The following is a 265,382-nucleotide window of genomic DNA, read 5'->3' as shown; positions in this document are numbered from 1 at the left end:
TCATATATATCACATTACAAAAAGTGTTACAGTAAAAATATCTCAAATAATTTACAATCCAAACAGAGATTGGCCGGAAAATGTATACATTGAAGGAAATTTTATGTGCATTTGATGAATGCAAATCGATTGTGTTGCTCTGCATTAGCATAATTTCCCTCTCTTTTTTTAAAATCTTGCATCTATAATATTTTTTAATTGCTGAATTATTAGCTTAAAGCTTTTGCGCTTTAACATTAGAGTGTTCGGTAATATTTTTCTTAAGCCTCCGAATCATTGCTTTAAAGGTGTTGCGTTTTAAGATTGAGTAACGTAACCTGGATGCGATAAATACAAAGTAATGATTAATTAGATGCTTATTTATAAATGAATAGTCGTTCGTTGTCTACCTAATAAACATTCCCTGATATAAACACAAAACCACAAATAAAAAAAAAAAAAAATGTAATACACACACAAAACCACAAAAAAATATAGACACTAAAAAGAATTAAACCATTATATCACCTCGAATAAAATACTGAACATGCACGCACGCACCCACACACATATGTATACATATTAAAAAAATATGTTATATACCTATATCTATATATTAATACAAATTCACCGCAACATTAAGTAACATAAAATAAGTCGCATAAACATCAAACAATAAATATTTAACAATTTGCTGCGAATTACTGTAATTAAACTCTATAATTTCCATATGCAACCGCTTCTATTTCTTATAAAAAAATTGATGCACATCACCTTACTTTTGATAATATCCATTTATAAATAAACTATTAATATAAAATCGCTCATCTCTCAAAATTAATAAAAATCACTTATTCAAATTCTATTAATTAAAAAATATATAACTTCCATCAATTACAACCACATTCATTCATAACTAAATCAATCTACTATCCATTTATTTTCCAACGAAACTTCCCATTATTTTATATCCTTTCCGTAGAATTTTTGACTACAACAATGCACGCTTCCTCGTTCTAATTATCTGAATTATGAAAATGTCATCAGTCTAAATTAAACAGACTACCAACATCCAAACTACAATAAATTATAATACTCTCAGTGTAATTCTCCACTTAATTCTTTGTCCTATCAACTTTAAAACAATATATATTCCATTAATTTTAATAAAATTTACTTATCACTAAACGAAATAAAAAAATTAAAACGAATATTATCTGTCAAATGCTTAAATCATATTAATTTTAAAAAACACAATACAAATCACATCAATTTTACGATATCTATTTACAAACAAATCAATCCAATATATCACTCCTCTATCCACTATTTCAACTCCATTATCATACACAACACTCTATCCATACATTATTAAATAAATCTTACATTACTATAATACAATCAATAATGGACACCCCGCGAAAGATGGGGCACAAAGCCTAGTTTTTATTACCAATCTACAGGTGACAGAATAAGGTCCAATCCAATTTGATCTAAACATGTATGATTCTAATAAGTGATATCTAAAATGAGTTCGTATTGACTACTTGGTAACTAGTGTTGTTAATCAAGTCGAGTCGAGTTGAGTTGAGTATTTGACTGTCGAGTTCAACTCATGCCGGCTCAAGCTCACTCAACTAAGCGGATGAGCCTTGAAGGGTGTTCGAACTCAGCTTGCTAATTGGGACATGTGATTCGAGCTTAAGCTCGAGTTCAACTCGTTTATCACAACGAGCCGAACTCAAGCTCGTGCGAATTGATCACAATAAAAACATGTAATTTTCAATTTCTATTCTTTTGACTTGTGCTCGACTAATTGGACGAGCCTTGAAGAGTGCTCGAACTCGGTTCGCTAATTGGAACATATGATTCGAGCTTAAGCTCGACTTCGACTCATTTATCACAAAGAGCCGAGCTCGCACGAGCTTGAATTGATTACAATAAAATCAATAAAATATGTAATTTTCAATTTCTATTCTTTTGACTTGTGAAATGATATATATATATATATATATATATATATATATATATATATATATATATATATATATATATATCCTTCCTTATCGAGTCCAAACAAGTTACTTGAATAACAAACGATTCGAGTTTACTCGACTCATTAATCAATTGAGTAAATTCTTAGCTCGAAGTCGACTCGTTTACTAAAATTGACGAGTCAAGTTCGGACTTATCGAGTCAAACTCAATTAAATTTTTGAGCTGATCGATTTTTTTAACAGCCCTATTGGTAACTATCGAGCGATGGCTGTTTTTGAACACCCCCACCCAAAAAAAAAGAATGATGGTTGCTTGGGGGAGGAAAGGCGGGTGGGTGGGGACACTTTCCAAGTGATGTGGCAATACTGCAGTAGCAAGCATCTCAACCTCCATTAAGTGGAGATTGCCTAACTGAATGTTGGTATTGAAGATTACACGGGTATGCCTAATTTGCCTTTGCCAATACACGAATCTTATGGGACGAAGAGCAAATCAAGAACTTACGCAGATATATGCCTCTTTGGCTTGTCGAAGCTCATTGAAACAGGAAGTGGTTTTTTTTTTTTTTTGGGGTGCAATGAAACTAGAAATGAAAAGCTAAACCTCAATATAGACATGAATTAATTAGCATTAAGATTCAGGAATAGAAGATGCAATATACAAGTTAACACTAGCTGCAGCTTCACAAGTTAAGATCATGGATTCAGTATCTGCAGCTGTGGTTGAATTTGAAGGAAGTCCATTCTCGCAGTTGTAGGCCAGCGTTTGCGCCTGTCCTAATTGATGTATGTCCTCGTACCTTCCCAGTTGGGATAACTGATAGGCATCATTAATTTTGTCGATCATCTGCTTATAAATTCTCAAACACTTGCCGTAAGACCTCCTCAATGATCCAGCAGTTGTGTTGGCTTGCAGGTCTCTGAAAATCTTGTAATTCTTATTGGCTTGTTCTCTCGTCAGATTGATGGATATCAGAGACAGCTGAGGGAGGGTCGAAGACTTTGTATTGGGATCGCTCTCAAGAATTCGTACACAGATTTCTTCACTCTGAGTTTGAGAACAAATGGTGTACAAGATGTTCTGAGTGACAGCAGATGAAAGAGAGATCATGAGAGCTGCTGCTGAGAATGTAAGCAGAATTTGTGTAAGATGGTGACAACCCATGTTTGTTCTTATTCGTAACAACTGTGGGAGGATCTTTTCTTGGTTAGTTCCAACGGGTTACAGCATATATAAGTCTACTTTTTCTGCCATGGAAATTTTTTATTGCCTAATCAAAAAAGTTGGAAAAATGGAAAGAGAATCTTGTTGCGTAGCAAATAATTCGCTGGATCTTGAAAGTAGGAAGGAATCTTGTCTTTCCTAAATTTCCAACTTATCCACTATAGAGCATAGATCCATTATACGCTTCAAAAGCAAGAGACACTCTATTGAGCATAAATTAGTTTTTATTATCCATGAATGCCAATATATTATCATTTGGTTGCTTATAACATAGAATAGATATTCGGCAATGTTACCTGATATAAAAATCGAGTCCGATAAATACAGAGGTTGACAGGGCATTAAAGAACGTGTATAAGACATAGCAGTGACCAAGGTTGTAAACACTTATCTTTCAGAAGCAAAATGAAAAAGGACGTTAACTTGTTGGAACAACTTCAACTATTGATTTCGTCCCATTTACCATCAATGATTAGTAATGGGCAGCATGAAAACGACAGAATTAGGTAGATCACCATTTATATTCCTCTTTCTCTCCTATCTAAAAATCTTTAGGACGAGTCAAAAGAAGATTACTAATTCAGAGAGACATGATAGTGCTAGGTTTTAACGGTCTTCCTAGAAGGACTTTTTGTTAAAGGTACCAAAGAGAAACTGATTCAAACTTTGGAATGGCTGTTATTATCGTGGGGTGACTAATGATCAAAATTTTGATAGGCTTTTCCTTGGGTGAGAATCAACAGTAGATTTTGCTATTCAAAGAGTGTGTTATTCCAGTTCCGAAACATTATAAATAGCCAATTCTTAGTTCTACCCTTTTCTTTGTTTTTTTCTTGGTGGAAGTAAGAGAACTTATACAGAACCATGTATAGTTATTTGCTTGCAAAGGAGTCTAGTAACAAAATGCTAGCATCAAAAGGAAATGGTTGATTAAATAGAACAGAGAGCACATTAGGATGTATCTGCGCTAGGTTCTTCCCCTTCCTCACTGGTTCCGATATCAGGCTCCTTTTATTATTATTATTGTTTTGGCAAAACGGCAACTTGTATTTATGATGATAATCGTTATATCAAATATTTTACCGAACTACTGTCAGGAATATCTGTACATCTGTGAACCTTCAAAGTGAGATTGAATCCCTCCATTCTACATCCTTTAGTCTAATCCAATGCATGTTTTGCTAATTCTAAACGATTTGCATTACTAACATTGTTCAGAAAAAGAGGAGTCCTTTTATTTAACTTATGAAATAGTGGTGCAATTCTTTTTCTTTTTCCCTTTTTTTGTCATTTTTGGGTACACAGACAAAGTACATTGGACGCATAGCAGAATACATACTATCCATTTAAGTTCTCAAAATCAAAACATCTGCTTCAGTTTGGCTCCTCCCATTATCTCTATTGAAAGTTAATTATGTTAAATATTTCTTTATAGTTGGATCCCCTTTTTTTTTAATAAAAGAACAGATAGAAATTTTATTAATGATGTTGCTGGAAATCATCATGCATGAGTTGCTTGACAAAAGTTAGAGTAGAATTCTAAAGAGATTCAAAAAGATTAGCACTCTCAGCACCCTTATTCGCTTCTCTTGAAATTCATTTTGTAGTTGGATCCTTACGTACTCTGTTAGTTTTAACCTCTATGGGGGTGAAAGGAAAGTCCAACTCAACTCGAATAAGCCAATTTCAACAGTTCGAGTGATAAAATAACAAAAAGGAGCTTTTGAAGGTTGATTGGATGCGTTGGGACGATGTTGTGAAGGGTCAAAATGAAGATACTATATTGCTGCATATAAAAGTTCATATCCAACTGGTCTGGTATAGGACACACAACAATTTGCCAATCTTCAATTCTGAGGAAAGACTAGCTACTTTTTTTTTTTTTTTCCTTTTTGGCCCTTTTTGGGTTCTCGTCGTAGAAACTTTGAACATGATAGCAATAGACGGTAAAATTTTATCATCTCTACGATAATAAAGCCTCTGTACTTAGTTAGTTTGGTGTAAATTTTTCCAGTGACTTTTTGTATTTCCAAGTTTACTCTTATTAACTAGTATCCACTGCATGTATATAGAAATTCTACTAAGCTAAAACTATTAACTTCAATTTCCACCTATCCCATTCAACTACTATTTCTCCCTTCACTCTTGCATCATCTGGTATACGACATATTACTGCTGTTTTTATTTTTTTAACTTCCTACATCATTTGTTAACAGTCTTTTACCAGATTCTTCTCCAGTCAATCAATCTTTATCAACCGTTTTTTTTTTTTTTCCAAATTTTTCAAGTTTTCTCCACAACCTGTAACTTTAGTGCTTCTTCACATGGTTGCTCTTCTATACTAAGTGATAGTTGCTCCCACATACATGACGTGAAGTTCATTCATTAGGTAAATGTTTTAAACTCAGTGCATTGATTATTACTCTTTTATTTATGCATACCCTTTTATCTGTAGACATCCAAAGCTGTGTTCTTTTATGTGCAGTCTTTTTGTTTCACTTTTTCAAATTATATATATATATATATTTATTTACATTAATGGTGCTTTGTCATGTAATCTAATCAAATCTTTTTTGTGGGTTTTCATGTCATTGCCAATTTATGCATACAAACAATTGGAAAGTTGTGGTCTTGAGATGGATAAATTTGACACAGTTATTTGTGAATTTTGATTATGCTAAGTGTCAGTGCCTATGGTAAATAAATAGGCCGAGAGGGAGGGTGACATGCCTGAAAAAAGAAAAACAGGGTCACAACGAGAGTGACCTTCATCATACATGGCACATACCTCCAGTCAATATGTAATCTAAGTCTAGTTTTGTTTTGTTAGTTTATGGCTTCTCCAATTTTCGTATAGTTTCACATGTATCTTTCATCGCTTTTTGTCATCAAGAAAATTTTCTTTACGATGATTCCATTTTCCATATTCCTGACTAGGACAAAACCAAAATAAAGGCAAATATACGTTGGAAATTAAAAAAAAAAGGTAAGAAGTCAGGGAAAAATTTACTTTTCACTTCAGCACTTCAGAACTTAATTTACTTTTCTTTATACCTTCTAAATTTCTAGCTAAAAATTGTATTCTTTCATTAATTTAAATTTCTCCCTTGCTTGTGAGGACCTGAAAGTTTTTTTTTTATTTTTTTATTAAGTTAATTTCTAATTTCTTTTATTGTAATTTACTTGCCTTAATTTCTTAGTTGCTCTTGGTTGCTTTAATGGCTGAGTCATGATGTTAATCCTTTTGCCTTATATAATTTGGTGCATGTTGAGTTTCGTGTAAAGGTGAGTATGATCAACTTGTGAGGTGTATGCAATAAATTTGGTAGATACGAAGGAGTTTTGTACAAAGGAAATTATGTGACAAGAAATGTTAAGAGTTAATTGGAGGAGCACTAGATATGTTGGTGATTAAAGACAAATAAAGAGACAAAGAGATAGGCATAAACCATGCTTCGCCAAGATCGATCATCTAAGAACTCTTTGACCAAGACTAGCTTAGTATTTATCTTCCATTTTATCACTAAAAACCCTACCCTTCATTTTCTTCTTGTGTTGACCGACTTTAGAGAGAGAAAATGGAGAGAAAAGAAAATCTCAAATTGTAGCCTTGATCTTTTGCTTGATTCATGAGAAATCTAAAGAAAAACCCTAATCTACTCTATGGATCTTTGAAGCAAGTGCAGAAGAAAGCTTTTGGTGAAGTTCTTGCTTTTGGGGTTCGTGAACGAGTCCCGACAAGACTTAGACAGGCGGACCACCCAACCCTGAGGTATGTCCTAGGAGGAGGTGGGGTCATCACATTGCTTATCTATTTTAATTGATCATTTTTATGTGTAGGTTTAACTTTCGAAGAATTACGCCAACCTAAAAGTTTTTGCCCACCCTGAATATAAGTGCCATCACTTGGTACTAATGCTTTATTAGTCATTTGCTCCAAACCATTTTTACTTTATTATTCCTGCCAACCACTTTTGATTATATATTATGTAAAATTTTACTATCGTCTTGCACTATTCATTTCATTGAAACAACTAATAATATTTTTTTTACAAGAAGTACATGCATGGAGTGTACCTCGATAGATAGTATGAAGAAATTGTTTTATACACTAAAAGTGCACTTGTCCAATAAAATCTTAGTAAACATTTAAAATTTGCATGTGCGATACTTGTGCAGTGTGTGTTATTCTTATTCTTATACTATATAAGAATGAATTTTGGTCAAATTGTCTCTAAATTTCAACTACAAAGTGGTGGACGGTCTGAAAATATGAGAGATATTAAAGTGTGGTTGAAACATTTATGCTACAGGTCATGGGAGCTGAGTTTTTAGGGAATTACTTTCTTGCCCTTTTCTTCAATACATTTTTTATGTCATGGGAGCCAATAATAAATTATTGCTTTTGGTTAGTTTTTTTTTTTTTTTTGTCGACACAGGGGTGTCCAGGTCAATCCTTACGGGGCCCAACTAATCCCCTGCGGCCAGGGAGAGGAGGCCTCACTCCACACCGAACACGTTAACAGCGGGACTCGAACCCTGGACAAGCCAGGAAAATCGTCATACCCTAAGGAGGGGGAGCGGACCGCTCGAGCTACCCCGCGAGGGCAAAGACCAGCCACGTAAAGTGACAAGTTGTGGGAGGCAGGGATTGAACCCCTGACCTCCAGAATTCCCAAAGAAGGGGTTGACCACCGGACCAAATGGCCAGTGGCTTTTGGTTAGTGATTTACACTTATGCCATTAGAAAGCTATTTTGTTTTCCCCTCAAATCAATAGTTTAATTAATAAAGGTACCATGTCTAAGCAACAATTTCAACTGTTACTCAAAGCTATCGGAATACCTCATCTCCCGCCTTCTTTTGTTAGGTTCCTTTGGTTTTTGCTTTATGTTTATTACTCTTTTGGTTTTTTGATTCTGACACATGCAGTTTTCTTTTACATTTTTTTTTGTCCTTTCATCTCTTCCTGTACCCTTCTCTACCTTCAACTATTAAGTACAGGATTCGAACTCTGACAGGGAAGAAGGCCCTAAGTACTCGTACCTGGCCATTAGGCCGACCCCAATAGTTTTGTTTTCTTTTCTTTTACTAACAAGAATTTAATCCGTGCATATATTCTACGTAATATTATATTTATGTAATAAATAGCCATGACATTATTTGATCTAGTATTAAATTACAAAAATTACAAAAGCAAAAAAGTGGGGAGTTGACCAAAATGTTACCAATAAGTATAAATTATTTAACGTTTCTTCTTGCCACAAAATCATTGAACTCATTTCTTTCAATATAAATAAGTCCAAGATTATATATCCACTTTCTTAACAATAAGCAATATTCAGCTTGACTAATTGTATCCACAAAATGGAATTACAATTTCTTCTTACGCTTGACCAAATATAAACTGGATTAAGTTTATGTGCACTATCAGTGTAGAATATTCGAGAATCTTAATTTGAACTTGTTTTTTGACTTAATTCCATACCAACAAAAAGGCCTCCCAATTCTTCCTGCCACTGAACCTTATCAGGGCACTGCTAAATCTGGTATGGTACTGTGGGGTGTGACTCCAAGCCTTCTCACAGAAGCAGTCCTTTACAGTACAGCATAGAAGTATCCGTCTGGGAAGTCAAACTGGTGATCTATGTTCTCAAACACTTGGATGCCTCCATCCAAGTATTACCATTTTGCTATACTCAACAAACTGCATCCGTAAAAACAAAACAGAATCATCAATTTTCCGGCAAAATTAAGCATTATAATCAAATCAAACTTCTCTCTAATCAAATTATAGTCACAAGCCTTGCACGCACATCAAATGTTGCTATAACTTACAAGCGTATTTAGACGTGTAAAGAAACTAGCTGGTTTGGTATGCCTAATCTTCAAGAAGAAAAGAAACAAAACGGATAATTTTGGGGATATTAAGGAAATCACAGTAGGTAAAAGTGACAAATTATTTAGTTTTACATGAATGTATTTGCTTTGTAACTCTAATATGATTCAAACCAAGACTAATATCAATTATGAGGAGCATTATTAATTGACATGACACTCTATTTGGATTGCCTGTTTTTTGAGGTGTTTTTGAACAATTTTATTGTAATATGCTTTTGAAGAAAATATTTGAATGGGGAAAAACATATACATTTCACATATGAGTTGTATACAATAATTTTACAACTTCAAGTTGAAGGCTTTATGAAATGTTCAAAGAATAACTTCAAGATTGCTGACTACAAAAATCATCGTCTATGTTGGTACTTGACTACTAGCAGATAATGTGCATCACAAAAATTAAGCAAAAAGATGACCCTCTTGGATATGTAATTTCAGTTTATATATTCCAGGTATAATCAAGCTAGCTTTTTACAATTTAAGTACAACTTACACAATAAGGTCAATCTTCAAAAAAAAGTTACAGGATGGCCAACTTCAAATTAACTACAAAAATATTAGGTTATCCCAACCCCCAAAAAAACAAAAAGTAAAAACTTTAAAGATTCATTGACTATTGAGCCAATGATCAAACAGTAAATGAGGCAGTAATATAGCCAACAACTCTAGCTCTGAGTATCTTAGCCTCAGTTTCAGCCCTCGTTGTTATAGCAGATCTCTTGTAATCTAGTGTCTTATCGTTGTATATATCCCATCAGTTCTTGAGAAGCATTTTGATGTCTTATCTATCCATGTTCTATTCCTTGCAGGTATTACCTCCAAGGCTTTAACCTAACAATACAATAATGAACAATCTTCACTTTATCAAGCTCATTGTTCTCTCGATGCCTTCATAGCATAGCCAAAACCAAGTTGTAAATTGGAGGAATTGGCTTGGATATATTCTTGAAAAACATCCTCGATAGTAAATCGTATTTCTTCCTTTCTTTCTTCGTTCAGAGATTAGGTACTTAAACCAACTAAATATCTTTCATGTATAAATACTCATTACACTAAAAATAGTTGAGCACGTGCAAGACTCGTGGGTGGATTTTTATTTATTTTAATATTGTGAATTTTTCCATGCATTAAAAATCATTTTTGGTGAACAAATATACGTCAAATAGTGGTAGAATACATGCTCTTCAAAACATAAATAACTAAATATGAGGCTGTTTACCTTTTGAATTCCGTATAATTAGTTTTGATATGGCAAAAATATGATGAATAAATGATATAGACAAATTTTACTTAGTTAACATTGTTATAAATTGATAATTAATTGAAGAAAAAATCCAATACATGCAAAATATAGCACAGGTAGGATTGGTATCATAAAAGCACAACCCCTAAATAATAAAGAAATATTTGAAAATCAATTGTGATCTTATATTCTCAGATAGCATAGGGTAATCTCAGTAAAATTGAGGTGGAATTTAATTGATACATGGTTGGAATCAAAATTAATAAATTCCACCGTTGCATTTTTTAGATTTTAATATTTGATCAGATTCAATTTCCAATTAAATCTTTATATGGATTAAAAACTTTCCTAAATAAAAATTTTCCATCCAAATGAAGATGAATACCTGCAAAAATGTTATCACTAGCCACAATAGTGAACGTGATCAAATTCAATTTCCAATTAAATCTGTATATGGATTAAAAGCTTTCCTAAATAAAAATTTTCCATCCAAATGAAGATGAATACCTGCAAAATATGTTATCACTAGCCACAGAAGTGAATGTGCTCAGAGTGGAAATATGAATTGTCTTGAAATGGGGAAAGAGTAAAGAGTGAAAGTAGAGCCCTTATATACCTGAGACCAATGCCTCTTGTTCCAAGCTTTTATGTTGTTTGTGTTTAATTGTCAATTTACTTACCTTTTTTAATGTTATATTGTAAATCATATGTGAAACAATTAAATTTTTTAAGTTTTTAAAACATACCATTGCAAAAGATTGTCTTTAACACCTTTGTTTTATTTTGTGCTTTGTTCTTGAGGTTAATGCTACTTATTCTATGCTTTTTTGTCGTTTTTGGTTTCGACTATTCATTTCACTAATCTTTTTTCTAGCACTATATTATAAACCATATGTGAAACAATAAAATTTTTAAAAGGGAAAATGACTTGTTTCATCCCTCACATTTCACAAAATTATTCTTTTCGTCCCTCACTTTTAAAACGAAACAATTTCATCCTTGACATTTAAAAACTGAAGTTATTACATCCCTGAACCCAATTTTCAATATGAATCAAACCATCTATCAACCTAATTACAAATTTTGGGGGTATAATTGGTAGATCACTTGACTAACTCAACTTGATATTCACGTGAAATTTAATGAAACTAAAAATAAAAAATAAAAAATTATAACATAAAAAAGAAGAATTAATCTTTTCTACATTTTCATTATATACACTGATGGGTTTATGTACCTACCATATTATTTCAATTTAAATTTAAACACCAAATTTTGTATTTATGATATACATGTAGACTTGCAAGCGTATATACTAACGGTACATGAAAAGATTTACCCAAAAAAGAAATCCTATTATTCCAAGACAAAAAATGACCTTTTATGTTATACTTTTTATTTTTTTTGGTTCAATAAATGTCATGTGAATATGATGGAGTTGACGGAATGATCTATCAATTCTATCTCCGAAATTTATTATTGGGTTATTGGATGGTTTAATTCAGATTGACAATTAGGTTCAGGGATGTAATAGGTTTAATTTTTAAATGTCAGGGACCAAATTGCTTCATTTTAAAAGTGAGGGACGAAAAGAATATTTTTGTGAAATGTAAGGGATGAAATAGGTCATTTTTCCTTTTTAAAATGTTGTTTATAAGTATCATTGCAAAATATTTGAAAAATAATTGAAGAGCATTCTAATCGAAATTTTACTTCTTCAATAGTGTTACTAAATGAAGAATAAATGCTAAAGATATTTTTTACTTAGTCAATAATGTTACTAATCGAAATTTGACATGTTATAAGTTGAATAATTATTTAAACCAAACAAGAATTTGTGTATCTCTTGTCTTTTTTACTTTGAAATAAAACAATACTGTTATTTTTATCTATTCTTTTTTCTTGAGCACCATAAAATTTTTTTTCTTCCTTTCTACATTTGTTCAGAGATATTCAAACAACATAATTTTCTTTCATGTATAAATATCCATTATAGTAAAAATAGTTGATCACGTGCAATCCTTGTGAATTGTATTTAATATTCTGTTTTTTCTTGTACCATAAAAAAAATCATTTTTGGTGAACAAATATACTTTTGGTCGACCAATATATGCATGATCCACTTTAGGAAAAAGTTATATCAATGTGCTAGTAAAGTTAAATGCGAATTTCAATAGTTGTAAGTGGTAGAATTCATATGCCCTTCAAAATACAAACCGCTAAATATAAGTATGATACTCATCAAAACCAACTATATGGCCCTATTTGGTAGGTGAGTTTTTTTTAATCATATTTTTAATAGGCAATTTTTTTACAATTTTGTATACAGAAATCCTCAAAAAACACCCCAAAACTTTTATTATATCCCCATTTGGCAAGTGAGTTTTTTGGGTGTTTGTCTAAAACTTTACTATAGCTTACTGTAGAAGTTTTTAAAAAAATTTTTGAAGTGTGTTTTTTTTTTTGAATATTTTGAACTATATAGTTTAAAAATTTTAAAAAGTTTTTTGAGGTTACTGTAATTAAAGTTTTTAAAAAACTTGTAGCAGACAAACTTGGCAAAAAACTTGGCTGCCAAACAATGGGGTGGTAATGTCTTAGCTGGCGGCAAAGCAACATAAATGCATTCGAGACAATTTCTATGCCAGCCATCCCATTTTGGGTGACCATATCCCAAAATTTTTAAAATACATGCTCTAAATTATAAAAAAACAATACAATTTTTTTTCTTTCTTCTTCTTCCTCCTCCCCCACCTCAGCCACTATTGCTGATCATTGCCGACATCGCCCTCCCTATTTTTGTGCCTCTCTTCTCTCTATCTCTCTCTTCTTCCCTTTTTCCCCTCCTCCTTCTCTCTCCTCCCTCCTACTCCTTCCTCTCTTCCCCCCTTCCCCGCCACCCGCTCTACCTCCCATCTTACCCCTTCCCTTTCAACATGAACTCTAGTCGCACGACTAGAGATCTATGGTTGCACAAGTAGAGTGAGATAGAACTAATGACCGGGAAGGGAAGAATGATGAAGAGAGAGGAATGGAGGAAGAGAAGAAGGGAAAAGAAGGAGAGAGAGAGAGAGGAGAAAAAACGGTGGTTGAAATAGGAGTTGTGAAAGGAAGGAAGAAGAAGAGAGAAAAAAAGGAAGAACAAAAAATAATAATAATAATAATAAAATTATTTCAATTGCTCCACTAAGATTTTTTTACAAATTCTATAGTAAGTTGTAATAAAAGTTTATGCAAATACCAAAAAATGCTCACCATCCAAACGGGCCATGATTATATCAATGTATTAGCAAGGTTTCTATTTGCCATACAATCCTGCAACATTTCATTTAAAAAAGCTTCTCTCATTTCATTTGCCATGATAATATTTGCTGTTTGCAATATACATACATATATATACATATGTGTGTGTGTGTGTTTGTGTATATATATATATATATATATATATATATATATATATATATATATCAATTTTTTTTTGCCGTTGTCATGTATATCAAGCTTTATAGTTACACGTACCATTTAATCAACTAAGTGGGTCTCGATTTACCTTTTTTTCTTTTTTGGTAAAATGCTTTAAAAAGAAAAAAAAATACCATTCCTTGATGCAACACGTGTCCAAGATGCTGTGCACATTACGAATCACTGGATGGTATTAGACTTGTCAATTGGGTATTTGAGTTGGGCTTTGATATATTCAAATATAGCACACATAAAATTTCACTCATTTGAGCCCAGTTTCAGTTCAGTTAGGCTCGCATCTTCATAACTCACACTCGACTCACAAAAATAAAATAAAATCGGGTATGAGGCTTAATTCGAGTAGGTTCAAACTCACGACATGTATCTATTACATTTACACAACCTAGTTGAACCAAACAACTATCTAAATCTAATCCACAGACTTTCTATAATATTAAAAAAAAAAGTTGCTATATCGATAAAATAAATTTGAAGTTCATATGAAAAATAAATATAGTTTACCATACCATCCATAAACTTATCAACTAGAGATTAAAAAGAACAATTTATCATAAAAGTAGCCATTTAAATTTCAATTAGTTGACTGGATTTAAATAAATACATCTTCTTAATTCTCTCACAACCTATAAAATTCAAAGAAAAAAGAAAAGATATATATCAAAGAAAAAAACGATACTACATTAGAATAAATAAATGAATAGTTTCTTAGATATTATCATAATTGGTTCCTGAAGAAAGATGAGATTGCATTGTAAGATGAGTTTATTTATTCGAACTTGTCCGTTATAAGATTCAATTAGCCTAGTAATGGATCATAATCAAATAAAAAGGTAAAGATATTAAAGAATCAAATAGGAGCCCAAGTATATATATTAGATGATTTGAGTTTAGTGCAATCCAAATTCAGCTCATATTTAAATTGGGGAAAATATTTTGGTCTATAATCAACTCAGCTCCCACGCATAAGGCTCTCAAACTAGCCCAACCCAATTGACAGGCCTAGAAGGTTTAGGCTACTATCAAGTACTTACCGTGGGGACTTGAGAACTCTAACCAAAACTTCAGGCATGCAATTTGGTAGCGACTTGAAAGCCTTTTGCTTTCCTTGAACATCCCATGCAAGCTGAATTCATCTACTGTTAACAAGAGGGAAATACTCATATACCTCTCTTAGGCAAAATTAGCAGAATCATTTCTCATCATGTTTAATGTAGGCTTCATTCTACAGATATCTTACCCAAGGAAAAAAAAAAAAAACCCTTAATTTAACAGGAAATCAGCCTATAAAAGTTTTTTTATTATACACAGTCATTTTATGCCAAAAGCCATATTAAACGTTTCTAAATAAGACCTTTCTCTAGTACTGAAATTGTTTGTCTTCCGAATCTTTCCCATCCACTATTGCAGAGAATTAGCTGCCTTGCTGGATGCTCTTATGGTAACTTCAAAGTTGTTGGTTTCAGTCTCTATTCCATCCAAAACTGTTTCTACCCACCCACCAAGCTGGCAGAAAAAAACAGCTATCAAACAAATTGTCTTGGTCAATTCAAAAAAAAAAAAAAAAAAAAAAAAACTTAAAATTCATTTCATTTACGTGTACCATTATGATTAAATCCTACAAAAACATATCGATAGGTGGACATAGCAGATCGTGACTGAGGAATCTAATGGTAGACACAGCAGATCATCAACCACCATCATCTGAAGACAAAAAAAAAAAAAAAAAGTTCCTTCTGTTATATATGCTGTTCAAATATCTGATTCAAATCTATACAAAGCCAAGCTATTTAAAACATGGAAACGCAAAACAGTCTCCTATGAAAGGCCAACCTCAAAAAGCTACAGGAGGGCCAATTACAAGTACAATGGATTAACAAGATCCCAGGCACTTCAAGTACCTAACAATAATCAGAAATTACATATTTCTGTCATTAAGAAAAGGCGAATGATCAAGCGGCAGATGGGGCGGGAATGCAGCGAAGAGCTCTAGCTTTGAGGTTCTTAGCTTCAGCTTCACCCCCAATTGTGGCAGAAATATTTGCAGCGGACCTCTTGTAATCCAATGTCTCATCATTGTAAATATCCCACCAGTTCTTCACTAGCACCTTGATGTCTTCTCTGTCCATGTTGTCTTCCTTGCCAGTGTACCTCCATGGCTTTGATCCAGCAGCACAGTAATGGACTACCTTCACTTTTTCCAGCTCAACGTTCTCTGGATGCCTCCATAACATGGCCAGCACCAAGTTGTAAATTGGAGGAATTGGCCTATAAACATCCCTGAAGAACATGTTCAGGAAGTCCTGCTCAGCAAACGGAGTAGGTGGAGTGATCTTGAGGGTGCTCAAGAGATCATCATAGGTGGGAAGACTAGGCTCGTATACGAACATGCCGGCATTGAAGTAAAGAGGGGGCCTTTCACCCAACTCTTCTTGCCACTGAACCTTATCAGGGCACTGCTGACAGTAGCCGATCTGGTATTGTGGGGTGTGACTCCAAGTCTTCTCACAGAAGCAGTCCTTTACAGCATAGAAGTATCCGTCTGGCAAGTCAAACAGGTGATCTATGTTCTCAAACACTTGGATATCTCCATCCAAGTATACCATTTTGCTATACTCAACAAACTGCATCAACAGAAACAAAAAAGAATCATCAATTTGCTGGCAAAATTAAGCATTATAATCAAATCAAATTTCTCTCTAGTGTTAGTGTTGGGATTAAGAATAAAGATAAAAGAAAACATGACACTTAACCTGGATCAAGCAGTAGAAGTATCTCACCTCCCAGATGCGAAGCTTGGAGTAGTTGATGACATAATATGCCATGGCAAATTGAGTCTGGTTCTCAGGAGGATAGACGGGCTCAATCTCGCGGACAATGCAGCCCTGGTTCAGCAGTATACGACGGTGCTCCTCAGGGACGTCAGGCAAAACTGCAACCACCAAAGGATAGACAGTTTTAACCTTCCTTAACCCTTTGGCCAAACCAACCACACCCTTCACGTAGTCACCGTTGCCTGCCAGAAATGTGACGTAGGCACGGCTAGACAAACTAGCAGCCTTGACAAGACCACTTGTGACTGGCGAATTAGTATTACTAACCATATCAGGAGCCATTCTTGTAATATAAATGATCTAATGAATTAACAAGAAGGTATGTTTTCTTTGTAAAAGATGAATGATTGGAGAGATAGTTTGATGATTCTGAGGTTTTTGCATCAAGGGCTTGGTTTATATAGGCATTGCTCAAGACTTAACCGAAGAAAGTAACCGTTATTTGCATTGGAGTGGAGAGGACTGAGGAGAGGACTTGAATCCGTAGTGGATAAATTTTAGGGATAATTTTAGAAACCTCCCTTGACCTTTTTTATAATATCACTGAGTGCCCTTTAAGTTTTTAAAATCGCACCTACTTCCCTTGAATTGACATTTTTTTTGGTAACATTTTAGCCCCTTTGGAATAAATGCAAGAAAGATAAAAGTGTTGTTCCAATAATACCCTTATCCTACCTTACTTATGAAGCTTACAACAACAATAAAAAATAAAATAAGGTTAAATTTTGGAAAAATGAAAATATGAACACATATAAATGCAATAATGAGTAATTTTGTATATATACAATAATTATTACCTAGTATAATGCATGATTTTTTAATTAAAATATATTAGGATATTCCTCGATATATATTTGGTCATTAGATTATTTTTATTAATTTTTTAATTTTTGAGTTATTTATAAAATATTTTTCTATAAGTAGGATTTATATTACAAACCATATATATAAAAAGATTATTTTAATTTTTATTATAACTTAAACTACTTTATGTATTAAAATATATTTCCTAAAAAAATTTCTTAACTTCCTTGTAACTGTCTATGTTTCAAGATGTTAATTATTCAACTAAATCCTTTGCCATCTCACAACCACCTCAATACAAAGAAATATGGACCAGTATTGAATGGAAATGCAGTTATGTTTTGGTTTAAAAATCCTATTTTGTTTTGACTTTTAATTAAAACTTATTAAAAGTGCTAGGGTAATATTGTCAATTTATGACTTTTAATAGGGATATTTAGTCTTGTCAAATTGACAAGAGAGATAAATGAGATTTTAAAAATCTTTAAAAAATTGAATGATATTATGAGAAATTTCAAAGAGAATTTCCAAAATTATCCCTTAATTTTAAAATGGACGTCATTGCTTAATATTCTTTTATCAAACATTTGACGGTAATGGTTTCATGCTCCAGTTGAATTTAAATATGAATCTGGATTTCGAATTTGCTCCTAGTTTGGAATTTGGACAAGGGATAATATCAAAAATCTCTCTTGAGGTTTCTCAAAATATCATTTAGCACTTCTAAGGTTCTGAAAATATCACTTACCTTTCTTACTTTTGTTATTTGTGCAACAAAATTTTTAAAATCCTTAACCTACCCTTTTACTTATTTTGCTAAATAAAATATATTCCTAAACCACTTTGTTTACTCCAAGAAAAACTACCACCTAAAAAACAATTTCTAATAGTACCATCACATCATAAAACTATAGTGTATAAAACTATAAATTTGAAAAATAATAAAGATATTCGTAAATAAATAAATTGGCACTAATTCAACTTTATATGTTCAAAATCAATTTCTTATGATCCTTTTTTTTTTCTCAACTTCTTCTCAACCCATGGTTCAACCCTTTCAGTTGTGCTAAATCATCATAAATTCAACTTACTATAATTCACAAATAAAAAATTCATAGTCATCCAAAAGAAAAAAAAAAGAGTAAAAGAGAATATTGGAAAAAAGGGAAAGAGAAAAAAGTGACTTTCATTTCTTTTTCTTTAATTTTTTTGAACTTCATTTATTTGATATGTGAATTATATATCAAATGAGGTTTAATACCATCAATTTATAATTATTAGAGGAGATAAATGATATTTTCAAAACTTTAAGAGTACTATATGATATTAAAAAGAATTTCAGGGGAGGTTTCTGATATTATCTCTTTGGATAATGGGCGGTGGGAACAGGGGGGACTAATTTGGAGCGACATTCAATGGCCGTAACCACGGACGGTGCAGTCCACCGCAGGCTCATATGCTGTAGCCTTGACAGGTAGACACTTCCGCCATTTACGCGCAAAAATACTCTGTAAAAGTATCCAAATTCTTTGGACTTTGTTTGATTTCTCGAGTATCCTACAATCACATCCCTGCAACATGAAGATTCAAAGAAGCTTCATTTCATCTAGGAATCAATCATCTATGCTTCCATAGTAACCGAAAAAGTGCAAAAGTGCGAACAAATTATTATTATTATTATAGCCTACCATTGTCCATTGACCTCTAAGCAAACGGTAACCGACCAAGCACACATCCACATTTTCATAGCATCAAATAACTGCCCAGCCACGGCAGGAAGAAATGAAATTGATTTGCATGTGGCCGACCGGATTTCCCCTTTGCTTTTCAAGTCTCAAGTATTCGCTTCTGCTAGTGGGAAGCAGCTGAGGTAGTGTCCATTGAATTGATGGGAGCCGATACTTAGCAATCAATTCAGATATATAATTAACAATCATCAGACACGAGCAAGTTTGAGAGAATTCGGGCAGGACTATGTGTGTGTGTCTATATATTGTACACAACGCCTGTCACACACTCACACTATGGAAGCTATAGTCATATCTGAAGTCGTTACCTTGACTACAAGAAAGCGGATGCCGAAATCAGGGCCAGTGACTGGAGTGAATATTTATACAATTACATAGTTTGGACTTCTAGAATATGGCACCTTGAACCTTTCTATTTGATTGTATGGAAAGGTCCAAATTGAGGGACACTTAGAATATTAGATATGATCCCAAAATAACAACAGGGTTAAGGTCGCCAATGAGATCTATTTGTTTTGTTCTATGAACTAAATGAAACTTTTTTTTCAAAAATTTATTGATTCACAGGATTAAGTGAAATTTTTACTTAAATTCCTTTCGCGAGAATATGGTTCAAGATGCAAAATCTAAAAACTTACACACACACGCGCACACGAGGGCTTAGAGTGCGTTTGATAAAATTAAAATTTGAAAACTAAAGTCTGAAATAATTAAATTATTAAGTATTAAATATAATAAATTTGAGTGCTATATTACGTTCAGTGATAAATGAATAATTTATCACCTAATTTTTGTGGCAAGTTTTTGTTTAGAAAATTCAATACCACTTAATTAATTCAAATATTCTATTTTTCTTTATCAAACGATCTAAATATGTTAAGATCAGAATCTATTAAGTGCTGAATTGAGTTATATAGGGCCTTAATAATGGATATATATATATATATATATCAGGAATTTTGGTTATATTTACCATTTAATCAAGTAGAGGGTCTCGAATTTTAGTGTTTATTCTGGTGAAAATACTTGAAAGAAAAAAAACTAAATACCACTCCTGTGATGTAACGTGTCTAAAATACTTCCGTCCGGTCTCTAATGCTAGGAGACTTACGATAGTTGGAAAAGGTCGTTCTGGATAACGTACGATATTTGTATTTAAAAAAACCGACCCATGCAGCTTTGACCGATGACTTGAAAGGTTTTTGCTGTCCTCGGATATTCATTGCAGCTTGTATTATTCTACTGTTAATGAAAAGGAAAAAATGGCAAATATTTATTTCCTATCATTTTCAACTTGGGCTTATTTCAATAAATATATCTTATCCAATTAGGAAATAAGCCAGTAAAAGCATATGCTATTTTCTTCATCCTCCATTTACATTCATCTTGTATTAAAAGCTGTGTTTAGGCCTTCTAAGAATCTCCCTGCTGGATGCCCTTCATGATATATTTTCAAAATTAGATTTCAGCCTCTATTTTTATCCAAAACCCGCAGCCACCAAGCTTGTAGAAAATACAGCTCTCAGCAAAAATTGTCTTGGTCAATTAAAGAAAAATCTTAAAATGCATTAATTTATGCGTGCGATTGTGTTTGAATCTTCTTTTATACTTGGAAAATCAAACAATAAATCCTACGATACTAATTATTAATATTACGGATCATGGCTGAAATAACCAAATTATAGACATAGCAGAATTAACAGTTCCTTTCATTAACATATATATAATTCATATTCATGATTCGAATCTATACAAAACCAAGCAATGTGATACACAAAACATGATTCGAATCTATACAAAACCAAGAAATGTGAAACACAAAAAAAAAAAATCAATCTCTTATGAAAGAGCCATCCTTCTAAAAATGCTGGAAGGCCTATTAACAGTACGATGGATTTGCTTCATATATCCATATACATAATTAAAGTTCTCTCTCTCGATGAAATCACAGCTACATATTTCAGGCTGCAGATGGGGCCGGAATGGAGCGAAGAGCTCTAGTTTTTAGACTCCTCCTAGCATTAGCTTCACCCCTAGTCGTCACAGCAACATTTGCAGAGGACCTCTTGTAATCCAACGCCTCATCGTTGTAAATATCCCGCCAGTTCTTCACTAGCACCTTGATGTCTTCTCTATCCATGTTGGCTTCCTTGCCAGTGTACCTCCATGGCTTGGATCCAGCAGCACAGTAATGGACTACCTTCACCTTTTCCAGCTCAACGTTCTCCGGATGTCTCCATAGCATGGCCAAAACCAAGTTGTAAGTTGGCGGAATTGGCCTATAAACATCCCTGAAGAACATGTTCAAGAAGTCCTGCACATTCACCACCGCCCAAAAAGAAAAAAAAGTTACTAACACAGTAACCAACCAACCTAGGAAAAAAGGATTGCTATAACTAAATTGCGATCAATTATTTACCTGCTCAGCAAAAGGGGTAGGAGGGGTAATCTTGAGGGTGCTCAAGAGGTCATCATATGTGGGAAGACTGGGCTCATAAACAAACATGCCGGCGTTGAAGTAAAGAGGGGGCTTAGGACCCAACTCTTGAGGCCACTGGACCTTATCAGGGCACTGTTGACAGTACCCAATCTGGTATTGTGGGGTGTGGCTCCAAGTCTTCTCACAGAAGCAGTCCTTGACAGCATAAAAGTATCCCCCTGGCAACTCAAAGAGGTGATCTATGTTCTCAAACACTTGAATATCACCATCCAAGTATATCATCTTGCTATACTCCACAAACTGCATCCCCAAAAAAAAAAAAAAAATCAATTTCCACAACAACTAGGCATGATTTTTCGCGTTTCAAATAAATCATAACGTGCATGAAAATAAACACTAACCTCCCAGATGCGAAGTTTGGAGTAGTTGATAACGTAGTAGGCCATGGCAAACTGAGTCTGGTTTTCAGGAGGATGAACAGGCTCAATCTCCCGGACTATACAGCCCTGGTTCACCAGTATGCGGCGGTGCTCCTCCGGGACGTCAGGCAAAACTGCAACCACCAACGGGTAGGCAGTTTTCACCTTCCTCAACCCTTTGGCCAAACCAACCACACCCTTCACATAGTCACCGTTCCCTGCCAGAAATGTAACGTAGGCACGGCTAGATATACTAGCAGCCTTAACAAGACTACCAGGGACTGGTGCACTACTAACGGTATCAGGAGCCATTTTTTTCTCTCTTTCTTTTGCCAAGAAAGTAATCAAATGAAGAACGTAAGAGATGATTCAAAAGTAAAGAAGAAGAAAGAAGAAGAAGAAGAAGAAGACCTTCTGTGTAAAACTACGAATTGCTATGAGAATTCAGATGCTTTCGTTTGATGTGTTCTAGGTTCCTGGGATGGGGTGGTTTATATAGGCGTTGGTGAGGACCTAAAACAAAGGAAGAAATCAAGAAAGTGGATTTGCATTGAAAATGAAATCATGTTGGAGCTAGAACATTTGGTAAATTACGTGGATGAATCTTGGTGGATTACCGACATAAATGACGTCGTATGTTCCGCCATTTCCTGTCAGTTTCATTTGAATCTGGATTGATACTATTTTTTTCCACACTAAATCCAGACTATACATCTGGCAGAGGATTTGATCCAACGATGATCTGTTCCTTGGGATTAATTTCTGGAAATGGGCGGTGGAGCTGAAAGGGCCATAAGGATTAATTATAATCGAGTGCATTAATGAGTAATCTACTACTTAGCAGAAGAGACTTGGCCTGGCCCATACATTTTTTTTCCATTTCAAGATTAAGTGATTTTCCTCTAATACCCATAATTAATTAGATTAATCAGCACTTGATTTGTTAGTTGGATGTGAATACGTGGGAGAAATTTGAAGATTGAATGAGGAGAAAATCTTGGTTGCAGTCGCAATCGACGGGATGAGACAGACTTCATTTCTCATTTGGTCTAATCTCTTATCTTCACACGTTCAAGTTTGATCCATCAGTCCAATTTCTATCGTAGAAATTGGACTGATGGATCAAAATTCTATCTTGAAAGCAGGTCAAAAATTTACAAACTAACTAATTCTTATTATTATCCCTCGATTGCACATAATTTGTTAAAAATTTTTAAAGAAGAATATCTGAAAATCATAACGGATGTAACGCACTAACACCTGAAATCTTAAATACCTAAATTTAAGAATAAAGATAGAAGATAATTTACTTAATTTACTTACATTAAAATACAATTAATGGTTAGAGATTTCACAATTCTATGGTTTTGCTACTACTTTCTTTTACCACTCTCAAGTTCAAAACATGAATATCCAAAATGATTAGTCATATTTGCGAGTGTAAATAGCAATCCACTTTATTTCAACATTCGTCCCAAACCCTTCCTCTGCATCACTAAGATCGTAATTCAATGAGAAAAAAAATCGGTCTGTCTAACGAGTGCTCATATGGCACTCGTTAAAATATATTTTCAGGTGTTATATTTTTAAAAATATAAAATTAATTAAAAAAATTTTGATATTAATAAAAAGTGTTAACATTTAATCTTTCAAAAATATCCTTTCAATGGTTTACTATCTAATAAAGCGTGAGCAGCGCTTTGGTGTTAACAAAAAAGTTGACATTTATCCTTTCAAAAATTTCTTTACAACATTTACTATTACCCTATCGACATTTTATCGAAAAAACCTCTTGCACTTACATAACTATCACTATATAACTATCATTGCATTCTCAGATTAACCGATTAACTAATTCACTAATAAACATTGCATTACCTTCCAAAAATCTCTCTAACTAATTTTTTATTTTATATCTTTTTTATTATTTGTTTTTTTCTAAAATATGCACAGGCATTGTGTATACCTCACCCACTAAAATACAAAGTAAGTTAGATGAATGTTGGACCCGTTGATGATTATCTTAAAACAGCTGTTAGAAAAATCCAAAACAAAAAATGAAAAGTGATAAAGTCGACGTGGGCACCCCTTGAACTCAACCTGTGACTACTACATTTGCATTTGAATAACAGCCACCGTCACCGACAAAGGACACTAAACCTCACTTCTTGTGTCCTCCCATGAATCCCACAAGATGGTAAATACTTCCACGTGGCAGACAAGGAGGTCATCTTTCATTTTTCTTAATTTTAATTTTTGAGGACGATGCTTCACATTTTTTCAATCCCAAGCGATGGGAATTAGGTGAAGTAGGATCCACAAAATTGCGTAAAGATCAACGGGGTCCATTTGATTCATCAGAATTGATACTTAAACATATTCGGGGCCTGTTTGAAACCTGCGTTTTTTGGTAATTTGTCTAAAATTTTATTGTAATGCACTGTAAAAGTTTTTGAAAAAATTTTGTAGAAGTTTTTGTAAGGTGAAAGACTTTTTTGTAGAAATTTTTGTAATGTGAAAAATTTTATAGAAGTTTTTGTAAGATGAAAAACATTTTTTTCCTTTTCTTTTTTTTCTTTCTTTTTCTTTTTTTTCTTTCTTTCCTTTTTCTTTTCTTTCCTCTCTTCTTCTTCTTCTTCTTCTTCCTTCCCCCTCCCCTTTCCCCGTTACCTCTGCCTCCCACCTCCAGCACCTCCGCCAGCACCACTTCTCTTCCTTTTTTTTTTTTTTTTGCTTTTCTCCTTTCTCCCCTCCCTCTCCCTCCCCCGCCACCCCCAAACTTTTTCACCATCCCTTTCCTCTCTCCTCTGCCCACCATCCCCCTAGGCCCGCCACCCCTCCCTCTCTCTACACCGCCACCCCTTTCCTCCCCTCTCCCTACCCCCTCCCCCTCGCACTCCGACGACAGAGGAAGGCCGGCCATGGACCATTAATTTTTTTTAGCTTTTTTTCTCAGGCCCGCCACCCTTCCCCTCTTCCCCTCTCCCTCCTCCGCCACCCTCCACCTCTTCCTTTGAGATCTGTTGCACGACCAGATCGCACCTAGCAGGAGGGAGAGGGTGGCGGGGAAGGGAAAAGGGAGGAGAGAGGGTGAGGGTGAGGGACATAAAAAATTTTTTTGAAGTGACCGGCGCCGGGAGAGGTGGTGGAGGTGGTGGCTGGCGTGGTGGGTGAGGGAGGAAAAAGAAGAAAAGTTTTTGGGAAATTTTTTGTGCATTAGATTTTTGGGAGTGTGTAAGTAAAAAACTTTGAGAAGTTTTTTGGGGTTCTTGTAGCAAAAGTTATTAAAAAACTGGTAGTTAAAAAACTCAGGTAAAAAACTCAGTTCCAAACAGGGGCATTCCGGTGGAAGGCACAATTCTTAAGTGTCCAATACTTGTAGGTCCAAATATGGCACCCTCTTATTAAAATCTTCCCTAATCTTAGAGGCCATATCCATAGTAAATTCTCATATTATATCCGTGTAATACACGTTCGTACATATTATTAAAAAAAAAATTCATATGTCATATACTTTAAAAATATTTTAAAAAATACTTGTATATTTCAATTAACCATATACAACACATAATAAGCTTTGAACGTATTATACTTTACATTTTCAAAAAAATTTCAAATTTGAATAAGGACAATGACATATTTTTTGACTTATATATAAAATAAGAGCGATATATACCATAACAACCATAGATTTATAAATATTTAAGTAATAAAGTGATAAATTTTTAATAAATTTAACATCTCGTATACAAAAAAAAAAAGTTTAAAATGAGTATAAATGTAGCACAATATTCAAATTTTATAGTAAATTTATCCTTAGTTTTAGTTTCATAACTTTCAAATATGTTCGTATTATTCACTTACAAATTTATATACATAATTCTTTTGAATACATAGCTTATATCGAACTTTTAATCATATTTTTAAAAAAATCATGTAATATGTGTACGTACAGTATCTCATATTATACCCGTCACATATTTTACTAACTATAGCCATATCACCATCATACGGATTCACCACATCTGCAATTGTCAATAATAATTATATCACGAAATATAAGCACTGACATATTATTTGTAGCAATTTCACCGTATAACATAACTACCGATATAGTGAGTATAGATAAAAGACAAAAAAACAATAAACGTGTGTATTAAAATAATAATGTGTAAAAATATAACAACTTTAATAAATATTGAAAACTCAATTACAGCCATTCAATTAGAAAACGTATTCATCTTTTACTCTCAACTGTCACACCATCCCAATTTGAATTTGAATGATTCAGCAACAGGTACAGTGACTCCAAATTAAGTGTGCTTCACCGAAAGCAATTGGTGGGGTCTGGGTTTTCCGTCTTTTTGCTTCGCTGGGGATGGCAGTTGGGAGAGTTGAAGTGTGAGTAGTCCCTTTTGAACTTTCAGTTTTGTTAGTTGGTCCAGTGACCGAGCTAACACGTCTATGTCCTTTGAATTCTAGGTAGCCTTTTAGATAAGGTGACGGTTTGTTTAGGATAAACGGTTGGACAAAGACAGGTAAAACCAACGAGAAATCTTTACCAAAATTCATATAGATATGTTCATTGACTGATGACTTTCTACACTTCTAGATCTCCTCGAATATTCCATGGTATATTTCTTCTATGGTTAGAAGTAATTTGATTTCTTCTCTAGGTTAAATTAGGTAATATGTTCATTTCAACCTTAACACGGTTTTGTGACAATGAAGTATACTCAAATGGTCGGCTACTTGATTTTTAAAGGTGCCCACTCCTATAATAAAGATATTTGGCTGCTCTGAAGTATGCTAAGGTTAAAATCTATACGCTTGAATTGTTCAATGCCTAAGGCCCTGTTTTCAATTGCTTTAAATTTTATAAAATCTAATTATAAAAATTGATTATAGAAAATAATCAGAATCACCAAAAAAACTACTCTTTGGATGATTACAAATTTTAACTTTTTTTATTATAAAAAATTTATAATCGAAATACAAAATCAATCGAGAATGTCACGGAAACTGATTATTTAAAATTAAATTCTATAATCAATTAAAAACAAGCCCTTGGTCAAATTCGTCTTTTAATTTTCTTCTTACATTGCTCATGCTTCAATGTTGTCAATGACCAAAGTCTGAAAATATGCTTTTGCTCATTATTTGCGCTTGGCTCTCGTAGTAAAACACAAAAGTACAAACTCAAACCATAAGACCATAGGGGTAAAAAAAAAAAAGAAAAATTCTATGAAGAATCCAAAACTGGATGGCTGGCCTCCCGTTAGAGCTGATATTGGGCTGGGTTACATAGAATCTTCCAGTAAGTAAAACAGGTTAATCCACACTTTCGGACTTGGGCTCCAAAAGGAGGAAAACTGAACTTAGTCCAGAATCTGGTCAATCATAGCCACGAGGAGGACCCCACTGTTCCTCAAAGGTGAGGAGCCTTTGAGTTTTGATCGGGTTGTAATATGTTTGTTTGGGTTGTAGTTTATTTGCAAATTTTTATTTATTTGTATTATTAATATATTTTTCAATCATCATATTTTATTTTATAAATATCACATAAAAAATATTATTTCAACTAATCTGTTATCCAAACACACTATACTTTTTAAACATTATAAGAATGTAATATTTATTGGAAAGTTCTACAGTTTTTTTATGATAATACTATACCGATGAGATTGAATTCATCATTAAATACAGTATAAGATTTATTAATTTTTAGATTATTTAAAAAGTTTAAACCACTGAATGATAATACAATATATAAGTAGATTAGTTACTTAGCCTTTAAGTAAAGCCTTTAAGTAAATTCTTCCTTTTGTGTTTTATCATAATCATCATACGAATACGTTGCATGGCCCTAAACTGACCTTTGTTACTAGCTTTTTTTTCTTTCCTTGAGTCTTTAATTTCTTAATAAACAATATCAATTTCGTTCATTCAGATAGCAACTCGGCCTTTAGATCACAGTAGTGATTTTTCAAAACTACGTTATGAAATATAATTACCGTCCTAGCTAGCTAAAAAAATGGTCTTCTAATTTTTTTTTTTTTTCTGGTTTGCCAGAACATTCTTCTTGGCTCAACTGTTACCGGCCGTAGTAGACAACAGGAAATGACAATTATATCTGAAACTCGAAAAGCTGTTCATCAAATATATCGTCGAGTTTTTACATAACAAACTTACATCAAGAACTCAGCAGAATCTACTGGATCCTACGGAAGTCTTCCTTTCAAGAGTTTAAAGGAGACCATTAACGTAGTAACAGATCTTTGTATCCCTCAATACCTATATACATTAATAGATTGCTAGGAATAATCCCATAATAATAAGCTGTTTGTGATCAAGCGGCAGATGGTGCGGCAATGTAGCGAGCAGGTCTAGACTTGAGTGTCTGAGCTTCAGCTTCAATGCCAGTTGCTGCTGCTGTGCCGATGCTTGAAGTTAATGATCTCTTGTGGTCCAATGTCTCGTCGTCGTAAATATCCCACCATTTCTTGACAAGCATTTTGATATCTTCTCTGTCCATGTTTTGCTCCTGGCCAGTGTACCTCCAAGGCTTTGATCCAGCAGCGCAGTAATGTACGACCTTTACTTTTTCCAACTCAACATTCTCCGGATGTCTCCATAACATGGCCAAAACCAAGTTGTAGATCGGTGGAATTGGCCTGTATACATCCCTAAAGAACATGTTCAAGAAGTCCTGCACCATTACGCACCCAAAAAACAAAAAGTTAATAACACACTGACCGACCAAAACTGAAATTGACTGACTTCTGTTTTTGCCAGAAATTTGTGACGATTATGGTTTTTATCAATTTGTTACCTGCTCGGCAAATGGGGTAGGAGGGGTGATCTCGAGGGTCCTTAAGAGATCATCATAAGTGGGAAGACTAGGCTCATAAACAAACATGCCAGCGTTAAAGTAAAGAGGGGGCTTAGGACCCAACTCCTCAGGCCACTGCACCTTGTCAGGGCATTGCTGGCAGTAGCCAATCTTGTATTGTGGGGTGTGGCTCCAAGTCTTCTCACAGAAGCAGTCCTTTACAGCATAAAAGTACCCATCTGGCAAGTCAAACAGGTGATCTATGTTCTCGTACACTTGGATATCTCCGTCCAAATATATCATCTTGCTATACTCCACAAACTGATCCAACCCAAAAAGAAATATACATCAATTTCCAGACCGACTTATTATAAAACCAAAGCAAAAGAAGAAAAAGAAACCTCACATAACATTTTACAAAATGATAGCTTGCTTACCTCCCAAATGCGAAGCTTGGAGTAATTGATGACGTAGTAGGCCATGGCAAATTGAGTCTGGTTTTCAGGAGGATAAACCGGCTCAATCTCCCGGACTATACAGCCCTGGTTCACCAGTATGCGGCGGTGCTCCTCAGGGACGTCCGGCAAAACTGCAACCACTAAAGGGTAGGCAGTTTTCACCTTCCTCAACCCTTTGGCCAATCCAACCACGCCCTTTACGTAGTCACCGTTGCCTGCCAGGAAAGTCACATAGGCACGGCTAGGCAGACTAGCGGCCTTAGCAAGACCATTGGGCACTGCACTACTAACAATTTCAGGAGCCATTTTTTTGGTATGTATGCGGCTTAGGTTGTTGAGATTTGTCTGTTTGTTTTTGAGGTTTTGGAAGAGAGTCAAAAAGGAAATGTTTTTGAGAATGCTCAGACAATGCAGAGATGAATTGTTTGGTGAGTTTGAGGTGCCTGGCATGGGGTTGGATTTATAGAGAGATTGTGGAGGAATAAAAAAAATGGGAAAGAAAATAAAGAGGTGGGAATTTGCATTTGCTGCTGATGCCATGAATAGTTAAACGTGGATGAATCTAGGAGGATCATGGACTTGCTTCTATACAAGTGTGGAACCTGATGTCATGATAGCAACGGCGAATCACTTTTACATCAAAATCATGTGTTCGAATTTTACTGTCGATATGAAATCTATTGATAAATCATTTATAAAAATTTATAAATAATCTATAGTTTTAGAAAGAAATTCTAATTCGTAACAGTGATCGAAACTGAATTCGTCCAAACTTTATAATTTTGGAAAGAAACTCTAGTACGTAATGGTGATCGGAATTGGATTCGTCCAAACTTTTTTGTAACCAACAAAAAGAAAAAAAAAAAGGAGTGGTAGCTAAGACCGACAGCACGACGTCGTTTTCAGCGCATGTATGTTAAATGATCGACGCGGCCTCGATTCGGGGTGATCGTTAACTTGTTCAACAATTAAGTTAGTTCGAGATGAAAAGGAATCGGTCCGTACATGTGGCAGCTGGATTGGATCGAACGGTCACCTGGCTCTACGGAGAAACTTCCGGAAATTGGGCGGTGGATTTGAAAAAGGCCAATTAGGATCATTAAATGCGGATAACACACACAAGTGAGTCAGTAAGTGAGGTTTGACTGTGCGGACCCATCTTAGTGGTACAAGTAAAAGAGGCCTGACCAATGTCATCGTATTGTGACATTACATTAATACCCTCCTGTCGTTATTTCCATATCCCTTCAAATTAGTAGGTACAGTTGATATCTGCATAAAAATTGAGGTTAAATATGGTAATTTGCTTATTATGTTAGAGAAGTTTTATTGAAAAAAGTTAATTTTCAAAAAAAAAAAAGAAGTTGATTGTGTTGTGCGAACACGCGGATAGAACATTTATGAATCTCTCAACCTTCCCTCAAAAAAAAAAAAAAAAAAAAAAGAAGAATCCCTTTTCTTCTTTTTTTTTTTTTTTCTTTTTAGGAATCCTTATCCTGATTCTCAGTCAATTTCATCCGCATTAGTTGCACCGTTAATATTAGGAAATTAAAGATTTTGAAACAAATTTAGGTTCATCATACATGTATCTATTCAGTTCTAATATTTTTTTTCCCCACAAATTAGGAAATTTTTAATTGTTAACTAAATGGAAAAGCAGGAATAATCCAAATACTACTAATTGCAAACCATTTATTTTGTACTCTAAAAGGCGTTTATCCAAATACAAACTGTTCATTTCTTTAAAAGCAACACTTGAAATAGATAGATAGTACACTCGAGATAATGACGTATTATATGGTTGAATCAACTTTTTACTTATTAAAATTAAAAAAAAAAAAGATTTTCATTAGTCAGCATACTTTCCATTCGGCCTCTGCATCCTGCTCCATGCGTGCATGCGAGCTTGAACAATGATTGTAATTGCTATCAGCTCCATCAATTTTCAAGAATTGTTAAAGGTACCTTCATATATACGTGTCAAGATCAAATGAAGAGAATTTTGCAAATTTAAGAAAGGAATAATTTTGGAAACCTTCTTCGAGGTTTCTAACTATTGCACTGGCCTCTTTTGAAGTTTTAAAAATTTTAGATACCTCCCCTAAAACTAATTAGCTTGTAAAATGTTAGCAAAATTTAAAAAAAAAAAATAGATTTTAAGAGAGAGAAGACAACGTGGTTCCACAAATGCGGCTCATATGTTACATTAGTTAGTTAATCTATTATAAAGCATAAATTATCGTTTTGATAAAGTTAAAGGTAAGGATTGTAAGTGCAAATGTTGACAAATGCAAGGCATCAACTTCTGCTATTTGATCTTTGCAACGGCTACTTCTATGAATACTTATATAACAACAATAACAAATAATTGAAGAGTTTATGCAATGACATGTCATATTTTTTCAATTTATGTATGATTAGACCTATTATTAATTTGCACTGCAAGACTGTTATTTGGCATGATCAATAAAAAAAAAAATTAAGAAATATGCAACTAAATAACAACAGTTTCAAACTTGACCATCAAAAAAGCCTTTCCTCTTATGGTAATTAAGATTCTCTCACAATCAACAGACTGTCAACAAGCATTAGAGAGCACTTTTCCCCCATTTGAAGTCTACTCACACCTTTAGCTGCACAATCACTAAAATTCATATTCGAGTTCTCTCTAACAAAATGTCTATTTCTCTGTCGCTCAATTCTGATTTAATTTAGCTCTTTATCAGCACATCAATCAAGAAAGGGCGCCTAGAATTGGTGCCATTTTCTCATGGCAAGTTAGAATTTTTCTTTTTAGTTCTAAATTATGCTTACTTCTATTTATTCATTTAGGTAGAGGTGGCAATTTGTCCCAAATCCTAATGGGTTACCCATACCCAAAAAGACTTTGGACGGGATGGGTATTGTAATTTGATATTCGGTTTAAAATAGGATGCATCCCAATTATACCCATTATTTGATGGGAAGTGTTGGAAAATACTTGGGTACCCATTGGGTCCAAATATCTTCCCAAAAAATTTCATTTATCCAAAAATTTATCTCTGAATTTTTTTTTTGCAAAAATCTGATTTTTTTTTCACTTCCATTTTCTTTCTTTTCCTTTCTTTACTTTCCTACAAAAGAAAACCAATTAAGTGAAAATGATTTCATTTAAACAATTTAAAAAAATATAAAACAATAAAAATAAAAATGAAATGGTAAAATTTTGGTGTCTACAAGAATCAAAAGAAAACATAAATTCACGATAAGATCAAAAGAAATTTAATAAATAAAAATATTAAAGTTATATAAAAAATAAAAAAGAATTAAAGGAAAAAAATATAGAAAATAGATTTGGACATTGGGCGGGATCAATCCAAACCCATCCCAAAGTGATCCCGCCCAAATTAGTCCCAAAACACATATGGGTAAGGTTAGACCCAAACCCATATGATTCGGTTTCATTTTGAACCCAAACAAATCCCGCCCATCCCGCCACCTCTACATTTAGGTAATGTTCTAATTAATTGATTAAGCCTACATAATTGCCACCTTGTAAACTCTAAGGCTAATCTATCTGGTCATTTCATTAAGTTTGATATAAGCATTGAGTCCTGGAAGGGGAGGTATCTAAAATTTTTGAAACCTTGAGGGAGACCAGTGTAACGATTAAAAACCTTAGAGGAAGGTTTTTGAAATTATCCCTTTAAGAAATTTAAATAAGGCATGGATTTTAACACGTCTTTTGGCAAGTGTAGAACCAACATCACTCCAATGTTTCCTCCCAAGAAGCTTCTCACAATTAAAAGATCAACATATAGCACCAAAAAAGTAAAAAGTGGAAATAAAATATTTTGCCTACCTTTGATCACTGCATGTTGCTACGTTACCATTGGCCAGGGTTACTCTACCCCCATAACACCTCCATTGACTGCCTCCAACCGTCACCGACCAAATTCCTATCTTAATTACCTCGCCATCCAAAATCCGGCCACGTGGGCAAAACTTTTTAACGTGGCGGAAGGGTAGGATTCCGTTACCTCTCTATTCCGAGCATCCGTTTCGCGGAAGATAAAATAAAATAAAATAGGAGCAGCGGGGTCCACATTTGAAGCGAAAAGTTTAGTGGGGTCCACGAAATCGATACTCAGCGTGTTTACTCCGCGGGATCACAGAACTAGCCACGATTCAGTAGTAGGGGACGTGATTGTGCCACGTAGCAAGAAGAAGCGCACTCTCAGTCTCTGTGAAGTTGCCGAGTTGGTGTAGTGAAGTGAGGCGTAGGTCTAGTGTGTGACTGTTTTTTTTCAACTTTTGTAGTTTGTTAGTTGGTCTAATGGAAGAAAGAGAGCTTGCTAACTTAAACCACAAATCTTGGTGGGGGCTTTGGATAAGAAAATAGTAGTAATAGTTTATTTGGGATAAAGGTTGGACTACGTAGATTGAAGAAAGTTAATCAAAATTAATGTGTGGGGACAAGTGTGTCTAGCGGTGCTAAAATCTTTCAAGTATACCTAGAATCTGCAATGCATATTCTTCAACGATCAGGGAAATATTTTTCTGTCAATACAAATTGGTTCAATTGATAAGAACGAATCAATTTTTTATAAAATATCGTGTGTTTGAATTCGTTGCTAATAAGGGAATTGTGTTGATGGACGATATAAAAACCCCATAAACGATTTATGATTGCGGAAGCATGATCTGGTTCATAGTAGTTATCGAAATCGAGTCCATTCAAACTTTTTTTGTCAAAAAAAAGAGAAAAAGAAATATTATTCTGGTGTAGGCTAAACCAAGCGTTGGTTGCAAAATTATTGCTACAAAGAATCGAAAATTTGTCCTCGTTTATGGTATGAGCTTTTGTAGCCGACACTGAAGTAAAGGTACCTCAAGATGTCTCTCGAATATATTCATTTCCTTTTTTCTAGCTAGCTCCAAAGATTGATTTGATTCCTTTCTTTCTTTCGCTTTTAGTTGCGTGCCCAAGAAATGTACTCCAAGAAAAATTTTACCCCTCCAATGCGTTATTACTAAAGAGCTCCCCGCCAACCAAATAAAGAGAAAAAGAAGAAGATACGTTGGTGATAACCTGTTCATCTAACGCCTAAGGAAATGAAGAAGCTCTTCACTCCTCGAACTATTACTTATTTCAAACATATAGAAGGCGGGCACTAAAAATAATCGTGCGGATCGAGGGATTTGACGAAAAATTTGAAATTCCCTCGAATCCCTTCACTGATTTAAATTATTTAGAAGGTATTTAAATTTATAAATCACAAATTATTATAGTGTTTAAAATGTGATTTTTTAATTGGTAATTTATAAATTTAAATGCTTAATAATTAAAGGGATTTGGGTGTATTTTGAAAGTTAAACTTGAGCTTTCTTAACGTTAGACAGACAAGGCTCTTGACGGTGGTGGGCTGTGTTTAGCTCTGTACTATTTAGTGACTCACTTTGCTGCTCTCATATAGTTGTCGGCTAACTATGAACTATGTCAGGCCCAGCCCCAGACATGGCCCCTTTAGGCAAATTTTGCCTAATTATAGGGGGGCAAGAATTAATTTTGTTTTTCCTTAGACTACTTTGGTATCTACACGTATTTCTAAAATAATGCTACTTAAAAAATCACATTAGTATTCAATTGCCATCAACCCAATTAAAGCGGTTCAATCTTCCATCTCAAACTCTTTAATCATCAAAGAAATCAATTACTCAATAAATTTCAACGAACAATTAATTTCATGTCACACAAATGATAGCTATCAGACGAAATTCAACAGTCATAATGATTTGAAACTTCCATCTAATTTTGGGTAGAGTTGACATGCAAAACAATGCATCAATTCTTGTCACAAATTGTCTTTCCCTTGCATCAAACTTTCTTGAATTCTGATTGCAACATCTCCGATTATGGGTAATGGCAGGGTCCATAAGCTGCATCAAAGCATCCATTAAACGTTCTAGTCAATAAAATAGCAAATATGTGAATTTTTTTCGAAGCTTATAATTCATTTTCGACAGCATTCTTGTATTATAATTTAAAGAAAAAAAAACCCATCTCGTTTCTTTTTCACAGCTTCTTTTTTTTTTATGCCTTAAAATCTTAAGAGATGAAGAGGGCAGAAGATAGATACATGGATCAGTAACTACAGGAGTGCCAATTTCTGGACTGCAAACGCCATGAATTCTATAATAGAGATCAAGGGCATAGGATGCATGATTTCTTAATGTGTTAGGCTCGTAACATATACCACCAGCATTTATCCCACTACAGTCGAATTGGCCGCATGAATAATCCAAGAAATCCTGTAGCTTATCATCCGGAGCACTAACACTTGCAATACACCACAATTCTGATATCACTGAGTAATTAAACAGCATGAAGAATTTTCAGAACAATAATTTAGTAACAAACCTTAAGAGAATTGGATGAAAGGAATAGCATCTAGATGGACATTGGATGGGAAAATCCAAAAAAAAAATAAAGAAGAAGAAGAAGAGGAAGAATGTTTTTACTTAGAGAGAATTCAAGGAAGAAAAACTTACAGTGTTAGAGCACATAGCAAGGGAGAGAATCAAACCGAGGATGTAGAGTAGTTGATTGATTCTTGCCACTGTTTGTTTGTCTATTGCAATTGTAGATTGTGTTGTACTCCTTCCTTCCGTCCACTTTGATGATCTTATTTTTCGTTTTCATTCCTAATTTAATGCACTTCATTATCAGTGATATAACCTATCTCGTTCATTAATTGTTTTGATTCATTGTCTTAGATGATGTTAACTTTCCATCAATATTGTTGTTGTAAGCAATGTAAAGATATAATGGTTAGTTATACTATCAAATTATTAATGTATCGATATTTTAGAAAAATAGTAGACTAGATTTACTTTTCTAATAAAATTAACTAATTTTTTTTTAAAAATTGTGTGAAAAAAATCAAGACTATCAAAATGAGATGAAAGGAGTAAATTTTTTTCCCAAGATTGCTATTCTAAATAGTGAAAAGGGAAAAAGGAAAAAGGAAAAGTTTGAAAGTCCAAATATTAAACCTTACCGTTGCATTCATGACAATTGTAGCTTCAAAAAGCCATGGAGATTTAATATTGGTTGACAATGTGGAAAGATCCAAAAATCAAAACCATTATGCAAGATTGTCGGTATATTTGTTGAAACATTTTGTTGTATTTTTTCCATTCTTTATTAGAGATTTTTTTAGTTCTGAGATTTCCATTGATCTTTATAATATAACCCTTCAGTTTTGAAGCTTCATTATAATTCTTGGATGTACTTGCAGATCATTTCCATCGTCAATCGTAATTATAATACTTGTAAGTGAACCCTTTATGTCCTTTTTTGTACTGACAATGGGGTGATACTGATATACTTCTTTCATGACATAAGTTTGAGTAATTAATAGTTCTTTATTGAATTAATTTTCTGTACACTGACAGTGTATACATTTTTATCATTGGATGTATGACATATAATCCAAATTTAAATTTAAAACTCAAATTTTGCATATGTATCGTGCATCCAATCGTAATAATGTATATACTATCAGTGCATATAAGATTTACTCTTATTTATTACCCTGACATGACAATGAGGAGATTTGTTCTTTCTTGACTAACACTCAAGTGGAGCAACAGTTCACTGCTAATTAGCCATCATTCTTCAATTATCTGTACTAAACGCTGTGTTGCTTTTGAGTTTTCAAATGGATCATCTATAGTAAAGGCTGTGTTGCTCTCTCATCCCTCATATTTGATTATCTGAAACTAGATATGAGTGCGAGCTAGGATGCCATCAACCCAACGCACAATACCTTAATCAATTAATGCATCTTTCTTTTCTCAGGCCTTAGCTACACATGAATATCCTCAAAGAATTAACCGTCCGATTGATTCAAGTCCTCATCAAAGTCTTCACCGGAAATAGGGAAAAATAAATAAATAAATGTACAAAAACAAAACAAAGAACTTTTCTGGCTTCCAGAGTATGTACAAAGCTCGGCATATGTGTACTGAACAATGCCTGCCTCTAAGAGTGCTGCCATGAAATGGTTGGCCTCAGCTTTGCTATCCACAGAATCAATACTAATATTATTTTCAGAATCCAGCGTTTCATCATTGTAAATTTCCCACCACTTTTTGATCGGCATCTTCTTGTCTTCACAAGTCTTCTATCTCTTCCTTGGTGAATCTCCAAAGGTTTAACTAAGTCTGCTGCGCAGTAATGAAGAACTTGGGCAACATTAAGGTTGATTCTTTCAGGGTGTGGCCACCACATCAGCATGAAGAAATTGCACATGCAGCGGAGGAAAGGGCTGGCGAACCTCTCTAAAGAAGACGTTCAAGAAATCCTGCGAATTCATGGGATAAAGAGCCTTAGCCATGACACAGCAATTCCCTCCCTAAAAGTTTAAACACAGTGCAAGTTAACCACCCAAATATGCATCTATGCAAAACTTGCTCCCTATTCATAATTTGTATGACAATTTCCATACTTAGTGAACGTTAAAGCATATATGATGAAATTGAAGTTTGGAGTAACTGACGCCAAATTCTTCCCTAGCAAATTGTTTGTCATTCTGATCAGGTGGATACACTGGCTCAATCTCACGGATTAAGCAATTACCCCTTTGCCAATCCAACAGAACCTTTCACGTAGTCACCATCGCCAGCCAAGAATGTCACATATTAGGCAAAGCTTCAAGAACCATTAATTTGTTCCACCCTCTACGTACGCTTCTTCTGGCGGTGCCCTTAGTTGTGGTGGCAACTTTGACGCTATCAATATCGTGAGTCATTTGCAAACAAAGATGTCATGCAATTGCTAGAACACTATCGATGGAAGAGAAATAAACAGTGTGGGGGGTTTTGGAGATGAAATGATAGATTTATTATATGGTGATTTACTTCATGAATTGAAGATATACATTAGCTTCAAGTTTAAGCATTGGGATTTTCATCCTGCAAGTAGAGTTATTGTATGACATGATATCATGTTGGTATCTTGCTTGTAAAATCTTAGGCAGCTTAGTCATCTTATTGATTTACATGGTTTATGGATGAGCCGTTGCACATTTAAAATGGGGTGACTTTTAGAGATGAAATGGTTAACTATATGATTCAAGCTAATGCCATGCGAAGAAGAAAGAAAGAGAAAAGGGTGAACGAATAAAATACAATGGATTGAGAAAGGGTGAAAGATATTGTTCAAGCGTTGCTTCAAATGTGCCCTTTTTATTTAGTTAAAAACGATAAGAATCATATAAACTCTAAAATTAACACTCATTCTTTAAATATCACACTAGATGAGAAAATCTTATTTCTTCAGTGTTAAGTACACTGACTGTAAAGTTAACTCGAGTTTTTGTTCGTAATTCTATAACTTTTGAAATCAATATAATTGAATACCGTATGGAAAAAAAAAAAAAAGACTAGGGTGCAACGTCACCGACTAGAGACGGTTAGCAGCTTAAGTTCATCCCAAAGCTAGTACCGATAGATGGAGTGGACTGGACTGGAGTAGATGTTCCACGTTGCAGATGAATAGCGGGAAAAATGTCAGTTCTGACGAAGCGGTGGGATCGTTTGATAGCAGACGTCGTCTGTTTGTTCGTGGATTTGTTAAATGGGATGACTCATAAGAACGCTAAGACAAGAAAAATCTATATATATGGTGAAAGTTTTGACAGGTATCTTATCCTGGTTTTGCTCTCAACTGCCATGGGGTACTCCTTGCCGCCCCCACCGTCGTCGGTTGACAACAAAGCTAATGTTTTTCAAGTCTTTGACTCTAGGGAATCTTTGGTAGTTTTCGGTGCACAGTAGCTCCTCGGAGAGCTTTGGAGTGATTTTTTTTTTTTTTGGAGGGCTACAAAAGAAGGTATACTGAATGAATTTCTTGGCATATAGACTAATAAGTCTTCACCAAAAATTCATCGACTTGAACATTGTAAAACTAAAAACTTGAATTTTGATCAACTATATATACGAAAAGGTTAATGAGGTATTATGTATCCATCATCCCTGTTTGGATTACTATTTTTAGAATTTTTTTTTATAGAAAAATATACTGTAGCGATTTAACGTATATAGAATAAAAATATGATTGAAAAATACATTCACGAAAAACATAAAAATTTTATAACATAAAATCGCAATCCAAACAAGACTAGCTTTGGAAATTAAAGCTTTATAGTGATGCTTCTCTACACATGTTACTTTTTTGTTAGATAAATTTTCAGAGTCAGAAGACTATTTTGAATTGTTTGGTTTTATTTTGGAATTATCTTTACCACAGAAAGGAAAAGATTACTTAGATGTAGATATATACCACTAGACCACTCACTGAAATCATACAGAGACAACCTCTCCCAGCGATAATTAAAGAGAAGAACTTTAGCAAACTTTAACGCTGTCAAGGTCGATGCCCTCCGGGTGCTGCCACAACATAGCCACCAAGAAGTTGTAATGAGGGGCAATAATCTTGCATACATCCTTAGAAAACATGTTCAAAAGGTCCTGCAACCGAAATAGTAATTAAAAAGGGAAAAAAAAATCCATAATTGATCGCCTCAGATTGTAGTTTGTAAATGTATTTTGTGGCAATCTACTTAATAAAACGCTATGTATGGTACTTGCTATGCATGGATATGATCGAGTCCCTATGCTTAACAAGAATTTCTGGATTCTTGATTTCTCTTTAAGTTAATTGTAGTGGACACTTTCTTTAAATCAAAAGGTTAACATATATCATGTAACAAGTTAAACCAAAAAAGTTTTTTTTTTTTTTTCACTGTCCCATATATCCAAGGTGGAATCTACCTGCTCAGCAAATGCAGTGGGAGGGGTGACTTGAAGAGTTTTGAGAAGATCAGCATAGGTGGGCAAACTGGGCTCAAAAACAAACACCCCAGCATTGAAATAGTGTATTTGGGTTCAGGCCCCAGCCGTTTCGGCAACTTAACTTTGTCCGCGCATGGCTCGAGACACATCTCACAGAAGCAGTCCATCACAGCATACGTAGCCATCTGGCAAGTCAAATAGGTCATCTATATTGTTAAGGGATAATTTAGGAAACCTCCCTTGAGGTTTTTAGCAATTACAGAGAGCTCCCCTTAAGTTTCAAAAATTATACTTACCCCTTTACTTTTAAGGTTTATGTAACAATATAGACCCAATAGCCTATAATTTTTCACAAATATCCTAAAATACCCTTCTTCGAAGAAAAGACAAAACAAAACAAGATTTTAATCTTTAATTTTTTGTACGTGTCATACTCACTAAAACAAACAAAGTCCAGCGATTTCAACTCATTTCAATATTCATTACTTGTTAATTCTTGTCTAATGCAACTCACTACCACCACTACCAATACTAAACTAAGAAATGCCCCCATGTCCCTAAAAACATAATTCATCATTGATCTAGCACTCTTAGAAATAGAGATAAAATTCTACCTTCATAGTAAAATCACAATCAATAGGTAAATAAAAGAGAGAACCAATGAGTAATTGCTAGACTTTTTTGCTTAACAAACATAATAGTCACTTCTTTATGTTCCAACTCTCAATTTCATTTTTTTTCCCTATATCATTGCCTCCTTTTTCATCTTTTCCTAGTTTGAAAATTAAAACCACAGTCTGTTCCTTGTTAATTTGGTAACATCAATTGGCTGTGACATTTGTAAAGAGTAAATCTATTGGAAAAAAAAAAAGAGAAATGGCCTAAAATTTTTATAGTAAAAAAGACACAGGAAAACAAAAAATACAAATAAATTTTGAAAATGGTAAAAAATTAATAGTGGTGTGGTTTTTAATAATGGAACGCGATATTTGATGAGAGGAAGAAGCAGTTGTAGGAGAAAAAGAGAGAAGAATATGAAAGGAGAAGGGAAGGAGGGAGGGAGGAAGAGATGAAAATTAGAAAATTGATAAAAATTATTTTTTGAGATTAGGAAATGAGAAGTAGAATAATAAGAAGTATTTTTCGGTTTTAAATGTCCCTGTAAGAATTAACTATTAAGTGGAGGACATTTTAGTCATTTGATTAGACCAAGGGAGGTCTATATAATTATTGAAATCTCAGGGGAGTCAAGTGAAATTATCAAAAACCTCATAGGAGGTTTCTGAAATTATCCCTATTGTTAAACACTTGAACGTCCGCGTCCAAATACACCATCTTGCTATGCTCCACAAACAACAAAAACAACATCAAAATTCCAACCTTTTTTAAGAAAAATGAAATGACAAGAAAAGATTACCATCTAACTCGGTCCTTTTTTTCTCAAATGTATAACCAATAGCTGATAATTACCAAAATTTTGGGGAAAGGGGCGGGGGAAGAGATAAAAGGAACCAAAAAATTCACTTTGAGGGAACGAACTAGATATACATGGAAACTTTAGATTCAAGATCACAGTTTTTCAAAATTTCTACAAGACGATAGGTTTAATTTGTGAAAGAGACACTTGAAAATTTTTCCAATTTTTTAAGGGATTTGGAGGGCAATATCCATCCATGGACACAACACAACTTGGGTTAAAAAGGATGAATTTTTCTTTTATTCATTTTTTCAATGTGGTATATGAAATTCCAACAAGTATGGTGTATCCATGTCAGTTTAACCTCCCACATGCGAAGCTTGGAGTAGTTAATAGCATAGTACGCCCAAGCAAACTTGTCTTGACCCTCAGGTGGAGACGCAACCGGCTCAATCTCACGAGCTATGCGGCCCTGGTTGATCAATTTGTTGCGGTGATCCTGGGGCATGTCCGGCAGGAGTGCCACCACAAGAGGGTTTGCAGATTTTGCTTTTCTCAACCCTTTAACCAAACCAACAACGCCTTTCCAGTAGTCTCCGTCGCCAGCCAAGAACGTTACATAGGCTCGGTTGGGCAAACTCCCTGCCTTTGCTAGCCTCTTGGCTGCCTTTGTTGCTGTTTTACTAACCATATCTGCTGCCATTTTCTCTAGTTTGTCGAAAGTGTCTGCAATTAATTCACAGTTCATTCAAGAAGAAATGAGAACGGTTTTCAAATTGTCCCGCGTTCTGAAGTTGCATCGGATGTTCATATATACAAGTTTCTTGGCAAACTATACAATAAATGGCGGTTTCCAACACAAAGTACCAATATATTATACATCATAAAGTTAATGTTTCCCTGGTTTGAAAATTATATATTACCAGCCAATAGTTTTCCCAACTCTCTCGTTAATTCTATTTTCTTTACTAGGGAAGAGTGCCCCCGCATCGCGCGAGTGTTTGGTGCCTGTGGACAAGGAAGTTTTTTTATTGAACAAACAATAATACATTGTGAGAAGAAATAAAAATTAGTATGAAAAGATAAACGATATAATCAATCAATTCACACAGTGTTCCAATAAAACTGTATCAAATTGAAGGTCGTTAATAATGCATAAGGCAGAATAACATAGAAAGCTAATCTTATTCTAGAATCCCCACCGAGAGTTTTTTCTTGCAGTTGCTCCAAACCTATAAGATTATAACCAACCCAGACCAATTGGGGTTAGGCAAAGTGAAAAATGTTATCTTGTAACTAGGCAACACGATAAGAGTCGCTAATTGTAGGTACTAAGAACACACCGACAAAATTAAGGGAGGAACTGAAAAATTGAGGAAGGGGGGGTGAAATCTAACCTCATGCTGAACCACCAGGAGTAGCTGGGGCTGAAGAGCATTCTGAGCTGATTAGTATGAAGCCAGGTAGAATTATCCCAATTCTAGAATGCGAACAGGGAGAAACTGATAATCAACTGTTTAGGCATTAACATACCAATGGTTCGGCAATTGAATTGGGTGTAATTAATGACGAAATAATAGGTAATTTCAGAGTTGAGCTCGGATGGAAGAGAAAACGATAAGGCAAATCGTTGTAGACAAGGCAAAAAGGGAAAACTTAACTCCTGAAACTGAAAGGGAATAAACTGATCAATGTTTGTGGCTCATAAATGCAGATTATAAATGATAGAGAAATGAGTTCCTACCATTGATAGAGAAATCGTTGGCTCATTTCCTAAATCCGATTGTCATTCAAACGTTTTAGACAAAGCAACATCTCAAACGGTTTAGACAAAGCAACATCTCAAACGGTTATATGCAGCTGAAAATGGGAATTATTGGTAGTTAAGGGATATTCCGGTAATTACACAAACACACAAGCATATATGAGTTGTAGAAAATGCAAAAACGGTTGCACACTAATTACACATTCCATCAATACCCAGATGGTTCATCAATGACAACTTTAAATATATTAAAATGGAGTCATTTCAGTAAACATACCCAAATACATGCTTCCTTAACTTGTACTTAAAGTTTTTAAACTAATACACAACATTTCACATTTCCAGAAAGCCCCCACCTATGCGGTTGAAATTTAATCTATTCTTTGACCAAAACTCAATCTTATATAGTATAAGGATTTTTAAATATTAAGTATATTTTCAATTCCTGATTTTAAATACTTTTGCAACTCTTTAAAATTTCATACTTAATGCAAATTTTTTACAGAAAGACGGTTGATGGAAAAAAAAGTTATATATGAAGAATCTTCTTACATATTAGTCACCACTGCAGTGGATGCACAGCTCTAAATTTTCATTCTCGAAAGGTTAGTATTTTATCTGTTTCTCATGTATTTTTGCAGAATTTTGATGAAAATTAGAACATATAATTCATTTCTTCTAAAGATTAACTTTTTATGTTATAGTGAAAATTTCTCAAGAAAAATTGGTTTTTCGGTTATTCTTGATTTACTTTGTAATGTCGTTTGCAAACCTATCCATTCTTTTTTCTCCATTGTGAGGCTTTTTTTTTTTTTACCATGTAAATTATAATTACAAGATTGTTGAATTACTATTAAAAAATGATAAGGTATGACAGCATGAAAAGTGATAATCGTACTCGTATGAAAACCACTTGTTAGAGATTGAGAGTGCCATCAAAAGACATTTGGCAGTCTACTACTTTTATGCAAAGCGTGTGTAGGGGCCTTCCTGGGCAAAATGCCAATGTACAATGCACATAGCTGTAGCCACCGTGGCAATTACTTGTAGAACCACGTAGACAAAGTTTTCATACGTGTCAACTTCCTTGGGGGTAATGGGGCTCAGGTGATGACTGGTTTGACAATGTTTAGGTTTTTAAGCTTTTTCTTTATATACTAGGAGGTTATCGGCTGTGCTAAGCACAGCCTAGGCCCCCTATAATCTATTGTCATATAAAATAAGATTAACAGTAATGTTTGCGAAATAGCATTCTTAAAATTATAAATTACCAATCAAGTATGCAGCTAACAATATGAGACTAAACAAAACAAAAAAATCATTAGCATTGCAAAAGAGAAGAGAAGATGACAAAAGATTGGCAAGTAGTTTGACAAATAGCTTAACATCTTCAAGTGCAAGTTAGTCTTACAGAGACAAGAGATGACTTGCTAAATACTTAATATAAAGTGCAATCATAGGCTGCAATTACAAAAGATCACATATTGAGATCCATTAAGGTGCACAAAAGAACAAGTGGTTAATTGATCACAGCCAATGCCCATTGAGATTAATTGATTGCTGTCAAGAAGTAACCCTACGTACAAAAAAAAAACACAAAAGGGACATCCTCATGAAATACACAAAAATGAGTCCAACATCTAGTGAGGATTTATAAATTTTCAATATAAAAGGTTCAAGAAAACATGTCAGAAAACTAAACTTTCCAAGACACAACTAAGAGGATAAACACTTCATGATAACCAAAATTGAAACTTACATCTAATAGGCCATAAAAATAGATAAATAAATGAAAAAAATCCAAAGCAGAGTATAAACTGTAATAATCCTAGCACACACATGTAGTCTTATTGCAAAAAATCATTTTTTCATATTCCTTTTTAAATATCAATTAGAGATATGATTTATACATCTTAATATTTTTTCCCACACTGTAAAAATATAAGTTTTAACATATTTTTTCCAATAAGTCCTAGACAAATAAAAACCTAAGAAATTACTTTCTAAACACATAAGGCTCATAACTGGCATATTTGTTTTTATTTTTGTGCCATCAATTAAATCATCTCTTATCCAATCTCTATGTATTATGAAAATTTTATCAATTTTTCATCTCTTCCTGTCACTAATCCAAGGAATAAGGAGAGTGTTTATAAAATTAAATAAAGGCGATGCACTTATATATGCTTTGTAAATAATTAACCTAGCATTTAAACCCCTTCTCATTATGTTTATACTCTCATTAGACAAAAAATATCAATTTTGGTATTTATTTTCCCTTAAAGTATAAATAATTTTAAAAATTTATAAAAAGAATAAATAAGGTTGCATTCTAAATATTAACCTTGCATTTTAACGCTCAGGTAAGGACAAAAATATTAACCTTGCATTTGAATGCTCGGGTAAGGACAAAGTGTCTAGGTAGAGAATCTAATGACTTAGAACTTAGAATAATAATCATTTCCTTAGAATAATAATCATTTCCCAACTTTATTTTCACAAGAAAATGCTCAGTTTTTCAGTAGATTAAATTTGCTCATATTTAGCATTGTCATTATTTAAAAATTATTGGCAACTTAAGCATGCTAATTTCAAAACTCTAGCTTCAAAATAGAGTTTTAACATCTACAGGAGTACAAGGAAGAAAAGAGCAGGGACAAAAAATTATTAGAAGTACCGAGAATTTTTTGTCAGTATCATAGAGTAGGCAATTAAATAGCAAGAAAAATAGTAAAATAGTCAAAGCTACAGAAGTAAAGCTAAAATTGAATCACAAGCTCAAGACATACAAATTATTAAATATAATTCAACAATTGAATTTGACAATCAAAATTAAGGCTCAGATTATTAGTTAATAAAAGCTTTGCTAAAAGAAGAGCACAAGCATTTGAACTCAACAAATAGCCCTATAGATTCCAAATAAGAAAAATTACTCTTCTGTGACTCACTTATTTCTCCAATTAGCAGCAAGAATAAAACAAAACATTTTTGAATAACCTAACAGCTAAAAAGATGCAAGAAATACCTATTACTCAATTGATGGTAGCAAGATTTGTTTTAATTTGTTGCCTCCTACAATAACAACAAAAATTCATTCAGATACTCACCAAATAAATGAAAAAGCATTCTTCTTTTGCATCGTTTATAGTTTAACGTAACCCATAGGCAGTAGTGGAGTTGTGGAAGCATGCACATTTTACGTGAGCAACAAGTGCCCATTTCCCATATGGCCTGCCACTGCCCCGAACCAAGGCTTTCCAGTCGTAGCAAACGGTGGCTTCTATCTTCCATCCGGGAGACTCCGGAAATTCCAGGCACCAGGAGATTCGAGTGGCCGCATCTGGGCCAGAACAGGCTGCAATTTCGACTACTCCAACGACGGACGAGCCTGTGAAACAGGCGACTGCAACGGACGACTCGAATGCGCCGGGGTGATCGGCGTTCCTCCTGTGACGCTAGTAGAGTTTACGTTGCAGGTTGACAAGAGGCAGCCGAGTTTCTACGACGTAAGTATAGTGGATGGCTACAACCTCCCTGTTTCAGTGACCCCATATCCTACAGCACCAAAATGCTACATCGGAGGGTGCTTCTCAGATATAAAAAAGGAGTGCCCTGGGGAGCTGGCGGTCCTGAATGAGCTCGGAACTTTTTCTTAAGAGTTTGATATTATCAAGCCATCAAAAAAGAAGCAAAAAACAATCATGTTACGCTACACTCAGTTTTCAAAAAATAGGAAAAAATTGGAAAAGACCTTTAAGTTAACATAAGTTTTGAAACTTACCAGTGAATTCAATGCAGAGAAGAAGAAGAATCTGGACAGCAAGTTGAGTGACAATGTTGAACCACTTAGATTACTCTAAAATCCATCAAATGACCAACATTTGATTCAAAATAAAGCTAATTTATTAGTTTTAGATATCAATAGAAACACAAATGAAGCAATTCTTTTGTTTAAAGAACCTTCTCAAGAGATCCAAAAAACACCATCTCGATTTATTGTTGCATTTGCAATCAACCTAAGAACCAATTATCCCAAGTTTCAGACAGACATTTCATCAAACATTTGATAGCCATGCTTATGAGATTTCATATATTCACTTGAAGGCAGTGTCATACTAAAACCATGTTTTGAGTTAATGAAGCAAATATAACATAAGCAATCATTGTAAGGGATCATAACATACCTGAGATAAGTGATAAGACAGCATCAAAACAGGGAGTAATAATACTTGAAGTAGAACTGAATTTGTACGAGAATTTCGGAGAACAAACTAAGCTACCGTTGGACTAATAAATGAAAAAAACAATGAACTTTGACAATTAAAAGTAAAGCTCCAATTTGTTTGTCAATGGCAGGCGAAGAAGAAGAGCACAACCATGGCTGCAAACTCAGTTGCAGTTCTGGAATAATATATACTCCAAAATGCCATCTGAGTTGCCTCGCCAAGATACAGCTTAAATCCAGTTAGTATCAAGCCTGAAACACAACTCACGGCAACAATATTGTATCATCACAGCCGAAAATGAGAACAAAATAAATTCACCTATTTCTGATCTTCATCTGTTGTGAAAATCCAACAAAAAAATCAACACTATATTCGAACAAAATTTAGATTCATTAAACCCTGGTAAGGAAATAAAAAGAAGAAAAACAAATGTTCAAACCAAAAAGGAAATAACAAAAAATTGTACTTCCATATGAAATATCACATACCGAATCAAGAGGGAAAAAAGCCAAAATCAGAGTGAACGAAGGTTAGAATGAGAGTGTGATTAGAGAAAGAGACGTGCAAATACAGATAAAAGGTACAGGCTAAGTGAATAGGAATCCTACTTCTCAGCAGAACTGGAATAAGGGAAAAATCACATCCAAGCAGATATTTGTAATCGTAATCATACGGATGATGAACGTTGAATAGAAAGCATAATTTGGGTGGAAAATTGAATACCAAAGCTGATCAGAATAGAATGGCATACCTAAAAAAAAATTCTCCATTTCACTCCTTTGAAGTACAACTATCACGTGAGGCTCCAACAATTCGGCAACATGAGACGAAATCGATACAGAAACGGGTTAATTGGATATCAGAGAAAGAGGGAAAAACGGCTAGTGTAAGCAAAGTAGTTCACCTGCACCCAATTCTCCTGCTCTGAAGTACAAAGACCATGTGAATGATCAGCAAATCAAGCGGCTGCAGGAGTAGCAGCTGACCTGTTGGCTTAAAGAAGGAAGTCACAAAGAGATGAGATGGTGGGTTTGGTAGCATAGCCGGTTGGGATGGGACTTGCTCAGAATAGGTGTGCTGAATTTTGCTCAGAATAGGCGCGTGGTAGAGAGAGCAGGAAAAGGCTTCAATGCAATTTGAGAGGAAGACGGTGGAATGGCAAAAGAAGGAAAAGAAATAGAAGACTTCGGTCAGTCAAGAGAAGCTTTGTAAGAAACACTTTACTTGCCACTTGTCAGATAATTAAGGAACCACGTGGCAAGAGGAAAGGAAAGCATTAAATCTGGCTGTTTTCACAAGGTAGATATAAAATATTGTAATTTCATTAAAAATTTGTATTAGTGAGTTACATCATCAAATATATATTAATATCAAAGAACAAATATGAAAAATAGATACCACAGGTCTGAAGAGCAAATAAAAATTACATTATAAAGGTCCAAAAAATATTTTAAAAAATGAGAAAAAATAAGAAAAATATTATCTACACTTTCATTTTTGTTAATCACACTAGCTATAGCCACCGTGGCAATTACTTGTAGAACCACGTAGACAAAGTTTTCATACGTGTCAGCTTCCTTAGGGGTAATGGGGCTCAGGTGATGACTGGTTTGACAATGTTTGGTTTTTTAAGCTTTATATATATATATATATAATATCGTAATTTCATTAAAATTTGTATTAATGGTAGAAGTTACATTATCAAACATACACAGCTATCTGCAGATCTAAAGAACAAATAAAAATTACACTGTAAATGTCCAAAAAATACTTTAAAAAATGAGATAAAATAAGAAAAATGTTATTTAAACTTTCATTTTTGTTAATCACACTGTCATTATCATTTTAATTATATAGCATTATTTATTAAACAATATGATAAAACAAATGGTGGGAGCACAAATAACAAAAATTAGAGTACAAATAAAATTTTTCTAAAATAATTGTAGTCTCATGAACATTTGTGCATGTTTTCAATTGTCAAATCTACTAATTAACTAATTCAGTTTCAACTATTATAGTTAGATCTGGTGAATAGACCCAAGAAATTCGAGATTTGATAATCAAAATTTGGAAAGACTCAAATCTTATAAAAGAAAAATGAAAATAATACCTAAAACTCTTATTAGGAATCCTTAGGAGAAATAAAATCTCTCACTAGAAAAGTCTATTAAAAAAGAAAACTATCACTAGGCAATTTTAGGAAATGAAAAACTCTCATTAAGATTTTATTCACATAAATGAAAGAAATTAGAGAAAGGGCTCCTCCTAATTCTCCCATAAAGAGCATTAGAGTAAGTTTTGACTAGAGAGTTTTTCTGGAGAGAAGGAAGAGAGAATTAGTTTTTCTAATTTAAATTTTTTAAGCTTATTTTAAAAGGAAGAAAAATCAATTAATTGATGGATATTTGAACACATATCGAAATGGATCGACAACTATGGCACGTAGCTCTTTCGAACTAGAGCCCTTAAGATGTAGCCATCGCATGATTGTTGTTTCATTTAAATAGTATTTGTTTGCAAGAAATGGTGTGGAAAAGTGAAATAAAGTTAGTTATTTTTTTTTCTTTATGCATGTTTGATTGGCATGAATGTTGAAAAACTTTCTTGCATTTTATGTCCCGCAAAATTTGTAGGATTTTGAAGAAAAAGAGTTAGTTACTTACAAAAGTTTCAATAACTGCTACTTGTTGTCATTAACTTCCTATGTTCTCTCAATATTTTTCTTAGTAATCGAACTTGTATGGAAACTTATTTTCATTTTTATTTACCTCACTTTCACTTTCCCATGTAACTTTCATCTATTTAAATAGAGCCTTAGTGTCTTCATTTTTGTGAAAAGTACATGATACATCTTTTGTACATTCATATAACAGTAACATTATTAGGTATGAATGTCAATTACATGTAGAAAATGTGAATTTTAAGATTTGAATCGAACTAGTGTAACTTGTATTTGGATCTCTTAATATAAACAAATTTTTATATTGAAAATGCAGGATAGATTAATTCAAGGTGCATTGCGTTCAAATCTTAGGATGAATGGTAATTTTAAATTTAAATGTGAGTCCACCTCTTTATTAGTATTTCATCATGTTCCTCGATGACACAAAACAAGAAAGCTTAGACTATCAGATGATATGCAAATTAATGGCCAAATGACTTAATAACAAACACAAATAATTTTACATCCCAAGAGTAATAGCATCAAATTCGGGGTAACTTCATACACATTCATTTTGTGGAAATCTCTTCCTTTTGTCTTTCTCCTTAATTCTCTAATGCCTATCTATGTGAAATTAATGTGAAACAAGCAAACATGTGGAACATTTTGGTTTGAATTCATTCATTTCATCCTAGAATCTTCAAGGCAGTTATCATAAAAAAAAGAAAAAGAGTTGAATCTTCAAGACAGGGCTCAAATTTTGTGCCATGTTCTATATAGTGTATTACCAGTTAGTTATGGCATTTGGGATAAAATGTGCTTTCCAAAATCATTTGCATGGAAGGAATAGAGATTATAATTGGTGACGATGCAAATCAATTTATTAGATTTAATCATTTGCATACTATGCACGAAGGTGATACTTCCCATAGCTAGGTTGATGGTTCACATTCCAGTCGGGGGTGGGAAGAGTGTGGGAAAGCATGGAAGGGTTAAAAAAAAAACACCAAAAAAAATGTATGAGGCCATGCCAAAAATGCAAAGCAATGTGCTATTAAAACACATGAATTAATCTTTTCTACACTGTTCGTGTATGTAGTGACAGGGTTGGATAAATGTTACATCATTTGAATTTGAATTTAAACATCAAATTTTGTATATGTGACATGCATCTAGACCCGCTAGTATATACATTGTCAATGTATAAAAGATTTACCTTAAAAATATTCCTTGTAACCCAGATTAGGCATGAGAGTTTTGATTAATTATTATTAGCAAAAATTAAGAACAACTTGAAAAGGTATTTCTATTTTCTAACAATTTGTTTAGTTTAGGAAAATTTGCTCATTTGCTCCCTCATATTTTCAAAATTTTTTTTAATCCTTCGCATTCAAAATCAGCCAAAATAGTCTCTCAGATATAAAGAAATCTGCCTATTTGGTCATGAAGCTTATTTTTGCTCACTTCTCCAACCAAATACCGCATGCCTGCCTCATGTGCCCACCTCAGTAAGCATAAGCATGGCTTGCACTTGAAATTATAAGCAAGTGAGGGAGGCGTGCAATTTTTGGTAAAAAAGGTAACCAAAAATGAGCTTTGGAATCAAATAGGTAGACTTTTTCATATTTGAGAGATTATTTTGGCAGACTTTCAATGTGAGGGACCAAATTGGCAAATTTTCCTTTTATTTATTTAGGAAAAGGGTGCAGACCCTCTACTTTGGGCTTCTTTCTGATGAATGGGTCTGATTTGGACCACTCAATTGGCCCATCTTGTTTGCATCTGTTGTCCATTTGTACTTGTGTCTTGCAGGCCTAGTCTCCATTTGTGCATGGTCCAAAGAAAAACACGAATGATGTTGCATATGACTACCCCAGGCCACGCGTGAGTAGTAAAATTAATTTGTAAAATTAAAAAAGTAAATAAAATGTCACATTCCTGAAAAATGTTTTCAGAATTTCAAAAAATTAAAAAAAAAGAAAAGAAAAATCATGCAAAAATACATGTATGCAACTAATGCAGCATAAAAGTTTAAAATTAGATAGTCTTGCAGAAAGTGCATGTCTAAACGTTAGTGTCATAAATACTATAAGCTATTGAAATCAACTTTCATTTTCCTAATCCAAAATAATGCTAAATAAGTAAATGTTTCCGTCACCTATAGGATTGGATAGTGTAGATATTGTCGATTAACTAAAAAAAAAAATGTTTCCATATTTTTGTCAAGAACATAAAAAACCTTTAACTTTCTATTACTCGATAAAACTCAGCTAAGAGAGGAAAAGGAAAAGGTAAAACAAATGAAGAGGGAAACATATTGTAACTTAGGCGAGGACAAGGCTCTTGCCAAGGATAATGTCATCTGTTGAGAAATCAGCCTCTTTTCTATACGTTCCCCTACCAAAGTCCAGGTTGTAAGAGTCTGCAAGACCTTCCACCAGGTCAAATTCTGGTTTCCAACCCAGCACACTTTTCGCTTTTTCGATGGAAGCAAAGAAATGCTGCATTTTCACATCAGAAATACAAGATCAATCAAGGAAAACGATCATCACTGGATCAGTGTGTGATTCTTTTGCAGTTCAGAAAATGTTATCCTGGAATTTTGCTTGATTTCTCAGGAGGTTATCAACAGTCACATTCAGCTAGCAACAATTTAGACTAGCACAGAATATCTAACTCAGCAAAATTTCAAGTAAAACCGAATCAGATTATTCCGTTCCACAGAATCAATCTTCACCTCCAAGGAGTTTTGTGATATTTCCTCTGAAAATCTCCTAACTCCGGAACATCGATAGAGACATGTTTTTCTTAACAATAGAGATCCTGATTTTTAGATGTCTACTTGGTACAGGGACAGGTTTCCATAAATATAAATGCACCACTGCAGAGTAACCAATCAAAAGAACGTGGTTCATTCACTGATATTACCTGATCACGGAAGGGAAATGGTTTCTTTTTGCCAAAATCAAACTCCTTGGGGTTGAAATGAATAATCTCCGGCTCAGGGAATCCAGCAGCCTGGTAGCAATTTTTTGTAATCAGCTTCCTTTAGCTGTTTTTCTGACAAAGTAAGCTCTAGAGCATTTTACCTTACAGGAATATAATGCAGAACATACCTTTGCGCATGCTTTAGCTAATCCATCAAAGGTAACGTACTTTTCGCCAGATATGTTGAATACTTCCTTGCTTGCTTTTTCATTACCAAGAACCTTAACGAAAGCAGTAGCAAGATCCTGAAAAGATCCAAGTGAACAACCAAACCTTCTTGTTACAGAGAAAGACAAAAATACAATACATTTGCAAAACCTGTTTATTTCAATAGGTTGCATTTCAAATTTTGCTAACCTTTACATGACCAAGTTGGGTTACTTGCATTCCTGAGTTGGGAATTGGGATTGGACGACCTGCTTTCAGCCTGTGGAAGAACCACTCTTCAACAGGATTGTAGTTTAATGGCCCATAGATGTAGACTGGCCTCAGAGAAGTCCAATTAACACCTCGTGCTTCCAGCAAGCTCTCAGTCTCAAGTTTTCCCTTGTGCCTACTTTTTGGATCAACTGCATCAATCTGAAAAGAATGACACATTATGAATTGATACAAACAGAATGCTTCTAACAGAAGGGGGATTCAACCTAGAAACAAATAACTCTAGGTATTGCAGTGATAGTTTGTATTATGAGCAGGAGAATTGTTGCTGAAGCCTCAACACACAAAAATTGGGTGGAAGAAGAGCTGCAAAAGGTTTGGATTCACTGATCAGGAACCGAAGACCTAGTTGTTGCTAGGTGGAAAATGCAAGAATAAAATAGCCTTTTTGTCATTGCAAAAACAGTCCTGATAAAATTAAGTAAAAACAGAAATGACATTGGACTCACATAATCTTTGAAAGAAACAACTACAATTTTAAAGCTGACCACGCAAATGAATTCCACAACGGAAAAATATTTTTCGTGTACTGACCTCAAAATGTGGCAGATAATCAGATTTGAGGTAAACGCCAGCTGATGAGCAGTAGATGTACCTGCAATTTTGGTGAAATTAGAAAACAAGGGTACAGGCAAACTTTCCTCTTCTAATGGATTAAAACAAAAGAAAACCAGTCATTTGTTGACTTGACTGTGAAAGTCTAAATGATAGTAAAAGACACAATCAAATGAATTTTCAGTAGAAGCTATTAATCCAAGTTGAACAAACTCCCATTAGATTTTTCTGTCAAGTCATTTGCATGACTTAGTTGGCTTATCATAGGTTTTCCTTCAATTTTGGTAAATGAGAGAGGCTGAGGTCTTAGGTGAGCCTGTATAACTTCAACAATTTTGTTCTCTCTAATTTGATTCAGGAAAGATCTCTCTTTTTACATCCCAAATTCCTCAGGATTTAAACACTACGCAGTTAGTTGTATAGCATCAGAAAAGTTTGGTTGGGAGCTTACTGTTCCAGGTTAGGTAATGCGTCTAATATAGGTTCTGCTTCAGCTGCTTCACGACCTGAGAACAAAGAGAAATGATAATAAATAGGTGTCCAGTTTTCCTATTGTCCATAGGATAAGATGCATAATGGCGTTAATACGCTGAAGATCCGAGACAGTACTGAACATACCATTTATATCATATACAACATCAAAACCTTCAGCTGCAAGACTGCTCTTCACAAATTCAAAATCTTTTCGGTCTCCCTTTAAGTGCAATATCTGTACAAGATGGATACTTTATCATTCATAAATCCAACAAAATCATAAATTTGTGGCATGAAATCCAACTGATGTACTCCATCTAAACCAAGTTGGATAATTTACTACCTTGGAGGAAAAATCAGCAAAATCTGTGTCTGATTCTCCAGGCAATTGCTGAGCGATAGGTGCCTTTCCTCTGGTGAACAGAGTTACCTACACAAATGATTTGTTGCCAAGTTCACAAATGTTATAATAATATCATCAGATTTCAGACTTCAGAGTTGTCGATGATTTACTATGATAAATGGCAAATGAATCTGAAGAATATTTGCATACCTGATGCCCTTCTTTCACTAGAAATCTGGACAAAAAGATACCAATAAATCGGGTTCCTCCCATGATAAGAATTTTTTTGGCAGCTGATGCTGAGACGTGTAGTGCTCCTCTTGGATGCAATACCTTCCTTTTGTACTAAAATCAAGGGAAAAATTACATCAATACGTCTGCACCACAAAGTTTAAACAAGCTATACATGTAAATTTTTGCGCCCACACCAAACTCGGTGTAACCAGAAGGCAAGCCCTGATTGAAGTTTGCTGGGTGGTCTGGAAATGTCATAGGTTTTTAAATGCACCTTGTCTCTTTTGTGGATAGAAATGCAGAATAAGTAGGCTAACAAGTTTTTCCCATGGCACGTAATCTGGCAGCTGTAGACCATTTTCCTGATGATGAAATGAAACAGATCATCTGAAAATACAACAACCTCGAGTGTCTTGCGGGTGTAAAGAATTTTGAGCACTTTCAGTTTCAGCTTTCTGAGCAGTACAAGTCCCCAGATTACAAACTTCATAACTTGGTCATTTAATTCTTTTCTTTCTTATTTTCATTGAAAGGCCTAAACCCAAGTCAACATGAAGTAATACGACCAAACTGAGGCAACCAGTTTCAGTAGCTAGGTGACTGCAATTCAACCTATGTTCCTGACTGTCTTTACTGTAAAATTTAATTGCATGGTTATCAGAGACAGTTAAATAGCTCGTAGCGATCCAACTACACTAAAACGCAAGTTTGACGACCTCTTCATAGATTACCAGAAGCAGGCCTATAATAAAGTTGAACGGTTCATTAATCAAAAAATAATCAGTCAAATTCCAGATTGGCAGTTCAAAAACATATTAACAACATAGTTCACTACTGTCTATAGCATAAGACTAACATACGTAGGTAAGATGCAAATTGCAATAGTACCTGAACTGAGGTGGTCAATCTGATGCCATTGAAGTCTGAAAGAGATGATGGGAGAACAGAGAAAGAAGGCTGCTTAGCCTGCACCGCCACCATGCTAGCCATGAAGGACAATTGCTTCAGATATGCCAACCCCAAACAAGGCCCCAAACCTCTTAGCACTTAGCAGTAGTGGGATGGACTTAGTTATAATTAGTGGCAAAATTTGAAGGGTCGGGATGATCTTATATGATATGCTGCCCAATCTTCTCATTTTCTGCTTTTGCTGTTTTTGAGCTTCTCTCATTCTTACAATTGGGATAAGACAATGACCCCACACCTCCTCCTCACTCACAAACTCTACTTCGGTTATATCCACAATTTCCATGACAACCCAATACCCTTCTCGAACGGTGGTAAACTATAACCAGACCTCCCACAAAAATAAAAGGTATAAACAAGTAAAAGATAGAAAGAATCCAAAATAACATACTCCCTATCCTTTTCCTACACATCTTTGCAAAACCAGAATGGCTCCTTAGCCAAATCCCAAGAACCCAACAACTACCCCAAACCCTCCACCCTCCACCCGTAAAAGCAAAATGGCCAGTGTCCTCGGACAGATGCGTCCCGGATTCACAACGACGGTGGACAAGATGAAGCTGCTGAGCAGTCACGCAAGTGGGCTTGTGATACCGCTCGGGCCTTTCTCGAGGATTAAACGTAGCCATGCCTTTGCTGTTTCTTGCAGACTATCGTCTGTAAGTCCTCTGAACCAAATTATCTGGTGCCAATTGTTCAATTCTTTTTTGGTTTTTGGGTCTTTTTTTTTCTTGTTCTAACATTTTGGAAATGAATTGTGCTTTTCTTTGCTTCTCCACATTGGTCTAGTTTCATTTCAGATTACTACCCTATCAAGAAATTGATTAAATCTCTCAATGAGGTTAAATACGTATAGTTTATTCTGAGCCAGTGTTACCCGTGTATCAGTTGGTTAATGAAAGATTTGCTCTTAAATGTAGATCAATCGTGTTCAAATATTTTGATAAAGTGATATTCGTGCTGGCAAACAGCATTCTTGATCTCAATTACCAAGAAAAGTGATCACTCATAGGAATTACCATTCATTATGATTTGAACTGAAACTATACCAATTTGCAAAAATTTTACGAGTTTGTGTTTTTGGTTAAGTTTCATTTTCCTTGTTAAGTATTATCTAAAGCAACGCTTATGAATGTTTCCGCCCTGCACGATGATGACAATATGTATTTCTGTGGTTTCTTACAAGACATTTCTAACATATAACCAGAATAAAGATTTTGCAGTTCCAAGAAGAGGTGCAATTGCCTTTATCTTCTCAAGTTTCATCCTCTCACACCCTGATTTGCGTGATGCTGCATTTGCTCAATCTGTTGGATTCAGGGAATACGTAGATACCTTTGATGGCTATTCGTTAAAGTACCCTCAGAACTGGATTCAAGTCCGCGGTGCTGGTGCAGATATATTCTTCAGGGATCCTCTCGTTCTTGATGAGAATTTGTCAGTGGAGATCTCCTCTCCTTCATCTTCCAGATACAAGAGTGTAGAAGATTTAGGCCCACCTGAAGAAGCTGGAAAGAAGGTTCTCCGGCAATACTTGACCGAGTTCATGTCTACTAGACTTGGAGTCAGACGTGAGTCGAGGATTCTTACTACTACTTCAAGAACAGCTGATGATGGAAAGTTGTACTATCAAGTCGAGGTCAGGTCTTCAAACTAGGTTCTGTTTCGATAGCATATCTTATCAAAGCTTAGATGTTCTAATGATCGTTTCATGATACAAATGTAATATAGTTTTATGCGAGATTCTTCACTGCATTACAGGGATTTTGTATCTTTTGCGCTGATTTTTTGTGTTTTGTGCTATCAGGTGAACATCAAATCATATGCGAACAACAATGAGTTGGCAGTTATGCCACAGGACAGAGTAGCCCGTCTGGAATGGGATAGGCGGTACCTCTCAGTTCTTGGAGTTGAAAACAACCGTTTATATGAACTAAGATTACAAACACCTGAAAAGGTGTTTGCAGAAGAAGAAAATGACATTCGTGAAGTCATGGATTCCTTTAGAGTAAACAAAGTGGTGGCTTAGATCTGCCTGCCTTCAAGAGTTTTGTACTGTTTGTTAGATGATTCGGGCATCAGAATACTGCTCTATGATTCATTTCACCTTTTTGGCTTCTAATTCCGACAGGATGTTGTTAGCTTCTCCTATCAGGATGTTAGTTTGGTGTTTGTTTGTCGTTTGCTGATCAGTAACTCCAGCTGAGTACTAGCAAAATTTTCCAGCAATATTCTTTCTCATCTGAAAGTTATTGGTTTGGAAGTAAATTGTAGTAATTCTGCAATGATTTTAATTTTCTATTGAAATCAATTTCATTGTATTATGTTATCTGATGCTCTTTCAGAAGAATTACATAGTATCATTTTCTCTCTCATGCTACAGATTTAACAAGAATGGCAAATATAGTAATGCAAGATGGAAATGAACGAACTGGAATATGTAATTTTAGGGTTGGTACCAGCTACAAGTGTGCTACAAGATGGCATTCTTCTCCTTTTTGTCATCATACGGCATTCTCAATATACAGTGTCAATGGAAAAAATGACAAAAGTAAGAAATCATCCCCCAGAAACCCCAAAAACCTCAAAAAAGAAGACAAAAATCCCACGGTGCATCATTGTTTGGAAATGAATTGGAGTTCAATCTGGTAGGTTTTAGATAGCTCGAAGCAGCCAGGACACGGAGAGTCGGATTATGACCTTACCTGATATTCTCCTGCCCTAGTGAGACCTCGAAAACCTTTGTAAGGGCGTGAGGGTAGATTCTTAAAGTCCAACTTATCTATTTGTAGGCCAGAGAGGGCAGTGCCCATAACCCTGAAGCCCACTTGAAAGGTTGGGAACACAGGTAGCCGCTCCAAACCAGCCGCAAGCACCAATGTCCCAGACAGTGAAGGAGCTTTATCTTTTGGCAGTCGCCCAATTGACCAAGAGCAAGTCTGCATCAGAGAAGTCAAGAATGAATTACCAATAGGTCCAATATGAATCAGAACAGAACCTAAGAAACAATCATAAAAATGGGAGAAAAGCAATTAACTAAAGGGGTGACATACATGATCAAAGAACATTAGTACCTTATTAGCAAGGATGTTCACTGTTCCATGATTTGGTGTAAGATTAGCTGACAAAACGCAAGGAGGCAGTTGAAATTCCACTGTTATGGAATCAATAGGCTTTCGTGGATCATTTTTTATCCCAACTAAAACACTGATACGACATATTCCAGAGTCTGAGCTCAACTGGGGCTTCACATATATTGGAATATTCTTCAACTTCTTAACCCTACAAAGGTTAAATGAAAAGTTTAACCAAGCATACAAAACTCACATTGCATCACTATGTTGCAGTCGAAAATTTTTAGCCTCTCTAAGCATCCAACGTTTATTGGTGTACTCTGTTTTCCTACTTTTTGGCCGTTACATACTTTTGACTCAGGGAGTAAATGACCACAGCAGCATAAACCAAAAAATGCAAAATAATTGCAAATGAGCATTACGTTTAGAATGCATATTCACACGGATGCATACTGTTTGTACTTTTATCTCAAGGGCAGTTTAACAGTGAATGCTGAACAACATAAACTGCAAGTTTCCCATCTCCAGCTAATCATGAAGGCATCACATGGTAAAACTATTCTCCTTTCAACTACCTGTAACTCATGAGCTTAAATTGCCCATCTGGTGGGACGAATGACAAAATTTGCTGAGATTCCCATGGACGAAGTCGGACACAGGGATGAAACCTCACATCATTCAAGATGGAGGCATTTGCAAATGAGAGGGTAAGATCAGGCAGACCAGAAAGATGAGAATTAACTTGAACTTCACCATAAATCTCACATTTCACCAGAGTTCCATCCCTGGGCAGCACAAATCAAGAGAAAATCAGAAAGTGATACAACTATTGCAGCACGCTTCAAAGAAAAGATAATTAGTGTTGAACTATGACTGTTCAACTCTTTTGAAACAATGCCGCATTCCCCATCATGATCAAAACACATGGAAAAATCAACACTAGAGGAAGTATCATATCTAAGAGATGTCAATGAGAAAGGCAAAGCAATTTAGTTGACTGCAAGAGAAGGAAAAGTGGCATAGAAAAAAAAAAAAACAAAGGAAAACCAACAGGGGTAAAAAGTATGTAATGTCACCATCAGCTATATCAAGGCAAGCAAACCTTATGGTTCCAAATTCAAGAGATTCAATATTTTGGCATATAAATATTCTCTCAAACTCTCAGGAAAGTAACTTGGATGGTGCAGACTCACACCATTTACACGGAGTCTAAAAAAGTTGCCAACTCTGTATATGGTTATTTCCATTGGCTTCAAAAGAACATAAGGTTTAAAAATATAAAACATTGACAAAAGTCAAAAAGCCAATACCATAAAAGTTAACTGTGGGATAACATTTGTACAAGTTATAGTCGTTTCAATGAGTCTACTTTGCCTAAAATGAATAGCTTAGTTTGTCATGGTTCATGCTTTCAAAGCTTTCTTAGCTTAATTCATAACTTATTCTCAATTACATATCTTGTATATTGAGTGTTAGAAAAGGGACCACAAGGCTGGGTGACATATTAAAATAATATATTTTCCATAATCAGGTATGAGAGAGAGAGAGAGAGAACAATGGGGGTAAAAGGTTGGTCATACCTGCTTATAATTGCATCCATTTCTTCAACAAGATCAACATAAACCTCATTGCTGGTATTCTTTGGGTCCATTTTCCGCCACGGAACACAAGAGGCTGTCGCAACAGGAAGCGTATTGCTTACATTTGAGCTGGTACCAGTCACAACACTCAGCACTTTGCTAACAATATTTGGAGGTGCTATCATTTCTCGCAAAATATTAGGTTCTGTTGTAAGAGGAAAGCCATTATCAATCATCTCATCTAGAAGCTGCAAGTTGCAACCACTGATCATTAGTTTGGCCAATTTAATTTCTACCAAAGCAAAACTATTAAAGGGACTGACCCAATTTAAACAAGAAATAAAACATAAAAAACTATTTGAGGAAATAAAATTTGAAAAAGACTCCAACACAAAGTCAAAAAGAGGTATGCTCCTTATGGTTCATGCAGTGTAAGTGCTCGATTTTCGGTAAGTAATTCCAGAGAAGCATCCAGAAATCTGTAAGCTCAAGGCTTTCCTAACTAGAAAAGTCTGAAAAGAGACCCGTGCTTGATATCTATAAGAACGTCTCTTAAATTTCATCAAGTCCAGCCCACCCTCAGATAACGAAGATAGCAAAAGAAAGAAAGACTAAGGTGAGAATGCAACTGTTTTCCTAATATCTGCTTCGCTGCAAATGCCACAAGGAGAAACCAAATTTCTGCAGAATGAGTTAATGTCCACGAGACCAGATTATACATTTTTCAGATAAATTTGCAAACAAAATTAAATAACACCACACTTTTTTAAGCCTAATACTATATGTGCAAGTGAGCATGCCACAGGTTTTGATTACCTATCATATGCTCCATAATACTACAGAAGCAAGAAGTGCAGTTACAACTTACAATTAACCACAAACAGCAAATTACTCCATTATACTGCAATTTAACTTCCATTCTTGATAGCATGCACAACCAGAGAAGAAAACTTAACATCAATACCAGCATTCTGTTACAAAAATAAGGAGAAGAGGACTAAATACCTCATAAACGATAACAAAATTGTCCTTTATCAAGTCTTCATTCAGACCTCCAAGATAATCTGAAAGTACATCAGCGACTCTGCAAAGGAACTAAACATTAAATAGTCAAAGGGGTAATCTGATCCCATTTTACAATGCATACATGACAAAACTCCAGAAAATGATCCATGCAGTAGTTTTTCTATTTGAAACATCCCTGCCAGCTCAAGTTGCAAGTATGGTAACATTTCCAGGATATATCTTCTAGCAATGAATGAATTAATCAAAACAATAGATGTAAATTTTAAAAAGCATGAGGGTGCAGTCCCTCAAAGCTCACCTCAGTTGCCATCAAAGGTGGCATTTCAACTTGGGTGCATGCCAAGAATGTGATACCTTCCCGAAAAACTTGGAAAATGTAATGTGTTGGCGAAGCAATTACAGGCATAAACTACAACATTCATCAAGAAAAGAGATCAAAGTGAGGCCTTAATTGAATCAACAAGCCCCAGGTGGGGAAAGAAGTAGGAATGATGGCGAAGATGGTGAGAATTAAACCTTTCTTCTAAGGCTAGGAACAAACATCCATAATCCATTCTCACCAATTGCACACACTTAACAGAACAAGACCATTAAACTTTCAACCCATCTATCAAACTGGAAAAATTCAAACTGCTGAATTGGCGCATGCCAAATGGTACCCATTCATGGAACTATATAGTACTATGTAGTACTTGGACAAAGTTAAATGGGTAATGTAAGGAATAAGAATGGTAGGGTTTGGCACATGCCGAACTTGGAACTTCAGGACTCCTTAAACTGATCATTGGACAAACATAACCCTTATCTTAAACATTTAGTGCCACTAACAATCATTTAAAAATTAAAAGATTGAGCAGCAGAAGGATGGATGGATGGATACCTTAAAAGAGTCACCTTGAGCAATTGATTGCTCCCAAAACCAAGCACATATGGACCGATCAACCCGGTGCCCAGTGAGCTGTTTCTCAAGCAATACCTCACTGGATGTAGTTACATATTTCACAGTCATTCAATGTGAAAAAGAAATTAAAAAAAAAAAAACTACTCCTTCATTTAATCAAGTGCTCGATGAATTCTCGCACCTATACGGATTTAATCTTTACATACTTAAAGAAAGCTCACTTATTTCTTAAATTTTACACAAAAGGATAAGAAACCATATGAGTAATCGAGCAGGGAATTGTCAATTCAAAAAACATTACAGAAATTAAAACTTGAGAATTCAATTGGGCTATAAATAAAGATATGAAACGTACCCAGAATCCGAAAGAAGAAATATGCACTGCAACATCTCCTTTTTCTTTGGCTTTTGCTTTGTCCTTAGTGATGAGGCTTTCGGATGTAATGCTACAATTCAGCTACAAATCACAACTGCCATCCAGCGGGTCTCAACTGTCAGCCCCTTCTTGATCTTGTTTCCATTTTAACAGTGGTTAATTTGGTTTTGGTGATTAATTATTTTAGTCCCTGAATTTAATATTAATGTAATTTTGTCCCAAAATTTTCAGAAATTGTACTACAACCCGAATCTTTTTGTAAATCAAACCACTCATTTTTATAACTTGCCTGTAGTTCCCTTTCAAACCGGGATTGGAGTGAATTTTCAATTTTTTTCATGGAGAACCATGGATGACCAGCATTAAAATCAATGCATAAACATATTTCTTCATTGTGTGTTGTAACTTATGATCAATCAAGTAACTATTTAGAGTGTTATTATTTCCACTCCAGCACAAATAAAATTGATGATTACAAGGCTATTTGTACCGATTGTTATTGGCTTAATAAAAAAATTGATAATGTTTCGAAAATGAAATTTGAAGATTTAGAGCTTATTTGTTTTGGATTGCGGTGCTTTTAGCTTTAGAAAAAGGGGTAATAAAAGCACTTTTTAAGTGTTTAGGGGACATATTGTTTTGTAATTTTAGGATTAGAACTTTTAGCTTCAAAAACACTTTTAGCATAGTTTGAAAATTAGTGTTTTTAGACTATTTTTTTTTTCAAGAGATTAAAAACAAACTTTGATAATATTATCATAAACTTTGAAATGAATAAAGAAATAGCGCATTTTTTGATAATATAATCATAAATTTTGAACTGAATAAAGCAATAAGTACATTTAAAAAACTCGAAATTACACATTATCTAATACAATAAGTATTTATGCATAAGTGTGACCAAACAAGATGATTAAGCATTTAATTAATACTTTTATCAAAAACTCTACTAAGTGAAGTGTTATTCAACAAGTCACCATAATTCCAAACGATCACTTAGTGTGCAATTTAAAACCTTGTTTTGTATTGACACCAAAAATGCTTTGAAAGACCAAATTTGCGAGTTTTGTGTTATATTTCCACTAAAATTTTTCCTTGTAAATAAATATAATATTGCACTATTATTTGCGTTCACTTGACCTAATTACTAACATCTAGTGTAAACTTTGATTAGACGCTCTTTATTTTATTAGCTTAGTCAAAAAGAGGCAAAGATTTTATTCAAAAATAAAAAAAAAACTTTTTTGAGGTATGAATTTTTTAAAGTTTGGAGGGAGTACTTTTAAGGCAATATTTTTTGAGAATAATATTCTATATACAAACAATGTATAAACTATCGTTATTGGATAACTTATCTAAATTTAAATTTGAAATTCAAATTTTACGCACATGTCATATTTCTAACTGTAATTGTGTATACTTATCAATGTATATAAAATTTAACTATATTTTTTGGAAAGAGCTTATCAAAATTGTGAAATTTGCCATCGATCAAATCAAAATGCCATACTAATGACATTCAATTGAAAAAAAAAATTCAAACTCCAGTCTTACCAAATAGGTTAATATTTCTTGTTTTTTGGTAATGTTTGTTAGCTAATAGCTATGATTTGTTTGTATTCGTCCATTTATATTCACCCCATTATTATGAGTTTCAAATGTAATATTCTACTCTTGTACTTTTATTTTTAAAAAAGAAAGTTGAAAATGTTGAGACAACCCAACAAATTTGTTCAAAAGACCAAGACACACTTTCGGGGGCTCAATTGATATAATTATATATATCTTAAAGTACTAAACTATAATGAAAACATTTCAAAACTTCTAGCATTTTTGCATATCCCAGAGGATTAAATTCGAACTAAATGATCTGCTCATCATCACTCGTCATATCTGAAAAAATGCCTGAAGGACACAAGTCCAAAATTCCTAATCCATCCAGTTGCATGTCTATCATATCCACATATGTTCGTTATGAGGAGAGTCAGAGGAAAGAAAGCTGGAACCAGCATAATGAAAGAACGAATCAATTGGATTTCAAAATGAAACTAGATTATCAAATCCTTTGGTATTCAACATCTACAAGGCCTTTCAAAAACAAAAAGCAATAGTAAGTTCTCTCATGTGCTCTCATATCTATGTAGAAGTGTGAAAGAAACAGATATCTAATACAGTAATGCACTATGATGCAACAAGACCAACTGTTAAGGCTTCTCAGGCATTGTATTCCTCTGTCAGTGACGAGCAAGTCAAACAACACTAAATGCCGACTGTATTGTAGATGTTACTCGAGAAGCCAGGGTCTGGGTGGCAAACGCTTCAAGCTGCTTCCTGGCATCTGAAAGATACAGGAAACACATTTGATGATCCCGCGAAAAAGGTAAACGCTTATCGACATATTTTCTGTGTGTGTGTATGTGCGTATGTTGGCATGCAGGTTTTAGCAGGGAACATGTAAAGGCATGTCAGTAGCTCAGTAGAATCTTTAAAAATTGACTTGGAAAAAATGGTGCAAAACACCAGAAAATTTTCTTAAACCCCAGAGCTACATGGCTACCAGTTACATAACCTAACCAATGGGGAGAAGAACACTTGAAATGCTCCAGCCAAAGTGTCTGGTTATTAAGATTACTAAGTTACAAAATCATGGATCTTATTATAAAAGCAATAGATTCACAATCCCATAAATGTAATGCTCATGCCAAAACATTTCAGAATGAATATAGAAATGCAGGCAGCAAACTATTCATTGGTTTAGAGACACAACTTCACGTACAGTCAGTCAAACGGTGTTTAGCAAAGACTGCCTGCCATCATCATTTGCCAAATTTCAGTTTAAGAAATTGATTCATGAACACTCGTCAATCTACCAGAGAATATTATGAAATCTTTGAGAAAACACCATTGACTCTGTCACATCAATTACATATTGGACAACATAAAATCTGTTCAGCAACGACAATGTCCTAATCTCAAGTAGAATTACAGACCTGTATACGTTGATGTCAACCGGGAAAGGACAGTAGTTTCTAAAATTCTAATATGTTCTAATCCATCAATTTCTCTTTGTTAGATGAACTTAAATTATAATTATCTTCAGATAGCATCGGTCTTCGAAATACAGATAATTGAACTTCTCCATAAGTAACTGAATCATATTAATTTACTTCAGGGCAGCACGACACACCACTAATGAAACAATTTTAATCAGTTTATGTTTTCTTGCTGAGGTAGCAACATGAATATTTGTGACAATTTCTCCAAGTAAAGTTCCTTTTCATTCCTATTTCTTTTCAGCTTGAGAATTAAAGACAAGCATACAGGGAGGTGTCAGGAGCATATTTTAAACAAGTACAGAAAATGCATACAGAGTAAACAACACATCTGATTTTCAGATAGAAAATCTTTTTCAAGGTACCAAAGTTACCTTTACGGCATCTAGTGAAGCCAACAATATTGGCAATGCTGAGAGTCAAGCAGACTCCAACGACAAGGAGATAATCAGCTTGAAACCTTATGAGGGAAAATATTCCAAGGAAGATCCAAGCAACCGCCTGCAGAAAAGAGAATGATCCTTCAGGTTTTTACACAGATTCAGCTATAAACTGCTTATGGGATCCAGTTTAAAGACTCTTGACCATTGAACTAACCTATACCTCAATCTGCCTCAAAGTCCACTGACATTCCACACATCATACTGATACGGTCTAAACTTTTTACTTTTGTAGCATGTTCCATGGTTTGTCAGTTGGTCTTACCTTTCTAATATTAAGCTAATACAAGGCATCTAGGTTTATTTGGGATACTTATAGAACTTTTCACTCCTGCAGAATGATTTATCAGAGAATGTTGCTGTCAAGGAAAAATATTTGCTTACAGTGAGATATAAGGTCCACCAGAACAGCCATGAATCCTTCTGGTTGATCCGAGCCATTGACTACAAGATATGAAAAATAAGCTGGCATGTTACACAAGCTTTGACGAATCAGTAGTCAAGAAAGTGCATAACGAGTACGTAGAAAACACACCCACCTCCTGGTCAAGGCATTCAAATCTCCAAACACTCTCACCCTCATCATTGATTTCATTCCACCACCTTAAACCTACTAGGATTCTCCCACTCACATTTTTGACCACCCAAAAATCAAGGGCACCAAGAAGTACGGTAATCACGAAAATGATGACAAAACTGTTGACAAATAAGGCTGAAAGTATGTAAAATGCCAAAGCTGCAGCCTGTCAAGTGAAAGCAACATAGAAAGGTTTATAGCTTTTCTTAAATAAGGAAACAAGATGAAGCATTATCAGATAAATAAACTCACTGTACCTTGAATAGAACATGGAAGAAGCAAATCCTTGGGTGAGCATAATTCTCCCCTGCAGGCTGATCACAGAAAATAATGAATTTCAAACAACATTTAACATCTTTTCTCAGCTTTTAGCTTTTCTTTCTTATTGTCCTTTCACTTGGGAAGAAAGTTTTTTTATTTTTTTTGGTTGGGGGGGGGGGGGGGGGGGAAGGAGGGAGGGGGGAGAAGGGGAGATGATAGGTTGGTTTGGGAATAATCCAAGTGCAAGTCAAAATTCCATTTCTAACAATTGAGAAAATCATGCTTCTCACACTGCAATCTCCAAACTGCTTTTCGAGAACATGAGACCATATTAACTGCAGCAAAATCAGTATGACAATCTAAACTAGAAGCAAATGCTAGTAATACTCAGACTTTTGATCCGTTCATACATTGTTGCTCCAACCATCACAATTTGCCAGACATTGGTGAGAAGTCTTCACTATAAAGCCCCATTAGACACATAAGCACCATCCATGACATGGGCACTAAACCTCCACCTCTTGTGCATGCAGACTCCATATGCATTGAACTTGACATACATTGCCAAGGAGCGTGTACTTTTTCTCTAATTAATTTGTCCAGGCAACTAATTCCAGTAAATGTTACAAGTAAATAAGGGGTAGATTTAAAGGTTGTACTCCATCACTCCCAAATGCAAAACATGGTATGTCAAGACAATGGCCAGTGTTCTCTCATTTAAATTAACCTCAATTTCATCTTCCTTTAGGTGACTTTTCCAGTAAGTGTTCCTCCTACCTTCTACCACAAATTGTACACCAATGAAAACACTTTGCCGTCCGTTCCTCCCACTCTCCAAAACTATTTTTCCCAGCATACTATCTAAATTGCCATGTATTCTAGAGTAAATCTGCAATTACTTAACAAAATCTAGAAACCATGCATTTCCAAGACAAAGGACAACCACATGAATCTCAAAGAATAACACACACAAACATAATATCACCAGTTAATCATTCACAAGAGCATACACTCTTCGAGAGGGGGGAGGGGGGAGACTCGGTTCTCTTGTTCAAAATTGAAATTAAGCCATAGAAAAAGCAAATGAATCTTGCTTTGAGCTAAGTAACAGGACCTACAATTGGGTTATGACTACATCAGAAAACTATACTTGCTTGCTAAGTGTCTGATAACCCATGCTAAGTGTCTGATAACCCAGATAGGCTCTATGTAAGAGATCGACATTAGCCATTAGCCAAGGATACTGAAAAATATGATTAACTACAATAACCTCGCCCAAAATGCAGTACCCAAATGTGTCATGCGTATACTGAGCAACGTGGATTTTGTAAAGAAACTCTACAAAAACCTGTCTGCATTTCATCATGAATAAGAAAAAATTCTGCAACAATTACTTTGACAAAAACGGATTTTTTCTATTTCACAATTCCTAAATTCCGTCCTACCACTTCGTCCCACCAATTGAGCCTCACTTCCCTCACTTAGGTCCAGGAACCGATAAACCCAGACTTTCGAATCGAGAAAAACAACCAAAAATTCTAATATGAAGCTAAGTCAGGTGTAATATCGGTATCAATTAGCTCAAAATTTTCAGTTCAGTTGGCAGATCTATGACAAGAAGGCCAAAATATAAGTGATTAGCAGGAAAACAGATGACTATAGTTGTTACCATCAATCAATCATTAGGATTTCAAATAATAAATTGATGATGCTGCTCCAAATATAGCCAAACCCAGATCAGAATACATACATATGTTATTGAAATTTCATGAACAATATACAAAAAAGGATGATAAATGAGAAAGAGAAGGAAAAAATAATTAAACTTACGGGGCTTAGATCCATCTGGAGAATTTGACCTGAAAAGGGCTACTTCTTTTTCTATTTTCTCCCCCTTCTTGTCAAATTGGACGAGTATAGAGGGGTTCCATTCAAGCTGATATCGCGAGCCTTCTGCGTGTTTTGTTGGTTGCGTTTCCTGACTTCTAAAATGTCAAAAAAAGTCCATACAAATATGAGGTATTTTGAAACGACCCCGATGTTGCTTTGCCCTTAAGATTTGAGCTTAAGATTTGAAATGCCAAGACCCCTTCTTATGTCTATTTAGGCACTCAATTAAATTTCATTTGTGGATCAATTAAGCCTTTTCAGTGGTTGGCAAAATAATTTTATTGACTACATTTTATTGTTATTTTCTTGAACTTGTAAGAGTTATTAGTTATTGGATCATTTTATTATCACTTTTTTTATTTATAATATATGTCACAGTAATATAAGGAAATGCTCCTCCGAGGTAAAAAGTATTGACAAAATAAATACATTATATTAATAATTAATATTTTATGACAAGTTAATAGTCACAAGAATGTAAGAGGTAGAGTGGCTTTGCCGTCATGATTCTTTAAGATTCAACATTTTTGTCGCTCTGATTCGTAAAATAATAATAACATCAATAATAACATTAGAACTTAGACAATCACACATGCGATAAATTTCATGTGAAGTACTCAACTGTTTGGAGTTCTCATATTTTGAAAAATAAGTTTTCAATATATAATGATCTAGTAATATACTTTCAAAAACACTTTCAAAACTAACTATTCATACACATTTCAAATACAACTAACAAAAAAATAAACAACAAATAATAAAAAATAACCTACCACCCACCTCTCTCTCTCTCTCTCTCCCTCCTTCTTCTTTCTCCCCTCCCTATCAGGCTATCACGACTTTTGCCCACAACTTTTCGGTTGCTTTGAGTTTGAGGTCACAACTTCTAGCCGTGACTAGATCTGGTTGCTATCGAGAGGTCGCGGGGAAAGTCGGGGGGGGGGGGGGGAAGGGAAAGGGAAAAAAGAGGAGGAAAAAGGAAAAGGAGGAAGAGGAAGGAGGAATAAGGGGGAGAAAGAGAGGGGGAGGAGAGTGGAAGAGGAAAAACGAGGAAGGAGTGGGAGGAGAGAGGAGGAGGAAAGAAGAGGAGAGAAAGGGTGGTGACGGTGGTTGGTGATAGCGGTGGGTGATGGTGGTGATGATTTTTTTTTCATTTTTAGAAAATATCACAACAACATTTAAAATTGAAAAAACACCCCAATAAACAACTACAATTACAATTTTTTCATACATATATATATATTGTTATAGTATAGTTTTTGAAAAACACCCCAAAAAATATTAATCCAAACGAATGTCAATCAGCTAGTGTACCATTGGGAAAAAAAAAAAAAAGCTAGTGTACCAAGTTGTAGGTTATGGATTTTACTGTGCTTTTCTTCATTTGCCACTATAATAAGATATGCACATTTTCTTCATTTTTTAAATTTGGGAAAATAGTTCATGCATTTTAGAGAAAAAATTAATCTATTCTAGTTGTAACTAGGGTTGTAAACAAATCGAATCCTTAACGAACAGTTCGGACTCGATTCGTTAAGGGCTCGAATCAAATTTGATTTTCAATGAACTCAATCTCGAATTCAACAAAGAATTAAGATTCGTTTATAGTATCTAATCGAGTTCAAACTTGTAGATATTCAACTTGTTGAGGCTTAATTCGATTTGAATAATTTTTAATATTTTTTATTTAAAAAATTTATTAATGTTTTATATAGAGTTATGTATTTATTATTTTATTATATAGATATTATATATGTATTAGTGATAATTTGATATTAAAATTGAAGAATTAAATAAATTTTTGAACTCTCGAATCGAGTTCGAACCCATCAAATATTAAATTGAATTGTACTCGAGTTTAGATTTTAAACTCACATGGGATTCAAGTTCGAGTCCAAAATTTCAAATTGAGCTCTAAATGTGAGAATTTCGATTCCATTCGTTTGCCGACCTACTTGTGATAGAGTGACAATTGATGGGCATAAATAATATACCTCAAAAAGCGAAAAGAAAAACTCAGGCCAATGAGTAAAATGCCACTGCTTGGGCTTTCGCCTTTGAAGGGCCGACTTCTAGCATATATTGTGAGGCCCCCTTGACTTCATAAGTAGAGAAAGAATGGAAGTCAACACAATGCCCCATTCCTCGAAATAGTTTGCCGCAAAAAGGCTGCACCATATTTAATTTAAAGAATTGCCACACAACAAATTTAAAGTGTTTGCTCAACATTATAAGGAGAGATTTTTTTACATGAATTCTTTGAGAACAAGAATCTTTATCAGCAGTTCAAATTAAACTGATTAAAGAAACAAAGGGTTTCATAACTGGGATTAGAATATAAACTTCCTTGTTTCAGTTATCTGCCTAAGAACAATAGGTCCAATGCGAATGAAATTTTATTCTGAGAATGAGTTTGCCAGAATTCTTTAATTTGGTGGCATCCTCCAATTTTATAAAGACTTATTTTATATATATGCTCCAGGCTTGTCTCAGGTCACAACCTTTGAGTCAAGAGTGCAAGAAGAAATTGGTATCCACAACGCAAAAATATTTGGTGATATCGTACTTCTAATCCAATTGCTTGCTCTTGGATCAATCTTCTTTCATGGAAACCCCCATCTCATGTTCTACAATCTATAAACATGGGGTGGGGCTTCTGCCATTCTCTAGACTCCATTCTACCATCAAATTTCGAATAATATGTGTCATTGGGGCACAGGCTTTCTTCGGAACATGATAATCCATGGCCAAGAAAGATGAAGGATGTGTCATTTACATCTCAGCATGAAAATTTCGGTTTTGTAAGAATAAATCCCAAGCCAGTCTTGATGAGTACCCTCTTAGGATTATGCTACAATTGGTATGGTCACGGTATTCAATTCCTTCGTCCCTAATGACCAACTTAGAGAAAAGGCTGCCCAACTCGCCAATAAACTATTTTTAGTTCACATGCATTTCCTACAAGGTTCGGGGTTTGGCCAATCTAAGGTTTCTGATCATGCTACGCTAAAGATACTTCCGAAAGAAGCACACATGAGAACTGCTAGTGGCCCCCGCAGGGGTAGCTTGACCGGCCATGTAGTCTTTCTTTAAAGTATTGACCAGTGTTCGACTCCAGTAATTACCGTGCTCGGAATGGATTGAAGCGCTTTCTCCCGAGTCGCAGGAGATTAGTCGGGCCGAAAGCCCGATACCCCCTGTGTCGTCAAAAAAAAGAGAGAGAACTACTAGTGATTTATTTTTGAATAAATACTACCGTAAACATATTATTTTCTAGGATATCCCTCATTTGTAGTCTTGATCAAAGGCGAGGTGTTAGTGGCAAATGCTTGTAATTCAAGGGCTCTTTTGTGTACGAGAACTCGTTCTTCAATTAAAGATTTTAACCTAGGGAAATTTTGTTCTTTTTTCGACTAAGGAACTCGTCGGGGGCAGAAACGCTACCGAAAATGCCTGTCCAACAGGCAAGCAAGTGGCGGAAAATTTGCGAGGAGCCGATGATGGAAAAAGTTCGTATAATGTTGAAAAACACGGAGATGTGCCGACTTATCGGTGGCGGCTTGGCAAGAATTGTCGACCATGGAAGATTCATCCGGGCATTCGATTTTAGGTTCTAGCGGTACTTTTAAGGGGCTTGTGGGTTGTACCGTCCCATGCCTTTACCAAGCATACTCTGCTGATTGCATTTGTGGATGGCAAGTAACCGTAGGCGTGAAGATTTGGTGGTCATTTTTTCGCTAAAGTCAAAGTGCAATCCATATTGTTACATAGTTAGGAAAACTTTAGGAATTCGTCCCGATTGTAGCTTGTGTTTTGAAAAATAGGAAGATTACCAATTTTCTTAACCTCTCCCCCTCCCCGGAGTTTTAGCCACATATCCACATTTGAGTGCCTTCGTTATTTTTGTATATGATCACTATAAAAACTGTTAAATGTGACGAGTAAAACTGTTAAATGAATTTTAAGTGTTATAAATGTTATAAAACTTTGACAAAAAAGAGTGTCATTATATACACGTTCACTAGGGTTTCCTTCTTTAGCTTTGCTCCTTTTACCATGTCTTGTGAAATATACAGACTTGTTAATTTAATTGAGTGAAAGTATGTTGCCCATAGTAGCTTATCTACTTAAACTTGATCACATCACACACACAGTGTATATATAGAAACACCCCGTTATCTATATGGAGGCCAAAATTTAGGGTTCTTTCTGAGATAGACGATGTATAATTTCAGCCAAAAAAATCGACTTTAATAAATGGCTAAACTAACATTAAAAAAAAAATAACATGTCAATTCGTTTGGACCATGGATGTCGCCCCATATGTCTTCCGACAATTTTCTCTTTTACTCGATCAATAGCTCGTGCCAATTCCATTAAAATGAGGCCAAAAATCAAAAGTACACTTGTGGTTGTGGTCTTCTTAAACCAGTAAAATGCCGTTCATTTTGGGACCTGCCACGATGGTGCTGGATAAGAATCAAAGATGTGGATGATCAATACAAACTTTTTTCTTTTTTGTTTTTTCTTGGTGCACTTTTCCTTTCCAACGTGGCTGGCTTTGCCAGACAAAAAACGTGTAGATTTTAGATGCAGTGCGAATTGTTGAATTTGAAACCACCAAAAACGGATTAAATTCCTCTTTGAGCTGTAGATTGGAAGTTCAAATCTCACGTGTAGACTGCAATGAAAAAAATTTAAAAAGAGGTATTACAACACTTTTTTGATTTAATCGACTCTATATACTTATTAGTTCTTTATACAGTTTCGTTAGATTCCACTCTCCATAAAATAATATAGATTAGATTATAAGCTATAGAATATGATAGATTAGTCTCTTATATAATTTCTTTAGTCTTCCCATCCTATAATATAGGATATATTAGGTTGTATGAATCTTATCGTCACGATGAAAAAATCGTTGAATTTGATTTTGTTTGTGTTATGACAAGTGGTGACAAATATGACAGCAAGAGAGAAAAATATAATAAAAACATTGGGAAAAAGTTCTCTAGCGTCCTACGTGTTACAAAAGCGCTCTATCCACTATTTTTTTTTTATTTTTTGAAGGACTCTATCCACTATTTTGCCAACCAACGTGGCTAGCGAAATTGAAAGCCTCGGGTAATTATCATCACAACCTTATCTCTTACGGCATTTATGCAAGGCGAGTTGATTGCCAAGCTGTAGAAAAGCAATTTGGGTTTGGTTACATTTATATTTGACTATTTATATATATATATATGTATATTTGAAGCAACATTGAAATACATATTTTTTTATGACTTGAAATACATATTCTTAATACATCATGTTATCATAATCCAAAAAGAAATACTATATTAATAATGAGTAAATTTTATATATATTATCAGTATATATATTATCATGATTGGATGGATGACACGTAAGCAAATTTGTACATGTGACATATATTTAATAATGATAGTGTATACACTGATAATATATATAAAATTAATCAATTATTAATATGTAATTTGTGAAAAGTTGTATTAAAGGGCTCAAAGGGCAACTAATGAACTAATTTCTTAGGTCAACCATCCGGCTTTGGGGTTTAGACCTAACCTTTTGATTAATTTACTGGAATAGAGATGTAAATTCCGTTACTTAAGGTGAGTTCTTTGTACAATGATACCAAAGCAACTTTATCTCTATTTGCAATTCGTTTCTCGTTAAAGAACCAGGAAAGTCGTAACCCCCTCCTTATTCTTTATTGATAATTCCACGTAACCTTCCTCTGATCCACTAGACTCGTCAGTCGTCACAACGTCGTCACAATGGTAAGCACAACTGCACAATGACAAGGTGGGGACCGGCAAAAGTTGGGGGGGGGGGGACTAACCTGTGTTTTGTTTCCTAAAAAATAAAAATCAGATTTCATTGATAGATTTCTCGAAATATTGTCGAACACGATTTGATTACATCACTGCTATAATGACAAATTAAACATGTTTTTATAGATTTATAGATAAATTTCAAAATTGATAAATCGTTACAGTTCCTTCCATACATGTTGCAATCGTCACATTTACTAATAAACCGCTTTAACCTCGATGATTATAATGACATTTGTCGAAATAGATCCAAAATCTAACAAAATTTCAGATCACAATCAGATCTAAAATAAATTCAGATCTAACAACAAAATTTAAAAAAAATCATAAAAATCTCCATAGGAACCTCTGGAAGAGTAGAAAATTCTCACTCGGAATCTTTTGGAGAAATACAAAACTCTAACTTAAAAAATTTAAAAGAGGCTTTATTATAAAAACAAAATAAAATGAAATTTATAAAGGGAGGTCTTTGAAAAGAGGAGAAGAAGTAGGGAGGCCTTGAGAAAAGAAGAGAAGAAGTGCAGGGCAGACTAACTAATGGTAAGAGCAATTCTTGCATTATGATTTTTTCTTACTCTTAACACTTGATCTACTCACAATTAATTTGTTGCAAAATATTTCTTATTGGAGACCAATTTTTTTGCAATATTTGTCCAAAGACTTGTCAACTGTCAAACATCATCCTTGCAAAAAAAGTGTATAGTAAAAAATAACAAATAAAAATATTTTCAGGACGACTTTTAGCTAAAGGAATGACTCACGTGAATGGGCTGGTGGTTGGCGCCTCTTCCTCGGGACCGTCAGGTCCTGGGGTCGAATCTCCGCAGCAACATCGGCTTCTCCGTGCATCTAACGTGCTAGGTCTGGTTCGGGCGCCGGGCCGGGCCGAAGTGGGATTAGTCGGGCCGCCTTTACGGACTTGACCTGGACACCCACTCCGTCGACAAAAAAAAAAAAATAAAAAAAATAAAAATGACTCAACATATTCCAAATGTATGACAAGGACGCTGGAATAGTGATGAAGATCACTTTTTCCCAAGTTGTATGCCATGTTTTGGCTGGATCCGTTTGGATTGTTTATTTTTAGAAATTTTTATAGAAAAATATATTATAATAATTTGATGTATGTGAGGTAAAAAATTAGTTAAAAAAAAGTTAAATTTTTTTTTTGCAAAAAATCACAATATAAACAAGTCTGAAAATTGCTACTAATGGAGAATGCCCGAATCCTTGAAATCTACTAGCTTTCCGGGGCTGATCTTTCCCCAACCTAAAACTTCACACATAATGGTGCACTCAACATTGATATAGAAGAGCAAAAGGTGGAGGCTTCAAAAAAGAAATTCCAATGCTCAATAGCCACAAGCCCTCTACCTATGCCAACAAAAGTGCTCCCACTCAAAGAAAAATAAAAATAAAAATCCAAAATAAATGAAAGATCTCAAATAATTAGTATACTATTTTTATTTTATAAAAAAGAGAAGGTAAAAGCTATTTTCCAAAAGCCAAAAAGATGAAATCAAAATTTCCAAAAAAAAAGGAAAGAAAATAGAATACAATTAAAATGCTTTTTTTTAAAAAAAAAAAATTTAATTTGGCGTGATTCAAAATTTTGGATGCTTGTAAATGGCAAACTTTTGTGCCAAGACAAAGACCAGAATCCGCCACGGCAGCCAAGCGTCTTTCAGCCTGAAATAAAACTATAAAAACCGCCCCTGTCAACGAACTCAATCTCCCATTCCCCAAGAACATTTTCCACATAATTCATCGTACCATACCTCAATCTTCCCAGGAAGTTTCTGTAATTCGATCTCGAATCTTTGCACAAACAACTTTTATGCTCATATTTGTTCCTGATCAACCATCCCCTTTGCAGACCAATGAAATCGATCAACTTTATGACGATGAAACCCTGTTGTAGAGTTCTAATCTCAAGAAAGATTTCACCTTTTCTGGGCATTCCTTTGCCCAAATCTCACCAATTCTTTGCCCCAAATTCATCAGCTTTTCAATTCAACCAGAGTCTTCATACAGCCCCTAAAACTCGAATCGTGAATCTTCAGAGCATTTTGAAAAAGAACCAGCAACCATTTTTTGCCCCAAGTTCCACCCGGGGTCAATCAAGGATTTTCTCAAGTTCTTGCCTTTGTGGCAAATTATCACACAGGGGGCTATATGTGATTGCCAGGGTTGCATCTGTTAGGAATTATTCAACTTCAGTTGAAACCCGCGTTAATGATAAGAATTTCGAGAGGATTTATGTTCAAGGTGGGCTAAATGTGAAGCCTTTGGTGGTGGAAAAGATTGATTTGGATGAAAATATTGTTAGCAATGAAGAGCCTAATGTCAAGGTTGGCGAGGATAGTTTAGATGATAAGAGTTCTGATGGTTTGAGTTCTGTTGAGGCGGTGAAAAATGTAGGCAGAGAGGAGTCTGAGGTGGACAAAGAGGCTTGGAGGTTGTTAGAGAATGCAGTGGTATCGTATTGTGGCAGCCCTGTTGGGACTCTGGCTGCCAATGATCCAAATGACAAGTTGCCACTCAATTATGATCAGGTGTTTATAAGGGATTTTGTTCCATCTGCCCTTGCATTTTTACTCAAGGGAGATTCGGAAATTGTCAGGAATTTTCTCCTCCATACTCTGCAATTGCAGGTGATTGTTTATTGCTTTTGACGTTGTTGGTTTATTATAATTGTTCAATCTTAATTGAATGTGTGCTTATTTTGTTGCCTATGTAATTTGGTTCTTTTTTTATTGAGAAAAGGGATGTTCCTTGAAGTATTGCTTTGTTTGGTTGCTTTCTAGAATGCAATTCTTCTTTTGCATATGTTGGGGATTAAATATCGAATGAAATTTATGTCTTAATGTACATAAAATAGCAAACAAACCAGAATTATACCAGTGTAAGAACAAATATGTTCATTTTAGATGATCATTGATTTTAAGCTTTTTAATTGTCTTAGAGTGCATGACCATTAGCAATTAGAATGAGTTACCTGCTTTTGTATATTGCACTTGTTGTACAATTGTCTGTTAATGCTTGAATTATTCTCGATGCTAGAGACCGAGCTGCAACATACATGTTTTGTTTTCTTTCTTTTTGTAACTTACTGTTTCAATGTGACTAGTGGTGTATAGTACAGTGACTATGAGATAATTAGATGGGCAATGTGAAGCGAGACTAAGATAGTTGGCATTGATCAGGGACTCACAAAAATTTTGGTGGTTTTTCATAGTTTTCAGAATTTCTCTGTACTTGTTTTGCTAAACATGTGTATGGGAATCCTTTTTTCTGGATATCTTGTTGGTAGATTTTTTCCTCATTACATAATGGATGTTGGTGTTGCCGCTGCACAAAATGTTATTGCTGCTTTTGATATGACAAATATAATTTATTGGCTAGAAAAACATACATGTTCTTGATGGGGCATGTATGGAGGACTATTTCTGCTAGATGTGCTATTTCTTCTTGTTCAATTTCCCTTACATTGCCTTGTTTACTCCAGAGTTGGGAGAAAACAGTCGACTGTTATAGTCCAGGGCAGGGGTTGATGCCAGCAAGTTTTAAAGTAAGAACTGTCCCTCTTGATGAGAACAAGTCTGAAGAAGTTTTAGACCCAGATTTTGGGGAGTCAGCTATTGGCCGTGTTGCTCCTGTTGACTCTGGTTAGTGTGTTTCCAGTGGTAATTGCTGCAACTAATTTACCTTGTGTCATAACTGAATTGAAATATGGCCTTCTACACTATCTTTCTTGAGTCAGTGTATTTTTTCATCTCATTTAAAAGAATTTAGTTTTAAGGGTTCCTCCTTTCTTGTGAGTGGAGGGGGTGGCAATTTGGCTAGAGACTTTGGAATTTCTTGGTGTTTTGAGTTACAGTATCAAATTGATACTGAAATGTTTTTGTGCTTTCGGATTTCTTGATAGGATTGTGGTGGATTATTTTACTGAGGGCTTATGGAAAGATCACTGGTGACTATGCATTACAGGAAAGAGTGGACGTTCAGACAGGCATAAAACTGATTCTGAACTTGTGTTTGTCTGATGGGTTTGATATGTTTCCATCATTGCTTGTCACTGATGGCTCCTGTATGATTGATCGAAGGATGGGTATTCATGGCCATCCATTGGAAATTCAGGTAAGTTCATGTTCCCAATGCCTCTCGTATCTATTCTAACTATACCATAAGCATCTCATATAGAAGGGTTGAGGACACTGCAGTGCTTTTTCCATTTGGAAGAACTATTAATGAACATGAGTTCTTTGCCTCTCCTGTGTACTAGTAAATATTCTGTGTTGGGAACTGGTTAATTTATTGTATAGATGGTCAGGTTACGAGTTAAATGTTTTGATTAATTGTTGATAATAGCATTTGGATTTGTTTGGAAAAACAAGAGCCTCTGCTGAAACTTTTTGACTTCTATTTACCACTAAAGTGTCTACTATTACTGCGATCTCTCAAACAATCTGCACGCTCTTTTGCTTTCATTGAGTAGTTGATAAAGTGGAATCATACTGCTGTTGCATCCTACGATTACCATTATAGACTCTGTCTATGCCCTTCTGTTCACCAAAAAGGGGAAAAAGTAATAATGATGTTTGTGACGTGGTATATTATCTGTTTAAGTTTTCAAATTTTTACTTCTCTGGCTGTTTGGAATAGAAATATTTACTTCAAATTATCGACAAAGTGATTTGTATGATATTTTCTGCCTGTATTTTAACACTCATTACTAGTACTTTTATTGAGTTTTTGTCATATTTAACTACTTCCAGAGCTGATGGAATTCATAACCATTTCTTATGCTTCAGGCCTTGTTTTACTCTGCTCTTCGTTGCTCTCGTGAGATGCTTCGGGTAGATGACGGATCAAAGAATCTAATAAGGGCCATTAATAATAGACTCAGTGCATTATCATTTCATATCAGAGAATATTATTGGGTTGATATGAAGAAGATAAACGAAATTTACAGATACAAGACTGAGGAATACTCTACAGAAGCCACAAATAAGTTTAATATCTATCCTGAACAAATACCTCATTGGTTAATGGATTGGATTCCTGAGAAAGGTGGTTATCTTATTGGTAATCTACAGCCAGCTCATATGGACTTCAGATTCTTTACTCTTGGAAATCTCTGGTCCATTGTTTCGTCTTTGGGTACTCCGAAACAGAATGAGGCTATTTTGAATTTGATTGAAGCGAAGTGGGATGACCTTGTGGGTCTCATGCCTCTAAAGATATGTTACCCTGCTCTGGAGTCTGAAGAGTGGCGTATAATCACTGGTAGTGACCCAAAGAATACGTGAGTTTTCTTCCATCTCTTGTACTATCAGTTTTTAGCTATACCTAGGGTTCGATATTGAGGTGATTATATTTTGACTTTGATGATATTGATGTTTGCAGACCTTGGTCTTATCACAATGGTGGATCATGGCCTACGCTTCTGTGGCAGGTAGTTATTTTATTAAGCTGTAGTAATACAGTTTCTGTTTTGGGGCAAATTACAAATTGCATGTGATCCGTATCACTGGTAGTTGAAGATCAACTTATTGGAGGAGGATGACCTTTTTTTATTCTTTATTTTTGTTTGAGAACAGATTCAAGAAGTAAATATGTTGAAAAAAAGAAATTACATATTTTAGGGAATATGCTAAAATATTTTTCTCCGTTTTTTCTTTTAGTTCACACTGGCGTGCATGAAGATGGGGAGGACGGATCTGGCCAAGAAGGCAGTTGATTTAGCAGAAACAAGGCTTCCGGCAGATCGCTGGCCTGAATACTACGATACTAGGTATGGGAAATTTGTTGGAAAGCAAGCCCGACTGTACCAGACATGGACAATAGCTGGATACTTAACATCTAAAATGCTTTTGGAAAATCCTGAGATGGCTTCTCTGTTATTCTGGGAAGAAGACTACGACCTTCTTGAAATTTGTGTTTGCGCTCTTAGCAAATCCGGGCGTAAGAAGTGCTCCCGAGGCGCTGCCAAGTCCCAGATTCTTGTGTAATGAGATTAGCTGAAGGTGAAACAGCTTTTGCCTGTACAGTTACTAGATTGTAGGTTATAGCAAGCAAAGGGCACTTTTAAGCTCAAAGATTTAACAGTTAACACAACTAGATTCGCTCTAAGATCATTGTAAAATTGTAATAATTCATTTGTAGTCCGATTAATAGTTATAGTTGATCGGCTTAGGAAGTACAAAACTACAAATAGGTGGCTTTGTTGAGAGCCACCTTTGACTGTCCATATGAATATTATGTAGCAAGAATGTCATGTTTGTAATGATATCTCTGCTGTGGGCGGAGAGATTTTCTTGTAGTTTTCCCTCGTTTTTTCCCTTTCTGCCTAAACTTTTCAGTATTACAATCACTTGGGATGTAGTAGATTATGCTTGTAAATTTATTGCTGCTGCAATTTGATGTGTTGCAGATTTGCAGTTGTAATATTAGTGCTGTAACCAGTGCCTTTGCTTTTCGTTTTCTGAGATTCAGCTATTGCTGTTTACGGATAAAACATAAAAGGAACTGTGATGGGAATTACCATATGGCACCAATATATTAAGAGTTCTCGTCAATGATTCTCTCGTCTAGTGTCATCTGCTAGCGTTATATAGTAGACCTCCAATTCTATTGTGCCCTATAGGCGTAAGCTCCAACTCTAGGGAGACCTGTTATTAGGATTTGGGAGACCAGCGAAAGCAAAATCTTGCTCAGTTTTGATATCCCAATGTGCCATCCGAATGAGGGCGGTGGTAGATAGGGAAAGGTGGAAATAGAATCAAATTTTTGTCCTTGGCGGCGTTTCTTTTGTTTGAACAGAATATTTATTGCGAACTGCTGCATTTCTTAGTCCTGTTCCAGAAGAAGTTGGCGAAGAAGTCCAACTTCTTCTACACCATATGATAGTGTAAAAGTTACGTACAATAATGCATTACGGATGAGTACAAGAAAACGGGTGTCCACCATTTTCAACCATCAAATCCCTCAGACAATCAGGAACTCGCTTCATTGGCTACAAACCGAAGCAACCCATTTGAGCCCGCCATTTTTACCGAAACCCCCTTCATATCTGGCTACCAACATCATCAAATCGTACTTTGAAAATGGCCAAATACAAGAAGCACAGATATTGTTCGATGAAATGCCGAGGAAAGATGTAGTTGCATGGACGGCCATGATTTCCGGTTATAATTCCTGTAGCTTTCACAAGCGTGCATGGAGTTTGTTTTGTGCCATGATGAGGGACTGTAGAGGCGTGGTACCTAATGAGTATACGTTTTCTAGCACGCTGAAGGCTTGTAAAGGCATGAAATCGCAGTTTTGTGGCTCTTTGGTTCATGGTTTGGCCATCAAATATGCCATGCCTGGATGCATTTACGTGGATAATGTACTTCTGGACTTGTATGCAACTTGTTGTGGGAATATGGATGCGGCAAGCATGTTGTTTGGGGAAATTGGCACAAAGAATGCTGTGTCATGGACAACATTGATTGCTGGATACACTCATCAGGATGATGGTTATGGTGCACTTCAAGTTTTTAGGCAAATGCTACTGGTATGCACTCTCTACATCCCAATTTTGTATGGTCTCTTTCTTCATAAGAAAGAATTTCAGACTAAAATGGGAAGGAGGGGGTGTACACTTGTCATCACTGAATGTAACAAAAATCTAAATAAGATGGCTAGAATCTTAGTGGGTGGTCTATAAAACGATCAGTATACATGAAGTTAGAATGTTGTCAAGGATGTGTTCCCTATATTTGACTCAATAGAGTGGACAAATAAGAAATCAGAAGATGATCAAGTTATACAAATTAAGTGGGCAAATAAGAAATCAGAAGATGATCAAACTGTGCGTATCATTTTATATCAAAGTATCGTATTTTCTCTGAATCTTTTGCTATCCACCAACAGCAACATAAACATGCTATTACAATAACGGAATGTGATAGATGATACTCTTCTAGATTATATGCCTCAAGCTCTGGAAAGAAGTTGAATTAGTTTTTTTTTGTTTTTTTTGTTTGTTTGCTCGGTGTTGGTGGTTGTTGTTGTTGTTATTATTATTATTTATTTTTTGGGGGATTCCGCCTAACAGATGCAGTTGAGGGATAAATTGTAGTGCAAGTCATGATCTGCAAATGATGTTTAAATCTTTTTTTTGTCAATTGTTACGCAGCAAGTCTAAGTTGTCACCTTCTTTTGTGTCTTTTTGGTGGACAGGCAGGAGAGGAGCTGAATCCGTATTGCATTTCAATTGCAGCTAGGGCTTGTACCTCAATCGGCTCATATATGCACAGCAAGCAAATCCATGCAATAGTGGTCAAGAATGGGTTCGAATCCAATACACCTGTAATGAATGCCATCATGGACATGTACTGTAGATGTGGTAGTTTAGGCGAGGCAGATGTCTGTTTCCATGTAATGACTGAGAAAGATTTGATAACATGGAATACTTTAATTGCTGGATATGAGAAGTCTTATCCTAACAAGTCACTCAAAATATACTCCCGAATGGAATTAGAAGGTATTAGTCCCAACTGCTTCACATTTACCAGCATTTTGGCTGCTGTAGCTAATTTGGCAGTCTTGAGCTTTGGAGAACAGGTTCATGGATTAATTGTTAAAAGAGGCCTTGAAGGAAACTTAGAACTGGATAATGCTCTGATAGATATGTATGCAAAGTGTGGCAACATCATGGATTCTCGTAAAACTTTTGATCGGATGCCTTCTAAAAATCTTGTTTCTTGGACCTCTATGATGATAGGATACGGCAGCCATGGTTATGGAAAGGAAGCTGTTGATTTGTTTGATGAGATGGTGAAGTCTGGGATTATGCCTGATCGGATTGTTTTTATGGCAGTTGTGGGTGCTTGTAGCCATGCTGGTCTAGTAGAAGAAGGTTTAAGGTACTTTACATCAATGGTTCATGACTACAATATCAAGCCAGAGCAGGAGATTTATGGTTGTGTGGTAGATTTGCTAGGACGTGCAGGGAGGGTTGAGGAGGCTTATGAGCTAATCAAAAGTATGCCTTTTCTGCCTGATGAAACTGTTTGGGCTGTATTTCTGGGAGCTTGTAAAATGCATAAACGTCCAGAATTGGGAAAATTAGCAGTAAGTAGAGTGTTGGAACTGCGGCCAGGTATTGCAGGGACTTACATCACGTTATCAAACCTCTGTGCTGCTGATGGAAACTGGAGAGAGTTTGCAGCAGCTCGGAAATTAATGAGAAGACTGGGGAACAAGAAAGAGACAGGGAGAAGCTGGGTTGAATTGCAGAATGAAATTTATTGTTTTGTTGCTGGAGATAAGGTGGGTTCTCATATGGAATGGGTTTACAGGGTTCTAGAAAAGCTGCTACAGCATATGAAGGATGCTGGATACTTTCCTGAATTAGATTATTTTCTACATGATTTAGAAGATGGGACGTGATGGTTGCAATTTGGAAAAGCCATGGAGGATCGTGATGTAACTGTGACAAAAATCCTTTGATGAGGCATGAAATAGTAAGAGCATAGCTAAGAGAAAGCCTTAGTGTTGAAGGGAAATAACTTATCAGCAGGAATCAGTTGTGATCTGACGAGCATTACAGGCAAACAACATTTTCCCTACTCCTCAAGATATTCGAATGAAAAGAAGAATGGCCAACAGATGGAACCGTCAGTTTTCTACCGTTTGACAGACGAGAGTTGCTAAAAGCTTTACAAAAGAAGCTCCATCTTCACGGGAGATTAAATATATCAGCAGGATTCTGGAAGTTCTCACAAGGATTAATTGAAAAGGGAGATGTTTCCTACCACTCCCTGCAAAATTCTAAGAAACACAACATAATCTTAGATGGATCGATCATTGTTCTACCCCAGATGCCCGTTTGTATGATCTTCACATAAAAAATTGACAATAATCACATTGAATTATTCATCTGTACGCTGGTTTATATTTAGAGATAAAAGCTTGTATTGTTCTTGGATTTCTCTCTTTTGGATAACTGTTTCTAGTTTGAGAGCACAGCGGCTTGCACAAGTGCTTATCAGAAAAGAAAAAGCTCAAATTTCTGATTCAATAAATTTACTTTTAACAGGGAATGAAACTTTGTGTATGCATAGATTTAACAGGGAATGAGACTTTCTGGCCATTCAACATAATTTTTCCAAATTAGAAATTGAAATGGATTCCATACTTATTGTCAATATGTTATCAAATACTGATACTGAAACTCATGAATTCTCTCCTATTCTAACTTATTGCAGAATACGCGTGGGACAATTCCTTCAGGTCTCATTGAGGCATTACTATAGAGAAGCCAGCCGCTGCACAAACGCTTTGGCTAAGCTGGGTGGAAGTCTACTGGAATCTTTTATTTTGTATCATTTATGCCCTGACTTTATACCCCTACTTTTGGATGATTTGAGGGGTGTTGCTTTTTCTAGGAAGACAGTAATTAATCCTTGTTAAACTGCTTTATTTTTTTTTCTTAATTGAAATGCTGTTGTTTACCAAAATAAAAGAGGAAAAACCAGACGTCCAAATTGAGCAAAACAGCCTGCGAGACTTGCAATTGCTAGTCTGGGATTTTATATTGCCCTCTGATCATTCTCGAATTTCTGTTGGTGAGTGGGAGGGGCTAAAACCATATAGGACACTTCAAACATTCATTCCTACAACATTAGCTATTAACGAAGAGATTGAGCTAGCTGATGCAATTTGAAAAAGAACAAGCATGCTAATTCTGTCACTTTTCTTGCTAGAGGATTTGCAAATGATTCAATGCCTGTGCTTCGCTGAATGCTGCATCTGCAGGAATTTTCTGGTTTATGATAATGCTGTGTAGCCTGTAGGGATAGTTTCCTACATTTGGATTTGAAACAAGTGTCAGGATGAATGCAGTCTGTTACAGAATTCAAGATCGTTCATCTTTCAAACCAGCCTAGATAGCCATAAGCCATGATAATCAGATACAACTACAATAAGATTTGGTAAAATATGGATGTTTTTTAATATCAAAGAATCAATATTATCAACTGTTTTGGTCTATAATCTCATAATTTCAGAGACAAGTAATTCATGTAGTTAGAAGTACCACTTTAACACAGGACATTTAGTCTCCAGATGTTCATTCTGTTAGATCTATCTCTCTTGGCGTTACGCAATCATAAGTAATCCAAGAAATCAGAAGACTTTTCAGTCAACCTAATTTTTGCTGACTGATGACAAAATTAGCAACTGAAATAAACAAGAAATTTTGGACTTCCATACCTACTGCAAAGAGTCTGACCAAAATGTTCTTCAACAAGCTCCATGGAAGTCATAGTGGCTCAATGGCAACCTGCACAGGCTAAATACAAAATAATGACACTGATGGGAAAGCCCTCACAGAGGGTGAAGACAAAAGAAAACGGAACTAGTGTAGGGCAGAGAAATTAAAAAATACATGCCTTTCCATCTTTGCCAAGGCCCAACGAGCCGATCTTATGAGGACAAGAAACAGAAGATCCAAGGCACGTTCAAAGCATATGCTCGGTATAATTTACAACCCACTCGTTCTAGTTTCACTTGTGATGGTAAACCCACAAATGATTATGTTAGTGCTGGCATATTCTCAGGAGCAAGGAAGACCAAGCCATTCAGTAACTTATACATAACATTTCGAGCCTACTCTCTTTAACTGATTCTCTGCATCCTGGCATATGTTACTACCAATAGTCCATGCAAGAACAAGAACCATCTCTGAAGTGGTGAAAACGATGTCGATCCCTCACCGCAATTTCACGATTAAAAGCTGTAGAAATTAGCTTTGCAGCCTCATGACAATCACTACAGATTCGCAAGTTTTTCATTATCCTTATTGGTGTTGGTGATCTAATTGCAATAAGTCCAAAGGCAATAGCAAGCTTCTCACTGTGTCTAAACAAAGTAGTTTCCTTCTCCTCCTCATCAATGTCAAAGAAAACCTCATTGACACCAGGTGCATAACCTAATATTTTCAGTCTCTTAGCCATTTTATCTAACATTATCTCAATCTCTTTCATTTGAGGGTGTGATTCGTCACCTGCCAGGAATTCATGAACAACACCATTGGCTTCAATCATACTGCAACCAGGCACTTTAACAACACCTTGCTGCATCATTGTCCCTCTGATCTCCATAACATCATTCCAATCACCTTTCGAAGCATATATGTTGGACAATAATACATGGAAGCCATCATGATCAGGCTGAAGCTCAATAAGCTTCCTCCCCACCCTTTCTCCCATTTCATTGTCTCCGTATTTTTTACAAGCTCCAAGCAAGGCACCCCAAGTTGCAACATCTGGCACCACAGGCATACTATGAATGAGCTTCTCAGCCTCTTTCAGAAGGCCCGCACGTCCAAGAAGATCAACCATGCAGCCGTAGTGTTTAATATTAGGTTCAACATTGTATATCTTGGTCATCGACTCAAAGTAACCACGCCCGAGATCTACTAGGCCCATGTGTCGACAAGCCCCAAGAACTGCCACAAATGTTATCTCATTAGGTACTACTTCACTTATTTTCATCTCTTCAAAGATCTCAAGGGATCTTTCCACCTGACCATTCATTGCTAAACCAAGAATTAGAGCATTCCAAGTGGAAACCCCCTTATCTTTCATGCCGGTAAAGACTTCCACTGCATTTTCCACACATCCACATTTCATGTACATGTCAATAAGGGTGGTGCCGAGAATGATATTTATATCTAGCCCATTTTTTCTTATATAAGCATGTAACCATTTCCCTTGGTCAAGGGCAGCCACATGGGTGCAAGCTGAAATCACACTAACCAGAGTTGTTTCGTCAGGCCTGACATCCTTCATCAGCATCTCTTGAAACAATCCTAAAGTCATTGAAAATTGACCAAGCTGGACATACCCAGAGATCATTGCACTCCATGAAACAGCATCCTTTTCAGGCATATACTCAAATAAAGCTCTAGCTTTTTCCACTCTGCCACATCTCAAATAGCCAGAAAGCATGGAGTTCCAAGAAAACTGATCCAGAAATCGACCAGCATCAAACAACTTTTCCGCGGCCACTAGATCTCCACAAGAAGAGTACATGTGAATCAAAGCATTTTGGAGATTTACATAAGATTCAAAACCAATTCTTATAACCAGACCATGTGCCAATTCCCCTGTTTTAACAACATACAGATGTGAACAAGCAGAGAGCACACTCACCATCACAACTTCATCAGGAGCAGGCCCATTAGAACACATCTCGCCAAACAACTTCAGAGCCTCTTCATACAGGCCATTTTGCTCATAACACGATATCAAAGCTGTCCAGGAGACCAAATCTTTCTCATCAATTTCCCTAAACAGTTGAAGAGCCTCACTCACCCTACCACACCTACCCAACAGCACAATCATTGAATTAGACGCAATTGTATTCCTTTTAGGCATTTGATCATATATCATCTTAGCTTCCTCAACATTCCCTATCTTAACATACCCAGCCAAGATCGAATTCCACGAAACCAAGTCTGTTACAGGACTTTCATCAAACAACTTCCTTGCATCCCTCACGTTCCCACACACTGCATACATATTAACCAAAGTATTCTGCACATAAACATCACTATCAAAACCCATTTTAATCACATGATCATGAAACTCTCTTCCCTCAAATTCTACTAACCTGAATGCACAAGCTTGGACCATTAAAGGATAAGTATAATTATCTACAATCAAATTATTTTTCAACATTAATCTATACAAAAAGATTGCCTCTTTGGGCTTATTTCTTTGAATGTAGGCTCTCATCATGGTATTCCAAATGAACCCATTTGAGTTCTCAATGTGACTAAAGATTCTGTGAGAATAATCGATATGAACAAATGAAGAATCAGTAGAAAACTTGACAATTCTGCTTGCTGCATATGTATCTCTGAAAAACCCAGTTGAGATCATCTGTGAAAGAATCTGGCTGAATTGACTTAGATTGAAACATTTGCGCAAAAGGGCATCTAAGATCGATGTATTTAAGGTTATATTTGAAGAGGTTTGTCCCTGAAAAGTTGGTTTAATAGCATTTAGCTTTGTCAAATTCATATATCCTTGTGCCTGTGTATTTGCGCGCAAATCTGATAGGTTTTTGAGACTTAAACGAGAGGCTAAAAGCTTTAAGATATGAGTTTTGTCGAGCTATGAACTGAGCTGATTAGTAGTGGTATTTAAGATGTATTTTTATTTTCTAAGATATGACCGTTTGAATTGGCGCCTCCACTCTAGAATCATGTGGCGCGCTTATGGCTTGTTTCGCGTTTCAGATTGCCTCATAGGGGATTCTTTTAACCAATATAATTCAACCCATAGTTATTAAAACCAACCCGGCAAGAGGACCGGGTTGACGGGTCAGTGGTTTAACAGTCAGATCATTAGTTGAACTATCAGATCACATTATATAATGAAAAAGTATATAATATAATTAAATAAACATATAAATTATATATAAGTACAAAAATTTTTAAATGTCAACAAGTCTTAACTTATTCATATTTTATAATTCATACACACAAGCCATATCCATATGTGTTCCTTATTTATGAATTCATATTAATATTATACACAAATCTAAATGTCAAACAAAGGAAAAACCCTAATTCTCAAATCTCTTTTCAATTTTTCTAATCTAATTGTCAAAAAGACAACAATGCCCATGTTGGTGTGATTGGTTAAATTAAAAAAATTTGATAAAAAGGTAATTGCAGAAAAATTTTCAAAACTTGCCGAGTTTAGTAGGTCACCAATTCGACCGCCCAAGTCATACGATTCAAAACGAGTAATCTGCAACTCCGATCCAATTACTAATCCAGCTCGATTCCATGACCGATCCACTAGTTTGACCGATTCAACCGTCGGACCGGGCTGAATCGGCAACCTTCCGCCCCTTTTCTTGCTCTTTCCTTGAGCCTCAAGACTCTAAGGTGGTTTCAAAAACAAAAAATAAATGTATTTCAATGTCAATCACATTCATACATAGAATTCGAGTTTCATAATTAGCTATTAAAAAGGATGATTTTATTTGTTAAACACTCAGTGAATATATATTACTAAAACTTATTACTGTAAAGTTTTCATACTCTCTATGGATTTTTATTAAATTTATTGCCATTCTCTAATTTATCATATCCATAGGGATAGTGATTATAGAATTTAAACAAAATGGCTTCTGAGTTTATAAGATCATATATAATCTATGTTTAACACCAATTCCTTATTAAACTTTGAATTTTTCTGATGGGTGTTTATGCGCATTAACACATCTAAATTGCGTCTGACTCTATACACTAATTTTAACTACATTTTTTCGCATTCATATATTTTCTCTAATTAAATTTATTTTTCTAAAAATTTAACACCTAAATTACATACAGATACTCGCTACACAAACCCTTCAACTTTTGTTCCACGAGCGTACCATAAATTGATGGATATTGTATATGGGTTTGTTTGAAATCACAAATCAGAAACCAAGAAAACTATGTCGAGCAAGGAAGGAAAAGAAAATTTTAGGAAATAATATTGTACTATGTTGCCCTGCAATCCAATGGAAGTTTTAATAGGCAAAATTTGTTTGTTTATTTCTGAATACGGATTTTGTAAATGGTATATGTAATGATATAATTTGAACATAACAAGGTCTATATAGAAAAATGAATAATAATAGCATGACAGCGACGATAACTTTGAAAGTTACACACATACTATAACTTGATAAAATAACGACTGACATAGAAAAGGTAGTGAATAAAGGAAAAATAATGGATAAGAGTTCTCTAACTTCAAAAATTACAGCTTTTGTGATAGTTCTATAGAAAATATGAGTTATGTGTTGGAAGGCATAATTGTAACTGACAAATGCTTTGATCCCTGATTTATACCTCAAGTCAATTAGGAGTATTTCTTTCATTCAATTAGGAATATTAATTTTCAATCAAAGACATATTCGCTTAATGCATTAACAACACTCTAAGAAAACCATGTTGAGGTTGTGAATCACTTGAATTGTGAATAAGATCCGTGAAGATTGCCACAAATTCCTCATGCTAAAGTTGTCAATAAAGGAGGGGTGGGAAGGATATTAAATTAAAAAAAAAAAAAACATGGTCAATGAGGTGGTTGTTATCAATGAAAGGGATAATTTCAGAAACCTCCTTCAAGGTTTCTGAGAATTTTAGATAAATACCCTCTAATACTGTAAATTACACTAGCATACCCTTAAATAACATGTTTGATAACAATTTTAGCCCAAAAAAAGTGGCTTTGAAAGTGGAGCAAAGTATTGACACATAAATTTCTTCCAGATTTACGTCCCTTGTATGTATGAAAAAAATATTTAACACTTTTTTGTGAGGAAGGTGCCAATTTAACGAAAAAAGAAAAAATTGCCATTTAGGACAAAAATGGCTGTTAAGCCCAGAAAAGAGCAGTTGATAGGCAACGGATTTTTCTTGCTAACATATGTGCCAAAAAAATATTCATGCTATTTTAAATGAAGGTATTCTATAGATAAAGTCTTTTGTGATTATCATCAAATAGCATAAGAGCACATTCACTAGCATAGTATTTAAAGAACAAGCATGTTTTCATCAAGTTATCACAAGAACTCAGTTTATTGAGGGACATCATTGAGGATCAAAAATAAACTATGTGACCATGGCGCAAGGTAGCAATTAGAATTTCTAAAAGCGAAAGAAATCTCAAGAGAGGTTTCAAAAATTTTTCCTAATGAAGATGTAGTTCATATTAAACACTACGTGTTCACGCTATTTTTTGGTAGCTAACAAACCAAAAACTGATATAAAAAATATCTAATTTGAGTGATATGAGGTGATGTGGGTCTATGAAAGCATCAAGAGATTGATCACCATCACAAGAGAAAACAACCCCTTGAAAGAAGTGATACTATGTGACATCCAAAAAAAAATCTAGAGGAAAAAAAACGTTCTATAAGAAGAAATATAACTCATTGAAGGATGGGGGGCGGAAAAAAAGGAAATATAACCCGTTAAAAGGAAGCATGCTATCAAATCCATGCAGCGCAACCAACATGATTTTAGATCCCAAACTGAAAAGGATTTAAAGTCGGTGACATTTTTCCTCTCAGCATTCATATCGAACAAGAAGTCTTTCTTTCCGACGCTATCATCGACAAATAGTATAAATTTGACCCTCTTTATCCACGCTTGACTACAGGTTTCCAAAATTTTCATAGTTCATCTCAAGATTAAATTCTTAACACTCCCCCTTAGGGTTCAATTCCTCAAATCTCCCAAGAATCAGCAGTCTTTTTTTTTTTTCCTTTGGAGGATGGCTGACAACTGTAGATGCACTGTTTACATAGGAAATCTAGACGAAAGGGTGAAGGAAAGGGTACTGTATGATATCCTCATTCAAGCAGGGCCAGTGGTGAACTTGAATATTCCTCGGCATAAAGAAACTGATAAGCTGAGAGGTTTTGCCTTTGCAGAATATGTAACAGAAGAAGCAGCTGAATATGCTGTTAAACTTTTTTCTGGCCTCGTAACTCTCTTCAACAGAACATTAAAATTCTCAATTTCTGGGCAGTACCAAGACAAGCCCTCAATCAAATCACAGCCCACGTTAACTTCCTGTCCCAATCTCAAATCGCCGAGGCTTCCGACAGTTTATTACCAAGAAAAATACTTGGGTAAATCTCGTCTTGTAAATAATAAAGTCATGCAGCTAGGGCTTTCTCCAAACCCAATGATGTTACCGACATCATGCAGGTTTCAAGAGCAACAGGTAAGTTACAATAGACCCAATCTTTGTGACACCAAGAATTTTAAGCTCTCGAATGGATGTAGGCCACTTTACAATAATTTTGATTGTGGTGGAAGAGTTTACAAGGCGGCATTGGCAAAAAATATTTCTTGCTCTAGGTTAGGTCGGTATGGTGCGGAAAATTCTTCCAGGTATTATGCCCCTTATTGATTTTTCTCAAGATGGATACATTCCAATTGCAACCCGTCTTGTGGCGCGGTAGTTCAGGAGCCAATTAGAAGGCTATTCTCGTACAGTTTCTCATCTTTCGTGTTTAATTATGTTAGTTTAAAGTATCTACGTGCGTCTAGGGTTACATGGTGTCTTAGGATTTGTTTTCACTTAAAAATAGTTTGCACTCTTTAACTCACTAGCTAGGATTAATTCTGTCAAATAAAAATCATTGATTATATTGAAGCTTGATATCGTGGAGCCGTATGCTATTAAACAGACTATTATTATCAAGATAGTTTCTGTGTTGAGATCTTTGACAAAGCAGTTGTAATCATTTAAGGGATAAATTTCTTTTTCTTTTTTGACAAGCGACTTCTTTGAGAAAGAATTCTGTTTAATTTTGTAATGATAATTCAATCTGTTTTTATTATTTTTTCCCCTTCCCCTTGTGAAAGGCAATCCCAAAATTGTTGATGCATGTATGTATACGAAGAATTCAAAGAAGAAAAAATGGAATGGCTACTAAAAAAATAGAAAAAAATCATGGGATGAACTGATTTGGATGGTTTAGCCGAGTGAGTTGAGTTGTTGAGACAACCATGCTTGCCTAAACTGACCTAGGCACTTCACCAGGTCGACCTGGGTGATGTGCGTTTGACAAGCCAGTCGTGTGATTATAAAAACCCCACAAGAAGACCAATTGTGTGATCATCAAAATCTCACGAGATAGAATATTATCATCACGACTTGTCAGGATGAGATGAACACATTGATCAACCTTGGAATCTTGATCTTGTGATCATCAGGACCCTACGAGGTAGAATATTACCACCAAGACCTATTAGAATGAGATGAACACATCAACTAACCTTTTGATCAGTTCATCATTGTGACCTATATACACTAATCAATTCATAAATATGACCTGCATACAAAGGACCATAGTTCATGAATATGACCCACATACAAAGGGGTTGTTAAAGGACCGCAGTTCATGAATATAACCTGCACACAAAAAGGGTTGTCAAAGACCGGATGGACGGAGTTGTCAAAGATCGGAGGGAAGGGGTCGTCAAGGGACTGGGGTCTAGTCCTTGTGAGGAAAGGGGTTGTTAAAGGACTAGAGTCTAATCCTTAGGATCAAGTTGGTTGTCAAAGGACTGGTGTCTAATCCCCAAGATCAAGTCAGTTTCTAAGAGAGTTAAGTCAGTTTTCGAGTTATTGATAATTTTTTAAAAATAGTAATTTTAAAAAGGAAGTAAAGAGTTGATTGAGTATCAGATGATCTGGTTTGTATCTGTATTTATACGAACAAATGGATCATATGAATGAATCCTTTGATGATATCCCATGAGTTCCTAATGAAGATGACTATCTGGTTACCATCCCATGAGTATGAATGGATCATAATGAACGAACCCTTTGATGATTATTTCATGAATTCCTGATAAAGATGACTATCTGGTCATTATCCCATGAGTTCTTGATAAGAATTTGGTGATTATTTCATGTTATGAAGTTACTAAGGATAAATTTGATAGTTCGTTCACTTGTCAATTAATAACAACTCTCCTAATTTTGAGATAAGCCTTATCTATGGCTTCGGGCACAAACTATAGTTCAGCCATAATATGTAGTTCAGTGATGTATGACCAATGTAGTTAGAGACTACCATAGTTTGGCCATAATATGTAGTTGGGCTATGTATGACCAATGTAGTTCTACGATATTTGATCAGTTCGACCATATATGACAAATGTAGTTAGACACTAATTTTTTCAGCATCTATACCTACCTTTTGGGAAGTATGATTCTCTTTCTCCTCCTTATTCTCTCCAATTAACTTCATGATCTACAAAATCACTTGCACGGGAAGATCAAGTTCGTGAGAGGACGTTGATAATGAAGGTTTTCCTTTTTATGTACGATATGTACATATTCATGGATGGGAAATCATTTTCTTCCTACTACAAACCATATGAACTATATTTTTCTCCAAGAGATTCCACACGAAATGGCATCACACATATACAGGACGAGAGCAAGAGGATGAAAAAAAAAACTTTTCAAACATGCGTTACACTCTTTCCTCTCCTTCAAATTACTCTTCCAATGAAATATACATGTCAATTTTCTTTTTTCCAGTGTGTGTAAGCTCTATCAACTATGTCTTTTTCCATCAACTTTTACAGAAAGAGGTTAGAGACATGAAGGGGCATAGACATTAAGCAAATACAGGCAATACAAACGATCAATAGAACGATTGAGCTGGTAGCTATTAGTTATGAACACAGCTAAAACAGCAACCTAGGCAAGATAAAATTGTAAAAGGAACTCTTAATTCTCTTAAAAAATTCATCTTTTCTATCCGCATAGGAGCTGCAAAGTTCAATATGGTACCATATGACTTGACAACCAAGACTACCAAACAATTGGAGTAGGGGATCAAAGCAGATATTTTATATACCACTTTTAAAACTGATTTTTACCCCTAAATGGATAGACTAGCATCGTGAACTGCAATTTAAAGGAGCGGAATACACTTCGAACTGTCATCCATATATAATTTGAACTATCGGTTTACTTGAAACTACAAAAGTTTTAAACACCAAATTAATTCATGTTTTTTGCAGCTTTCATTTAGACTCGACGGAAAACAAACAAGGGATTAAGCTCTTACATTTCCAGGCCTATGAGACTTGAAACAAATGGCTAGTAGTAATGGTCATTAGCAATACAGACACAATTAGAAGAAAGGGAAATTCAGCAAACTTGTTTAGAAGTTAAAACCAGTTAGCCTGAATGGTTCGACATTTTTATTTTTTTGGGAGTTTGATTGGACCAAATTTTTTAGTTGGCTTTTTTTTTGGGGGGGGGGGGGGGGTGGGGGGGGTAACGTGTAAGTCAAATCTGGAAACATCTGTTTGCATCTCTGTTTGAGTTAGTAATATATTGTTTATTTTTTTAGTAACATCTGTTTCCTTTATTTTGTATTATCCTTCTGTTTTTACCTTGTATTCTAGTACTCTGATAGAAGCCAAAAATCCTTTTTCACAACTCTTATTATTCCAAAAAAAAAAATCCTATAATCTCATATTACAACTTTTCACTGTAAACCCTCAAATTTCAGTTCTTCCCCAAACCTAGTTTCAATCGAAAACCTCAAACATCCTCTTTACTGACTCTTGATACATACATTGACACAAAAGCATATCTACCTCCCGCCAAATTCTCACCAAAACTCCATAAACCCTAACTAAATAGCTAACGAACTTCCTCCCTTCAAATCCTCTCTTGAATAATGGATTACTTCATAAAAGGTGCCGAAGTCGAAATCAGCAGCGATGAGGACGGCTTTCGCGGCTCCTGGTTCGCCGGAACCGTTATCCGGAAGTTAAAGAATGATAAAATCTTGGTGGAGTACAAAACCCTGATGCAGGACGACTTGAGAAAAATCCCGCTGAGGGAAGAAATCGACGTTGTGCAGCTTAGGCCGCCGGCACCCCGGGAGACTCACCGGGAGTTTAAGGTGAGCGAAGAAGTGGATGTTTATTTTAACGACGGATGGTGGGAAGGCGTGATCACGGGGGTTTCCAAAACTGGAAAGTTTGCGGTGTTCTTTAGGTCTAGTAGGGAGCTGTCGAAATTTCATCCGTCCAAGCTCCGGTTACACCGTGAATGGGTGAACGGCACGTGGGTTCCTCCGTTGGAGATTGAACCAAAAGAAGATAAGGTGTGAGTTAGGGTGCAGAATGCAGGTTCATGAGTTTCTTGATGATTCTGTGGTGTTTGTGCATATTGGTGTGTGTAAAACTGTAAATGTTGATGAATTATTTATTGATGGCTGAGATTGTTATAGTTGGGTGCATGAGAATATTATGCATAGTACATCTGTTAATTCTGTTGTACCTTGAGATTATCGAGTACTAATTAATACCATATTGATGATTTCCGGATCAGTAGAGAATAAATCCAATTTTTAATGTCATATATGTTGCAGAATGTTTTGTAAGTATTTTGTCTATCTTAGTGTTAACTTACTAATGCATGAAGGCGTTCCTTCTGTACTGATTTGTTCAAGTAGGTTATTTAAGCACATACATTAAAACAAAAAAAAAATTCTTTCAGTATATATGTGTTTTGTTAGGTATACAGTAATAAAGATAAGTGGAATTGGATGAAAAAACTGGGGGGAACCGATTCTACAGATTATCTTGTTCTTTACTTATGGTAGAGAAATTATTTATAGCTGACCTCCTCTATGCTATTATTCCGTGAATCTACTTTTGCATTCTGCCATCAAAATTGAATTGCACCAAGGAGAAAATGGAACTGTACGTTGTATGCAAATGCACGTATTCTTGAAGCTGCCATAATTGTATAATGATAATTACTAGTCTATCAGCCTCATTCAATAAGTTTCGCTTCATCTGATCAAATGTGGAACGCTTGACCGAATTTTAGTCATGTTGAGGAAATGCTTACATGATCAATTACCTTCATCTTTATCTGTGAATTGTTGGGGACGGGATATAAAAAAGATATATATATAGCTAAAGTCTGGTGCAACTAGATTTACATAAAGATCTAGAAAATGTGGATACATGACTTTCAGTTTTCAGCTTAATAGATAGATTGTTATCTGATCAAATAGTTAAAGGAACCTTTTGAATACATAATTATGATTCTGTCCAGCTAAAATTTCTGAAGCAAATTCCAGAATCTGTAGAGGTTACTTCACATGTTTGTTCTACATATTATGGGCAAAACAATTAGATGAACGAAATTGTCTGATTGGTGGAACAGCCAAGATCCTGCTGTATCCCCTTGGATTTGTCTGCTATATGGCTATAGAAACAATTAAAAATCATGCTTTGATTGAACAAAACTTGTTATATTCCGCGCTTTTGATTTAAGGTTGTGCAATGATTGTTTTATCTCTGTGCACGTCCACGTCCTTCCTCTGCTTGACTGTTCTAGTGCCTATGAAGGCAAAACCTCAAATAAACCAATGGTTTCCCAGAATCCAACAGTTTTTCACGTGTTGCTTCCTTGATGTTCTCCTGACTGCTTCATTGCGTTTACCACTTTTTTTTTTTTTTTTGGAACAACATATGCCAACCTCTTCCCTCTTTGCCAATATTGAACTCCAATCTTCTAACTTTTACTCCTTGCCTGCCCTTCCAGATGTCTTAACTGTCGCATGGCTACTTGTATTTCTCTGTTTGTTTATAATCAGTCCAATTTTAGCATAAAAATTTACTGTTTTTCGGATTGCAGAAAGTGTCCATATTACCAGCCAAACGGAAGCCTGGCAAAGAAACAGTACAGGAGAAATTTAGCCGAGGGGCAACAGTTGAAGTTCGAATAGATGAAGACGGTTTTCAAGGTGCTTGGATTCCTGCAACTGTCATCAAACGATTTGATGAGGACAAATACCTGATTCAGTATCGGAGTCTGAGAAACGAAGAAGACACAGAATTCTTGAAAGAGGAGGTTGCTAGTATAAACATACGACCACATCCACCGGAAACTGCTTTGGTCGACTGTTTCAAAGTGAATGACAAAGTAGACGCTCTTTTCAATGATTGTTGGTGGGAAGGAGTAATATCCAGAGTTCTTAGGGAGAAAAAGTATATAATCTATTTTCCGGGGACTGAAGATGCTGTGAAGTTTAAGCACTCTGACCTGAGGCAGCACCAGGAGTGGATTGATGGCAAGTGGGCCATTCCTTCCTAGGTAATTGCTTCCAGGAGAAACCTCCATTTAACTTTCTGAAGTTTATCTTTCTATTTTTTTAACTAAAAAAGACACCCAAAAAAAAAAAAAAAAAAAAAAGGAAGAAGTTCTCTGAAGTTGAATATCTCTCCTTGCTTTCCTTATGGTTTCCTGAAAATCTGAATTTCAAGTGCTTTGCTTTATGATTTCCTCGAATAACATCATATGTTCATTAACCAGTGAACGGGATCACATCCTATATGTATTGACTCATTGGTTCATTTGATCATTTCACCAGGCTCTGAATTTCTGACTATCTGGCGGAGCAAGACGACATCCTGCCTGTGTGATTTTTCGTCTTCAAACAAATATCGTGTATATGTATTCAGTTGCATGATTCATATATTCAGATATTCTTGCTTATTTTTACTATCCTCTGAAGTCTGAATGAGGACACTAGAGATGAAGGACCTGCCTATTTGCTTTTCTCTTCTCTGATGCATTACCTTGTGTGGTTTAACTAACTAACCCTAAGCAGAAACTTCTAAGTATATGATGCAGTGGTAACTATCTTGCTTGTGGCTTTTCATTTTTTAACTGCACGTTGCATGCAAACGATTCTGGGAGGCTTGTACAATGGTAAATAAGATAAAGAGCAGGCATGGTGAATTTACATAGGAAATTCATAAAGTGACAATAAGTGTTAACCCCAATGTTAACTCCAAACCCCTTCCTTTCCTTAACCTTTATATATAGTAGTATATAGATAACATTTGGTGTAAATTTGTATAGTTTTAACGTAAATGTGAATTTCATCACTCATATAATTGAGTTGGTACAAAATCCACGATTATACTAAAATTGTATAAATTTACACAAAAAATCGCAATACATCAACCTGATGAAATTGGATAGAATTTAACTTGAAAGGTCCTTGAGTCACATCTCAGTGCCTCTGACTGTTGTCATTGTTTGCTTGTATGAGGCTGAGGCTTAAACCACAGAGACAAGAACTCGAGCAGCAAGTTCATGAAAAAGGGGAGGAAAAAAAAAGTCACTGCCTTGTTTCTTTATGTAGCTTGTGCCTGGGGTCAGTGCAACAATACTAAGCAAAATTTTTTTTTTTTACTAAATTGCTAAGCATGGTCTTAGTGTTAATTTTGTGGTGTTAGTCCATGCCTCCTTACATACATGATGGCATTGCAAACATTTGTTTTACTGCCTCTTGTATAAATCAACCACCATGATCAGCCCTTAAATACTATCTTTGCCGCCCTCTGATAGTTCAATTCGAGCTTGTGATCGAGTTACTTGTACGTTAAATGGCTTTATGATCTAAAATTAATTTCCTTAGGCAAAGCACGAAAAACTCGTTATTTCACTGTAGTGTAAACATTTTTTTTTTTTGGTGGATGAAGTTGCAAATTTTTATTTTCAAAATAGATTCTTCTAAGAACTGATCGAGACTTGAGTGATTCGTGGTTGTCTAAAGTTGGACGAAAGTTGATGCTGATTAAGCATTAGAGGCTGGAATTCTTATATACCAACAAAGTCACAAGCCAAATAAGAGAAACATTGGTCAACTTAGGCTGCATTTGATAAAACTGAAATTTAAAAATTAAAAATTGAAATATGAAATCTGAATTCATTAAATTACTGAATTGTTAAGTTCTATATACGATACATTTGAGTGTATATCATATTAAGTGATAAATGAATAGCTTATACTTTATTTTTGGAAGTAAGTTTGTCTAGAAAATTCTATATCATTTAATTAATTCAGATGCTCTACTTTTGATTATCAAAGAACGTGTTAAGATCTAAATTCATAAATTTAAGTGTTGAATTGGATTGTGAGACACGACCTATATATACTTTAGTGCATGGAAGGCAGCAAAGAGTGAGTGGTAGTTTTGCTACGCAACCCAAACGATGGATTTACCATTCAATTAATGCAATTTTATCAGAAGAAACTCTATTGCTTCATTGAGAACATAGAGTAGTATAACACCGCAATCACCCTGCAGAGTAAACAAAGAAGTCTTCAAAACCACACAGAACAAACGCAGACTCAAAAGATTAAATCTTCATGCTCTAAAGCATGAATTAGGTGATATATATAGTGCACTCAAATATCTTGTAGGTGACTCTAATTACCTTATGAATGTTCAAGTTGCCATATATGAATCGCAAACTTAAACCCTTGATTTCACTTCATTGTCAGTTCTATCATTCTTTGTTGTCTTAACCTCTTCAGCTTCCGCCACCTCAAAAGCCGACCGCGGGAAAGTTCTTGTCAGCCCTAGAGGAGACTTGAAAGAGATCTTTCCAGTTGGAGCATCTTCAACTTCTACATCACTCACAGTAACCCACAAGAAGAGCTCCTTGGCCTTCAGTCCAGTCACGGACTTTAACTTCTTTGGTTCAGCATAGGCTGTGATTTCAGCTGCATATTGGGCAAGCTTGTCAATCTTTTCAAACTTTCGCACAATCTTTTGCTTCCGTTTAAGCCAAATAAAGCCAGTTTCTTTCACGAATCCGCATTCCTCGATGTCTTCCAATGGAAGTAGGCAATCTGGCAGCCCAACTTCTTTAAGAAACACTTTTGCTTTCACTTGGCACAACTCTTTCTCATTGTAAATTTCTGATGCACTAGCCCTTATCTCTTGTGTGACTAGAGACATTTTCATTGACCTGAATTCTTGTTTATGCTAGGCAACATAGCTATTTATAAGAGCAAAATTTGGTTCAAGTAATTAATGCTCCTTTTAACTTCAAAATTTGTTTTTAACTCTGATTCTCAAAGAGATATCATGTCAACGTCCCATGAAGATCGACTATTTGACATTTGTAGTTATGTAACTCAAGCTTTAGTTGGGTACAGTACAGCCTGAATCACTAGTAAATGCGTCTATGAAAAGTCAATTTTTAATCCAAAACCATATTGCAAAAATGAATTTGGATGAGCAGAAAGATTTGTCTTGGATATCTAAATGAATATCCAACTTAACCCATTAAAATGATGGTTTCACATCGATTTACATCCATCTGCCAAAACAAGTAATAACCTACTCAAACGAAAGAAAAATGAGATTTGCATGCACCTATCCAACCATTTGCCTTTCTAACGTACACGAAATTGCTTCATTTATATGTAACTGACTGCAGCACCTATCCAACGTTCAAAATGGGATATGTCTTCAATGACGGACTAGAAAATATACTTTGAGGACGCATCTCAGCAACTGCATTTAACCATCCAAAACGGGCACACATTTAGCTCTTCAATTTGCTAGGTACATCTATAAGGAATTTGCTCATACGCAACTTATTCTTACAAATAAATAGGTAAATTAATTCTGATGCAAGCCAAGCATAATTGAATTTGAAAACGTAGTTTGTCTAAATTAATTAACATGTATCAGAAGTTTCAGTAAGAGTCATTATCTCATAAATTGCAACTTAACTATCCCACACGGATACACATTTAGCTTTAGAATTTTTTAAATGCATCCTGCAAAGCATTTGCTCATACGCAACTTATTCTTATAAATACATGAGTATGATTTTGATGTAAGCCAAACAATGTTCGGACAGTCTATTTTTTTTAAAAAAAAAAATTTGTGGTATCATAAAAATGTTTCTCAATCAATTTTTTGTTTTTAATTTTCAATTATCTTTTCACCTAACGTACGTCATATGCCAAAAAGGTAATACAGTATTATCTTGAAAATCTTGCTCTATCCTAAATATTAAGATTTAAAGTGCTCCGCTATCAAGAAAGGCCCATATGAACACAAAGCCTGACACGGTCCGCATGTGTTCGTCCCGCAGTCGGCCAAACATGCACTACTACCTATAAAAAAAAAAATCAGTGAAAAATCAGGACCGATAGTAGGAGTACGGTCTATTTTAATGAACGGATAGGAGGTCATGGAGGTTAGAACCAATGCATGGAGGTTTCTTGAAACATTTTGGTAGGTTGTAACAAGCCTTAGAGGTTTCGAATTGCTCTATGCCATTCAAAAGTCTTGGAGAATAGTCTAAAGATTTTAACTGAGCTAATTATCGGTGAAGTGATAGGGAATCTAAATGGATTCTTAGCAATTTACATTATGGGTTGGGTCAGTTTTTTTGTGTTTGGTTATCCAATAAACGGCCATGTAAACTTACAAATGGAGAGAATAATTTGTCACTTTTTGCTGTTTTGAGGTTTTATGCATATAGTTTGTCAATTTGAATATGAACGTTCCTTGCCAATTTTTCGTGCTGAAGCGCCCCTTTAACTTGCACCATTTTTATAACAATACTTACTATGTTAACTTAACTTACTACCTTAATTTGAGCAAAACTTACAATTCAATTATGCATTTTCGTCAAGAGAAGAAACTCCATCATTTTATTGACAACACAGGGTAGTATGGTACAATTAATATATAACCACAAATAACAAACAAAAACTCAAAAGACTAAAGCCTTCAAGCTTTAAAGCATGAACGAGGCGATTTAGAGCATGCAAATTTTTTTGGCCCTTGACCTTACAACTATATCAAGTTTTTTATCAATTGCTATTAGCGAATGCTACGAATTTTAATTTTCATATTAGCGAATGCTAATATGAATAGTTCAAAAAAAGAAAATTAACTTTTATAAACTAAAATCAATACATGTATCATCGTAAACTAATACACTATGTTGAGTCTTAGGGGATTACTCAATACATGTATCCTTAGGAGATTAGTCGGGCCCCATAAGAATTGACCCGAACACCCCTGTGTAGACAAAAAAAAAAAAAATAATAATAATACACTATGTTGAGTCTTAAACTTGGACAAAACTGTATAACCAACATGAGAAAAATCAAACATTTTATGAAAGGTCAAGTCCACAATCTTCTATTTTTAATCACAATTGTCTCCATTTAATGTTTTCAGTTAGTTGTATATACATTGGGTCTCGACTATTGGGTTTTTTAGGATATTCTTACTAAATCGTATTGAGTTATTCGATAACTATTCGTTGATATCAAACCCTAACAAATAACCCATTGATCGTCCAATTGAATTAATCGTTGGGTCGGGTATCCAACAGACATCAAATTTTACCTTTGCCATCTCTAAACATTCTACATTTTTTGGTGTACGTCAAATTGGTCAGCTGCCCTTGGAACTCTAGATCATGACTGGATCTAGTCATAGAGTATTGGCAGAGCCACATTGAACCCAGGGGGTGCGATTAGAAACTGTAGAATAGTCTAAAAATTTTTTTAGATATTTTACTAGAAACTTTAGAATAGTCTAAATTTTTTTTAGATATTTTATTATTGTTTTGCTTTTGTCCCATTTGAAATTTGACAGTAATGGAACCTTGAACGAAAACATATTATAGGTTACTTTTTCTATTACTTTTTTTAAAAAAATATATAGTACAGGAGAATTCAAACTCGAAACCTCTTATTTACACTCCCTCACCCAAACCACCCAACTCATTCATCTCCTTTCACTGTCTAATAAATGTTATTTATGTTATACTGAACTTTATTTAAATATTCAACTATCTTTAATTATAAGTGAATCAAACACTCATTTGAAGTTCAATTGTGTATAAATTATTCATAAATCTTGTATTCATATCTATAATTTTAATTACTATACAATTTTATTCCATCAGATGACCTGGCAACTAATAAATCCAAAGCCTCAGATTATTTGTTTTTAAAAATTTTGTAATATTGATTATTGAATAAATTAATTTTTTATAACAAATATTTAATTGTTCCAAAAATTTTTGAACCAACATATTATAAGTATAAACTTATGTTATTTCATCTCTAAACAAATGTTCTGGCTCTGCTACTGTCCAACACTCATCATGGGATGGATCTTGCTATTGGACCCTTGTGCTTCAACAGTGCAGGTATGTATTATAGGCAACATCCTCTTTATCTCTGTCTCCAAATATCTATATATTTTTTGTATCTATAAATCATTTATTTTACCTATATCTCTACTACAGAAACAATATCAGATGCACTGTTGTGGTTTCAACTTCAATTTTGTTCTTAATAAAATGCTATTATCTCTGATTTAATTCTTTTCGGTCATGATATCCAAAAGGTGACATAAACAGTTGTCAGTGCAATCACTCTGAAATAGTTTTGTCCATTTCAATAAAGTGTAAGTTCACTTCTTCAAGATGCAAATAACTTTAAACGCAATATAGTTATAGAATAATTTTTTTGTGGATCTCACACAAGGCATTGAAAACAATTTACATTACATGACTTGAACTTCAGAAATTATTTTTTGGGGCTAATCTACACAGTCAAACTTGGGGAACGAATGCCTACTGCAATCCTAATTCACTGATTAGGGTAGGTATGTCTCTCAATTAATTGACATGTATCTGAACTATTCAATATGTCTAGCGAACTTCAACTGCTCGTTTAATTGGCAGAACCATCCTACATGTTTCACATGTTTGGCTCTGAAATTGGGTAGATGCGTGCGACCAAGGATTTGCTCGCACTTATTATTATTGTAAGTAATGAAAGTAATATATGTAGATGCAAGTCACACATTTAATTCGATCATTAAGGTTGTTTGGAATTGATCCTTTGAATTTAGTAGCCTATGGATATGGTGATCTAAGTCGTTGGGAATTCTTGGGCAAGCATTACCGTCGTAGATCCTACTCTATAGACAAAGACATATGGGATGGGAAGTCCCCAATACCTTACCTAGTTCAAGTAGGAACATAAATTAGGTGATGAAGGTTTCTTCCCCAACTTTTGGGATGATAACATTGGTTATTTCATTAAAAAAAAAAAAAATTCTTTGCTTTTGCTCCTCCTTTTCGTAGAATCTTCAATGAACCAAATAATAATAATAAAAAGAGTACGTGAGAATAATATAAAGGGACAGGCTAAATTCACTTCCCTTTGACCTAAATCTGCACTCCTAATACATTAATGACTTGCACCATAAACATTGATAACGTGTATCATTAGTATTGGAAGTGGTACTCCCTAAGGGGCGTGGCTTTGATTGTTCTATCATTAATGTGCCCAACCTATTGTTTGGATCATTTTCCTCCTAAACGGATATGTATACCAAGAAAGGATCGGTATTTATGTTGAGCGATGAGGTTCCACATTGTTTAGAGGTCGATTTGCCAGAGGGATGGCGTATAGAACTGAATGGATTTTAGTGAAATTCCTTCCTGTTTATCACCTGTGTTCTACAGGGATTTGGCTAAATTAAAGTAATGAGAATTGGAGTTATTGTGCGTGTATGTGTCTGTTTACACACACACATCTATACTGCATATAAAGGTTGAGGGAGGGATCTGGAATTAACATTTATCGTCACTTTATAAACTTTCGTATTTGTGCTTATAAAAGTTACTTTTACTTTAACTATCTATAACTACTCATGATTATTTTTACTTTTAAATATATGTTTTCAACATAACTATTCATAAACATTATAACTATCAATATAAAACTATTTTACCAAAAAATATTTAAAAGATTATAGTTTCCTTCAATAATAAAAATTTTATTTAAAATATATTACCATAAATATTATAGTACATTTTTTGAGGTGTGCATTGAGCACTAGTATGTATAATGTTGCTTCTCTTGTACAATTACTACAACTAAATCAAGCTTTTTTAAGTTAATTTACAAATCTATGATTTGAAAGCCGAGTATGGGATTGTAACAAAACTATCAAGCCCTAGTTGACCGCATTGTTGTCTTGGATCAAGCCTCATACATTTACGTCAAATTGGCTTCCCAAACACAAGTCTTATCATCGAACTTGTCCACCGCCCATGAATACATCAATATCACCAGGTAGCCCATCATTGGCTGGACATGTGGACCTTTTTACGAACTTAATGGATCGATACAACGGAGACCCAGTTCCGGACAGAGCATTAAGCTGACCACCTAATCCTTTTGGGCCTTAGGAGTCGTTCGGGCCTTAATTCCCACTTATATAACGATGGATGGATAAGAAATGATAAGAACGAAATGTTATTCGCACTCCTATTTTTGTTAATCATATCTTGATTATCATTTTTATTATATGCTTTTTATTTATTAAATTATATGATAAAACAAATTGTTGCAGTACAATTAACAAAAATTGGAGTGTAAATAATATTTTTTTCTAATCAAAATATTGTGCGGAAAAAAAGTATGAATCTACAACTATTTATTAATGCAACTCTTAATTTCCTTAATCATAATTTAAGTGGACTAATAATTACCTTATAAATATCCCGCTAGATAAATCCTTTAATATTTGTACGACAACGTTTTGCACTAAAAGAGAAGTTTGGAAAAGACATATAGATTTCCTTTTGCATATTCTTTATGTATCAGTTTCTTTTCTATCGTCATTTCTCGAATTTGTCTATGGAATTCGAAACATACATTTATTTATTCCCATAACAAAAAGATAAAAGCTTCAAAACGAACAAACAAGAAATTTGGTTGAAATAGACTGCCCTTCCTATATTTCAATCATACATGTCTGAATACTTGCACTTCCTTCCATAAATTAAAAAATGGCAGAAAGTCTGGCACGCAACTTTGCCACTCGCCATCCACCACCTTGATTTGTTCAAGGTTTGCAAGTTTTTGACTTGTTTCTCCATTACAGCTAGCTAGTTTAGGTAAACTACATTATGGTCTATAGAAAATTATGTTGATCTCTAGATTGTTTTAGCAGTCGGTGAACAAAAGTTTAATATTTTTCATGACGTCTAAACTTGTCTACATTGATAGTGTATACTTGTATAGGCTATGAATGTACGCTATAGAATCCAATTTGGATTTAAACTCCAATTTTTGTACATGTAACATGTATTCATACCTATTAGTGTATATACAGTCAGTATATATAAAATTAATTCTTTTCATAATTACATCATATCATGGTGCTAAAATTTTCCCTATTAACTTTTAACTATTTTGAAAAAAATATATATTCAAATTATCTTCTTGCATTATCATAACCCTAGAAAATAGCCTTTATTTTGAACAAATTAAGCTGGTTGATTTGCCGAACTTTGTGACCACAAAAATAAAAAAATTTCCTAATTTTACAGTTACAAGATATAGCTAACTAGTCCTTTTTTTAATGTGATAAGATGAGAGGAATAATAAGTAGAAAGTTTTGAATTCAAAACCTCCCAAAAATTTAGATAGTCATAAACCTTAAAAGCAAGGAAGGTAGGTGTAATTTTTGAAACTTAAGAAGAGCTCTCTATAATTACTGGAAACCTCAAGGGATGTTTCTGAAATTATCCCTTTTTACATATACGCATTAATTAGTCATACAAGTATTCCTGGGCCTCTGGATTTAGATTTTTTTGGAGTACAATTAAGAATTTGTGTATCTAGGTTTTCTGGCAATTATGAGGAAGATAAGTCACTTTCTTTGCTATTCATACTCAAGCATTGCGGTTTTTACGCCAAGCAAATGCAATTCATAATGCAAGGGGATAAAATGGGCATAAATCACAGGAAAATCCGAAAAAATTTAAGCAATTCATATTGAAATTTTATTGATTGTTGCTCAGAAAAAGGTATATTTAATAACAAGCTGTGTTCTGAAACCTAATATCTTAAACGATTAGCATTTCCAATCAAGTACAGAAAGCTCAAGGGCGTACAAGTATCTTGAACTTCATGCCTGCCTCCAGCAATTTAAAGATTAGAAGTTAAAAACAATACAATAGTTTGAAGGGTTCATCAAAATAGAACAAAAGGACAAAGATACTGACTTTTTTCTGTTCTGTATTTTGATCAAAGAGAGGTAATAATTAGCAGAATTCAATTTTTCCAGGAGGATAATCTGTTGCTCCTTGCTTAACATTCTTGGGGTTAAAAAAAAGGACAATCAGATTCCCATGGTAAAATATTTGTCTGAATATTGAAATGGTACCTTCAGCACAAATGTAGAACTCTCGTTCTTTTCAGATCATGTTGGGATGCATCTCAATAATTTGAATAATGATTCTCTATATATAACAACATCAAGCAATACTATATCCATTAAATTTATAGCAAATGTGAACCACAGACATAAACATAAAACATGAACCTCATCATATCATTGATCACAGGGTACATCAAAATGGTCATTCATCCACCTTAAAACATGATAATAATTAATTCATATGAAGTTGGTTATAGCTTGAGATGATATGATCAGCAGCAATATGTCTTAGACCTCCTTCACTTGTACAGCTCCATTAGTCACTTCTTTGTTCTGTTCGTCAACTTTCTTGCCTGCAGCATCAACTCCATTTTCAATGGCAGCGGAACCAGCATCAGCAGCAACCTTCACAGCTTCCTTGACACCATGTTTCTGAGTTTCCTCCACCAGAAAAGCATCAATCGGAAAATTCCTTGACAGCCCTGCAGGAGTCTTGAAATGAATCTGCCCAGTTGAGGGCTCATCCACATAAATCTCGTTAATTGTTACCCACATCAGAAGCTCCTTAGCCTTCACTCCAGTGAGTTTCTTGATCCTGTTCTGCTCAACATATGCTGTGACTTCAGGCGCATACTGAACAAGCTTGCTGATCTTCTGAAACTTGTGCTCAGTTTTTTTCTTGGACCTCAGCCAAACAAAGCCTGTGTCCTTCACATGTCCACATTCTTCCATGTCTTCCATGGGTAGAAGACCATTTGGCAATCCCACTTCTTTGAGCAAGAATTTTGATTTCTCTTGGCAAATTTCATTTCCATTGTACATCTCTGATGCACTTGCTTTGATCTCATCTGTCACCAAAGGCATGATTTCTTTTCCCCTTCTTTTTCCTACTAGCCTTTTTTTTTTCTTCTAATTGTTAGCTATACTTGGATAAAAATGGAACGGGAGATTTGACAAAGCTGCAGGGCTAAATATAGTTGTGATTCTAGCAGTTTACCCTTAGAGTTGTCTAAAACTGCCAAAACACCCCCATCGAGAATCATCAAATTTCCTCTAGAATAGTTATGCAGCAGTCAAGTCACATGCAAGCTAATAAATGTACTTAATTAGTGAATTCTGATAGTATTTTATTTCTAGGTCAAGTTCTTGAGTGAAGACCATTTCTTGTGTTATTCTATGTTTCCTCAAAATCATGCAAACCCCTACTCTCAATGAAATTTACCACAAAAAGTTTATTTGTATATCAAATGTACGTTATCTATTGAATGGTCCAAGTGACTTTTCCTTGCCCTAAATTATTAAGAAATGGAATTCAATTTGCAATTCATCTTGAGTATACGTATATAGAGGAAAAGGAGCTCAAGGACATTTTGTTTCTTCAGACTAATATTTTACCACTTAAAACCTAAAGCAAGTTTAACTAAACAAGTAAACTTCAAATCTACAAAGCGATAAGTCAATTATCTGTAAGCTTAGCTTTCTATCCACCATTAAGCCACCACATAATTAAACTCTTCCAACCTAATGCAGTTGGTTTCTTAAATAACAGTACAATTAATAATGCATAATCAACATCTGCATTTTCTTGATTGCATAATCTATTTATGATTTTCACATGCTCACGTAGCTTTTTGGAGACGAAATCAAGAAATTTTGAGTAGGAGGGAAGGCTGGAAATGCAATTTGCCTGTAGCAGTGGGACAGTTTATGCATCATCCTCCCATCACAATTTATTGTTCTAGGTGGAAAGTTGAGAGGAAATTAAGAGGGAAGGAGGTGGTTGGAAGGAGCAACCAGTCATAATGTTCCATGTGTGATGTAGTTGGGAGGGTTAACCCAACTTTGTAGAGTTTCATAAACAAAACAAATGCGACCGTCATTTGATCTTTTGTGGTCTTCCTTCCTTTGAATAATAGTATGTTTCTCAAAAAGCAATTCTAATTTGGAAGCATTAATTACACATTGATTATGGTATTAACAAAAAGTACAATTTGTGAAAGCTGGAAAGACACCTCACACATCTAGGAGGATTCATATATACATACTACTGTCTCTAAAATGTGAAACTAATATTTCATGAAATGTTTTTGATGATTGTGAGATCTTGATTAAACTTCCCAATTTTCTGTTATTCCCTTATATTTTGGAAGGATTTGGAGCCTCTTCTCGAACAAATTTTACATACTTCTCTCTGTCAACGAAAATTTTCATCAATTCCAAGAATTTAGATAATTGCATTTTTTTTTTTTTGGATAATTTAGTGATTCAGAAAGATGCTAGTTGTATTGTTCAACAACACAACCTCACAAAGTAATAGATATATTTAATAGATAATTATTTGTCAAGCATTCAATAATAGATATTGGACCATGCATGGTTGACAAATGCTAGTTGTAAAAATGAGGCCACCGCAATCACAAGTTACACAAAGGCCGCACGTCTTCTTGCTGTCTATGAGAAGTTGGAAGGTGGAAACCCCGTCCATTTCTCTATTTAATTTGGCTGTCGATTTCACGTTGAATGAAAATTTTACTGACATATATCAGATACAAATCAAGGTACATTACATGTATGTGGTTATAATTATGGTGAAAGACTGAAAGTGAAACCAACCAGTTCTCTCTCTGTTGTCACTTTGAACTCTTCTGCTCCTTGCACTTCAGCTACCATTGCCGACCTTTCAATGTGGAACACAGTAATTGTTGGACCAACCAACTGACCACTCTCACAATTTGACTTGGTATCAGTTGGCTTAGGTATGTATGTAGCTGGATTATTTAGCTCTTCACAGTTTTAATGCATGCATGGCCATGGTCTTCAACCTCCACAGATATGTATGTATATGTTGGCCCTCAAAGTTAACATGCTAACCATTCTTAATTTATTAAGGTTGAAGACAGCTCTTTAATCCATGGCCCCTGCTGATTGTCCAGTTTGATAGATATAGGAGCCTGCTACATGGGCAGGACAACCTTCTTTAATTTTTGGGATAATTTCGGAAACCCCCTCCTGAAGTTTCTAACAATTTGACTTGGTCATCTCAAATTTTAAAAAATTTCACTTACCTCCCTTACTTTAAACTTTTCTGTATCATTTACAACGTATTTTAAAATATAATATTAAAAAATTCATTTTGGAAGAGTAAATATAATCTCATTCCAAATTCGCCCTTTTGTTGACTTATTTTTTATTACAAAAACATGAGTATATTAATAATAAACAAAAAGTATCGGACAAAATATAGTAGTGTGTTTTTTTAATTCTGAGAGTTAGTATTTGAAAGCTTATATGAAGTTTTGCAAGTTACAAGGATAATATTTTCTTTACGAAGTTCTATAAATCATTTACTTTTTTTTTTTTTGAATTTTCTAAATTTTTTTGTCCAAATTGATGGTTTGAAAACTAAAGAGATAAGACATGCTAAAAATTATATATAAGTTCCTTTGCATTGTTTTCAAACTAGTGCAAAAAGGTATTATCGTAGTTGTCAACTATTGCAAGTTATTTTAAGAAAATCATATAAGTAATTTAACATTCCTCGTACGAAGCAATGACACAAAAATGATTAAAGGGTTTTTTGATCTTGATATCAACTTTTAAATTTTCATCAAAGAACTATATCGACCAATTTACAAAAATTAAGAGATAAATTTGGTGTGCTATGACAATTAAGAAATAACAAGAAACGGGAAATTTTGATTAAAAAAAAAAATTGTATTCTCTCTCCCAAAATGAGTTTTTTAATATTATATTTTGAAGTGGATTTCAAATGTTGGAAAAAGCTTAAAGTAGAGAAGGCAAGTGAGATTTTTCAAAATTTGAGAAAGTACCAAGTGAAACTATCCCTTAAATTTTTTTTCCCCCTTAATTTTCAAGGAAACCTTTTGTTTTGATAGTTTTTGTTGCAAAAGGTGTTAATTACGTACATCTATTCCTTTCTCACTGCGGTGAAACTCGTTAATTCATTTCAATGAATAGTGGTCCCTCAGTTTCGCAGTTGTTTAACAAGTTGCTCAAGGGTGAATTCCGGTCCTATCCATTCAATTCTTTGCAACCCGTTGCCAATATCTGTATGTGGAATAATGGTTCCATTTCAAATTACCGAAGGTTACTAGTCACTCTTCCCAATGATTGATAGCCACCTGCGCATACATAAAAACATACATGTATATGTGAACATGTGCACTTACACAGGAGAATTGACCAGTAGTGTATAATATGGCAAAAGGGTAGGGATCAAAATCAAATTGCAAGGACCGCAGCCCGAAGATGCATCATCATGAATTTTTTGGGCCATCACTAGACTATAAACGGTGGTTTTCTTGAGCAGGTAAGGCAAGGCAAAGTGGGAAACTTGAGGGAGGGATACTAGCATTCGTCTGCTGGAGTTTATTGCGTAACATCCTTTAGTTTCTGCAACTGTGTATGCCCAACACGCTGCTAAACATATTAGACATGCAGAGACCATGTATAGTCTAGTTTATGACTTGCAACAGAACTGTCCTTTTCGTTCATGAAGCTCTTACCTAGATCTGTACCGCAAGTCTCCCTTTCATTCATTCATCTATTGGTTTCATTTGAGTGCATTTTCATCTTTGGCAGGATGATCAAAGTTTTCTTGATACATGTAGAAGAAACAAAATTTTCATTCTAAATGAGGAAATAATTTCAGGGAACACATAGTTTTTTTTCGTTTCTGGCAAAGAAGAGTGAACTAGATATTATATGATGTCCAAAAGAGCAAAGGATAAGAGCATGGAGCCCTCCTTTGGGTTGACTGCATAGCCTAGTGCTCTTCATAAGCAAACTAAATTGGCAGCCTCCTAACTTTTACAAACTGACGATTACTTCTGAACTATACCCTGTCCATTATGTACTAAGATTATAAATACTATTCAAACAGGAAAGAAATGCAATCGAAGTAAAAGTGAGAACACGAATGCTAAAAATACAAAAAAAAAAAAAAAAAAAAAAAAAAGGGAAGAATCGGAAGATGAAGGCAACCAAAAAAAAATGCAAAGAAAGGCCTAACAGGGAAGGAAAAGAATGGCCTTCTATTTTCTCTTTGAACGAAACGTTTTATACAAGAGGAGCTAGGAGGAGAATTCAGACGGTATTCTGAGATGAGGGACAAAATACCCTTAATAATCGAACTATATCCCTTATACCCGATCCTTGAATGGGATTTTCCGAGTTTCAAGCAACAGAGAAACTCTGCCTTGCAGTTTCCACTTTTGCTCCTCTCTTACTCCATCAGTTGCAAACAGCCCTCACTGTGTTATAAGCCTCCCCTTCCATTCTGTTGCCGAAATTGTTCAGCAAAGACTCGATTTGCTTTACCTCTTTTGGTAGTGATCCTGTAAGTACCTACACCCAGAGACAATATTTTAGAACCACAGCTTACTACCAGGACAAACTGTTTTTTTTTTTAAAAAAAAAAACCTCCATCTAATAATGCATGCATGCAAAAACTTTGGCCTCAGATGTAATCACAAGATCTCTAGACGAAGGAGATTGCGGCATTTTTTAATATGATGTACAAGGGCAGTACCAATTTCGAAAGTTAAGAATAGCTGAGCACTTACTTCATAACCAGATTCTGTGATAAGGATTTCATCTTCAATCCTTATCCCAATGCCTCTGTACCTGCGTAGGGTATTCAGAGGAGATAAAAAGTCGGTTTTCTATGACAATTTCAGCAAGCAAACCAAGAGTACATCAAATAAATGCTAGAACTGATCCGACCATACTATCCTTTTTATTGTTTTTTTCTGGGAAGACATGGTGGAGGCACACCATGAGCTTGTTGCCATTTATTAGTAAATATAACACCCATACTCACAAGAAAAGAAGACCAATACATAGCCATAATTTCTTGAACATAGCCAGAGAAAAAGCAACACCTGACAAAAAAAAAATAAGATACTAGGGAGGAGGGATATGCTTTCTAGAAGCTACTTCCCATTCATCCCGTTATTGTTAAGAGATCTTACATTTTATCACCAGGACAAAAGCACTATTTCAAACAGGAAGAAGGTACTGTTCGAAGAAAACTAAGCTGGGCATCCAGCCGAGGATTACTTGGAGGATCCTACATTTTAGGCAGTTGAATTGGGCCTAGAAAGCCTCCATCTCAATGGCAGAAGATCAGATTTGAGTGACAGGATTCCAAGTAAATGCCCTTTGAAGAGTGCAAAATATAATGATTTTCCTATAACCCAAGCTCAAAGCTGAAAGCAGTAGGTAAACCTACAATAGGAAGGGAATACAGCCAGAGGGCCCAAGATCTACCTTTACACTGATCAGCTCAAACCCACAGATAACTCCCTCCCAAGTAAACTGTCAGTTTTCAATCAAAGAGGTGGGTGATTCTGCATGTGAGTGTGAAGGGATTCAAACGTTTTTTCTTCTTAACCCACATCCATTCAACTCTGATTCTAATATCCTCACAAAATATCTTAAAAAAGAAAAATCAGGTCAGAATGGAAGGAATTAAAGCACATCTTTTCTTCCAACAGAAAAAGAACTTGCTCTTTTAATTTGAAAAACATATGACAACTTTAATGTGAAACTACATCGATAACAAGAAAATCGAACTTCCTCATTTGCATTTTGGCAACTTAACAGACAAAATTATTAATGGCACGAAAATTGATTTTGTCAGTCTCACCTTAGAACATCATACGGAGTAGACATTTTACAGAGAAGCAGGCATTGTTACTAATAAACCATTTTTTATCTTTACTTTTACAAAAATGTTGTTTGCTAAAGATTCATTAAAATAAATGAATAAATAACTAAATAAATAAAAATAAAAATAAAATAAAAAGTCAACCAAAATCAAAGGGGTAGATTTAACTCAATTTAATGTTTAAGGTACCCAATATTGTACATTAAATGTTCACCGCCAACTCGAGAACTGCAGACAAACAACTTCTATACATGCTTTCAAGCTCTAATTTCAAGTTATAAGGAAGCACTGTATGTTGTCCCCCTACTTCTTCTGTAATCTTCCATGATCCTTCATGTTGGTAATCATTATTCATTTTTTCAGAAAAAGATTCTTCAGCAATCCGAAAGAAACAATTAATGTAAATAATATCCAAGATGCAACTGTTTGAAGTTTCACACAACGCAAGCCTAAGGATGATATAACACCAGAGGATAGATCTAGAAAATAAGCTCTTTGCAAGGGAAAATGATTTGGCGTGAAGTCATTAGGACATTAGTTGAGCAACATATACCTCTCTGGACAATCGAAGCTAGAAGGGATATATACTCCTGGTTCAATTGTGATCACCTGCCAATCAAAGAATATAGAGTTAGTATAGACAAACAAATCTCAAATAATTTAAACATAAAAAGGTCGTTCACTTGTTCACAGTTAACAGTATTCTTCAAAGCTAGTATGTGAAACATACGAGCAGCCTGTACATTGGTCATAATTAGGTCCGCACCTTGTTCACCTGGTGGGGACTAGTTCACCAGATGCCAAACAAGATGATAGATACTAACCCAAGATGAGTAGAAGGACATTTTAAGAGCACGGAAGTCCACTCTGTGGACTCATTTTCACCCAAATTCCACTTAAACTGCTCTGTCAGTATTTTCTCAACTGCTTTCTCGAAGTGGCTATAGAAAAGAATGCAACTTACACCACTTTCAAGGAACAACTCTTCCACAAGTGCCTGATTCTAAATTATTTATTCAAGAGAGATAATAAATGAGATGCATTTTCCCCCTCTAAAAATTTTTATTCAATTTGATCTGCAAAGCATCAAACAGATTACCAAAGGTGCTAGAACTGCAATAATTTTTTGCTTGGAGAAGGTCACAATGACCGAAAAGTGCAAGATGAACTTTGGAATTTTCTAATATTTCTGCTGCTTCTCTTAAAATCCAAATATTTGACAAGGGCAAAGCTAGTTATATACCAAAGTAGACGAAAAGAGACATCAGTTCATTCCTTAGTGTCAAAAATCATCCTTTCAATATCTTACTGAGAAATACAATTTGAAATGCTAAGACGTCCAAATATTGCGACAAATAACCAAGACTAGTATTCAATGGGGAATATGTAGTAACACGTCCAAATAGCAAATTTATTTAAAAAGAAAAATAAAGACAGTAAAGTGGTGGAAGATTCTTTGACACTCAGGCAGAATCCAACTATGAGGCCAATTCTCTCGCTTTTCATTTTCTTTTGGAATAAAATTACAACTTAGAATGGTAGAATACAGGTTAACATATGGTTAGATTACTCCTGACAAGATTACAATTTACAAGTAATCCACAAATCCTAACATGGAGTTTGACTAAACTCACAACTTTGAGACTAGTATACAAAACCTCTTACTTCCAGTGCCAAAATGTTGGTTGTTTCATCACTAGATCAAGGCTTCATGGCAATACTACAGCTCCTTATAAGAATGCTACGATCAACCATCCATGAAAATGACATAGATGAGCAGGATAATGCATCTTTCAGTTCTAAAGATAGGCCATATCAGATATCATGAAGCAGAAGATATCAATAGTTCATCAGTAAGGAAAACTACTTACAACTCCCGGCATCAGAGGACGGCTGCAGCTGATTGTAGAACAATCATGAACATCCATTCCAAGATAGTGACCTGAAAATTAAGCAAGCAGACCAAAATAGGTCATCAGCGACCTAATCAGTATAAGATCTATTACTTGTACATGCAAAAGATAAGGGTGATATTCAACTTCTATGTACTTGCTTCAAATCAGAAGGCAAAAGATGCCAAGAGTCACCTATATTGGTAGGGTTCAGCAAGTTATATCTTTGGAGATTATCATTCTTCAATATCCCAAGATGCTTGAACCCTCTTCTCAATTTATCAACCTAAAGAGACAGAATCATAAGAAGCTTGTCAATGAAGGGAAGAAGATAAGGAATATCTACATGTGAAAACCAAAAAAGGCAAATGTTGCCTCAAGAATTCCATGGTTATGATCCAATTCAAAACGTGCAACTGCTTCTATTTTTTTTTTTTAAAGGCTGATCACTTAAAATCTGCAAAAAAAATTAAGAGCATGTCTTTTGTTTATGTGCTTTAAAAAGCTAAAAGTTGTTCAAAGAGCACCTCAAAGGTTGATTCTCTGAATCAGCTATTTTAAGAAGAAAATGTGCAGAAGCAATAACACCTCAAAACAGCTTTTAGCTTACAAAAAAAGTTTTCGCCAGTTGATGTTAAGTAGTTTTAAGAACCCCATAATGTTCCATGATCAACAATAAAAAAACATGATAGAGAGTGGAGATAATTCAAGAATGAGGATGTTGCAGAGACATTGCTCAAGCTACCCGGTTAAAGCCAATACTGCAAAACTTTAGCAGATGCAAATCACAACATGAGAAAGGGCCAAATGAAGTAACTTTTCCTAGAAGTTTTTGCAATTTTGGGAGTCTAAAAGCACACAGATGTTTTGCAATCTCAAGCAAGTTTTCATATCTCACTTGGTTCTCATATTCTTACCTCCTTCAAGAAATTGTCTGCATCATCAACTTCAAAAGTATACAACAAGCATGCCTAAAGAGGTTCAATGGAAGGGAAAGAGAAAACAGTTGTTTAACTACTAAGTTTTGATCCTCAATAACTGGTTGGACAGTAAGGCATACATCAACTACAGTGACAAATCAGATGCAAAAGACATATGAGAATGCAAATGTTAAATTATTTTCAAAAAAAAAGAAGCTATGATTAAAGCATTACCGAGAAATTGTGTATTTCCTGAATGCTTGCACCAGGTTTGCAAAGCTTTACACACTCCTTGTTAGTCTCTAATATAAGGTTATAAAGTTCTTCCTGGAGCAAAGAGATCCAACAGTGAAGTAGTAGTACACAATTTAACCCCAAAAGCCAAAACGATGATGTATCAAATTACATATGTGTGTGGGTGCACATGTAAGTGTATATTAGAATCCATAAACAGCAATATACATTTGCATGGAGATTCTCAAAAATGTTGAGTCATACTAACAACTAAGAGTATAAGAGTGGCACTCAACCTTTAAAAGAGATTATTCATTTACGTGTCATCTTTCTGTACCTGGAAGTATACATTGACCTTCTAGAAAGAACTCAACATACAAAAATCCTTTTGAGTTTTCACAGATCTCCTGACCCAAATTTAGGAAACTTATTCATAATCATGACCCTAGCTAAAATTTCTTAAACTGTTTTTTGTTAAAAAAAAATGCTAGCGGAATTTGTTTCCTTGGTTTCACCTTTTTGTATTTTATAAAGGTACTCAAGCATGCAAGGGCTGTCACATTATGGGAACACCAACTCCAGTACTTATTCTGCTCCGATGGCCTCCACATTCAGACAGCACGCCTGTCTTCCATGGTTTCACTCCGTCAGTGGCCTCCCAAGAACATTCTGCCAAAACTAAAGTTTCTTATAATTATCCAAAATCTAATCTTAATGCCCTTGTCTTCTAATTCTAATGTTAATAGCATCTCCAACCTCCACTCAGCCAGAAACTATTCCTCTTCAAATTTTGCAAGATTAATTCCACGCCAATAAAAGAACATAAATCCTTGTTCTAAGTTGAATGCATGTGTTCAAAGAAGGATTTCAGGAAATTCAGAGTCCATTATCCACATACCAATGATTGACTAAGAAATTTCATTGTTTTATCTGTTGACTTAAAAAAATGGGCAACTCATCACAAAAGAACCAAATTGACTAATGATATTACCAAATTTCCGGGATATCAAAATGATATAGAGTAAAGCACAACCAGTGAATAATACAACAATCTTAATTAACAAACAGACAATTCACAGTACAAATTTAAGAAACTAAAATCCAACTATAGCTTATCAAGGAATAATGAAACAAATTATCCTTGAAAACAATTAGTCATCTCAATTTGACACTGAACCAGTCAATTTGGAAGCCTAAGCTTGTCAATTTGACACTTCTTGACAGTGATCGAGCAATTTTGGAAAATGTACTATCTTGCTCTCATAAGTAAAGAATTACCACGTCCACGGCTTATTTGTGCAGAAGCAAAATCTATCAAAAAAAAAAAAAATGGACAGAAGATTTATCTAAAACACGAAGATCTTGCATTTAATAACTCAATTTGTTCTTTATATTAAACCAGGAAATCACACAGCTTTTATGAACTTGACTTTGATCATTTCTTCCAGAGTGCTTCATAAACAAAACTGAACTATAAATTACAAAAACTTAATCATGTTAAGGCTGCACAAACTGAGACAATAAGATCACATGCATACATACATGAATTGGGGAGAAACTGCCGCAAGGTGGCCATGTGCGAGTAAGATCACTAACATAACCATGCAGTTCACATCCAACATCCATTAGAACAAGGTCTGTACCTTCTATCTGCAATAATAAAATGAAATAAATTAACTTAGGACATATAGTCTCTGCACTTCATAAAAAGACAAGACTAGCTTTAGAAGCTAGCTATCTAATCCCCCAGGAAAACCGTAAATTAATTATCCTGCACATGGTTCCTATCAAAGGAGTAGAAGATAACTTACTCTCTGATCATTCCTGGAGTAATGAATGACACTGCCATTAGGCCCACCGCCAACCACAGGGTTAAACCTATTGAAGAAGGAAGAATAATCCTGTAATTTACTACAATAAACTGCAAATTAACATGCAATAAACAAAGAAATTTCATATAGAAACGTACAGAACTAAAAATATAATGATTTCATATAACAAGCAAAAACAGAAGGAAAACAGACCAAACAGTAATTTATTTAACCATCTCCCTAAAGATTTTTAAGGAAAATTCTTACGCCATTCTTTCTGCACCTCTTATTTTGCATTCATATTCAACCTTAGCTGCGAGCATGCCCTCATCAGGGCATATCCTTGAATATAGCATCGTCTTTAGAAGAGCCTATTAAAAAAAAAAAAAAAGGGCATATTCATTCTCATTTGGAAAACTGGACAAAGAATATTTCTTCAAATTGAACAGATTAACTAAGAGGAGTAAAAGATTAATATGCTCATAGTCTCCAGGTAAAGATAAGTCTCACTTTAGTCAATTCTTAGATGGTATCTAGAAGAGTAATTACCAGTACAGACACAACAATAATGTTGCTCGATTCACAGACTGTACTTCTCAAAATATAACATACTGGGAAAAACATGAACTTAACTCTTCAATCACTCGCGAGAATTGTGTGAAATAAAATTAAAGGATGAAGGTTGAATACAAAGAACCCCGATGCAGAAATGTTGCATTTTACTATGAGATACTTAAATTGCTAGCAACATTAAAAGTTGGAGATTCCCAGTCCTTCATCTAGCATCAGAATTGAAAGGTAAATTCTGAACAACTGCAATTGCTTAGATTTTTTGGGTAGTGTATTAATAGGTTTGTCAAAGGTACCCACCTCCCCCCCCCCTCCCAAAACACAACCAAAAAAAAAATTTCTTTTGATGACTTTAGACAGACATGCTGTAACCCCCCCCCCCCCTTTTCTCTTTCTTTAACTTTTTCTTTTGATAGATCATGCAGTCTGTGACCAATAGAAACTTTCTCAAATAGCTTTTCAAACATGTTTCCAACCAGAATAAACTTATTATACAGAATACAAATATGAGAACTGCAAAGACCAATCTTCCAAACAAACACCAAGACCAAAATCCCAAAGGGAAAAAGAGCGCATATCTACACACAAAAAGAAATAAAATGATGACAAGTAACAATTTGTCTTCTGCATCAGAAAATACTTTAGAAAACAAAAGTAACCGACAAAGCATTCTATAATTTCAAAATGTTCAACACACTGTCTTAAGCGTTCACCTAGAAGATACAACTGATAACAGCACTAGATCTAGTCTGGTAAATACGTAATTACGGGAGTTGAAGCATTCTTCTCAAAAGATGGCTTTATAAGTTTTGGATATCAAACATTGTCTGTTAGACAACTTTCTAATCAATACAAACTACATTATGCCCATCATTACTCACTAATTCAGATAAAGTATTTGTACTTTACCACAAATGGTTACAAAATAAGACCAGTACCAAATGTGAAACTGCGCTCTATGACTCCATTACCAAGCTATGAAATTTTCACTCTTCTGTAATTTCCTCCAACTTCATCTCAAGTTGTAACTAAAATCGAAGGATAAATCCACATAAGGAAATAAATGTGTGTCCCTAAGATCATTTAATCAGAGTCAACTGATCACCTGGCAACCTATTGCAGCAGCTTCTCTCATTAATTTAAGCTCCTTTGGTGATTTTACCCATCGTGCTTCATGGGTAATGCAAGAGGAATCTTTCACTTTGCTGTTGTAAGCTGCTTTCTGGAAGGCATCCAAACCTGTATAAATTGATGTGGCTGTTTTCGCATTATGGAACAACTGTGAAGAGCTTTTAATGAGTCCTGGAAGAATCTGCCACCACCAGTAAAATTTTTGAAGAAAAAAGTATGTGATGAAAAAGAAGAAAAAAAAGCTGTTAGTAGCCCCCACAGAAAAAAAACCACCTTTTAGGTAATTGGAAAGCAAGAAAGCACATAAAAAAACTTGAGTCGCCAAGAAACAACTAGAAAGTACCAAAAAGCTGGAGTCTTTGAGTAATTATACAGAAATTGCAATTGAAATTAGTATGGAAATATGGACTCACCTTATCCACCATTCTAATAGGATATGCTTCATCAGCCATAAATGTACTTAAAGCTGCATCTACTCCAGCAATTTCACCTTGCCAAAGCACATCCTAAAAGATAATGACAAACAGTTAGTCCTATTGCAGAAACTTGCTTTGTACTTTTAGATCACAAGCATAGAGAAAGCCCAAAATTATTTTAAATACCACACAAGCAGCTACAACAGTTTTAATGATTAAGGATATAAAAATGCCCCTGCCAGGGAACTCTTAAAAGATCAAAACAGAAAGCAACAAGAAGCTAAATGTAAGCTCAAGCTCTGGGTTTGGATGTTACATGTGGACTTGCTTCTGGCATGAACATGCATAAACCACGGTCATGACTTAGTACTGCTATACCGCCAGGTTGCTGGCATCCAGTAATATACAAATAATCAGCATCTTGCCGGAAAGTATAAGGTACAACATCAGTCATCATCTTTACAGGAGCAGCCGAAATTATAGCTATGCTATTGGGAGGGAGAAGCTCCAACAACCTCTTCCTCCTTGACAAATACTCAATGCTTGTTATTCCAGGTGTAATCTCACCTTCCTTTAATAACTGCAGTAATAATAAGCGGCATCTTTAGAAATCTGAAGCAGTAAGAAAATCCTTCAACACTTTTCCAGAAAAGAAAATAATCATTGATAAACTAAACACAAGTACCTGAGGATGGGTGACAGCAGTTGGTTGCCCCACGTCCCGAACCTTCATAGTTGAATATGGTCTTGTCTTGCCAGACTGCAACACATCAAACATTAAAAGTAGATTCCACAAACAATTCAAAATAATATCATCCAATGCAGCTGTTTTTTTTTTTTTACTGCCCATTGCAGCTTTATAACTTACTCTTCATCAATTACAGCATTAAGCCAGCCTCAACTAGCATAATCTTGAAAACAGCAGGTATATCTCAAAAATTGAGATATGGAGTAGACTAGGATAATCAAGAACACACAGGACAACCAACTAGGATATTACCCGGGATTCATTTAGATGCACAACCATCAAAACTACTATCCAACCCCCCCCCCACCCTTCCCCCAAATTTTCACTTTTCTTCAGCCAATTTTTCTTTGGTTTGGCATGGTAGAGGTATACATCAACATAACACGTCAAATAGTAAATAAAACTAAAATCCCAATAAATTAAAAAAAAAAACCTTTTTGGAAGCGTATCCATGAATCCCCTCATTACCATCAACGATATACCAAATGCTGAAAGTTAGCAATAAAAAAACTTCAACTATAACTGACACTACTACACACCATGAAGGCAGATAAAATTGCCTAGCAAAAACCACATAAAGCCATTTTCTATCCCCCAAGAATATAACTTAAGCATGAATGCTATAAAATTGAATTGCACATATAAGAATGAAAAATTTTATTTAAAAAAAAAAATAAAAGACATGGGAGAAATAGACTGTGGGTAGGGGAAAAAGTTGAGATTTTTAAGAGAAAGAAACTAACTTTAATCAAAAAATTAGAGGAGATTCTCTGGAGCAGATTCCTTTGAAGAATTTTCATAGCCATCTTGCCGGGATCCTCCTTCAGTTTGATGGTCAGTAGTTTTCTGTGATTATTTGTCAGTTCTTGCTCCAAATGGTTTCTGTAACTCCAGGGTTTAAGGCCCCTGTGGTTTTTAAATTTACTATTAAGGCCCTTAACTTTAGATAATTTAGTTCTTTACTCAAATGTCAATTAATCCGTTCTCGGACATTTTTATCTTATTTTGCATTATTTTGAAGCCATTACTTGGCGTACAATTGTCAATTAATCTTCACTTTTCTTCTCCTCATTGCATATTAGATAACAAAAATCTTTGATGCAAAGGCCCCTTACAATAATAAGTCAACTTTTTAAATAAATAAAAATGTATCTTAAGGGACAATAGAATATCTTTAATTGGTAATCATCCAAGTAACTAGCTCTTTCCTCTCTCCTTAAAAATTGCATATCAAAAATAATTTTTTTTGGCAAAAAGGAGAAAGGAGGAGCTATTTGCCTGTTCTTTCAATTAGGGATGTAATCGAGCCAAGTCGAGTTCGAGTATTACATCCAGCCAAGTCAAGTTCGAGTATAGCAATACTCGAGCTCGACTCGACCCTTATGTAACTAGGCTCGAGTTCGATCGAGCCTAAAAAATCGTAACTCGAGGCTTGACTAGAGAAAACCCCTTTAAACTCGAGATTCGACTCGATAAGGCTCGACCTTTAGTCAAGCCTTATCAAGTCGAGTCTAATCAAGCTTTTTAACTCGACTAAAAAAATGTACAATTCTGCCATTATGGAATTTTATTATAAAGACGAGTATATTGTAAATTCAATATAAATTATACCCATAACGGTAATTTTATAATTATAATATATATATAATTTAAATTATATATATTATTTAAATATATCTCGACTCGACGAGCCACAAGCCCCAAAATACTGACTCGAAACTCGACTCGAAAGTACATTCGAGTAGCTCGAGACTCGGCTCGAACTCGATCAAACCGAGTTCAAGCCAAGCCATTGACGTCGCTCGCGAGTAGTTCGGCTCGCATACATCCCTACTTTCAATCAACTAATTTGATTTTGGAGACCTAATTTCGTAAACTAATAATCTTTTTTTTTCCTGGTTACATTTTTACTTTTAACATGGCCAAAATCTTATAAATCTAGTAAATATCTAAAAAGATATTTCAGGAAATTCTTTTTTACACAATTCAACCTTTTTCTTTAACAGTGTGTACAAAAATTTCAGTCATTGCAGATATAAGAGCTCACCATTCAGTTAAAACATCGTGAATTTGCATGAAGGTTCACAAACAAGGATTGTTAAAGATGCAGCTGACATATAGCATAAAAAAATGTGAAGCATAGTACTTGGACTTTAAATCAAGACTCGTTGATTTTCAAGGATAGCTAAGGTTCCACTTAAAATTGCATTTTTTAGGAGTATTTGTCAAAAAAAATGAAAATTACAACAACAATATAATGTATGTAAAATAAAAAAATGATTGAAAACGTGTATAGGGAAATTTTCTTTGAAAAATTTCCCAGAGGTTGACAATCCAAACAGATTCTAAAATTTCCAATCGAGCACACTACACTGAACAGATTTCGATAGTAGTTCTCAGACAAAAGGGCACAAATCATAGTTTACAAGAAGGGCAGAGACCAGCCATCAAAATCCTGCAAGGACAATTTTCAATCATAGGAAACGTTGAAGAAAATTTTTTATCCTCTCAATATGTGGTGATTGTGTAGGAATTATATGACCTAAGTCATGCTCAATGATCTCTGAGCAGCCATCTTCAAATAATGAAGCAAGGTGTCTGCTTGTTTGGCTGTTGATTTGCCTGTCTCTACCTTTGCCATTGCCAAATATATGAAGGGAAGGGAGGTTGATTGATCCTTGCTGAAACCCCTCCATGTTAATGGCAAAGCCAGAGCACAAGATCACGAATCTAAAATCTACATCACCCTTGAGCTTCCCTAGTTGACCACAAAGTAAAGCTGCCATTGCAGCCCCTTGTGAAAATCCCAAGATTCCATCAAATGGACCAGCTTGAGAAAATACAGTTCTCAAATAAGCAAGCGATGCATCAAAACCTTCTGTCTGTTGTTGGTACTGTAGCAAGTCAAATGGAACGTCAGCCATAGTCCATCCAGCATCACTTTTTCCTTGATAATCAGAGCCAACCAGCCATGCAAACTTTTTACTGCAAACTTTTGGAGGACATGGATCTTGGGATGGTGATATACCATTATGATGGTCCGCCAAACAAGGTTGGTATATAAAGGGTAATTCATGAGGTGCATTAACAAAAACAAGCTCTGCTAAAGCTTTTAGCTTCTTTGCTAGCGATCCAGATCTTCCTTTGAAACCAGAAGCATTCTGTCGAAAACCATGCAAGCACAGGATTCTCAACCTTTTTGAGGTCCTAGAACCTGCAACATAATGACCTAATGTAGTCAGATGATTGACAAAGATAACAAGAATACTAAAATCGATAAAACATGAAAACAGAAATATGCAGAAACAGTTAATTTTGATCAATAAAAATGTCAGGACTTGAAGAATCAGCCACAGAATGAAAGGTTTAGAACATCCTATATATCTACGTGGCTCTGAAATTCTACTTCTCTGTTCACTGTGGTGGCATAAAATCAGTGTAATATGCCAGCTGAAAAGGGTTTTGATGTATTAAAAGTGATACTATACAACAAATAGCAAGGATACAGACCTTACCATTCACCAATGCTGGGGAAGATGGAATTTTTCTTTGATTTGAATTGCTAACAAGTTTGATTTCTGCTGGTTCAGATGCTTCTGAATTGTCATCTTCCATTTCTGAGACTGAGTCAACACATTTACCACTCCTTTTGCACAGTTCACAGATATATGATGGACTCTTTTTCTGCACAAAACAATAAAACTAGATTCACATCATGAGAAACTGCAAGAAACAGAAATCTACAATTGAACTCATTAGATGAATTCCCATCAGATTTAAACCATGAACCCAGATACCAGCTCTCCAGATCAGCTTTGTATATTCATCTTAACAGGCGGGGAAAAATAGGTAAATCCAGCTACAACACCATTTTAAGTCAAAACATATAGTATGCATCTACACACCATGGAAAAATCAATATAAGCTCTGTAAAGAGATGTGTAACAAGATAAAACACAAAGTATTCTCCCTCAGAAATCATTCCTACAACCAGACCTAACAGACCATGAATAGATTCATGCGTATGTTTTAAAGTCCTTGTTCACGTTATTGTTTGAAGATGAGATGTAAAAGTAAATATAGGTCTTCCCGCCACTTGCATAACTTGTGCAGGAAAATATAAGGGTTAGCATACAAAAGTAAACAAGACAAACAGATCAATGGCTCCACTTTTGCTCTCCAATACACTTAACACTAACTCTATTTAGAGGAAAAGAATTGAACAAGATAACAGTCGACACTTCCAGGAATCAATTCCAACTTGAATAAGAATTCTTTTGCTGAAAATGCAGGTTAATGACTTGGATTGGCTAAGAAACTTGATACCATAATATTGAGACAAAGTCCCTCAGGAAAAAGGAAGGATTAACAAGCAGATTTTGTTTCTTTGTCAAATAAAATTTGTTTTAGGAAGAATTTAGTGTCATGAATGAAAGGAAATAATCAGAAAGCGTTTAGAATCAAATTTCAAATTCATTCAATGTATAAAACTTTTAAGTACATTTCAGAAGTGCATACCTGACATCCATCACAGACTAAGACAAGCATCCTACAATATCTGCATCGGCATCGTGAAGAGTAGTCATCATATGAAGAGCCACAAAGGAGGCAGGTGCCTAAAACATCTGAATCTAAGCTTCCAACTGATACCCTGTAAGCCCAAGCAACAAACTGTTAAGCATCCACAATTATCTTAATTAACACCTATCTTCTGGTCAAGTATCCTATTAAATGGCAAAGCCAGATCCAAACCATTTGAAGAAACTTAAAACCAAGAAATAAGGAATACTCCAAATCACTTCAAAAATAGAGATTACAATTTGTTTTTCTTCTTAGCAATTGTTCATCCGAACATGAACTGGTTACCCACTAAGTTGGCTAGGAACCTCATTAGCAATAGTTCATACAGGTTCAAACTAAATGACAACTAAGTTGGCAAGGAACATTAACACCCTAATGAACTCTAAGATTGATGTCACTTTCAAGAATGCTGTATTTTAACAGTACAAAAAGGATATAATCAGCTATCAAAAATCCTAAGTTACTTAAGTTACTCGGAACAATTTTTTACAAAACATTATCAGTAACAGTGGTATTACACTGCTCACAGCTTTAGGGTTCAGTAGGAAAGAAGTTCAGAAGAAAAGAAAAGGAAAAAGAAAAATGTCCGTCACTTCAAAAACCCTTGACCTTTTATGTCTCTCCCAAAGTTTTGTGTGACCTAAAGAAGATTTTATCTGACTATCCACACTTTATCCTAGGTCTCTGCATTCTGGTCAAAATAAAGATGGTCCTTTAGTAACAAGTGCAGCGATGACAAAGAAAATAAGTCATAGCCTTATCCGTAGAGAAAGCATACCAATATCAATACAGAGAATCATGGAAAAATGGCCATACCTGTGGTCAAAAACAAAATTCTTTCCCTTGAAGAAACCACCATCTGGAAATTGTTCCAAGTAACGCTGAATGCCACCATATAACTGCAAAAAGGTTTTCAGTTTAATAAATACATTAGCAGAATTGCCAAATGGCTCCTCAACTTCTTTAAAGGGCATCATCCAAAAAAAAAAGACATTATCCTAACAGAAAGCAAAGTACATGAAAACACAAAGAACAAAGAAGTTCAATGAAAAGACACAGAAAGAGAAAGGACACTAAATCACATCATCTCACCTGAAATACATTTTCAAAACCAACACCTTTAGACTTAATATAAGCTGAAGCCATCTCACATCTTATTCCTCCAGTGCAATACCTGTTTAGTATCAAAACCCTCTTGAAACCAGATAAAGCACATATTTTGATGCAAAGTCATTGAGTAACATAAAAAGCCACTCAAACCTCTTTGCCTATAAGTAGGACAACCCCAATGCTATATCATCCATGAATGAGCATAGATAAACTTAAATTAGGGCGAACAAAAGAAAAAGCAATTATCAAGGGGGATAACTGAAGGAAGAAATATAGTAGTAGGAGCAGCAGTGTGAAATACACGTACTACGGAAAAACTCAATAAAAGCAGAAAAAGAGAGGTCTTCTCCAGTGAGGCATAATGGACAAGAAATGAACTATCACCTTAAGTTTTTTACAAATCCATTCATTTGCCACCAAAATATTAACATTAGCACGGCCATGCACTACATTACCCATTTCATAGAGTTTTCTTTCCAGTTATTTTTTTTGCCCCACAGAAACCAAACAAATCACAAAATAGAAGAGGAAATATAACAGGTATTGTCAGCTCCTAACATCTCAAGGTAGAATAATTTCAGACCAAGGGGGACAGGAGATTCAAACAAATACTTACATAAGAATACTGTTACCTCGCAGTTGCTCTGAGTTATCATCTATCCAAGATGGAAGATCACTATATTGCCGAATTTGGGGATCCAGAGTTTTCACATTTACATTCTGGAACTTCCCAATTCTAGTCTCATACAAATTCCTTGCATCTAACAGGATTAGCCTCCTATCAGAACTTGAATTAGATTTATCTTGAATTTTTCCTGACAAAAATATTCAGAATAAGGAAAGTAGCAAAATAAAACCTCATTTTATCTCATCTGCGCGAAAATTGACAGCCAAAAAAATTATAATCTTCTGAAATAGTAATGCTAGGAGATGACAATTAGAAGCATAAGACACATGTAAATACCAGCATCTTGAAGGACAGAATGAAGCTCAACTGCAGAAAGATGCCTCCCGGCATTTGAAATTTCTGGTGACTTCAATAATGGATTTGAACTTAAAGTGACGAGTTCCTGAGTACAATAAGTACACATTATCAGCAGATAAAGGTTATGCAATACCAGAAGAATAAGGCACAAACTTTTGATACCAGAGTAATTTGATCAGCCCAAAAATATAGATGAATAGATAAAACAGACGATAAATAAGGGAAAGTTGGGAAAAACAAATAACTGCTTATAAAATTTGGTGCTGAGCAAAACCTTTTTCAGCAAATACAGAACACAATCACCAAAGCCACAAGCATTTCCCTTTTTAAGATAACCAAAGCCACACATATCATGATGCCGCAAACAAATGGCACAAGCATAAAGTAGTCACAACACCAGTCCTGATTGAAAAAGACCTATGCACCATTTCACATCAACTATAGAACACAAGCAATAGAATATATGAGCAGCCCTAAACTAACAAAGAATTCGCACAACCTTAACAATCCGGACTGAGAGTGAAGTGAACCCGCATTCTCTGGCAACCTTGTCATTCAAAGGTTGATGACAAGATGCAAGCTTGAAATCTGTCCCTTCGAACAAACTATTAGCCTTCACAGCCTCAATGTGCTTCTCTAGTGCCGACATTTTCCCACCAACCTAAACAAATCAAACAATTCCAAAACAATAAGAAACCATCCACTCCCATTTCTCAGGCAAAATTAGGAGGAAAGAAAAAGAGCAAACCAATAACGAAAAAGGTGTGCAGCATGAAAATGACCAAATATATTGCAAAACAACAAGAACCCATTTATTTCCACAACCCCCTCACATTTCATTTTGCAGCCAGACCAAAAGACATAATCAGGAAAAAATAAAGGAAAAACAAAAGGAGCACTGAAACAAGAACAAGGCAAAAGCTAAAAAAGAAAGGGCAGATATTAATATACAAAAAAGCTACATACGGTGACGTTGACGCCGGTGGGGGAGAGGCGAACGCGGCCGAGGAGGGAGAGGGAGTTGCAGTTGGAATTGTAAAAGTCGAGGAGATGCTGGAGGTCGGGAATGGGAGTGTTGAAGTATTTGTAGTATAATAATACTCCATAATCTTCCTTTTCTTGTTGTCGTTCTTCGGCTTCTTCTGGATTTTGACTGAGGATGATGGTGCTGTGATTTGCTGCCATTACTATTGAATTGCTGAGTAGCCCAGGTTTTCTTTTCTTGCTATGTTCGGAACTTCGGATGCTGGAAACAAATCCTCGTACAAGGAGCAGGGTACCCTAAGAAATAACAGGTGGGCACTTCGAGGAATTTATGCGAATAAAAGCGTGGAATGTCGAAGTAAGAAATCGTGGAACGTCGGCCAAAACAAGGCTTCCTTTCTTTTTCTTTTTTTTTTTTTGGCCTATAAATATCTACACTACTTGTGTTGGCTTGAAAGGTGTGCTTTTTGGATGATTGTATACAACTTTACCGTAACTTAAGTGTGTTTGATAAAATTAAAATTTAAAATCTGAATCTACCAAGTTATTGAATTATTAAATATTAAATCAAATATATTTGAGTGTATATTACATTCACTAATAAATGAATACCTTATCATTTATTTTTTGGAGCAAGTTTTGTCTAAGAAATTCAACAACACTAAATTTGATTCAGATATTCAATTTTTTGTTATCAAATGCGTCTGATCATATTAACATTTAAATATATTAAATTTAAGTGATGAATTGGATTATCAAACAGCACCTTAGTATAGAATCAGTAGAAAATTTTTTGTGTATTTGAGAGAGAGGGAGAAAAGAAAGAAAGGGGAAAAAAGAAAAGAGTCACTGGCGCCGGTGAAGACGGCGGCCAGCAGTCGGTCGACGGTGGAGGTGGTGGTAGACTTTGGTGTGAGGAGGAAGATGAAGAAAGAAGATAATTTTTCTTTGTGTCTGTGTGTGTGTGTTTGGATTCTAACTCAGGCTGATTAATGTCCCTACCTCATTTGTACATTGACATTACGTGATGATATGTAGGATGATGAAATTTAACAAGTGATTTCATTTTTTTTTTAAAGAATTGACAGTGATTCTCCCGGTTTGTTTGGATAGGGTATTATTTGGAATAATTACTGTAGCACTTTTTGTGATGTGATGTATGTGAGATAAAAAGATAATTGGAAAGATAAAAAGTTGTATTGGAAATTGTAATGGTGATATCAGCAAATATATTTGGCCAAATAATCTACTATCCAAACAAACCCGAACAATTGACTCATAATGATTTGAACTCGTGATTTCACTTAAATAAAGCCCTTAATTGAGGTATTAAAGTCCTTAATGTCAGATTTGAGAGTTTCTTGATCTAGATCTTGAGATTTATACCATGTAATGTAAAACTTGATTAGTATAAAAATAGACATTAAACCAACTAATAGACACTAACATAACGATATTATTTTATCATAAAGATTAGCGCTAGTAAGTCGTAACGAAAACAAAATACGGACTTGCATAAACAGACAAGTATTATACTAAAGACTAACAACTTGTATGGTTAACCAAATGCTAGATAGATTCAAGTATTCAACTTTAGTTTTAGTTACTCTAATTCTTAAAGAACATAGGATTTTTTTTTTTTTTGCGCAACGATAGAATTTCTATAATCTAATCTAGCCTAATCTAGGGGAAGGGAAAGAGGACTCGATATGAGTACAAACTCCATCGATGAAGGTCAATTAAGATCGCCACAAATTATGACAAATTTTAGTGGGAGGCAAGGATTGAACCTTCCAAGACTTAAAATGTGTTTGAGTTACCAACAGCCCAAGAGGCTGTTGACTTAAAGACCATAGGAGTTTTCCATAAAATAATGCAACCTCGTGGAATATGGATGGAGAAAAGAAATTATATACTATGAGATCAAATATCTTTGGTCTGCTTCAATGGGTCAACTGTAGATGGTAATCTAATAAGTGCTAATAAACGCTCTAACCTGTAATGAAATTTGGAACGGTCAAACCACGTGGAAATGCATCATATCGTCATAGACTGACAAGGAACCATATCCATTTTCACATCGAGAACCAGCAAAGGTTTTGTTCGAATGCAATTTTTAATTATCTTTTATTTTATATATATTAAATTATTATAGTATAATTTTTTCACAAAAATTTCAGAAAATAACAATCTAAACGGGCTCTTACAAAAATGTAGGACTTGTTTGGCCAATTTATTGCTTGGCCACCCAAAACATAACTACCAGTTGAAAAAATGGAGGAAATGTTAAAAACAGGAATTCATCAAAATTGAACAACCTGTTGCTACCAAACATGTAATCCAAAATAATGAGATATTTAATTCCACATTTATTTTCCAATCCATTTAAGGGCCTTTTTCTAATAGTTGATGTGTTTCTTGGATCTTCATGTTGTTCCTTTCCAAACAAAAGGGGAAAATGAGAGAGAACTGATGAAAACTTTAATCTTAAGCTATTTATATTCATGTTAGAGGAATTAAGATCATTGGATTTAAGGCATCCAAAATGAATTTGCTGGAACTTGCAGAACAATAAACTACTATGAAGTAGTGTAGTACACAATCGTTCAAGTAATTAAATAAACAAGATATCTTCACTCTGCCAGAAAAGATCAACGAAAAATTTGTAGATTAGAACAGTATAGGTGCTATCGATTGTCAAAAAAAAAACTTCAATGGTAAGTGTAAAAAATGGTTATCTAAGGCTGTGTTTGTTTCGAATGAAAATTTTTTCCCTGAAAACATTTTCCATAACTGGTGAAAATATATTTTGTGGTAAAATATTTTCTCCATTGCAATGTAAAACAACTTCCTTAATTAAGTTACTGAAGTTATTTTCTGGTGGCTCAGGACTCTAGAGTCCACCAACATCAGATTTTCATTCTAGATTGCTCTTAGGACACTTGTTAGAGAAACCCTATCTCAAATTCCCCTTGATTTTCATGCTTGATTAGATTTGATTGTTAAAATTGGATCTTGAAGTCTCTAAGCTCTCTATTTAGAACTACGGTTCTACTTTTAAGAGGTGAGCAGATAGACTTCATAATTCATGAAATGGGGCATGGAGAGGTGGTGGGCTCTATAGAAGAAAGTTCCAACATTGCAGTTCGGTTGCACGGGAAAAATCCACTTTTCGTCCTTAAATTTTGAATTAAGGACACATTTCATTTCCAAACTTTTAGACACATCACATTTAGTATATGAATTAATTTTTTTATCACATTTAGTTCAAAAATGATAAATTGATTAATTTGGATGGAGAAAGTCACGTATTTAGCACGTGACCGTTAAGTAAAAACAACTTTTCAATCAAAAATCAACAGCTACGTCAGCCTTCTCCTTTCAAATTGAATATTTTACCGTTTTTGGACTAAATATGGGTGAAATACTAAATGTAGTGCATCTAAAAGTTTGAGAACGAAATATGTCCTTAACTCAAAGTTTAATGATAAAAAATGAATTTTTCCCGCTTGCATATGGTGTTGCTGTTTGATTCATAAAACATGTTCCCCACTAGTTAATTGGCTCTATGGACATGATGAAGACCGAAAATGAAGTAGGCGGGCCTTACGGTTTTGGGGAAATTCTTTCCAAGCCATTAGTAAACCAAACACATGAAAATAAATGGAAAAATGGTTATTTTCTTGGGAAAAAAATTCATGGAAGATACTTTCTGCAAGAAGATATTTCACACAGTACCAAACACGTCCTAAGTTTTAAATCAACCAGACTTCTAGGCAAAGCATTTCGTGTTTCCGAGAGAGTTTTAGTTTTCTGCAACAAATCTTCTGTCATACTATTTTTTATTATATTGTTATTTTTCTTTCATAACTATCATATTTTAATTCTTTTTATTTTCTTAAAATCCAATAACAATTGATTGAACAATACACAAAATTTAACAAATTCAAATACTAGTTTTTGAATCCTTCATTTTTTGGATCCTTCATTTTTTCAAAAACTAGTTTTTCAAATACTATAAAAATTTTTAAAAAGTACTCTAAAAGGTACTTTAAAAAGCAGTCTAAATTTTATTTAATGTTTAAAAAATATTCCAAAATATATTTTAAAAACTCTACTACTCTTAAATATTCCAAAATATACTCTAAAAACTCTGCTACAGTAAAATTTTTTAAAAACACCCCAAAAAACAACTAATCCAAACGGAGCAGAGATTTTTGAAGAATTTTCTGTTGTATTTTTTATTTTTCTATTATATATTATTTTTTGATACTATTGTATTTATTTTTTACTCAATTAATAGTTATTATATTTTAAAAAAATAAAAAAGAACTAAAATATGATGTTTATGAAAGAAAAATAGTAATATACTATAAAATAAAATAGAGAACAATACAGAAAATGAGACAGAAGATTCGTTGCTCCAGTAGTCTCACCGAAAAAAGGCCCAACAACATTTGCATGAGTAAATTAATTTGCTCCTAATCATACGATCGTATTTATGATTTTAATTGTCACATCAGTTTATTTGGGGAGGATGGTGGTTACCGGTTGAATTATTAATTATTTTTCTGTGCTTGAGGAATTCAAATCATGGTTGTTTTGGAGCAGCTTGATAAGATGCTTTTCTCGTGTTTGAAAGCTCATCCCTGAAGGCATTTGCCATACATGCACATCAGCTAGTGTTGAAAAAAGAGATGCTTACACTAAAAAAAAAATTTAGTATACTGCTGAAAATATGTAATTGCTTGATTGAGTAGTGAAGTACAAGCTGGTGATCTGATCTGAAATTTTGCACAAGACCTAAACTTTTGATCGTTGACTTATGAAATGTTTTGATATTAAAGATAATTATAAAATACCATTTTTAGTAGGTAAATGAAGGATCATCCATTTGCTTTAATTAGATTAGGCACCCCAATCCCATCTTATTTGAGTGCTAACTTGCTAGTATGTCATTATTTGATAATTCAATTCAATACTTAAATTTAATGAGTTCAAATTTTAATATATTTATACGCGTTTGATAACTGAAAATAGAACATTTGAATTAATTTAGTGACACTGAATTTTCTAGGCAAAACTTACTCCAAAATATAAGTGATAAGTGAATAACTTATCATTTAATGTGACATACATTCAAATGTATTAGATCTAGTACTTAACAATTCAATAATTTAATGGAATCAAACTTCATATTTCAGTTTTCTCAAACACACCTTAAATTATATGTGTTGAGAGGAGGGATATGTTGGCTGATACAAGAGGAAGGAGTGTGAATGGAAAATCTCGATTCAAAACCTCCTACTTACACGAAAAAAAAAGAAGAATATATGTGTTTTCAAAATGACATAAATTAATATCTTCACAAGAAAGTAACGTGAACAAATTTTGATCGAAAAACTGACTTGTTTGGATTACACTTTTTGAGATTTTTTTTTTTTTTTTTTTTTTTTTTGCAAAAGAATAAAAGAAGAAACTATAACTTTTTTCTTTGAAATGTAATATATATATATTTTCTTTTTGAAGGAAATATTCTGAAAAAAAGTCCAAATTTTCTTTTTTCAGAAAAATGCAATAGAAACAAGGCAGAGCGTAACATCAAGGGCAACATAGAGAAGCTTCCTCGTTGCTTTACTTTCCTTGTTTGTATTGATGCCACTAATTGGGCAGAATTCAGCTTCTGTCTCATCATCGCAAGGGCACTTGTCCCATGTAGTTGGACACTAGTTTAGCAATCAATATACACTAAGAGCTTTTCTAACACATGGCTAACTAGCAAAGGAAACGAGAAAAAAATTCGATGGTGTAAATTAATCTGCCGTGTACCAAGATGTGCCAATATTTATGAGCTAGCTAGTGGTGTTGTTCATGTCTAATTCATACTAGGAATTGCTTTTACTATCAAGGAGGAGGAGGAGAAGAAAGTGACATGACATATATTAATTAGCCATGAGTGAGCATGAACAAAGTATTATCCAGTGCAACTTAAGGGCCAAGTTTTTTGGAAGACTAGACTGCAAATAAAGAAATGGAATTGGAAGTAATGGGATTTTGGCTTGACTTTTATTGTATGTTCATATTGCAGTATTTGATTTTTTTAATCAGAGGACCATCTTACTTTTCCAAATGGAAAAGGATGGAAACACCACTTTTTTTTTTTTTTTTTCTTGTCTTTCACATGTTGTTGATCACTTGCTCTTGTGATTGCCCGGCAAACATTAGTTTATGAGGGGTTGGTTACCTAGATTACATGGAGAAAAGTAAAGTAGTATCTAAATGCAAATTATTAATCCAATTTTGGAGACAATGACAACCTTTTCTTTTTGCTTTTTTTTTTTGTTACTATTGAGTATTGAAAATTGTATATCCTTTTAACTTGAAAAAGAATCCAAAAAAAAATATATACAACATTTTTAGCCGAATATCTTTTTTTTCCCTTTTTCTTTTCGCAGTATCAAACACAAATTGAAATTTCAACGGACTATAACATGTCTATTAGAATTTTGAAATCCACATCTCATGAGATTTTGATCGAGTTTTCACGCTTTTGTATAGGCATCATTATAAAGATCTTTTGTATTTTTCAGATATGTTCATAATTTTTCGAATTTATTGTATCTGTAAAATATTCAACAATTTGTTAATGAAATTTGCTTTTTATATAAAAAAAAAATAAAATTTTTTTGTTGTCTACCTTTTCCAATCGAATATGTTCCAAATTTTGAGATTAACAAAGTGGAGAATGTCTATCTGTAATTCTTGACATGACTGGTCATAAACAGACTTCAATTTGATAATTTCTACATGAAAACCCTATCATCAAACCTATGGAAAACAATCAATCATAATCAAACTTATGCATACAAGAAAAATGCATATATGTTCAACAATAGCATTTTCCTGTCAGATGATAATAATCTGGTAAATTTTCCACATTAACTCATCATCCCCCCGTTAACTATAGTGATAGAGTTTTGATTAAGGGTTTAAGCGAATTTAATCAAATTGAAAATGGAAGACTATAGTGTTCAAACTTATTTATTTATTTCAACAAACCTAAAAAAATGTTTTCAAACTCAACCCGTTTATTCTTAAACCAAATTCAAATGAGGTTTATCAAGTCAAGTTTAAATAAGATAAATTTTGTATACATAAATTTCACATTTTAAGCTAATTGAACAAAAACTCTTGCAAAATTTGGTTCATTTATCAAACCAAAATGGATTGAAGTATTACTAATAGTTTAGTTCCTTCTTGAACCCTACTTTTGAAGACTCTGAGATTATATATATATATATATATATATTAAAATACAAAATGAAATTTGCTTGGAAACAAGCATCACATGCTGATAATTAAATAAATCAACACCTTCAACTTCTTATGTCAGATGCGCACTGAACCCATAGATCCCATTCATCCCAAATTACCGCATTGAGGTCCCCCCATTCATCAATCTAAAGGACTAAACGAATCGAACGGTCCACATCACTCGCCCCTAGGCCCATCCAACAACGCAACATATTCTATCCCCACCCCTTATCCTCCATTTTCAAAAATCAAAATTGCCCCCTCACAAATATAAATATAAACCCGCCCCCCCCTCTTTCCCAAAAAGGTATTCTCCCACATTCCACATTTCTCTGCTCCTACTACCCTGTAGAAGCTGCAGATCTTGGGGGGGAGAAAGATTCTCCATTTATTAATCATGGCCTCCGTGACGTCAGCTTTCCGGTGGTTGGATGAGAGCTTATCACTACCAACGTCGTTTATGCGATGGCCGAGGCTTTTCGCATCGTACTTGACGCCTAACTGGGGCCTCCACGGCTTCAGGTTCTCGGCTTTAGCACCTAATCGGTGGTCCCCGCGCTTCTGGATGCCGGATTTCTCGATCATTGACAATGTTCTGTGGTCCTTCGTCACCGCCTTCGAGTCCGTGGCGCTCGTCTCCATGCTCTGCTTCTTCTTCCTCTTCTGCGGCTGCACTATCTAAACTCCTATTCAGTAGACTCCCGTATGCTGGTACTTTTCATTAATTTTAATATAGATGTAGCATAACCTTCTCCTTGCGAGGAAGGCGGGACTGCCGGAAAATGAGATCTCCGGCGAGCTGCTGCTGCGGCTGCTGGGTGCGGAAATTCCGGCGTTTATTTCTGTTGAGCGTGTTTTGTTGGGCACTGCGGTGGAAGAGATGATGGCGTAGCTCATCTCACGTGGTTAGCACGTGGGAACGTGCTACGGTGCAGTATGGAATAGGCTAAGACTGTAGAGTAGAGGCGAATCAGGGTTTGCGTTGGATTCGGTCGAGGACGAGGGTAGTTTTGTCAATGAAGTGAATTTTTTTGCCCCCCCTTTTTTTGGCGTTATTTTTGGGTTTGAACGAGTAATGTAAGAGCAGACTAATGTGCAATTTTGATGTAGGGTTTGTTGTTAATGACCAAAATCACATGGTATATTGTAGTATAAAAATTGTGCTTTTATCCTTGTTGTAAAGTGGTGTTTTGTTTGGTGTGATTGATTTCTTAGATGCTCCTTTTTAGAAAAAGATACTATGCCAGAATGCATTTCATGTGAAATAAGCATAAAATGACCAAGAAAAGGTTGTCAAAAAAAAGAAAATGAACTAGAGCAAATGAGCATAAAAGTATGGTACTTTTGGGCAAAAAGATGTAGTGGTATCAAATACTAGCATCTCCATAAACAAACTAGGGTTCAATGATTGTGGAAAACAAATTCCTATTGCAAAATTAATGCTAGAGATTTGAAATTTTAATTGACCAATTGGCTCTAAGGGTTTAAACTTGAAAGATTTAAGTGACTTGTTTGGATTATCATATTTTTTTTTTATTTTATAAATATATTTTTCAATCATTTTTTTACATTACGTATATAAAAGTGTTATAGTATATTTTTTTGTATAAAAACTTCAAAAAATAGCAAAGCAAATGGACACGAACTGCATACATGCCTTGCATTCTTGTATTTGTGTGATCGTGGTTGAGGAATTCTTCATTGCTTGGGCTTGGAGCCAAAGCCTGCATCCAAGGATCGTGTGTCACATGCTCCATGCATGACATACATGGTTGGCCTTGCAATTTAGGTATTCTTCTACATGACGGGCTCAAGATTTGAACTCATTTTGTCGATGGTGAAGCTTTTTATAAGCATTAGTGGTTAAGAGCACATTCAATGTGTGTGTAATTTAAAAATGATTAAGATAAATTATTTGTATATAAATTTTGTTCGTTACATAATTAAAAAATATATAAATTTTTTATCAAACAATTTTGATTTATAAGGTTCCTCGTAATATTGCACTCCTGGGATGCATTTCAAGCTGAGTTTGGCCAAACAGTCCGGTATACATGTATTTCCTTCCCTCCAAACATGTTGGATCTTACACTCCAAATTCTTATCCTTCAAGTTTCTAATCTCTTTTTTTTTTTTTTTTTCAATTGGAAGGTGTCCGGATCTCATCCTGACTAATCCTACCAACCCCGAGGAGAGCGGGCCGCACCGATCATCAGGAAATTACCCCAGGCACCTCAAGTTTCTAATCTGCTTGACAAGATTGAAGTGAGGACTATTGCAGTTTCCATCTCTCACCAGTAAGATGCTTGTTAGAGAATCTGATTCAAGGACCACTTTTCTACAGGCTGCTTTTTCCGACCCAATTAGCATAACTCCGCAAGTCACACATTCATGGCTCTTGCCAGGTTTATACAAAATCCTGGGTGCTATGAACAATATGCTGGAAGTCTGAAGAAGACGATGATACGAATCTATTATTTGCTTATTCTTTTTTCTTCCAATTGATGTAAAACCAATTAATAAGTAAATATTTTGAGTAACCTAAATCTTAGAAAAGGAAAAACCAATAAAATGATTAAGCGAAGAAAGTAAGATACATAAACCTTAAAAAGAACAAAAAAAAGAAAACGATTTAGGGCTCAAGAATGAATTGGCAAATACTCTACTTGGGAGGAATAGTATACAAAACCAGCAGCAGTAATTGGGATTTCGCATGAGGTGGTTGGACAAATCAACAAATTAAAAAGATACCTAATGCTCAGGCACCCATTAACTGTTCAGGACGGTCCTTCTGATGACCGTTCCTGCTCGTCTCCATACTGACTACTACACATCACAAAAGTTGTCGAGTAATTAAACTACTGCTAATGATTGCACCTTGGGATTTACACTTTTTTTTTTTTTGGCTCTAAATAATAATTAATGGTTGTTCATTTATTTGCGTTTAATCAGCCGGTGAACGGGGGGGCACTCGAAGAAGAAATTCAAATTCAGGCCGAAAAGGCATTCAAAAAGACACTAAAAAACAAACCTTGTCCTTGTCAAAGGCTGGCTTTCTCCAGCCCACCACTACCCATACAAATGGCGGGAAGGCTTCTGAATCCACTTCAAATAGCTCTATTGACATGAGATATACTACCTAATTTTTTGTCCGCACCGAATTTGAACTCACCAATTTTTCAAGAAAGCTTGCACAGGAAACGCTCTGCAAAAACAAGTGCCAAACAGTACACTGATAGTACTTAAAACAATACATATATAAGTGATCAGAAATTAGGCGTGGGGATATGTTTAAACTGTAGTCATAGTTGTCAAAATCGCGATCCGGATCGTAGGATCGTACGTGGGGATATGTTTAAACTGTAGTCATAGTTGTCAAAATCGCGATCCGGATCGTAGGATCGTACGATCCTACGATCCGGATAACCAAAATCGATCCGGATCGTATGCAGAGTCGCAAATCATATTAATTTTTGCAGGATCGCATAGAATCGTAGCAGGATCGTGTAGGATCGTGCAGGATCGTGCAGGATCGTGTAGGATCGTAGGATCGGTAGGATCGTACGATCCTACATTTTTTTGTAAATTTGTGAAATACGAAGCTCCATTTTGCAAATAAATGAAAATATTTGTGGTATATTTGTAATTTATCAAAGAATTGCAACCTTTAATTGCAATTAAGAGCTTTTGGTAGGATCTTACGATTCTACGATCCGATCCTACGATCCGATCCTGTGAAACTAAAATCGATCCTACGTAGGATCCCGATTTTACAAACCTTGACTGTAGTACGCTTCTAATTGATTTGTAGATTTTATGTCCATTTTATGGTATTAGATATATATATATATATGAATTTTTTATATTTTCTTATTATTTGAAATTTACGTGTAGAATTTATTACTCTAACAAAAAATTCTACTATTTTCGTCTGATTCCTCTATTTGAGTATGCTGAGAGGAAGGTCTCGCGTTTAGTTGTTTGTAAAAGTTTAAGTTTAAATTTGGTAGGCAAAGATTTATGCAATTTAGGGGATGGATGATAATGTTTAAACTTTATAGTTGACCCGCTAGAGCATAGAATTAAAAAAAAAAAAACTTTTCCCTCCTTCCAATTCTAAAATCAAATATTTATTACATATTTCAACTTTTAGACATCATTTGGATTGAGGGAATGGGAGGAAAAGTAAGAGAGAGGAATTAGAGGGATTTATTATTATTATTATTTATAAAATTACTTGGATTGATTTTGGATGAGGGAGAGAAAAGGATAGAGAGGAAAAGGATCTAATTACTTTGTTTTCTTTCTAAAAGTAAGCGGGAAAACAAAGGAAAAGGAACCGCATTTAGGGTCCGTTTGTTTCGGGTGAAAATGTTTTCCAGGAAAATATTTTCCTAATTTCCCGTGTTTGGTTGCACAAAAGTTACTGAAAACATTTTCCTATGTAAAATATTTTCACTCATCTTATGGAAAACAACTTCCCTTCCAAACTTACTGAAGTTGTTTTCCGAAATGCATGCATTCCGCCTGTAGTATGTTCCAAACTTATTGAAAACATCTTGTAATATTTTTTTTTTTAAAGTGTAAATAGGAGGATTCGAATCCAAGATCTCTTTCTTACACTCTCTCCCCCGTACCACCCAACCCTCCCCCTAGTATATTCAAAATAAAAAAAAACCTCATCCTGCTCATCCTATGCTAGTAATTAATTATGTATAATAGGGACATTCTTTTCTAGAGAAACTTTCAGTAGTGAAAGTGCAAGATATATGTCACAATAAGCATTGCATGTGATTGATATTTGACACTAAATGACCAGCAATTTGTTTATTGCTTAAGGAGATATTTTTTATTCATATATACATTTCTCCAAGATTTTTTAAAGTTAAACAATGAGATAAATTTTCTTATTTTGCATGGGAAGAAGTATGTAGTTATAATGTGTAGAAAGTAAAGATAGAGATAAAAGTGAAAATATTTCAAAAGTTAAACAAACACCAGAAAAATGAAGTAAGAAAATATTTTCAATAAGCTAACCAAACACCTGAAAATGATGAAAGGGAAATGATTTTCATGGAAAATTACTTCCACAGAAAATATTTTTCCAAGGAAAACATTTTACTTCCAACCAAACAGACCCTTAATAAAAATAATTTAAACATTTTTAATAGACTGTTTTCTTTTTCTTATTTGTTTCCAGTTAACTAACACTTGATCTTTTCCTTCCTCAGTCCAAACAAGATCAAAAGTAGAACCTGTTTCTTTCTACTCTCCTTTCTTTCTTTTTTTTTTTTTTTTTTACTCGTGTCTTTCCTTTTCTTCAATCCAACCCACACCTAAAAGGTTTTGCTTTACCTTGCTTTTTTGTAGAAGCTAAATAAGTATTTTAATTTACCCCCTTTTTTGACCTTTTAGCCAAGGTCAACAGGCTGTGATTAGAATGATCTCTTGAAAACGTACATATCTAGCGGAAATTTAAACGTACGGGATGTTCCCTGTCTTTGATACATGTTCATAGGCAGGCATGACTAGGAGCAGCGTCGTCCTTGCGTGGTACATTTCAATTTTTCAAAGTTTTTTTTTTGTTTAACACAGGAAGTATTCCAACTTTGTCAGACTAATCTTCCTACGCTTGTGCACCCTGTCCCTTAAATATACACAAGCGATAAAGAGATGATTCGAACACACGACCTCAAGACCTAACTAAACTACCCCGAAACCATCCTAGCCAATCTAAGAAGCTAATTTTTCTAGTCTTGTTAGAGAACAGAACCGAGACATCCCTCAAGAGTTTTACACATTTAAGAGCCACTAATGATTGAACTGCAAGCTGGTCCATGAACAGCAGTTGCTTACTATTTTGGAAAAATTTAACTCTTATTTGATTATCTTGTACCCTTTTTTTTCTTTTTTTGGTAAATTTGGTTCTCCAGTGCCCTTCTGGAGCATTGAGATGGGAAAATCTTACAATCCTGTATCAGAATTAAATGAATCTTATAAAGGGGCCTTAGGAAATTCAGAAAAAACAGGATTTGGTTGAATCTGATGTTTGAGATGGGGTCCTTAGAAGTGCCAACTAAACTTCCACTGGGCCGGATGTTTAAGGTCCAAGATTGTTTTAGCCCCGAATGCTAAAAAAAAAATTTTGTGGTAGAATTCATAGGAGAAGTTCATTAACTATAAAACTAGAATTTTGCCCATGTCTCTTTTCTTATTTATTGTGAATTTATACCAATATGAATAATTTAAATATGAAAATTAACAACAATCCTATATGTTCATTCATATTAACTTTAAAAATTAATGTATTTTAAATGTTCAATTATTTACTAATTTTTAAAAATTTGTTAACATACGTTCATTATAATATGATAGTATATGTCAAATAATGTATTCCATATCAAAAACTTGGTAGATATTCATTTTTTATAAACATTCTTTTAGATAATTTAAATTTTTATAATGACCATAAACCTAGAACTATATATCCATATTTAATTAAGTAAAAAAGATCCAACAATCCAGTTTTTTCATCAATAAATATTTAGTTTCCAACAATATTAGTAAATTTGTCGGTGTAACAGTTAATTTTCTTTTTTGTACTAAGTTAATTCAAAATTAAGGGAAGAGATGATGAACAATTTGAATACTAATCAATGATATGGTGGTGAAAGGAAGTAAATTATGGAATATGTAAGATTTTAATAATTGTGATTTGAAAAAGATTTTACTATAGTTCTATGTAATAATTACATAGAAAGCATTAAGATAAGATTAGTTATTTTTTAAAGTTATTTTAGATATCATTAAGAAAAGATTAATTATTTTTAAAGTTATTTTAAAATTAGGGATAATTTTTAAACATATAATATAATATTCAATATAGGTAAAACCCAAATGACCTGTAACTCGTTAATTCTCTTCAATTTGGCATGTCACATAAGAGTGAAAAATAATTCTGATTAAAATAACTATTTTCATATATATATATATATATATATATATATATATATATATATATATATATATAGATTCTCCGAATATAGGTTGAGAAGCCGAAGGGAACGTGGTAAAATTATCAAGCGTTTGAACTTTTGAAAAATACAAATTTAATCTTTTTTTCCCACAATTTAACTTTAGTTTCTGGTTGTCCAAAGAAAGAAATAAAAAACAATAAGACGTTGGATCAGGAGTTCATGTGAAAGCAATGGAAAACAATCATGATGTGGAGCAAGGATTGAGATACAAAATAGTCCATTCTTGTTCATCAATTTCAAAGAGAATTCATCGATGCATATCCCATTCAAGTTTTCATCCACCACGTACAGACGTACTAGCTACTATACCATAATTGTTCCTTGGTCACCAGATGGGCTCAAATTTATGTACAATGACGGAGCCAAGGGGGGCAGAGGGGGGCCATGGCCCCCCCTAAGTTTTGAGAATTTTAATTCATAATATGTAAATATGTGTGTAAAATAAAATTGGCCCCCCCTAAATTTTTTCAATTTTAGTTTATATTATGAGAGTTGATATATATATATATATATATATATATATATATATATATATATTAGTCATCTTTGAATGGAATGGCCTGCAAGCTTTAATTTGCCATGAATGTCCATATGCCTATTACATTCATTGTTTGGCTCATAGGCTTCAACTTGCTTTAGTTGCAGTTTCTAGAGAAGTAGCTTCTGTTCACCAATTCTTCTCCAATTTAGTTTTCATTATCAACATTGTTACTGCATCTAACAAACGTAATGATGAATTAAAGGAGGCTCAAGCAATTGAAGTTGCTACTAAGATTGCTAATGGTGAACTTGAAACTGGAAGGGAGCTTAATCAAATTGGCACTTTAAAACGAACTGGAGATACTCGTTGGGGTTCTCATTTGGATTCTATTTCTAGTTTACTGAAAATGTTCAATGCTACTTGTGTGGTTTTAAGTAACATTGCAGTAGATGGAGGTTCATACTCTTAACGTGGAGATGCAAATTTTGCTTTGAATCAGTTGTTATCCTTTAAGTTTGTTTTCACTTTGCATCTTATGAAAGATATTATGGAAATTACTCATCTTCTTTATATAGCATTACAACATAAATCTCAAGATATTTTGAATGCAATGCATCTTGTCTCAAGCACAACAAAGCTACTGAAGACTTTTCGAGATTCGGGATGGGATAATTTCTTGGTGAAAGTTAAATTATTTTGTGAGCAACATCAAATTGATATCCCATGTATGAATGCTCAATATATTGCAAGACGTGGTAGATCTCGAAGTCATCATGATGAGATTAGTGTGGGGCATTATTATCGAGTGGATATATTTCTTGCAACAATTGATTATCAATTGCAAGAGTTACATAGCAGGTTTAATGATCATACCGTGGAATTGCTTATTTTGAGCACTACTTTAGATCCTAGCAATGGATTTATGCTGTTCAAGATTGATGATATTTGTAAACTTGCAGAGAAGTTCTATCCAAATGATTTTATGGAGCAAGAACTAGTACGTCTAAGAATAGAACTTCAACATTTTGAGCTCGACATTCCAAATCATCCTGAATTGCAAGAATTATCTGGTATTAATGAGTTATGTCAAGGCTTGGTGAAGACAAGAAAATCAGTGATATATCATGTTATTGATAGATTGATTCGACTTGTTCTTACTCTTCCTATATCAACTGCAACTTCAGAGCGGGCATTTTCAATTATGAAAATAATCAAGACAAAGCTCCAAAACAAGATGGAAGATAATTTCTTGAATGATTGTCTAACTGTGTATATAGAAAAGAAGGTTGCTGAAAAATTTAGCAGTGATTCAATCATAGATGAATTTAGTTTTATGAAAGAGCTTAGAGCTCAATTTACTTCTAAGAAAAGATGTTGAAATTTCAAAGTATGCTAACATAACTTTTATCTTTTTTTAATTGAAAATAGTTACATTTATATTACAAGGTTATATATATATATATATTGCATAGGTGACATATTGGAGAGCATCTTCTCATAATGTGCAAATTGGATGGTTTGTGATGTTATAAGATATTTAATCAAAGGATATCTTTTTTGTTAATTTTTGTTATAACTCTACGGTATATTTATGAATAGACATGCCTATATAATTAAATTTAATATTTGATAGTTTTAGATGTTATATATTTAAATAGAAGAAAATTATTTTGAACATAATAATTAAGATAATTTTATTAGGAAAAAATTTTGGCCCCCCCAAAAAAAAAATCCTGGCTCCGTCACTGCTCTTCCCCGTGTTACCCCACCACCTTCCCTCCTGCACATCCCCAGGGCCGTGTTGCGGCGGGTAGAGGTTATATATAGTGGAGTAGTATTTATGCATGTCCAATTCGTATGATCTGGTGATAATTCCTCATGATCTAAGGTTGCAACAGTTTTTTTTTTCCGAGTAAAAAATGGGCACAAAAATTGCAATACCTTCCTTATTCTGAGTATTATTGCATAATTAACAGGGGACATAGGGAGAAATGCTATTAGAACATTGTAACAAAATCATAAACGAAGGTTCTTTTTTTTTTTTTTTATTCAGTAGATTTAGTTTATTTTAATATTTGCATGGCTCTAGTAATTTAGGCTACAATTTTAATTAAATGAAATTAATTTTATGCATGAAGGTGTGATTTATAGTTGAAATTTTAATATGTTCAGACGTGTTTGATAATCAAGACGTGTTTAATATTGCAATACTTACCGGTTCACTAACTTAACAGATTAAAATTTCAGATTTCAGAGTTCGATTTTATCAAACGCATCCTTAGTGACACTGAATTATAGGATTAGGATGTTTTTTATGTACACGAATTTTGACTTCTGTATGTGAGAATTTTTTTTATTAAATTTTTAACGAGTTGTAGATGTAAACCTACATTTCAAAGAACAGAAAGGTAAGAACGTTACATTTATTCATTTGGTGCATGGATATGCGTATAAGGGTAACAATCCCCTGGCCTTCCCGCCCCCCCCCCCCCCCCCCCCCCCCCCCTGATGGTCAGAGATTTCTATACATCAATTATTTCAAATGAATATAAGCCCACTTGTCCCCAGCAATTTACAAAGGTCAACTTCCCCAGTCTTGGATTTGCTGTAATCACAGCAGCTGGTGTGTTGGGACTGTGGGGTGGGGGCTGGAGGAAGCGGGGGAAGCAATGAGGTGGGGCAACAAAAGGGAGGAAAGGAGCAGGGCGTCTGGGGTGGGGGAACAGATAAAGCCTGAGTTTAAGAAAGACAATGAGGAGAAAGTTAAAGAAAACAGAAAAGAAAGGAAAGGAAAGGAAATAAAGATTTAGATCCTAAAAAATTAAAATTGAAAATTTTATTTGATTTTTTTTTTTTTTTTTTTTGGATAAAAACATCATCATTCATTAAATCTACAAGCATATACAAACAGATCGGAAGAACCAAACTAGATAAGTAAAGATGTTGGATTAAACATAGGATTTGAAGTGTACAAGGAAGAAAAATTCAGGACTAAAAAGTTTGAAACTCTGATACACCTTATGATTTCCTAAATTGTTTAAGAATAGCATATCATTAGCAATACCCCATCAAAAGTTACTGGATAGAGTTACCTTCATGAAAATTTTCCTCTTTGTGGGTTTTCCTTTCTGTAGTGATCAGGTAACATCCGTTTTGCAGTGGCAAAATGGTGGGGGTTTTGTCGTGACTACAGATTGTGACAGAACCAATGATAGTCTACTTCAATCAATTTTGTGTTTCTCAAATTTGCTTCTTTATTCACTTTCTTTCTTGGGTCTGAAAGTTGATTATATTTGTTGCAAGATGCAGTCAAGTTTAACATAGACTAAGATTCTGCATCAGGTCAAGAATCCTACAATACCATGGCTGTTCAGTTAGAATGGTTGGTTTTTGGACCAAAAAATAATCATATAAGGAAAAGCTTCTTAACTTAAATCCAATTACTATATGAACAAAAATTCGAAAGATGTTGTTGAATTTAAAACGATTCATCCCCTTCCGGAGCATAATCCACATAATAATTTCAGCAAAAAATGATCAACACTACCCTATGTCACACTGCTGGAGTTAAGACTTGAATCTAACAACACTACTCTTTGCCTCATAAAATGATCTACTGATACATCTTTCTAACAGGGATAGCAGTAGCACAGAAAATAGTGAATAATGAAGTCTCCTTTTATAGAATATAAAAAGGTAGTCAGTTCTATCTCATAGTAATATTTATATAGGTTTGAAAACATTGGAGTTACAATTGAGTTTTTTTTTTCAATAAAACATCGTAATTTTATTAAAATCTACACAAATGACAAAAGTTATATCATCAAATATTCACATATATCATAAAACAGAGCTGAAAAATAGATATTATAGATTTGAATAATAGATAAAAACTACACTGTAAAGCTCCAAAAAATATTTTAAAAATGAAATAAAATAATTGTAAGTCCACGAGCATCTCCACATACTTAAAATTGCTGCCAGATTATCAACTGCTATAAGTTTAGATATTATAGTGAGATCTGCCAAATAGACCTTGCTCATTATACAATTGTAAGTCACATAGCATAATTGTCTTACATTTGTTGTATAACCTGCTCATTACACAATTGTAAGTTACATAGCATAATTGTCTTACATTTGTTGTATAACGGCTAAATCAGTATTAAAATAACAGTTACAATAGTTACATATGCTACAAATTTATGGAGAAGACTTGTATAACGGAAAGAAAATCATCAAATGGTTTTTTAGTATTTCGTAGTCTATTAAAATGCTCTAACAAGGAGGATTGTACAGATTTTTTGAGTAGCTATTTCTTAACCTTGTGGCCCTTTAGAAAGAAAATTCTTAGCTATGCAGCTGAGTCCTTGATGGTCGCCACTGCACTGGAATTACTCGTAAAATTTATGGCCCCTGCTCAGAGAAGTTTACTGTTACACAACGTGAATCGCCTAGCGCAGGACAACTCCTTAAAAGAGTCTACTGGTCCCGCACATTTTATCCAAGAAATCAAGTAACAAACTCGTTGGATAAGGACATTTACTTTTACGTTTCACTGGATATGTAACCTAAATATTGGGAACCGATTCTTAGACTTTGACAAGTAAAAGCAGAAGTGTGCAAGGCGTGTGTGTGTAACTCCTTCAAAGTGATTTTAGGAATGAGGAAGGTGACCATGAAGATTACAAATTTTGGTCAAATAACTCAAATGGACAACTAAGATATAGTATGCAAAAATGAGAATAGGTCAATCTTGTCAACTTTCTTTAAGCCATTTGCAGCCCTGCAATTAATACCTGGACTTCTATATATAGTAACTTCCTCCCCATTGTAGCCAGCAAGGAGATAATGGCAGTAAACATGCTTACCCCAAAAGCTCTTTTTTCCTGCATGCTAACAATTGAAGTGCTTTTCTTTTTGTTTAAATTCCTTCTTAGAAGTCTTAGCAACGTGCATTCTTCAGTACAGAAGAGGTTATGGTTCACCCATGATTTACAGCCAAAACTTCACAAGTATTCCTCATTGAGCATCAAAGCAGACTATCTTCTGAATGAAACACTGGTGTTTCATATGGAGGAGGCGCTGCTAAAATCATCTTCATTGTTTCCTTATTTCATGCTGGTTGCTTTTGAAGCTGGGGGGCTTTTAAGGGCTATCCTTCTTTTTGTAGCCTACCCTCTCTTTTGCTTCTTTAGCAAGGAAATGAGAACCAAGATTATGGTCTTTATCTGTTTCTTTGGGATAAAAAGGGACAGGTTTAGGGTTGGAAGATCTGTTTTGCCAAAGTTCTTCATGGAAGATGTTGGTTATGAAGGCTTTGAAATCATTATGAGGCATAAGAGGAAGGTTGGAGTCAGTGATTTGCCCACTGTTATGGTTGAAGGCTTTTTGAAGGATTATTTGGGAGTTGATTTTGTGATGGGAAGAGAAATGAAGGTTGCTTATGGATATTTTGTAGGTTTCATGGAGGAAAGGAAAAATAGTAATTCTTTCCTAAATGAAATTACTGGAGAGGAAAAGATCAATTCGCTTGTTGGATATCATAGCCTTGGCACAACTTTCAGCCAACACTTCTTTAGTCATTGTAAGGTTGGTATTGCAGAATCTAGATATTTGTTCTAATTTTTGCACTTTTTGTCTCTCCTTTTGTTTCCATTTGCATGGCTTAATACCAAGTTGCACCACTAATAATCTGTTTCTATTTACAACAGGAGATTTACTTGGTGACTAGAGCAGAAAAAAGAAAGTGGCATATTCTTCCAAGAGACAAATATCCAAGAAGGTTGATTTTCCATGATGGAAGACTGGCCTTCAGACCAACATTTTCAGCTACATTTATGATGTTTCTATGGTTTCCGTTTGGGCTTTTCCTTTGCATAATCAGAGCAACTGCTGGCTTGTTTCTGCCTTATGGAATAGCCCTCCCCATTCTGGCTTTTACTGGGATAAAAGGGACTGTGAGCATGCACCATACTCCCAGTGATAAAAAGTCTAGGGGGACGCTTTTTGTGTGTAACCACAGAACACTTCTTGATCCTATTTACGTTTCAATGGCTCTCATGAAACCTGTAACAGCAGCAACATATAGTCTAAGCAGAATATCAGAGATGCTCTCACCAATCAGGACTGTACGTTTGATGAGGGATCGAGAAAATGATTTGAGGATGATGGATGAGGTGCTTTGCCAGGGTGATGTTGTAGTATGCCCTGAAGGGACAACTTGCAGGGAGCCATATTTGCTAAGATTTAGTCCGTCATTTGCTGAACTTACTGATGACATAGTTCCTGTAGCATTAGACATGCAAGTAAGCATGTTTTATGGAACAACTGCAAGTGGGCTGAAATGCTTAGATCCATTGTTTTTCCTCTTGAACCCATCTCCAACCTACATGATCAAGTTTCTCGAGAGGCTGCCAGCATCTTATACTTGTGGCAGTGGTGGTAAATCGCGGTATGAAGTTGCTAATTATGTACAGTGTGAAATAGGTAAAGCCTTGGGGTATGAATGCACCAGTTTAACAAGGAAAGACAAGTATATGATCTTGGCAGGAAATGAGGGGGTTATCTAAGCCAACCCTGCACTAACACTCAGCATCTGGCTCCTATGGTCTTTAGAATTCAGTTTTACACCATTGGATACTCTTCAGCTAAATTGTATACTAGATAAGAAATTGTATATTTGGTGATGGTAAGTGGTATATTCTTCAGCTAAATAGTTAACTAGATAAGAGTTTGCTATGATGTAACGTCACGTTCTTTTTTTTGAGAGAAAGTTTTGTTGATTGGAGTCCTTGTTACTCATTTAATTGTTTGCTGTATAGATTTGGCCGTCTTCTTCTACAAAAATCACTTTAATCTGAGAGATAACTAGCCTTAAAAATGCAGAAACCAGCTCAAACAGCCTGGTGGTCTTAACAAACATTCAATTACTGAGACTTTAAAGAGCAGGTGACAAATGTTTACAGGGACCTTTTACCAGGTGGAATACGTGGAAATTAGAATGATACTATGCTAATGCAACAGAAGAGGGGGGTTGGTGAATCTATATATGATCACTAACGATCCTTGCTAGTGATTAATGTGATGTGCAATGAAGGCTGAAAGGATTTATCTCGGTTAAAAACTCACAGCAATTGACAGCCAAGAGGTCCCAAGAACAGCATTAAATTTTCTGACAAAATTTTTGGAAAAATCCCTTTCAGTCACTGAGGAGAGGCAGCTTTGATCATATGCTTTGATCATTTTCCAATTGGGCTTGCAGCTATTGACTTGCCTGAAAGTTGCAGAAGATATTTCATTAGGGGTCATTCATTTTTGTCAGTTGAAGACATCCAAAGAGTTAGGTGAACATTTAGCTAGTTCATTTTGATGCAACTATCATAATTTTTTGCAAGATTCCCATTCACCTTGAAAAGGCAGTCTTTTTGAGGCTCCTTTGGAACCAGAAGTCCTCGAAATTCCTTTCCTAATACCTTCTGTATTCAGTACCGAGCTCCACGGAACAAAGCTAGTGCTGCATACCATGGTCGTGCGGCGTATCATTCACTTGCAGCATTATGAATTTATGATAATGTGATACCCGTCTCACATTGGTAAAGTTAAGTACAATGAATTAATATATAAGCAGAGTCTGAGTACTTAAATCTAACTTAAAATATCTATTTTGAATTAACGAGGATAGAATCCACATAGTTGAATTTAGCTGCTGAGACTCGAGTTACGTCTTGAACTTGTGGGCACGGATGTTGGACTCGGAGTGTAGAAACTGCCCGCAGGACTTGAGACCTGAGAGTTGAGATTCGAGTTGCGTCTTCAACCTGTGGGCATTCTCTGTCCTGTACCGAGTCAAATCTAGCTTGAAATATCCATTTTGGACTATTTTTTGACTAGTCGACGAGGGAGTCCAAATAATTAATTGGATTTAACTGCTGAGATGCATCTTGGACCCATAGGCGCAAAGGAGTCGCCTCCTTCAGCCGTGGTTTCAAACTATTATTCTCAATACAAATTATTCCCAATACATGAAATTTCATCACATGTCAATACTTTGAAGACGTGCTTTTGGTAGTTCTAAACAAGGTTTTCAAGATCGGGATCCTACCTAGGGTCGTTTTTTGGTTTGCAGGATCGCGTAGTAGAATCAGTAGATCCTACAAAAAATGTAATAAATTGTCATATTTATAATTTTTAAGTTTGCAATTCATAAATATGGTAACAAATAATGTAATTCATGTGCAATCAATATAATTATATTGTTAATTAAGGTTAAAATTGTGCTATATAAAGTATTTGGGACAATTTGAAAAATATAGAGAAATTTGGGACTACTTATAATATATTCAAAATGTATTTTGATTAAACTAAATAACTTGTTCTTTCTTGTTGTAAATCCAAATTCAATTATGGAACAATATACATGGAAAAGTTGACTTTATATGTGTATAAATCATCTTATTAATAAAATAGTTAAACACTATACATTTAGTTAACTATGATTTAGTGATTGATTATTACATCATTTTTTATATAATAGGATAATTAAATATTACATATATAATAAAATGTTTCAAATGTATTCTAATTGATAGAAAAATTGGTATACAATAAACAAATAATTAAAGAAAATTTTGAGAATAGAATTTTGTGCTAAAAAAACGTGTATTTTGGGTTCAAATTTATAACCCACCACTTATCCACTTAGAATTAGCAAAAGTATTAATTCATTTCTAAAGACTCTAAACCATATTAATTTTTATAATAAAGACACAAAACACTAGCTCCATGTGATAACCTATAACAAAGATCATCTATTCACTTTAGTGAATTATATGAGTCAAATTTAAAGATTCATCAAATTTTCTAGATTTGGAATTGGGGTTAATTATTTACATGGATTTAAAGCACTCTGAATATAGTTTACAACGCAACAAACGGCACTCAATTTCGAGTTTTCTACACAAAGATATGGTTAAAATACTAAAATTGTTACTTAATTTATTGAAAATAGTAGGATCGTATCAAGATCGTACGATCCTACGATCCGGATCATGATCCTATTGATCTTGTTAATTTAAACATAATTTTTTATCCTACTTATGATTTGGATCCGGATCGCGATCCTAACAACTATGGTTCTAAATACCACGTCACTCTTCCAAGTATTTGGCTCGGAAGAACCCTACATTTCTTGTAATGGTGTAAGACTCCATGGGAACATAAGGAACTGCAGATTACGAGCCAAATAAAGGATAGAACCAATGTTTTGAAACTCGGACCGTTAATTGAATCGATGAAGTGACTGAATCAAGGTTTAACCGGTCAGACCGGTTCAACCCTGGTTCAATGATATATATATACATATATACATATATACATACACACACACATAAACACACATACACTTGTGCACAGAATAATTGTTTCAATTGTTCTAGACTGTTATCCCATAGACTAATTTAAGACATCACTTGATAAAAAATTAAATATTTTTAAACACAAATAAAATTTTAAAATTGTAAATTCATACAAATAAATTCATCTCAATTGTACCTACTTGGTAAAAATCTTAAATCCCACACAAACCACAACCATATTCTAAAATTAAATAAAATGCATTGAAACTTTTGAAATTAAACAAAATCTAATAGAACTACACAAGAAAACAACGATATTTGAGTTTGATGGTAAGAAATATAGAGAGTTTGGTTACTCTTTTAGAAATTAGGGTTGGAAACAAAATATTCTACTAATAAGTGTTATTATGTTTAAAACTTTAGGTTCAAAATTTTTTAAAAAAATGGGAAAAATGAAAAAACGCGGTTCATGGTTCAACCCAAGTTGAACGGTCCGACCGATTTTTTGCGGTTTTGACCGATTTTTATGAAAAGTCAACACCGGTAATGAATCGAACGGAAGACTTAACAGATTTACGGTTTGACCAGTCGAATCCGCCGGTCCAATCTGGTTTTCAAAACATTGGATAGAACTGAAAATCATGCATTTTATCAATGAGCATACGTCAAACTGTATCCGATTCCATAGATAAAGTATGTAAATTTCGATTGTGTCAACTGTCAAGTAAAGCACCATTTAACATTTCTTCCGCTTAAGGGGAGGAAAAAAAATCAAACTAAATCATGTGTCACAGTATAATTTCAAAATGAAGATTTTGAGAAATTTCCAAGATTGGAGTAACTTTTTTAGTAGAGACAACTGAATAAAACTACAAGAAAATTCTCATGTAATGGCATTAAAAAAGGCCACTACAAGCAGGAGTTATTTTTTTGAGTAAACAAAGCTACTAATTTAGTAGGACTGCATATTTCGAAAACAGAACAATAGGTCATAAAATTACTAGATACAATAATGTTTTTTTGTAACAATTCCCCAAAATAAATCAACTATTAACAGTTAGGAAAAAAGAAAATATATCGACTACTAATTCAGGATAGGGTGCTTAGAGTCTTCTCTAGTATCAAGTTCAGCATTCGAATTCTGTATCTGATAGATGGGGTTGGGAAGAGTGTGGGGAGGGGTGAGAGGTAGAATTTTTAACGAATCGAATTATTCGCGAACATTTTCGTATTCAACTCGTTTAAGTTTGAAAAAAAGTTTGATAATTCAATAAACCAATCGAGTTCAAGCACAATATTAGGGTCTTTTAATAATCGAGCCACACACGAATCTGTTTGTGAACTATTCAAATAGTTTGTGAATACATATATAATTATTAAAATAAATAATTAAATAAAAACATAAATACATTTAATATTATCATATATGTTACTAAAAAAAGTAATTACACATAAATTAGTATTATTTAATTATTTTTAAACCACAAAACACAATTAAAAATATAATTAAATCATTTCTAAACTCAAATTTGACCTCGAGTTCAAGCTAAAATTCAGTTCGTTTAGTTTAACGAGCCAAATTCAAACTCGAACTCAAATATTTGTACAAATAAATGAATTGAATTCAAGCAATCCTTATAATTCATTAATATTTGATCCAAATTTGAACCTGTTCGTACAACATACGAACAGAACTTATTCGGCTCGATTCAGCTACAAGCTCTAGTGGGCGGGTTAAAAATAAAAAAAAAATCGACTACTATTCCTCAAAACCGGCCGGCCAACGACGTCGTCTAGATCGAGACTAAAAAGACGGACAATCTCCGTGACTGAAATGCAAGGGTTTATGCTGCCAAAACCCCCAACCCGAAGCAGCAATTTATTCAAGAAAACAAAAGCTGATCAGAAGCTCAAGTCAATAAGAAAATCCTGAATATGGCATTCAGGCAATTCTTGTCCTCAAACAAAGGATCAATCTCATCAGCTTCCTATTACATTTCTGGGTTGGCTCATTTTTCCTCAAAATCCTACCCTTACATAGGTAAAAGGTCACAACTTCATGCATATCTATGCATGTGAGTTAGTTTTTCCTTTCGATTTTCCCGTGGGTTTTCGTTAGGTATATGAGTTTAAAGACTGATTGCGAAGGTGGGATTTTGGCATTTTCTTGCAGTGAAGGTAGGAATACCAGAGTTTCTGAACGGAGTGGGGAAAGGGGTAGAAGCCCATGTTCAAAAACTTGAAGCCGAGATTGGTGATTTACAGAAACTGCTTGTCACCCGCAGATGGAAGCTGAAGAATCTTGATATCCCTGTCAAACATGTAAAGGAATAACAGCTTGCTTTTTTACTTTCTGATTATTGCTATTCCTCTTTTCTGTTGAAATTTTCTATTTTGGTTTCGATTTAGAATGCTGATTTTTTTTTCTACAAACGTTTGGCTGTTTTATCAAATTGTGGATTGTAATAAGGTTTTGGGTATGGTTTTATTGGAGAGGAAAGATGAAGTCCTCGGTATAATGCTTCATTGGTTGATTTTGGCTTCATAAATGTTGATATTTACCATAAAACCCTGGCGGATGCTGTGAAGTTGGCTTTTCCTTTTCAGAGATCTGTTTTATGTGGAAAGTGGCAAATTATGATTTTGGAGGGTGTACGTTTTAGATGACGGGTTAGAGTTAGGAGGAATCAAGTAGATGCCAAGAAGGCTTGTCACTGATTCAGCTTTAGTGGGGTTTGTTGTACATTTGCTATAGTATCAAGGGCTTGTGGTACCTGATAACCATGCCAACCTCTGTTAAGAAACATTTATCCATGCTGTTGATACATCCAGAACTAATTACTTTACATTTGTCCCTTGCTTGCTGTTCTAGCATAGACATTCTTGAATTCTACTCAGTCAGACTATCATTGATGGATCAGCTTGTTCTTCTTCTCGCTAATTAATCTTGTTTTCCAGACAAACATTAGAATGGCCTTGACCCCATAACATATATATACACATTTTTCCATCCTGAGCTTGATAAGGGTATCACATGAGTCTTGAAAATCCCTCTCATTACCTGGGAAGCTTTTGAAAGTTTGTTACTGATCCCTCAGAAGAGATTGTGGTAGGCCCCTTTGCATGTGGTCATTTAATTGTGACTTTGGAAGTTCTGGCGTGATCATTCTTTCATGTACTCTTCTTCTTCTTCTTCTTTTGGAATCCTCTTCGTTTTGTCTGAAGAGATGGAATGTAACGTTCCAAGGTCTTGAGAGCTTTGATTTGTTTGTTTTTCCTTTGATCTTCTTCTTCTTCTTCTTTTGGAATCCTCTTCGTTTTGTCTGAAGAGATGGAATGTAACGTTCCAAGGTCTTGAGAGCTTTGATTTGTTTGTTTTTCCTTTGATTGATGGATTGATCTAGTTCCCTAAGAGTAAATCCATGGCTTGAGTTTGTTTTGGAGACTACTGCAAACAACTACTTCCCATTTCAGGAATTCATTTTCAAAATGTCTCTTGAATGAGAAAAAGATGATGAAAATATGCCTTTTGTCCTCGTTTTTCAGAGTTGTAACAAGAGAAGATACTAGCACTTGTTGTAACAGCCTGTTGGTCACTATGCTGTGACCTATGAAGTTAATGTTCAGAGGTATTAGATTTTGCTTGTTAAAAATGGTCATACAATTACACGTCTCAAATGATTCTTTGCTGTTAGCTGAATCTATGGTCTTAGTTAGTGTCTTGGTGATTTTCACTAGGATTAGTTTGGATTTCTGTTTAACTGTCTCCTTTAGAGCATTAGAATCCCATCAACTTGAGTCTCAAATGGGGTAACTGAAAAGTGGGAAAACCATATGCTAAAAGAACTGCAGATAAATCACTGAACCTTTCTCCTTTAGGTTCCAAGACTGGCTAGGAATGACCTGCCACATAGTGGATCCAGATGAGATGCTTGCCTTGAAGAAACATCTCTTGGCTTTCATTTTTCTGATTTGTATATTAACTGAAATGCATCTCTATTGGTCCCCTATCTGGCATACTTGATTCTCCTTTGGTGGCTTATCTTAAACCTTGAATACTGAGTATTTACTTGAAAGCGGTTTTGCTTCTTTCTTGCCAGTTTGAGAGGGAAAAAACACTGTTGAGGCAGTTGAACTCATTTTTGCTGCTAATATGGCAGCTACATTTTGCTAAAAATGGATTGCCCTGAATAAACTCTTCTTGTTGATTGGATTTGACCTGCCGTCATAAGCTAGCCACACCCTTTCCCCTCACTCATTTCCCTCCTCAGCCAGCTTCCTTTGACATTCATGAATTTTTATTAGCAGAGGTTAATGGGAGGTTTTACAAATCCACTTAATGTTTTTGATGAACTCATTAATGCTGTTTATTTTTTCTTATTATATTTGTCCTGTTCTCAACTTGGGAGTTGGTTGTCTTATTTTATGGCTTGGAATCGTGTTTTTTGGAGTTATATCTTCTATTCTGCAAGGTATTGTCCTGATTTTTCTTTTGGCCGGAAATTTGGTAGTTTTCTGAAATGTGAGTTTTAAGTTATGATGATTATAGCTGATCAGATCAAGTCATGTTTGATAATAATGCTAAAAAGTCATACGGTTTAGTAGCACCATCTTTGTCTGGTCATTACATTGATAACTTGTGCAAAAAATGACTAATTACTCCCGGGATTTTTTCAAATGCAGAGGAAGCTGATATTCAACTATGCCCACAAGTATAGGCTGGGACTTTGGAGACCTAGAGCTCAGCCAGCAAAGTCCAAGTGACTTCTGGAATAGCTGTTCTTTTATGCAACTTGCTTAATTTCTTGTAGAACACATAAAAATCTGTATTTTGTGTTTTGGAATCCTGTCGAAGTCTAGGCAGCAGTTAGGCGTTTGTGATGCTTGATTTCTGATTGCATTCCCTATTGAATAGCTGGCTAGCTGCTAAGCAGTAACTTGTGTTCTTTATTTATAAACCTAAAGCATCACTGTACAAAATCGGCTTGCCAATAGGCTTTTTTTTGCCTTTATTGTTGCTACTACTCTCGCGTTTCTTCAGCCAATTCAAGTTCACAAGGCCACATTGACATTTTGGTTATAAAATGTAATGAAGTACTAGAATGGTCAGACCTTAGTTATGGAAACATTTAGCAGCTGGCAGCTGAAGCCTTCTGCTTAAAAAAGAAGATAAGTGTCTACGCGTTCCTTGAGTTGCTTTTAGGGGTTGCAAGATTCACAGTTTTCATGGTTCCCATATCTGTTTGCTTTGTTAAAAGGGGCTCTTGATGACATCTGCTACTCCAGTGTTTTCTAACCCTGCTGTCCATGCAGAATGAATTGGCACGCACATTTTTTTATTCTCTTAGAAAATTGATGGACCTACTGCTACTTTCCAGGGCTTCATATCCCTCCATCACCATAGTTGTGATTAATCTCTCTATTTGCAGCGCGTCCGATCCTTCTTTTCTTTCTGGTCATGATATAATTCCGACTCAATCGAGCTGCCAAAAACACAAGCATACAGACCGAGAGAGAGAGAGAGAGAGAGAGAGAGAGAGAGAGAGAGGGGTAGAGATGCAGATATGGAAAAAGAAAATGAGTAACATTAGGACTTTCATCAGAGTTGACAAATGGTAGGTTTTATCGTTGCCACTTTTCTCATTCCAGCGATTGTCAAGACTACAAATGCAAACTCTTAGGAAGTTCTTGCCAGAATGCTCCTCTTCCCGGCTGCTTCTACCTACAAGTCTGAGAACGTGTAAACCCTTTCCTGTGTCAAAACGAGGCTCCAAAATCCAGGAAGAACCCAACAACTGCATCCTGGAACTCCTTTCCTACGTTAAACGGATTGTACAACTCAAGCATACCGTCAGCAACAGTTTCTAACACAATTATCTATAGTCAGCAAAAAGTAATATTTCCTGATCCCAGTGCTGCACCTCAAAATTCAACATGTACTGAGTTCATCTACTACTATACAAAAACAGCACTTGCTCATCCCATCCTCTCTACTTCCTCATAGCTATTCCTGAACCTGGCAAAATCAGAAGACAAGAATAACACAATAAGGGCCCTATCAAAAGGCTAAAAAAGCTCTATAAATTTTAAATCTGCATGTACCTTGCCAATGCTGGATAATTGATATCTAATGTAACTAGATTTCAAATAAATCTCAAAGACCACGTGTTTTGAAGTTTCTACAGATATAGATACATAAATTCATGCTTTAAGTTTCCAATACTTGCTGACTTAGAGTAACTAAAAAATCAGACAGCAGGTGGCATTGTGTATTTCGTAACAGGATAAATCTGCTTCAGCAACATCACATCAAAGGCAATACGTATTCCATTCATGAATAAGAGGATTGGAAATAAGTTGTATAGAAGTATACTTGGAATATTGGCGACGCAATACATGTCAGATGCGTGATCCTAGGAGACCTGAAAGTTGATGATAAAGTTTAGTTTTCATTTTACTTACTTTGTACAGAAGCATTATAGATGAACAAAAGAAAAAACAACTAGGGGGCTCCTGAAGAAAAGATCGTCGGTTCTTATCTTCTTATGATGCATAAGCACATAATTGACCTCAAACTTTATTGGTCAAGCTAAGCCTAAGACTACAGAGTGACTTGTTGAAAGCCTCTAAAAAGAAGGTGCTCTCTGATAGTCCAGCAAATCATTGTCGAGCAAGCTATGCTTCAGATCAAGCTCTTATCAGAAGCTTAATATTAAGGAGACCGATGGTGATTCATAATTGACAATTAACAAAAACTATTAAACCAACATTACAAGCACCTATTGCACCCCCTTTTCCCAACAAGGAAAGACCAAAATTACGACAACATAATTGTACCAACTAAAAATACAATATAATTTCAACCTTTCCGCTTGTCATGTTTTGAGCAGATTAATATACTTTCTACTTAGCTTTGATAAGGCACAATACCTTCTTGGTTGTGCCCAGCCACATATCAAGCATTCACACATACATGAGCTTCTATAATGCTTTTGATAAAATTAGACAGGATTGAAGTCAACCTAGTAATGCATGTGACGGGCATCATATGCAGGACACTATCCCTTATAAATGGGCCACTACCTGATCCTAATTGAGTTTTGAAATGTTCTATGTGGAACTTCAGAAATATTTGCAAGAAAACAGATGTTTCCTCTATATAAGCATTCTACTTTTCATCTAATTGCATCAAAACCTAGGCTAAAGATACAAAATTCTCCTTGATCTTTTTACTTAAAAGCCTTTGTCTTCCCATGGAAGATGAATTGCGCTAACGATAAATCCACATAGATTCCCAATTGTTGTATTTGATCAATGTCCTCGTTTGATGCTGCAGAGGTCCCTTTTGCTCATGCCCAATACTTATTGCAGACAACATTTCATTCTGAACATGGTACAGGATGGTGAAGGTAATGAAAACCAAATACTGTGAGTCTGATTTACCATGGTTTCTGAAACAGCAGTGCTACCTTAATGGTAAATTCGAGTACAGTATGCTTTTATCAAATATTAAGAGTCCGACAATTAATAAAAGTCATTCTGTCAATTCTCTTCAACATTTCTCATCAAGTCAATAATTTTCTTTTAGGTCAGAGAATAATCAGTCAATAAATCATTTTTCAAGGGAGACATCAAATGGAGGGCCACAACTTTACATTGCAGCAGTAAAATCCTATGTCAGATGGTAGAAAAAAAAAGGTTTAGCATGATAATGGAAGTCATAAAGCGAACCAGCATTAAGCTATCATAAACCTAGAATCATGAGCAAACAAATATAGATATACAGTTACATTATCAAATACTATTAAGTGACTTCAATGAATATTATGAACCAAAAGAATGCAAACGTATATCCACTCAATACTAAATAAAAAAGACAGGCCAGATTAGCAGAAGGAAAAGAAAATGAAAAGTTCAAAGTCTGCTCGCTGGACATGCGTACCTTGGAAAATGATCACAAAGATAAAGAGTGCAGTGACCACCATGGCGAACAAACTACTGCTTTTTGAATATGTCTTCTCCTTTCTCATTTTCTGCAAGGCCTTCCTTCGCTCGGTCCTTTTACGTTTCAAGATTGCAAGCTCAGAAATTTCCTTGATCAACTTCATATCAGCAGAATCCAGTGAGGGACCTCCCGGAGGTCGGGGCGGTTTTGGAGGCCTTTTGGAGTTCGGCATCTTTGGCTTTTCCACAGCTCTTTTCTCTTTCGAAAAATTTGTAAATTCTTCCTCAAACTTTTCTGGCCATCTATCCGCATTCTTAACCAATATTTCATCATAACTCAACAACTTGCCAAGTGAATGTGCACTCTTTTCACCCTTTGCAGATGCATCTGCTGATTCCTGTCCCACAAGCTCACTCCACACCCTATGCAATCCTTTCTTTGAATTTCTACTACTCAAATCAAGAAGTTCACCCCCATCATCATCAGTTGCATTGCCCCCACTCTCCAAATCAATTTCTGAATCACTTCCTTTTAGATCTAAATGATCCATCACATTCTCAATTCTCCTCTCATAAGCCTCCAGACCCTCTCAATTTCACAATCTAAAACTTCAAAATCCCATCAGTCAACCGACGAAATCTTTTCAGTTAAACCATCACCTTCCCAAAATTCTGCCTTTTTCTTACCTCAAATTCAACTTCCCACAGTAATGCAACTAAAACAATGCCCACATCGCCCATCCAAAATGAACAAATAATGCAGCTGAGATTATACTCATTAAAAAAAAGAAAATTTCAAGCTCTTTATTAGTCACTTGGCATTAAACAATGAAAAACCTCTGCAATTTCCTTTAAACAAGCAACCTTTTTACCATATTTCACCAATAACTGACGCTAAGTGGGATTCAACCAGTTAGAATACTGACCAAATTTATCCTGAACAAAAAAAAGCTGCTACTTTATGTATTAATAACCCCTTCTCTAACATCCCACTTTCTCCGAACCCCACATGACATTCACAGCACAATCATCGGCTCCCTGCTTCACAACATAAAAAGTACTCTACATGAGAAAAAAAATGTGAAAGAGCAGAATCCCACCAGGAAATCCAAAAAAACTAAAACATATATTCTCAAGAATTTCTGCTAGAATAAAGCAAACAGAACCATCAAGTGAACCTACAATGGGCCATACTGCAACTCAAAAAAAAAAAAAAGATATAAAATGAAAAATTAAATAAAAAGGAAAATTCGCGGATTTCTTCAGCCAAGAATATCTTAACTGACTAATAGGGGTTTTCCATTTACATTTTTTCAGGCTCTTCAAACATCTACCTGTTGCAGATTGTTATAAAACCAACGCCACCAAATATTTCTTGAATGCATCAGAAAAAAAAAAGGGAAAAGGATGGACTTACATTTTGATTTTTCTCTTGATCAGCAGGAAAATTTTGGCAGCTAAAACAAAAAAAATGGAGGAAAATTTTGAAGTATAATAACATATAATCTATGGAGAGATCTCGCCCTTTGCACGGTCTTGGGTTCTGTAACAATAATACTGTAACAACAATGGTCTCCATAAACGATGCCGTTGCAGCGGAGTACGTGGCACTGATCGGTTCTTTGACAGGAATATTTGTCAAAGTGTCGAAATTTTTGGTTAAAAAATTGCAAAAAGGTATGGTGGTCCCCACTTAATCACGTCCCATATAATAATGTAAATATAATAATATAATGTTGTCGTCTGTGGTTGTGGATTTCGGCCCCACCTCCAGTCAACAACCAATTGCTATACAGTTTACACTTTACACGACTATGGCAGCTGGCGTTACCTACGACGTTTGCTAGCGCAAAAGGTTGCAAAATTGGCAAAAAATTATCCAAAAGCTGCAAGGTATGGATGGCTAGATATATTCAAAATTTAATGTCCGATGGATGAAAGATGAATCAAAACTATCGAAGAATGATTTATCGAAGTCAATAAGAGTTGGTTCAAATTTGATTCGTTAATTTGATTAAACCAAACTTGAACGGGATTTATTAAATTTAAACAGCATTTTATATTCGATAACTTTTAAATTTAATAAAAAAATTCATTCAAATTTGATTTCACAATAAAAAAAGGGTTATTTTTGAGCAAAATTTCAAATTAGAAATAAAAATAATCAAACAAATTTGAATGTTTTTTATTTTGTTTAATTTTTAAATTCAATAAAAAATTCGTTCAAACTCAGTTTCGTAATAAAAAAATATGGTTAAACTTGAACAAAATTTTCAATTATGTTAAAATAATCAAACAATTTTAAACATTAGAGTATTCAAATTGGTTAAACTCGTTTACATCCCTATTGTTGTAGGGTAATATTGCAATGCTGAATTTGACAATGTCAAAAATTAATCATCAAATTATCACGTGCATATTTATTATTAGAACTTGATGACTTTACTTATAGGGAGTACTTAATTTGTACTTTTTCCACACACATTTTTTGACTTTCTATACTACTTGATATTGTCGCAAAATTTTTTTTTCCCCAACACTTGAGAAAGTGCCTGCCTCGTTCTATTAACTACGTTATTATTGGTAAAAGAAAATTCCTGAAATTTGTCCTAAAAAAAAAAATCCTGAAATCAAGATCTAACTCAGGTAACACAATTAGGATAAATCAATCTTGTCCTAACACCTATACAAAAAGCCATAATGTGTCTTTCAATTTTGGAAGGCAGAGAGAAGTGAGTCTATTTTAGTCCCTCCAAGGTAGCCGACCTGGTGGTGTAGTCCCTAGTTAGGGCATCCATCAGAGTTCGACCCTTGTAACAAAAATGGGGAATAACCCAACAACCCAAATAAGGGTTGGGGCCTGAAGTGGGATCATGTCCTTTTTTTTTTGACAAAAAAACAAAAAAAGAGAAGTGAGCTGTACCCCTTTCATTTTCGTTTTTGGGATATGGACTGCCTATCATTTTCTGGGATTTTATGAATGTACAAAATGCCTTCCCCATCTCTCTTGCCATTCATGCAGCAGCGTTATAAGACAAAAACGCCACCACATTTGGCAGAGAACTAGATTGGATATAGTTGGAAGAGTCTTTTTGTCTTGGTTATTGTTAGTACTATTTATTTTTGTGTTAAAATCAAGGTTCATCTTTTGACTAAAAGGAGCTAGAATTTAGATTATCTTTGATTTACAAACTAACTAGCACCAATTTGATTGCACTTTTTTTTTTTTTTTTTTGAGATAGCAAAAAATTTGTAATTCCATTGGCCAACGAACATATGATAATTGATACTTATTATTAAAGTGACTGCAAAATGGGGGAGGCGGTCTATAAGACAGGCTATATATAACCAATTTCTACGAATATGCCAAGACAAATGGCACAAGAAATTCGACAAAGACAGGATAGCCAGCTCTACTTGGCATTCAAGGGATGGATGAGAATATAAACAAAGAATATTAGATGGGAATTAATTAATGCACAAATCCAGCACTGCTCTTAGGCAATATTTCTCTATGATTAGGTCCAAATCCCTCAATCGAACAACTAGTATTTGGCGTGCCAAATGACCTAGGGAACTTATTGACCATTAACAACCCCATTAATTTTGTGCAATTGAAAAATTAAGTAACTGATGCCAAATACAATGGAGAAATGCACCATCCTATCCTTAACCAATCATTATTAATTCTAAAGATCCAAGATCATACATAATGTCGAATTCTAAAGAAAAATCATTATTAATGATCCAAGACCATACATATTGATAGATCGAATTGCTGTTTAATTGCTGAATAGACAGATTGATTGAGAAAATCATGACTATAGCTAACAATAAAACACTTTGAAAAAATCTCATACGATGAAGATTTTTTTTGTTGCCGTCAGAAAAAGAAGAAGTCCGACCCCGTATTAATATAGAAATTGGAAGTGGAATGAAAGGGGTGATCCACTTGTATTGCTATGTCTGCTGCATAAAAATATTTTTAAGTCTTAATTTATTAATTGATTGAGTTGAGTGATAAGATAGAACATGTTGTGAGTGGGATGTTCTTAATTCAAAATAACACACTTATACAAAAAAAAAAAATTCAAAAAATAGATATTATTGATTGTATTAAGGACTTACATACCATGGCTGGAAGGCCCATAATCATCTTAACAATATATTGATTAGTTTCGTTTCTGTTAAGGAACAACATTTTGGGCCATGCCTAGCCCTTATGCCTAAGCTTGATTATTCATAAACAGCTTTCATACACCAATTTAGAATGATAATACACGTAAACAATCCTAATCCAAAATGAAAGAAAGCCCATTAGGTACTAGCTAGCTAGCTACCTCCTCTGATGAGTTTGTCTTTCGAAAGTTTTACAAAGAAGTCTCTCCCTTAGTGATTATAAATACAATGAACTTAGGTGAATTTAAGTGTGTCAAGTGTCGTATTACAGCAGTCCGAGAGAGTTTTAAGTGTAAGATGGATTTAAGTGAATTTGAGTTTGCCTGTTGCACTTTGTTCAATTTAAGATTCCAAGACACCCTTTAAGTTTCCTAGATGCATGACTAAGAAATGAGAAGTCAGCATGCAACAATGTAAGATGAATGCAAATTTTAATTTTTCTTTTTGATAAACTATAATTCAGTTATTTTGGTAATTGAAGTAACGTTTAGTTCCTAGCTTTACTGAATCAAATTAATTTTGACTGTTCAATGATATTCAGTATAGTTAAACTACTTTTTGGAGTATGGTCTCAATAGTTAGCAAAGACAGATTCAAATGGTTAGTATGACTCTTGAACTTGTGGATGATCATGATCATGATCCATTATCTATGAAACAAAGACAAACGCCTAAGATATATGATAGCCATCCAAAAGGAAAGATAAAGCCACTATCATCTTTAGGCTTTTCCTATTTCCTGTCCAAAGGCACAAGATAAGCATCTATAGTTTGGCTGGTACGTAGAATTGGAAATAGGTTGGCTACAAAAGATAGATTGACGAAATGGAGAGTTACTGAAAAAAATTGGTGAATGGTGCTCCTCGTTTGCTAGAGAAAATGGTTCGGTAAAGCACCTGTTTTTCCACTCCTGACTACTCTGCTTATGTTTGGCGAGGAATTCAGAAATTTCACCTCTTGTAGATGGGAGTTTGTGGATGGGCTGAGGAGCTCCAATGGTGGATTCAGGCATTCAGCATATGCATCAGACACTAAATTAAATGTGTCTTCGCGGAAACGATATATGCATTGTGGAGATAAAGGAATAGGAGGCTCTTCTGAGTTCTGTGGAAAGTCTGTGGCTGCTAAGCACCTGATTTAATCTATTTTTCTCTAAGTTACCTTGGTTAGGATGTAGAATGCTTGAATTCTAATATGGACTAAAAAAGTTTTCAAGGAAAAGGGAAAAGGAAGAATGATAAGGTCTATTCTAATAACTCTAATTTCATTTATGGGAAAATTTTCTTTGAAAAAGCTCTGAAATTACCACTCTAAGATGAAGAATTTATACTTGCAAAAAAAAGTACGACTAGATTCACCTTTTATTTTCTGGCCTAGACACAAATTTTTCTGAAGAATTCGCCGTCATAAAGACATCAATGATCTAAGGGTCCCTAAGAGAAGAACCCTCATAGTTATGATAGATTTGTGATTATAATTCTCATTTATCCTTATCATAATGATCCAAGATGTTTCGCCATTCAAATTTGCTCCCACATTTGCATAGAGTACAAAATGAGTGAAACTCATAACTGTAGTCATAATAGTTCTGGGCAAATTAATCAGTTTAGTAGAACTAATCCGTGCGCATAATAACAAAGATTACTAGCTAATATAGGAGTTGCATGAAGAAAGAACAGTTCTTCAAATTAACTCTTGAATCAATAACTTCTCCATCAACAACATATAGATTGCCCAACAAACAACATCTACTACTTGATATCGACAATTTTTTGTAACAGTAACTGAACCATGTTCAGATGATACACAGTCGAAGAATCAACAAGTCCAAGAGTCTCTAGAGCATGCTCGGCAGCTTCTTGCCCATGTGGTAGCAATTATAAGCATCATACATGGCAAACTTCACCTCTTCTTCGGAAAAACACAGGGCATTCCATTCGGGACACTCAATCCTATCCGGGTTTGCTTCTTCTACAATATTAAATCCAATCTTACTCGCCAACTTCTCCAAGCTACCACACTTCTGAAGTGCTGGATTTTTGAGAACTGTGGCAGCCAGATCACTGATTTTGAATCCACTTCTCGTCACGCAATCTTCATAAGCAGCATTCATGTTATTCAAGCGCTTTAGAGCCTTTGCTAACGCATCATATTTGGATTGAATTTGCCAGCCCACGAAACAAATTCTTTTGTCACTTAAGAAAGTCCCGAGTGTATTCGGGAAGGAGTTCATCAGTGCCAATTGAACGATCAAGCAACGCTCGTTGGCATACAAAGGGACAAGAAAATGGATATTCCGTTGAAATTCAGGGAAAAAATGGGTGTATATGACCTCGAAATGAATGGAGTTGGCGTTAAGGTAACAGTTGTGGATAACGAAGCTCTCGTCGAAAGTGGTATATCTGAATTGAAGGCTCAGCTGGGAGATTTGCCTCTGGTTGGAATTGATATGAAAATCTGTAAACAGCGATCGAGGGATCCAGAAATACAACCAGAGGCAAATCTCCCAGCTGAGCCTTCAATTCAGATATACCACTTTCGACGAGAGCTTCGTTATCCACAACTGTTACCTTAACGCCAACTCCATTCATTTCGAGGTCATATACACCCATTTTTTCCCTGAATTTCAACGGAATATCCATTTTCTTGTCCCTTTTTTCTTAATGCTACGTGAAGGCTGGCAATTGAACCCTATACCGCATTCTGCATATATAGATGTCAGAACTTACAAGTGTGCATGTATATCTGGATAACTCTCGACTACTCAACTTCAGTACATTGGACGTGGTTGATTTTGTTGTGTTGAATGTACTTAGGGACTATTCAAGTTCATATCATATATCACTTGGGATTTGTGGTACAAATCACCCTATTTGCGTATATACTCTAATAATTCATGTCATAAGCTATTATTTGTGTTTATTATAAAATGATTTAATGAAGAGAATTGATATGAAAATATCACTTGCATAAGGAAAACTTCTTTATTTTTTACGTAGAATATCTCTTCCATTAATCAGAAAAACTACTACGGAACAGTTACAGAGGAAGATCCATCACGCAGCAATATTTCTTTCATGGACCAAAATTTTTATTTAAAATCACTTGGGATGTTCAGGGAAGTCAAAATTGGGAATGCATATAGCTTCACTTATGGCTTAAAAGTGAAATTAATCCTGTGCAGGCGGTTTGGCCGAAGAAAGTCTCACTCTGAAACTGAAATCACACTGCTTACTAAGCTACTGAATGCTATTAGGCATCCGGATGACTCGAGATGACTCGAGACGACTCAACCGTTTCTATTCGTTGCGGAGACGTCTCGCTCGAGTTCTCGGCTATTCATTATTTTGGAATCATCTCGTCCCGGTATCGGATCGGGAAGCCCCGTTCAAGTGACGACTCGGCCGAGTCGTCTCGGTCTCGACCGAGTCCTTGAACCATTGAAATTGGAGGAAGGAAGTTTAGGTTCTGGGGTAAGGATTAATTTTTTTGCTGTTTTTTCCCTTTTTTTTATGTGATGTAACTAACATATGTACTTCACGAAGAGCGATTCATCATTCATGTAGATTGAGCAAGGTGCCAGTTAATTAGTTTAAGAATGTGAAGAAAAAAATTGGTCAAATTCCCTGGATATATAATAGGTGACACGAAGACAAGAAAATAAAGACCTGTTACAACCATGATCCATGATCCATCTAATGCAAAAGCCAAAAGGAATAGTCATGATAAAGAAGTCAAAAAAAAAGGGGAAAAAAGACACCAAAATCACATCTCCAAGACTCTCTACTCTAGAGCTGGCTGAGCAGCTTACTTGCCACGTTGTAGCTTATGAAAACTTCACGCATGGCACACTTGACTTCTTCCTCCGACAAGCATACGGCAGCCCAGTTAGGAGTAGGACGCTTCTTCTCATCTGCTTCTTTAAAATCAAATCCACTCTTCTTTGCCAACTCTTCCAGATTATCGCACTTTTCAAGGTCTGCATTCTTGAGAACTCTGGCCGCCAATTCACCAACTTCGACTCTGTGCATCATCGGCGAACCTTTCCATACAAGGGGAATCCAAGATTTTTTCAGGACATCAGCCTTCCTATTCATGTTCGCTCCCACAAAACATATATTCGTATCACCCAGGAAAGATGCAAGTTGGGAAGGATAAGAAGACATACGTCCAAGTTGAATGATCAAGCAACGATCTTTCACGTAAATCAGCAGTAGCTGTGGTTCTGCCGATAGTTCGGTTCCCTTCACATCAATTCCAACAATTTTCAACTCGCACAGCTGATTCATTAACTGGATTATACCACTGTCAGCTAGAGAACAGTCGTCCACAACTGTCGCCGTCACAGGAAAGCCGTACAATTTTATGTTGTGGACACCCATTTTGGACTTGAATCGAAGTGGAATCATTCTTTGATTATTTGTTCCTAGTAAAAATGAACCCTCTGGTTAACGCTGTCCAAGTTTATGTATTTCTAGCGAGAGGGCATCAAACAAGGTGAAGTTGTGGATCTGTTGGTTACGTTGGTAGTTGTAGATATTAATCTCGGTATACATATCACTGCTATTGATGACTGTAATAACACTCCTTGAGGAACACGAATGATAACTGATTTCTCTTCCCAAGTAATCTGAAATTTGAAAGTCGGATTCACTGCTCAATCCCAAGACCATGAACGCTTTTCAAGAGGAAGATCCTTCATTTTGGAAAGTATCAAAGTCGTCTTCGTGGATACAGCTCGGTCTCAAGTCACAAGACTCCCAAGGCTAATGCATGCTTAATCTCCATACGAGGAGTATTAAATACTAACGATGTTTCAAATTTCCATCATATATTGCACGTCCCTTTTTTTCTTTTTTTTTCTTTCAGTCATATATTGCATTGCATGCCATAGTACGTAATTTACTTTGCAGTAGCCAATTTACACATCCTAAGAACATTTCACTAAAGATTTTAGTGATCACGACTTAACAAATTCTTATCATTACTTCATAAAAATTGGACCCCCACAGGAGATACGAGGTTCAATGGTAGAGCTAAATGAAGGCTATAAAAATTCTTTTTCTTGCCTAAGTAATACACTACTATATGCTAAATGTAGGCTATTCATGTCAATATATACATATAGTCATCTTATCCTTTAATGCTGCAGCAATCAGCCGCTAGACTTCAGAGATTATTGGCTTTTCACCCTTCAGGTCCTCGGCTCCCAAAAAAAAAAAATCAGTTAAAGTTTCTTTAAAGTCTCATATGTAACTGGCTATTGTGCATGCATGCATATGATTTGGTCCATCGAATATGATATGTGATTCGATTTTGTTGTCATTGATTGATGCATTCACCCTTGTTGCATCATACGAACGTTGAAGTCTGATGATTGATGGAAAGATTGGAAGTCTGGATCTGTCCTAGTAATTATTTCGATTTGTACTCGCTTTTTTTCATATGCTTTAAATTTTGAAGAATACAAAAAGAGTTTATGAAAGTTTCTGTACTAAGGGACAATAGGAATTAAGAAATCGAAATAAATTAAAAGATGATTATTTTCTTGATTTTAGAGACACCATATTTTTGCTTACTATTTAAAATGTCAGAATTTTAAAGTGTTTTTTTTGTAAGTGAAATCAGCGTTTATTGTCTTTAAAGAAGAGATGAGAAATAGAAATACAGAAATGCTTCAGGATGAACCTCGGGCCGCCTAAACTTGCAGCAGCAAGGCCAAGTTCATGCATTTCATCTTTGAATTTTTGCATTTAGAGTGAATCCAAAGGTAAGAGAATCACCACATTAATTGAAAATTTGTGCGATCGAGTATGATCATATGTGCTGTATCTTATTAACTCGATCAAGATGCATAACGTTGGTATATTCATGCATGTTCTTTGTTTACAAAGGGAGCGACATGCGATGCATTGCATATCTCTGAGTTATAAGTTCTGCATATTTATCATGAACTTAAAAGGTATGATTTGTTCAAAGTTCTGAGCCTTTCGCGTTTAAAATTCTGGCGATTGGAACTCTCCATTCAATCCTTTGGCGGGTAATTCTTATTCAGAGCCCTCGAGGTGGGGGAGAAAACATTGCATGCACCGGTCAAATGAACTGAAGACCAATCGAGGCCTTCAAGATTCTCAATTCAGTTTTCTTGTAGCAAGTCAAGAGCAACTAGCAACTGTACATGCATGCCCTTTTGGGTAAATAACAGATGTTAAATTGACTTTGTCAATTCAGCACATTTCGTAAATTGGTTGTTTGTGATTAATTTGGATTGAAAAGGACAAATTTTAGGAAAATTTGCACTCCTTCAACATCAAAATACTGATAGACCTCAGTCTGTTTGTACGATGGATCTTTAATGAGTTAGATATAATTCCTGCATTATCCTCAGGACCTCAACTTAGAACAAATTTTTTTTTTTTTTTGTTAAATTATCCTCAAAGCACAATTACATTGGCTCATCTCCATTCTTTCACTTCTTAATACCACTCTCTCCCATTATCCTTTCCTTAGTTTCTTACTCAAAATCCTCACAATTTATTGACACCAAATTATTCACCAAATGTTGGGAACGCAGTAGGCAACATGGAGGGATACAAGATTTATTTGGGTCAAGAGTGATGGCGTTTTTTTCATCAAAACCAGTTAAGTCTAACACGCACAAAAGGGAGGAATCATGAACACAGGGGCATTAGTACTCTCATAGTGATAGTGGACAACTGAGACAAATTAAAACACGGACCGTACTCTGTGAAGTCTAAAAATACAAAGCTGTGAAAGTAAATAACTCAAATACATAGTCATTATCAATTGTTAATCTTTTCTTTCATAACAATACAACTAATCAACAGTATTGTGAGATTAATAATGAAACGCTGTCAAATTACTATTCATAAGGCTGCAGCTAAACCCACGAATGATAGGATTAGTGCTAATAGTTGTTACAATGTACTACCTAATAAAGCTATCCACTGTAGTAAAGGCAAACTGCAATGCCCCCATGTCTAGTTTCTGGGGAAATTTTGGACAGTTTTTCGTAGTAATATCAGCCAGCCTGTTTGGCAGAAAAATTAGGATTTGATGGTTCTCGGAGCATTGTGGTACTATAATTTTTTTTTTTTTTCTGAAAGCTATTGTGATAGATAAAAAAAAAAAAAATCCCTGGCCAAACAATTTAAACACAATCTTTCCACACAACATTGATATAACTTAAATATTTAGAATTTCCTCTGATGACAAGATAAGCAAATTACTTTGCTAAAAAAAAAAAGGAATTAAAAACGCCAGCATTGCTACATCATATCATAAACCACTTGCTGCATAAAGTACCCACATTACATAATATGCTTCTAGACTTCTTGCCAGCCCCAAACCAAAGGCCTAGGCCAAACAACTAGTTTTCCATGATCAGCTTATGCCCAATTTTGTAAGAAGCATAAGCATCAATGCATGCATACTCAACTTGGTTCTCATTGAGAACCCTCGCTTCCCAGTTACTCATGCAAACATGCTTTGGCTTCTTCATGTAAAGCCCCACCACATCCGATGCAAGATCCTTCAGCCCAGGCCGGCGAAATCTTCCCGGCCACCGGCGCATCGCCAGAGCCCTAATGTCAGCACTGCTGCTGCACTCCAGCCCATACTCATTCTTAAGCTTGGCTATGTCATCAGCCACCTCAATCCCCACATAGGTAAAGTTGGAGTCCGCAAGCAAATTCTTGAGGGATTGTGGGATTTCGTCCATATAAAAAAGTTGAAGAATTAGGCACTTGTCGTTGATGCAAAGCTGCAAAGTAGCTGATTTGTTGCTCATTGAGCGAATAGGATGGGGCCTCCATTCGCTGTCTAAACCAACGACAGTAGGTTTGTTAGCATACAGGGAAAGGATTTCCCTAACCCATTCATCAGCTATGGCAGCTTTATCAGTGAGAGTTGTCTCAATGGTTTTTCCGTCGCAGGTGACTGAGTATTTGGAAGTGGAGGCGTTGTAGGTTATGCTACTGGAGGGAAATCTATTATAAGCATACATGGCTTGTTTTTTCTGATTAGCAGTGCTATGAGAGATTGGTTGTGCGTAAAATGGGAAGTTTCCACAAGGTAATGACTCCTATTTATAGGATATGAACAGAACTGAGGCCAAAAGAACTGTTGTTACTATTGTTTCCCACAATTGAACACTTTGGCTGGTGAAGATTTTTCAACATTCCTGTCAAATGCTTCTCAACAGTTAAGAATCGACGTACATCTCAAGAGAATCATTGTACATTGAAGGATGAGAATTGCACAAGCAACGTATCTCAATCAGTCACAAACAATAATATCAGTTGTTATTGACTGAATCGGGACCATGAGCGATCCTAATGACCATCAACAGCAACCATTCATATCCTAAACTTTTTGATTTTATCAAACCATAAAACTACTCTTTGATAGCGCCCAAAAAAAAAAAAAAAAAAAAGAGCACATACAATGAATGCAATTTTAACACATATAAACTGGACAATTTTATTAATTCAAAACTCAAGAATAAGAATATTAAATCTTAATCTTTCACTCACGACAACTTATAAATTAATCTTAACTTAGAATTTTTCTTTCAGACCCACTTTTGAAAACTCAAATCAACTCAACTCAACTCTCCCTTCCAATGACAATCTACTATACTAATAATATTTATAGATTACAAAACTTCCTAAACAAAGATAATTACACACCAAAACTTACTTGAAAACTGATTTGACACTTCCTAATCTACTATGAAAAAGAAACAAACTTCAAACTCAACTAATACTTATAGAAAACTGACTAATACTCTACCATGTAATTACTTAAATCTAATAAACTAAACAAATAAATGAAATAAGCTTGGTTTAATTTCCTTCAATCTTGATAATTCCTGCACATTTCCTTTGTAGTAAGCAACCTATCAGGTTCACACACGAACAAAATTTATCCAAGGCAACTTTGGAATCTCTTTCTTTTGCTTTTTCTAAAGAAAATTGTACTACAAACTGTTTATTAGCACGACAGAGGAAGCTTATTGCTTTTGTGCATTTTTCCACCAGTCAATTGCTGTAGAATTCAATGGAGTCACTGTTATGTTAGGTTTGCTTTCACCGAAAGAACGTGCATGGCCAATGTGTGACGATTGCAACAATGACGAAAACAGCATTATGGAATGGTTGCGATCATTCCTAGGCTAGGCTTCATTTTATATGTTACTAGAATCGGATAAAGGAAGCAGAATTTTCTTCTTTTTTTTTTGTTTTAATTGGAGGCCCGAATTAAAGGTTGTGTATCTTATGTGTAAACACAAATACTAAATATAATTGGTCGAAAAAATTATCAATTTAAGTTATCAAGTTATTGTTTTGACAAAGAAAAAAAGAGTTTTACCCTTTAATTTTTCTTTCCCTTCCCCCCCAACCAATCTGAAATGTGGCAGGTAACAAACATCGATTCAATTCTTTGGGCCGAAGCAAAATGAATTTCTGCATAAAAGAATCGAATTGGGAGTGATATGTGAAGCTCCCCAATAAGCTTCTTTATCAAGTGGATGTAAACATCAAGACTCGGATCCTAGACATAAAGGAATGAGCTTGGGGCCTCCAATAAACCAAGATCATGATGATGAGAGTAGGCATGATTGATAAAGCAGGGACTGCTAGGCTTTTAGGCTCCTTATCTCTATTAATAGTGTTTTACTTTATCTATTAAGAAATGGTTGCCAAGAAATTCATATATACATCAATGTCATGTTCAGCTGCATGCTTTAGGACTTGAAAGATAAATCAAACATGCTCAATTGTCTCTTACCTTTCGGATTTGGGAGAGATACGATGATTTGGCATTCCATTTTCTTTTTTTCGATTTGCCAAGCTTGTGAAATTTGAGTTTATACCTTTTATTATTTTTTTTTTTACCTATAAATCAAGGCTCCATCAACATATGCAAGTTATATTTAAGTGCTTTCTTCAAGAAATTCAACGACATGATTTATATTTTCTTGGACATTCTTGAGTTCACAGTGTTTCTAGTATCAATCTCTAGATGTTGAAATTACTCATATTTCTAAAATTTCTCACTCCCTAGATTTCATATCTTCCCAAAATGGGATCATTTTAACTTTTTCCTCTGAAAAAAATTATACAAAATCTCGTCTCAGGGATAAAAGCCAAATTTAAAAAGCTTAATTAAATTGCATTTTTATTTTTGTTGATTTCTTTTTTTCATGAAAAATTAATTTCATTGACAAACTAAAAGCTTGAAAAGACCTTGTTCAACCCAACTATTATAGTGATACTGAAAGACTACTAAGTTAAACATGAAGGATCAACTCACCTAAGTGACCTTAGCCTTTCTCTGTACATAGTAGAATCAATCTCATTATATTGAATTTAGGGACTCTATATAGTTCTTCCTTTAACTTCGTTGTATTTTTAGCACTGGAGGCCTCAATCACTTCGGCCTGATCTACAGCAGAGAATGATGTGCTGCCCAAATTACTGAAATGGAAGCAACGATTTTCATTCCATAAGAAAGCCTCCCAAGCTTGACATTGAAATAGACAATGTGCCCAGATTCAGGCTCTAAATCTTGTCACCGACTAGCTTGAAATCCAGTCGCTAGGCCTTAAATAGCTATGGATTGGGCACTTGAATAGAAACTAAGACAGTCCATTTCCACGACTTCGCAGAAGTTGATCTCCACATAAAACTCAGCCCACTTGTCAATTATTTCTTTTCAAGTTCCCATAGGGTTCATGACTCAAGGGAAAAGGGAAAGGCAATTGAAAGTAATGAACTATAAACCAAGAATTAAAGTTTAGTCCGCAGTTATTAAACCTGACCCGATAAGGAATCCGGCAGAGGGATTGGGTCAATGGGTTATTGGTTCAATCAGTAATCTATTACTGTGAGTAGTAATTTATTATTTATAAATATAAATAGTAATTTTAATATATGTAAAATATATAATAAAGTGCTTTTAAATACTAATTATTATACTTAGAAAGATATATAATAACTATATAAATATTAATAGAAGATTCAATTTCATTTTATTGTACTTTTAAATAAATAAATAATATAGTCAAGTATAAAACAAAATTTATACCGCTTGTTTTTAAAAATTTAGCATTATTTTTTCATTATTTTATTTTTTGTTTGAACACAAAGTAATTTTTTAACTAATCAAATATTGTCAATTAAAACTTAAAAGGATTAATTGTATAATAAAAAATAAACAAGTTTATTAAAAAATATTTAGTTATCAAAAAAATACTAATCAAGTGGTAAAGTCTTATACATATTTAAATGAAGATTCAATATACAAATCTTATCAAAAGCATATATACATTTTGTTTCAAAAACAAAGACCCACAAAAAAATTTTTTTTTTAAAAAGGTAAACCGAGTCAATTGAAAAACCTGACGGGTTCTCGATTGAACCACTGGGTCAAAAGTGTTTGTACGGATTTGATCGGGTCAATTTCTTATCCAATCAAACTAAAGACCTAGCCTAGTTTGATGCTCAGGTCACCAGGCAGACGGGTTCAACTGTAGGCCGGATTGGGCCAAGTTTAATAACTATGGTTTAGACAGGAGTTTGATTCTGAAAGTCCTCAATTCCCATTTTTTTGAATCTCTTTTATAGGAAAATAGTAATAAGAGAGAGAGAGAAAAAAAAAAAGATACAGCTGAATTTGGTCATTCAAAAATTTAGAAGCCGCCTAGTATCAAGTATGTATGTGTGTGTGTGTTTATTTTTTATTTTTTTGGCTTATTTGTTACAGAAATGAGTGGTCCTTGAACCAATCATAAAAGGCAATTGTCTTCAAGTTGCAAGTCACTACTAGCTTTAGCAGTGGTACCATGCAAAATAGCAGTAATAAATCAGGTGTCACCCTAGCCTGCATTAGGGGAGTTGCCATGCTGGAATTGAGAAGTGCTGAAGGGTAATTGAAAAAGGCACTGCGAGAAAAGGAAATGAATGCCCCATTTGGTCTATTCTCTTCTACTATCACATTCACGAGATCCCATCCCACGTATGAAATGAATGTCAATGGCTTCACAATGCACCCAGTAATTAGTAAGACGTTTCACGTGTAATTGATACGTCACGATGTCGATTCATCAAGAAAGTATGTGGTGAATCACTCTTAATCCTTTTAACACAAAAAAAAGGTCGGTATAGTACCTTTTTTGTAAATATATTTTTTTAATAAGAGAATGATGAAATTTAAGAAATATGGAGGTGGCCACAATTCTAATTACTAGTTTCAAATATTAAAAAAAAAAAAAAGCGTTAACATGCCATTTGAACTTTCTAACATCTTGTGTTCAATATTACTTCTACGAGGATTGGAGATTTTAGGTGAGATAATTATGGAAAATCCAGTATTTGTTTCTGGACATGCGTCATCCAGCTTTCACAAAACTAGGATTTGTTTGGAATGGGGGATTTGATCGTACTGAATGACAAACCCATACCATCGAATTTTCCAAAGGATATGAAACCATGGATCTACATATCGTCAAATTTATCCTACAAAGTTTGTGTGGATTATGACCCTTTTTTTTTCAAATTAAAGAAAAATGCATGAACATTGTGGAAGCTTACCACGTAAACATAAATGGACCGAACAAAAAAAAAAAAAAACTCTTTGCGATTTATAATTTCAACTAATTCACAAAAGATATTTCAAATCCTCCTGTAAAGTCCAAGTTGCATACTGATTACATACTTGTGGACATGTAAGTTCAAGATTTGAAGTTAAATTGATGATCTACGAGGACCAGTTTCTGCATAGGAATTTCTTATGTTAATATCAAGCTTCCCTCTTTATGTAATTAAATAAAAGACTTGCCTAGGAATTCCAAGACAAATTATGCAGCTGGTTTCTGTTGTCTTTATGTTAAACTTTTGTATTTTATGAACGACTGTATAAATGCCGGACCACCTATCCAAAAAGTCCACCCTTGTATACATGGCCTCAGAAACTGTCTTGGAAAAATTAGTGCCTCGAAGCAATTTTTGTTTCTGCCAAAATTTGAACTAATGTAGATTGCTTTCTTCTGATATCTAAGACATTATATATTTTTTCAGCAATACAAAAGCATTCCCAATTTTTTCAGAGTAACAAAGCAACGGACATAAATGTGCGGACTTGGCCTGTAATATTTGAGGGCAATCAAAGCAGTTGCAGTCTTCTGGAATTCAAGCTGAAGATGACAGAAATGTTGCACGAATGACATTAGGGCACTTTGCCTATCAAAGAAAAGGGACGGCTGTCTTGATTGAAGTCACATGGATGCATGTGAGACTACTATTTTGTCTATCTGTATAAGTGGGAGAAATGAATGAAAATGACTTTATATCTTGTATTTTTTTCAGGCAAAAGGAAAAGAAGGCTATAGAAGATAATCTAGTGGTGAGAAGAACAGTCTTATTTGGTCCCTCAATCTGCTTTGCCTCCGTGGCTAAATTTGTGGCCATTTGAAGATCAGAAATTGGTAGTTATCCTCTTCCTAGCTTCCTTGATATTGTACATTCATTCAATCTGATCCCTCTCTATTCCATATGGCGGTGAAGATTTTGCATATGCTCGAAGAATATATACATTTGGTAAATGAATGTGCATAAGATCCAAATGGCTAAGCTAAGACAAGGTTGATTGATTAGATTTATGTAGGGCATACTATCCAAAATTTCGAATGGCTTATGTGCAGTGCAGGGATTCTTGCTTTGATGATGAGTAGACATAAAGTTGGAGTACCATTAATTTGATGTTTAAAATCCCTTTTGGGATTTAATGAAAGGAATGAAAACCATTCTTAATTATGAGATTGGTTTTAATGAAATGAAATCATGTTAAAAAGTTTGGAAATTTGGTACATAATTAATCAACGTTTTTAAGTACTAGCTGAAGGTGGTGAACGGACATCTAGATTAGCAAGAGTGGAAAGTTTTGATGAGCTCAAAGTTGCATGTGCTTGGTGACAAGCATAATAATTTGTGTTCCAAGATATGCTAGAGAATAGCATGATGCAAATAATAATAATGTACGTATGCCACAAAACCAACAAACTACAATTGGATGACAGGAAAACTATCGAACGAGTCTTTTTTTTTTTTTTTGTCGACACAGGGGTGTTCGGGTCAATCCTTACGGGGTCGACTAATCTCCTGCGGCCCGGGCCTTGGCGCCCCAATCTGACCCAAGCACGATAAGTGCGCGGAGGAATCCAGCAGTGCAGGGACTCGAACCTGGGACCTAGAGGTTTACTAGGAGGAGGTGCTGCTGCTGGACCATTCACGCAGGAATTATTCGAACGAGTCTTTAGTTGACCATCAAGAGAGTTTTAAATTTTTATTTGAATAGTTGTAGATGAGAGATTAAATCCCTTGAAATATCACAACATAGTTATCTAGGACTGGCCGGCTATCTCCCTCTGCATTGTTTTCTTCCTAGCTTCATAGGGTCAGAAAAATGTAGTTTTGACTCGAGACCAGTAGAGGGCAGCTCTGAAAATGATGAACAAACATCCAAAAGAGATCAAATTTGACTTGTTCTTCAAGGGGGCAGGGGCTCAATCCTGATCAGCAAGAAAGTTTAAAAATTTTACCTACCAAGTAATAAGTTCTTGACAAATATATATAGGGAATGGAAATTCTCTATGAGATACATAGAATAGAAGTCGTGGCACAGTTTAGTTAGCACACGAGTCATATTGGTTTTGGTTATCAGGCACACGAATCGTTTGACCCTTGATCTGGGACAGATGTTGACTACAGAAATTAACAATATCTTTATTATTATTATTATTATTTTGGATTTCCTGGTGGCAATGTCAGAATATTAATGAGTTAAAATGAAATTTTGTTTTCAGCCAGGGAGGACGCCGGACCACACGTGGGATGCCGGCAGCTCGAAAGGAAAGCTACTTCACAGTCCACACACACACACACTCATGTATCATCCCTATTTTAAAAGAAAAGAAACAAAGAACCCGTTTGGCAAACAAGCGTTTTAGGTGTTTGTCTAAAATTTTTCTGTAATTTATTATAAAAATTGTAGAAATTTTTTTAAAATGTGTAAATTTTTAGATATTTTGAAGTGTATAGTTTAAATTTTTTGAGAAATTTTTTAAAATTACTGTAATTAAAGTTGTTAAAAGACTTGCGAAAGACAAACTTGACCAAAATTTTGTTTGCCAAAACAGGCCCAAAAGTTCTCAAAGAAACAAGTAAAACCCCTCCACTCCCTTGCTTGGTGGTGCTCATGTTGGAATTTTGGTGAGGAATTCACATATATAAAAGTAGGAGAAAACCTTGAATTTGGAAAATCATTTTGTGATGAATTTTAGATACAAATCATGCATATTGATCTATTTGAAATGTCATAATAACAATTGAAAAATGAGATGAACAAAAAAAAAAAAAATAATTAATTTCACTAATCTTTGTGGTTTGCCTTGCCATTAACAAGTTTTGTCTACCGACTTTGACTTTTAACTTAACTGCAGTATTTTTCCTTGTTCCATTAACTTGTCGTGTCTAAATTTTTCGCTCTTATTTTCATTTGGTTTCCTTTCTACCATACTGCCTCTTTCCTTCAACTACCGTGACCTTGACATGCAACTCCTGATAAAATGACCATAAAAGACAATGAGATCAACGGCGATTGCTGTCAAATTTCCCCTTCTGGTTCCTCAAGATGGTGACCTTTACTCAATCACTTTCACTTATAGGATGTTTAATTGTGTGTTTCTTTCTTTCATACTCATTTAGGGTTATATATAACGTATCGTAATTTCAAAACATCTCAAATGAAAGATTTGGTACATGTGAAATAATACATTTGTTGTCGCAACTATTGTTGAAAACGCTGGATCTGAGGGTAATTTTGAGCGTTCGAAAACGATGGAATTTAAGAAGCAATAAAGAAAAAAGGAGATTTGAACCTAAGACGTCTAAATTCTGAAATCTCAACATTAACCATTAAATCAACAAAAATAAAAAAAAAAAAGTGTTGACTAGCTAGGTAATGATGTTGAGATGTGGTAGCAAGAGAGCTAGATTAGATTAAATATGGTATATGCCGAATTAGGGTTCCAAGAATCTATTTTCTCCCATCAACGTGTAATTCAAACTAATTAAATAAATATATCTTGAAGAAGAAGAAGAAGGTTATTATCAAAACTTTAGAGTCAGCAAACTAATTTTACCAAGTTTGAGGAGGCATGTCCCATATATAATTCTTCTGCTGGCTAGTGCGATATTCCCACCGAAACATGAGATGAAAAAGCAGAAAGCTTTCCGTATGAGAGTCACATGGATGCATGTGAGCTTTAGACTCTATTATAGCAGGCAGCAGCACACATGCGAAACCAAAATAAAGCAAAACACAACAACATGTATAGCTGAAGATAAAATGTCTCATATTTTTCTTTTGTTTTACTAAAATTATCATCACTATATCTGAAGATAGCCTCCGAAACATGCAAACCGACTCTTTTTTTTTTTTTTTATTTTAAATAATCAGTTTTTCTGATATTAATATCGTCTGGTTTTGGATTTAAATAAATTTTAGACCCTTAATAAAGAAATTACTTAAAACACTTGAGAATCTATTTAAGAAAAAACTTTCAACTGATTCCGATTTTCTTTTTCATATATAATCATCATCCACAAAATCTACAAGAAGAACATAATGGTCTTAGTATTTGGTTTGAATGTGTTGTTGGTTTCAAAGTCCTTTAATGGCTTGTACATAATTTTCAACCTTGGCTCAAGTCCACTCCCAAAAAAGGTTAGGTGGACGGAGGGAGGGAGGGAGGTGGTCCAATTTTAGACCATATGAGATGTTCATGCAAGAATGATCCTAGACCATAAAGTTCATTGATACAACTAGTCTAGTAGTACTAACAATTGAATTGAATTGAATTGAATTGAATAGAGTAGAAGGGCATTGAAAAGCAAAAGCATACATATATATATATCATCATCATTATCAAAAAGTGAGAAATGTTTGAATCAATTACTATCTCACATGTGCAATATATACGCAGATATAATAAGGTGTGGTGGGGGCTCTTTCAATTGGATCACATGCACATGCCATGCGGCTGTTGCTTATTAGACTGGTTTTGGCGCATTTGCCAACTTCCGTAGCTTTTTGTGGGGGCTGGTGTGGGAGGGTTAGGTTGTCCAGGCAACATCGATGTATTTTAGTACGTTACGGGTCTACGTCTTCCGTCATTTTCCCATTCTACCCCGTTTTCTAGTTTTATCCCGTACAAATACCTCCAAAAAATAAAATAAAGGGTGCTGTGCCTTTTTTTTTTTTAAAAAAAAAAAAATTAAAGTCAATTGCATTTGTTTCATTTCAAGTTGATTGGCAGCGAATAGTGGCGTGATGCTTTTCTTTTAGTAGTGTAAAGTATTTTGTTCTTGTGTCGTAGCACCGGAGTTCGATTTTGAATACTAATTAAAGTGCTGCTAATAAGCGATTTATAAGGATCACTGTCAACTGTTCGATGAACCGGTGGTATACTTTATATTTAGAATAGATGGGTCTCCTAAATTTTGATACCAAAATATATAGATAAAGTGGTGTAAATTTTGGAATACATAACTCGGGCTTAGTTTTTTTTTTTTTTTTTAATCTTTAGGGTTACACTAAAGGAGGGGAAACAAAAGTAATTTTTCGAACCAGAGGGAGAAAAGGGGGTAAAATATGCATTTAGCTCCAAGAATGTGGAACACTTCTCAACCGCTTAATGGAGATTAGTCCATCCTAATCGAGTGGATTAACTGTATATCAAATGATGTGGACAGAAATCAGGCGTGCCATGAGGAGTACCAACTCGGCCAATGACAAAAACAAAATAATTTCTTGTGTTCTTTCCTCCCATTACCTAGCAAAAAGAAAAATATTGTAACTTAATTAAAACCTTCCTCTTATGAATTAGTGAATAAAATTGGTAGCTAATTAAACATTTTGCTTGCTGAAAAATCAAAAAGCCTAAATCTACATCTATGGTTCGCCTGGAGACAGCTTGGGGCCACACAAAATTTGCTCCCTGGGAATGTGATCTCTCCATCCTATCCTTTTCTGATTTATGTGAGCAAAGGAAGCCGAGAACCTGCGGTAAGCAATTTGACTTGGGTTCCTTTGAAAGGATACTCGCCGTTACCATATTTCCCTTTATTCTTCACTCCTTTACCAGCATTTCCCTTTTTGGACCATAAAACATGTGCCAACATTTATTCATTTTAGTAAAAATTATATCACCCATCCATAGTCATTCTGAACAGCTATTATTGTCCCCTTGATGCAAAACCTTTTTTTTTTTTTCCAGTGCATTAACATCATCTCATGTGCACCCTGTCTCATAAATTATGAGTTTTAATTTTGTTCCATAAATTATGTGTGCCTCTGATAAAACTAGCATTTGAAAACTAAAATTTGAATTCGTTAAATTATTAAATTGTTAAGTACTAAATTTAACATGTTTGATTGTATATCACATTAAATATAAATCTAATAATTTATCGCTTATTTTTTGAAACAAATTTTGTCTAAAAAATTTACTGTCACTTAATTAATTCAGATATTCTGTTTTTATTATCAGAACATATTAAGATCTGAATTTATTAAATTTAACTACTCAATTAAATTATCAAACAGTAAGTTTACTGTCATTAAGGTGCCAAACTAATCCAAATAAAGAGGAAGTAAGAATATTCCTCAAACAAGATAATTAATTACCAATGATGACACTGTTAAATAAGCAAACTCAGAACAACTTGCTAATTATTGTTCCTAATATTTTGCCAGTGGGAAGCGAATCACAGAAGATTATAGTTTAATACGCTTCTAAAGTGAGCAGTAACAAATTAGTTGGCATGTTCAACTTTATGATCAACCGATCAAACACAAAGAATAAGCAAATGAGAAAAAAAAATTATAATTAACACACACAAATTTAAAACTGGGAAAAAAACGAATAAAATCATATGGCTATGTCGAGAGAGAAAAAGAGCGCGAGAGATCAAGAGGGGTAAAATGGGACATGTATACAATAAAATACACGAAAATAGAAAACCTCTCGATTATTAACAAAAGCTTTTTCTAAAAAATCGTAAAAAATTAACGAAATTACTAAAAACACCTCAGCTAGCCATAGTAATTAATCACATACGCCGAGGCTAAGATTGACTTGAGCCGCCACTGGCACTGGCATTGCCATTGCCATTGCCCCCGCCGCCGCCGAGAAGCTCAGAGAGTACAGTCATGGCTCGGACTTGCATTTGCAAAGCTGCTATGTAATCAGTGGCCTCTTCCAGAAGGCTAGGAAAGGAAATTTTCTGGCAGCCGGGAACTAACCGGCCCAATACCTTCACTTTCCTCTGCAACGGTGGCAACCTCTTTTTGGAAACAGGTTTCTTCAACCGGTTATCGCCGGTGACCTTGGTTTTCATGTGTCTATGCCTTTTATTAATCTGGCTGAGTCGAAAACTTAGTCGACCCGTGAGAATCGCTCTACTCCAGCGACTCCTCCCTTTGGCCGCAACGGCCAAGACTCTGTCCGCCGTCTCGCGAACGGCTCTTCCACCGGAGACCGGAGACGAAGGCGCCGGACGGACTTTAGACAGCTCGTCGACTAGCTTCGTGGCGTAGATCCGTTCCTCGGACTCGGATCTCCACCGGCTGGGGTCCGCAATGCTCTCCGGCTGGCCTAATGAATCCTCGGGCCCGATTTTTCTTCGCTTTTTGCGCTTGGACTCCCGCGATCGATCATTGGAGTCGGCCTCGGGATTCGAGATGGAATACTCTGACGTCATCATGATGCCGTTGAGAGAAACGGTTTTTATTTCTTCCTTCAGAAATCTCGTTGCGGAATGAAGGAATGAATAAATGAATCCAACCAATTCTATTCTGGCAAACAGAATAAAGCAGATATCTAAATTAGATTCCGAAGATAAACCAAATATACCATATCTGGTCAAGCCTAACAATCACGCTTTCGTGCACCAAATATTTACATCCTATAAATTGACGGATGATGCATTTCTTTCCACGCTCCTCCAATAAATTGATGAAACTGTAAAGCAATTTTGTATTGCAAGAGCGGAAAAGAAACACTAGATACCCAGCTTAACAAGTTGGAACGATATTGGACAGTATTAAACAAGTAGCAGTAGTACCTAAGTGGTGGCGCGAAGATGATCGCGGCGGCTGAAACCGTGGAGGAGGAACCGCCGTGGAAGGAGGGGGGTGTTCGGAGTATAGCTTAGCAGCAGGTTGAACGAATAATATATAGCCTTTTGTGGATGTTGAAGTGAGGGATGAGTGGAAGAAGAGGTGGAGGGGAAAGAAGAAAGAAAACTTGAAGAAAAAATAAAGCGAAGGGAGATTAGAAGAGAATGGGAAGAGGGAAGGGAGAGGAGACTTTATTGTGTTGGAAATGTTTGAAGGAGGACAAAGGCTGGGCTGGCAGGGGAGCTGCTGCCCTATTTATTTAATGTTTATTTTTCTTTTTCGTTTTATCACCTGTTTTCCATACAATTTTTATTTATATTGTTCCTGAACCTATTTTTCAGTCATTATTTTTTCGAGCACTAAAATATATTTGTTTACGAAAACTTCTGAATGGACAACTTGTTTCAGTACTGTTTATATTTCCAAATTACTATTTCTTCTCTTTTCTTTTCTTTTTTTTTTTACCTTCCACTGCACCTCACATCTTTTGACTCCAACTGTCAAATCCAAGATTCATAAATTACTATTGCTTGTTTCTTTTTGAACATTATTTCTTTACTCTTAGTATCTTTTCGTTTTCAACATTCTTCTTAGTTTTTCATCACTTAAGTTGCGTTTCGATTTTGTTTAGTTTGTTCAACTATTCAAGAAAGGAGCAAGAAGGGTTTTTTTTTTTTTTTTTTTTTGTATTAGTTTGTTAAATAAGAAGGAAGTAGGAAGAGAGTAAGCGGAATTAAAAGTCGAACCAGATATTACGGGTGATAGTTCAATTATGTTTAATTAATTGTTTTATATTTGATAGCTTAATTGTCAGAATATTACATACTTTTTTTTGGTAATTTCGTTTTCATGACTTACCTAATAACATGAAGAGTTTTTTCTTATTGTTCTCTATTTTTTTTTTTGTTTTGGCATTTGATATTCACCTAACCAAAGGATGCATTAGTTCGGCGATAGTACAGAACCCTAGTTCGATTCTCAAGCCGTACCCTTTCCTTCCTTTCCTTTGTAAGGTTGGATTCTTCTGTTATATTACAAAAAAAAAAAGAAGATATTCACGTAAAAAAATAATTTTACTTTGAAATTTGGAAGAAAAATGGTAGAATTAAAATTTACCATTTTATTTAGCTGAACATTTGGTTTGTGCTTGTTACTTGTCTAGCTATTAACTAGGCTTGTGGATTATCTTTAACAACAGTGCATGGCTTCATGTGTTTACAATTGCATCGACCACAACCTAATAATCGGTGTAGCTTTGCTTTAGGCTATAGTCCACCCCAACATTGGACATAATCCTACAGTCTTGAAGCTGTAAATCCAGAGGCTTGCATACTTGTGGTTTTTGAAATTTCTTTATCTACTTTTGTGTTCGAAATATACTAGAAAATAACACTATTGTTTGATTTACCCTGCTTTTCTCATGGTTTACATGGATATCACCTCTGTCTCCAAATTAATCAATCAATAGGAATGCAAGGATATTTCACCTTTAGAAATGATTAAATCATCAAACTAACCTCCATCATGCCTTGAGTGAGACTCTCTTTGGTGTGCCCTGAGTGTAGTTTAGCTTTTCCCCTGTAAATGCCTATTGTAGAAAAAAAAAAAAAAAAAACCCTCCATCATGCGAGCAACATCTTCTATTATTTAGATTTTACAGCTAAATCCGTCAGGGATGATAATTCAAAAGCAGCTTCTAGCTTGTCAAACCCTTTTCTTCTTTTATCCTGTATCATCTTATGTTTTTTACTTTCTAGTTTATCGTTTTATAACGGGCATGAGAGGGATGAAAAAAGGGCGACGAGGAAGGGCAAATATCAGGGTTTGGATCAAACCCTTGTTGCAAAATGAGGGAATAACATCCTTGTAAAGTGTTCTTCAATTCTGACCAAATTTAAAAGCTAAATTCAACAAGAATTGTTGAGAAGCCTTTAAATTGTTTCCCTTACAAGAAAATGGAATTAGACCCTTGTGACGACCTAGAAGCAAATGAAGAAGCAATATTTAAGCAATTGCAGATGACAATAATATCGAGTGGAATTATTTCATTGAAAAATGAGAACCTTAGCGATTAGCCATGTTAGTTGGATCACCTTAACTTGCATACAAAGGTAAAGGAGAGCAATTAGGTCTAACCTAAACTTTATTTGGTGTAATGTAATTATTGTTGTTTATTTTCTAATAGTGCTTTAAGAATAGTTGGTGTATGTCTATATCATTATCATGTCTCGTCTTCTCATCTGAGCCTTCTTCTGCCTCAAAATTTGCAATGTGCTTAACTGGACAAAAAGTACAGAAGCCTTCACATATTCCTGATCATAATACCATTCACTTGATCGAAGCTAAAAACACGTAGCTGACTATGACCAATACATTTCTTTTCTTTCTTTTTCAATAAGAGTGATGTTCATCAAACTCTGACAAAGTGACAATCCTTGGTGAATTATTGGCCAACATAAATTTTACCTTCACTAAGAAGCACGAAGCCATGATCACCAGGGAACACGCATGAATGAGGGGCTTTGACAGTTCGATCCCGGAAGCATTTTCAAGATTTCCATGTTTGGATTCCCATTTTTTTTTCCAAAAAATTTTTATACTTTTTGTGAATATATTTTTTTTTCACGTACATTAGATCGCAATTACAATACATTTTTACACAAAAACTCCAAAAAAAAATAGCAATCAAATTTTGAATGACTTTTTTCAGCATTGTATGGTTACACTCGAACAAAAATTAGTTTGATATTCCGAGGTAGATTAGTCCACTTGGTCACTTTTACGATTGAGAAAATTTGATTCTAAAGATGGTGCAAGATTACTTGTATTGAAGAATTCAAAGGCCAAATAAACGGGTAGCCGCTTTTATGTACGCAAAACAAAATTTTAAGAAACCAACAAACACTAATCACTTAGTGCAAGTGTAAAATCATAAAGAGTTAAAAAAAAAAAAAGGAATAACATACGACAAGAAGTAAAATCCTAGATATATATACGATAAGATAGATTTTAATAGCGCCAAAAACATTTTTTTTTTTTTTTTGTAAAAAGTTTCACACATTGTTACTTTTTATCCCTTGGGATTATTTCTAAAAATCAGGGATGAAAATATCTCTAATGATTTTAAAAATTCACGAAAGTATCAGAGATGAAAATACTTAAAATATATGGATAAGGAGATAGAATAACGAGATAAATTTGGAAAAACTAATACTAGCTAAGAGTAGTTTTCTTTAATGGACAGGTTTTAGTTGATCATGTTTCAACATGGTTGTCTTATATTCTCACATGGTTGTATCATGCTTAAAAACAACTGTTTAAGCTTATGACTTGCTCATACAAATGAGCATATATAGAGCTAATTCCTCTCGCTCGTTTCCAAAATTGACTAAAGCCTTGTTTAATAATTCAATTCAGTACTTAAATTTAATAAATTCAGATCTTAATATGCTTAGATGCATTTGATAACGAAATATTGAACATCTGAATTAATTCAGTAGCACTAAATTTCGTAAGCAAAACTTGCTTCTAAAATTAAGTGATAAACTATTCATTCATCACTTAATATGATATACACTCAAACGTATCAGATTTACGACTTAATAATTCAATAATTTAATGGATTCAAAATTCATATTTCAGTTTTATCAAACGCACCTCAAATACCTCTTTTTTTTTTCTGCTAAAGCGTAGAAATGAGCATAGAGCTAATTCCTTTTGCTTTACAAAAGATGACCAAAGGACTACTAACTAATTGCTAGAAAAAAAGCACATAATTAATGAAAAAGATCAAATTAGTAGTATCCTTTGAACAGATTGGCAGCATCTGGGCGACTTTAAAGTACAGAACACACTCGATCGAGGGTGACAACGTAGGGAAGAAAACAATAAAAATTGGTCACTCACATGTGTTGCCCTATCGTGTCTTCCAAGGTCAAGTCTGTGTTTTACAAAGAATAACCATTCATTCTAGCAAAAATTCCAAAAGTTGATGATGTGGAAATGCCTTATTGGATAACAAAGTGATAGTGGCTTTCACTCATTGGCTCTCATATGGGGTCACTCCTATTTGTTTTTATTCTTAGCAATGATTAGTGGGTGATGCACAGATAGGAGAAAAGGGGAGCTAGAAAAGGGAAGCATGTGGTTGTTTTCATGGCACTTTCTATCAAGACTGGCCTTTGTTTTGGTTCATTATGATGCTTGCTTGGACTCACACAGTGGCATTTCTTTGATGGGGTGTGGAGAGATTTGATACACATTGCCTTACGTAACATATATATTCTCACTTTCTTGGCCACTTCTTTTCTTTTTCTTTTTTTTGGGGTGGAAAATCATCTAAAAGTATTTCTACCCTAAGGTAGTTCCTTTACATAGGCCTTTTGTATACCTTAACTTTCTTTTATATCTTTCACTAGATTAGAAATAGCATTCTTTTGTAATACACTACATCACCAGCTATCAATTTGGAATCCTTTGACTAATGCTCTGAGCTTCAGTATTATCCTCGTTGCAAGGAAGCCTCTGTATCCCTCCATTCGTTCGTGTACAGTAATACAACACAAGTTGACTCAATCAGTAAGAATAAATCACTTTCTCACAAGAAATCATGTGTGCAAATTTTACTGTCAATATATGAATTGTGTTGACCAACGATCTATACGAGCTCCTGTAAATGATCTGTGATTCTGGGAACGTACTAATTGCAAGTGATGTCTACCACACTTTATTATCTTGTGCAAAATTCGACTTTCATGACAGCAGTTATACTTTATAATAGTCCAACCAACCTTGCTCGATCTCTTGGCAGATTCATCATTCTTCGGAATACCAATTCACAATTGAAATAGTTATGTTTCGTGTATAACTTGACACGAATCAACTGGTATATCTACTGATATTAACAAACTGCTACTACTGTTTTAGATTTTGAGAAACTAATAAATTTTTCGTACAGTTTTGAGCTACCGGTGGTTGAGTAGCTCAAGCTTGCCATAGAAAATGCTAATTGTCCCTCAAATTTTGAGCAAAGAGGATTTGTGGATAAACTTAGAGAGCAACATGTGAACCTTAATACTGATTAGCATGCTTGCCAGAGTGTCTTGCCTCTTCCAATCAGACATCCATCTTAAGCCTCTCATGATTAAGTTGTTGGGGGTGAAGTTTATTTTGACAAAAAAAAGCTCCACGTACAAGTAACCTACAAGGCTACAACTAGCAAGCACATGCTTAGAAGTAATTAAGTGTTAAACTCAATCAATAATTTCAGCTTTTAAAGTTTTTAATCCTTCTGCCATTGACTTCTTTAGAGTGAAGTTTCATTCTGCCATAGCAGAAGCACATGCACTTTTGCATACGATAAAAATCAATCTCCAGTTTCTTCACTGCTACACAGGTCAACGGCTTGTGAAGAAAGTAAAAAACTTGCCTCATTATTATATTAACAATTTAGAATCCGTATGGTAAATTATAGAGGACAAAACAAGGAGCCGGAGAGATAATGTAGATCACTTTGGTCTTATCTAAATGCAATATTTTAGGTTTAATCATGTAATGGATTATGATGACTAATCTCAACCTCGTTAACATAAAACCAATTATCAATGTGCAAATTGTGGCCACTCTTATTGACCCATTGGATGATGGTGACTGCTTCAGGATTGGATCATCTAATCTTGCAGTTTAGTAGTGTTATTTTATGTTTTACACATTCAAATTGACAATTTTTCTTTGAATTTTTTCAATACATGAAACCCACATTTTAATCAAGTTGTAATATTATGTCAAAGGCTGATAATTACTTTTTTTTCGGGGCCAAAGGGAGGGGAGACTCCGAACTTTACAAAAGAAAAGAGGGAAAAGGGAAGAGTCGAACCAAGAGTCTGACAGTCACCTGACTAATGCTCTTACCGATTAAGTTGATTTTCAAGACAAAGATCGAGACTAATAATAATTGATTTTTTTTTTTTTTGATTGCATTAGATATACATGATGAGAAGAAGCAACAGCAGATATCTAACTTGCAGTGATATCCATCCATGAGGAACTGTTAAAAAGTTTGCTCAACTTGTTTCTGCAAAAATATTTTTAGCAATCAATGATTTGAGATTTTTTTTTTCTACTTCTTAATATGGATGGACGTAATTAACTCATCAATCTTCTAAACAGTTGCGATTAAACTAAACCATCTGAAGGTGACTGAGAGAATATTAAAGAAGTCGGTCGTGAATCTCCATGAAAGACAAGTAAATGGATAAGAAATATACTAATTGTTAAATCCCTTGATTTAGACAATACCAAAGAAGTTTTTATATTTTGCTTGAATTTGACGGGGCAAATCATCCATTTGTCTTATGTTTCGTATACACTTGACTTTCGGCCATCAGGTTAACATATCATGGAAAACTATCATCCATCAGGTTAACAAATCATCCATCAGGCCTTAAGTTTTCCAAAATAACTTTACTCTTTTCACTGTTCTGGGAATTTTCTTGTTCCTAATTTTACAGAAACAGATAGCTTTAGGAATCTTGGCATTTAGGAAGGGTTTTGTAGCTAATCAAGTGCTACTTGCAGATATTATTTTTCAATTGGGAAAAAAAACAAGTATATATATTTTTGCCTTCTGGTGTTAAACCTTGCTCATAAACCATCCCCTAACCAATCATACTTTAGTGTTTAATATGTCTCAATCACCTGTGCTCTGCTGCTAAACTTTTCTTGTAGTTTTAGGATAGCTTCAAAGTAAGGTTATATTATTATAATTGGAAATCAATCGCACTTAATTAAACTCCTTTCTCTGTTAACAAGATTCATCTTCTTCCCACACCCCACCAAAAAGAAGAAGGAGAAGAAGAAGAAGAAGATTCATTCAATGGAACAGGCAGAAAAAAAAAAATTTGTAACATATTATTCCCAATGCAAGAAAAACAAAAGAGCAGAACGTGAAGGAATTTTACCTTGTAGATTCGCAAAATAACAAATTAGTATCTCATAACAAGAAAGATGTTGAAAAGAAGAAGAAAAAAAAAGGGTTCTCTTTGGGGGGAGGGACCCTGAAAAATGCATGTATTAGTCCGCCCATGTTTGTTGGGGTGTGTCAATTCGGCGTTTGCTTCCTAAAACAAAAAAAGCATAATGATTGATCACATGAGAGCGCAGTCTTTACTTTATCCCTTGCTTATCACAAACATAATGATGGGGATTTAGATTAACTAATACTCCAGCAAATAATGAGGCCACAAGGAATGGGAACACAAGACATCCATCCCTATAATTATGACAGCAGAACACAGGCCTACTTATGGTTGAAGCAGGCATGTGAATATGCTTTTCTTCTTCTTCAACACATGACCACTTTTGACAACCAAATTTCAGCATATTTTTGCACTTTGATCGTTGGCAATACAAATCTGAAAACTAAACAGTTATATTCCACCCTCCAGAGAACAAATGTACAAGTACATATTTTATCCTTTCATGTATAGGAGAAGAGAATTCTCCCTCAACTGGTTATATGTAAAAGGGTCCAAAGTTGCAATGATTCTTTGCAGCCACCCTCAAGACCATTTTGTACTACCCCCAGACACCTCCTTATCATTACATGTGAATTTTACATTACAGGATATGCATGTCAAGAGGATTACAAAACACAAAAGGGAGAGAGATGAGATGGTGGGATCCAACCCCTTTTTTTCTCTACAAATTGAGCCTTATGGTTTCAAGGGGGAAAAGAATGTGATGTAGGAACAATTGGTAACGTTAGGCTAATTAAATTTCTAAATGGTACAAGAACATGTATACACCTTAATCTATATGTAATAAAACAGTTCTCTGTCCAGGCTGACGGGAGTTCATAGAGAATCTGCAGTGAACATCTGCGAGTTGTAACGTCCATACTATACTCAACGGGCAACTGGTACATCTAAGCTACTTCTAGTTGTTTTTGGCTTGACAGTATAAGGAAGGGTGATGTCTGCTGGGACAGAGTTTGGATTCAGATCTTGGAATGGTACTTCAAAGGTCAAAGATTGATACAAGCATACTTCATCTTCCTTGCAGTAGTACACCTATAAATCACGCCAAAACATCCAATTTGATTAGTAACTCGACACAAAATCTAGATCGTTCTCTTGATTATATGCCTTGAAAATGAACTCCCACTAAGTTTAGTGTAATTTTGGCATGTAAGCTGTTAGCATTGGTGCAGTACATTAATAAAGCGAGAAACTAGTAAAAGGTGCAGTCATAACAGAACTTTGTACTTAATGAAGGAGAGGAAAAATATCAAGAAGCTATTATGATTGGGCAGGTGAAATTCTGAATCAGGACTTTCACCTAAAATCCGAAGCATCAAGGTTTTCCAATTTGGATCAATTTGTGTTCTAGGCATGAAGAACAAACTGCTGTAGTATTTAAAAAGAGCATGGATAACTAAGGCTAATTGGACTCTCCAATTTACATCTTGTACTGGAGCTTTTGCCAGAGAACAACTCCAGGGCCAAGGCCATGCCACAGGGCCTCAAATACAGCAAATCTAACGATTATGTACAATTAGAAGATAATTACTTCAACTCATTTTTCATAATAATAGACAGGGAGGTGTAAACTAGTGCCTTAGCCTGTACATAGAGCTTTCCAGAAGCATACCTTGCAATTGATTCTCCCGATGGAAGATAAAGGAGAGGCTCTTTTAAAGTGTAGCACCGCAGATCCTTCTGAGCTAAGATTCCCTTCCAGAGGGTCAATAAAAGCACCATTCTCTGGTTCAACATCGATGCTATATTTACTGCGTGCTTCCTGAATAAGGGATAATACTGTTGCTTAAGGAGATAACAAGGATTTTCCACTTCATAAAAAGAAAAATGAGTTTTGGAAAAATGGAGAAACTAAATGACAGGAGATAGGGAGAAACCTTCGAGAAATGGTATCCTTCAGGCACTGATATTTTGAGTATTAGATTACCCTCACTGGATGAACCACCATTTATGACAATGGTCTCTTTATCAGCTCCAGATCGCCTTCTAAGGCGCTTCAAGGATCTTGACTTTGGCGCAGGAGGTTGAACTCCCTTTAACTCTAATGTAAGAAGCTCAGGCTTTTTCGTCTTGAGGTCTAAGTACCTAATTAAATTATTATTGGTATCTGCTATGAATAGTCTTCCTACAAAACATTATGGAGATTTGTCACACACGCTATGCATAAATTTCTCATAGAATCTAAAAGAAATGCAGGAAATAGGTATGAGATGAATTTTTATACATTTATACAGTAGAACTTCATCAAGAATAATCTTTCAAATTCACAATCAATAACAATTATTTAAAATGATCAAGCATCGATAGAGGAAAATGCTTGGACTCACAACAGGAAAGTTGTGACTTCAAATATAGAAGTAAATTTGTACAACCAATAACAAGGGTTATGTTTTTTCTTCCCTCCTACACCCCATTTGTCCATTCCAGCAGGAACCTACAATAACACTCACAAAATAAAAATATGGAGAAGCGTGGACATTTCATAACTACAGTGTCAGATTAGTAATTGGCTACTTCACATTAAACTTCAGTGAAACAATAATCTACATCTTGGATGCAAAAATACACGTGGGCTTTGTTCTCATGGATGGTGGATTAAAATATGAATGTGTATTTAAGTGTTGAAAGTAGTATTGCATGTCAGACTCGTTGCATCATGCATTTTTTCTGAGTGTTTCTCCAGACATATTCTGACTTGGAGATTTCTCGATGCTTGAAGTTCGGTCTCAAAAGCATTTTGTTGAGAGATAACAATAATGACTACTGGATCATTACACTTTGAACAACAGAAAATCATCAGGAATTGTTGACAGCAGCAATTAATGTCCCTTCCACCAAATTTCCCTCCACTTACTCTTGTATATCGTTCTTGGCTGTTGTGGATGAGGAAAAATGATGTATGCAATAACACTGAAATGACATGGCAATCCAATGATTCGATAAAAATTAGCAGTTCATGGTATAATATGTTAGTTACAACTAAGATTTTTTTTTTCCTCGGTTATATAATAAGGTTATAAGCATTTCTTAAGACCATAAGAACCATGCAAATCATGTAAACCAGAAGATAACAAGAATTTATGATAACTATAATATAGAATGCTTCAACATATGATGGAAGAGAAAATTACCATCTTCTGCTTCAACAAGTCCAGAAGGCTCTGAAAGCTGGAAAAAAAAAAGGATATCTTGTATTATAGAATATCATGAAAGGAAAAAAAAAAGGGAAAGCAAGATATACCTCAACCATTTTACTTTTGAGTAACAATGTAAGACCATCTTTGTCATGTGCTTACCAAGTGCTAGAGTCATATTCAAACTATTTCGTTCACATGGGGGGCAAGGTTGGGTTGGGTGGTAAGGTGGGAAGGATTGTAAGCAGGAGGTCCTGGGTTCAAGGCCTCCACTTACAAAACAAACAAACTATTTCGCTCACATCAATAAATTTTCCTTAATTACTAAACTCTATTTTCATTTACTGCTTATGCTATTTCAGTTCAGAAACTTCTTGTTGTGAGGACCAGATATATCATACAGATTTCCAGACTCGATATTTGTATCTAAATCCCAACAACATTATACATAACTATGCAATGATATCATAGCTGACAACACCTATGAGAGAATTTATTTTGAACTTGGAAAAGCTTCAGGTGTCATGCAGCACAGAAGAAAATTTTGGGTCTCAGTGGAAATTGGAAGTGGTATATATTACAGCAGACAATTTAAACAATAAAATATCCACACAATGACCTTTATATCCCATTTTCCACATATAATGCCATAGAAGCAGTTAATTGAAGAACTTTACAATTATTTGGACAATACGCCACTAAAGTTTGATACATCAGAAGAAAAATCACGTCACATGATCTTCTGATTTGGAGCCAAGTACCTTTTAACACCATTTCTCCCAGACATATCAGTAAGTTGTAGATGAAAATTTATTTGCATGATCACATGCTTTGAAAAGGAATCATGTTGCATCCTCGTGTACTCGGAAATAGATAAGCACCAACCAAAGCAGTATCATGAAATTCTAGCAACACAATTAATCATACATCTGTTGAAACATAGAAGCAAGATCTTCCAACCTGAGCTGCCAGTGCCCCTCCATCCCTAAAACCAGCCTCCCCTGTACCTGCTAACGTACTCACTCTTCTGCTTGCTGGATCCAGCTTCTTGATCTGACATATAAAGCACACTTCAGCATATATAGGTACTAAAAATAGAAGTATAAACAAATTCCAGGATAATTGTTACAAATTTTAGATTAAAAGAAGCCCTATGCTGCAACAGTGAAGTTGATTGAGTTGATTAAGCTCACAGTCATTTCGTATTTTAATACATTATTAAATGGTAATTGCACTAGGGATATAAACAAAATTGGTTCTTATATACCAATTCTGCATATGCCATACCCCTGGACAGGATAATTATAATCTCATAATGAATTTTTATGGGTTTCATTTTCATTAATGGAATATAGATTAGTCCAAATATTGTCAAATGAAAATCGGAAAATCTAAATCTCTATTGTTTTCAGAGTAATGTTAGTGTTGTAGATGAACAAAAAGATAAGATGGATCAAGAGCAAATTTAGCTAGATAAAAGGAATACTTAGTTCTGGAAAGTATCAGCTTATGTGCTTAACCTACATGGTGCATATCTTTTTTCTTTGACATGATCATGGATCAACTGACATGGCAAATTTGAATTGCATATTTGAACAATGACAGGGTTCATATGATTCAAAGAATCTCCAGTTTCCAGAATAGTGTGTAGAAAACATACTGGAATTCAATTCCAAAAGGACTCTTGAAGGTATAAATTATATCAAAAAGTACTGCTCAGTATTCAGTATCATATTGCTGCTCATAACTTATTTCTGGTATGACTTTAAAGCAAGATCAGAACAGACCTTGTGATTATATGAGTCTGCCAGATAAATCTGACCATCTTTTCCACAGTAGACACCTAACGGATGTTGAAGAAGTACTTCAGAGCCTACTCCATCATGGTCCCCAAACTGCAGCATACCAGAAAGTTATGCTATCAAGGACCTTTGTGCTTCAGGATGTGAACAGAGAAATGGGTTAAGAATTCACCAGAAAAAGTTAAAAGAGAAAGTACCCTGAACAAATTCTCTGAAAAAACTGGATCACCACCAGCCAGTAATTTTGATCCTCCTGTTTTTAGGTCAAGTGCTCGAATTGAGCTACTTTCACTATCAGCAATATATGCTTCCTTCAAATCTAATAATCCAATTAAAAGATGTAAGACTGGCAAAAAGTAACAAAACATATTTATTTGAAGAAATTGAGGACAATTTAAATGTTGAAGTTGCTCCAACATATTACCAGGAGATAATGAAATTCCAGAAGGTTGTGCAAATGATGTATTTATCGAGCTGCATGAATAAACAAACAAAGGAAGAGTAAAACTCAAGAGCTAATGAAATTCCAGAAGGTTGCGCAAATGATGTATTCATTAAGCTGTACGAATAAATGAATAAATGAACAAAGGAAGAGTAAAACTCAGAGGATGAAAACAATTTAGAGAAAAGGAAATCGGGACAGAGTCTTGCATCAATATGCACTCATAGATTGGTGGATAAATGAATCATTATCTGACATATGACTCACATTATCATCTTCTGCAGCAGAAAGCTAAAGAATGAAGGCAATAGCTTTCTTTTAGCGATAAGATTACATTGAGCTTCACATGTAGATAGAGTCCATGACACATGCTCTTTCTTCAAAAGCCACTAGACCTGTAAACCTCTTCAACATCTTTTAATGTGATTTATTGCAACATCCAGATCATGACTAAGTTGTCTCATGTTGTAAACGTATATTTGTAATAAATGTGGCTCGACACTTTTCTGTTCCTTTAGACGATTTATCATTACCTCACTAAAAGAAATGGTTGTTAAAGATATTATTCTATTTATCTCTGCAGTCTAACAACATGAATACTTAGTCATTTGACCCTTTGCCTTTCCACAATTTCAATACAGGGCATTTATTCACAGCCAAAGCTCACCTAATCAGATTCCATGGTATCTAACAGATATAAATCATTCTCCACTTTACTGAGTTCACTCAAGAGTTCATTGGCTTTCAGATGTAGCAATTGGGGTATCTAAGGTGACCTGGGAATTGATATGGGATCATGAATATGCACCAGGACCACAATATTCTATAGTAAGTTTTGCCAATAATTACACAGAGCAACACCAACACTCCGTGAAACGTAAAATGGCAATTAAGCACTGTATACAAGTACAAGGTTATCCAGCTCATATATGTTTCACATGTTACATGCTATGTGGGTTTAGATATCTTATATATTTCAGATATATGGAACTGATATCTGATATTCTTTCTTTTTGGTATTTACATTGGAGTGCATACAAACATAAATCACGTGTTATTTAACATGATTAGCTTCATGATTGAGGTAATTATTCAACAAAATTTACTAGGACGGAGATCATCATCATCCATTATTATGAGTTTTGCGCCATTAAAAACTTAGAATTGATATAGTTGTCCCTTGCCAGGAGATCTGATGCATCATGTCTAAATCATTCACTAGATAGCTGAAAACAGTAAAAATGTAGCATATGTTTGTCCATAATGGAGCTGCCACAAGCTGCTCTTTGCTTATCTCCTTCTCATTCCTGTCACTCTCAAGAATGATTGTATTGGGAGATTGAGTGATTGTGCTTCTAATCTGAAAACAGAGGTATGATCTAGGATGCTGAAATTGTGTAGTAGCATGAGTTGACTGGAGCATAAAGCAACAAGATGCCATACAGTAACCACTCAGGACTGGGAATATAACCAAATGAAAAAGAAAAAGAATGGCACAGCAAGTATCAAGCCAAAATATTTCAAAGTAAAATATTGGCAAGTTCCTTTCAGTTAGCTTAGACATGCAAGCCAGAAGAAAAGTAATAATTTTGGACATACAGATAAAGACAACTGGCAGGCTATTTGTTGACACAGCATCCACATCTTGCTAGAATCAATTGCACAGAGGTTAAGACCAACAAGGGAAACAAGAAGTGTAATATGCCTGTTCTGTTAATATTCGAGAAAAATAAACTCCGCATGAGAAAAAGCAATCTTTAAATAATTCAGAGAGAAATTGAGGTTAGCTTAAAGCATCATCTCATTTTTATGATGTAAATAAGCATAATTACATGTATTACCTAGAACCATTCAAATTTCTCTCATATCCATTACCACTAAATGCTCTTGTAACACCATTGGTGGTGTTGTGTTCCCAGATTTGATGCTGACCGGCCATCGCAATGTAAACAATCTCATGCAGGGGCTCAAAGCAGACATCCCAGGGAGAATTAAGAAGCTGCAAAACATTGAAAAGGAGTGTATATTTTTAGAAGGATAGCTGCCTACATCGTGCATAATATTTTTGTCATAATTATGTGAGTTTACCAAGATAAATGCATGCTCATGTCAATATTCTATGTCCAGGGCCAGAACCTATGAACTCTATATATGCATGTAATAAAGAACTGTTCTTCGCATCTTGCCTGAGCATCTCCTGTTTTTCCCCCGTCATAGTCCGACCCTTTGGTTCCATTTCCGGCAAGAGTTCGAACAGTGTCGTTGACAAAATCAATCACTCTGAAGAAATAGGCTTTAACATATTAAAATTATCCAAACAATGTGATGTATTCTATCAATTAAGCAACCCAGTAACCGCAAGCCCAAAGTGAACTGTCTACTGTAAAATATCCCTTAGCAGACAATTCATGATGATGATCATGTAGAAGGTATAAAAAGGGAAACTTTTAATAGGACTACTATTCAATCTTCTCCACATTATTACTAGTGGACCACAAAATTAGCAGAAAATAATATAATATCCAACATTCCCCACGTGATTTTCCAAAGTAGATCGAAAATTTTGTTATCTCCCAAAGAACAAAAAGTATCCTGCAGCAAATTGTTTCATAATTATTGTTTTCCATTCCAATATAAGAACTTGGTGAATATGGCTATTGTAACACCTTTATCATTATTACAACTTCAGCCTGGCTCTCAGTTTTCTTCCAGAAAATAAGGGTTCTTTGGTAAGAAAGCAAACGATATTTGTTTTGGTAAAGAATAAAAAATAATATGTAAGGGGAATGCAACATCCACTCCATGTCCAATGGAATAAGCTGCTGTTTAGTTGACATTTTAAGTCACAGAATCAGGACATGAACCCTGTGATTCTAACCACATCTGGTATTCATGAAATTGGATAATACAAGCTGAAAAGTTTTTTAACGGTAAAGCCATTTAATAGCTTTTCTCCATCAGGATGAGGTACATAGGAAAGATATAACATATGGACAACAAATACAACCATTAGTAAATAAAAAGCTCGCAACAGAGCAGCTACCTTAATGCATGATTTTCAGTATCTGCTACATACAGAAGGTTCTTCTTTGCATTGTAAGCCAGTCCCTAGGACAACAAAACCTTGAAGCTATCAGAAGCAACTTAAAGAAAAACCCATATTTTAAGAGAATAATACTAAAAAAAGTTTGAAATTGCAATTTTTCAACCGAGATAAAATCAGGAAGAGATACTTGCCTGTGGGCGATTGAAGGTGGCATTATCAAAGTTGCCATCACGTAAACCCTCTTCTCCTGAGCTCCCAACTTGAACTATGAAGTTCCCATCAAGGTCAGTGACTACCTGTACTCCCCAAGTGACAAGACAGCAAAACTAGGCTAATTAGCCTCATTAAAAAAAAAAAAAAAAGGTGCAGCAGCATACAGATTATGGTGAAGTCAGAGATGACTCAAAGATAACCAACATGCTACCTAGGAAAAGAATTTGTGATGGAAAGCCATAAGCATTCTGACGAAAAGATGGTAGGCACTTTGCAACGTGGAAGGATAAAAATTTGTGCTATAAGTCAATGAAGCTTTTTTATTTCCCGTACCTTTAGGTTCATTTAGACATGCAGAACAAATATTTGTTTATAAAGCCCTTAACAACAGGTTCAACAAAATAGTAATTCTGGCACAAAGAAAGCTTGTATTTTCCAATGAGTATACCAGCTGAACCAGAAAGTGATACTTGATAGCAGAAGCCTCAGGAAGCAAAAATTTTTCTTAACTTTCACTAAATCTGAGACAGCATTTAGCAGTTTCTGTGTCATATTTTACAATCTAACATAGGTTGATCAATTCACAGAACTCTATAATCTTCATGATTTTAGTAAGAATTATAAACAATATACGGTCATCTATGACTGATAGAATAAGGGTGTGAGTAAAGCGCTGTGCAAGAAATCAAACTCCAGGATGATTAATTATATGGAAAACTAGAAAGGGAAAGCTGGGAGAAGCAAATAATCAAGAGGATGTACAATTCAGCTAATTGCTATAAAGGGCAATTGTACTGATTTTTGTACAAATGTACAGCTTTTTGCATACATTGATCAATACATGTACAGAATTTTGTACAAATGACCTTTATAATAAATAATTTGAAACTATGCCCTCTTCATCATTTCATCATGCTAGCTCCCTGTAACTTAATCTTCCCTAATTATAACCCTATAGAATAATTTTAAAACAAGTACATCTTGGAACATGAAATAGGATCTACCCTCCAGTTCTAGGTGTTAAAAGGGTTATGTAAGAATGCTAATCACTTAGCTAAAGAAGCATGATGTCAATTTATCAAAGTTGCCAACAAAATATTTAAAGCATGATAATTTTCGTTATCCACAGGTGGCATTCAATGAACTCATACCTCAAACAGGATTTGAAAATAAAATAGAAGTTCCGAAAGATTGAAGCAAGAACTAGCTTCTGCTACACTAATATTCTATGCCAACTATGCCAAACAAACAAGATCAGAGTCCAAGTTTGAGATGTTTCATACAAGTTAATTCTTAAATGCCATATCCTATACATGGAAAATGCCATGTCTCATAAAGTTAATTCTTTTTCAACAATGGCATTCAAAATGGGATATCTTAAATGAGTCGTACTACATGAATTTTCTTCTATTATTAATTTTTTGGTGACAACAAAGGGGGGTGTCTTTAGCGCTGCATGTATGCACAACGAATAGGTGAAAGAGAATAAGAACCCACTATTCGGTTGTGATTGCTATCTGAAATGAATAGCCGGTTGTTGAGAACATCAACTTCCAGCTTGCCCGGAAACTTCAATGGTGATGTAGATAAACGAGGATCATTATCTTTCTCCAGCCTCAAAGGAATAGGTGAGCCATCCAACATCTTCTTTTGACCATAAAATAGCAGAGCTGCCTCAATCAGATTGTCAAGATCCTTGGGAAGAAAGAAAAGTCAAACCTTTTAGTTCCTTTTTAACACTTTCATCACATTGGCAGAACATCTACTGATCGCACAAGTTAACATTCACAATCAACCACAAAACAATTTCTAGAACAAGCACTGGAGAGGATCCAACTAAAAGGGAGCATATCTGCTAGAATACAATTCTAAAGAACTAAACTAGATTTCAGTAACCAGTTATTGGAGATATCCATTAATATCTGCCTGGTTTTAGCATTAGTTTAGATATATTAATTTCATCAAACTCGAAAGCAAAAATCTGCAAAAGAAAGACAGGAAAGAAAACAAGAATGGAAGAACATCAGAAGAAAAAGAGTAAATTTAAACAAACAACTATCCTGAATTAGTGCAAATAACAAAGAAAGACTACGCTATAGTAAATATCAATACCATCAATAAACAACGCTCGAGCTGATTTGGGGTCAATGTAATTCATAACTTAGGCATTTATACTGTAGTACCATGTGTGATTGAAAACAAAATTGAAACAGGGAAATTGGTTGTAAAGATTGAGAAAGACTATAGTACCCTTCGGCGACCTTCACCAGCTAACTGCGCAAGAAGCTTTCCATTTGGACCAATGAGTGCAAAGGTAGGCCATGAATTAACACCTAATTCTCTCCATAAACTCATATCTCCATCATTGACCACCTATTATCAAAAATGGGTCATTGACTTGAATTTTCAAATATGAAAGTTATGCTATTTATGCCGTCAACAAGAACACAGCAGATGGGCATGGAAAATTCAACTGACAAAATTTAAATGATCAAGGAGTACATTCATCAAATACGAAGGGAAGATCCCATTATATGCTTTCAATGTTTTGGTAATCAGAAAACTAGATGCCCACTTAAATAGCATGAAGTTTCAAAAAAGAAAAGAGAAAAGACATCTAAAGGAGCTCTTTCAATTCCTAGAAGACTTGCAGTCGATGATACAAATGTCTTGCCTACAGTTGGTTGACCACTTAAATACCCTAAAAAAGAGATACTGATAGCTTTTCAGTCAGACTAAAATTTATGGCAATCACTCCTCTATGTCCAGACAAAAGGTTTCTACTGCATATAACCAGCATTTCTTTGGAAAATCACTGTAGCTTCAATTCAGGAAAACCTTAACTGTTGTTCAATACTGTTGATGGACCATATTCCCATTACCCAGAGGGAAATGGACGAACAAGAACTATACTTTGATAGGGTAAAGTAATACAGAAACCAAATTTTTAGATATCAAAATCCGATCATGCTGAAGTACAATAAAAGCACTTACTGGATGAGTTATATTGTACCGCAGAACTGCATTTCGAATTGCCTCTAAATCTTTCTCATTATCGAACTTTGCTGAATGAACCCCCACAACAACAAACTGCATGAAGACAGTCATAAATGTACCAGCTGTGGTTCATAATATATAGGTTTTAAAGCAGTGCATTGAACAAGGTTTAGATGAACTATGCAAGCCCTGCAAATTCATTTGGGTGTTAACAAAAATTCTGTCAGTCAGAGTATCACGTTCCCTTGCTAATCTAAATGCAATCTCCTTTTATTTTCAAAACCATAGAGACAGCTCCTGGTGTCGACCAACTTCCAAGGGTTATTTACACCAATATTGCTGTTTTAATTACAAATTAAAGAAATGTATAGATATTTTTAACCGGCTTCCTTAAATATAAAAGTCTACTTCTCAAAAATCAACTTGGAAGTCGACTTTGAAGAAATCAATTTCAAAGTTGATCTCTTAGAAATTGACTTCTCCATTTTCCCCCCTCCCAACTTACGTTTCTTCTCTTTCTTCCTTTGAAATCCTCACAAAACTCTCACAACACAACCAAACATACATATAAGATCAAACATAATCAGTATCCATGTGGCACAGCTCAAAACCACTGTAACCGATCCCAGTCAATGAGTAATTATACCAACTATATATTAGGAACATTCCAACACAAAAAGTTCAGAAAGCTTAGGACCTTTCATTGGACATCGAGGTTGCAAGAAATACAAGGTTAGGATAGTAAGCTGAAGTCAACATTGCCATACACCGGCTAATCCAAACCCATGAATTATGATTAGAGAAGGTTTATAGATAGAAAATGTTTTGGGTTTGAATCCCAAAAGTGTATTGTGGTTCAATTTCCATTGCATATATTGTTTGAAAGGTTAAACCACTTATGGAGATGCATCCTTGAATCCTCATGCTTTGGGAAGATTATGCACGATGATATGTTCTGATTATGTCTGGTGTGCATGAGAATATTGGCATGAATTGCAAAAGAAGAACAAGAAAGTAACATGAAATAAGGAAATGGAGTAGTCGATTTTTTTAAAAGTCGACTTTCAACTTCTATACCTATGGGCCCCTAATAAAAGCATCAACATTCCTTTTATTTTGAACAAATATATACTTTGTAGATAACCCAAACTTTGCATAGTATTGTGAAGAAAAAGAGCCATGGCCTCAAGATGTGATTTACTTCAGGAGCCACATTATGGCATCTGCTTAGATGAAAATCATGTAAATTTATATTATACAGGTCTAAACACACAACAACAACAACAAATACTGAAAAAGTGCAAGTGTACTTGAATCTTCCTAAGAAAGCACATATTATCATAATATTTCTTTCAGCTCAAGCTGAAATAACTCAAACTACTTAATAAAGTATCAACCAGATTTCCCTCAGTGGGTTTCAAGCTTTGCACTGTACTTTAATTTTTAAATGTAGGTATTCCTTACAATTCTTGTCTGCAGAGATCTATTTAGCTTTTTGGTAGTTTGCATGTATATTACCGAGTCCAAATAAGCCAAGAAAAGTATGAACTCTAATCCTGCATTTGGATAAAAGGAAACAACTTCAAACTATGTAGGAGTAGATATGGTTGTTCTCAAATAAATGTTCCTCTGTGATGGAACAAATGATTCAACAAGTTTAGTGGAGATGATTGATCAACTTTACCTTGGTCTATCACCAAAGAGGCGTGTTGTTTTTCACATTTATTATCATCCAACTCCTCTCGTCTATGCTTTTCAAGTAACTTTGTTATCCTCCAGTACCTACTTATAAGTTAAAACTGGACACTATTTACAAAATCATGTTGATTCCTATATTTCATTCTTCATTGATGACCCTATGTTCCTAGACTACACATTCATAAGGAGAAATGTTTTGAAAGAAAAAACAATATACCATTTTTACTAGGTCTGTAGTAATAAAAGTGTGTCATCTAGGCACTGTGTGGATGAGTCTTGAACATTTAGCACTATGGTAAGATGTTTGTAATAATAGTTTGTGAACTAGGAAAACACAAAAATAATCTTCAATAGTCAGCACCAGCCAGACAATTCTACATCAAGATTCTGCTCATCACACATTGATGTAATGCTTCACTTGAATAAACAGGCAATGGCCATTATTTTTTATCCAGGTCAAAGTCAAAGCAAAGGTTTGGAATAATATCGAAACTGTAGAAGAAAAGAAGATGCACTATATATACAGAATTAAAATGAAGTCGTGGTTCATAAGGAAAGAGCAGAAGCAAATAGAGGAGAATCACAAATTGAAAGGGTAATATCTTACAGGCATATCTTTGTATTTCTTCTCCAAATAGTCCAGATCTGGTAGCACGTGCATACAATTTATACAACAATATGTCCAGAAATCCAAGAGAACCACCTTTCCTCTTAGATCCTATAAAGAAATGGCCCCCAAAGGTAGCATAAGCGTAAAAATCACCAGTCATGCCATAGGCAACTGCATAAAACACACATTTCCTCGCACAATATAATTAAGAAATGGTTACCCGTAAAACAGATTCCTTGGTAGTCTATGGCTAAATGTTTAGCAATACCACATGTTCAGAAGAGGATAAAAGAAAAGAGATCTTCTTTCACCACTACTAAAATAGAACATTTTCCTTCACACAGATGAAAACTGTTTCCAAGCACAGCATACATTATATGAAAATGTCCTCAACAATACAATGAAACCTAAATTTCAAAGAAGGAAGTTTCCTCAATCCATCAGATTGTATTACAACCAGAACACAAAATGAAGAGATCATTCATAAGCACATATTGACATGCAAAAGTATCTAGCTAGATGACAAAGAAAAATAAATAGAAGAAAAGAAGAAATTGTCAGCAGCAAGAATCAACAAATACCACAAAGCATAGATGCAAAAAAGAAAAAAATGCTCAAGCTAAATAGTAATATGTATACCCTGCCTAGCTGAAGAGGAGCTGAGTTCAACCAGTCGAGCTTAGGTGGAAATTCAGGCGCCTCTGGTGCTCTTCCACTTAGACATGAAAGATAACAGGAAGCCATTTAGGAAAGATGTTAAGAAAAATAATGAATTCAAAACATCAAGCAGATCAAAGATACACAACGTGCAGTTCTTTTTACACCAAATTCGTACGTTGCTCAGAAATTAGAGTGAAAATGTTAAAATGCAAAGATATGATAATCTTGAAGAGCAAGGAATATTTGTCTACCTGTTCTCAAGATCTGCTATATAGTCCACAAATTGTTGGATTCTTACTGAACCAGATTCATCTGTGACCAAATAAAATATTAATAACTCATTGTAGTATTGTGTTCAATTGTTCATACAGCCCACCCCAAAATCAGAAGATAAAATGCTATAAAGTGGCTAAAAGCAAAATGTCTGATCAGCCAAATACAAATGACATGCATATTTTTTGTCAAGAACTCCTGACTAGAATTAAAAAAGGCAACATAAGAAATTTTAAAAGAGAAAAAATGGAAGAATAGATTTAAAGAATTGGCAGCAAGAATACATTAAAGATTATGTTATCACAGTTGCAAGACCTTTGCTGACTTGCCATTGAGGGCTGCTAACTCCGAACAATAGATTCAAGATAGCTTTAGGAGATGCGTACTGCACTGCCTGCAGAATTCAGCAGCTTCCAAGACACAATGACATCTAAGTTACAAGAAGCAAAAATAGTTAAGTTTGAATTCTAACTTAACTTTTTATCAAACAAAGTATTACCTTCCAGTTGTTGATGGTGAAAAGAAGACAACCAACAGCAACAGCCAGACTGCCATATCTCAGAAGATCTCGCCTAGAACCCCGAAACCTGTTGATAAATTGCTTCAGTAACTTCATAAAAGAGTTTGACAAATGTCCAGCATATGTTTTGCTTGTTTGCGGTTAAATTTATTATACAGCTGAAAAGTACCCAATAGATTTTCAAAGAAATGAAAAGTCCAAGCAAGATTAGAAGAATGAAATTTACTTAGTTATCAAGTGGGCGAGCCAAACCATCATGAATACTTTGTCCCATCTGTAGGCCTATCATAAGATAAGGAAAAAGGAAAAATTCATTTTCCTCGTCATGTGGTACATCACTATGAGCTTTCATTGGTGCTTTGAAAGTTCATCAGGGGACTATGAGGGAAATTTATGACTAGGATCTATAGGCTTTAGAGACTAGTTCTGTCTGTCGTCAATAAGTTCAGGTTTCTCATTGGCTTCATCGTTCAAAAAATCAAATCTACTTCCAGTTCTAGATTTCTTCTTCATCAATATTCATTTTAGAATGACATTCCAACAATAGAAAATTCAAATTTTCTTAAATAGCAAAATTAATCAATCCCTGGTAAACATTATAGAACTTGGATATTAAATGGAAAGATGCTATGATGTATCACTCTTACCCTTCAACTGAGGAAACAGCATCCTTACTTGAATATTTATCCAGTATTGACCTAATCTCTGCTCCACTGGACACAGGTGAGGTTTCAATAGAATGGTCAATGAATTGAATAGACGCCTGCACCTTCATATCTGCAACGGTTTGTCATCATGAGATCTCGTCTTACAACTAGCTACTGCATATCAACCACCACCGGATGAAAGATTTCCATAAATGAATATAACAAAATCTTTTTTTTTATGCTTTCTTAAGGAATTCATAGTAAAAAAATTAACACGTAAGAATTCATACTGCTCACAGGAAATTCAGTTTCCATAAATCGAATAAGAACATTATAGCATTCATTTACATGTAATACTCATTACAAGTGTCTCAGTTGAAGTTCTTCCCACAACTCAGACGAAGCTAGTGCCACCAATTTGCATTAAGAAATGCTACAAAAAGTACCATATTATGTTCTAGAAACTACATACTATGACAACCAGAGCCACCACTGAGTACATCATCAAGTGAAATGCTGCCTATATCCTTTCTGATAAGAGATGGACCAGCTCCTTTCAGTGAATCTTCTGATAATGTTGTTGTCACGGCTATACACCTGCAAGCATATTAACTACAATTAATTGAAATAAGTCCAGTAAGGAGACTATTTAGGGAGAACCAAGACAGCACATACACACCAAAGTGACAGGTTCATGAGAAAAAAGCATCCACAATATTCACATATAAACAAGAAGAATTTAGTAGAGATTCCAATACAAGGAAAAACATCTATAAACTACCTCATTTGTGCTGCTTTTGCAGCTTGCACACCAGCTAGGGCATCTTCAATGACAATGCACTGCATAAAGATATAGGTTATCAAGATAGTTCTGAATTCAAACAATGCAGCTTGAGAAAAAGACAGCTTGAATTGTCTAGACTTCAGAAAGCCAGTTACTCAATGGTGCAGCTGATGGCTGCATAAGAGTGCAATGAAACCATACAAGTAAAATGAGAAGTTGTCTTTGGTTAAAGAACTAGTCAAACGTCCATGGAATCTACCATGCTAATGTAATCCACACTCCATGTAGGTCGAAGGAAAACAATGTAAAAATATAGATTGCATGAAAAAGTCTCATGCACTATAAGGTCTAAGAAGAGTTAGCTCTTCAAAGCTTTAATTTTCATCACATTCATAGATCCCATGGCCTCCAGAGTTGTATAGAGCAAAACTTACTTTTTCCACAGTCACACTTTTAGACACTTCCTCGTGTATGTCTACATGAATTCTAGAAATATAATATTATGCACATCTGAAGCATGTCATATTGGCCTTCAAAGGCATGTAAAACTTTGAAAGGAAAAGAAATACTGAAAGATAAAAGAAAAAAAGGAAAAAAAGAAAAGACAACCTACTATACCCAAAAAAACCTTGATAATCTGCAACCATACCTCACTGGTTGGTACACTCAAAATATTTGATGCAGCTAAAAATATATCAGGAGCAGGTTTCAAATTCTCAAATGCATCAGCAGACACTATAGCATCAAACCTGTTAAAAGTAGGAATCCTTTTAAGATCAAGACAAACCTACATAAAGTATGACCAGATCAAGCAAGTTAAAAGTGTACATGTGGTAAATTTGTGGTCTCAAACTGAGCATTAAGGACCAGATCAAGAGAAATCTGCTCAGAGCTAGTCAGTTGAAGCATTGTATTTTGAGTTACAGCTCATATATATGGGTACGGATATGATAATCATGAGTAATTTAGCCATCAAATATTCATTAAGTCTCAATTAAGTACTTCAAGGTCCAGTACTCTCATTTAACAAGTGAAACATTAGAAAAAGTTTCAGCTTAAGTCCCTAAAAAAATTGTTAAGAACCCTAATCACAAATTATTATTCTTGCAAATTAGGAGAAGACTCAATACAATTTTTTATTGTAAATAGTTTCAATTTATCCATTCAAAAATTTTTCTCTCACTAGATTCAAGCCAGAAATAAAGAATCTAAGCTTTTCAACCATTCAATGCAACAGTAGACAAATCATAGAACAAGAAAACAGGCACATAATTACTGTTAACCATTTAAAATGGCTAACACAGACAAACTCAGATATCTTATCTCTGAAAGTATACATCTGGGGTCCTTTTAACACATGCTCTATCTCTCTCTGAATCTTGTGAACGAATAACTAACAAATATTTGATTAGTTATGGATAAATACATACTGTGTTTCTGAGTGGAATTTAGCATACTTCCAATCTTTTATTGAAATACAGAAGATCTGTTAGAGTTAAGCAATATGCCAATTATACCTACAACAATTCATAAAATATGCACAACTGCTGCTTGGTTGGATTAGTGGAAAACATCTATTTGCATGATAAACACTTATTTAGCAGAAAATGTTAAACACTAACAATATGCCTGATATGGTTTGAATTTTACTTCTGTGCTACTGCATTTTTCTTTAAGAAGCATTATTAATGTTTTCCACAGGAAATTCTTTTACTACATAAATAGCTGTAATTTTCTAGAGAAAAGTAGATAACTGCAGTCCATAGAGAAAAGTAGATACATATCATCCATAAATTTCTGCAAATACACATAATTGTTAACATTAGGAATTCTAAAGTTTCTCAGGGTGCCCAACCCTTTAAATGGCAAACCACAAATAGTTTCTCTAACATTACTCAATTGAGGCAGTGGACTTCATTGGGTAAAGGTTTTATTTACTCTATAACCTAATGAATTGAAATTTAATACTGTGAATCAATAGTTACTATCCGCCAACATTTAGTTAAAAATTTTAAATTCCAAAATATCAAGAATTTTAACCCAAAATCTCATAGATCCAGAGTTTCTTACTCCGAACATATTAAGAGATGGGTGCCAAAAATCTTTTCTTAAAATTTTCACAGCCAAATTTAGATATCATCTATTTTTTTTTTATGTTTTGCCTTATTTGAACCAAGGATAAAGATGATGTGGTCAAGAGATAAAGAGCAGGCAAAAAGGAACTTTTTCATGATTGTTAAGATTCTAAAAGACTTCAAGAAATATTTATGAGATAGAACTCCTAAGGAATTCAGCTGCATAAGTGCAGCTACGACAGGGAGAATTCTTAACTTTGTCCTATTTTATGAACAGAATGGATGTAGAGCATGAAGTGGCAGTATTGTAATTCACAATTTTTTGGCATGCAAGAATTATTGCATGTAAAACGTCAGCTTACATCGACACTGGTAAACCAGCAGCTGCTAGATTTGCGTCAACCTTGATGCGGTCAGCACTAGATGCCACAGCAACTTTAAGGCCATTGCTTTTACACTATTGTTGTGCAGTATCAAATGAGATAACAGGTCACAATAGCAGAAATAAAAGAATATCAAGTTCTCTATTGCTACCAACTCACCAGTTGAATGAGGTCATAGGCACCAGGGAAACCTATCCCAGAGTTTGGTTTCGCATACTACAAGACAGTAGGTATTGTGGATGTCATGGTCTAATACCAGTTACTAGAAATTGGAAAAAGATTTGCTATGACTACAAAATAAATGAAAGTGATAAATCGAATTAGACAGTTTCATCAACCTTATCTAAATATATCTCAAAAAATCTCTTCTTTGCTGCCTCAGGATTGAATCCATTAACACCCTTAACAGAAGCAACTCCTCCTAAAAAGTTTGCTTCACCTAATACATATATAAGGAAATCAAATAGAGAACAAGTAAGAAATATGTTCTATATCAAAAGATAGTGTCAGTGGGAAGAGGTGGAGTGCAGTGGACATCAAGGATATTCATAGGATAGGTGGTATAACTATGGGTATGATCTCATGATACAGACAAATAAGTTGAGTCAAAGGCCTCATGAAGGACTTTCAAAAGCATTTAGTATCCAGAACTTCCATCTTCTAAACATACAGAGTAATTTGAAATGAAAAAGCTATTTCAGCAATCGAAGAGGAACCAAAAAAAATAACAAATTCTGGCCAAACACATGAACTAGAAACTGAAAACGCCTATACGTAATCAAGTTAGTAGATTAGTATCTAAATTCAAAATATTTATATTGGCAAATTGACATTTTTAGTATGCAGATGAAAGGGACAAAATTTTGTTAATGGACTCAGAAGAGATTTCTTCCTTCACAAGATAAGAGGAAGTGCTTAATTGATACAGCCTGTTTAAGGTTCCTAATAAATTGAGTAGTTACCAGCAGAGTAAAATCATGATGGGTGAGAATCAGCTTCTGGAAAGAAATGTGGCTTCAGGCAATCTACAGCTCAACCTAGTTTAAACAGCTTGACTAGAGTTGGTATGCAGGCTCAGAAGTATACAAGTTCACAGACAAAAATCCTATTTCCTTTCTACCCAATAGACACAGGGACCCAAATTTCCGTGATCAGGATTCAAATAGTAACAGGAATTGTATGAAGTTGTTATGTTTTCCAATCTGAAGTAGCATGGGATGGTTTTTCTACCTTAATAGAAAACAAAAAGGGTACCTTTACGTTATACTTAATAAGAAAGGGAACAAAGGAAATTTATCAAGTCATTGTGAAATAGTGACCATAGGCACACCCAAAAAATTCATTGTGGGGTTCAATTGCAGTTGTAAAGTAGTACTTTACAAGCAACAGCATAAATGAAAACGTTTCTGAAGAATTTAAATGCTAATAAATATGAGTTCAACAAAGGAATGCATGTAATCTCACCTATTCAAAGTATTTTAGGCACTGGAATCCAGTTTTAATAGATAGAGAAGGGGACACAAAATGGGAGTGCTCATTTAAAAGATGGATTTCCAAAATGTGCAATACTCCTAATCTTTATTCTCTTAGGTGCTTCTACTATTTCTTCTATTGCAGTTAAAAAAAATCACATATTATGTTATATATTCATCACATAATGCTGCAAAGTAAACTTGATCCTAAGTCCTAACATTTCCATTCTTAATTGGCCATACAATGATTATAGAGTATAGACGCCATAATTTGCACTCTAAGATGTATGTACAAAAGAATGCGATATTCCCTGCATGAAAGGCCTTTTTACAGATTCAGAGTCGTCTCATAAAATGGTTACTCAGGATATCAAATTTCAGCAATTCAAAACAGCAGAGGGGGGGGGGGGTAAAAAAGGAGTTGGAGGACAATCATTTGCTTCTAAACCCCATTCAAATAAGCAAACAACTAACTATTGAAACATGCAACAAAGGATAGTAAATAGTAAAACCCCTCAAAATTCGACTTAGAAGTATATGAAAGATGAGATTTTTACCTGTTCCCATGAAGGGCACAAAATCCTCAGTGGTGACTTGGACTCCCATTTCAGCAAAAACATCAACAGCAGCCCTTCTTGATAGCTCTTCACTATTGCATAGCACTCCGTCCATATCAAACAACACTGCTGATACCTTTCCCCACTCAACTTGAGTGCTAATTTTATCACCTTTTTCCTCCAGCTTCACACAGGCTTTCAAGGATAAGCCCATCTTTCTTGGCCCTGAAAACAAAAGGGATTTTGGATATTGGCGCCACTGATTGAAATACTTTCTTGATCGTGAGTTCAAGAACAAGAAATCTGCCAAATGGGATTGTGGATAAGAAGTAGAAAAGGGTGGTGAGATTGTTCTCAAGGCCATTGTTCTAGCGAGTGCTAGAGTAGTGTGTGTTTCGGTTTACGCTACTCTCAGTCTTGAATCTTGGCTCTGCTTATGAGTGGCGGGGAATCGGTTTCAGTTGCAATTGGATCTTACAGGGCAGTAGTACCCATGGGGTTGTGAGGATAATTGCATCGTTGTCATGTAGAAGTCCAAGAAATTGTTGGGTAGTTTGGGGAAAATGAAAAAAGTTTGTGTGATTGCAGATTGGTTTACCTTATCAGTGCGTTCGTTGGAGTTATACAAATTTTCTTTTCTCTCTTTTCTTATTTTTGGGTTTTCCATTTATTTCCTGCCTTTTTTAAAAAAAAAAAATTCCTAGGTAAAGAAAATTCAAATATCTATGTTGCATTCTACTAGTGCTGTATTTCCCATCCAAGCAACTGCAATTCATCCTTTCGAAAAATTTTATGTCGCTCTAGAGCAACTACTAGGCATGTCTAATAATTGTTTTCGAACCAATGGAAGAGTCTCGTGAGAGGTAGCCTTAGCAGTTAGCACTTTAGCATATCTCCCTTATCCGATGCAAGTTTTCCGTCAAGGTAAAATTGAAAGAGAAATTGAAACCCTTAAGAAGGAGCCAGAGATATAGTTAGTATTAAAACCGACAAATTTTGCAAGAGCGAAGAATAAATCTAATAAGGATGAGAAAGTGGAAAATGTTACATAATGATGATTACAAATTCACAATAGCATAATTTTGCTTTTGAGTAGTTCAGATGTAGAATTCTAATTCGAAGCATTATGATAGAAACTAAGAATTAAATTCAAGAGACACCATGACAATATTTTTCATATTCTAAGGTGTGGGGGAAAATCTCAGACAAATAAAAGAAAGGGGGGGAATAATATAACTTAATATTATTGAAACACTTGAAAATTATTTAAAAAAGAAAAAGAAAAAGAATAAATGAGCCAAAAATGAATGGAATCACAAGCCTAAATTTTCTATTGGGTACTACTTTGACATGGCATGTTAGACAAACTCAGAGCATAAGAAAGAAGAACTTACCAAATATTTACTCAATCTTTAATATAAAGATATTATAAAAACCAATTAACTTGAATAAAACCTTCGGAAAAAAAAAAAACAAATTGAAGAGCTTTGTCTTTTAAAATAAACTCGGTTCCATTTACTTGTCCAATCTATGAACTGGATTTCAAAAGGAATGATAAAGAAATTATAAGGTGGTGGTGTAATTGATATATGCCAGTGATGACAAGAATTTCAGGTGCTGGTTTCATAGTATAGATGTAGACTCATGTGTTGGTTTCATTATGGTGCCAGCAATGACAAGAAGTTCCGGGCGTTGGTTTCATAGTAAAAATGTAGATTTCTTGAACCTTAGGAACTCATCCCTCATTGGAGCTCATCAAATTCATTACAACCTCTGATTCCACCCGTTGTTGTGCAATATGGCGCAATTGCAACCAGGAGTGTGTGATGAAATTCATATTCTTTGGTCTTTTTTGACCTGTTTCTGTCATAATTTGAGCTTGAGAAGGAAAATGAGCTTGCTTGTCTGAACATAAATTGATAGTTACTACAAGGATTCTTGCTTGATTGCTTGAGATTGTCATATTCTTATTGGACAGGGAGCAAATTTTGCAAACCAAACACGCTATTCACCTCTACTGCTTCTGACATGTGCCTGGTTTCCTTTGATTTTGCAGAGAAAAAGAGGAGGGTATCCAAAAATGGATCCTCACGATCATCTGATGATTTTCTCTGAGCAGTTATCGGCTTCGATCCCTCTTTACAGCTTAGCTCTTCGAGTGATAGAATCTTTTCTGGCACTGTGACATAGGTGTGGCACTTTGATCTAGTACATTTAGGAATATTGTGAACTCACATTCACTAAGAAATCCTATGCTTTGGCATCAACAAACAACCTGAGCTACCAGAAGTCCTTGCAAGAACAATGCCCATCACTGAAATGATGATATCGCACACGATCTCTCAAAATTATTTGCCTGCTGTATATTTTGGAAATAAGCTTGACAACAGAGTGGCAATCCTCACATACTCTAAGATTGTTTGTGACATGAATAGTTGATCCTGGTGCAGTTTTAAGTAGTCCAAAAGCTATTGCAAGTCTTTCAGTGTGGTATCTGAGGGCAGTTTGTTTCTCTTCTTCACCAATATCAAACAAGACCTGTGATGTATTTGGTACATGGCCTGCCAATTGAAGTCTTCTCATGATCTGTCCCAACATCAAGTAGACATCCTTCGATTGTGGATGTGTTTGCTCTCCTATTCTGAATTCATGGACCACCCCATCCAGGTCAATCATGCTTCTTCCAGGAATTGTTCTTACCCCTCTTTCTTTCATTAGCATTCTGATTTTCGTAGCATCATCCCATCTTCCTGCCTTTGCATAGATGTTTGATAGCAATGCATAGCGCCCGCTATTTTCTGGCTCCATCTCAAGCAAGATTCTCCCCACTTTCTCAGCCAACTCGATGTTTTTGTGAATCCTGCAAGCACCTAGAAGTGCTCCCCAAACAGCTGCATTTGGCTTCATGGGCATAGAGTTTATCAGTTCAAGTGCTTCACCAAGAAGCCCAGCCCTGCCCAAAATATCAACAGCACAGCCATAGTGCTCCACAGTGGGTTCAACTCCATACACTTCTTTCATGTCGTTTAAGTACTTCATACCTTCATCTACCAATCCAGCATGAGCACATGCATTGAGAATAGCCACAAAAGTGATGTCATTTGGCTTGAACCTCTCCCTCTGCATCTGGAAGAAGAGGTCAAATGCATCCTCTGCTCTACCATGCATGGCAAGTGCCCCAATCATTGCATTCCAAGAAAAGACCTTTTTCTGTTTCATGTTCTCAAAAATATCCCATGCCAAGTCAATACGTCCGCATTTAGCATACATGTCTAACAAAGAAGTTCCTAATACTGCATCCAATGGGATTGAATTTCTCCTTATGTAAGTATGAATCCATTTCCCTTGGTCAAGAGCCCCCAAATTTGCACATGTAGCGAGAGCGCTCGAGAGAATGAATTTCCTTAGCTTGACATTTTCCCTTTGCATTTCTGTGAAAACTTCCAAAGCCTCCTTGAATTGTCCTCCTCTATTATAGCCATCCAACATGACACTCCAAGAAATCTCATCTTTCTCTGGCATTTCATTGAAATAATCTTTTGCCTTGTCAATCATTCCATTTATCATGAAACCATTAATCATCGCGTTCCAAGAGCCAATGTTCTTATTCACCATTTCCTCAAAGAACCCTCTTGCAGCATCAACATCCCCACATTTCATATAGCCATCAATCATAGCATTGCAACAGACTACATCTGTTTCCCCACCAGCATCAAGCAGTTTTCGAGCATCCTCAACCCGTCCAAAAGATGCATACATCTGAATCCCAGAACATCTAACATGGCCATCTTCAACAAAAGAGTTCTTTACCACATGAGCATGAATTTGCAGACCTTCTTCAACAGCTTGTTCCATGCTGCAAGCCTTAAACAGAGGCGGGTATGTATAATTATTAGTCCTACAACTCAGAACTACCATCCTGTAGTAAAATGATAGTGCCTTGCGGTGCTCTTCATTATCTAGACACCCTTTAATCATTGAGTTCCAAACGAAAACATTTGGATTGGGAACCTGTTGCACAACTTTGATCGAACAGTCTAAGCTACCAAATTGAGGATTTGCATAGCACTTGACCAGAGTTCCAGCAACAAAATGGTCCTGAAGATGGCCAGTTTTTACTACCAAGGCGTGAACCTGCTTCAGGTGTTCATAAGAATTACTGCATCTTGTGTTCAAAAGATCTAAAATAGTTTTCTGGGATAGATTGAAAGTAGGCAAGTGCTTTTGGCCTAAATGGCTTTCTGGTGCAAGGTGATAAGGTAACTCTGCTGTCGTGGCTGTGCCCATTTCTTGTTTGCTATCCTGCATTGGCTGTGGCAGCATCATAAGGATAACGTAACCTAATAGTATTTTGTCAAACTTTTTTAGGGCCCCCAATATGTGATTTGCTTTTGAGTGTTTTGATGATTTGATCCCCTCATTCCAGTACCGTTTGAGCTATAAATTCGTTTAATGACTATAAATTGAATTGCATATGCACTTCTCATAATGTAATGAAATAAGAAGACAAAAAGTTGTTCATTGTTGAAATTCCCTGTTTTGAGTTTGATGATATATTATTAGATAACCCAAATTCAACAATAACAAAGCAAGCATTTCTCAATCCATTTTTGTCTAGTAAAGCACTTTTTTTAAAATCAATAATGTACATCAATTATTAAGAAAACACATGTTGAGCAAAAAGATAAAAAATCATGTATGCACATCAATTATTATTGTCATACATAGGTTTATTTGTAAATGCAATTAAATATTTAAATTAGCTTGGTAAATAAACTTAAAGGGTGATAAGAAAAAGTCACATTCGGCAAAAACTTTTATATTTAACTTCATTTGGTTTCTTTATACTCATATTTAGTATAAAATCTCATATTCAACTAAATTTGATTACTTATATTAATTACAAATTCTTAGTTTTAACTGGATGTGATTTCCTAAATGTCACATTATGTACAAATTCTTACATTTTTAATTGAATTTGATATTTTGAAAGTCACGTTCACAACAAACTTTCATGTTTAACTTAATTTGATTTTTATTTTTTGAAGTTATGTTCAGTAAAAAATTTTAATTTAAATTTTAATTGAACATGATTTTTGAAACTCAAATTCAGTAAAAACTATTAATTTTAATAGAATTTAATACTTTGAAAGTCATTAGCAACACAAACTTTTATTTTAACTTTATTTGATTTTTTAAAACACATATGTAGTACAAAATCTCATATTCAAGTGAATTTAATTAGTTGAAAGCTCTTAATTATAATTGACATTAATTTCCTAAATGTCATATTCAGTACAAATTCTTGATTCAATCTTAGTTTGATAGTTTGACTGTCACTGGTGCGATTTGATTCTTTTTTCTTTATTTTCATATTGATTCATTTCTATCAGTCTTATCAAAAAGACACGGAAACTTTTTTTCAAAAAATCGACGCTTGTTGAAGGTGAAGCTTGTAAATAGAACAATCCCTTCTGTCGTGTATCCTCGATTAATGCAACCTCAGATGCTATGTTTCAACTGTCGATTCTAGTATTAAGCGAAAGGTTACGCCTAGAGGTTTTGTATTATGGGTTAATCCTATTCCATTAGTACTAATAGGCAGCATAGGGGAAGAAGCACTACTCCTAGGAATCAACAACACGAAAACTTTGTTATAAATTACCCCCTTCCTTATCGGGCTCGGGACTAAAAGAATGGTTGGGACAACAAGCATCCATCTCGTTTGTACTTTGGATATCCGTATAACCATCAAAGGTTGTTGAAGTGACTAATTCCTGGAAATTAGGAAGCGTTGAAAACAAAGAAATTGTTGGAGGTATCATTTCTATTTATAGTCCCAATAGGCTTGAATCTCTTGCAGGAAGGTTGGCTAGATATTTCTTGTAAAAACAACTTTTACAGTTCATTTAAGGGTTATTATCACTTTACCCCCTTAAACTATATCACTACTTTCAGTTTATCCCCTAACGTTATCTTTTAATCACTTTATCCCCATAAGTAATTCAACTCAACATGTTAAGAAATTTTAGACAAAAATACCCTTTTATTTTATAGCATTACTACATTGTTATTATCACTTTATTCGTTTAGATTATAGTGATACAATCACTTTAGTTCTTTACATTATTTTCTAGGCATTTTACTTCATTGTTAATCTAACTAGTATGGTCAAAAAATTTTCAGTATATTTACCCTTTTTTATATATAATTAAAAATATAAAAGTTGGAATGGTTATTCTTCCCTTTTTTTCACTTTAAGAGATTGAAAAACATAAAAATAAAAGGGTTTTCTCAAATTTCTTTTTTCACACTTATTAATACTAGGAAAAGAAAAAGAGAGAGAAAAGAAAAAGAAAGAAAATTAGATTTTGCAAAGAAAGAAAATAAAGAAAAGTCTAACATTATCATATTACATTAAGATTGTCGAGATTATGATTAGAATTTGGTAGTAAACAGAAAAGTGAAATAATTTTAAAATAATAAAGTATTTAATTCTTTCTTATTTGTAATTTTTTTAAAAAGAATTGGGGTCTCTCCCTCTCCCCCTACCCCTCCCCCTCTCCATCTTTCTATTCTTTTTTGATATTAATAAGATTACCAAGAAGAAAGAAATTAATATTTTGACTTTTTTTCTTGATACTAAAAAGAAGAAGAGGCACTCTAAATATTTTTATTATGCAAAGAGGAGGGTATTTTCTTCTAAAGTTTTTTAACTTGCTAAGTTGGTTTAATGGTAGGATAAATTGTCTAAAAAATAACTTTAGGGGGTAAATTGATAATGAAACTATAGTTTATGGGGGTAAAGTAATAATAATTTTAAGGATTAAACATGTCTTTTCACTTTAATTAACAAACTCCGTTAAATTTGACCGTTAATCTTAGGGGTAAAGTGACTAAAAGATAACGTTAAGGGGGAAATTGATAGTGGCACCAAACGTTAAGGAGGTAAAGTAATAATAACCCTTCATTTAAATAAAACTCTCAATGTGACATTCGCTACAAACTTTTACGGTTCATTTAAATAAAACTCTCAACATTCGCTACAAACTCTCAATTTTTATTGAATTTGATTATTGAATGTCACATTGAGCACAAATTTTTACATTTAACCTCATTTGTTTTTTCTTTTTTAAACTTGCATTAGTACAATATCTCATATTCAACTAAATTTAAAAGTCATATCAAGTACAAACTCTTACTTTTAACTAAATGTGATTTCCTAAAGGTCACAATTATTACGAATTTTTAATTTTAACTAAATTTGACATTTTGAAGTCCTACTCAGTATAAATTGTTCAGTTTAATTTGATGGGGGAGGGTTGAGTTTAGTGGTAAGAGGGAAGGAAAAACAAATTGAAAAAAAGTTCATTTTAATTTGGTTTTTTAAAGTTACATTTAGTACAAATTTCAATTTTAAATCAATTTGATATCCTGAAAATTTGATATCCTGAAAGTCAAGTTCAGCAAAAATGCTTAATTTTAATTGAATTTGATATTCTGAAAGTGACATTCAATTCAAACTTTTATGTTTAACTTAATTTGACTTTTGAAACTCATATTTAGTAGAAAGGGAAAAATGCATTTTTCATCCTCAAAATTTGGGTTGTTGACCAGTTTCACCCAAAACATATTTCATCCTCAAAGTTCCGTAATTTTGGCCAATTAAGGACAATTGACGGGAAATGAAGGACAATTATTTAATTGGGACGGAACTTTGCATGTGAGAAACACGCTCCGTCAAATCCAACTTTATACCCAATAAAATCGGGTCAAACCGAATGGAGCCACTTTTTCTAACGGACGAAAATTTGAAAAATAGCAAAAGGGAAAAGTTCCAGTCTTCTCCTTCTTTCTTCTCCATTCTTCAGCCCTAAAAGTTTTTTTGGCCAATCTCACCGTAACAATTTCGAGCACCTGCTGGCAAGAAGGAGGGCATAGACGGCATCCGTGGAGCATTTTAGATGAAGAAAAAAATGGCATTGCGGAAGAAAGAGCTCCACATTTGTCCACCCCCAAATTACGGTATTTATACCCAAAATCAACAATTACATTGCATAAAGTTATGTGTTTTTTTAGAGAAGGATACCTTATATGTGGTCCCTTGTGTTTGTACTTTTTTGGAAATGGTTCTTCACTATAATTTATGGCTATTCTTTTTCCAGATCTGGCCATTTGTATGAGGTATAAATAAATTAAAAAATTTGTCTTGGTTTGATTATTATAGTGTGAATGTGGTCCTTTATGTTTGTGTAATAGTTTCTGCTTGACTACAATTTTGTGGTGAGAGTGACTAATAAACAATAATGCAAATTTTGGTTGTATTCGGCCATGTGTATGGAAAAAGTGTTAAAGTGGTCCTTGTTAGAAAGTTGTTGTGTGGGTCAACAGTTTATTGTATGAAATGATGAAGATTAACAATCACTTTTTTTTTGATATATATTGTTTTCTTTAACCAGAAACGGGCAGCACATTTATTACATTAAGATGTCACCATGGAGGCCTCATATCATATACTCTTGATCCCCATTACGAAGGTGGAGATTTGTGTGTTTTTGACTATATTGAGAGTATAGGTCTAAGTGTTTTCGAAATGGATAGATTAACTGAGTGATGGTTTATATGGTCGTAAGGTGTTCTATGATTGGGAAAATAAACACCTTTAGGAGGATAGATAGCAGTAGGGAGTTGAATGGTTATGTTAAGGGGGAGGTTGGACCAACTAAGGAAGTTAACTTATACCTTGAAGTATCCTTTCATGAAATTCTAGTGCAGCAACTTGGTTATGAATTTGATTGAATTTGGGCCCCGTTTGGCAAGTGAGTTTTTTAGGTGTTTGTCTAAAATTTTACTGTAGCTTACTGTAGAAGTTTTTAAAAAATTTTTTGAAGTGTGTAAATTTTTGAATATTTTGAAGTGTATAGTTTAAAAACTTTAAGAAATTTTTTGAGGTTACTGTAGTCTATAGCTAAAGTTTTTAAAAAACTTGTAGCAGACAAACTTGGCAAAAAACTCAATCTAATCTTCGTTACATTAATGGAAAATATCATATTTAATTGAATTTGATTACTTGAAAGTCACATTAATTACAAACTTGGCAGAGATGGAGCAGCAGCCAAGAAAAGTCACATTAATGGAAAATATCATATTTAATTGAATTTGATTACTTGAAAGTCACATTAATTACAAACTTTCAATTTTAATGAAATGTGATTTTTTGAACGTCAGTGGGAATTCTTAATTTTAATTGAATTTGATAATTTGACGGTCACATTCAGTATAAACTTTTACATTTAACTAATTTAAGTTTTTTTAAAGTCACATTTATTATAAAATTTATATTTGACTGAATTTTATTTTTGAAAAATCACATTTGCTACCAACTCCAAATTATATCTAAATATGAATTTTTTAAATTCACATTCAATACAAATTCTTAATTTAATTTGTTAATTTGAAATTCAAATTCAACACAATATTTTATGTCTAACTAGATTTAATTTTTTAAACTCACATTTAGTACAAAATATCAACTTTAATCTAATTTGATTTTTTGAAAGTCCCATTTAGTAGAAACTCCTAATTTTAACTATATGTAATTTTTTGAAAGTATCATCACTAGGTGGGTATGGCCGCGCTAAGCGCGGTGGATCAATGCAATTATGCCCTGTCTTGTATTGGTCATTGAGGGTTGGTGTGATGTTAGAATAAAAAGAAACATGTAAACTGTATAGGTTGTTCAGTTTAGATTAGTGAAATAGGCTGAAATCATATAACGAAAAGTAAAAGCAAGAAAGGAGTAAATGTAGGAGAGTGGTGTATGTGATAGCTGAAAATGTTAGAATGGAATTATATGAAACTGTATATGGAATTATATCTAAAGTTTTATTTATAAAGTAGAAGGTGATGATTTGATAAATTGGATATGAAATGGTGGATAATTGTAAAATATATTGTGGAAAATTTTTTGCTTTTGAAATGTATGGTATCATATTACAATGTAAAATTTTTTGGTAAAATAAATGACAGTTATATATGAAGTAGGTGAACTATTACTAAGATGGATAAGAAGGTAAATGTTTATTAAAAGGAAATTGTTATTGGATGTAAAGTTTAATTTGTAATTGATTTTTATCTTTTTATAGTATTTTTAGCTATGAAATCATGTTTATTGATCAATCACAGAGTATTAATAAATAAGGATAATATAGTTCATGAATAATGTTACAGATACAAAAAGTTAATGACTAATTATAATAATAAATTGGCTAATTATAATAATGGATATGAAATACAGGGTATCAAGGGAAAATTTTTTCATCCCCATTGCTGTTAAATATTAAAACAGTACAGACAGTCTTCGATTCTGGAACGAAAATAAGGACGTCATTGTGCTGGAGTTGATGTTGAAGAATGAAAGCTTTCCAATTTTTTTTGAGCTGCTTGCCTTTGATTCCAATTTCTGTTACGTTATCTCCAGTTTTGAGAGCTATAAGTGAAGTTTTTTGTTCATTGAGAAAATAGTCAACAAATCGTGGGATTTTCTGATACAAAAAGTAAAAGTTAGTGAGCTAAGTTGAAGGAAATGAGTTAGGTAGGGAATAATTTAAGAAAAATATAATAAGGATTATTTACCAATGTATACGGGTCGACTGAGTGAAAGTTCTGATAGAAGCATACTGAAGTGGATAAATCTTGCGAAAAATGAGGTTGAAGTGAAGATGTCACTATTTCTTCATGAATTGGCGGATTAGCATGAACTGCACATAAGAAATATTTTTGTTGGAATAAATAATGTAAGATTGGAACATTACTATGAAATAGAAAGGATAAAGATGTATTATGAATGTATACAATTTTGCTGAAGATGAAGGTTGGTTAGAGGGACTGTCCAGCTGAGATTAACGTGTTGTTGCAATTCACAAAAATTAATAACATCAAAAAATAAATTCCCAATATGTCGAAGCAATAGTATGTGATGTTCATTAGTAATATTTTCTTCACAATATTTATCCCATCCTGCTCCAAACGAGTCAGCATTTACTGTAATATTCCATTGTTTTGTTCCGTGCATGAAGGTAATTGTGTGACGGCCATGTTGAGACAGTAATGATTTGAATAAAGGAGGTAAAACCTGCATATGATATTAAGATAACAATATTTTAAATGAAATGTAAATTAGAGAAAAATTTGGAAACGTATGCTGTTGAACAAAAAGGAATGTACCTGGCCTCTATTTTTGCATCGGATGAGAAAGCAACATCTTTGTGAAATAGTATTTGCCATTTTGAAGAAAAGTCAGGTATGGATTTGTTGTAGTTGGTAGTAAGGTTTAAAATTCAAGTGAAAGATGAAAGTTTAGAAATGATAAAAGATTTTCAATATGAAGGAGTTATGAATGTATGGTAGGAGTAGAGTTAGGAAGTCTAGGATAGAAAAGATAGGTATACATAGAGAATGAAGAAATTTAGAAAAAAAAAAAATTTTAACGAAATGAATGTATAAGAACAGGAATAATTAATGAATATGGTTGAAATAAGAACAGGAAAAATTAATGAAGGTGGTTGAATATGTAGTTGGTGCATGTTGTCAGAATAATAAAAATGAGATAACGTTGCTGTAAATGAGAATGATTCAGGAATGAGCACGTGGTTTGGTATGTGAATCTGTATTTTTATACGTGTAAGAAAGGTAAATTGAAGAAGAAAGATAAATGGAAACAATTTTGATAAGATAAAACATTTAACTTGACAAATAAAGGATTTTGCGTGGAGAAGAAAAGATTGTTATGTAATCTTGAAACAAGGAAGAGTATAGTTAAACAGCGGTTATTCTATTAATTCTGGCAATGATAAGTTACTGAAGAAAAGACAGCAGCAATACTATGATTTCTTGAAATCGTAAATGGCCCAAAAAAAGGTTTCAAACAGCTTCATCATGGCCATGGAACTATTACAGACATTGCTTGTCGACTGTTATTTAGCTAGTTACCCTTCAAAGAGTTTATTCTACTGCTGAATCAAACACTATCCAGTAAGTCAGAGTTTGTAATAGGTAACCTTAACTTCTAGAAGAGATACTTAGGCAGAATACACTAAGGAGCACAATAAAACAGTAAAGCCAGAGAAAGAGCAAGAAGTCGTGACAACACAAGTCCCTGGTGATTTAATTAGAGACAACATAAAAAGTTGCAACCAAGGAAATTGCTATCAGAAAAGTTGGTCTATCGGGTTATTACTGCCCTATGTTCTAAATAGGCATTGGCATTGGCATAAGAACTTATCGAAATAGGAGAAGGTATACACCTGGTCAATGCGCTGCAAAACACCACTATTTGAAGCCAAAATACTCCATAACAAGAACAAAAAAGCAAACAAAACTACAAAAGTAACACCGAGCCATTATGATAGATCACAGGATACCAAGAACCAACTTGTGAACAAATTCCGTTTGATACTTCCTGTCATTTCCCTATTGCACATTGTGATTCCAAAACTAAAGCAAGATATACATGTTAGGGAAACTAGGAAGCCTATCAGCAAATGACACACATAAAACTGCTTTCTGGTGATAAAAATGTCTGGCAGGATTGCATCAGGACCATCATTTGGGTTCTATATATAGTTTAGCAAGAGATATAGGTTGCTATATTGTAATACCCTCCCCGCCTCAAGTTCTTATCTTATGCTATTCCATCTTTTTTCCTGTGATTTTTTTACACAAGTTAACTCCAGTAAAAGAATCACACAATTGCATATAACAGATGGGAAAAACAAAGCTCCAAAATAAGTAGTATGTCTACATTTAAAGAAATGTAATTCTGAAACAAGAAACAACATAGTTAAGTAGCAGTCATTTTCTGATTTCTGGAAATCATAAGTTGCTAAACAAAACACAACAGCAATACCATGATTTCTTAAAATCATAAATTGCTGAACAAAAAGCATAGAGCAGCAATTTAGTTTCAAAGTAGCAATCCTAAGTTTCAAAAGAAACTATAGAACATGAGAACTTAGTTCAGTTTTGGCTTCTTGTTGTAGCTAGTTCCTTCAAGATGAGAAGCATTTTTTTCTGGTTCTTCAGCCTGATCAAACTTTTGATTTAGTGAAAGACGAATCTTTGAAGTTGGATTGTTTTCTTCAGTAGTTAAAGTGCCTGGAGAAGAATGGGATTAATTTGGAGTAAGAAAAAAGGATTATTTATCTGTGATAAGTATATTTATATACCTGAAGTTGTGGTCTGTGAAGGGCCATCCTGATTATGAACTGATAGAAAGGGAATGATTGATTCATTGACAAAAGAAATTGGGGTAGCAGCATCGACAATCTCAGAATAATAAATGATTGTATATCGCTGCTTTGTATCTGCAACTTGAGTTTGTACTGGCTTAATGTGTACCAAGAACCACTTTGAGTCAAGTTCTTTGTGGACGATTTCAAGTGGAAGCTCAATGTTCTGTGAATTAGAAAGCATTTAAGAAAAAGTTTTCAGAAAGCAGAGAATATGGTTTCAATTTGTGATTTAGGATAAGTGAATAATAAGTTGAACATGAACCTGCTTAAAGTGTTCCATTATTTCAAGAGCATTGAACGTCAGCAGTTGTTCAGCTTGTTCTCCAAAGATAGAAACTGTGATAACTCCAGTATGATCCCGTAAATCCACATCAAAGCGACACCTGCAAAAATGTTTGTAAATAAAAGTTTAGCATGTGTAAAAAGTGATGATGATAGTAAACTTTAAAGCTTTTTCGAAAAAAAAAAGATTGGTTTTAGTAATGAACCTTGGTTCAGCAGGATGTTTTTCTTTACAAATATTACAGCTAAAAATGACTTCATGTGCTGCTGCAGTACCTCAATAACATTTTTTGCAGCTCATATACCAGTATTTTTGAAATATGTGCTGGAAACTGAACTGTGCTTTGACCCATGTACTCTAAATTCAGAAGTAAAAAGTATGAATATGTTGTTTGATAAATAAATGTACTGTAAAATAAACTATCAGTGAAGATGTTTATACCTTGTGGGTAGGATTAACATTGCAAATTAAGGTGGTCTTTTGATCTGGTTTCAATGAAAGTTCTGGATTGTATCTAGTATAAGTTTTCTGTTCCAGAATAACTGTCAACTCCTTGCTATTTCTTATTGCCCTATAATAAAATAAGGTTAAAGAAGTAAAGAATAAATTATATTGCATGAATCATGAACTGCTAAGAATGATAATGAAAGGGAAGAGATAAATCAAAACCAATTCTTTAGTTTCCTTGCTTCTTGAACAGGAGGATCAACGAGGATTGCAGAATCAAACCATGTGGACAAAGAAACACCTATAGAGAATATTTATTGACTCAAGATCATTTGTTAGAGAGACTTATATATGGATATAAATGTATCAGATAATGGTTAGGCATTAAATTGTAAGTTACCATTGTAGTTGTTGACTTTTATCCTTCGGGCAATAATAACAGGATAGTTGTTCATGGCAGAAATTATCTGTTCTCCTTCATTTTTGATGAAATCATCCCACATAGAAAGTACAACAGTTTGCAATCTACTATGAAATAAATAATTAGTATTTAATAAGATATATGTAATAGGAGAAATTATAACTACTGATCGTTATATATAAGATGAGAATTGGACATCTTACTTTTCATTCACAAGCACAAACTTTTGAACAATAGACTCTCTGTAGTGTGTAGTAATTGCCTTTTTCTCCAATGCTTCAATAACTATTCCAAGGATATCTGGAAAAAGGAAAAATTTGTTGAATATTTCATGCAGAGATATGCATACTATTTATATAGATAAAGTAATGAGATATACCAACTGATTTAGTCTTATAGTCCATATACTGTGCCAAATCTGTAAACTTTGTATAGTTGAACTTGACAGGCATTATATCTTCATCATCAAGAACCTCTTCAATAACAGTTTTGCTCGTGATTGTCCACTGATGAGTTATTTCAGCAGTCTGATATTTTGGTAAGATTGGCTTCACTTCAGCATTGGATATGTTGTATTTCTTATAAACTTGAAGGATTGAGCTCATTCTAGGGATGTCATTGTTGAAAATAATGCCTTCAATTTTTTATCCCTGTTGTATTATAACATAAGTTACCACAAACTAACCTTCCAAATAGCATCAGTAAGACAAACAACTGGAATGCAGAAAACAATAGTATCCTTATATAACCTTTTGATAATGGAACAGAGGAATTTAATTACATACCACAGTCCATGGTTTATACTTTTGCAAGAACCAAGGCAAATAGGCAATAATATTTTCTGCGAAACAATTTGTGTACCTCAGCGTCAATAACTATGAACTTTTGCTTTTTTGTTGGGGTGGACATTGATTGAGTAACTTGCTGTTTTTCTTGAACTGTGATTTTGCATGTCCAACTTTGCATTTCAGGCATAATTTCTTTTATTGTGAGCAACTTTTCCATTCTGCATTTTCATGTATACAAAGGAAGAAAGATATCAGAAGGATTCATATATACAACAACAATCATTCTTGAAAAAGAAGAAAGTTATTATGGCCATAAAGTACCATATTAGTCAAAGAATAATGAATGGATAAATCTGTATGATATACCTAAACCGTAATAACATCAGTGCTGAGTTAGCTGAAATATTTCTTGGAATACAACATTTCTAGTCTTGCAATCAACTTTAATGTCTCCAAAAGTTCCAGGCACAATGAGAATTTTAACTGCAGCCGATGTTTTAGCTCTAGATAAGGCTACGTACAACTGTCCATGAGAGAAAACCAACTCACGAAGGTAAATTCCCACATAATCAAGAGTTTGTCTTTGAGATTTGTTAATTGTTAAGGCAAAGCAAAGCCGAACAGGAAATTGTGTTCTTATAAATGGAAGGCCGTTCTTTTCACTATCAGATGTTTGAAGAGGAATTTTAGGCAAAAGATTCTTTTCCCTTGGTGCTGGCCAAAAGCTATTTCAGCACAGATTGTATGCTGTCTGAGCTCTCTACAGATGAGACGTGTACCGTTACATAATCCTTCTACAGGGTTCAGATTTCTCAAAAGAATGAGAGGACAATTTTCTTTAAGCAACAACTTGTGAGGAGGAAGACCTTTTGGATTTTGTGAATTGAGAAAATCTTCACAATCTCCTTGATGACGCTGATCAACAGTTTTATCAGAGCTAATATAAACATGAGGATTTCCGGGAAACCTTTTTATCATGATATCATTTAGCTCATCAACTGAACTTTTTTTTGGAGTAAGAATGCACCTATTGATCATAGTATAAGGATCATTCGAATAAGCCAATAAATCTGGAAATACAGATTTTATCAACCTGGATATAAGAAAAGTAAATCAAGATACATATAAAGGGCAAATTTAGAAAGACAAGAAGTAGTAAAAAGAAGCATAGCTGAATAACAATTTTATAACCTGTTTAGAGATTCTTCTTTTTCATAATATGGAATGACCATGTCATTCGGTAAGATTATTTGGCCCTGTGCATCAACAGGCTCTCTTCCTTCACCCACCCTTAAAAGAAACTCTGAGAATACTAGGTCCAAAATGGCCCGCTTAGTTTCAACATATGAAATTTATTCCATAGAGGTGAATTAGGAAGGCTAGCTTCTATGAGAGTTTGTTTTGAAGCTCGCTCAATCACAAGTAAAGTTTGTCGAAAATCTCCTCTAAAAACTATCACCTTTCCTCCAAATGGCAGCTCAGATTCTATTATGTCTTTAAGCAAATGATCAAAGGCTTCAATAGTTTCTTTTTTTGCCATTGATGCTTCATCCCACAATATCAGTTTTGATTCAAAAAGTAGTCTTGCAACACTACCTTGCTTACTGAGCTGGCAAGTTTTATTTGTTGACAAATCCAGCGGTATTTTAAATCTAGAATGGGCTGTTCTTCCACCTGGAAGAACAGATACTGCAACACCGGATGTTGCGACTGCAATAGCAACATGTCTTTGAGATCTTAAAGTAGCTAAAAGTGACCTATAGAGAAAGGTTTTACCAGTTCCATCCGGACCATCGATAAAAAAACTTTGGCCAACAGAAGAAGAAATTGCATGCAGAATTAAATCGTAAACATGCTGTTGCTGAGCATTCAATTTAAAAGGCAAAAACAGATCTTCTGGTAATACTTCAATATTCCTTTCACTGTCAATTTCCTTTGTTAACTGTTCATGATATGCACTTCTAAAACTATCTGGAACTAAATGGTAATCATCAATATTTTTACCCATCTGTTCAAGCAATCTGCTAATATCTTTCAAAACTTTACTTCTGATTTCAGCAGAAGAATAGTGAGAAAGTTCTTGTGATCTTTGATAATCACTACATAGCTGTTGTTCAAATTTGTCCCAGAGTAATTTTGGATCAGTGGGTGAACAATGAACAAGAACAGTAGCAAATAACAGTCTCAATGATGATGGCATTTGAAAAATTGCTGCTTCCTCAAGCGTATCTTCTATATATGTATCAGACTGTAATAGACCAAGGTTCAAAGCAGCTTCCCTGAAGCAATTCATTTTTTGACCATTAACTATTAAAAGGTCATCAAATGACGTAGGTGCTCGCACATGATTTAGCAACAGTCTAAGATAATACCTTTCTTCTTCCTTAGGACTAACAGTTACTAGTTTTCCAATAACCTTTTTACATTTTCTATCAGTCCAAATTTTAAATTTAGTGGACCAAACAAAATGCTCAGGAAATTCTCTATAAAAGCATTTCAAATTTTCAGCTTTTGAGTTTGCTTTGTTCATTTCAAAGAACTCGGTTAGCATGGTCTTCGAAAAATCAATCTTTCTCATCAATTCCAAAAGATTTGAATTTTTGTTGAAACTGATAAGCTGCTGACCAGGAAGATGAACTTGAAGAGAATAAACTGTTGGGGTCATCTCATTTAATCGGAATTCATAGATTCGCCAAAATGCTTCAGGGGTTGAAATCCATCTTCCCTGCTGGAACTCTTTTATTTCATTGACATCATCAGAGCTTCCTCCAGTCTCAATCTTAAAACTAACAAGATCATGTCCTTTGAAGATATATTTGTATAAATATTTCACCAGCTTCAAAGTAGAACAAACTTCTACATTCATGTGGCAATCAAAAAGGGCCAATAGATAAGGACAATATGGAATAACCCATCTATTGTCAAGCTGATATCTACGCACCTTTATCTTTTTACCATCATCTCTTCTCCTATAACATGGATAACTGTCTTCAGCATGGACCGTTTGTTCGCAAAAATTTTTTGGATAATGATTCTTGCATGAACCATTCCTCATACATGGGCTAGTTTGATCCATAACTCCGCATGGACCATGAATCATGTGTTTAAGAACAAGAGAGTATAGATGAGGATATTGATGAGGATTAGGGAGCTCGGCAGATACTATCCTATCATAAGATTGAGGATTCAACAACTTGAACAGTGGTTTCAAAATTAATAATAAATGAGCATGAGGAAATCCTCTTTTTTGAAATTCAATAACATAAATACATGCAGCTACCTCTCCAAAGATTTTCTTATCTAAAAGTTCATATTTAAGCATTTCAAATTTTGCTTTGAAAACTCTAGATAAAAGATCTGGTCTATCTTGAGGTTTTTCTGTAAATTACAGGTTGTCTTGAATTTCTTTCCACATCGGATTGCATGTCGTTGTAAGAAAAATATCAGATTTTCCATACTTTTGAACCAAGGTCATGGCATCAAGATATCGACGCCTCATATCTCGTGGTCCGCCTATGAATGAAGCTGGTAATATCGCTTTACGACCAACCTTTGAACCTTCAGTCTGGCCTACCGAAAGACTATCCATCACTCCCTCAAGAATTTCAGTCCGAATATCATTCTGTCTTTTTCGTTGAAAATCCAACCTAGAAGTTTCAATCTTTACATACCCATCAACAGAAAATTGCTGTAATAATCTAAGTGTATGCAGCAACATGGATTCATCATTATCTCTAATTTGAAATCTATAACAATAATATTCTCTAGTCGAGACAGTATATTCCTCTTTCTTGCCACAGTCAGCAGCTATAAAAAGGAAAGAAACAATATATGAATGAAGAAATGTATTTATTTTAAATAATATTCAGAAATTTGAGAAGACAGCATGTGCACTTGCCTCTTCTTTCCAGATCAATCAAATCAGAGGAGTGTTCAACAGAAAATGGATCAATATTAACTTCATCCTCACATAAAGCATCACCTCTTTTTCTCTTATAGACTCGTTTAATTCCATGGTGCCATCCAGATTCACCCCGAGGAAATAATAAAGGATATTGTAAAGGGTCATAACAACCGTAGTAGTGCTGAATCCTATGACTTGTATTTGAGTGACTACAGACCAGAATATGTGCTTGTTTATCAAGAGACTCGTCATTACTTTCAGTCCATATTGCAGCAACTTGAGAAGTAGAAGGAAGATTATATACACGCTGGTCTAGAGTTGGGTAGCAACTAAGAGCAATGTTGAAGTTGTTAATATTTGGCACATCTCTGAGATCTTTGAAAAATCTAGCATAAGGATTGTCAGAAAGAATATCCATCAACAACCTTAAAGTGCTCTCACGCAACTTGTCACAGCTAGCTACTCTTCTTTTGAGCTCCTCATCAGTATCAAAAAAATATAGCTGAATTCCAGAAGATCTATCACCTGATTGTGATAAGCTATTGAGAAAATGATAAACTTGGCCTTGAACACGAAAAGTATAAACACCCTTCGTATTCTTTGTTAATTCGGAATCATATTTTGCAGCAAAAGCTGTGAAAGCCAAGTTGTTATTATAGGTACGAGCTAATTTTCTAAAATGCTCACTCTCTTCATCATTTCCTGTGAAAAGACGCTTGAGAGCATAAGGCATGCGAGGAGCGACAATAGAGATTTCTCCTTTGAAACAACAAAATGTAGGAAGTTCTAAATAAAACCTCTTAGCCCCACAATATTGACAGTTAGGAGCATCAGGAAGGAGTAAAGGTGCATCAGGAATATGATCAATTCTTGAAAGATATGTCCTAGCACCACTACCATTTTGCCCCTGTAGATGGATCAATATAGTTGATAGAATAACAAAGTCCAGTTTTGCAAGAGGGAGAAAATAGTATAAAAATGACTTAGACAGTATTAGGGTCACTAATAAATGAAATGCAAACTGGTACGCGGGCATTGTTACGAACAGGATGGCTACGTTTTGGCCTGGGAGGAGTAATAGTAGCGGTAAGATTACAACGATTTCTATGTCTTTTTCTTCTGTTGGCAACATCAGCCTTTGCTTGATGTTGCAAAGCTGAATTTTCATTGCAAGGCTGGATAACTACAATAGTAAATCTTAATAAGATCTCCATTGCAGAATATCTTGGTATAGATATATTACAGATATGGTGGATAGTGCATTTTCTTTTTTTTTCTTCTGTGATCAGAAGAAACCAAAGAAATAGCAAAAGATATTGACAAAGATAACAATTTAAAGAACCAATATTATACCTTTAGAGAGACATCTAGATTCAGAATCAACTTGAGTAGAAGAAGATGCATGGTCTGTTGAAAAGTGATCCAAAGATTTGTAGTTGATAACATTATTGATTTCTGAATTTGGCTCATTCATATGATGAAAAGCATTATCTGAATTCTGATTCTGACTATTAAACCTCTGGTTAATCTCATTAGGCAGAACTGTACTGTTTTGAGGACCCCGAGTCAATGTTTTTGACGAGGTGTTCTTGCGTTGCTGCCTAGAAGATTAAACAGTAGACCAAAGATTAGAAATTGGAAAGCATGCTTCTTTTTGCTTGTCAGTAATATTTCTTAGCTGAGGATCCAATGTAATAGAAGAAGGAATAGAGTTTACTGATGAATGACTTAAAGATTCAGAGCTGATACATGTTTGAAGATCAAATTTTGGCTTATTCTTAGCAGAAAGGATAACAGTGTTTTTTTTTAGATAAGAGATGGTTTTGTCAATACGGTATTCATGTACCTTTTCCTAGAAGACTGTGCTGCATGATAATCATGAGAAGATCCACATTGTTCTTCTCTTTGCATAATCGTACTAGTTTTTTTCCTACCTTTTCCACTCCCTAGCTCACCGATAAGTGAAGTTTCTGTAATGTATATAAATTAAAGGCTGGATTTGTAGCAGGATAGGATGCCTAATTAAAAATAAGGCAAGATACTGGTATAACAATAGAGTGACAAAGACATGGCTGATCTGTAGGGAAAAATCAGGCTGGATATACCTTCAGGAATAATAAAAAGTGGATTTGATTCAATGGGAACAACAGAAGGAGGAGTAGGACCAGAAACATTAGTGACAGCAGCTCCACTACTGGTCATGTAGTCCAATCCCTCTTTAATCAGAACATCCTGATCATTAGCAAAACCAATCGACCTATGTTGTAACATTTCATTCAGTGTGACATCGTTGTTCCGACTATCCTGAATGTTACTATCTCCACGTGAAGAAGAATTAGGGAAGAATACACCTATTTCAACATAACCAAGTGGAACACTACGAACAAAAGAACGTGATGATTCTTTCTTTTCTTTGCAGCCCTAGCTTCACTTCGGCGAGGTAAAAGCGCAGCCTTCTCGTTTTGGGGCATTTCTGCGTATCGTTTTCGGCGTATTGCACTTCTATCCATCTAACTTAATTAACCAAGGAACAAGGAACAGAAAATAATTTACAAAAGCACAGGCAAAAGAAAAATGAGACAAAAGAGAGAAAAGTAGTATCTAAAACCAACACAACAACGAACAATAAAATTCAACTAACAGAACCAGGAAAGAAATAGATATACAGTAGAAACAGATGTAAAGATTAATATCTATTGAATACAACAGGAAAATAAAGGAGTATATGAAAACTAATCAATAAATGACATCAAAATACGAAAGATCTGTCAAACAATTATTGGACAAACTCATATCCTTTTGCAAGACTTTAAGAAGAAACAAAAACTGCCAGAACAAAAACTAAACAGGGGGAAAAAAGAACAAACATGTAACCTACAGCAAAATTTTAAAAAAAACAGGTTGCAGAGTATTTAATAGTAAATATCGAAGAAATAAAAAATTGGTAGAACAAAAATCTATAAAAAAAAAAGAGAGAAAGATCAGCTAACCTGAAACAATTCAAGCTGCAGATATATAACAGAAGATGAAGAAGAAAGAAAGTTCTTTACAGCAACCACGGACGAAGAAAACTGCACGCAAAATGTAAAGAGGAAATAGGAGAAAAATGCAAAACACAAATAAGAATAAATAATGGACAATTGAAAGGTAGAACAAAGAATCAAATAACACAAGAAATTTCTTGTAGGTGACAATTAGCATCAAACAGCTTCATCATGGCCATGGAACTATTACAGACATTACTTGTTGACTGTTATTTATCTAGTTATCCTTCAAAGAGTTTATTCTACTGGTGAATCAAACACTATCCAGTAAGTCAGAGCTTGCAATAGGTAACCTTAGCTTGTAGAAGAGATACTCAGGTAGAATACACTAAGGAAGACAATAAAACAGTAAGGCTAGAGAAAGAGCAAGGAGTCGTGGCAACACAAGTCCCTGGTGATTTAATTAGAGACAACATAAAAAGTTGTAACCAAGGGAATTGCTATTAGAAAACTTGGTCTATCGAGTTAATACTACCCCATGTTCTAATATTTACCGAACGGCCAAAAAAATCAAACTGGAAAAGGTGAAAGACAAATAAAAGGCATTGGCATAACAACTTATCCAAATAGGAGAAGACATACACCTGGTGAATGCCGTGCAAAACACCACTATTTGAAGCCAGAATACTCCATATCAAGAACAAAAAAGCAAACTAAAACTACAAAAGTAACTTCTAGCCATTATGATAGATCACAGGATATCAAGAACCAACTTGTGAACAAATTTCGTTTGATACTTCCTGTCATTTCCCTACTGCACATTGTGATTCCAAAACAAAAGCAAGATATACATGTTAGGGAAACTGGGAAGCCCATCAGCAAACGACACACATAAAACTGCTTTCTAGTGATAAAAATACCTCTGAGGACTGCATCAGGACCATCATTTGGGTTCTCTATATGGTCTAGCAAAAGATATAGCTTGCTATATTGCAATACCCTCCCCCTCCTCAAGTTCTTTTCTTACGCTATTCCATCTTTTTTCCTAGTTCTATTAGCTCCAAAGTTGTACTTTGTAATGAAAAATTCAGGTAAAAGAAGGGATTTCCAAATCAGTTTCTAAAACCAAATAATCCAAAGACCATATGTTTAAATCCATATACTCCATCTTTGAACTATCAATCATCATTATTTGAATAAACCGAGGGAAAAAAAGAACCTAGGTGGCTCAGGTTCCTATCAAATCTGCAAAATTGCACAAGAAAGAAATACCAAGGGCAAAAAAATGTTCACCTTGTTCTGTCTATTCTGATGGATAAAACGCCGGTTGGCAGCTAGCTCATCTGACCAATCTTTATGAAAGAGAACAAAACGAAGAAGCAGCTTCAAAGGAACAGAGCAATAAAAAAGAAAATGAGAATCAAACAAAGCAACTGCCAAAGACAATCATGTAAAAGAGAAGATAGGATGTTGTGCTATAAACAATGATACAAAAAAGAAATGCAAAAATTAAAGACATCACTAACCATTAGCACAAGAAGAAAATGCCGGCAACAATGCATAGCTCTACCTGCAGCGGTGGGTTGGACAGAGCAAAGAAACAGCGGTAGGTTGGACAGAATAAAGAAACTGCTACAATCCTCCTTCCAATAGCCGTCAACAGTGATTAGAGTTATGGTTTTTTACAAATACAACCCAAAGGTAAATAGGAATTGACCTCCTGACATGAACATGAAGAAGAAGAAGGAAACGGTAAGAACAAAATGAACTTGTTATGGCCGGTAAGAAAATTATAATGGAAGGGCAAAATTGTAATATAACTGTCCTTATAGTCAACTAAGCTTAGTTATTACAATGATGACAATCAAGTCTCAACCATAGTTGTCAAAATCGCGATCCGGATCGTAGGATCGTACGATCCTACGATCCGGATAACCAAAATCGATCCGGATCGTATGCAGAGTCGCAAATCATATTAATTTTTTGCAGGATCGCATAGAATCGTAGCAGGATCGTGTAGGATCGTGCAGGATCGTTCAGGATCGTATAGGATCGTAGGATCGTACGATCCTACAATTTTTTGTAAATTTGTGAAATACGAAGCTCTATTTTGCAAATAAATGAAAATATTTGTGGTATATTTGTAATTTATCAAAGAATTGCAACCTTTAATTGCAATTAAGAGCTTTTGGTAGGATCTTACGATTCTACGATCCGATCCTACGATCCGATCCTGTGAAACTAAAATCGATCCTACGTAGGATCCCGATTTTACAAACCTTGGTCTCAACACATTGGGAAAAGCCGAAACAGAAATGCTGCTAAAGGGGTCCAATCAGGTGCAAGGAAAGTGAAGGCATGCAGCATTCATTTGAAAAATAGAGTAATAACATTTCCATTCGGAATTTTTGTTTGCACAAACAGGGGCAATTCTTACGTACAAGGACGACCATAAATCGTCCAATAATATTTTGCCACATCACAAAAAAAAGCAGCTCTCTTGGCACACCTCTACGCATTTAGTACATATGTAAGCTCAGTTATTACAATGATGACAATCAAGTCCCAACACATTGGGAAAAGCCGAAACAGAAATGCTGCTAAAGGGGTCCAATCGGGTGCAAGGAAAGTGAAGGCATGCAGCATTCATTTGAAAAATAGAGTAATAACATTTCCATTCTGAATTTTTGTTTGCACAAACAGGGGCAATCCTCACGTACAAGGACGACCATAAATCGTCCAATAATATTTTGCCACATCACAAAAAAAGCAGCTCTCTTGGCACACCTCTACGTATTTAGTACATATGTGTTAATAATTCATTTTGTTTGATGGCTACTACTTCTTGAGTGCCGAAAGGGGTATTTATGTATTTATCTAGCAGACTGGCACAAAATAGCATCCAAAGCCAAAAGCCAAAGAGAATAGTTGGACAAGTACCTAAAAGTGTAAAACCGGAACTCCCAAAGGATAAAATTGGTAATCCCTAGTGGTAAGCAGACACGCGGTGAACGGTGAGTAATCTAAACCTACTCCTACTCTATACTAAGTAGAATCCAAAGGAGTTCACTAAGTAGAATCCAAAGGAGTCAAAGGAGAACTTAAGGGGATTGAACCACCGGTCCAAACGAGTGCCTATGCACCCGCTGGCAAAATTTTTCTAGAAAATTCAAGTAGAACCTTAAAACTCTCTTAATGACCAACTACTACGACTCGAGGAGTAATTGATTTCTACATTGCGATATTCAACTAGTATAGTTTGATATCAACTATCAAGATTTTCAAGCTCAACAGAGATGGTCCAGTTTGAGGAATGCAAGCAGATTTTTCACAAAAATGGCTGCAAGATAAATTTAGAAAAGATTGTGCTTACTATACATCAAGTGGAAGGCCACAGCTAGCAGTATATGTACAAACTACAGAACACTACAGCACCGAAATGGCACTCAGTCACTCCCCAGTTATACATGTACGGTGCTGTACAGTCTGTGCATATAGACAGATACCATACTTTGCAGACAAAAATGGGGAGTCAAGGCACCAATACTAGGTTACAAACAAGTTGAGGATAACATAAACCACTGATATGTCATATTAAGAACACGGACCCAAGCGCATAGACCACTCTCTTATATCCACAATGAGAGTTGAAGACACCTATAACGAAACCTAACCCATGCACCTTCCGTGCCAAAATTACCAAGCAACTGCCCTTTATGGGTTCCTGTGAGCCTTTCAACTGGGTGTATCTGGAGGGCTACGGAACCCGTCCCAAGTCATCTGAAACATGGGGTCACTGGGTCGTCGAGTCTTCAACATTTGAATGGTTGATTCAACCAATGACTCATCGGGAAGACAAAAGTTTTCAGCATCAGCCTCCAAAGTCACATAATAATCATCATTTATTAGTGAAGACTGGCCAAAGTTGATTAGGGCTGAAGCTGAATCCTTGAGCGTATTCTCGGATTTCAGAACCTTTTTGTCAATATATTGCATGTAAACTGCCATCTCCCTGTAAAATCTTTCTCTGTCCTTCCTACTTGCTTCAATATATGGCTGCAAAATGAAAGAGCACAAATCATCAGAAGTAAGCATCATTCAATTTGTAAGAGGTCCAAATATTCTGATATTAATTGTATAACTTGTCATTGCAGAGGTGCAATGAATACTTCAGCAATCAAAAAACGGCAGCTACAGAAGCAAAAATAGGCCTAGGAAAATTGCAGGAAATATCAAACACACATGAACAACGTTAAAGCTAATGATAGGGCACATTTAGTATTGGTGTTAAGGTTCTAGCCTCAAACGGTACTGTTTTCCCTAATAACAGCTAAATTAAAGAAGTTGTGGTTTCAGCATGCAGCAGAAGACATATCATATCAACATATTTCAATCTGTACAGCTTACTGCTACGACAAAAAATGATGAAAAGATCGAAGGAACTATACCAGCCGATCATCTTCGGAAAGGTGCTTCCATGCGTCAATTGCCCTATCTCTTATGCTACGGCTACCAGAGGCTTCCCCGTGTATCTTCCTTAATCTCTGACATTCCATCTTAAGAAACAGCTGATATGAATTTCTTGCTTTTTGTGGAGCACAAATATGTCTCATCACTGTTTCCTCATCCAAAGATGTCTGGAAGGTGGTTTTCTGCTCTGGTGTTCCAGGCCCTGCTCGAACTTCAAGATTGATTACCACAAAAAGGATAGGTACATTCAAGTCACTAACAAAATCTTCCAGTTTTAGTGCACCATGTAATAGATCAAAGTTTTCATGCTGATTTCTCAGAGCTGAGAATAACAGCATCTTAAAATAATCAGCACGAATTGAAGAAATCCAAAATCCAAGTTATAAGACCAAAGCATTAATTCAAAGTTCAAGTGCTTGTGGCACAATCCAACAGGGATCCAAGGGCTTGTTGTACTGTGCATTTAATTCAAAATCCAAGTCATTGTGGCACAACTCAAGGATCGAATGCACTGACACACTAATGAGTTACTGATAAGTACTCGTAGCAACATGAATGTATGAAATCTGAGTAGCCCTTAAGTGACTCATCAATCAAAATAGATTAAACCTCTATGAAGAAATGTTAAAAAAAAAAAAATTCCAACCCCTGCTAGCTCAGACTGTATAGCACTACATTGACTTGATACTTTTACCCTTCTGGCACCTCCAGAACATTTCCAAAAGGTTTCATGTATATTTAATCTATGCATGATTTCAACTTTTAAGGAAAGATAAAGTTATGAACCTGATGATCCTTGATAAATATCAAGAATGCATTTCCTTTTTCCTGCTTCATAATCTTGAGAGCAGCATTCACAGGATTTTCGCTTCCCGAGCAAGGAATCATAACTATCACCACCTGCAAATTATGCCTATGCTGCTCAGAAAAATAAGGAGACAGTATTCTTTTATCTCCAAAGCTAAATAAATAGGAAAAACATACAGCTGCATGGTTGAAACCATACATACAAATTTCTCAATCAAACTCATAATGACGGAAGGGCTCTAAACTAAACGAATAAAGCAATTTTAGTAGCTTGTTTACCTGTCAGTTTTGACACTTTTGCAGGAGTCCTGTAGTGGTGTATTTGCTCATATTGGCAAAGGAGATTTTCATAAACCTTTTGAATTTGACTTGGTAAGATGGGGGCATGATTTTTGACACTCAATGCGGATGCAACTTCATTCCATTTCCCATCTTTTGAAACCTGAAATTTATTTGAAAGCTTATATAATTCCAGAGATGGAACAATTGCCTAATCAACAAAATATAGGGATGGAATTTCAGTTTATATACAGCAAGGGGCTTTCTGACATATATATCTTGTAGGAGGAATTACTTGTTCTTGTCAAATTATATTTTTCGTAGTCTCCATCTTTTTCTAAGGCTCATTATTCGAATCACATTGTTTATTTAATTAATAAAGGTAACCCTAGATAAACAAAATCATGGCCAAACACTACCATGGTACACAGACAGCCTGGTAATATAAACATCAGGGACTAAAATGATTCTGACACGTGTTCAACTTTAAAATCCTTTTAATAAGTTTGATCCCCTTCACAAAACTGAAAAAGATGTATCAAGTAAAGCTAACTATATATTGAACTGTCAGCAAAAACCCAAAAATATCAGGGAGATGTTATGGAGAAACAACTCAGCCCTAAGCCATAAATGCACAATTAGCATCCATTGCTTTATACAAACAGAAAACCTAGTTGAAAAATCGCCTGTGAATAAGAATGTCTGAAGTCCTCTAGTTGAAAAATTAACCAAAGTTTCTTTTGTCTCTCGAGTTTCTTTCAGAAAAGGAATCGACTTTTATTTTCAAATTCAGCTATAAAAGTATACCGATTGACTCCCACATGTACTACAAACTACGAGTGTGCGCAAAACTGTTTGTTAAAGTGAAAAATGATTGAATTGGAGAAAGAGTGAAGGATAGATGTGCCCATCGAGAATTAAAAAGATAGTGATGACTTTGATAGCGCTATGGAAAGAATAAGTCATAAGTTACTTCAAATTGAAAAGCCATGATATACCTGATAAGATCCCCCTCTCTCGGTCACTTCCTTGAAAACAAGATGCAAGTCCATTTTTGCTTCCCGGAAGTTAAAGCTGCCATTTTTATTCAATCAAATTACTTTCGGTAAGAAAAATGAGTCAAACCAACGTAACCCTAACCAAGTATGCACATCGAAGTAGCTCGAGAAAGGATCATTCTAACAACCAATGAAATTTAAATAATCTAGTTAGGACTCATTTTGTCATTTATCACAACATGAGCTCTCTCTCTTCCAGTGTAGAGCATTGCTTTACAATGACTTGAATCACAGCAAACTTCCCGAACTAACTAAACATAACAGGCAGAGCCCTCATTACTAAACATAGTCATTGATGTTTTGCAAATGAAAATCTGTAACAAAGTCGACGGTTTCCATTCTGGAATTTATAAATCTCATTCTTCTCTTTCAACTAGATTGTCTCTGGTAAGACTCAAAAGCTAAAGATCAAAATCGCTTTTCCTCTCCTTGACGAAAAAAGGTACAAAGTACAATAAGAAAGTTATAATTATTTTTCAACACATATTGTTAGAGTTAGACCTTCTAATTCTAAGAAAACAGAGCTCAAACATAAGTATATTTCGATAAAAATAAGAGATCATTACTCATTACATGAATTAACATACATTGTAGTGGGTGAGATCATTTTATTCTGGAGAACAGAGAACATCTAGTTATGTGTTTTTTCAGCATTTTAATAATCCAAAGGAAAACTTAGAACAAAAAACATCTTTAAGTTTAAAACCACAATTCAGGAACTTAGCAAGTTGCTCTATAGTCTTTATACATGCTGAGGCGTGCATGCATGGACACACTCATTTCTACAGAGTGTTAAACTAAAAGATTGGAACATAAGAGACTTACACTAAACTGAGCCCTGAGGACTCATTCAACTTGATAAGCTTTTCATAGAAATTATCAATAGCAGACTTTTCTTCCAAACTCTGCTGATCAGTGATGGCCTTCTCCGAAACCCCTTCCTCACAAGCATTTTTATCATCAGAACGTTGAGCTGAGTGATCCTGATTCTGATTATGCTCATCACATTCCTTGATTTTCTTCATCCTTGCATAAGCATTCCTCTTATTTCTACCCATTTTCTCGCAACCCCCTAATCAATTGTGGGCTGAAAGCGCATTTCCTGTTCGGTTGGGTGGATGGCTGCTTCAACCTTGGGAAATTAAAACCACCATCGTACTGAAAGTGGGCACCAGAATACCACAAACTGTTCATAATTTAATTCTTTGTCAGCAAATGCTCGAACAGGTGGCGTGCATGCATCAGACATTGGTCCCCAGTAGACAAGATATCCACCGTTGGTAGTGGAATGGAGGCCAATTCTTTGTGGGATTTTGGCTTCCAAGGTTTACAACACATTACTGTGGAATCTCAGCGTATTGTTTCTTTCGATGAATTTGTCTAGGAATTGCGTGACAGAAAACTAATGTATAAGCACATTCTTGGAGAAAGTGGACACCACTTAATGGTTCATGCATGAAAAACATGCCAGGTAGAATGTGGAAAAATTCTTTTCCTACGTCGGAGTTCTTGGCCATTTCTTTGTTTTTGGATTATACAGTTGGAAAAGTATTTTCTTTATTCAGCTTCGAAGGGGTATAATTTATCACTGGCTAATGCATCGCCATTAAAGCATAACTTACCAATAGACTTCTACTGTTTGCAATAACTTCCATGTTAAATAGGAGAATTTTGTTGCAAAATTAATGAAAATAGGTTCCAATTTGATCATAACCAGACCCGTGACCCCTCCATCTGCTATGTTATGGGTGCAACATTCTGCATTTACAATAGGATCATTGATTTTTTTTTTTCTTTTCTTGTAATGAGTTCATTTTTATATCTTTATATTCCTTGCATAGCGTGTGATCCTTGTTCATGTTCCTTTGGTAGGGGGTTGATATGACTGGGGATATAGGATGATTTTATGCAGTTTCTTTGAAATGGTTGTAGTCATGGCTGTTAAAGTGCTAGCCGTGATTCCTTTTCTACCTTTTTTTTTTTAAGAAAAATATTTATGTGATTTCGATTCAAATTACTGTCACAAGTGAAAGCAGCATTAGTGAGATCCGAACACAACATTTTAGGAAAAAGAGGTTCTCACCAACTAACGACAGTGATTCATTCTATATAACATGAAGAGTGTCATAATCCACGAAATCAGAGCATCGATCGTGAGATCTAAACACAACCTTTTATGAGGTTCTTACCAACTAAGGCCACTGCCAGGGGCGGAGGGAAGGGGGGTTGCCCCCCTCCAATTGTTAAAAAAAAATTTCTAAGTAAAATTTTTTTTATTATTATGTTTTGCCCCCCCAAAAATTGATCAAAAAATTCACTTTGCCCCCCAAGAGCCCAAACAATAATGTTTGAAAGTTATTTGGACTTGGTCCAAATAACAGAGAATTACCACTATTTTCTTAACGGAGAATAACAGACTTAGTCCAAATAACTTACCTATTATTTTCTGAACTTCACAATTGCCGTTTTTCACCAATTCACCTCTTATTTTTTTCTTACAGAAAAGTCTCAACTCTCAACTCCCAACTTCAATTCCCTCTTCGATCTGCAGTTTTTTTTTTTTTTCATTTCAAAATACAAGCTAATGCTCTATGGTAGAGAATTGTAACTCCTCAGTTCTCACACGAATTTTTCTGCAAAAATTGAAACGCGCGGCTTTGAAACTGGATGTACCAAAAGCTCTGAAATTTCAATCTATTACCATTTACCAGGTTAGTTTGACATTGCATTTATTTAGTGAAATGTGGGTGTAAACAGTTCGTCCGCCAGTTGTTTGATGAATTACTCGAGAGGGACTTGTATTGTTTTTCGTACTTGGCCTTCTGAATTCGGGTGATAAGCATTTATTTTAGTTGATTCTGAGACTGGTTTCCTTTTCTAATTTTCATACTAATTTTATTTTGAGGATCCTGTTGGCTTCCTTGGGTGATGGCCGGGCTTTTCAGTCAAGCTGAATGGCCGAAATTTGTAAGGGAATTAGGGAAACCAGTCTTTTGCATTGGTCAAATTCCCATCTCTATAGGCTATAACCAGTATTTCTCAATCAATTTTATTTCGATTACAGGTTATTGTTTTGTTGCAAATATAGTGGTAATGGCTAACAGGACAATTGATTCTTTTTTCAAGAAAATACGTCTAGAACCAAGTGGAAGCGGTGAAACTTCTTGCCCTCTTCGTGATTCTTCTCCTAAGCATCAAACAAAGAAATTTTGTAGAGCTGAATCATTAGAGTTTGATATTTCATCCATAGAACGTGATCCTGCAAAGTGAAAATCCATTTGGGAATATCTAGAGCATCAAAGGGATGAGGTACGAAGAGCATATATTAAGTTTGGGCCATACCAACCTGAGCTTCCGATTGAATCAATGGTTGTTGACAAGAAGGGCCGATGTTTCCTTTTCTCTTGGTATAAATTGTTTCCAGATTGGTTGGAATTTTTTCCAACAAAGAATGCTGTCTTTTGTCTTCCTTGCTCACTTTTTTCCAAGCCAACAAACCGTTTTGGATCAATGGCCTTCACAACTAGTGGATTTAGATCATGGAAGAAGGTAAATGATGAAAAAATTGTGCTTTTTTAAATCACATTGGAAAAGATCATAACTCATCACACAAAGTGGCAATGCAATGCTATCATGATTTGGGAAACTCATTGCAACATCTTGATAAAATTATTGAGAAGCAAAATTCTGAGCAGGTTGCAAAAAATCGGTTGCAACTTCAAGTTTCCATAGATGCTGCAAAATGGTGTACATTTCAAGCGGTGGCTTTTAGGGGTCATGATGAAAGTTTAGATTCTAACAATCGAGATAATTTTATTAAGTTGATCAAGCATGTGTCTTCTTATAATGAAAAAGTGGCTACTATGGTCCTTGATAATGCTCCTCGAAATGGATCTTGTACTTCTCCTACGATCCAAAAGGAGATGTTGTCCATTTGGTCGAGCAAGATACAAAAGTATATTCGAGAGGAGATTAGTGATTCAAAATTTTCTATACTTGTTGATGAGGCTCAAGATAGATCAAAAAGAGAGCAAATGGCTATTGTTCTTAGATTTGTGGACAAGCAAGGCTATATTCGAGAGAGATTTTTTGACATTGTTCATGTGCACGAAACCAATTCCTTGACTTTGAAGAAGGAGATATGTGATGTCCTTTCTCGCCATAATCTTAGTGTGCAAACATTCGTGGCCAAGGATATAATGGAGCTAGTAACATGCGTGGAGAATGGAATGGACTGCAAGCATTATTTATTCAGGAATGCCCCTATGCATATTATATTCACTGTTTTGCTCATCAACTGCAATTAACATTGGTAGCAACATCTCAAGAGGTAATTCCTGTGGAACAATTCTTTACATACTTATCTCTTCTTATAAATTTAATTTCATCTTCTTGCAAACGTGAGGACCAACTGAGAGCTGCTATAATTGCTGAATTGATTGCTATTGATGAACTTGAGACTGGTAGGGGTCAGAATCAGATTGGTACCTTAAAACGGCCAGGGACTACAAGATGGGGGTCTCATTTTAGTTCTATCTGTAACTTATTCACAGAATATGAAGACATTTGCTCTGTCCTAATTGATGTTATCAATTATGGAAATACATCAACTCAAAGAAGTGAAACTAACAGAGTTTACGACTTCATGACATCCTTTGATTTTGTTCTTGTTATGCATATGACGAGGGACATTTTAGGATTTGCACAAGTACTTTCTCAAGCTTTACAATGCAAATCTCAAGATATTTTGAATGTCTTTAAATTGGTTTCAGTAACAAAGGATCGACTTCAAAGTTATAGAGATAATGGATGGAATGAATTGTTCACCAATGTAAAGACATTTTGTGATGCACGAAATATAGAGATGCTTGATATGAATGTCATTTATAAAACAGGTCGAGGAAGAATTCAAAAACAAAATGATCCAATTAACATGGAGCATCACTACAGGATTGATGTATTTTGGCAACGGTTGATTCTCAAATACTTGAAATGAAGAATAGGTTTAAGAAAGATGTAATAGAGTTGCTTATTCTTAGTTCAGCATTGCACCCCAAAGATAATTTTCAGGCTTTCAATATTGAACAAATTTGTCAACTTGCAAATAAGTTTTATTCAGGTGACTTCACAGATCAAGAGAAGTTACACTTAAGAACTCAATTAGAACTTTTCCAAATTGAGTTTTCCTATAATTCTCAGCTTCAAAATTTGTCTTCACTTTAGGAGTTGTGCCAAGTGTTAGCAAAGACAAGAAAGTCAATGTGCTATACTCTTATTGATAGATTGATTCGTCTTATTTTGACTCTTCCTGTTTCAACAACTACAACAGAGCGTGCATTTTCTGCTATGAAAATCATCAAGACTTGTTTGCGTTCTAGGATGGAGGAAGACTTTCTTGCTAACTCTATGATAATGTATATTGAGAAAGAAATTGCTAGAACTTTTGATATAAATTCAATCATTGATGACTTTGATAAAATTAAAAGTCGTCGTGCACAATTTCATATGTCTCACACAGTCAAATAGATTTGTAAATATGATGATATTTTTATATATGTGAAGCGTATAAGTAATTTTCATTCTATATAAGGTTGTTTCTAATCTTGTGGTATATATGTTCACATTATTTTTTTTGTAAATATATTTTACTTTCATTGCTATAGACTCCCCCCCCCAAAGTTAATTCATAGCTCCGCCACTGGCCACTGCATTCTACGTAACGTGAGGGGCACCACATTCTACTTAGTAGGTAGAATCGAATGACTTTTTATTTGTGCAAATTTCACATACATTTTCAGTGGTTAGGCACTTTTTAAAAAATACCCTTTTGTGGATTAAAAAATCTCCTATTATTATACTTATTGTGTTCTAGGTTTAAATGGAAAGAAAAAGGTACTCCATTAATGGAAAATTTCACCGTATATATATATATATATATATATATATATATATATATCAATAGTATGATTATTTACTTGATTATGATGATATGATTTTTTTCTTAAAAAATGCTCCCAATCGAACATTAGCAATCTATACTTTTTCTTATTTGTTTTGAGCTTTTTTTTAATATAGATTTCAAATGTTCATTTAGGTCTTCCAAAGAAAAATATGAGAGTGCGAAATGTCACTAAACTATTGCGAGGTGCCGGTTTTGGTCACTAAAATTTTTTCATAGCCGAAAATGTACTGAACTAGTAAAATCTGTACCGTTTTGATCACTCCGTGATCTTGTGCCATTAGGAGAGGCGGAAAGTAACTTTTTGAGGGACAATTTCGTCTACGCAGCTTTTGTAGGAAAACTTTCGTCTGGTAAATGAAGGGTTGAAGCTTTTGAGGGTAATGTCTTCACGGAGTAGGATCATTTCGACAAGTTGAAGGGGGAATTAGAAGTAGTGAAAAAAAATTTCTGGCTGCAAGGAAATTGGAGAATTCTTTTAAAGGACTTGTAGATTTTGTTCATGGAAATAAGGGGAGGCTTTACTCTTCTTCTGAATTAGATCAGGCAATGTCCAGCTTCGACTCAATTGCAGCAGCCTCCATTTTTGGAGATTTTTTGAAGAATTTTAGGCAACAGACCCGATGTCTTGACGATTCTGTTCATCAAGGTTGACAGGGTTTTTATTCTCTTCTTCTTAAGGATGGATTGCCTTCCACTGTAGCAGATCGAGAAAGGCTAGAGAATTTTAGGCAACCAATCATAGATTTTTACAAAGGGATGTGGGATTCCATGGTGCAACTCTTTTCGGAATCCAGAATGAGATATTTGCAGTAGCGCTGGGAGCATCACTTGACGGGTGAATGGGAAGAGATGTCTTATGAGAGAAGTGAATTCATTGGTCTTCTCATATCATTCCAACAATGTTGAGAACATTCTCTGCCTTGGTATAGTCTGTGATTCATTGGTCTTTTCAATCTTGGAACTTGTTCGAATGAACCCAACATTACTGGAAGAGTTCCATCGCCCTGGCCGGGAGTAGAAGCCTCAAATTTATCAAACATTTTCTAGTTGTGGCTCTATTTGCAGCACATCTTTGTTCTTGATTTTAAGAGATGGAACTGTTGTCCCTTCATTTAGCAGACGTAATTTTTCCCACAAAAACTGTGCAGACAAAATTGCCCCTCAAAAAGTTACTTTCCATCTCTCCTAACGGCATAAGATCACGGAGTGATCAAAATGATACAAATTTACTAGTTCAGTGACATTTTTTGCTAATTAAAAAAGTTTAATGACCAAAACTGGCACCTCGCAATAGTTTAGTGACATTTCGCGCAATTTGCTCAAAATATTACTAAGGTCTTACATCAATAGAATCAAGTAACTAGTAGCACTATAGAGTACGACGATAGTGCAATTACGTTAGTAAAATGTGTTTCTATCTATTTTTCACTCTGTTTTGATTGCTATTTTTTAGAGTCTTTATAAAAAAAAGTACATTATAACAATTCGATATATGTAAGATAAAAAAAAGATTGAAAAATGTGTTTACTAAAAATATAAAAAAATTTTTGATAGGAGTTCAAAATTGACTACAAAATAGCAAACAGTTTTGGAAATCAAGTTTTGTGCCTGATCAAAGCATCGAACAAAAATGAAGGAAATAGAAGTAAGTACAACTGAAAATTAAAAAGGAAAATAGCTTGGCCGGACAGAAATCTGGAGACCGATATGTACACACGTCAACAGTAAATTAACGGCCTTTAGACAATCCAGTTGTTGGACTTTAGAATTGTCCGTCCATTACCTTCGTGTCTTCCTATCAAAAATTTTCCCCTTTTGCAGGATAAGGAGGAATCAGAAATGCCAGCCCTCAAAATTTTTTACCCCTCCAGATTCTTGAAATCTTAGAACTCTCAAAAACCCTAAACACAGAACATTCCCCTAAACAATAAAAAATAAAAAAAGGCGAACAACATTGTAATCCTCGAGAAAAGATTATTGTTTGCAGCCTTGATAATACTAAAACATTCAGCTGCTGAGAAGGCTGCATGAGTAGTCATCAAGAGCAAAAGCAGAGGTGCTTCAAGGCAGTGTTCTTGGAGACTCAGACTATCTTCAGGAATCAAGAAAGAGTGGAACAATCATGGGTGTGGTTGTCATTGCCAATCCTCAGCCTCATTTTTCATGTTCGACTTTCAGCTTCAGTATTCGCCAAGCTCCTCATCCGAAGTCGTCTTGTCTTAGAATACGCCCTGGCTTCTCTTCTCGTCGATGGTTGAACTGCCCCAGATTAATCCCGTCTAGGTGTGTATTTTTCTGGGTTTATCTTAGATTTTGTAATACTATTCTCTTTTTGTGTTTATAATTGGTTAATTCTGGAAACATTTTGGTGCAAATGGTAGACGAAATATGTGAAAGGTTCTTTTTTTTTTTTCTGTTTTAAGCGAAAAGGTACCAAATTTCAGATGCTAATAAATCAGTGCATAGTCAAGAGTTGGTAGGAGGGGAAAGAATGACTTTTGCACAAGTTATGAGTAGATGATTGGGACTTGGGAGTGTAATGAGTCCCAAAAGAATTGCTTTTCTATGTAAAGGAAAGCTTCAAAATTATGCCATGGCTGATGCTACGTTTAAGGCTTAATCTCTAACAAAAAAAATGGTTAATGGCAGTTTGTATAATAACCTTGAGATTTGAGTCCAAAGAGTTCAAATATAAGGGATTCAAACAGGATTTTACTTCATTGCCCAGACACCTTTTAAACGAACTTGGGGTTTTGGGTTTTAGGACTTTATTGGGGGAAGCCTTGTGCATTGCATTTTGTACTAAGCTTTTGGTTCACAATATAGTGAGGCATGTCTCAGGCATGCTGGACGATAGCATAAGGGACTAGGCAGCAGTAGTTATAGTTCACCTTCAAGTCAGAACCTCCTCTGGTTTTTCGTACACTTGTTCTGTCTTTCAGCATTTTCAGAAGTAAGATTATGATAGGTCTTCCAATGGATTTCATGGACGAGGAAGATTTCTTCTCAAATTTTTTTGTCTGAAATAGGTTGCAGATAATAAATTAGTGACTGGTCCATTCTTAAGGTAAATCAGTACATTTGTGAAATGAATAACTTGATTCTTCACCTTGGGGTGAATGTTTGCAAAGCACTGATTGCACAGGAGATTGCCACAAAATGGCCTCAGTTACTTGAATGCTCATATTTAACCTGGGAATTGTAATTTCAAGCTAATTGAATTCATAACCCGGGATGAATCATTGTTGACCATGTGCTATATATTGATTTACTGCAGGCTTGAGCATTTTCATCCAAAGTGTTCAGCAACAGAAACTGATGTTTTTAATCAGCTTGCCGCTGAGGAAGAAATTTCAGAAGATCTCACAGCTTCTGAGTCAAACTGTTCTGTTCAAATTGTCCATCTCAAATCTGATGTCTTGGAGACTGAAGCACTCAATTTATTGGCTGAGGGCACTTTTGTAGACACGCTTTTGACAGCATTGCCTGTATGTGTTCCATTTAAAGATTTCTTTATATTGTGATCTCGTCAAGCATCCTCTTACCATGCAAATTGTTGCTTCAAGCTCTTTTTCTTTTTGGTGTTTTGTGTGCTTAACTTGCCTCCTCTTTTTCACTTCATAGGTTTTGTCAGAGGAAGAGCAGAATATCATAGCTGCAACTCCAGCTCATCCCGCAGGATTGTATGGTTAGTTCGTTATAAGTTATGATTGAGAATTCTAGGCTGGGTTCGTGCTAATGACTGATGGCACTATAAGCTTAAAATAAGCAAGTCAACTTTCTGGGAATGCAGAAACTTTGCTCTACTTTTAAGTGAAGAAAATCAAAATCAGAGAACGGACTATGCTTTTGCTGGAAAAATCTCATTTTATTTCAGGATGCTCTCTGATGGAAAACTAATTAGATTTTAAATTTTTTATGCTCATTTATGTGCATTGTCTAGGTGGTAAGATGGAAAGATATGTTCAATTAAAATGCTTACTTTCATTAAATTACCTATATTGGTACATCAGTTGAGCTTGTGACTGACTGTGAAATCATACCAGCTCTGTATGCTAATTGCTTGGCTGGGAATGTGGTGGAACAGCTCTGGAGTTTTGCCTGGCCTGCTTCCATTGCTTTGCTCCATCCAAGTCTTCTTCCTGTTGCTGTGATTGGTTTTTTCAGTAAGGTATTTATAATCTGTGTTTACAGTAAGAAAACAATGAGAGAAAAGAGCAAAACTATATAAAAGAAAAGGGTACATCATTTTTTACATGTTCCATGTTCAACAGCTTGCAGTGATTGTTGGAGGTCCGTTAGTTGGAAAGCTCATGGATCATTTTCCCAGAATACCTGCATATAACTATTTGACAATTGCTCAGGTACTTTTTGTTTACTTTCCGTAATAAGTTGGGATGAAAAACCTTTTCTGATCTTCCCTTTCCTAATACTTCGTTTCTGTCAGGCAGCTGCTCAGTTGTTGTCTATAGGAATGATTATTTTTGCTCACACTATTTGTCCCACATCAACATCATCTATTCTTCTCCGGCCTTGGTTTGTTATACTTGTCACGGCTGGGGCAGCAGAGAGATTATCTGGATTGGCCTTGGGAGTTGCAATGGAGCGTGACTGGGTTGTTCTGGTACTGCTAATTCAACTCCCTCTTGCTGTCTTCTTGCATGGTGAATACACCTTTTCAACTCCAGTAAAGTGTTTGAGTGGTGTATTGATTAGCATTTTTATTTTTTTAGTTAGCAGGAACTAATCGGCCAATTGCTCTTGCGCAAGCTAATGCTATCATTAGCCGAATTGATCTCCTTTGCGAGGTGATTGTTGTAATACATTCTCAGTTCGTTCTGGAAAGCCTTCTTTTACCCTTTCCTTTGATCTAGTCATTACTCTTCTTTGTTGCTTCTTTTTTGGGGTTCTGGTGCATATAACTGTCAATTTAGCATTAATTTCTGCTACATCTAAGAAAAGATATACTAGTCCTCGAGTTGAATGAGTGCCCCCTAAATCATATTATTTGGATCAGCAGTTGATTTAGTTAGTGATGATTTGAATGTTTAAGAGAACAGGTGTCTGATAAACTATTCGGTCTTACATTTTTGCAGATTGCAGGAGCTTCAGTATTTGGTATTCTTCTGTCTAAATATCCTCTGGTTGCCTGCTTAAAGCTTGCTGCTGGTTTGATTATATCTGCTCTGCCAATTACGGTAGCAATTTACTTGGCTCTATTATGTATGCTCTCTGCTGTGCCTTGTGCCATTCTATTGATATTTTTCCTGTCCAATTTAGGTGTTCCTCACATGGTTAACCAACAAGCTATCTGCTGGTGTTCTTGAACGCCCTAAACCTCCAAGTTGTGGCCGAAATTCTAGTATTGAATCTTTGACAGATGATGAGAATATAGGTGAACAATATTGTTATCCACTGTTTGGAGAGTAGGGACCTGTTATTTGTGTACCAAGTCTTGCTAAGGTGCGCTGAATCTAATCTTTCCTGTTATCAGTGTACAAGAGTTTGCAAGCTATCAAGCATGGATTGGTTGAATACTTGAAGCAACCTGTTCTTCCAGCTAGCCTAGCATATGTGCTACTCTGCTTCAATGGTGTTCTTGCTCCCAGTGAATTAATGACAGCATTCTTAACTCAGCAAGGTATTTTTTGGACTTCAATCTTGGAGTTGTCATGGCTTGTGGGGCGCAGCTAGAGGATAGCTTAAAAAATCACATATGAGTAGCTTTTTGTGTCTCTATCACAATGCTGTGTCCTTTTCTTGTTCAACCTCTAGGCTGGTTTTGTGCAAATTAAGATCTGGGTGTTCTTGAAATTGTCTCAGGTTTAAATCCATCTATTATTGGAGGCTTCAGTGGGTTATGTGCTTTTATGGGGGTAGCAGCAACTTTTGTTTCAGCAAGCCTGGTCAAGCGATTGGGCATTTTGAAGGTTTCTTTTTTAAGAGATGCAATGCTTTTATTCATTCTAAATATATTCTTCAAATTCTAGGCCTAAGTCTCATGACCTTTAACCAGGCTGGAGCTGCTGGACTGATTTTTCAAGCTTGTCTTCTTACCATAGCTATTGCTGCTTATTGGACTGGATCTATTTCTCAGCAGACACCACTTCTTTTCTTCTTATTTATGATTGTAAGTTGATTTATTTTATTATGTCACATGTTTCTAATTGCAAGTTCTTCATGAGAAAATGTCCTTAATTGTCCTTTTATATCTTTTGTGATCTAGAAGTCTTTGTTCTTCAAAATGTTGTGGAACAATTGAAAACTTTATTATAGACATATTCTTGTCATCACTCAATGTTTCTTCAACATTTTGGTTAACTATGCACATTCACTGTACAGATACTTTCAAGATTGGGGCATATGTCATATGATATTGTTGGCCAACAAATTCTGCAAACTGGAATTCCAGAATCCAAAGCAAATCTTATTGGGACGACAGAGGTTTCTGTTGCAAGTTTGGCAGAGTCTGTAATGTTAGGGGTAGCTATAATTGCAAATGATGCTTCACATTTTGGGTTCCTAGCAACACTTTCATTTCTATCAGTGGTCGGGGCCGCATGGTTGTTTTGTAAATGGTTGGTAAATCCTACTGATACGCAAAGGAGCCTTCTCTCATATGACCTAAAGTTTTGACATGTAAGTACCAACAAATTGCCATAATGATCTAGTAGCATGTTTTTATTTTCTTTAATTTCTTAATCCTTTTTATTGTTCATACTTGATAATCTGCGTGAAGTCTGCACTTTTTATTTAAACAATCCTAACTTCTGCGTATAATACACTAGTTGCTGATAAGGACCATCACTTTTTAGAAGTTGAAACAAGCATTGAAAAGAGGTTTTAAGGTTACATGACATAGGAGTAGAGTATGATTTCTGTTTATTTCCTTGGCATACATTTACTGTAAATTTGTACGTTAAGCCTCTTACTAGAGGTTGATTTACAGTCAAATTTTTTAGTTTTATTGCATGAAAGCCGAGTCTACTGGGGCATCGTGTTTTGGACAATGTGAGAGTAGTAGAGAATTCAAAGTTGAGGATAACGTTTAGAAAAAAGCTTCATTTCTTTTAGGCCAGTTTAGAACTCTCCTGAGTTCGAGTATAGCAGCTGGCCAACCTGAAACATATGTAGCTCTACTGCTGCTTGACACATCACCACTAGAAAACTTGTCTTACCATATTACTAGTGCAAATCCTGTGTGTTTGTGCCAACCCTCTCCCCCCCCCCCCCAACCACCACCACCACAAAAAAAAAAAAAAAGAACAGTTGAGGATTGGATTACTTGCAATGTCATCATTTTGTAACTTGTAGTTTTTTTCCATATTCAACAGGTACAATACAATAGGAACAAGTTGACTGAAATCCAACCTTATATACCCTATTTTGGGGGATGGAATCTTTATTGAGGCATGCACAAGGTATACCTTCCCAAAGAACTTGGCAGTTTTGGTAAAATAGTATACTGTTCATGTAGAGTTGATGATAAATTTTTGTACTGTATACTTGTGATGTCAACTCTGACATTCAACCATCCATACCTCCTTTCCCCCATATCAAGAAGAAAAATGGATTTCAAACAAAGATGACTTGAGTAGTACATAGACCTAATACTTTGTAAATATTCATTTGTCAGATAGTGTTTCATTGACACTTGTGATAACTAATTCTTGCTCTTGATTCCTGTAACATCCACTGCATGTGATTCTAGATGATAATAAGTGAGCATTATCTCCTCATGCTATGTTTCTATGGGTATTTTGTTGTTTCTTAATGCTTACAGGACTTCCTTTTGAACAGAAATATCAGAATTTATGAAATTGCATTTAAGGAAAAATTAGTGTAGGCAATCTGTGGTTGCATTAAACTCCATATATAACTCTGCTGTTTAACTTTGTGCCATGTGTGCTCGTATATGGCGACTTGTGAAATGAGTGCATGTGTGATGGTACGTTTTACAGTTCAGCAACATTTTTGCACTCTTGATGCAACTTTTCCAGCTCAGTTGGAGATTGGTTGTTTACTTCTTAAGCTATGCTTTTGAATTTTGAAGTTAAATTACATTTAATAGTTTTATAGTTGGCTATTATTGGTGTGAGAAACCCAATTGAGGTTATCAAGAGAGGTTGGTAAGGAAGCTTTTTGAAGTAGGAGTGGCCTAGCTACTCGTGCTAAGGTATCTTGTGAAATCAGCTTGTTCCTACGTCAGGCAGGGACATGCTTTTGAACTAATAATTAAAGTTGTGTCTGCCCTTTGGATGACTTTCTTGCTGGAAGCTTGTTCAAAATAATTCTGAAAGATAAAATCAAGTGGAGTTGGTGTTATAACTTGTTTTAGAATGGAGGATCCTCCATCCACTAACTAGAGAATGTAATTGCCAGAAGTTGTATAACATTAATTGTTATGTGTGACATAAGAGTAATATGCTAATTTGGTTCACCTTGTCTCTCCGCAATCCATGTCAAGATGAAACAGATGAAATCTTCTGTAATACCTGTTGATTGACCCAAAATAGAGAACCAAAGAAAAGATCCTAAGCATTCCCTCGTACAGCAAGCTAGCTATAAACCTAGAAGCCCTGCATTCAGAAAGTCTCTCTCAATATTCATGGCCAAACATATTCTTTCTGTCATCATCCCCTTTCTATTGCCGAGGCTGATGATTTTTGAAATGGGGGTGATGTTTTGGTTCATTTCCAGAAACGAAAATATTTGTGGCAATGGTTCTTGAATGCTTTTCCTCCCATTCCTAGACGTGCACCTGCAATACTTTATAATCCCTGAAAAGCCTGCAACTTTGCGAGTCCTCTCCGTGTGAGGAGCTTACTGCAGTAAATATTGATCTATTGTCAGTTCCCAATACAAGCTTCGCTTCAGATGTCACCAAGGATCATTTTAGAACAGCAAGAGATCAGCAGACAAGAAATTTTTCACAAAAAGACGTTCGTTCTTCATGTTGATGTGCAAGTAAGTGCAATTATCATCAAGTCTCTGGAAACAACTCGCTAAAAAGAGCCAGGGGATTAATGAATGGAGCATGCATGATGAAGCCATCAAGCTGTCGGCCTCACGGTAAATTTTGCAAAGCCCTGAGATGGAAAATCGATCTCAAATCAAACTTTGCATGCCACTGTGCATTTCGTCAGGGAAGATGTAAGCAGCAGTGCATGCAACTATACCAAGATTCTTTCTAATGGTCGATCCTAGATAGACAGTAGCATTATTCAAGCTAGAACTAGAGGCCTTGAAGCTGTGGAGGAGAAGAGAAGAGGGTTTCAAATCACTGCTGCAAAACATGATGAACGTCAATAGGGTTTTGTCAAATCTGTTAGTATTAAATTGAAACTAGCCAAATCCAGTTCGGCCCAATTCAGTACGGATCACTGGTGCTGAAACAAAACTGCGACTACTACAACCTTAGCTGGCAGTTGGCACAGCACTTCCTGTGACGGTCCATGTTTGTTATAAGGACCAGTATTTTATCATCTTCACATTCTGCCACATGATTTAACAGTAGTTGTAACCTGCACATGTTTCCACGAGAAGTATTGACTGCGTTTTTGCATGGGTCCTCCTGCGTCTGCATGAGGTGTATTGCTATTGCATGCACTCATTTCTATTACGGTCAAAGAACTGCACCTGTAAACGAGATAAAAAATAATCATAATAATAATTCCAGCAGCATATATGTCACGCATGCTGAAGATTTTGTTTTCTTTAACCTAAAAAACCATACAATGAATAAAAGATGGATCCATACGCCTCTCTAAAATAAAAAGAATATTAAAGCAGTCCACAAAAGTTAGAAGAACAACTCAAGTAGTGCATAAAGTTGTCCTATAACACAATACGGAAATTCTCATTGAAATAGTTACATCACGTCTGGCAATAGAAGTGCTGGAAAAAGTGAAGCCCTAATGTTACGGTGTTTCCTTTAAGCTTTTTGGCTCTTTGAGACTTTATGCATACAAGCAATGAATAGTTGAAATAGCATAACAGGAAAGACGTAGAGCATACTCCGGCTTTTGCTGGCTTCTATGTCCAGTTATGCACTCAACAAATTTCTTCGGTTCTTGCGGGTCCAGAGGTCCAAGACTTCTTGATATTCTTATGGCTGCAAATGCAATATAGGCGTTGGGTTCGGCAATAATTATAATTTTAATTTGTGGTAAGATACAATTTTCATTGGGCGAATTAGTTGAATTTGAAGAGGGCACAATAGGCATTGCTCTAAACCACATATTCCCACTTTTTATTGTACCAACCTATTTTATATAATAATTAAATCATAGAACTGTAACGAAATATACGATCAACCAACATTTATGGGAATTTTCATTTCAAGATTTAAAATATCTTGATCCGTCGCAGTGAAAACTATCGCCTCTCAAATCCTCCAACTGATTAACCCTGTCCCAAAGAATAGCTGTAAAAGGCGAATCTTCGTTACTTATCATTTATTCGCAAACTTCATGTTGTTTAGACGCATCCACAAAATATACCGGGGAGTGGGGGGGGAACCTGTTTTGGTATATATGATTAGCTCAAAATCACCGAGTATTGTGCATTCAAAGTCGTTATCTTGTCAAAGCCCATCTCAGATTTCAGTTCATTAATGTTACTTGGCAGAAGGATACGTGTTACTTGACGATTTCGAGGATTCCATGGGGGTAGAAAACAGAGCTGGCCATTATTGCAAGGATTCCATGTGTTACTTGACGATTATGTGTTTTTCCTTATGCTACAAGAGATGAAGAAAGTAGACAAAACAGACTCAGGAACTCTTATAGGACGACAAATACAGAGCTGGCCGTTATTGCAAGGCTCCTCAATCTTGACTAAGCTGTTGCAGAAGCCCAAGATTACCTAGTTTTGCGAAGAGAATGGTGGTTAATCGTGCAATTTCTTGTAAACTGAAATGTTTAAGTATTCCTTCCTCCTGTGGGATTTTGAACAGAGAAGCCAACTACACGTACCCGTCACGCTGTTGTGTGCCTGAGCAAAGATTCCAAGAAAGAAAGCCAGAAATTTACCAAATGTCACTGCTCCCAACCTAGTCATCTATGACCCAACACACGCTTCAAATTTCGTATCGATGCTTCCATTGAACAATACAACAACAACATTACTATTATGCTGCAGTACGGAACTGCTATTGCATAGTGGTTTTCGTGTCATTTTGATGGCTTAGGACCTAGTAGTCAGTGGTACAAGTCCTGAACACTCATATATAGACCTTTTAGCGCCAATAATCTTATATAGACAGATACCATTGAAGTAGTGTTTGTATACGAGATTATTTGGATTTTTTTTTTTGAAAATATACTGCAGCATTTTTTTAATGATGTGATATATGTGAGATAAAAAAATAATTATAAAAATAAAAAGGTTGTTGAAAAGCATGTTTATAATGTAATTAAATAATTTTGTAATGCAATCAAATCACTTTTACAGGCTTATCTATACCACGCTATTAAATAAAATCTTGGCTGATAGCAAATGTCATTTTCATAGCACCTATTTAGTTCTGCATACGTGTTTTGGTTAAAGTGTTTAAATAGTATATTATTTGGAATAATTTTTTGAACAAATATTACTGTAACACTTTTTGATGTGATAAATGTAAGATAAAAAAGTGATTAAAAATGTATTGATGATACATGTAAAATAAAAAATTACAACTAAACTGCAATCCAAATGTAATTCACATGAACAAAGTTTGGATAGTTTTAATTCCCATACATTTTTTTGGTCAAATAAACTTTTTTTTGTCATTTCAAGTCGCTTTGTTTGGATTGCAACTTTTTTTTTTTTGAAGGGTTTGAGAAATATTCTCTTAACGTATTTTTGAATCACTATTTTACCTCACAAACATCATATCTCAAAAAATTACTATAGTACTACTACAAAATGCAATTCAATCATGTTCGAAACTGTGACATTATTAATAGCCTTGGCTGATTTCAAAGTACAAGAAAAATTCTTTAGTGTATGTTGTGTGCACAATACATAGAAAAGCCCTACCTAAACGACATCTGATTCATACGATAGATACAAATTAAATTAAATAACGCCCATTCTCTTAATTTTAATTATATAGATTTTCAGTAGATTTTTAAGATATAAGCTTTAATCCGTAATATGAGCCACAAACTTAATCCTAGTCAGTGGCTGCAGTGGTACGTTGAAGGACTCCTACTATGATTATGCAAGCTAGCCTAGGCCATGCCCATCAATCTATTTGATGGTATCCCTCTTTGATTAGATAGATGTCTTTCAAAATTTTCTTTTCTTTCGGTTTCCTATCATTTCATTTCTTGTCTGTCAAACAAAAGAAAAGAAGAGAAGAGAGAGCAAAAATTTCAAGTTACAAAGGAAGGCAGTCAGTCGTCAGTCACATTCACGTGAATCAAAGCAATAAAATGCACTACTACCGCCATCCTTATGCTCCCTCCTATCCCTCCACTCTCCCTCCTGTTTTTGTCGCCTATCTATTAGCAAGTAGTCTCAATTTCTATTTCACTCATTCTTTCGGCCGGAGAAATTCCTGCAAATATTTGCTTCAATTTTGAGGATATTTTCTTTCTAGTTTTTACATTTAAAATGATTCATTATCGTCACCCACACATTTCAAAGGATTATAAGTCGTTTGAATTGGAGTTTTTGAAAATTTTTGCAGAAGAATACGGTGTCACAATATAATGTATATAAGATAAATGTTAAAAAAATATTAAAAACTTTTCTTATAAAACTCACAATTCAAACGGGCTCTTAATTTTGTCATGACACTCATTCTCAACCTTATTTTGCCCTAAAACTATCACATGCTACCCTTGCAATACTGGTAATTTAATGATTAAATTTTTATACACAGACAGTATAGTGATTTTTTTACATTAATAGTTTTGAATATATATCACATGTGTATTATGTGAATTTCAAACTAAAATTCATGTTATATGATATGATCTAAACGTGCTACTATAAAAAAAAATTATACACTGATAGTATATTTAAAAGTCATTCGTAATTTTATGAATAGAATGGGCATAAAGATTGTTCTAGCCCATATTCTAATTATGTGTCAATCACATGCTAATTGTCACTTCTCTATATATTAACAAAGCTATTTTATTGTCATCATCAAAGTGCATGTATTAATTGGATAATGCAAGCACTTTGTTATCGAAAACTTTCCTGTTTAAATTGCATTTTTTGGGAGATTTTTGTGACAGAGTAACAATTTAACATTTTTTTTTCAAAGATAATTGTGTGATTGGAAATTGTATTAAATACTCCCAAAACCCAAAAAAGATATTTGAGAAAAGTAGCAATTAGTTACACCCTCCATTCCTATTTAAATGATCCCAATCCAGTGTTCTAGTTTATCTGTCCTTTTACTATATCAAGAAAGCATTTATGAAGTTTTTTTTTTGTCAAATTTACCCTTATTTATACTCTCAACTTTCTTGAGTTGGGATTATGAGAAATTAAATGCAGTGTTTGTAGCATTAAACATAAAAGTAGTTGAAAGATATAAAGGATAGTTTTGGAAAGTCAAGTAAAATTTTTATTGAATTTTAGAAACTAACTTTCTTAATCTAAAAGATTGAATTATTCAAATCATTTAAATAGGAACCGAGGGAGTAATATGCTTACAAAATAGGAATTAACACGTAATTTTACAAATGCTGATTGTTTGGACATGAAAAAGGTGTGTAAATATTTGTTGAATTTCTCATCATTTAATGAGCATATTAAATTTACCCGCCCAGAATATGGCTCGAAATGAGAGTACCTGAATAAATCGTTTGAATATGTGAAGGACCAAAACACAAGGTCCAGAAATGAATCTAGAGGACTAGAAAATAATAACCTCTAAATCCAGGGGCCTATTTATGTAGCCTCAAAATGTGGTGCAGCCGAACCGATGTATTATTGACATGGTAAAATTTTCCTTACAAAGTTTAGTTGGCTAAACATTGGATTGAATAACACTTTGCCCTCTCTGAAAGTAGGAGGTAACAACACATTAAGCCCCTCAATGAAAACAATAGGCACTTTATTCACTTGAAAATATTCTCTTTAGTGTGTGTGTTAAGTATTCCATTTGAAAAAGTAGAAAAATAAAATGCTTAAAAATATTAGCAATTTTGTCTTTAATAAGATTAATCCTATGGAAGCATTAGTTATTATTTATAACATCTTACATATTAGATTAGTCTATGATATATATTAGTAGGTAATATATATAGTATATATTCATATAAAATTCGATAATTCAGTCAGTAGTTACGAATTCGATACTCAATTTTTAATATATATTTTCAAATTATTTTACCAAAATTTAATCGGGAATTCAGTAATCAAATTTGAATAGCTATTTCCAAATTGTTTTGCCAAATTTTAAAGTTTGTATATCAATTGGTTTTTATCAAATTTCGTTTGACTGGTTTTTCAAAATTTTCCTGAAATTTGAAATTTGAGCACCTCTAAATGTGTGTTATTTCTAATGAAAACATTTGATACTAGATGTGGCTTCTATTCCTCAATAAATATTATTTATAAATTATTACTATTTATTAACATCATAAAAATACGTTATTTATCAACATCACAAGGGTAAAATTAGCAACATATTTAAGCAGTAAATTTGCATTAATAAATGTCCTTTATAAATTACTATTATTTATCAACCGCATAAGGGTACGTTATTTATCAATAATA

General features: G+C 34.9%; 29 protein-coding genes, 2 long non-coding RNA genes and 1 pseudogene across 45 annotated transcripts; 10 read left to right on the top strand and 22 right to left on the bottom strand.

The window, feature by feature from the left end:
* Positions 1–2,606: 2,606 nt before the first annotated feature.
* LOC113729465 (uncharacterized) lies at positions 2,607–3,140 on the bottom strand. The gene has a single exon (XM_027253758.1). The coding sequence runs from the start codon at positions 3,138–3,140 to the stop codon at positions 2,607–2,609; it is 534 nt and encodes a 177-aa protein (XP_027109559.1).
* A 12,402-nt stretch (positions 3,141–15,542) lies between these two features.
* Positions 15,543–17,066, bottom strand: LOC113733001 (galactinol synthase 2). The gene is made up of 2 exons (XM_027259095.2): positions 16,604–17,066; positions 15,543–16,447 (listed from the first exon to the last, which is right to left on the bottom strand). Exons 1-2 carry the CDS (start codon positions 16,937–16,939, stop codon positions 15,776–15,778), a joined length of 1,008 nt encoding a protein of 335 aa, XP_027114896.1. The 5' UTR covers positions 16,940–17,066; the 3' UTR covers positions 15,543–15,775.
* Positions 17,067–20,897: 3,831 nt separating this feature from the next.
* On the bottom strand, positions 20,898–22,533 carry LOC113733000 (galactinol synthase 2). The gene is made up of 3 exons (XM_027259093.2): positions 22,051–22,533; positions 21,629–21,949; positions 20,898–21,523 (listed from the first exon to the last, which is right to left on the bottom strand). Exons 1-3 carry the CDS (start codon positions 22,378–22,380, stop codon positions 21,170–21,172), a joined length of 1,005 nt encoding a protein of 334 aa, XP_027114894.1. The 5' UTR covers positions 22,381–22,533; the 3' UTR covers positions 20,898–21,169.
* A 5,662-nt stretch (positions 22,534–28,195) lies between these two features.
* Positions 28,196–29,849, bottom strand: LOC113732999 (galactinol synthase 2-like). The gene is made up of 3 exons (XM_027259092.2): positions 29,338–29,849; positions 28,901–29,221; positions 28,196–28,777 (listed from the first exon to the last, which is right to left on the bottom strand). Exons 1-3 carry the CDS (start codon positions 29,806–29,808, stop codon positions 28,418–28,420), a joined length of 1,152 nt encoding a protein of 383 aa, XP_027114893.1. The 5' UTR covers positions 29,809–29,849; the 3' UTR covers positions 28,196–28,417.
* A 7,372-nt stretch (positions 29,850–37,221) lies between these two features.
* LOC113729464 (galactinol synthase 2-like) lies at positions 37,222–48,781 on the bottom strand (annotated as a pseudogene).
* Positions 48,782–52,436: 3,655 nt separating this feature from the next.
* Positions 52,437–56,424, bottom strand: LOC113732997 (chloroplast stem-loop binding protein of 41 kDa b, chloroplastic). Its single transcript, XM_027259089.2, has 10 exons — positions 56,191–56,424; positions 55,279–55,413; positions 55,069–55,155; positions 54,870–54,960; positions 54,703–54,757; positions 54,231–54,291; positions 53,616–53,837; positions 53,387–53,503; positions 53,199–53,288; positions 52,437–52,771 (listed from the first exon to the last, which is right to left on the bottom strand). Exons 1-10 carry the CDS (start codon positions 56,290–56,292, stop codon positions 52,595–52,597), a joined length of 1,137 nt encoding a protein of 378 aa, XP_027114890.1. The 5' UTR covers positions 56,293–56,424; the 3' UTR covers positions 52,437–52,594.
* A 211-nt stretch (positions 56,425–56,635) lies between these two features.
* LOC113732998 (psbP domain-containing protein 1, chloroplastic) lies at positions 56,636–58,486 on the top strand. Its single transcript, XM_027259091.2, has 3 exons — positions 56,636–56,927; positions 57,476–57,907; positions 58,076–58,486. Exons 1-3 carry the CDS (start codon positions 56,769–56,771, stop codon positions 58,295–58,297), a joined length of 813 nt encoding a protein of 270 aa, XP_027114892.1. The 5' UTR covers positions 56,636–56,768; the 3' UTR covers positions 58,298–58,486.
* A 205-nt stretch (positions 58,487–58,691) lies between these two features.
* On the bottom strand, positions 58,692–63,364 carry LOC113732996 (AP-3 complex subunit mu-like). Of its 2 annotated transcripts, XM_027259088.2 has the most exons (8): positions 63,205–63,364; positions 62,829–62,928; positions 62,247–62,357; positions 61,928–62,017; positions 60,923–61,170; positions 59,918–60,127; positions 59,343–59,550; positions 58,831–59,207 (listed from the first exon to the last, which is right to left on the bottom strand). In XM_027259088.2, the coding sequence occupies exons 1-8, from the start codon at positions 63,237–63,239 to the stop codon at positions 58,962–58,964; spliced, it is 1,248 nt and encodes a 415-aa protein (XP_027114889.1). In that variant the 5' UTR covers positions 63,240–63,364; the 3' UTR covers positions 58,831–58,961. The 2 variants fall into 2 exon arrangements, with proteins under 2 accessions (XP_071937080.1, XP_027114889.1); XM_072080979.1 differs by lacking the exon at positions 62,247–62,357 and having other exon boundaries at positions 58,692–59,207.
* Positions 63,365–65,255: 1,891 nt separating this feature from the next.
* LOC113732995 (Golgi apparatus membrane protein-like protein ECHIDNA) lies at positions 65,256–69,717 on the bottom strand. The gene is made up of 6 exons (XM_027259087.2): positions 69,387–69,717; positions 67,553–67,609; positions 67,258–67,461; positions 67,103–67,162; positions 66,653–66,779; positions 65,256–65,563 (listed from the first exon to the last, which is right to left on the bottom strand). Exons 1-6 carry the CDS (start codon positions 69,399–69,401, stop codon positions 65,475–65,477), a joined length of 552 nt encoding a protein of 183 aa, XP_027114888.1. The 5' UTR covers positions 69,402–69,717; the 3' UTR covers positions 65,256–65,474.
* A 7,224-nt stretch (positions 69,718–76,941) lies between these two features.
* On the top strand, positions 76,942–81,626 carry LOC113732993 (alkaline/neutral invertase A, mitochondrial-like). Its single transcript, XM_027259085.2, has 6 exons — positions 76,942–77,955; positions 78,810–78,969; positions 79,230–79,441; positions 80,116–80,609; positions 80,711–80,759; positions 80,989–81,626. The coding sequence occupies exons 1-6, from the start codon at positions 77,182–77,184 to the stop codon at positions 81,313–81,315; spliced, it is 2,016 nt and encodes a 671-aa protein (XP_027114886.1). The 5' UTR covers positions 76,942–77,181; the 3' UTR covers positions 81,316–81,626.
* A 139-nt stretch (positions 81,627–81,765) lies between these two features.
* LOC113732994 (putative pentatricopeptide repeat-containing protein At1g56570) lies at positions 81,766–85,400 on the top strand. The gene is made up of 2 exons (XM_027259086.2): positions 81,766–82,862; positions 83,531–85,400. The coding sequence occupies exons 1-2, from the start codon at positions 82,245–82,247 to the stop codon at positions 84,740–84,742; spliced, it is 1,830 nt and encodes a 609-aa protein (XP_027114887.1). The 5' UTR covers positions 81,766–82,244; the 3' UTR covers positions 84,743–85,400.
* Positions 85,401–85,839: 439 nt separating this feature from the next.
* LOC113732992 (pentatricopeptide repeat-containing protein At3g62890-like) lies at positions 85,840–89,585 on the bottom strand. Its single transcript, XM_027259084.2, has 3 exons — positions 86,746–89,585; positions 86,567–86,636; positions 85,840–86,158 (listed from the first exon to the last, which is right to left on the bottom strand). Exon 1 carries the CDS (start codon positions 89,380–89,382, stop codon positions 87,004–87,006), a length of 2,379 nt encoding a protein of 792 aa, XP_027114885.1. The 5' UTR covers positions 89,383–89,585; the 3' UTR covers positions 85,840–86,158; positions 86,567–86,636; positions 86,746–87,003.
* Positions 89,586–92,643: 3,058 nt separating this feature from the next.
* On the top strand, positions 92,644–93,288 carry LOC113729462 (uncharacterized). Its single transcript, XM_027253757.1, has one exon. It carries the CDS (start codon positions 92,644–92,646, stop codon positions 93,286–93,288), a length of 645 nt encoding a protein of 214 aa, XP_027109558.1.
* A 3,007-nt stretch (positions 93,289–96,295) lies between these two features.
* Positions 96,296–99,497, top strand: LOC113729713 (protein AGENET DOMAIN (AGD)-CONTAINING P1). Its single transcript, XM_027253965.2, has 3 exons — positions 96,296–97,024; positions 98,572–99,030; positions 99,308–99,497. Exons 1-2 carry the CDS (start codon positions 96,593–96,595, stop codon positions 99,028–99,030), a joined length of 891 nt encoding a protein of 296 aa, XP_027109766.1. The 5' UTR covers positions 96,296–96,592; the 3' UTR covers positions 99,308–99,497.
* Positions 99,498–100,834: 1,337 nt separating this feature from the next.
* On the bottom strand, positions 100,835–102,205 carry LOC113729653 (uncharacterized). The gene is made up of 2 exons (XR_011840986.1): positions 101,167–102,205; positions 100,835–101,030 (listed from the first exon to the last, which is right to left on the bottom strand). It is a non-coding gene; the product is annotated as an uncharacterized lncRNA (long non-coding RNA).
* Positions 102,206–109,109: 6,904 nt separating this feature from the next.
* On the bottom strand, positions 109,110–109,918 carry LOC113732991 (uncharacterized). The gene has a single exon (XM_027259083.2). The coding sequence runs from the start codon at positions 109,824–109,826 to the stop codon at positions 109,251–109,253; it is 576 nt and encodes a 191-aa protein (XP_027114884.1). The 5' UTR covers positions 109,827–109,918; the 3' UTR covers positions 109,110–109,250.
* A 4,077-nt stretch (positions 109,919–113,995) lies between these two features.
* LOC113732990 (intermediate cleaving peptidase 55, mitochondrial-like) lies at positions 113,996–124,254 on the bottom strand. Its single transcript, XM_027259081.2, has 14 exons — positions 124,119–124,254; positions 123,313–123,387; positions 122,944–123,207; positions 122,625–122,717; positions 122,186–122,392; positions 120,778–120,881; positions 120,511–120,577; positions 120,242–120,349; positions 118,700–118,792; positions 117,741–117,831; positions 117,525–117,595; positions 116,207–116,262; positions 114,548–114,608; positions 113,996–114,329 (listed from the first exon to the last, which is right to left on the bottom strand). The coding sequence occupies exons 1-14, from the start codon at positions 124,179–124,181 to the stop codon at positions 114,216–114,218; spliced, it is 1,467 nt and encodes a 488-aa protein (XP_027114882.1). The 5' UTR covers positions 124,182–124,254; the 3' UTR covers positions 113,996–114,215.
* A 1,447-nt stretch (positions 124,255–125,701) lies between these two features.
* Positions 125,702–131,340, bottom strand: LOC113732989 (rhodanese-like domain-containing protein 6). The gene is made up of 9 exons (XM_027259080.2): positions 131,018–131,340; positions 130,551–130,712; positions 130,031–130,136; positions 129,683–129,881; positions 129,049–129,130; positions 128,773–128,855; positions 127,894–128,026; positions 126,891–127,059; positions 125,702–126,589 (listed from the first exon to the last, which is right to left on the bottom strand). Exons 1-9 carry the CDS (start codon positions 131,234–131,236, stop codon positions 125,850–125,852), a joined length of 1,893 nt encoding a protein of 630 aa, XP_027114881.1. The 5' UTR covers positions 131,237–131,340; the 3' UTR covers positions 125,702–125,849.
* Positions 131,341–150,755: 19,415 nt separating this feature from the next.
* On the top strand, positions 150,756–152,643 carry LOC113729652 (probable glycerol-3-phosphate acyltransferase 3). Its single transcript, XM_027253910.2, has 2 exons — positions 150,756–151,459; positions 151,582–152,643. The coding sequence occupies exons 1-2, from the start codon at positions 150,761–150,763 to the stop codon at positions 152,437–152,439; spliced, it is 1,557 nt and encodes a 518-aa protein (XP_027109711.2). The 5' UTR covers positions 150,756–150,760; the 3' UTR covers positions 152,440–152,643.
* Positions 152,644–157,025: 4,382 nt separating this feature from the next.
* On the top strand, positions 157,026–160,247 carry LOC113732988 (uncharacterized). The gene is made up of 3 exons (XM_027259079.2): positions 157,026–157,264; positions 157,397–157,545; positions 159,907–160,247. The coding sequence occupies exons 1-3, from the start codon at positions 157,159–157,161 to the stop codon at positions 159,985–159,987; spliced, it is 336 nt and encodes a 111-aa protein (XP_027114880.1). The 5' UTR covers positions 157,026–157,158; the 3' UTR covers positions 159,988–160,247.
* A 541-nt stretch (positions 160,248–160,788) lies between these two features.
* LOC113732987 (uncharacterized) lies at positions 160,789–164,785 on the bottom strand. Of its 3 annotated transcripts, XM_027259078.2 has the most exons (4): positions 164,585–164,785; positions 163,166–164,205; positions 161,597–161,645; positions 160,789–161,239 (listed from the first exon to the last, which is right to left on the bottom strand). In XM_027259078.2, exons 2-3 carry the CDS (start codon positions 163,716–163,718, stop codon positions 161,623–161,625), a joined length of 576 nt encoding a protein of 191 aa, XP_027114879.1. In that variant the 5' UTR covers positions 163,719–164,205; positions 164,585–164,785; the 3' UTR covers positions 160,789–161,239; positions 161,597–161,622. The 3 variants fall into 3 exon arrangements, with proteins under 3 accessions (XP_027114879.1, XP_027114878.1, XP_027114877.1); XM_027259077.2 differs by lacking the exon at positions 161,597–161,645 and having other exon boundaries at positions 163,166–164,208; XM_027259076.2 differs by lacking the exon at positions 161,597–161,645.
* A 6,348-nt stretch (positions 164,786–171,133) lies between these two features.
* LOC113729461 (uncharacterized) lies at positions 171,134–171,727 on the bottom strand. Its single transcript, XM_027253756.1, has one exon. It carries the CDS (start codon positions 171,725–171,727, stop codon positions 171,134–171,136), a length of 594 nt encoding a protein of 197 aa, XP_027109557.1.
* Positions 171,728–174,515: 2,788 nt separating this feature from the next.
* On the bottom strand, positions 174,516–175,545 carry LOC113732986 (3'-5' exonuclease-like). The gene has a single exon (XM_027259075.2). The coding sequence runs from the start codon at positions 175,369–175,371 to the stop codon at positions 174,736–174,738; it is 636 nt and encodes a 211-aa protein (XP_027114876.1). The 5' UTR covers positions 175,372–175,545; the 3' UTR covers positions 174,516–174,735.
* Positions 175,546–186,407: 10,862 nt separating this feature from the next.
* LOC113732985 (transcription factor bHLH149-like) lies at positions 186,408–187,837 on the bottom strand. Its single transcript, XM_027259073.2, has 2 exons — positions 187,556–187,837; positions 186,408–187,286 (listed from the first exon to the last, which is right to left on the bottom strand). Exon 2 carries the CDS (start codon positions 187,193–187,195, stop codon positions 186,557–186,559), a length of 639 nt encoding a protein of 212 aa, XP_027114874.1. The 5' UTR covers positions 187,196–187,286; positions 187,556–187,837; the 3' UTR covers positions 186,408–186,556.
* Positions 187,838–195,008: 7,171 nt separating this feature from the next.
* LOC113732983 (protein SUPPRESSOR OF QUENCHING 1, chloroplastic) lies at positions 195,009–216,570 on the bottom strand. Of its 7 annotated transcripts, XM_027259069.2 has the most exons (28): positions 215,961–216,569; positions 214,270–214,370; positions 214,091–214,147; positions 213,911–214,005; positions 212,123–212,222; positions 211,471–211,529; positions 211,162–211,286; positions 210,690–210,819; positions 210,022–210,109; positions 209,838–209,916; positions 209,501–209,561; positions 209,229–209,304; positions 208,587–208,697; positions 206,279–206,374; positions 205,535–205,657; positions 204,782–204,979; positions 203,263–203,367; positions 203,069–203,133; positions 202,212–202,305; positions 201,867–202,024; positions 200,008–200,057; positions 199,781–199,902; positions 199,569–199,676; positions 198,742–198,834; positions 197,779–197,815; positions 196,525–196,772; positions 196,260–196,409; positions 195,009–195,679 (listed from the first exon to the last, which is right to left on the bottom strand). In XM_027259069.2, the coding sequence occupies exons 1-28, from the start codon at positions 216,322–216,324 to the stop codon at positions 195,515–195,517; spliced, it is 3,258 nt and encodes a 1,085-aa protein (XP_027114870.2). In that variant the 5' UTR covers positions 216,325–216,569; the 3' UTR covers positions 195,009–195,514. The 7 variants fall into 7 exon arrangements, 6 of the variants coding, with proteins under 6 accessions (XP_027114870.2, XP_071937076.1, XP_027114871.2 ...); XM_072080975.1 differs by lacking the exon at positions 214,270–214,370 and having other exon boundaries at positions 215,961–216,167; XR_003458936.2 differs by lacking the exons at positions 195,009–195,679; positions 196,260–196,409 and adding an exon at positions 196,975–197,081 and having other exon boundaries at positions 196,557–196,772; positions 215,961–216,570.
* Positions 216,571–217,784: 1,214 nt separating this feature from the next.
* Positions 217,785–220,283, bottom strand: LOC113732982 (pentatricopeptide repeat-containing protein At5g66520-like). Its single transcript, XM_027259068.2, has one exon. The coding sequence runs from the start codon at positions 220,281–220,283 to the stop codon at positions 218,241–218,243; it is 2,043 nt and encodes a 680-aa protein (XP_027114869.2). The 3' UTR covers positions 217,785–218,240.
* Positions 220,284–228,739: 8,456 nt separating this feature from the next.
* LOC113732981 (replication protein A 70 kDa DNA-binding subunit D) lies at positions 228,740–239,815 on the bottom strand. Of its 6 annotated transcripts, XM_072080973.1 has the most exons (14): positions 239,606–239,784; positions 239,373–239,462; positions 238,086–238,166; positions 231,558–231,714; positions 231,265–231,409; positions 230,783–231,053; positions 230,607–230,703; positions 230,383–230,510; positions 230,205–230,283; positions 229,977–230,106; positions 229,741–229,892; positions 229,515–229,635; positions 229,187–229,415; positions 228,740–229,115 (listed from the first exon to the last, which is right to left on the bottom strand). In XM_072080973.1, the coding sequence occupies exons 6-11, from the start codon at positions 231,006–231,008 to the stop codon at positions 229,812–229,814; spliced, it is 741 nt and encodes a 246-aa protein (XP_071937074.1). In that variant the 5' UTR covers positions 231,009–231,053; positions 231,265–231,409; positions 231,558–231,714; positions 238,086–238,166; positions 239,373–239,462; positions 239,606–239,784; the 3' UTR covers positions 228,740–229,115; positions 229,187–229,415; positions 229,515–229,635; positions 229,741–229,811. The 6 variants fall into 6 exon arrangements, with proteins under 6 accessions (XP_071937074.1, XP_071937073.1, XP_071937075.1 ...); XM_072080972.1 differs by lacking the exon at positions 231,558–231,714 and having other exon boundaries at positions 239,606–239,781; XM_072080974.1 differs by lacking the exon at positions 231,558–231,714 and having other exon boundaries at positions 230,383–230,507; positions 239,606–239,779.
* Positions 231,574–232,423, bottom strand: LOC140036454 (uncharacterized). The gene is made up of 3 exons (XM_072077877.1): positions 232,383–232,423; positions 232,042–232,284; positions 231,574–231,916 (listed from the first exon to the last, which is right to left on the bottom strand). The coding sequence occupies exons 1-3, from the start codon at positions 232,421–232,423 to the stop codon at positions 231,574–231,576; spliced, it is 627 nt and encodes a 208-aa protein (XP_071933978.1).
* A 1,616-nt stretch (positions 239,816–241,431) lies between the features above and the next one.
* Positions 241,432–246,536, bottom strand: LOC113732980 (putative high mobility group B protein 11). The gene is made up of 6 exons (XM_027259063.2): positions 245,519–246,536; positions 244,634–244,709; positions 243,636–243,798; positions 243,336–243,449; positions 242,528–242,751; positions 241,432–242,135 (listed from the first exon to the last, which is right to left on the bottom strand). The coding sequence occupies exons 1-6, from the start codon at positions 245,749–245,751 to the stop codon at positions 241,815–241,817; spliced, it is 1,131 nt and encodes a 376-aa protein (XP_027114864.1). The 5' UTR covers positions 245,752–246,536; the 3' UTR covers positions 241,432–241,814.
* On the top strand, positions 241,961–242,299 carry LOC140037066 (uncharacterized). The gene is made up of 2 exons (XR_011840985.1): positions 241,961–242,075; positions 242,234–242,299. It is a non-coding gene; the product is annotated as an uncharacterized lncRNA (long non-coding RNA).
* A 1,777-nt stretch (positions 246,537–248,313) lies between the features above and the next one.
* LOC140036453 (uncharacterized) lies at positions 248,314–249,000 on the top strand. The gene has a single exon (XM_072077876.1). It carries the CDS (start codon positions 248,314–248,316, stop codon positions 248,998–249,000), a length of 687 nt encoding a protein of 228 aa, XP_071933977.1.
* A 3,374-nt stretch (positions 249,001–252,374) lies between these two features.
* On the top strand, positions 252,375–258,322 carry LOC113732979 (solute carrier family 40 member 3, chloroplastic). Its single transcript, XM_027259059.2, has 14 exons — positions 252,375–252,938; positions 253,933–254,143; positions 254,280–254,343; positions 254,702–254,826; positions 254,930–255,019; positions 255,103–255,279; positions 255,389–255,463; positions 255,752–255,853; positions 255,936–256,050; positions 256,150–256,296; positions 256,479–256,585; positions 256,672–256,785; positions 256,998–257,294; positions 257,990–258,322. The coding sequence occupies exons 1-13, from the start codon at positions 252,778–252,780 to the stop codon at positions 257,289–257,291; spliced, it is 1,782 nt and encodes a 593-aa protein (XP_027114860.1). The 5' UTR covers positions 252,375–252,777; the 3' UTR covers positions 257,292–257,294; positions 257,990–258,322.
* The last annotated feature ends 7,060 nt before the right edge of the window (positions 258,323–265,382 follow it).

Source organism: Coffea arabica, chromosome 2e (genome assembly GCF_036785885.1).
Source record: "Coffea arabica cultivar ET-39 chromosome 2e, Coffea Arabica ET-39 HiFi, whole genome shotgun sequence".
NCBI classification, from domain to species: domain Eukaryota; kingdom Viridiplantae; phylum Streptophyta; class Magnoliopsida; order Gentianales; family Rubiaceae; genus Coffea; species Coffea arabica.
This window is presented reverse-complemented; position numbering and strand designations above follow the sequence as displayed.

What these genes read in the sequence shown, in the direction of transcription:
- LOC113729465 (XM_027253758.1), bottom strand. Translation starts at nt 3,140, where the DNA reads ATGGGTTGTCACCATCTTACACAAATTCTGCTTACATTCTCAGCAGCA.
- LOC113733001 (XM_027259095.2), bottom strand. Translation starts at nt 16,939, where the DNA reads ATGGCTCCTGATATGGTTAGTAATACTAATTCGCCAGTCACAAGTGGT. An exon ending in CCAAGCTTCGCATCTGGGAG is followed by an intron (nt 16,448 to 16,603) that starts GTGAGATACTTC and finishes CTGTTGATGCAG; the next exon opens with TTTGTTGAGTATAGCAAAAT.
- LOC113733000 (XM_027259093.2), bottom strand. Translation starts at nt 22,380, where the DNA reads ATGGCTCCTGATACCGTTAGTAGTGCACCAGTCCCTGGTAGTCTTGTT. An exon ending in CCAAACTTCGCATCTGGGAG is followed by an intron (nt 21,950 to 22,050) that starts GTTAGTGTTTAT and finishes TTGGGGATGCAG; the next exon opens with TTTGTGGAGTATAGCAAGAT. An exon ending in CTACCCCTTTTGCTGAGCAG is followed by an intron (nt 21,524 to 21,628) that starts GTAAATAATTGA and finishes GTGAATGTGCAG; the next exon opens with GACTTCTTGAACATGTTCTT.
- LOC113732999 (XM_027259092.2), bottom strand. Translation starts at nt 29,808, where the DNA reads ATGCCAGGCACCTCAAACTCACCAAACAATTCATCTCTGCATTGTCTG. An exon ending in CCAAGCTTCGCATTTGGGAG is followed by an intron (nt 29,222 to 29,337) that starts GTAAGCAAGCTA and finishes GGGTTGGATCAG; the next exon opens with TTTGTGGAGTATAGCAAGAT. An exon ending in CTACCCCATTTGCCGAGCAG is followed by an intron (nt 28,778 to 28,900) that starts GTAACAAATTGA and finishes GTAATGGTGCAG; the next exon opens with GACTTCTTGAACATGTTCTT.
- LOC113732997 (XM_027259089.2), bottom strand. Translation starts at nt 56,292, where the DNA reads ATGGCTAGCATGGTGGCGGTGCAGGCTAAGCAGCCTTCTTTCTCTGTT. An exon ending in GATTGACCACCTCAGTTCAG is followed by an intron (nt 55,414 to 56,190) that starts GTACTATTGCAA and finishes CCTTGATTTTAG; the next exon opens with TACAAAAGGAAGGTATTGCA. An exon ending in TAGTGAAAGAAGGGCATCAG is followed by an intron (nt 55,156 to 55,278) that starts GTATGCAAATAT and finishes TCATTTGTGTAG; the next exon opens with GTAACTCTGTTCACCAGAGG.
- LOC113732998 (XM_027259091.2), top strand. Translation starts at nt 56,769, where the DNA reads ATGGCCAGTGTCCTCGGACAGATGCGTCCCGGATTCACAACGACGGTG. An exon ending in TTTCTTGCAGACTATCGTCT is followed by an intron (nt 56,928 to 57,475) that starts GTAAGTCCTCTG and finishes ACATATAACCAG; the next exon opens with AATAAAGATTTTGCAGTTCC. An exon ending in AGTTGTACTATCAAGTCGAG is followed by an intron (nt 57,908 to 58,075) that starts GTCAGGTCTTCA and finishes TTGTGCTATCAG; the next exon opens with GTGAACATCAAATCATATGC.
- LOC113732996 (XM_027259088.2), bottom strand. Translation starts at nt 63,239, where the DNA reads ATGTTGCAGTGCATATTTCTTCTTTCGGATTCTGG. An exon ending in TTTCTTCTTTCGGATTCTGG is followed by an intron (nt 62,929 to 63,204) that starts GTACGTTTCATA and finishes AACTACATCCAG; the next exon opens with TGAGGTATTGCTTGAGAAAC. An exon ending in ATTTTGTTATCGTTTATGAG is followed by an intron (nt 61,171 to 61,927) that starts GTATTTAGTCCT and finishes TGCAACTTGCAG; the next exon opens with CTTCTAGATGAGATGATTGA.
- LOC113732995 (XM_027259087.2), bottom strand. An exon ending in TCTTCCATGTTCTATTCAAG is followed by an intron (nt 67,462 to 67,552) that starts GTACAGTGAGTT and finishes TTCACTTGACAG; the next exon opens with GCTGCAGCTTTGGCATTTTA. An exon ending in GGTGGACCTTATATCTCACT is followed by an intron (nt 66,780 to 67,102) that starts GTAAGCAAATAT and finishes TCTTTTCTGCAG; the next exon opens with GCGGTTGCTTGGATCTTCCT.
- LOC113732993 (XM_027259085.2), top strand. Translation starts at nt 77,182, where the DNA reads ATGAAATCGATCAACTTTATGACGATGAAACCCTGTTGTAGAGTTCTA. An exon ending in TCCATACTCTGCAATTGCAG is followed by an intron (nt 77,956 to 78,809) that starts GTGATTGTTTAT and finishes TGTTTACTCCAG; the next exon opens with AGTTGGGAGAAAACAGTCGA. An exon ending in TGTTGCTCCTGTTGACTCTG is followed by an intron (nt 78,970 to 79,229) that starts GTTAGTGTGTTT and finishes ATTTCTTGATAG; the next exon opens with GATTGTGGTGGATTATTTTA.
- LOC113732994 (XM_027259086.2), top strand. Translation starts at nt 82,245, where the DNA reads ATGAGTACAAGAAAACGGGTGTCCACCATTTTCAACCATCAAATCCCT. An exon ending in TTTTTAGGCAAATGCTACTG is followed by an intron (nt 82,863 to 83,530) that starts GTATGCACTCTC and finishes TTTGGTGGACAG; the next exon opens with GCAGGAGAGGAGCTGAATCC.
- LOC113732992 (XM_027259084.2), bottom strand. Translation starts at nt 89,382, where the DNA reads ATGAATTTGACAAAGCTAAATGCTATTAAACCAACTTTTCAGGGACAA.
- LOC113729462 (XM_027253757.1), top strand. Translation starts at nt 92,644, where the DNA reads ATGGCTGACAACTGTAGATGCACTGTTTACATAGGAAATCTAGACGAA.
- LOC113729713 (XM_027253965.2), top strand. Translation starts at nt 96,593, where the DNA reads ATGGATTACTTCATAAAAGGTGCCGAAGTCGAAATCAGCAGCGATGAG. An exon ending in TTGAACCAAAAGAAGATAAG is followed by an intron (nt 97,025 to 98,571) that starts GTGTGAGTTAGG and finishes TTCGGATTGCAG; the next exon opens with AAAGTGTCCATATTACCAGC.
- LOC113732991 (XM_027259083.2), bottom strand. Translation starts at nt 109,826, where the DNA reads ATGCCTTTGGTGACAGATGAGATCAAAGCAAGTGCATCAGAGATGTAC.
- LOC113732990 (XM_027259081.2), bottom strand. Translation starts at nt 124,181, where the DNA reads ATGGCTATGAAAATTCTTCAAAGGAATCTGCTCCAGAGAATCTCCTCT. An exon ending in CTGCTGCAATAGGTTGCCAG is followed by an intron (nt 120,882 to 122,185) that starts GTGATCAGTTGA and finishes TTTTTTTAATAG; the next exon opens with GCTCTTCTAAAGACGATGCT. An exon ending in TCACAGAATCTGGTTATGAA is followed by an intron (nt 114,330 to 114,547) that starts GTAAGTGCTCAG and finishes CTCTGGGTGTAG; the next exon opens with GTACTTACAGGATCACTACC.
- LOC113732989 (XM_027259080.2), bottom strand. Translation starts at nt 131,236, where the DNA reads ATGGCAGCAAATCACAGCACCATCATCCTCAGTCAAAATCCAGAAGAA. An exon ending in TAGTCTGTGATGGATGTCAG is followed by an intron (nt 127,060 to 127,893) that starts GTATGCACTTCT and finishes TGTTTTGTGCAG; the next exon opens with AAAAAGAGTCCATCATATAT. An exon ending in TTCCCCAGCATTGGTGAATG is followed by an intron (nt 126,590 to 126,890) that starts GTAAGGTCTGTA and finishes ATTATGTTGCAG; the next exon opens with GTTCTAGGACCTCAAAAAGG.
- LOC113729652 (XM_027253910.2), top strand. Translation starts at nt 150,761, where the DNA reads ATGCTAACAATTGAAGTGCTTTTCTTTTTGTTTAAATTCCTTCTTAGA. An exon ending in ACTTCTTTAGTCATTGTAAG is followed by an intron (nt 151,460 to 151,581) that starts GTTGGTATTGCA and finishes TATTTACAACAG; the next exon opens with GAGATTTACTTGGTGACTAG.
- LOC113732988 (XM_027259079.2), top strand. Translation starts at nt 157,159, where the DNA reads ATGGCATTCAGGCAATTCTTGTCCTCAAACAAAGGATCAATCTCATCA. An exon ending in AAAATCCTACCCTTACATAG is followed by an intron (nt 157,265 to 157,396) that starts GTAAAAGGTCAC and finishes ATTTTCTTGCAG; the next exon opens with TGAAGGTAGGAATACCAGAG. An exon ending in TTGATATCCCTGTCAAACAT is followed by an intron (nt 157,546 to 159,906) that starts GTAAAGGAATAA and finishes TTTCAAATGCAG; the next exon opens with AGGAAGCTGATATTCAACTA.
- LOC113732987 (XM_027259077.2), bottom strand. Translation starts at nt 163,718, where the DNA reads ATGGATCATTTAGATCTAAAAGGAAGTGATTCAGAAATTGATTTGGAG. An exon ending in CTTTGTGATCATTTTCCAAG is followed by an intron (nt 161,240 to 163,165) that starts GTACGCATGTCC and finishes TGATTTTGCCAG; the next exon opens with GTTCAGGAATAGCTATGAGG.
- LOC113729461 (XM_027253756.1), bottom strand. Translation starts at nt 171,727, where the DNA reads ATGGGTGTCCACAACATAAAATTGTACGGCTTTCCTGTGACGGCGACA.
- LOC113732986 (XM_027259075.2), bottom strand. Translation starts at nt 175,371, where the DNA reads ATGTATGCTTATAATAGATTTCCCTCCAGTAGCATAACCTACAACGCC.
- LOC113732985 (XM_027259073.2), bottom strand. Translation starts at nt 187,195, where the DNA reads ATGATGACGTCAGAGTATTCCATCTCGAATCCCGAGGCCGACTCCAAT.
- LOC113732983 (XM_027259069.2), bottom strand. Translation starts at nt 216,324, where the DNA reads ATGGCCTTGAGAACAATCTCACCACCCTTTTCTACTTCTTATCCACAA. An exon ending in CTGGTGAAGGTCGCCGAAGG is followed by an intron (nt 204,980 to 205,534) that starts GTACTATAGTCT and finishes TTTCTTCCCAAG; the next exon opens with GATCTTGACAATCTGATTGA. An exon ending in CCACCTTCAATCGCCCACAG is followed by an intron (nt 203,134 to 203,262) that starts GCAAGTATCTCT and finishes TTGTTGTCCTAG; the next exon opens with GGACTGGCTTACAATGCAAA.
- LOC113732982 (XM_027259068.2), bottom strand. Translation starts at nt 220,283, where the DNA reads ATGCTGCCACAGCCAATGCAGGATAGCAAACAAGAAATGGGCACAGCC.
- LOC140036454 (XM_072077877.1), bottom strand. Translation starts at nt 232,423, where the DNA reads ATGGTCATTCCATATTATGAAAAAGAAGAATCTCTAAACAG. An exon ending in AAAGAAGAATCTCTAAACAG is followed by an intron (nt 232,285 to 232,382) that starts GTTATAAAATTG and finishes TCTTATATCCAG; the next exon opens with GTTGATAAAATCTGTATTTC. An exon ending in AAAGGTCTTCCTCCTCACAA is followed by an intron (nt 231,917 to 232,041) that starts GTTGTTGCTTAA and finishes GTGCTGAAATAG; the next exon opens with CTTTTGGCCAGCACCAAGGG.
- LOC113732981 (XM_072080970.1), bottom strand. Translation starts at nt 234,513, where the DNA reads ATGCTTAAATATGAACTTTTAGATAAGAAAATCTTTGGAGAGGTAGCT.
- LOC113732980 (XM_027259063.2), bottom strand. Translation starts at nt 245,751, where the DNA reads ATGGGTAGAAATAAGAGGAATGCTTATGCAAGGATGAAGAAAATCAAG. An exon ending in AAAAGTGTCAAAACTGACAG is followed by an intron (nt 243,450 to 243,635) that starts GTAAACAAGCTA and finishes CATAATTTGCAG; the next exon opens with GTGGTGATAGTTATGATTCC. An exon ending in TTTCCGAAGATGATCGGCTG is followed by an intron (nt 242,136 to 242,527) that starts GTATAGTTCCTT and finishes TTCATTTTGCAG; the next exon opens with CCATATATTGAAGCAAGTAG.
- LOC140036453 (XM_072077876.1), top strand. Translation starts at nt 248,314, where the DNA reads ATGCAATGCTATCATGATTTGGGAAACTCATTGCAACATCTTGATAAA.
- LOC113732979 (XM_027259059.2), top strand. Translation starts at nt 252,778, where the DNA reads ATGGGTGTGGTTGTCATTGCCAATCCTCAGCCTCATTTTTCATGTTCG. An exon ending in ACTATTTGACAATTGCTCAG is followed by an intron (nt 255,020 to 255,102) that starts GTACTTTTTGTT and finishes CGTTTCTGTCAG; the next exon opens with GCAGCTGCTCAGTTGTTGTC. An exon ending in GACAGATGATGAGAATATAG is followed by an intron (nt 256,051 to 256,149) that starts GTGAACAATATT and finishes TCCTGTTATCAG; the next exon opens with TGTACAAGAGTTTGCAAGCT.